This window comes from Pogona vitticeps, chromosome 3 (assembly GCF_051106095.1).
Source record: "Pogona vitticeps strain Pit_001003342236 chromosome 3, PviZW2.1, whole genome shotgun sequence".
Taxonomy (NCBI): Eukaryota; Metazoa; Chordata; class Lepidosauria; order Squamata; family Agamidae; genus Pogona; species Pogona vitticeps.
This window is the reverse complement of record NC_135785.1, coordinates 207,041,015-207,327,202: the sequence shown is the minus strand read 5'-3', so window position 1 is coordinate 207,327,202 and position 286,188 is coordinate 207,041,015. Positions and strand designations below refer to the sequence as shown.

The window sequence follows — 286,188 nt, the reverse complement described above, 5'->3', positions numbered from 1 at the left end:
CCATGGAGTTATTTTAAGTGAGACCGTGGATGTAATTTCATTAGAGAAAAATGCATTGGAACATATATGTGCATCAGCTACTTTCATTGCAACCAAAGTTTCATTCTCACTCAGCCAAGACCTCAAGCTTACCCTGTTTGTGTTGTCATACATGACATTAAAACCATGTTTTCACTCAGCATATCCTATCTCTATGCCAACAGCAGTGGACAGTAAACATCTGCAACTAGGTAACCATCAGTTTGTCTGGCCAGATACTTGGATTTTGATGTTGCTGTTGCTTTTTCTTTCTCTAACGTAGACCAATTAACCATTCTGTGTAATCTAACACATTTCATATCTCATCTCTATGCCAGGTTCTTCTTCCTAATCATTGTGTTTTATAGATCCATTTCTAAGAGGATGAGGATTTATAAAATAGATCTGGATGACTATGGTGAGGATCTGTGCTTTTAAGATCCTGGTAACAGTAGCCAAGGTAACAGATTTGGGTATCAGCCAGGGTATACGGATTCTTCATATTACTGAATTCTTGAAGGTCAATTCTGTGTCTCATTTCTGGTAAGGATGTCACAGTAGCCAGACCTGAATACAAACTCTCTCTTTGGGGGGGGGGCATTAATATACATTTTGTATTATTTTTAATCCTGCTTTTCAGTTCTTTCTCTCATTCTTAATTAATTTAATTTGTTCTTGTCTCAATCCAATGGCTACTCCTTTCCCAAGCAAACCCACAGAATCAATTACTGAATGGCAAATGAATACCTATTCAAATCCCATTGGTTCAGTATGTCTGGTCTAGATGGTACTAGCAACTGGATTTAAGCCTACATTTTTAAACAACTGAATAGTAGAAGTTCTCCAGAGGGCTTATAAAAATAATGCTCATTGAAATAACTGTAGTATAAATAAAACAAACATTGCATGTAGGTTGTGTATAAGAGCAACCATAAAATCTGAAAATCTAAAATGCTTGGGGAGAAAGATAATATCAAAACCAAGTAAGCTTCCTTGGAGAGAGTATTCTATGAACAAAGCATCATAAATGAGCAATACATATGGATGCCTCCATCAAGAGTTTAAGCAGATGAAATATATATATTTCATCTGCTTAAACTCTTGATGGAGGCATCCATAGGTAAAGTCAACTATGTTACCCATTTCCTTCATATTTTGGGAATTTAAAAACCATTATTTCTATTCCAAATTCTCTATTTAATTCACAAGAATAAAAGGTAAATACTAATGTTCCATTAGGAAACAGAATTAAGGCACAAGGCCTCTTAATTACATTTAAAATCATATAAAATGCTGATGGTGTGAATGTTATTTAAGAGACAGTTACTTTAGAAATAAATATATAATTGTGTAATAATAAATGTATATTTAATTTAACCTTTTATAGATCTCTCTTTTTAATTGTTTACTGTATTTTTGTTTCATGCTTATTTAAAGACACCAAGAGTATAAATAAAATTAAGTATATGGTGGCAGCTGAGTACAGTATAAGGAAGGTATGTTGTAGGAAGGAATGATGGAAATATGATTTTCTACTTAAGTTTGATCCACCACAACATGGTGGTAAGGGACATTTTAAAATAAGTCTTTTTTGCACTGCCAAGTTTTTTGTTGGAGATAAACAGATGGAAATCTTCTGCCCTCCCTAGACAGTTAATAGGATCCTCCATCACCTTCAGGCCTCAAGGTGTTATCCTGCACACTGCTGCTGAACTTATCAGTGCTTCATCACACGTAATTGCTTGGGGAAAGAAAGTGGTAGAACAGAGATAGGAAATACCTTTTTTTAGGGAAATGCCCTAAAACTCCCAGAATCCTGTTGCCAGTGTGGCAGTGGTCATATTGGCTGTGTGTAGTAGTTGTAGTTTAAAAATCATAACTTTTCCCATCTCTGTAATGGAGTACATAAAGAGCTACAAATAAGACACAAATCATCTCAGTACCTCAGTATGTTGAGTTTTAATCTAAGGAATTTCCCAGAGGCGTACATTGGGTAAGTGTGGCCACAGTAGAGTCTACAAGGGGAGCTGAAAAAGTGGGGTGAATTGCTCTCCCAATAAGAACATAAGCTGCTCATGTGAAAAAGACAAACTCACAGCAGTCTTGCCTGGTGGAGCCAGGAAAGAACACACTTGCTAGCTGCCATTCCTTAAACTCATTAGCAGCATCAGTAGTAGAGGATTTTGTTTAAGTCCTCAAAAAAAAAGGTGAGTGGGAGTCACAAATAAGGCAATGCCTCCCCATGCTATATTCAGATTGCCACTTTTTCTCTCATCTCTTGTCCTATTCCCAGATGCTACTTGGAACATTTTCTGCTGCTTCTTACACAAAAGCTGCTAAGAGCAGGGTCACATGCTGCATGTATGGTGCCTCATGGAACAGGTCCCTTGTTCCACTTTGCTACAGCTTCTTTGGATGTTACTCTGGGGTGTATACTGTAGTATACAAAAGAAAATGCAATGGGAGTGTGCTACTGTACCCTCTTGAGAACTCGGGCTCCCTAGGGAAAGATTAAGAAAAACAGCAAAATTATCAATGTGGTGTTACTATGGTCCTGAACAGTGCAGAAGTCATATAGCTGTTTTCAAAATTGTTTCTCACAGACACCACTAGGAGGCAGGTAACTGTGCTTCACCATCACTTCCCATTTAGCTAGACTGTGATGCTAATCTATTTTCTAGCACAGGCTGAAACGGGAGACCCACACAAGTCACTATAGAAACAAGTAGATACTTAGGAGATACAGTGTTAAGACTAATACCATATTAAGATTTCCCTGTGGCTATGCATAGTGTTTGACGGAACATAATTATTACTGTTATGCACAATGCAAAACTGGAATAGCTTTTCCATAAGGCATAATGTAATAGTGCCTTTTTATGGCAAATTCTAAATGGAGAACCCTTAACTCATTCTGAATTATACTTTAAAAAAAAAAAAGCTTCAGGCCAAAGTGATGAAGGCAGAGGTTTCTTTTGTTTTCCATCTGAAGATGTGTAACAGGCAGTCCTAACCCAGCATGATTAAGGTATCTCCTGAGACTGACTGTTAGGCAAAATGCAAGATTTTGCAACATATATATTAGTTCATTTGTGGAACTGCTCAGGAGCTTAGGTCTCTGGCTGCGGAACCAAAGGTGGGAGTTTAATTCCCCACTGTGCCTCCTTGACAGGGGCTGGACTTCTTTGAGTGTTCAAACTCTACAGTTCTCAGATTATTATTATGTATTAATTCTCCAGATTTGTTTGAGACATTAACAAGTGTCCTCTCCAGATATGTTCTGAGATATTTATATAAAAGATGATTTGACCTTGGCAGCATGCCAACATTTGTTGTTGCTGGGTATCTGTCAAGGCTGCTGCCTTCCTTCTGGATTTGCTGCTCCTCTTTAGAGCTCTGTTTATTTGTCTTTCCAAGCATATACAACCAAAACAGTATATGAACAAGGGAATAAAGCAACGTATTCTACTTGTCATGGTCTCACCTCTTGAGCAGCAATGCAGACTGGATTGACAAGGCAAGAGAATGGACAATACTGAGTGTAGTAAGGAGCCAGGATGCTCAGGGCACAACCAGCAATGGGTTTTGTACCACCAGTATTTTGCTTCCCCCCCCCCCCGATTCTTGCACACAAATACGTAATACCAGCACCTCCTGGCCAAAATAGAGATAACAAGACAAAGCTTCAATTACCTATTGAGTGTCATCAGCTTTAAGAACACTTTCTTCTTCATTACTGGGAACCTTTAGATTTGGAATTCTTGCACTTGAGTGCAGGTTTTCATCTTGACTTATTTCCTATGATCTGAATAAAACCTTTTCTAGGAATCTTCCATCCAATCTCTCTCTCATCACCATTTTAAATCATAATTTTAAAAATGGGGATGGGGGGTGGAAGCCATTTGGTCCTTGTGCAGAATTGGAAGGGAAAGGTGGCTGATATTTTTATTAGACCATCAGAAAAAAATCACAATTGTAAGCTATCTTTCAACCATGCATAGATCTTTCAATCATGTACAGTGTGCATAGAAGGAAACTGACAGAATATAATAAGGAAGCTGTCAGGGTTGCGACTAACCTTTACCTAGCAAAGATAAGGGCTGCTTGTCAAGCTCACCTCGCTGACCAGAAAAGCGAGGCTTCAAATCAGCAGGAAGAACTTTTCCTGTATAGTTCGCAACCTATCCGGAATTGGTCTAAGTGATGGGCCTCCTTCTAGTATCTCACCCTACCAATTTGCAGCATTTTAAAAATCAAAAGTGGAGACCATCTGCCGGGAGCTTTCTCCTTTTTTGGATACAGTGGATCAAGCAGAGATGTCCAGCGCTCTGCCTTGCCCAGTGAGTCTCGATCTCTTTCAGCCTGTGACGCCAGATATCATGGACAAAGCACTAGATCGCTGTTGGGCCACCACTTCATCCCTTGACCCTTGTCTGACCTGGCTAATCAAAGCAGCCAGGCCTATAACAACTGAATGGGCCACAGCGATAATTAATGGGTCTTTCCTTAAGGGCAGGGTTCCCCCCCCTACCCTCAAGGAGACACTCATTAGGCTTATTAGAAAGAAACCGAATTTGGTGGTGGATGACATTGGCATCTATAAGCCCATCGCCAATGTTTCTTTCATTAGTAAGGTAGTCCAGAGGATGGTGGCCAATCAACAAACGCCCTGGATCCGTTCCAGTCGGGCTTCAGGCCGCGCCATGGTATGGAAACGGCATTGGTTGCCCTGTTAGATGACCTATTGAGGAAGGCCGACAGAGGGAAACCGTCCCTGTTGGTCCTCCTCACTATCTAAGCTGCCTTTGATACCATCGACCATGGTATCCTCCTGAGGAGGTTCTCTGAGCTGGGAATTGGTGGCCTGCCATTTGCCTGGCTCCGATCCTTCTTGGAGGACCGTCCTCAGAGAGTTCAGCTTGGGGAGGGGGACTCGGCCCTGTGGAGCCTCAATTGTGGAGTTCCGCAGGGCTGAACCCTCTTCCCAATGCTGTTTAATATCTATATGAGGCCGCTGGGTGGGGTCATCAGGGGGTGTGGGGCATTGTCGCATCGGTATGCTGATGACACTCAGCTCTACATTTCTTTTTCTCCAACCACAGTGGATGCCGTTCTGTCCCTTCAGCGGTGCTTGGAAACTGTACTGCAATGGATGCAGGAAAATGGGTTGAGGCTGAACCCGGACAAGATGAAGGTCCTAAGGGTGGTTGGCCCCATCATCAGCAGTTTGGGAAACTCCCTCTCTCTCTTTTTGGGGGGGGTGACTCTTACTGTGATGAGTGAGGTTCGCAGCTTGGGGATACATCTCGACCTGGCGCTCACCATGGAAACTCAGGCGGTGGCAGTGGTCTGTTCCACATATTTTGATCTTTGGCAGATTGCCCAGATGCATCCCTATCTTGATGTTGGAGCGCTCACGACTCTGGTCCACGCGCTTGTAATCTCGAGATTAGACCACTGTAATGCGCTCTATGTGGAGCTACCTTTGAGATTGATGTGGAAGCTCCAAATGGTGCAGAATGTGGCAGCCAGTGGAGTGAGGAAACACCAACAAATCATTCCCACTCCGGCCACCTTGCATTGGTTGCCCGTACGCTTCCACATTGATTTCAAATTTTTAATGATTACATACAAAGCCCTAAACGGTTTAGGACCTCGATACTTGGTGGAACGCCTCCTCCCAGCTAGATTTACCCATACCACTCGATCCAGTCAGGAGGGGCGACTGAGGAGCCTAACGCCGAGGGAGGTCCGGAAAGAAAAAACAAGACACCAGGTCTTCTCAGCAGTGGCTCCTTCTCTTTGGAACAAACTCCTCTCCAAGATCCATGCAGCCCCTTCACTGGGCATTTTTAAAAAACAACTTAAGACCTGGTTTTTCAGACAGGCCTTCCCTCCAGGCACTACTTAATTTATTTTTCTTCCCATCTTGAACTATTGTTATCATTGCATATTGCTGTAAAACTGTTATTTTATATATTAACAGTTTTTATCTTGTCTGTTGTGAGCCACCCATGGTAGACAATGTCTAGATGGGCGGCATATAAGTGCAATCAATCAATCAGTCAATCAGTCAATCAATCAATCAATCAATCAATCAAAGAGCTGTGGATGGTGCAGCGGGGGGGGGGAATGAAGTCCCAAACATCATGCCCCAGTTGTGTGTGCCAGACTTCTTGGTTAAAATCAAATTTCAGAATTGAAGCTGACTATCAGAGATTTAGATTTTACCTGTACTGCTATGGATTGGAACATTTCTTACAATGTTGAGTTTAATCGCAAAGCAATCAAATGCAGTGGCAGACTTGAAAGAAAGGTTAGCAAATGAAAAAAAAAACAATTTCTCAGAATAGAATTTGTATTTACTATACATACATATACTGCCCTAGTAGTTCTATACTGAAGGGTAGATGAGCAATTTACTAGTACAATGAATGCTCTCTGCTTGATTTGTCCAATGTGATAAATGCACATAATTTAACTATTATGGGAGACATCAAAGACCATGAAGGTAAAAACACATTAGGTGGTCAAAAAGAAGGATGCATCCATATGTATATGTAAACATACTAGAATTTGCTTTAGAATAATCTTGAAAAATTCTATCAGATACCCACTGTAAAATGTGTCTTGCCCCACCTATTGCAAGCAGCATGCTGAATAGCGTACATTGAAGTGGGTCAATGGAAATTGGTGCACTATCAGCCAAATTAAAATAAAATAATAAATAAATAATAAAATAAATAGTAAATTGTTGCAGATTAAACATTACCCTGCTGGTATGATTGCAAATAATGTCCTGAGTTCGTCTGGGCTTAAGACATGGTCACACTATGAAAATAAAAAATATGGATCAAGATTTCTGAAGTTGGTATAAAGTCATGTGGTTTTGGGGTCAGTGTGTGGATCCTCTTAGGATAGCTTTTAATCTGTTTTTAAACTGTGTTGTATATCTGTCAAGGGGGCTACATGGACTTTTAGAATTGTTGCATTTCAGGCTTTGTCCTGTGCCTGCCTGCCTGCCCTCATGCTGGCTGTCTCTCACAGCCACTCGCTGCTGCTGTAGTGTTATTTTTCATATTTTTTTAAAATATATTTCTTGCAGTCTGGCATAGCACGAGTTCAGTATGACAGATAGAAAAAAATTTCAAACAGATTGAACTGCAAACTTTCCCTGATGCCTGATATATGTGCATGGACACACACTGGGGGGAGGCAGGGGTGTAGAAGGAGCGGGAGCAAGAGGACCAGCAGCTGGAGCTGGCCATAGGGAAGGCACACTAATGAGTGGCAAAGGGAAGCTGACTGGAAAAGCTGACAAGATCGGTAGCTTGTGAAGGTCGGAGCACTTTCCCTCACTCAACTTTTCTATCTCTGCTGGCTTCCTTTTCAGTTTGGACTGCAAGGCTTTCCTGCATCCTAAAACTTGTGATCCTAGCCATCCATAACTTGACAAACCCCATAAACACAATTTATACCAACAATGGTATTTGCAAATGCCAAAACAATTCAAAATAAATCAGGTTCACTAGCAATTTAAAATAAACTACCTTCTCACAGTTTGGTAAAATACCTCACTTTCCAACCCCCAAAAACACCACTTCCAGGGCAAAAAAGTCCGCACTTCCTTGTGCATCATATAGTCAAAATTTTTAACATCAATTTCAAACATGTTAAATCCAATTCAAAAACATATTTTTTTTCTACATGTAATTGAGCCCTTACTTTAGGTTGACCACTGCTCCATTGCCAAAAAGGAGGAAATATCTGGATTAAATTTGCATATGTTCATTTAAATTTCTATATGCAAATATCACAATTAGACATTATTACAATAGAAGTGGAAATACAGTAATGTACACAATATTGCACAGGATTGTAACTAGGTAACCACCTTGGGCCATAGGATTGAGAGACAGTTGGGATATGAACCAATTTAATAAATAAGAATTACAAAATGCCCCACCTACCTGTTCTGAACCAGACTACTGATTAGATAAATTTACCAGTCAAAGTCTGCTGAGGCAAGGAAGCTCACTGAAGGGTAGGGTGACCACTTATATGTCACTAAAAAGGAAGACATACGTCACCAAAAGGGAATTAAGCTCTTTAAATTGAGGACTGTCCCTACTAAAGGGAGACATATGGCCACCCTGGATTCCTTTTAAGTGTACATAAAATTTAGCCATGCTTCCTAGAGAGTAAACCTGGCTGAACTCAGGTTCTGGGGAAGTATACCTGGAGTTGTACCAGTACAGCTGTACTGCAGTGGCTTTAAACTAGGGTGGATACATTGTGGCTCTCTGTATACTGATGCATAAGAGTGTGCTATTCATCTTAATTTAATTTTTTTTTTTCAAAAACAAAGAATTCCCAAGGCAGAATTTGCACTCTACTGGAATAGGGCCTATCTTCCAGGCTTCCTTCAGTCTGCTTCCTACATAAAAAGGAAATTGTCCCAGCGCTTCCCAGGAGGCCGAAGTCTTTGTAGCAGGGATCCATTCAGCTCTATAGAGGCCACCGCCTAAATAAATAAAACTTTAATACTCAGAAAGGTCATTCAGCTGAAAAAGGACCTGAACTTTATAGGACCTTGAGCTCCGACTCAAACATTTAACTAACTGATACTGCATAGCATTACAATTGGAAAAGGACAAGATTGTCATTTTTGCAAAATGCACATAAATACAGATGGTAATGACCTACAGACCATCTTTGTGTTAAATTATGTAGGGCTGTGAATGAAAAGCGTATTTCAAACCAATGAAGGGAAAAATATATTTTACTTTCTGTGTGTACATATCACTAACATGGATCACTGCAGCACCCTGTCATCTTCCCTTGGCTAGTGTCAACATCCAGCAAGACTAGACAATTATTGTCCAAAATTGATGTCTGAAGAGTTCAGTGAAATGTGCTTCCCCAGGAATTGCAGATGGCAATACCTAATATTTGTCCCTTGTTCCTCTTGAGAGTGTAACGCTCTCAAATGCCAATAAGCACTGGTCTCCATGCACAGATGTATGTTGTATTGGAAGCTATGCACTTTTGCGTAACAACAACTAGGTCAATACACACTTAATTGGAAACATGGAATCATGCTGAAAAAAGAAAGAACAAGAACAAGAAAACTGATGCAGGAGGCACTGTTCATTATACACTACACAATAAAGCAGGGATTTTATTTTTCATTGTTATTATTAGCTTATAAATGCACAGCATGCACAGTACGTTTGTAATACTAGTCATAAGCTTATGATAAATCCCGAATCTACCAGTGGAGCTACACTGAAGCAGACTAAATTCAAATTTAAACAATTTTGAACACTCAAATCTGAACAATCTTATAAGGAATCTGTATTTAATAGGACACTGATATACAAGACAGTATGTTTTAAAAAAACTGATACATTTCTTCCACTGATCTCCATACAAGGAAAACATCAAAGAGAGGAGCAGTTCTATAATGGATGGCTCTAGCTTCTAGTCACAGTGAAAGGCTTTAGCCAAGCCTTCTCATTCTAGTGCATTCTGGGCAAGGGGGTGATGCTGAACAGGAGTGATCTGGTGATGTGCTGTTTGCCTATTTTCTCTAGCAAAGAGAAGTCTTTAAAAATGAACAGAGAAGCTAAACCTGTTTTGATAGAACCTATGGGGCTGGTGTAGGTGGCTGTTCACTCAGAAAATTATACATGATCAAATAATTTGGCTTTCTTCTCTGGCATGTTTCACATTCCTTCTCCTCCTTGGCCTAATACACTATCTTTGATGCTGTTTAAATAGTGGGAGAAGAAAAATTACAAAGGCTGTATTTTCATTCACCCTAACACCAGAGCCACTGGACCTTTCCTATTTTACTGTCAAGCGTATATCTGCTATACTTTGAACAGGTGTACATAAACCGGAAGGCAGTGGAAGACAGGAGGGCCTGGCATGCTCTGGTCTATGGGGTCATAAAGAGCTGGACATGACTTAACTAAACAACAACAACATAAACATGTACTAACAAAAACATTTAAAGCTGATTCAAGAAAGAATGTGGCTCCCTGGAGAGAACTGGTAGAAACTTAACAGAATTCAGTGCTCTTCCTTTAACTCTGGATGCAAAACTTAAGACACCACAAACTTAGCTTAGAAACTTATATATGTAACTTAAACAGCTTATCTTCAGCATAACAGCTTACCATAACAGCATAATACGATAACATAACAGCATATCTATATACAGTGGTGCCTCGCTTAACGGGCGCCCTGTTTAATGACGAATCCGCATAGTGATTAAGTTTTTGCGATTGCAAAAGCGATCGCATTGCGATGATTTAGATAGGAAAATATCGCTTTGCAATGATCGGTAAGCTGTAACGCTTACGATTTTCACATAGCGATGTTTTTAGAACAGCCCATGGGCGGTTCCAAAATGGCCACTGGGTAAAAAAAATGGCCACCCGTTGTGTTTTCACGCCGATTCCTCGCTTACCGGGCAGCGAAAATGGTGGCCGTATGGAGGATTTTTGCTTAAAGGTGAGTTTTTTGCCCATAGGAATGCATTAAACAGGTTTACTGCATTCCTATGGGCTTTTTCTTTTCGCATAGCGACGAATCTGCATAGCAACGATTTTTGCTGCACGGATTATCGTCGCTATGTGGGGCACCACTGTACAGTAACTGGTTACTCACAACCCAGTACAGTGGTGCCTCGACTTACAACCATCCCTACTTATGACCATTTCAAGTTACCATGAGCTCCGGTCACAAAATTTTACTTCTACTTGCGACGGAGCTTCCACTTACAAACAGAAAAAGGCAGGGGAAAAAGGCGGGAAATTCGAATATCTAACTGTAGATGGCAACAAGGCTGCTTCTTTGTAGCTCTTTCGCCCCAGCAGTTAGAGAGAGTGTGTCATTGTCAGGGGCTTGGGACTGCCCCCTGCTTCTGAGACCATGTGTGTGTTTGCAGGGAGGCTTCAGCTGCCTTGTAAGGAAAGGTGCTGTTTTCTGCTTTTTAAAAACTGTTCTAGGTGGGGTTTGCATCGTGGTTTTCATCTGGAGGGGTATGTTTCTGTGTTGTTTTGTTTTGGTGGGGTTTTTTTGTTTTTGTTTTTTGTTTTGTTTTTTGTTTGCAGCCCCAGTGCCACAGCTTGCTTTGCTATATTTTTTTAAAAAGCCCGAGCCACAGATCTTGCTTCGCTGTTTATTTTTGGGGTTTTTTAAAGCACCAGCACCTTCCAACCCAGCTTGCTGTATGCTTTTTTTTCCCCAGAAAGGATTAATCTCATTCCAATGCATTTCAATGGGAAATGGTGCTTCGACTTACGATCATTTTGAGTTACGTCCATCTTCTGGAATGGATTATGGTTGTAAGTCGAGGCAGCACTGTACAGTATAACAACCTGACTAGTCCTTTACCAGAGCAGTAAAGTAATGCTCTCATAGAGCTTATACAGAGAAAAAGCCTCTGTAATCAGCAACACCTGCCGGAGGCAACTCAAGCCTCCAACACTGCCTGTTAATCAGAAACAGACGTATGCTAGCTGTTTACATACAGTCTTTTTTACATATTTTAATTACATGAGTACATTTCATATGTTCAAGATTTTAATTTACAATACTATGACCTGCTCCATTAAAAATACCTTGAGGCACTCCTACACCATATAAACTTAGCTTAAAAACAGATCAGGAGCAGAGTAGGCCGGCTGCTCTCCTGTTGAGCTTCTGCCGCCAGAAAGAGCCCTGCCAGCCATCACGACCCTTGCGTTTGCTTCGGCCTGCCTCCCGCCTTCACGGAGTTGGCTACTTGCGCATCGGTGATTTTTGCGCAAGCTGCGCGGTCTTTCCATAATGAATTAATGGCATTCTCCCCTTCAGGGAAACAAAGTAGGCAATTGGCGATCGATTCCCAGCCCCAGCGCCGGTAGGGAAGAGAAGTACCGTTCATCGTTTGTAGGTCGGCGGGGGACGCTAATTTCACGCTCCAGAAAAGGGAAAGAGCCCTTCATGCTCCCTTATGGGGCTGCCTCGGGTTTTTTTTTTGGGGGGGGGGCTGACAGAAGCCTCAGAGGAAGCGTTCGCCGCAACATAAAGGCCCGCGGGGGGGGGGGAGAGCACGGCGGCCCCAACAGGGTCTTTTAGAGAAATCCTAATGCGCAGCCACACCGCCGCCCGTCTGCTTGTTCGCTCCGTGCGTGCTTGGCCTCTGGCTGACAAAGACCTAACGGAAACCTCTGCCCTGAGAGGAAGGGACGCTCCTGTCCCCCCGCATGCGCCCGCCCGCGCCCAAGAGAGGTGCACAAAAGCAATGAAAAGGATTAGCTGCCAGGGAGTTGTCGTTCTTCCCCCCCCCCCTCCTCCTCCTTCCGCAGCCTTTCCAGCTGCGGAGTTTGCCCCCTCCTCTCCCTCCGGCCTTTCTCACTCCAGCTGGAGCGACGCCACCAGCGACTCTTCGCGCCGGGCTTTGAGGGCTGAGGGCTGAGGGGGGGGGGAAGAATAACAAACAGCTGTTGCTGCCGTGAAGATGGCGAGCCGCTGCCGCCTCCTTCTCCTCGGGCTGCTGGTCTTCCTCTTGGGACGCCTTGGCTGTGAGTCGGCGCGGTCGTTTGCCCCCTTTCTTATTATGGGGACGCTGGGGAGGGTCACGGGTCTTTCTGAGGAGGCGTGGGGGGGGTTAGAAAGAAAAAGCGCCTCAGTCCCCTCTCTTCCCTCTCCCTCTCCTTGGCTTTGCTTGGCTCCCTTCCAGGCTGACGGTCAATTCCTCCCTCCCCCCCTTGGGGGCAGGACGGTCGCGGAGCTGGGGACAGAGGGCTTCCTCCGCAGGCTGGCGGCCCGCGGACCCGCACGCTTTGATTCGGTGAGGGGCTGAGAGAGCCGCGGAGGGGCACGCGCTGCGCCCGCCGGGCGGGGCGGGGCGGGGTTGAGGGTGGCGAGGCCTGGGGCTGCGGCTGCTTGGCCGCGTGGGGAAGGGGTGCCCGCGCTTGGGCTGAGGGGCGAGGCGAGGGTCAACGCCGGTCCCTTCCAAAACGTTCACTGGAAACCTGACCTCTTCCATCTCCCCAACCCCACTAAGTTGAGACCAGTGAGGGCCTTTCTAAGTAACCTATGTTAGCGGGCTGGGAGGGTGGACTCCTGGAACTCAGAGCAAGGCATTTTAAAATAAGTTGGCTTCGACTTCAAAGATGGTTAAAAGAAAATTAAAGATATTTACACTGTTTTGCCTACACGGCGCCAGCAAACGTTTGACTTCGCAAGGTTGCGGAACGAAAAGCGGCCTGGGACGTTCGCGATTGTCCGCTGGTTTCCTCGAGTGTCAACATCCCTGCATTTAACGGACTATAATTCTGAGAGCCAAACTGTACATTAGAGACAACCCGTCGTTAAAAGCTGTCAGGAGACGGACGTGGAAGCTATCACGGGTGCCTGAGAAATCAAGAAGACAAATTGGTTTGGTTTTCGGGCATAATCACAAATCAAAAGAAGCTCATTTGCAAATTAGGGGCAGTGAGAAAAGTATCTTCTTTGGCAGTTGCACACAATTAGCACCCGAGGAGTTCCCTATTCTAATAGGCGTTACCTATAATATAGAAGCAAATTTCTGCACTAGCCAATATTGTTATTAGCTCATTAAATGTTACAAAGAAACTAAGCTTTTGTGTTTGCCTTTTGGGGGTAACTTTTTGGTGATCCAATAAAAGTATTGCCTAGCCCAGAAATTTGTTTTGATGAACGGATCCCTTTTTGAAGGAAAAAAAGCATTATTTATTTATTTTGGTATCAACTGTTAGAAAACAAGGATGGCTAGGTTGAAAACAGGACAAGAGTATAATAGTTGCACAGAAGGAAATTCTCTTGAGTTCGTTGCTTCCATGGCAAACTACACCTGCCAAAATTCTCTTTTCTAGAAAAGATGCAGGGACTCCCATACAGAAAACATATATATTTGTAAGACTTCTTAATACGTAAGCTCGCTATTTGGTTTCTTAAATTATTAGCTTTGTTTATATCCTGACTTTGATGAGCATAACTGACTCTTTTCCTCCCTCAGTTTATATGGAGGTAGCTCCCAGTGAGACAGATACCTACGATGGTGTTGTGGATAGAGTGACAAATTGGCTGAATTGAGCTAAACAGGGTTTCTTAAACTGGCTGGATAGTTCAGTGGTTTGGGGTATCTGGCTGTGGAGTGAGCCATTGGAGTTCGATTCTCCACTGTGCCTCCTGTGAGAGGAGCCAGCCTATGTGGCCTTGGGCAAGCTTCATAGTCCACTGAGGCCCCCAGAAGAAGGGAATGATAAATCACTTTTGAGTATTGATTACCTAGAAAACCCTGGAAAAGGGTTGCCATAATAAATCAGAATTTACTTGAGGCATGCAATTATTATTTAATTATGGTTGCTTATGTTTGCTATGAGGTGCGGTATATTGTTTGGTGCGATCCTTACATGTTGTTTCAGGTCAGGAAACAAGACTGTACCTTAGGCAACCCTATTTGGCCCACGTCTCTTAGGGAGAGGGGTTAGCACTGGTAGAAGCATTCCTCAAATATGTCACATGTTTGGAAAGTCCTTGTTAGGATTGCTATAACTTGGTTTTTGATTGGATGGTGCAGATCCATGGGGTCCCCTTTCAGCTGTGCAGTTCTAAGATGACAATGATGGGATAGGATAACCAGCCCAGGGCCAGACACTGAGATTATTTCTGAGTGGGGATTTGAATCTTAATCTCTCCAAACCCAAACTGTATTGACTAATCCTATGATCACTTTCCCAGCAATAGGTCCAGTTGAATATTATGGTACCACTTAGTCCCATGTATAGGACACTCTTTACTTGGAAATAAATCCCTGCATTTAATTAGATCTACTCTCAGATAAATGTGAGACCACAAGTGAGAATTATCACATCCAACTCGCTCTGGAAACATATGGTTTTTCCCATAGCAAGAATGGATTGGCATAATTTTATCTCAGAAAAGTTCATAGCAAGTGAAGCATTTGATAGACATATGCCAGAGAGTTAGGAAGCAAAAAATAAAATAAGACCAGAATTCAGAACAGTTTCTTTGGTGGAAGAGGAATTGCAGATTTAGGAAAAGGCTTAATTGGTGTAAGACAGTGGTTCTTAAACTTTTACCTTCCAAATGTTTTGTGTTCGACTTCCAGAAACCCCAGCCAACATGGTCAGCAGTAAAAGATTCTGAGAGTTCAAGTGTGAAGGTGAAAAGGTTGAATATCACCCTTGATGTGATGTGAGAAACAACCTGGAAAGCAGAATATGTCAGTTGTGTAATTACAAGCAAGCCATCCAGAGAATTATTCTTTGGAGAAATCATATAGGAAACTTAGATTTGGGTGCTAGGGCTTGGGAAAGCTAGATTTATGCAACTTATCACAATGTCTCCAGATGGCTGAATCAATTGAAATAACATTTTCTGAAGCTGTTCCAGTTTTACAGATTATCATGGCTGCCTCTTTGAAAACTGTCCCACTTCTAAATCTTTTTTTTTTTTACCCATCCATTCAAACAGATCCAAGTGCTTGTTTGCTTTTTTCACTTTGAGCTTTTACCTCCTCTCTTTCACTCTTTATTTTTCACGCCCCTGAGTGGATGGTGTACTTCTTCTTTTTTTCTTATGCTGGAGGCAGGAGCAACTGGACTGTGTCTCTCCTAGCAATCTCCTCTGGATTTAAAACTGGTGTTGGCAGACCTCTTCCTCTTTTATCTGTTGTCAGAGGTTCATTAACCCACAGGTCTTCTTTCAAAGCCTGGAAAAGTTACTTTTCGGACTATAATTCCAGGAATCTCCAGCCAGCATGCCTGCTCTTTCACAAATAGAAGAAAACCTTCTCTCTCAAGCTGTCTGGAGTTCACCTCCCAGAAGGGTGAACATGACCAGTGGCAAGGGATTCTAGGTATTGTAGCTAGCTCAGCCGTGGATAAATTACTGAAGAGCAGTGTAACTTAATTCAATGTACAGGCAGAAATCGTCGTGCAGTAACACAAATAGCATACATTTTAGATGTGAATTGTCATACATTAAGAAATCTCTGTAGGCATTATTTCTTGCATGGCATGAGTACTTCCACAGCCCCTGGAGAGTACAAGACTTATAATGTCATCATTACAGTTTAGAATTTCCTGCATAATAGTTTTTTTCCAGTATTCCCAGTTGAATGCCCATGATGGACAATAGCCATATAGCTGCCAAGCAGCATATTTATCATGTAACACATGACAGAAAACAGAGCTGCTGGTCTTGTTAGATTTGGTTTTTGCAACACAATCTAAGATCTTGGAGGTGGCTGTTTCGTTGAAATTCTTTTTGCAGTACCTGCCAGGTTAATACTGTAATTCATTCACCTTCTTATTCCATCTGTTTCCTCAATAGAGATTCAGAATACAGTACCTTGTGTGAGTGGGGTTCCTTTCAAACCCAGTGTCTGAAAGTTAAACAATGTTTCCAACTAAAATGATACAACTTGTAACAGGTTGCTATTTAAATAGGTTTCCTGAGTGACACCATGTTTATGAGGTCTGCTGGTACACAGTGGATTTTATTAGATGACAAGTGCAAATACAGTATACGATATTGTGAAGCTTGGCAATGTCTGAAGGAATATGGCATAAGGAGTTGTCACTAAGATGTAAAGCTATTAGATGGGTCAGTGACCACAAAGATGAGCAGAGGCTTCTAACTTTCCCGCTTATTTCAAACTCTGTTCAGTGTCATCTTTCCCCATTTGCTGCTTCCTCTGAGGACATAATTGTGTACATCTTCCATGGATCAGGTGGATTGTACTTGCCTCTGGGATTCCAGAAAAAGTGTGCCAGGAAAATAAGGAAATTTATCCTTGCTGTGGATTTTGCACGTTCTACCATCAGATCTGCAGTACCCCTGGTCAAATCCACATTGGAAGGCACATACGTATGGCTAGCTGCTAGGAGAATTGTAGCTGCAGCATCCCTGTCTCTGCACCACCTGCTTGGCTCTTGGTTTCCTGCCGCAGGCCAGATGGGAAAACTGGCTTCCACCACCATCTCCTTTGCCTCCTCCTCCTTTTCCTCCTTTTCCTCCTTTTCCTCCTTCTCCTATATTTCAATATATTATGTGCCTGAAACCCTTCCGAATGAAAGCTAGCATGCTGGGGAGATAAATAAGCTAGCACCCTGTTCTGCAACGTCTAGTTTTATGTGTGGAGAGATTTTTGTTTCTTGTTTGTCTGGAAGCTCATTCAGTCACGTGAGTCTTAGCTATCTGAGGTGTTACAACTTTAGTCACACCTAGGCCAGATGTAAAGCAGGGACGAGTGACTGTTGTTCTCCCATGTTGTAGAACATCAACTCTCATAATCTCTCACTTGCTTTTGGCTTGAACTGATTAGAAGTGGAGGCCCAGGGCATCTAAAGGCTGCACTTGCCTACCCTTGATATCAAGTAACTTGTTTATATAACCATATAATTCATACTGAAGAACACACATACTATACAAACAAGGTTAATGTTTTTCAGGAAAACAGTGTAAAATGTTGAAAGGTTAGAGATGGGGGGTATTTGTATACGAATATGAATATCCCCTTGCATCTGGATTTAATAAGGGTCCAGCCCCTGAGGCTGACCGTCCACTCATGCATCCAGCAGAGGTGGCGGCCTTGCTTATCCTTCCAGTCACTTCCGGAGCCCCACTCTCTCCCCACTTGGCTAGGCACTCCAGGCAGGAGGAAGGAGGACGGGTCTCCCTGCACGGCTGCCGAGTGGCCAGCCAAGTGAGAAGAGAGTGGGGCTCCAGGAGTGATTGGAAGGATGAGTGAGGTTGCATGAGTGGATGGTCCAGCCCCTGGGGCTGGACCCTCATTAAGTCCAGCTGCGTGAGGATATTTGTATCTGTATACGAATGCAAATACATCTCTAGTTAATAGCTCTGCTTTCTATTAGGTATATTTAATTTCAGTGGAGATAAGAAGTTAGGAAAATATAAATAAACTAGAATAAAATACCACACCCAAGCAATGTGGTGAGCACAGATAGATTAAGCTGAAATGCACAGCTGTGAAAACAATGTGTGGTAAAATATGTTGGACATCTGATAAGAATGCATACTGGATGTTAACTTATGACAGATGCAGGCTTTTTCCTACTTAATGTCTTAATTATTTCAAATAATTCCATCACTAGTGAAGAGTTTAACATGTTTCTTTTTCATATATTAGAAAATCGCATCTTTTAAGTGCATTTCCTGAGTTTGATCATGCAATATCATTCCACACAGCTCTCATCACAAGCCATTCCTCCAAATGTCTCGTGGTGATATTTGTAGTCTCCCTCCCCATTTACAACCTTTCAGCAACCCTACTAAATATATGATTGTGACTAATAGTGATTCTTTATGACCCCATGGACCAGAGCATGCCATGCCCTCCTATCTTCCACTGCCTCCCACAGTTTGGTCAAATTCATGTTGATAGCTGTCCAACCATCTCATCCTCTGTCATCCCCTTCTCCTCTTGCCTTCACACTTTCCTAACATCAGGGTCTTTTCCAGGGAGTCTTCTCATGAGATGGCCAAAGTATTGGAGCCTCAGCTTCAGCATCTGTCCTTCCAGTGAGCACTCAGGGTTGATTCCCTTCAAAATGGATAGGTTTGTTCTCCTTGCAGTCTCAAGAGTCTTCTCCAGCACCACAATTCAAAAGCATTGATTCTTCAGCGGTCAGCCTTCTTTATGATCCAGCTGTGACTTCCATACATCGCTACTGGAAAAACCGTAGCTTTGACTATGCGGACATTTGTCGGCAATGTGATGTCTCTGCTTTTTAAGATGCTGTCTAGATTTGTCATCACTTTCCTCCCAAAAAGCAGGTGTCTTTTAATTTCGCTGTCACCATCTGGATTGATCATGGACCCCAAGAAAGTAAAATCTGTCACTGCCTCCATATATTCCCCTTCTGTTTGCCAGAAGGTGATGGGACCAGTGGCCATGATCTTAGTTTTTTTGATGTTGAGCTTCAAAACATTTTTGGCGCTCTCCTCTTTCACCCTCATTAAGAGGTTCTTTAATTCCTCCTCACTTTCTGCCATCAGAGTGGTATCATTTGCATATCGGAGGTTGTTGATATTTCTTCAGGTAATCTTAATTCTGGCCTGGGATTCATCCAGTCCTGCCTTTTGCATGATGTATTCTGCATATAAATTACATAAACAGGAAGACAATATACAACCTTGTCATAATCCTTTCCCAATTTTGAACCAATCAGTTGTTCCATATCCAGTTCTAACTGTTACTTCCTGTCCCACGTATAGATTTCTCAGTCCCATTTCTTTAAGGACTTGCCATAGTCTGCTGTGGTCCACACAGTCAAAGGCTTTTGCATAGTCAATGAAGCAGAAGTACATGTTTTTCTGGAACTCTCTGGCTTTCTCCATAATCCAGCGTATGTTAGCAATTTATTCTCTAGTTCCTCTGCCCCTTCGAAATCCAGCTTGTACTTCTGGTAGTTCTCAGTCCACATACTGCTGAAGCCTACCGTGTAGGATTTTGAGCATAATCTTGCTAGCGTGTGAAATGAGTGCATTTGTACGGTAGTTGGACCACTCTATGGCACTGTCCTTCTTTGGGATTGGGATGAAGACAGAACTTTTCCAATCCTCTGGCCACTGCTGAGTTTTCCATAGTTGCTGGCATATTGAGTGTGGCCAATCTAGTATAGTGAATATATATTCAGACTAGGGCTCAGGAAACATGGATTCAAATCACTGCTCATCGATGAAAATTCACTAGATAATGGCAAAGTGGCAATCAAAAACCACTCCTTGAATGTCTTGCATATCGAGAGAATCCTATTATGATCATGATAAATGGAAAGTGGCTGGACAACACAGAACAAGTTCAATGGGCACTTACAGAATGTGTCACATCTTTAAAGTAGGGCAAGGCTAGTAATTCCCAGTGTGATCAGGTGATGAGAGTGTTAAATGCCTTGTCTTGCTCTGGGCAATTCATTAACTCTGGACCTTGGTTTTCCATTTGTGAGGACTACATTTCAAAATGTGGTATACCAAAAAGAGTGCATAAAGGATGAATGCATACTTCTAATGCTTCCTTGGCAGTATTTGGCAGTAGTTACAGTATTGCAACTCTTTTCTGCTTTGTTTAGAATCATGGGGTCTCTGTTAACCAGTGTCCCTGGAAATTACTTAAAGTTTTCCACATGTTTGATTTTGTTGAATAGCAGACATAATTCAATTATTTGCTGCTACTTTCTTAAGTCTAAGTGTCTGCTGATAAAAATGCTTGTTTTGTGTGTGGGGGGGGGGGTCTTTGGTCAGAGTGGAATATCCATGAATGGCTTTTCCACTTTGTTGCCTTTGTAAGGGCTGAAGCAAATGGCTGAATGGTAATGAAGGCTTCCATAGAGATTCACCTTCAGCAGTGTCTCTCCTTTTTGTTCAAAAGAAGTGGAGTGAAAAATAGCAGTTAATCCCACTTAAAAGAGTACTGTTAACCAATGAATTTGATACATAGCAAAACATGGTGCAGTGGGTTTTTTTCTTTGCCTCACTATTGTTTTGCGTAATCTACATCCGCCATGTGTGATTCGCTTTTCATGTTTGTTTGTTTTTAAAGGATTTGAAAGGGCAGTAGACATGCATCAAGGTTTGCCAAAGTTAGTGCATTATAAAATTTGCCAGTCAGTTTATATCTTAATAAACATATGACTTCATGCCTGTATGATAATCATCACTTTATGTAAAATGTCAAGGTTTAATTCCAGTTGCCAAGAACAGTTGGAAACTTCATTGTGCTTTTGAAAGAGAAATCATAACTGCACAATTCAGCATGTGCTTTGGGAGAATAGATATACACTGAACTGTGAATTAGGAAATCCTCAGTTCAGTATCATGTTTTACACTTGCTTTTGCTGTTAACTTGTTAGGTGACATGAACAAACTTCCCTTCGTAACCTCATCTTCTCACAACGCACATCTGCAGCATAGAAAATATCACACCATTGTATGAGACAAGGCTGTATAAAGATTACACCCAAACAATTAATGTGGAATGGTTTGAAACTTGAAGGTCCTATACAGATATGAAGTACAAAAGGTTCATCAAAAGGTGAAATTCTACCAGTGCAAAGATTCTGCTGCTTGCAGAAGCACCATTTTCATGCCTATAGAAAAACCTATGCTTTAATTTTTAGGATAACCAGATCTGTAAACATCCCATTCTCAAATATTTCACAATCAAACCCTGAGGGCTTTGTAATAAACAGATAATGCGCCACTATAGAGTGAGGGAGTAAAAATCCCATATTTTGTAACACTGAACAGCTGCAAGTGGTTGTCACCATCCCTGCTAAGGTTGACACTTTAGCTTTATTTTTATTGAGAGAAAATATAGAATTACACCTTAGACTAGCAATCATTAAAAATAGGGAATTTGCATTTTCAGGATGTATATGTTCACAAACCTTCCTGTAACTTGATTGCTATGGAAATAAACACTGTACAGCTCTTACAATAGTGGCAGGAGTCTATTGTTTATGAGAGGCTAAGTCATTTAAGACATCCCAACCGCCATTTCCCTATTCATTACCAAGGGAACAGGATTGGCAGCAAAATTCTCAAGACTACTTTGAAAACAGAGTGCTGAGATTTTTCCCCCAGTAAGCTTCAGGAAAACAATTCATGCAAATGCATCTTGGGTACAGCACTAAAGCTCTGAAAACTTCTCTTTTTTTCCTTTTCCTTTTCTTTCTTTTCTTTTCTTTTCTTTCTTTGTTTCTTTCTTTTCTTTTTTCTTTTTTCTTTTCTTTTTTCTTTTTTCTTTTTTCTTTTTTTTTTTTTTTTTTTTTTTTTTTTTTTTTTTTTTTTTTTTTGAACTACAGGTCAAACAGTTTCCCAACTAGTATGGTCAATATGCTTGGTGGCAAGGGGTTCTGTCAACTGTAGTCCAAAAAGAACTTTTCCAAGATCTAGTGCTGAATACATTTGAATTTATTTATTAGGGTCGAGTGACCAGCTCATAAAACATATTTATGGCTAAAATATATAGAATGCAATTAAAAATGTGCAACGAGATTGTAAAACATATGTGGCTAAAATATACAAAATACAATTTAAAAAGTGTACTACCAGTTCATAAAATGTATTATGTGGCTATAATATACAAAATACAATTTAAAAAGTGTACAACAGATAATTGTGTACTAGTTGTAAAATATGGGGAGAATCAAATACAGAATTTTTATAGTTATTCTTTACCATTGGATTGTCCGGTGCAAACTGGTTTGGACAGGGTCTTTGGGTTATAGGGAGTCCTTCCTACATATTTGTAAAGATTTGTAAACATTTCCTCCCTTCGGTTGGGACCACAACATTTCTCTATGCTCGACAGTAAACCACCCTCATGCTAAAACCAGTCAACCTGTGAACTCAGGAGACTATAAGGTGCTGAATAGTCTGGTGCTGAATACATGTTGCCCTTATTGTTTATTTTCCATGTAGTATTTTGTGTATATATAATGCACTGAGTCTGGATTTAGGCATGCTCGGCTTGGACTTGGAGAAAACAGACTTGCCTCCTTACCCCGTCGCAGCACTTCTAGGCCCCATAAAATGCTCAGAGACTTCAGGAGCCTTGCTGAGTATGATGAGCTGTGGGAGAGGGAGGGGTCCGAAAAACCTTAAGAATATGGCCAAAGAGCCTGGAAAACCGACAACAACAAGTATCAAAGTAGTAATGCTTAGATAAATAGGTTTTGTTTAAAAAATAATTTATGTATGTTGTTATGCATTAGGTTTTACCTCAGCCAGGTTAGTCACTCTAAACCTGTACTTCAATCAAAGTTAAAAGTTAGCCACGGATCGTTAGGTCCCATGGATAGTGAAACCTTGAACCATTAATATGGACTTTTAAAATCTGTTGGACAAAACTTTTTCTTCAGTTCACACAATAAATGAACCGTTGGACCATTTCCAAGTATGGGCAGGGAGATATTACTGGGTTCCTTACTATGCAAACTTGGAAAATGTCCAACTTTTCAGGCAATAGACCGTTGTGTGAACTGAAGGAAGAAACGATATTCTGTCCTTTGAGTATAAGAAACTTGCTTTTTATGTTGAACACTAAGTATGCTCATTAGAAAGAAACATCTAGTTAAATAAAACTAGAAATAGATTGTGTGTATATAATTTTGGAAAATACGATTGCAGTTGATTCTGCTATTATTTAGTAAGGGAATACTGGGACCTCAGACAAAGCACCCCAGTGTGAAGTGCTTCAGAGCAGAGTTCAAGCTACTCAGCTATACCATCTGACACTCTGTTCTGTTGCCTCTGTTTTCTAATGCCCTGTCCTCTGCCACCCACCAGCAGGCATTCAGTCTCCAGTGGCCAGTGAGCATACTTAGTTCTCACTGAGTTGTTTCTTGTTGGGAGGGATTTCTTTTTCAGCCCCCCAACCCGCATGGTGGTAGAGGTACCTCTGCAGTTCACAGGCCAGAACTAGATGCTACATTAATCCTGCATCTGGGAAGCAGTGTTCTCACCAATTCTGAAATATCTGATTGTAAAAGCACATTAATTTTCCCAGGTATTCATCTTGCATTTCCCCAGCTTTGTTTTAGCCATATGAGCCTGAAATCCCATGTCTCAGTTCCACATCAGAGAGAGAAACAACAGAGTTAGAAAGCATATGTACCTTTATAAGTGCCCACACTATGCATTTATTTTTGTATTTTTAAAAAGAGAAATTCCTCTACTGCTGCTCAGAGGGAATAAAAGCATGTTCTGCAGAGAATGTTGGAAAGTGTGAATAAAAAATCAACTCTACAAGAAGAGTGCTGTCTCAACACAGATCACTTTATTAAAATTAAGATATCTATTTGCAAATAGGGTGCATATGGCAACAGGAGCCTCAGTGTCTCCCATGCCATAAGGCAGTTTAATCATATAAAGTTTAGCATTTTATAGCTTTGATACCAACTTACTGATGCACTTTGGAGTTTTCATTGTTCCAGGAGTATGGTACAACACTGACATTGAAGTTAACGCTTGCCCAGTATCATGCAATGGTTCCTCTATTTCAGTACATTTTTTTATCACATGGTATCTATCCCCAGCTGTTGTCCTTGACCTTTGTAAGGCAGACAGCCCTGAATAAAAGTTGCATGATGTCTCAGGCCTGCATATTATTTCCATCTAATCTTGTTGTTTTCATCCTATATTTTTATTCACAAAAAAAGGACAGGTAAATTTAGATTCCACCAACAACTCCCACCCCATTCTTGGCTAGAGTATAGGGTTTCCATCACAGCAGTAGAGAGGGAAGTTGCTGTAGTTAAATGCTCTAAGAACAGGAAATACAATGTTTACTCAAAATCCCTTTCTATCTTCAGTGTCCTCATTTTGGCTGCATGCTTGTTGGCTGTTAAAGAGAGTGACGGTATTAAGAATAATCATAGTATGCCATCAACTCAATTCTGACTAATGGCATCCTTTTTCAGGATTTTCTAGGTACAGAGTACTCAGAAATGGTTTACCATTCCTTTCTTCTGGGCAACAGTGGGGAATCAAACTCTTAACCTCTGGCTCTGCAGCCAGATACCTAACTCACTGAGCTGTCCAGGTGACTAATTTACAGTAATACTCATATGTAATCTCAATATTTGAATAGCTTGAGTTGGAAATATAAAAGAACCATAATATTTGCAGAAGGATATGAAACTTCAGTCCATTGAGATGAAAAGTTCTTAAGAATTTTAGATAATCTTTCATCTTCTTTTCAAAACTTAGAAGAGTCAGACTTCTCATTTCCAATCTGTGGTACATGTCATCTACCACAGTGGGTAGAGGAGTGAAAGCCCAGAAGAAATGGGTACAGATATTATGTAATCCAATAGTGTATGGAGTTGCAATACCTTTTCAACAGCCTTCCAACAGATAGTAAATTTGAGATATGTCTCTAGATGGTAAAATCTCTTGGATTAAAGGCAGGTATCTGAAATAAATATTTTATTGCATCATGCCTTATGCAGGACTGGACAGACCCTTCCCATAAGGAGCTATTAACCACAATATTTGTTTCACCTTGGCACATTTGGATCAGCCAGAAAGAGCAAGTGCCAAATGGGAGTCCTCACAGTTCCAGATCCTCTGTGTCCTAGGGATGTATAAATTGATGCAAATTTCAATCTCCCAAAGAAGAAGTTTTGATTAATTGCATTTTTAGCAAGCAGAGCATGAAGTACAAAAAAAAAGGCTCCAGTTTAGGGGAAATGTGAAAGAGAACAGCTAAAAATATCTTCTCCTACACAGCCGTTTTGTTCACAAAAATTTACTAGCCCTTTGCATATAAAAATCACTCTACAAGTAACTTAAGTAGAAAAACATTTACCGTTGATGTTCAGTTACAATCAGAAGAGTAAACAGGACAAAAGAGAAAAAAATTGCAGCCTCAGCCATGTGGGAGGCTGAATTTACCATGTTGGCCACAGAGTCAGAAGTCAGGAGCAGAGAGTTTATATGTTTGCTCTGGTCTGTGGTCAAAGACAAGAGAGTGCGTAAACAGTCAGATGGGGGGGTAGGAGCTTGCCTCAAACCTTGGGGGAAAGGACTTTGCTAATTGCTTAGTGGCAGAAAACAGTCACCTTAGTTTGGGGGGGGGACTCCCTCTCACTAAAATCCGGCACCAGGCTGCATGCAAGATTGTTACCTTGCCAACAAAGAGAAAAACGTTACTTTCACAACAACCTGTGAAATAGGATAAACCAAGGTATATTTATTTGTTCAGGCCCTGTTAATAAGCTAATGAGGGATTTCAACCTGGATTTTTCACATTCTGCCCCTGTCCCCATGAGATACCCAATGTGATGTAGTGCACTGGTTCTTAACATTGGGTTACTCAGGAGTTTTGGACTGCAACTCCCAGAATCCTTCACCACCAACTGTGCTGCCTGGGGTTTCTGGGAGTTGTAGTTCAAAAACATCCGAGTAACAAAGGTTAAGAACCACTGATGTAGTGGATAGAGTGATGGATCAAGACTAGAGATGAGGGTGTTTGTATATGAATACCCCCGCACAGCTGAAGTTAACAAGGGCCTCGCCCCTGGGACCAGACTATTCACCCACACGTCCGCAGTCACCGCTGGCCCCACTCTTCCAATCATGCCAGAGCGCCTGGTCAGCTAGCCAATCATCAGCCTTGCAGGTAGACTGATCTTCCTTCTGCCAGGACTGGCTAGCCAACTGGGTGCTCTGAAGCAATTGGAAGGGAGGGGCTGGTAGTGGCAGACTAGGGGGCTGGACTCTCATTAACTCCAGTTGTGTAGTGGTATTTGTATACAAGTATGAATACCCCCATATTTAACCTAGACTCAAGAAGCCTGGGTTCGAATCCTCACTCAGGAATGGAAACTCACTGGGGGTATGAAACTGGTAGAACCAATCCCTAAATATCTCATTTAAAAGCTCTATTAGGATTGTTATAAGTTGGTTCTGACTTAACAGCACATAAGAACAATTCCTGTTCAGATAAAACATGTGCAAATCTTCCTGAGACAAGATACTGTTTGATCTGGAAACTTTCACTGAAAACAAGAGGAATTCCAGCTGTAGTAGCTATTCTCATCTGTTGTGTGATGCTCCCTTTCTTGTTTGTTTGCTTGCTTCATTGTTACAGATGTTAAGGTGTGGCTGAATTGTTTCAAACTGAAGGAAAAAAGTGCTTTGATGCTGTTGCAGAAGTGGATCTTAATAGACAGCGAGCTCTGTCTGTTTTGCCATTAGTACATGGCATACGTGGATGGATGAAATGCCTCTTCACTCAGATAACATAATGTTCATAATTCTGAGCCACAAGTTCTTTCCCCATTGGTTTAACAGACAGAGAAATAATTGTGTTTATGATTATGAGAAATTCAGTAGCAAAGATGCCTGAAACAAAGATGCATAAAAGGGCTGCTGACTTGTCCAATATATAGTTGGGCTACTTAAATTGTCTCAGCTACAAGGGAGACTAAGCAGCTTGACTGATTGCAAGCAAGGTTTTGATACAAATGAACAGGTTACTGTAATGTAATAGATTTTTATTTTCAGATTATAAAGTACATGGAATCACAGTTGAAACAGACAACCAACGTGTGACAGCAAGAGAATTTGAAGGTATGGTATATGTGTGAGTGTTCATATATGCATAATGGTGCAGAGAAGTTAAAAATAACTATTGGACAAAAGTATAATAGGATGTCAAAAGTGAAAGGTATGTGCAGTTTCTGTGCCCCACTGATTTTAATAACAGAAACTTAAGCACATGATTAAACCCACAAAGGCAAAACATTAGCATTTCATTGTACAACTTTGGCTACAGGCAAAACACAACTATATATAGATTAGAGTGGGATGGGCATTGGGGGATAACATTCTTGTTTCTTCCACTTTATCCTTCTTCATCCAGAATTGATCATCTGTTTTTTTCAGTCCCATCCTCAATATGTGCAGCTCTCTCAGTTCTCCTTGTAATTTGTTATCTAGTTACTTTCTAGGATTTTACACTGATTTTTGTTGTTGTTATGTGCGTCAAATTGTCTGTGACTTATGGTGACCCCATGAATGAGAGATCTCCAAAATTTCCTGTCCTCAACAACCCTGCTCAGTTCTTGTAAACTAAAGCCTCTATCTTCCTTGATGGAGTCCATCCATCTTTTCTTTTTTTTTTTGGTCTTCCTTTTTTTCCTGCTGCCTTCCACCTTATCCAGCATTACTGTCTTTTCCAGAGAATCCTACCTTCTCATTATGTGTCCAAAGTAAGAGCTTTTGTCATTTTTACTTCCATAGATATCTCAGGCTTGACTTGTCCGTCTTTCTGGCAGTCCAGGGTATCCAGAAAGCTTTCTCCATGGCAATATTCAAATGAAATGAATTAGTTTTTCTCCTATCAGCCTTCTACACTGTCCATTTTTCATACCTATGCATACATAGTGATTAGGAATACAAGAGTATAGATGACCTTGGTCTTGATCTCCAGTGACACATCCTTACACTTCATGATATTTTCTAATTCCTTCATTGCTACCCTTCTGAGTTTGTCTTCTGATTTCTTGGCTGAATTTTCCATTTGGACTGATGATTAAACCAAGGTATAAAAAGTATTTAACAATTTCTTCATTGTATACATGAATGTGTAATTCTTTAATAGTCATGATTTTTGTAATCTTAAGAAGCAGTCCTGCTTTCGTACTTCATTTCATTGGTTTCATCTGTATATCTTAAATTATTGACGTTTCTTCCACTAATTTTAACGTATTCTTCATCTGAATCTATTCCAGCTTTCTGTATGATGTGTTCTACATTTAGATAGAACAGATAGAGAGATAAAATGCACCCTTTTCTGACACCTTTGCCTATAGGAAACCGTTCTGCCTTTCCATATTCTGTCCTAATGGTAGCTTCTTGTCTAGAATATAGTTTAGGCAATAGGGCAATCAAGTGCTGAGGTACATCCATTTCTTTCAGAAATTTCTTCTGGAATGGATTAATCGTGTTACAATGCATTTCAATGGGAAATGGAAACAACCATTTTGAATTATGTCCATCTTCTGGAACGGATTATGGTCATAAGTCGAGGCACCACTGTACAATGCCCCTTTTGAATTTCTTTCCTCATGAAGATCTGGTAGTAAACATGAGCATAGGGGTGAGATGATGGTTATTATTTATTTTGTGTCCTTGATGGTCATTTTTGTCCATATTAGTATCTGCATGTTTTTTTCTTTTGTTGTTGTTAATGCAATACTGTGAACTCAAGGTTGGTTCTCATTTTACATTTTCTATCCCACTGTGGACATCTTTGTGTAAAATGAGGAGGAAATCTTTCATCCAACAGATGTTTTGGACCTCCAACTCACATAATAGCTTGTTATTGACCATGCTGGTGGAGCTATAGGGAAGTGAAGTTGAAATTGTATGAAGGACCACATATTCCTCATCTGTGGTGCAAATTATTTGTACTACCCATGCTGTCTGAAAGATCCAATCAGCTAAGGCAACTGGAAACAATAATTAAGATGGACTGGACCCATGTATCTTAAAGGAGCACCAACTGAATTCTGACTGCTTGTATGCTTCTGGTATGGTAAGAATCACATGTGTTTAGGATAGCCACTTTCACATCACTAACAAGAGAGATGAATCTCCTTCCCTCAAAAAGGGCAAAAGAGGACAATAATTTGAATAAAATTGCATTTGCTAATGCTGTATAGCAAAACTAGAAATTTTTTAAAAATACAATTTAAACCAAATTACAATGCATTTCACTGTCCAGGTGACCTTTGTGTCTGCCAAGTCTGCAATCCAAGTGCTAAATATAGATGAAAAATTTCAGTGTCTTTGATGTTCATCTTTATAGTTCTTTACCGTCAAACAAGAGGACACCCTGTAAAAGAGGGCTGTCTTCTTGTAGCCCTTAACGTAGAGACCTGTCCTCTGTAAAGAGGACTCAATGTATTTTGTATTCAGATATCTGTATATAAGTAGAACATGTAGAGTGAGAATTGGCCTTCAGAATCATTCTACTGAAATCATCTCTGAAAATGTGTCAGTTGAATTGTGTAATCCAAATCTGTGCCAACAGAGCAGCAGCAATTAGCTGTTGTTGTTTTTCCCTTGCAGGGGCATATTTAAACTGCAGACACAATGCAAAGAAGCAAAGTAATGCAAGAATAGAATGGAAAAAAGTTACAGGTTCTGATGTTTCATTTGTTTACTTTCAAGACTCATTTGTAGGTAAGATGGTTCTGTGTCTCTGCTTATGTGTGTATGTTGTTGATGATCTGTTTCTTCCATGTGGATTGTTTTAAGCTGTTCAGGAACAAAGTGAAAAGACATTGTATGTGTGTTGTAAATGGAATGATACATTTATTGTTACCTCAGTATCCAAACTTTTCCCAGGAGTGCAGCTCACAATATGATAAATTATAATATACTAGGATAGCAATGCCAGGGATAACAATATATCCAAAGATATAACAGCACATTTAGTAATTTAAGAGGGTCTCCTGGACTGAGCCTGCACCTGCTAATGATTCTGCTATTTATATGGTGGTTATAACCACCAAATGGTTATAAGTAATGCCAGGTTTTCATGTTATCTCTTCCATAGAAATGAATGGAGACATGCTTTTCCTTCTTCACTGCTTTTTTTGTCATGGATATTATTGACTGATACTGCCATAGTACCTCCCAATCCTGCCACCTTCTGAAAGCCCAGAATTTCTGCTTTAGTCTTTTATTAAAGTCAACAGATTATCAATTTTGATGTGAAAAGTGTGGTTTTCTGAGCCAGAAACAGTTAATTTTTGGTTGGTGTTGCAATGTATTTTGAAGGAAGAACCTTTGAGGAGCACACCAACACCCCATGGGAGACAGATTTATTAGTAGCACCTTTTAATATGCATAATCTGCCAGAGGGAAATGTAAATGGCAAGTCCTTTTCAGTGTGTATGGTTTTGTCAGGTTAACTCAGCTAATGTCTGAACCTCCTGCCCCACCAGGAGTCCTACAGAATTTCATAGACCGGGGGGGGGGGGGGCGGATTAGAAGTCTGTGCTTATCACAGCTGGCATTTATCTAAGTAAAGAGTTAGTTCCAGAATGAAATTAAACAATCTATGACAATCAAATTAAAATTAATCTGAATATCAAAGTATAAATCTTTCCATTGTTGCATTAATTTTAGGCAACATCAGTTTGTCTAATTCTACAAGCATTATTTATCTACATTGTTTATATGTTCCTTATGTACAAAATACTCCAGTGTTGTAAAATTCAAAAGCCTTACAGTGAGAAAACTGTAGGCAGAAATACTAGAAAAATGCTTCCTTGCGACTTGTAAGAAGATGTAAGTGTTAAAACTTATGTTATAAGTAGAATTTAAGTCATATTTGAATAATAAAATTCAGGCACATAAATAAATAAAATATCAAAAATAATGTTTTAAGTTGCATTCCAAAATGCAAGAGTTTAAAGCTTGTAAAAGCACATTTGAAAATGGAAAGATAGAGAATCCTTCTAAAACTGGTCAGGAAAAGTAGGTCTATCTTTTACAGCAAGTTCAAGGTGTGTGTTTATTTCTGGAGTAGTTCTTTATTATCCTTAAAGGCAAACTTCCTTTTAATAGCATTGTTGTTTCTGCGTTTCTGTATTTCAAAAAGCTGAGAAATTCCTCCAAAAAAGCTCACTGTAAAGATTAAAGTTAATATTAAAGCTATACTTCAAAAAAGAAAGAAAGAAAGAAATCCAGACCACCAATCAACCCCACACTATCTTCCCTCAAAACATGGGAACATTAATGCACTCTTCTTGTACCTTAATTGCAGCCCAGATAAATACAACTCCATTCTTTATTTTTCTAAAGAGAAGCCTATGTTGACCTAGAACTAAGTCCATTAAACGAAACAAGACTTCATGTCTTCAAGTATGGTACAACTGGATTGGAGAAAAAAAGATATGACTGTAGCTAGGTCTGTTCTGCAAATCTGGTGTTTGTAGATGTTGACACTATTGAAACGTGTGACTGTTCAATTCAGCTCTTCCACATCACTAGTAATATACAGTACTTTATAGGAAATGGAGCAATGTAAAAGCAAATTTTTCTCTCTCTCTTTTGGGAATTATAGGATTTGTAATCCAACACATTTAAAGGGCACCAGGTTGGGGAAGACAGCTAGCTGAGTGGGCGGATATTCAAAAGAAAGTATTTTGTCTTTGTTTAATTTTGTGTGATTGGAATAGGAAGGGCGGATCAGTATTATATGCTGTTAAGATGTGCCACTTTTATCTGATTTTATTTATATATTTGGAATCCAAACTAGAATCTATCTCCAAAGAGTTCTTTTTCTAGCAATTTCCCTCTGTGTTTATTTGTTTATCTAACAGGCAATTTCAAAGGTCGAGCAGAAATCCTGCATTCAAGCATCCAGATCCGCAATGTGACAAGAAAGGATTCTGGAAAATATCGTTGTGAAATAAGTGCACCTTCTGAACATGGACAAGAAGCAGGAGAAATTGAAATCTCTCTCATAGTGTTTGGTAGGAGTCTAAACACAATTATTTGAGATTTAAACTGAATTTAATTGAAAAAGATATGTAGTAATAGCAGCTATATATTCTTTTAAAATTAATGTACCTTCTGAACAATATTGTTATAATACTTTATGTAAAAATGTACAAATTATTTGAAATTGCATTTGATTTTATATTACTATGTTTCTGTCTTAAATTGCTTTATACTGTTGATATTTCATTTGTATCTGTGACAGATAAAATTGACACAGAAGACTCTTGTGGGAGTAGCATTTTGTCTCTAGCCAGCAAAGGAGTATAAAAAATCTGCAGTTTCATTGTTTAATGGCATGTAAGAACTAATTTCACTCCCACTGCCCACTTATATTAAAACTTTGGTGGGACTATACCAAGGATGAGTGCACTGTATATACAAAATGTGATACACAGACCATGTGATCCAAGTAACTTTATTGGGGCAGCATGTGAACATATAAGAAGGCTTAGGCATATAGATATCCCCCTTACATAGATGATGCCATTTTCTAGTTCAACCAGCTGCTCCAATTTGTGAAGTACCCATCTCAGCTATGAGTGGGACAGTAGTAGAACTACGATGTAAAGAAAATGAAGGTGTTCCTGCTTCGAAGTACAGATGGTATAGGAATGGCGTTCTTCTACTAGAGAACCCAACATCGTGGATGGCTAAAAAAGACAGAGTTCACTATACTATGAATACCACATCTGGAACTTTGGTAAGTTAACACCTGTTCAATAATAGTTCACATTAGTTCTTTTTTCATCCATAAAAAGACTAAAGTTGTATTTTATCCATCTCTGGGAGAAAATGTTCAAAAACAAAAATTTACTTGCCCATATTTAGTGAATAGATCTGTCATATATTTTGGGCATTTCCACCTTATTAAACAAAGCCTAGTTCTTAGAGTTTATTAGGAATAGTAACATCTTAATTTTGTTCAGACTTTCCTGGCAAAAACGTATTCACCATGTTTCAGATGAGATTTCATGCAGCTCAACCAAACTATATTCTTGAGACACATTCTAAATCACTCACAGTAATAGTAATAAAACTTGCAAGGCAATGCTTTGGAAATGTACTCCTTTTGACTCTGCATTCACAAGCTTTTTAACAGATAGCATGTCTTCTTTTTACTAGCTGTTCAATCCTGTTTCAAAGAATGACACCGGAGAATATTACTGTGAAGCTGACAACAAAATTGGAAAGCCTCAGAAATGTCCTGTGAAGCGAATGCAAGTTGGTAAATGTCAGACACAAATAAGCTTCCAAATGGAAATGTCTGCATTATAAGACAAAGCTGAGAAACAAGAAGGAAAATAAACTGGAATTTTGGAAGATAATCTATTTAGTTCATCTTCCAGAATGTAACTCAGTGATGCAATATTTTAAAAATCAGTGTTCTAAGCAAAAGTTCAGTTCACATTTTGCATCTTCAGAATGACTCACTGGATCTCCACAAATGTTAGTGATGGAACAAGTAATATCTGTAACACTGTTCATATTAAATAAGTTAACTTCTGCTTGGATAAGAGGTCTATCAAGACATCAGCTTTCTCCATTTTAATATGCAGAAACCACATTTCTTTATCCATGTGTGCATCTATGAATCAAGAATGTTCATTCATCTAGAAACATCTAGTATCAGAGTCCACCACACATTCTTGTCTAGAAGTGGGACAGTTATCTTCCGATATCTCTCAAAGAAGTGATAGCTGGGGCCAAATGCTTTTATAAGATAAAGAAGTATACAGTGGAAGTGAATATGTCACTAACTTAGTTCTCTATCAGAACCTCCAATACAAAATTAACAACACTGGTCATTCCCACATAATATTTGATTTGTTTTGAATTTTAGATGACCTTAATGTAAGTGGCATCACTGCTGCTGTGGTCATTGTGGCTTTGATAATAGCTTCCTGTGGTCTTGGGGTATATTATGCACAAAACAAGGGCTACTTTTCAAGTAAGTAAAACTTTATGCTTCCATAATTAGTGTTTCTACATGCCCTGCAGATACTAGCTGTAATATAGAAGTGTCTCCTTTATATTTGTATAATACCTCAAATCTGTTATAGTCCTGCGAAAGTAAATCAGCAGATTTAGCTATTTCAAAAGCTGAATTTCATTTCAAAGTTGAAGTGCCATATTTGTTACAATTTATAAGATGATTTGGTCCAATCCATGGTCAGATGGAGGCTTTGCTCTAGAGTCCTTGTAGAATTTTATCTCCTAGCCTCCTCTGCTGGATCATAATGAAAGTACATATTCCCCAAATAATACTAGGCAATAAGGAATCAGATGTGGCCTGGCTGAATTATTAACTGTAAGGCAGCACCATTATTTTTTGTGGGACCAATGAATAAAGTCTAGATTATTTAGTCCTGTTAAATGTAACTCCTCACAGTCTGTTGACATAATTGTGGTACTTGTTTTATCTAATTAGATATAAACCTTCCTGGAGTCTACTAACCACTTAAGAATTTCTAGAAAGGTTGCTCATTATTCTTAATATTTTATTTGGTTTGGATAAAGATGCTACCTTACTATGGATTTTTCTAATGGACCAAAATTATTTTCCTGTTTTTTCAGTAATATATTTAGCATACAGTACAGAATATGTGCTTTAGCTTGCCAGAGCAAATGCACATGGTATAAATCATTTCAAATTATTCAAAAAAGTATGCTGAGGAAAACTGCATCATCTGCAGGAGGGCTACCCCAAATATATTGTTTCCCAGATTCTTTCCCATTAAAAGGCTTTGATCACTGACCAGTGTCAAACTGATGGAAACCAAAATTTCTTTCCTAGAACCCACTGGTTTTCTTTTCTTTGTTTGTTTGGGGGTTTTTTTTGTTTTTGTTTTTGGGTCCCTGATTGTTAGCAGGGCAGAGTTTAGCACTATGGCAACTTCCTCACTGGAAATTTACAAAGCATTTCTTAAAGTGCAAAAAACAAGCAATTAAGCAAATAGCTCTAAAACAGAAGCTGTAGCACTGAATTGATTTTCCCCTTTGAATATTTTAATATGTTATTTGGAACTAGCAGATCAGAAGTCAATAGAAGTTCATTGTGTGGTGATACATCTGTTCTAACAAACTGAACACCTTGTGGATAGGCAGCATGAAGTTTGGTAACAATGTAATGCATCTTCCCTTCTCCCTTCTCTTTGCAGAAAGAAATTCTTCAGTGTAAGTACTTTTTCTGTTTCCTGCTTCTGTACTGAAAAATTAATTATAGTGTGGCTCCACTCTACTGCTTGAAGAAAATAAGTTTGGGGAAAAAACCCACAACTCCTGCGCAAATGTTTCACCTGTTAGACAATAATTATTGTGGCTTCAGCTGGCAAACTAAGATTGCCAGTTCTCCTAATCTGTTGATAATAAATGTTTAGAAGCACAAAGAGGCTTTGTAGAATTTTACATATTATATTTCTCATTATAAATCTTACTGTAATTCAATTAATGCAGGCTTCTTGATATATTACTGCAGTTATAACTGCACAAAATGAATTTCAACTAATTTTAAGTACCTTATTTAGAAATGTAAGTTGATTAACTTCATTCACACAGGCAACTTCAGTTGTATATATAGTCCAAGTACTGAATCACATCTGTAATGATATTGTTTTACTTCAGAACAAATTTATTTGAAAAGGCAAAGTTATCTACAAATAAAATGTCTGTAGAATTCTTGATGGTTTACCTAGAACTACCCAGGTGTAACAGTATACTTTCAAACGTTTGTTTCACTAGCAGGGAGAAGATGTCTAAGTACAAAACTAAAGCATATGAAAAGGTGAGTATTCCATGTCCGTGTGTAAGTAGTAAGGTCAGTTTTCTTGTTGTTCTTGCTTTAGGAGAAAGTGAAAAACCACAAAACTGCCATGAATATATAAAGAAACATCTGTAAACGCCCACAGCAACTAAGATATGTGTTACATTGCCAACCAAGTCACAAGACATTTCTTACTGGACTAGACTGTTTCAGATCTATAATGAGATGTGGGGGAGGAGATTAATTTTGAAAGCCCCCCTTTGCCAAAAGTTTTCCCTTCCCATAAAACAACGTTCTTGAAATGTCGGGAAGTATTAGACTAGAACCTTTTGCATTTTAAGTTTGGATATAGATAGCTGTATACATGTAGAAAGTTGAATAGTTTCCATGTAAATTTCCAGTTACTAGTGGAAGAATAAATATAAACTGCATCTCATGATTTCTGTTTTATACCAGGTGTTAGTTCCTGCATATGTTACTTTTGTACAATGCAGCAGTTGCTAGATTCCAGCAGCATTACATACATATTTTCATTACTGTACATACTGAACATGAGAGGCAGACGTTTGGAAGAGACATCTTAGTCAAGGACTAATCAGGGACAATTCCATATCCAGTCTTGCCTAGTTTACTTATTAGAAATAGCCCTTTTCACTTATGTCTACTGATTCATACAGACATAGAGACAGGCAAGAGAATGATATGCCATACATGTAGCCACCCTGTTTATATTGGACCTAGAAATCTAATTTTTTTTCACTTCAAAGAATTGTCTTTCACATAAACACAAAGCAAAAGTTCACTGTTTACATAGATTCACCCTAAAGCTTTTTCTACCATCATAGTATCTTTAAGTGCTGTGTTGCAGTTGGTTTGGGGTACATTCCAGTTCACGCTAAGGCTTCTCTTGTTCAAGTGTGATTTTATGAAGCAAGGTGGAATATTTGATATAAATGTGTAAATCAGCTTTGCAACTCCCAAATGAATATAAACTGAGGGCTGGATAGCATTTCAATATGACAGAATCCTTTGCTTGTTGGAAAAAAAGCAATGGTGGATTCAACCACAATACAATGAGCAAGAGTATTCACCACAGAAAGCTCAGTGAATTAATTAATGGTATTGAAGCTGTCCCCAGGTCACCATGAAATAAGTTTAGTTTGCATCAACAGTTACACACCAATGGCCACCACCCTGTTTGGTAGCTCTTGACTGAAATAGGAATGATGTCATCATTAGTGACAGATGCCATGAATTAAAGATTCCCTTTTCGTTTTGAGGTGAGCATGCATTTGGCTCATTGGCTGTGAGTTATGTACACCCAAAATTGTAAAAATGTTGTGCAAAGTTTAATCAGTGGCAATCTGACAATGACATCTTTCCTATTACACAGGCAGAGCTTTGCAACAGGATACTGGCCAATAGCTGTAAGGCTTCTGTAGTTCCTATGCTTACAGGATCAAAAGAAATCTGGGTGCACAGTGCACTGGAGGGTTCTTTCTTTTTTGAAGTGACAGAATGAAAAGATATCTTAATTCAACTGTATGCACCTTTTAAGTACTATGGAGTACTTCATTCTTCATTCATTGTTTCAGTTATTTTACTGACAGTAGAATAATTTTTTATTGAAAACGTCTGGACAATTTTAACTGTTACTCTTTCTGCCTTTTTCATTTTCCCCTTCTCAGGATTTCAAGCATACAAAGTCATTTGTTATTTAAAGGAAATATCTTATTGGAGAGTCACCAAATGACCATTTGATGCCCAGAAAATGATGAAAGAAATGCTTAAACTCTTTTCTGTAAATATGAAGAGTGATGCACACAAAAAGCCAACAGCACTGCAAGGCACTGCTACAAGTTGACATAAAATTGTCAACAACTGTTTCAACATGGCTTGACAATTTCTAATGAAAAGGTGGTAGGAAGAACACACCAATGTACGGTTTGTCTGGTAGTGTAATGTACTCAATGAGAGCACTAAGCAAGGAGAACTGATGAACTAACTGAACTGTTTCCATATTACTGTATTATTACTATTATATTTTATGGGGAAAAGGTTCTGTGGTGCCAACAAAGGTGGAAAATAGGACTGGTTCATCTTTAAAAAAAATTTTTTTAAATGGTTTGGGCACTTTCTAAATTGGGGAAAAAAGAAGAATGGGGGCACAGCCAAGCTTTATTATAACACATTTGGCATGGAAAAAGTAGACGTAGGAAAGGCTTTTTAAAAATCTATTATAACATTAGAACATAAATTAATGGAAATAGCTCTCATGCCCCCATAAAATGAGGTAACCCACTAGCACAGATTGCTTAAATGGAAATGTGGATGACAGGGCTGTCAGTGATTATTAGTATGATAGCATTGAAATCCATTTTAGGGACCACATGCTTCCAGATATCTGTTGCTGAGTAGTAGCAGCAGACTTCCAGTGGGCAACTTTGGAAACAATATTGGATTACAGAGGCCTTTGGGCAGATCCAGGCCTCTGATCACCTGATTTTGTCAGTGTCATGTACTATACTCCCATACTGAGGTTGGGATTTGGCTTTGTTTTAGAGAGAGCTTGTTCTTTTTTCCATTGTCAAGAATAAAATAGGACAAAACTATTACCAATATTGGTGAGGAAAGAGAGGGAACTCCAACCAGCCACCTTCTGTGAATGGCTGAGTTGTGCGCTGTCTGCTGTTAGCGCCGTGTGGGTGGAGGAGCCGTGACGTCTTTACCTGGACATTGCTTTCTGCTTAGCTCATATTTGGCCTAGTGGCTGGCCATTTGTGGAAAGCCTGCTTTTTTGCCTACTGCCAAGAGCACCAGAATCACGGCTGGCAGATTAGGCACAAGAATGAATATCTGAATCATATGTGAATGCCTGACCCTAGCAAGATGTAAACTTTATTTAAACATGTTTGAAAACAAATTTGAAAGGTAGGTTTTTGTTTATAATTACTCTGTGACATTCCAGATTTTCTGTTCACAAGTTGGATCAGAAAATGACTATTTGTTTAAGTGCCTTGAGATTGTCTAATCATTTATCAGTGATCAAATATGCAGGTATATGTTTGCTGAAATGTGATGTGTCTTTACCACTGTTCATTTAAAAAATAAGTCTTGCTCTAAAAACCTTGCATTTTATGGTTGTTGTTGGTTTTGTTTGTTTCACATGCTGCTGAGTGTCTTTAAAATATTTAATAGTGGCTGAAATCCTGTTGCTTAATGTAGTAATTTGCAATCAGATCAGACACTGAATGATTGGAATATATGGAGAAGTTGACTCACTAAATCCCCTTAATGGGCCTACATACAGCTGACTACATTAAGCAAAAGGATTTCAACCACTTTCATCAATTACTTTGTTCTGTGATTGATACAATTGCAATGCTCTGCCATTGGCAGGTTTTTGGCACAATTACACTTTATCCCCACCTTCAGACTGTCACTGTTCAACATCTGGAGGGTTTTGAATTGCCTATTTCATATGTTACAAGGCAATATAGTGTTTTTTCCTAGAGTGATCTTCCTATCCCAATGGGCTGGATAGGGTCTCCCTCTTCCCTTCCCAGAATGATACAGGAAAATGAGACACTAGTCAAACCAACTGAATTTATTAACGTGAAAGGTAATTTGTTGGCAACAACTTGCAACAGTTCAGAATTAACATTTCATTCCTTTGAGTCAACAGTTCCGTCTCTTTTTACAGTCCATTCTTTAGTCTCCATCTCTTCACTGATTCTCCAGTCTTGTATTCCTGGGCTTGTTGGAGTGATTGGTGGCATCTGGCCAGACATGGCTTCCCCACTCAGACCAGTCTGCAGTACTTTCCTCATTTCTCCCCTGACTACCTTGGAAGGAGGAGTCAGGGTACCCATCTCTCAGGTATAGCACCAGGGTCCTTCCTTCAAAGTATCTCCTCAGACTTTGAATTCTCCAACATTGCTCCCACAATGCAAAGATATAGGGCACAGTTTGTGACTCCTCTACCTGCTTCTTCCTTAGGGATTCTAAACTGCACCAGTCCATGGATCCTCTTTGGTCACAAATTTCCATCCCCCAGTTAAGATGGGTCTCTACCTCCCCAGATAGGTATCTTCACCTTGATATTTCATCACATTCTGCCAGATGTCCCTTTCTCCTGCTTTTATATCTTTCTCCCATTGTGATTCCTCCTCTATCTCAGTTAATTTTAAGGGGAGAAAGGACAGTCCACTGACAGGGGTAGTAGCCTCCTCCCCTATACCAGTGGTTCTTAACCTTTGTTACTCGGATGCTTTTGAACTGCAACTCCCAGAAACCCCAGTCAGGACAGCTGGTGGTGAAGGCTTCTGGGAGTTGCAGTCCAAAACTCCTGAGTAACCCAAGGTTAAGAACCAGTGCCCTATACCTAGTAAAAATACGTTCACGTAGACCATAAAGTATTTATTTTTTGCTTTATTTCACTTCAAACCAGCCAAAAGGATTGGCACCAAACAAAGTGCTACTCCATTCACAGATCTGCAACATATTTCCAGGGCACACATATTATTCAGAAATGAGCCTCACTTAGTTCTGTGTGACTTACTCCTAGGCTGAGCTGTAGAGAACTGCACTCCAAAGTAATAAAACTAATAAAATATCTCAGGCTGCTTTCTGGAGATGAATAGCAGCACAGAGAGAGAGTGTGTGTGTAAAACCAAATCTCTACTGCTCAAACCTGCGCAATATAAGGGAGAAGTATACAGTATATATTAAAAAGTTGCCAAGCAACAGATAAGTATATAACAACTAACCATAGGATTTCAATGATTTGTGCAATCACATTTTTAAAAGTGTATCTTATATCTAGTATTTTGATATGTCAAGTTTTCCATTTATAATAAAGTTGTATGAACAGATTCCTGGCTCTGCCTGCATGAAAAAAAATTAAACTACTTATCGAAAATAACCCAAAAACACAAGCAAACGAAACCCAACAAAAGGTGTAGTTTTGCAATTTATTTTATATTTAACAGTTCAATAAGCTTTTTCCATATAGATGCGTATAAGTGATAAAGGGCTAACTGTATTTGTACTCCAGAACTTTTTATTTTACTGTTTATTTAGGTTGCAACCACAGGCCTATTCAACAAAGCCAACCAACACTGTTGCTTGGTGTACACATTATAAATCACTTCTTTTCATCTTCAAATTTGGGTTCTGTACGGGAGGAAAAACTGGGGTCAGTTTATTTGGAGCAAAGTGTTTTCTAAACAGTTTTACAACTTGATTCAACAATACTTTACCAGAATTTAATTCCCATTTAATGGGAGTTATTTCTAGTTGCAACCTTAGCTTTCTACCTCTGAAACTTCTTCCCACAGTTGATAGTAACCTTTTACTTTATTCATTATGGCTTGCTTACTGTATACAATGACATTTAAATTTTTGTAGGTACAGAGCCAGCAAGCACTCATCCTTTTCAGTGCATGCTGCAGATGACTAAACTTCAGTAAATTAGGAATTGTGCAAAAGCAATGCTTGCTGGGCTGCTTCTGATGCAAGTTGCTACCACATCTAAAAATCAGCAAATCATTTTGCTAGGGACATCGACAGAGATTAATGCAGGAATACGTACATGTATATAAAAAGTGTTTTTGCGTGCATGCATGTACACATGTATTATCTACATCAGATTTAACATTGGGTCCTCTTTGTCATGTACATACTCAAAAGTACTACTAATGTACTACAAAATATTTTGGGGTGATATCCTTAATATGCTACAAGGATCCCACTGAAGTGTGTGGGGTGTTAGATTTGATGACACCTAGGAAAATGCCTATAAGCAGTCCATAAACTTCACAACAATCAAATTACCGCATATCAGTTCTACAGAACGAAACTAGTGGTTAACAAATGTCTCAAAGCTCACCTTCAAATTTGAAATCTGGAAATTTGTTCACATCTCCACCACCGTATAACCGTTGAAGCTTAGCAATTTGTTCATTCATATTTTTCTCATATTCAGGGCCAACATCAACAGGGCCACCAGTTTTCCTACAAAGGCAAGAATGTATGTCCTAAATAATACTGTGCCTGGAATGATAAAAGCTTGAGCAACTATTTGTTTGAAGATTATTCCTAAACAGAATAACATAAATTGTTTAGAAACAAACATACAATAAAATCTCACAAAATTTCAGTTTCAACTGATAGTTTTGCATGTGGAAAAGGAGTACAGCTAATGCTAGCAACATGCAACTTCTGTTTCTGCATCCTAGGGATGGGGAGTTCCAGAGTCAAATGGCTAATTCTTTAGTCCCAGGTCTCACTACTGGTTATACCAAATCTCAACATCTGAGAAAGAGGATTTACAGTTTCTAGTATTCTAATTCTGGAGTTGTTTGGAGTTTTTTGAGAAGGCCTGCAAATCATTTTATGACAAACACTCTGTTCCTGGAGAAATGCAGAAAAAAATTACTCCCCCCTTTTGCCCCCAGTTTTCATCTGGGGTGTTTGAGGGAAACAAGAGTCTCAAAACGAATGAGGGGGCACAAGCTACCCATCTGCATCACTTTGTTTATTTTTGTTGTAGAGAGCAATCTGGTTTTACAGTTATATGATTTCATCTACCCCAAGATCTCCCTTCCAAACATGATTTCTCCACTTTCTCTTGGGTTTATGAGCATCTAAAAGATAACACTAAGCATACCAAAGCCTCACAAAGCAAAGTAGTAGACCAGATATTTTCTTTTGGAGAGCAGTCATCTGATGTTACAATAGCTTATAAGAAAAGAAAAAATCTTCAACAATGGAGGCATAAGGGCTGTTTTGCCCAATTGCTTAGGAGTTTTAGTGTGAGAGAAATGAGAAAAAGAATCCTTAACATGTTGAGAAAATTTATACCCCATGCCTGTTCACTGTCTATTGGTAGAAGGCTTGAAAAATATCCTACAACAATTAAATATGGATAACACAATTTGTTTATTTTTAAAATTGCTTTACCTCTTTTTTATGGACTTGATCCACTGCATCCCATAAATAATTTCTGTCATTGACTATTGATATCGTTTTTTGTTTGTTTCACAGTATAATTTCCCAACAGAAAAGTGCAAACAATTTTGGTTGCTGCTGAAGACAGTACAGTATGATACTGCATTTCTTGACTGGATATGCTCATTTAACACCATTATATTCTGTTTTTAACTGAAGGATATTCAAGGCTACTAACAATAGATTATTCAATTCTATATACAGCTACAGTGTAAAGATTTCAGAGGACACAGGCTGGATACAGCCATACTTGGAATAAACCTACTGAATTCAATGAATTTTAGTAAGCGGAAGAATGATTAAATCTGAATTCATTCAAACTATATTAAAACTGTTTTCTAGTTCTGTAAAGTACTTAATAAAATCATAGAAAAGTGAAGTTGGAAGGGGCCTACAAGGCCATCCCCTTGCTCAATGCAGAAATACAATCAAAGCATACCTGCCAGGTGATTATCTACATTTTTCTTGAATGCCTCCAGTGTTGGAGCAGTCACCAACTCCTGAGGTAACTGATTCCACTGTCGTACTGCTCTAACAGGAAGTTTGTCCTGATATTCAACCGAAATCTGGCTTCCTTTAACTTGAGCCCATTGTTGCGCGTCCTGCACTATGGAATGATCAAGAACAGATCTTGCCTCTCCTCTGTATGACAGCCTTTCAAATATTTGAAAAGTGCTATCATAACACCCCTCAGTCTTCTTTTCTAAAGGCTAAACATGCCCAATTCTTTCAGCCTTTCTCATAAGGCTTGGTTTTCCAACCCCCTGATAATCCTTGTCGCCCTCCTCTGAACTTGTTCCAATTTGTTAGTTTGCTTGTTTGTTCAGTCATTTAGTCGTGTCCGACTCTTCGTGACCCCATGGACCAGAGCACGCCAGGCCCTCCTATCTTCCACCACCTCCCGGAGTTGTGTCAAATTCATGTTGGTTGCTTCGATGACACTGTCCAACCATCTCATCCTCGGTCGTCCCCTTCTCCTCTTGCCTTCACACTTTCCCAACATCAAAGTCTTTTCCAAGGAGTCTTCTCTTCTCATGAGATGGCCAAAGTACTGGAGCCTCAGCTTCAGGATCTGTCCTTCCAATGAGCACTCGGGGTTGATTTCCTTTAGAATTGATAGGTTTGTTCTCTTTGCAGTCCAGGGAACTCTCAAGAGTCTCCTCCAGCACCACAATTCAAAGGCATCAATTCTTTGGCGGTCAGCTTTCTTTATGGTCCAGCTCTCACTTCCATACAACACTACAGGAAAAACCATAGCTTTGACTATTCGGACTTTTGTTGGCAAGGTGATGTCTCTGCTTTTTAAGATGCTGTCAAGGTTTGTCATTGCTTTCCTCCCAAGAAGCAGGCGTCTTTTAATTTCGGGGCTGCTGTCTCCATCTGCAGTGATCATGGAGCCCAAGAAAGTAAAATATGTCAGTGCCTCCATATCTTCCCCTTCTATTTCCCAGGAGGTGATGGGACCAGTGGCCATGATCTTAGTTTTTTTGATGTTGAGTTTCAGACCATTTTTTGCACTCTCGTCTTTCACCCTCATTACAAGGTTCTTTAGTTCCTCCTCACTTTCCGCCATCAGAGTGGTATCATCTGCATATCGGAGGTTGTTGATATTTCTTCCTGCAATCTTAATTCCAGCTTGGGATTCCTCCAGTCCAGCCTTCTGCATGATGTATTCTGCATATAAGTTAAATAAGCAGGGTGACAATATACAGCCTTGTCGTACTCCTTTCCCAATTTTGAACCAATCCGTTGTTCCATATCCAGTTCTAACTGTTGCTTCCTGTCCCACATATAGGTTTCTCAGGAGATGGATAAGGTGGTCAGGCATGCCTATTTCTTTTAGGACTTGCCATAGTTTGCTGTGGTCCACACAGTCAAAGGCTTTTGCATAGTCAATGAAGCAGAAGTAGATGTTTTTCTGGAACTCTCTGGCTTTCTCCATAATCCAGCGCATGTTGGCAATTTGGTCTCGAGTTCCTCTGCCCCTTCGGAATCCCGCTTGTACTTCTGTGAGTTCTTGGTCCACATACTGCTGAAGCCTACCTTGTATGATTTTGAGCATAACCTTGCTGGCGTGTGAGATGAGTGCAATTGTCCGGTAGTTGGAGCATGGATTGCTGCCTTGGATTGCTGCCTTCATGGATTGCTGCCTTGTCGTGTCGAGGGGGCCTGAGTAACTCAGAGAAGCTATGGGCTATGCCGTGCAGGGCCACCCAAGACAGACAGGTCATAGTGGAGAGTTCTGACTAAACGCAATCCACCTGGGGTAGGAACCGGCAATTCCACTCCAGTATCTTTGCCAAGAATGCCCCATGATCAGAAACAAAATTTGTTAGTATCCTTCTTGAAGTATCGTGTCCAGAACTGGGCACAATACTCAAAGTGAGGGGTACTAGCACCTTGCGGGATTTATACTTCTATTAATGCAGCCTAAAACAGCATTTGCCTTTTTGTAGCCACATCACACTGTTGGCTCATACTTACCACCATCGCTGCTGTTTTCCAGAGGAAATAGCTTCCCTCCAAGAACTAAGGTGCTAAGATAATCCAAACATATAATGGCTGAAGTCCTGTTGCCTGGTTTTGTAAACTGCTCTAGAATAAGCCACTGAATCAGTGAGAATCTGGTGAGTCAATTCCTAAGCAAGTTCCATTGATTCAAATGGGCCTACTCTAGTTGCAACTTACTAAAGTAAGTTAGTATATTACTAAAATTAACTCATAATTAAATCAGACCCATTTAAATCAATGAAATCTGCATAGCAGTTGTCTCACAAATCCCCACTGATTCAGTGGGTCCATTCTAGTGTAACTAGAATGTAACATTCTGGTGTAACTTTTGCTAAACAAAAGCATTTCTGCCCTTACATTAACTATATTACATTAACCTAACTTTTTCTCCACTGAATTTTAGACTACAGAAACTGCTTAAACCATTAGTTACATGGGTCATATTTGGGCCATGCTTTGAATCCAAAGATTTCTGTAGTTAACACTTTCCATATGACACATAATGTGAAAACTTTCCATTATACAAAAGCAACTGAAATGAAAAAATGCAATTATGTACACAGACATCCCACAGAAGTCTCAATACTATTGGGAACAAAGTACTACTATGGTATTTTGAAGGAGAAACTTAAAAAAGAAAGAAAACAACCATCAACAGGGAACTTGAAGGGCTGATACCTGAATGTTTGACATTCATGACTCTTGTTTACTTACTGGCTCTTTGTGTTATATTCTCTGATCTTGTCCAAGAAGAGTTTCTGCACAGGATCAAGTTCTTTTGCCTTATTAAACACAATGGCAGAAAAGCCAATGTTTCTACGCAGATGAATGGAGATTGTGGAATGGAAAATTGAAGAAAATCTGAAGAGATGCTGGAGAATCATGGTGAATTTGAAGATAGTTTAGCTAGAATGACAAAGTGTGCATTAGTTATATTGCAACTGTGAGGCACGTGCCCTTTTAAGTCTCTAATAATCTGAAACTAGCTGAAAATGGCTAGTTTCAAATTCCATTTTACTGTGAGTTCAGACTAGTCTTTAAAAAACAAGGCTTTCTATGCTGAAACTCCAAAGCCATGGTTATGCAGTTTGCTGTAATCAAACATTCCACAAAGATGTACTGTAATATGTTCTTTCAGGTTTCTTCTATACTGAATTGCATTAGCAATTCCACCAAGCTTCAGTAAAAAGGAAAAGACAGTGCAGTGATTACATCAGTTTTGACAAGAAACCATCTACCTCTTGCTATGCCATTCTAGGCTACCTGAACTGCTTCCATCTCATTTGGTTATTACCACAACTAAAAGAATTAATGAGAGTTTTTTCTCCTCCTCCACAACACTCTTTCTGTGTTCTCTGAGCATGTAAGCTGAGAGAAGGGGAAATGTTGCCTTTTTCCTTGAATTTAAGAAACTCTGGAACTCTTTAGCTGAAGAGCAGGGATTTTTCTTTCAAGATGCTCTTCAAGAATTCTGTCTGGAACCAACATTATTGAGCACCTGCTGAGATCCATGGCCAACCCCATGGCCAACATGCTGCTGCTTCTGCTCCTTGTCCCTTTTCCCCATTCATTTATCCTCTCCAGAGAATGAAGACAGCCACAAGGAACAGAAGTCATGTCCTCTGCTTACAATGTCCTCTCTTTTTTTGGGGGGGGGGGAGTACAAATTAGTCCCAGAAGGCAAGGACAAGTCGATCAAAGGTGGTGACTTGAACAATGAGGACCATCACTCTATTCTCAAGGATACGGACAGGAACAACCTCTCACCCATCTCCTCTCCTCCAAATAACAAAACGTCTTCGTGATCTGCTCCTGCTGAGGAGATTCATCCCCTGCCACCCTGGACCTTTCTGATTATTCCATCAAGCCCTCTACTAACCACGCTACCTCCTTCTCCAATGCTCAACCTGCGGCTGTCGACCACTTGGAGCCGGGGAAGAAAATCCAGGACAGCCTTCCATCCTTCTGAGTTCAGTGAACTGACTCCCCAGCTCTTGGCGGGAGGAGAAGACACGTGTAGCCTGCATAACTAACTTGTAAACTGCCCCCTGAGTACATTACGGGCTAAGGGGCAGTATATAAGCAGCAGATTCGTTGTTTTGCACTAGCAAATGCCCCCTTGACCTGCCACGTCACCCCTCACGTTTACAACGTTTCCCCTCACATTTCGCACAGCAACTCAACTAATTCAAAGGTGGGTCGAGGGAGTGTGTGTGTCAAACGGGGCGGCGGGGTATCCACAGACCGACAACCCGAAGCGAGCGAGCACCGAAGAAAGGTCCCGTTAAAACCCCTCCGTCCCTCGCCGAGGCTCTTCTCCCCTCCTCACGGCCAGGGCCTCCTTCCTCTCCCTTCTCCTCTGCAAAGCCACCGGTCGGTCACCTTGCTCCAGACGAGGAGCCTACAGCAGCCCCGCCTCCCAAGAGCGCAATGCTTTTCGGGAGCTTCGTTTTGAAACCGCTCCCCAACCCCCAATCTGCTGTTTTGTCTAAAGGCAGGCCCCTCTCCGCCGACCGACTCACCGCGCAGAGCCACGGACCGCTTCCCACGGCTCTTTCCTCAAGAGACCACAACAGCTCCCCTGAAGCCTGTAGAAGGGGGAGAACTCGCTCCTGCCACCGGAAACGGTGAGGTTCACTTCCGGTTCCAATGAGGCGGGTAGAAAGAGCGACAAACTTTGAGTTGCACTGAAGCGCGGGGCTCGGGAGGGGGCGGTAGATTCGCAAGGGATGCCGGGAGTTGTAGTTTTTGTCCCTGTGCGGGGGGGATCGTCTGTGCGCTTTTCCCCCGCCAGGGCCCCGCGCGCAGGCCTCGCCGCCCGCCTCGGAGTGCATTGAGGGCTTTTCTTTTCCCCCTCCGTGGAGGGACCTCTCAGGTCTTCGGGGAGTTGGATCTGGCCGCTGAAGTAAAAGAGAAAGCGGCGGGCGCTGCTCCGCTCGCCCGCGGGGGCTGGTTTGTTTCTGTGGCGAGAGTCCGAGACTGAGGCGGCGGCGGCGGCCGGTGAGTCTGGAGGCGCGAGCTCCGGGGCGCGCGGCTGAAAGGGAAACGGGGGGGGGAAGGGAGGGAGAGGGAAGCACCTCGCGCTGTATCCGGGGGGGAGGGGGGTCTCGTGGCCTCCTTGCTTCTTGTGTTTTGTTTCCGTTTCTGCCCCGCGCGGCGCCAGTCTCATTTCCGTTCCGAGTTCAAACAACAAGGAGGCGCCGCTGCGGGCGGGAGGGAAGAAGGCCTGAGCGGAGCGCGGGGCGGCGGCGGCGGGGAAATGAGTCCCTTCGCGCCCGCGCGGGGCCTCCTTGCTGTGGCGGCCTTTCGTCTTCGCTCTCAAATCATGAGGCGGGAAGGAGCCGGTCGCTTGGTCCGCCCTTCGCGCCGCCTGAAGGGAGACCTCTGGAGCCCCAGCAAAAGTCCGGGCAGCGGTGGCAGAAGCTTTCCTCTCCGCCGGCAGCGGGGACTGGCCGGGGCCACATATAAACCTGCCGTGGGAATGTCCGCACTCCCTTCTGGCCCACGATCGCACACCCTTTTTCGGTTCACTCGGGGGTGCTTGTAAGTGTTTGGCAACTTGACAGTTCGGGACGGTTCGTCCCTTTGTCTTAGCTGACCTGTGGGATAATTCGCCATCTGCTGCAGTTGTAGTAGGTCTGTCAAAAAGCAGTAGGGTTGTTTAATTGGGTTGTGTGATCGCAGACGCGTTAATAGATGATCTCCATGTATATGCGAATGTACCTCTTTGTGCAAGATGGGGAAAATTGCAATGTAACAGCCTTAAGATACTGTACAGTGAAAACCACATGAGAAGGTACAGTAGTTGTTCGCTGTTATGTAAACGAAGTACGTGGCCCCTCAACCGTCTGAGATAGAATATGATTCTTGTATCTTCAGATTGAGCAAAATCTAGTTTGTTTTCGTTTATGGTCTAGTAAGATGCTAGAGAAGTGAGGGTACAGAAGTGCTATTTCTAGGCACTTTTTGCTTTATGGGTCTACAAGTGTGAGCATTTGAAAATAAGTTCCTCTTTTCACAGCCAGTCTTCCAAGTAGGTGTGTGGTAAGATTGGGATGTCTTTCCATTTGAAATTGTGAATTCTTAGTTCAACAGCTGTATATTCTCTGAAGTGGAACGTAAAACAGTTGTATATTTTTTTGGCACTACATAATTGCCAAAGAATATTTCTGGGAACAACTAATCATTATTTCCTTTTGCAAGTGCAATAGTTTTGCTCACCCATTGTTTAAAGAACAAGTTGTTTTAATTCTCTGATCCAAAGGTCAGAATATTGTTGCCTCCTTTTTATTAGACAGACTGCCACAGTTGCCTTAAGCCATAATCAGTTTGGTTGGTATGGTGAAGTAACTTCTTAAAATTACTTAATTCTTTACAGTCTTATATCAATCGCTTCTTTACCGAAAGCTTCCCCAGAGCAGATTACGTAGATGAGCAGCTACCCTTAGCCTTGCACTTAAAGAAAACAAAAATGGAAAGGGGACAGAGTTGTGGGGAGAAACGCAGTTAAGGCACCAATCCTCCATGATTCAGCAGGTCCTGAGAATTGTTATCTGCATTTGCTGCTACTACCAGCTGGGCTGGAATTGCTTTTCCATCTCAAGAGAGGGTCTTGTAACCAACTGCCTTATGAGTTTCAGCAATAGGACTGTTCAGTTTTCCAGTGGTGATGATGTCATCAGGGCCTTATCTGCAGTGGCAGAAGTGTCATGAAACGGAGAGATTCTAGCAAGACCCCAGAAAGTGAAGAGCCAGCTCTGTGAGGTAGATAGTAGGCCTCTTGAGCAAATTTCACTTCGGCAAGAGCTAGACCTACAGTAACAAGCCAGAGAAGTTAAGCCTCTAAATTATATCATCTTTATCAAGGCCATGTACCACTCAAGATAGTAAGTTACCATGGGAAAATTGGCCTTGTTATCACAATTCCTGACGACAGCTGGTATTCGTAATGGAACACTTATCTTAAATCAGTGTCCTCCAAAGTTAGGGAGTACAATTACAGACTGCTTCACAAATGGTACGGTACCCTAATACAGTTAAATCAAATCATTCCAGTATTCCTAAATGTTGGAGGGAGTGTGGGGAAACTGGTTCATATTTTCACGTGGTGGTCATGTAGTAAAATATGTATCTTTTGGGAAATGATTTTCAGAGAAACTTGTGGAAAAAAAATCAAAAAATTACTTTGTGTTTGCTGCATACAGCTGATGTAATCACTCATCATCAGTCAGCTAGAATTGCTTCAGTCAAAGGCCTTCTTTAATTTATGATGGTCAATTTGTTGTACTATGTTTGGCAAACCATGCTAATGAGTAAACTAACCATGCAGGTGTGTTACCCTTAGACAAGTGAATCTTAATTCTCATTTTTATAAAATATGTTGCCTACTTAACAGCTGTGTTAACACTAATACTCATATGCAAGCTGCTCCAAACACTTATATAGATGTCTGACAAAATCCGCTAAATTAATAATTGACTAAACTGTTTAGTCCTGTTTTTATTACTTCAACTACTGCCTTGTCCTATGTTGCTGTTCATTTGTTTCTTCACCATAAGTAGTTTTAAAATTTCTGTTGTATTTGTGGAAAGTTTTTTTTTACTAAAATTAATTATAAATATCAGTATCATTTGTTTTATGACTGTATTTGCATGTGAAGCATTACTTTGTTCTATTTTATTTTTCAGGCTACCTGTTGAAATATTTCAGCCATGACTAAAAGAGAAGCAGAAGAGCTAATTGAAATTGAAATTGATGGTACTGAGAAACAAGAGTGCACTGAAGAAAGGTATATAGAAGTTCTGAATAAAGGAAGCAAAAGAGAATATTCTCAACTGAGTTTGTTTTAGCTGGCCTCTAAGAGAATTCCAGGAGTTGGATCTTTGGCTGATAGTCACATAAAAAAAATTAACGTCTGCTAGAAGGCTTCACCTACATACAAATGTAGAATCTGCTTTAAAAACTGTTAAAATGAGCTTTTGATCTATAATAGATACTCTACTTTGTAAATGTTTAATACTAAAATGCTAAAGATAGGCTAATGATAAATGCTAAAATAGTAGCTTTTTGAAAAATACAGTGGAAATTTCCTTTTAATTGTTTTCTTTCAGCATTGTTGAACAAACATACACCACTGCTGAATTTGTGAGTCAGGCTATTGATATCAATGAACCTGTTGGAAATCTGAAAAAACTACTTGAACCAAGACTTCAGTGTTCTTTGGAAGCACATGAAATTTGTCTACAGGATATACAGGTAGAACAAAAGTATTTTAGTTAAAAAAGGTATATTGGGGATAGTTCGTAATGTATAAGATTTATTTTGTCCTCTGCTGGTCTTTTTATTAGCAATTTTAATCTTTATTATTTTAATCACTACTACTTCTATAGAATAGATTCCATAGAGCATTGTTGTGCCTAGCAAAGATGAACAACAGTCAGATGCATTTGATGTAGGTTCATGAACTATATTCTTATCTCAACAGAACTTTCAACCATGTTTTATATTTATTTACAGCATGTATGTAATGTCTTGTTAAATAGCAAGGGTGTTGTCTGTGCATCAGATGTTTTGAATAACTTAGGGCAACTAGAATAAATGTATTCAAAATATACACAATGGTAAGTTGAATTTATGAAAATCATAAGTTCAAGTAAGCAAGTATTGAAACTCTAACAAACAAGCTGGACTACTTCAGGTGGCACATGAAAGAAGAAAGAAAAAATACAAAGATTTGTAGCATGTCTCAGTAAAGTTACTTGGAGAGGGAAGTTGTGTATTTGCTGTAGGAAATATGTCTTAAGGAAGGACTACTTCCTTAAAAAAAGTCACTTCTGTCAAAAGTGCTTTAAAATCCAGATAAAATTTCATGGGAAATAACCAACCTCAAGGAAGTGATTATCAGTCTAATTAATATGTTAAAAGAAAGCAAGAAGGGAAAAAGAGTTAACTAAAATGTATTGATTATATATTGTGCTTTATTACAAAGCTTTTTGAAAGTTCAGAGATACTATGTTGTAAAGATGCTGATTATTTTCCATGCATATCTTAGTACATAGGCTAACAGAGTCTTGGTATCTTAATTTAGAATCTGATACAAGCTTGCCATGTCAAGATGTTTGTATTAATGCCTGTTGGTTTACTTGTTGCTGCATGATACAGGCATATATGTCTACGTCAGTCACAAAAGGTAGCAGAGTAAAAATACTTTGTTAGCCAACATGATTTGCTCATTTGGAGTTTGTTATTGAGATATATTTGTTTCTAAAATTCAGAATCAAAATCTGTTTTGAAAAATGAGAATACTCTTTAATTTTCTAAAAGTTTTGCTAACACTAGTGATTGCTGATAGCTGACTTTTCCGTTTTCCTGAATTGTATTTTACTATCAAGCTGGACCCGGATCGTAGTCTCTTTGATCAAGGTGTCAAAACAGATGGAACAGTGCAACTTAGTGTCCAAGTAATATCAAGGCAAGGTAATGAACTCTTTAAATAAATAGCATTTATTGTAAGTGTGCAAATATTAAAACTACTTGTATTTAAGAATGTCATATGTAGTTTTTGTCATACATGTAATGTAGCTAATTTCTTGTTACAGTGGTGCCTCGCAAGACAATTGCCTCGCGGGGCGAAAAACCCGCAAGACGATTGGTTTTCACGATCCCTATAGTGTTTCGCAAGATGTTTTCTTCTATGACCATGCTTCGCAAGATTTTTGTGGAACAAATTAAAATCGTCTTGCGAGGCACCACTGTATATATTTTCCATTCAGTATATGTAAACATTCAATTTGCAACCAAATAACTGTGGGAGAAGTTAAAGTTACAGTATCATAGATGCAGATTCAAAAGTGCAGGATCCCTCCATGACACATGCACATACACACAGTTTCATTCCTGAGTGTGCATCATATCGCGTTCACACACTCTGAATTATGACTTGCCTGCAACTACTGATGGAGGAGGATGCAAGAGTCTGTGGGGAGGAAAGGGAGAAGCTGAAATCCAGAGACCTGCTCTCCACTCTTCTTGTATGACTTAAGAAATGCAAAGGCAGCTGTAGTTGTCATGGCTTTCTTACTACACCCCCACTGCTTCTCTCTTGCCGCCTCCTCTTCCTTATGGATTCAGCATTAGGACATTTTAAAACAAACATTCTCAGGGAGTTGAGTAGGTTTCAAAGCAGTCTGATGAGTGAGGTGCAGGATGGCTCTTTTTTCTTGCATGCTGAAATTCCTTTTTTATTATAGGAGCTCTGCATTCATTTTCATCTGACTATTCTAGAATTAATTCCTGACTCACTATAAAGTAGACCTGTATCGGAATTAAGTTCGTAAAGTAGAATGGTGTTTAGGCTTCGTCATGGAATTCTTTTTTATACACCAGAGTGTAAAGGAAGAACAATTGTAAATCAGAAATCATCTCCCCTACTGCTCTTGAAGTGGTATAATCCCCAATGAAATATATGGTAGAAGCAAAATACTTGGTTAATTCCTTTGTCCTGTTTGCAGAGGTTGTTGAAGAAAGAATGGACTCCGACTAGTTGAGGCATTTATTAGTTGAAATGTTCCATTCAGTTCGGTAGTAGTAAATCCGACTTGTAACAACGTAGTGACTTAATAATAATTTTTAAAATGAAAATAATTTCTTGCCTGTTCAATACTATAGGATAAATGAGCTCACAGTTGTTGAGTATATGGATTACAAAGTAGCTTAAAACAGCTAAAATAATTTTACAGGTATTTCAAACAGTTGTGTGGGTTCAAAGTGATATTAGTTTAGGAGACATTAAAGAATGTTGAAGAAGACTCTCAAATTAAAGGGTTAGTAGAACACTGCTTAGGAAATACGTTATTATGATTGTATAGGATAATAGAAAGGCAGTGATTTTTCTGAGGTTGCATAATGAAATTTCATTAGAATAGTGTGAAAACAAATACTATTTCTAATCTTTGCCTTCATTATATTGAACTGGGATGGAACAATAGAATAGTTTTTCCCCATTTTCTCTAAATTGCAGCTTTCTGTGCTTGCTCATTCCCTCTCTGTTTGCAGGAATAGAACCAAAATTAAACATCCTTGAAATTGTAAAGCCAGTGGAAACTGTTGAGGTAGTGATTGACCCAGATGCTCACCATACTGAAACTGAGGCTCATCTTGTTGAAGAAGCTCAAGTGATAACACTAGATGGAACCAAACATATAACCACCATATCTGATGAAACATCTGAACAAGTAACTCGATGGGCAGCAGCTTTAGAAGGCTACCGTAAAGAACAAGAACGCTTAGGAATACCTTATGGTGAGAAATAATATATGTTGGGACATGTATATTTCTCTAATCATAGTTTTTTCTCTCTCTTTCCCTCTCTTCCCCCTTTGTTTGTGAAAAACTGTATAGAGACTTTTAGATTTTTGTCATTTACAATTTTATTGCAAAATATTAGCAGACACCTAGTGTGTTCTACTGTAAGGTAAAAACCATTGTAAATATTTGGTTGACTTCATATTGAAGATGGGGTAACAGTCACTTGCAAAGTTTAAACAAATAGAGGTATATTTAGTATACTTCTGTTCTTTTCTAGACCCTGTGCAATGGTCAACTGACCAAGTACTTCACTGGGTAGTATGGGTGATGAAGGAGTTCAGTATGACGGATATAGACCTAAATACTCTTAGCATTCCTGGGAGAGAATTGTGCAGCCTCAGCCAAGAAGACTTCTTCCAAAGGGTCCCTCGGGGAGAAATCCTTTGGAGCCACCTTGAACTTCTTCGAAAATGTATGTGAGTTTGCAATTAATTTTTAATAAGTTTGTAATCAATTTTTAAACTAAAAAGCCTTTATATCATATTAGTCTTAATTATTAAACAATATATTTAGGCAATCAGTATGACCTAAAATTCAACTGATACTTTGCAGTCGTTTGTTGCAAAATTTAATGCCAAGTAATGAGCCCTTTCTATGTGCCCATTTCATGTCTTAAATGAGTTAAAACACTTGCACAGTTAGAATGAAATAATTGTAGAATAATGTGAAAAGAAGGTCCTCGATGAAAGTAGAGTTTGAATTATTCTAAGACTTGTTAACTGGGATGTCAGTGATTTCAACAAGAGAGTTGTCACTTAATTTTTTTAAAAAAAATTAGATAAGAAGAGGATATTGCTGATAATAACCAGACATTTCAAGCATGGGATAAAGAAATGTGTATAAAATGAAAATACGATGAATATTACCAATACAGAAATTGACAAACTCATTGTTCTTTATCTTTATTTCATTTCTGTATGAATACATTTATACTTGCACATGCACAGTGGTACCTCGATTTAAGAACTTAATCCGGATTGAGACTGCGTTCGTAAGTCAAAACGTTCTTAAGTTGAAGCACCATTTCCCATAGGAATGTATTGAAAACTGATCAATGTGTTCCGAGGGAATAAAAAAGGCAAAAAGGCAGGGGACCTCCCTGGTGGTCCCTGCCGCCACGATCGGCGCCTTCGGAGGTCTTCAAGGGCTTTCCCCCCAACATTGGAGGAAGCCCTTTGAGACCTCCGAAGGCAAAAAGGCAGGGGAAAAGGGCTGGAAATTCTAATTTCCCGCCTTTTCCCCCTGCCTTTTTGCTTTTGGAGATCTCTGCTTCCCCCCCCCCCCCGACATTGGAGGAAGCCCTTTGAGACCTCCGAAGGCAAAAAGGCATGGGGAAAGGGTGGGAAATTCGAATTTCCAGCCCTTTCCCCCTGCCTTTTTGCCTTTGGAGGTCTCAGGGCTTCCTTCGATGTCAGGGGGAAAGCCCTTGGAGACCTCAGAAAGTGCCAATCGCTCTGTTCGCAAAAAATTGGCATCGACTTGCGAACAGAGCCTCAACCTATGAAGACAAAAAGGCAGGGGAAAAGGACAGGGAATTTGAATGTCCCACCTTTTTCCCCTGCCCTTTTTCATCTGTAGGTCGAGGCTCCATTTGCAAGTCGATGCCAATTTTTGCGAACAGAGCTGTTCGGAAGTCGAAATGTTCATAGGTAGGGACATTCATAAGTCGAGGTCCCACTGTACTTCTAACCATGATGTTCCTTATAAAATTATCAGTTACCTTTGTTCTTTCTCTTCTGATTCTCTAATAAAATACTACAAAGATTTAGTTATAGAGTTCATTTTGAAAAAAATGTGATTTTTTTTCTTGTAGATGTGCTGGCTAGCCAGGAACACTCTGGAGAAATAGCAACAGTTACTATTGATCAACGTAAGATGTTGTGCCATACATTACTGAATAAGCGTATCTGAAAGTTGTTTTCAGCATGAAGATAAATACAAATCTCAGGCTTGGCTACATTTCTTGAAGCACATGATTTCTGGTGCTTCTAAGGGCATGTTCAGATTTTGGACTTTTGAAACTTGTCAGTTTCACGCCTTATAATTATCCTAGATATTTATTATTATTTATTTTATTTATTTAACTTATATACCACCAACACTATCCAAAGGTCTCTGGGTGGCTTACGACAATTTGATTTTAATAAAAAGATAACAACTATTAAAATACAGTGCTCTAAAAATTGCCATCAGGACCCATAGTTGATATTATTTCAATTAAAAACCTTCTGGAACAGGAAGGTTTTGACCTGGCACCGAAACGTCATCAACTTTGGCACCAGACTAATCTCCATTGGGATGGTGTTCCATAATCTGGGGGCAGCTACTGAAAAGGCCGTTTGTCTACAAGCCATCCCTCGTACCTCCTTGAGGGATGGCTCTTTCAGGAGGGCCCCCTGGCTAGATCTTAATTGCCGGCTAGGTTCATATGGAAGGAGGCGGTCCTTCAGATATCCAGGGCCCAAGCCGTTTAGGACTTTATATGTCGAAACAAGCACTTTGAATTGGGCCCGGGCAACGACAGGTAGCCAAAGTAATTTGAACAGAATCGGCTTGATGTGTTCCCTAGCAGCCCCACCACTCACCAACCATGCAGCTAGATTCTGAATGAGTTGCAGTTGCCGGACCGTCTTCAAAGGCAGCCCCATGTAGAGCACATTGCAGTAATCTATACTGGATGTTACCAGTGCATGCATAATTGTCATGAGACTGCTCGTCCAGGTATGGCCGTAGCTGGTATAATTTCTGCATCTGAAGGAACATTTCATTGCACTTTTAAAATCTTCAGATTGTGAAAGAAGATTTACATAATACACAAAAAAAACTGCAGGTATCCAACTGATTTTTTTATGTTAAGGTTCAGAATGTTGAATAAATTTGCATAATCTCATATAGATACAGAAGACAGTTTATGGACTTGGAGACAGAGATAAATTTCTGTGGAAAAAGCTGAAGTGTGTTTGAATAGTACTACTCAGCTTGTATTAAAACAATTTTGTAGTTTTAAAGTTGCTAAGGTATGTATTCGCGAAGGCTTTCACAGCCGGAATCTAATGGTTGTTGTGGGTTTTTCGGGCTCTTTGGCCGTGTTTTGAAGGTTGTTCTTCCTGACGTTTCGCCAGTCTCTGTGGCCGGCATCTTCAGAGGACTAGAGTGCTGTCCTCTGAAGATGCCGGCCACAGAGACTGGCGAAACGTCAGGAAGAACAACCTTCAGAACACGACCAAAGAGCCCGAAAAACCCACAACAACCATTGCTAAGGTATATTTGAAAGTAATTGAACTATGGCCTACTAAAATCTGGCAAGCAGAAAGACATTGTCCAGGGTGATAAGTGTTTAGCTTCTTTGCCCATAATTTGTATTTTGTAGTTAGATGAATAAATGATGCAAATTGAGCAAATATTTAGCATAATTCCAATAATATGGGATATATTTGGTACATAATACAGAGTTCTGCTTTTCACAGTACTTCCAAGCTTTTGTAGTGAAAATACAAAACTGATACAGAACTTCACTCCTCTGTATCAGAGGAGTGCTGAATGTGAGTTCCGAGCACCCATATTGCTTTTAAAATCTAAAGAGCTCTGCAGAAAGACCTGGTATACCCACAAGTAAATGCTTCTAATGCAGCACACTGACTTAGTCATGATGGATGTAGTGCTCTGACATGCCTATGCCATTACAATGGGGAAGTTCCTCTCTATAGTGTAGATTACACATGCTAAGATTTAAGAAATAGTGCAAATCCACTAGTGTTAATGATTCTTCAGATTTCAAGCAGAATAGTGTTGTCACAAATATCTGATGTGGAATAAATTATGGGAGAGTGTCTTCTATATTACAGTATTGTTGAATGACTGTGGGTTTATGTCACTTGCCTATATTTTTATTGTGTAATATTCTCTTTTCTATAGCTGTTCAAATTATTCCAGCTTCTGTACAGCCTTCTACTCCAACCACTATTAAAGTCATAAACAGTAGCACAAAACCAGCTAAAGTGCAGAGAGCACCAAGGATTTCAGGAGAAGATAGAAGTTCACCTGGTAACAGAACAGGTATTTTTTTAAAAAAAAAGTTTGCAAACATTTGTACACTGAACACTGCAATGTCAAATTGTAAAATTTGTTTTAGGAGATGAAGCAAAAGGCAGGTTTAATTGGATGGTTACAGTATTTGAGAAATGAGGAAGCAGTGTTAAAGTTGCCTATGGGGGAAATGAAATTGTCAGTTACTTGGGGATCATATTGGAGAAGTCTCTAAATGTTTTGGAAAAATGTTTTTTATTTTAATGTAAATGAGATTACATTGCATATTTATAGTTTACTTTAAATGAATATTGTTTATGTATTTTAACATTTCTCACTGCCTCTTCAGGGATGAAATGGAATGTATCAGTATTCTTTTGTTCCAGAAAGTAGAGCTGGTATGCTTTGAGTTTTGATTAGCTTTTCTTCCTCTGCTTTGTCCATTATTTCTTTCGTTCCAATTCTTTTCTGCCAGTTAGTTTTATTTTAATATCTTTTGTTCTTCTGTCAGAACACTGTTCTGTTCTGAAACCTTTAATGACATTTACAAACTTCAACAACACAAGCAAAATATGAAGTAAAATTACAGAAGTTTCACAAATTAGGAGCAAGAAGCAGGGGACAATTTCAGAATTGCAGATAAGAAACCTGCAACGGTAGCGGTCAGCGAATTACATTTATCACTCATGAAAATAAAAACAATTGACTCAGAAGAATTGGAAAAATAAGAGATCCAGGGTTCAAGAAAAAAAAATCGGATGTAAGAATGAGCAGGGCATCATTCATCATTACTTATTGTAATAGTTTAATTGAACTGTTTATACATTTTCCCCTTTTATTTTGTTATTTGCACACTCTAGCTTTCTTGTTAAATAAAATATTGAGTTCATTTGTATTTTCATCATTTCCTTCTCAACAGGAAATAATGGCCAGATCCAGTTATGGCAGTTCTTGCTTGAGCTTCTCACTGATAAAGATGCTCGTGATTGCATTTCATGGGTTGGTGATGAAGGAGAGTTCAAACTAAATCAGCCAGAGCTAGTTGCACAGAAATGGGGACAGCGTAAAAATAAGCCTACTATGAACTATGAAAAACTGAGTCGTGCTTTACGGTAAGTGAAGAACTGAAGAAAACAACAGTTAAGGCATTCGCATCCTGTTGTTGGGTTGAGAAGGCTCCTAGAATAGTTTAAGTGTGATTGATAAAAATAAGAAAGGGATGTGATAGAAAGGGAAGAGGAAAATAGCAAAGTTAGCTCCCATTCTTCCAGTTAAGTAATGACAATCTGGAGTGAAAACAATGCAGAGACAGGAAGCTGATGGGAGCTATTCTTCCAGTAGAGCTGCTGGAATTATCCTGTTTTCCATCTCCCTGTCTTTCAGCCTGATTGAATAGCTGCAGTTTAGCTGGAGGTAGCACCTATGTCATCTGCTTCAGCTGCATTCCAGTAAATGAAGATGGTGGGTAGTGGTAGGGAGAGTTCTGATAGAGCTAGTTTTTCAGTAAAGTTGATGAAAAGGCCTTGTTTCCCGACTCACTCTGTTTTTGACACTACTGCTACTGGATGATAGTAAGAGAACTGCTTATACTGACTCATATTAGTACTCATCCAGGCCAGTGTTCTTCTGTGGCAGTAGCCATTTGCTTACAGAACTTCACAAGAACATTTAAATGGTTTGTCCCAAGCGTGTACCTCAAAGTAGTTTCTTCTCATAAATGTATGCCACTCATGGCTGCTACATTTCTTTAATATCTTCACCTTTCTTGAATAATTGACTGTAATACATGAGTCATTTGATTCTAACAAGGCTCTGCATAAGACAGTACATATTTGTGTATATGCATCTCTTGAAAATTTGTCCATTATTTCTTGTTGTAAACAGGCTGAATCTCATCCTTGTGTTCAGTGCTGTTGAATCCTGCATGACCTATTTACATGTACAAATTGACTCCAAAATTTAAGCCCAGTTTGGGAGGAAAGGTTTGGAAAATCTACCTTGATAACAGCAGTTTTCTCTTGCATGCCTGCAAGTAAAACATATAGCCTCAACAAATGGAAATAAATGTTCAGGGAATCTGTGTTAGATTGTGGCAGCAAAAATGAGTCTTTTTGACATATATGGAGCTAGTCTGGACAGACTACTGCTTTCTTGAAGGAATGAAAAATAAGTTTCATTTGTCTGAAAGATGCAGCTGAAACCCCTTTCCCCCATGACCAGACATTCCCAATTGAAACAAAATCATTACAATAATAGATATTTTAGGAAAAGGAGGTTGGGGTGATATCCAGAAACTTACAGATATTTTGTAATCAGCTGGCACAAAGAGATACTCTGTCAAATATGAATTGTAGATAAAATCTATTGAATAATGTCTCAGTGAATATGAACACCCACACCAAATGACCTAAAACAGTATTGCTTCAGGTTGTTTGTACTGTGTAATATTTCATCTGCCTTTCAGATTTGTCTCCCATTCTGTTATTGATTGGGACTTTGGGAAATTCCAGTATTCCTCATGTACTTCAATGTATGTTGAATCATTCCATAGCAAGGCATTGGCTTGCAGAGGCAGGGATTTGAATAAAGATTGGGTCTCAAATGCAATTAATTGTCTCCACCACTTAGTGTGTTCATAACTTCATATTCTTCTCACTCAGTATTTGTCACGTTCAGTTACTTTTCAAGAACACTTTCTTTTTCAATGAAGGTATTACTATGATGGAGATATGATATGCAAAGTACAAGGCAAGAGGTTTGTCTACAAATTTGTCTGTGACTTGAAGACTCTCATTGGATACAGTGCTGCAGAATTGAACCGGTTGGTCACAGAGTGTGAACAAAAGAAACTGGCAAAGATGCAGCTCCATGGAATTGCACAACCGGTCACAGCAGTTGCATTGGCTACAGCATCTCTACAAACGGAAAAAGATAACTAAGTACCAGGACCGAAAAGCTTGGAAGCATAAGGCCTTTATTGTATACTGAGCAGTTTCTGGTCTTAAAATGGGAACTTCTATTCTTCAGCAGTTCAATATGCATGGTTTTTCTACAGATGACTAAGACTCCCATAAATTTGGATCTTTTTCACTGAAAGATATATATTTTGTGTTTAGAATGTTGAGGGGATTGTACAGATTCTTCTCCAACACGAACACATCTGTTGCAACCAGTCTGGGATTGGTAAGAAAACCCAAAATCAGTTGGTACTCTTTGTGAAGACCAACAGATAATTCCCACCACCACCATTAAAAGAAACTGAAGCATTTACACAATATAAACAGTTAATAATTTGAATTTAGTTCTGAGCACTTCTGTCTTTAAGCTACCAGATGGGATGTAATATATTTCCAGAAACAGAGCAGCTGTTAACCATGCTCATTATTATGTAAGCATGCAGAGTTGTAAAAAACTGAAAAGTACCATGCTTGTAATGTGATCTCTGTTTATTAGCAAAAGAAGTGTAATATAGGCAGAACTGAAGATCATTAACAAAGAAAGAGATCCAAGTTTAAGACCTTCAAGGTCAAAACCCAATTATGAGTATTTTGATACAGTATGTAGATAATATGCATATTTGAGGGGAAATGCTTAATTATCTTGAGAGACATTACTGAGCTTAATGTGTGGCACAAAAAAGAGTTTCCACATTTTTCCTCTTAGGAGATTAAACACTTGAAATTCTGTCTCTCATCCAAAGAATAGGGTTTGCTTTCTTTTATTCTACACTGCAGAGTATATCAGTTGATTCTGTTTGTACTTGCACTGTAGTTGACTTTGAACTGAAGACTTAGGTTAATCACAGAGAGAAGCCCCTTCCTATTCAGAAATGAGATGAACTGCAGCTATACTGATTAGAAATGAAGTCTGACTTCCTTATGTTATATAGATTACCATATTAAATTAAAAATTCAGGGGTTTTTAAGTTACAGTACTTGGTTTCCAAACTGTTATTTTTGGTGCTTTGGAAAGAAAAGGGTGTGTATTCAATCTAAACAAAATGTAGTTCGGTGAGTTAATATTTTTAAGCATTATCCAGATTAAACACAGAGATACTGGTAGTAGTGCATTGCTAGCCCCTGCATATTCTCCATTATAATATTTTTGATACCATATAAAACCTGGAAAGCAGATTCATGGTATACATTTGTCTCCTTCTCTTCATCTGCCGTTTGTGTGATATGTTTTGAAAGCAGGCTTTTTATTGAATCATAATTAAAAGAACAAAGCTATTGCAAGTTGTGGTTTTCACTTAACAGTCTGTAAAAGTGCAGATGTTAAAATGAGCATCTTCATTCTTTATGAGCAAGTCATTCAGAGTTGAGAATCAAGCTTATAGTAATAAGGACTGAACATAAATTTTTGCTTAGCCCTCGGAGCTGCACATAGTAGCTGTATTTACAGTAATAGTACCACTGATTTCCACATCTGGCTATACATGTTATTTTCAGGATCTTCAGAGAAGTCAGAGGAACATACTGTGTCAATGGAAAAGCATTTTAGGCATCAAAAGCGTTAACATTTTGGTGACAATCCTGTAGCCAATTGTCCACTGTCCCAAGTGGGAATTGCCATCTAAGAACAGAGAACTGCAGTTTTGAGTTTTGCTACTGTTCTTCAAACTGATTGAGAATACTTTTTCTGTCCAAAGTCTGAAAAATAATTATGGTGATAGAAACTCCCATTTGAATCATATGTCAAAAATGTGAACTCTTCTGTGCATAGTAGGAACTCTTCATTTAAAGTGAAAGGAGAGTTGACTTTACCTGAAAAGTCAGGCTTCAGGGTATCAGCGATAAAGAAAACAAATAATGTAATTCATCTTACTAGTTCATATTTTTTGCAAGATACGTTTTGAAGTGTACCAGGCATCTAATATTTCCTAGAGTGACCACAAGTTACATACATTAATGCTTTCTTAGATATAATCAGCTATGCACATAATAGAATAAGCCATAATAGGGAACATGGCATATGGCCATTCTTTTATATACATGGGCTTTGTTTTCTGAAATTTAAACTTTCGTTATACTTCCTTCATAAGTTTGCTGCACTTGTAATATTTTACTCATTTATAAAGAAGCAATGTGTTTTTTAAACATTGGATTAGATCCAGACTTAGTCATGCTTTGAGTTGGACCCACTGATATCAATGAAACAAGGTTGCTATGACTAATTTAAAGTTCATTAATTTCAATGGGTTGGCTCTTACCATCACTTAGTCTAGATTAAATATTTGTCAGATTTTTGTGGGGGACAATCTGTGGCTAATTTGAGGTCTTCAGTAAGAGGGTATAGATTATTCTATGTCAAATTCTGTGTGGCCGCTGGAAGAAAAATATAGATGGTATATTCCCAAATTTTTGTAAATGGAAGGGTTTTTTGCATACATTTTTACTCTTTAAGGTCACATACTCTGATAATTATGTATTTCTTTTTGTGTTGAATTTTTTGGTAATTTTACATGAAACAATTATTTTCTATTTTTACTCTTAAAATATTTGTGCATAAAATTGTCAATATAGTAAAGTAAGAAAATAAAATTTTACACAGTAAAGAAGTTTGGACTCCTGTACATTTTGAAAGATAGTGTGTGTAATTTAAATAATTTTTTATGATGATGTTTGCGTGCACATTGAATTTAATAGAAACACAGTTAAGCTTGGAACAGACACATATAAATCAGTAATACACACTATCATGATTAATTTGTTCAGTGGGTTTCGTTAGAGCTACTCTTAAGTATGAGTAATTCCAAATGTAGCCAGTGATGCAAAGTATAACAGAAGGTGGGATTATGTACTTTTAAGCAATATCGTGGGCTGAATTTGCTAATCAGGTTGATAATCAACTGCCAGCATGACACAACCTTACATTCTCCCTCTTGAAGTGTTCCAGGGTGCCTAAAAACTGGCTTTGGAGGGTTTCCTAGCCCTCCAGAGAATGTCACGGAGCTTATTGTCCCTCCAGATTCTGCTGCTGCTCCATTAGCAGAAGCACTCTTGTTGGATTCCTGACCCCTTCCCTTATTCTACCACTTCTACATATTGTGTTGCTTAATTCAGAGAGCATTCCTGACTTCCATCAAAAGCCTGCTAAGGCCTTAATTTTCTCATACCACTGAAATCTGGTGATAAAAATGTGACAATGCCTAGTTAAATCAACGTGAATTTATTTTTTTAATTTTGAATTAAATTATTTTATACCCATTTATTTGAGAAGACTTCACTAGCTGTTCTGTCAGCCTGATCTTTCACTGCTTGCTCACAGCACTTCAAAAACTGATGTTTTGATATTGCTGTAACTGATCATTTTAAGGAAGACCAGTGATCATAGCTGGTACTGAACATACTAAGATTTTTGGTATACTGTTCTTGTTAGCTTCCTATACTAGAACAAGAAAGAACTTCAGAGCAACTTTAAATTTTTCAGAAAATGAAAAGTTAATGTTATGAAGTACAACACTGTCCCCTCACCGAGCAATGCCAGTAACCTACCTGCTCTTTTTTGTCTTTCAGTTTCCAATCCACAATGTTTTTGTAACTTGAGAATTGCCAGCATATAAATAGAAAGCTAATTTCATACTTAAAGACTCTGAATTATGCTCTGATTGCATCATTTTTAGGTCAGCCCCCACTTTTATATACTTCTCAGATGGACAAATCTGTGTTACAAAATACAATTTTCCCTACTTTGCATTATCTTTCTACAAGTATTTCTCTTTGAAAACAACCATTTTCTCTTCCGCATTCAGTTGGAAGCAGTACAAAAAGTATATAATATGCCAAGTTGTATATTAGTCTGTCATTTCAGCAGCAGTAAAATTGACATGGAAGGCTGATGCAAGATCAGGATTCCTTTAGTACACCACTAAAAAAATTAAACAGCTTTTCACTTTAATCTGTCTTCAAAAGAGCTTTTTGTTCAATTTTTTGTGGTCTAATAAAGGTATCCCCACACTTACAGTTGTATTGTGTAAGGTTCACATGGCCTTTTCTATTTTTTTTTCTGAACTATGGCAGGCTGAGAATGTTTTGTTTTTATATTCTAATGTTTTCATAGATAATACTTCCATTTTTAAAAGTCAAGTCAATTACTCACAGAACCTGCAATTTATGAATGTGGTTCTGTATCCTTGCATCTAAACATCTGAAAATGGCTCCGTATTGCTGCACAATATCATGCCCACATTGCTAGCAGGAAAAGGGATGCCAAGCATTGTATAGCAAAAGGCAGCCTAAAGTTAATAACAGCAGTGGTGGTAATCAAGATGGTCTACAGCAGTGGTGGCAAACTGTTTTGGGCTCGCGTGCCCGAAGTGGGGAAAAAACAAACCGGGGCAGTGTGCCGTGACGGAACTGGAAATGGCAGTGGAAGGGGGAATCCCGGGTGCCTCAAGACCCCATTCCGGATCCGCCACCAGCACCAGCTGCTCCTGATCCTGACCCGCCAGCACCAGCTGCTCCTGATCCTGACCTGTCCGGGCACCAGCACCGCGGTTGCAGCCATCTGCTCAGGTTTGGCTACGGGGAGGGGGGAGAGAGGGAGTAGTGATCTAGCCGGCAGAAAGGGTTCCGTGTGCCAGCTGTGGCACGGGTGCCATAGGTTCACCATCACTGGTCTACAGGATGCCCCCTTCTGCTCACTACCATTCACACTTGTTGAAAAACAGCACTGACAATTGTTTTGTGTTTGGGTGAGAAGTGGTGAACTGATGGAAAAAAGAGTCAGCTTCTGGGATTTTTTCTTGCTTGGGGTCACTTGGTGAACCGGAAAATTTTTTTATCATGTCTGGCTCCCAGCCTGTGGGATGCATTCTCTTCAAAGATGCAATAAATTCCCACTTTTACTGATGTTAACAAGGGGATAAATAAATACACCTTTTCAGATTGGCATTTGATGTCTCCCTTGCTGTTGATCTTGTTGATCATAATGATTTTAGTGAATTTAACGCATTTAATTATTTTTATTGTAGGGTTGGTTTTACTATATTTTATGATTTTATAGTTAAATTTCACTTGGGTTTTGCTCTTTTATGAAGACTGAAAGCCACCTTGAGTGCTATTTTCTAGTCGAAAGGAGGGACAGAAATGTAAGCTATAACAATAGGTGCAGGCATGCCCAAGTTGCAAAAACCATTTTTAGCAAATGGTTAAATCTTATAGATTACTCATATCTTTTCCTCAGTGTTATAAATTCCAGCCACATCCAGTTTTAGAAAGCAAAACTGGAAAAGTTGTGAAACATCAAACATTAAGGGAAGGAACTAAAAGAATATTGAAGCAAGAGCAGAATAATTTCCTCCCCATACTCAATTCAACAACTGGAGTCATTCCAAAATCTTTGGTGATTACCGTATTTTTCTCTGTATAAGATGCTCCTATTTATAAAAGCCCCCCTTTTCTAACCCAAAATTAAGAAATTTTCTCTTTCAGCATTGCTGAGACATGGGGCAGACACAAGGGTAAACCTTTCTAGAAATATACAGATGACAACATGTCTGCAAAAATCACTAAGTTTTGAATTTTAGGAATAAAAATAGCAGCTACTGTCAAGGGTTTCAAATGGTTTAACTAAAGATTTTGGAGATACTCCAGCTGCTAAAAATTATTAAGGGAAGTGAATGACGTGATTTTATTTCCATACTCTGACACAAATGCACACTGTTGATTCTGTCATTTTTTGCTGTCAAGATCAGTCCTAACAACATTTAATGAGAAGCCCTAACTTTGTTCCTTTGGAGTAACGATGCTTCGAGATGCACCTTGGGAAGTTATTGAGAGGACAAGAGCAGACAATGATGGGCACCATGACTCTTCCTTCCGCCTCCAACAGCAGCCCAGCACCGCTTTAAAAACACCCTTTCCCAACGTGCTCAGCCCCAGGGATGCTTGGCGAACTCCCTGTCTCCTTCTTCCATTTCAGTGGCAAGAAGCTGGCAGAGATCCATAGAAGGATAGATGAACAGGAGAGGCTTCTGTGTGTGGTGTTTCAATGAATTAGAGGATGGTACCTGACATGCCCAATCCCCAGCCTGAGAGGAAAAAGAGCGAGCAAGCGAACCATCTTGGCCTGGCCATCAGTTACCTTAGAGGAGATGCCAGGGCCATCAGGCCTCTGTTAAGACTTGTAAATGACCAGCAGTGGGAGCAGGACAGGTGGCTCCCCACTATATATGTGCCCCCCATACCCACATGTCTTTGTTTCTTTCCATTTCTTCCTCCCCCCCACCGCCATAACTCCCCTTGATACTGAAGAGTATTTCATTATCTCCCTTCTCCCACCTTTCGCCTAATCGCACAGCCCCCTTCGAGTTGTGATCCCCTGACCCAGTGGCCACCCACCGACCCCTGATTGGAGGCTGCCTGTTTGCAGAGGCAAGGTATGGGCCGTTTTGTTCTCTCCTCAGCTTACTTCCGTGTATAAGACGACCCTCAATTTTTAGTCTAAAGATTGTAGACAAAAGTATTGTCTTATATATGGAAAAATATGGTAATTTAAAATAATTACCAATAGCTGCTTTTTGTTGAAATTCAAGAACCAGTGATTCTGTAAGCATGTCATATCACCTGCAATTTTTAGGACTCAATTTCTAATGGTTCAACTTGCTCCTTTGGTTTGCCCCATGCACTGGCGATGCTAAGAAATAATAAATATTGACAATAAATAAATTGAAGGGCTTATTCTTACAGCACAAGAGCCAGTACTCCATATAGATGCAATTAAAACACAGGTTCCAAAATCACCTGATGGCAATAAAGAATGGTTGTGTAAAGAAGCAAAAGAAATGGGGACAATCATGTTATCTGTGACTTTAGAACTACAAAACTGAAGAAGTTGCTGAAAATGGAGAAGCCAAAATATTAGGGGACTTCTGGATTCTAACTGATAAATATCTGTCTCACAACAAGCTTGATTTAAGTATTGTTGAAAGGAAGCAGGTCTGGATAAGAGATGGGGCAATATCTAGGGATGCTAGCATGAAACAGAAGGATTTTGAAATATTGCCAGATACAAAGACTTGCAGATTGAGACTGAGTTTGGGGAGGCAAATTTTCAGGAGGAGCCCTCATCCACATTGTACCCAGAGACAAAGAGGTAAGGGTAGATCTCATTCAGCTGAGGGCAGGTCTCTTGCCATTACATTTGACTAAGAAAAAACAGTTTTAGAAAATACGTAGCCAAATACTATTATCAAAGGTAGTACATAATTTGAATCCCACAAAAGAAGTTTTTGAAAGTCAGTGTAATAGTTCATGTTTAGTTTATCACAACTAGGAGGAAATTAGCCACATGGCAGACACAATAGGGCTGTGCTCTGTTGTTGTTCTTTATGCACAGTAGTCAGAATTTGCTTTTAATTGCCTTTTGCCATCTTCCCGCTCTCAGCAAAAACAAATGAAACTTTAAAAAGAACTGTACTTGTAAAGGGGAAAAAAAAGTGGTTTTGGTCTCTTTTAACCTGAATATGGCTGTTTGAAGCTAAGTTACAAAAATAGAAACACAGCAGGGGAAAATCTCTTTGTTGGCAATGCTAAATTGTGCCAAGCTTGGCTCTTATACTGCTTGGCTGTTATACTGAGGAGAGACCACCAGAGTGTGCTGACAGGACAGAAATTCTGCCAAAGGAGACAACACAGGTACTCTTAAGGGCCAGAAGTGAAATAGTAAGGGGAGAGGGAAATAAGAGGAGGAAAAGAATTCTCATCCTCATTGGGATGTAGTAACATTGCCTTATGTGCTCCTGAAAGATTTCTAACCATTAGAGATGTGACAGAATCAGGGAAGTTGGAAGCTGCTGGTTTATAATACTCTACAAATACTTCTGAGCTATTAGGAGGTGTAAATTTAGCTGGATTTATAGAGATAAGCTGCAGTTGAAGGCAGCTGGAAAAATAAGTGACACTCTAAGGAAATGTACATAATATTCTTTTCTATGCTATGAAACTAATTTTCCTTATCTGTGAAGCAGTTATAATCTAATTTGTAGCCAAAAACTACGCAACCTATCTGTTGTCCCAATGTGTACATGGGGGTCACAAACAGAAGGCATTTCCTTGCTTTTGCATTTTATAGGTATCTCCTAATTTCTGGCTTGTTGCACAAATATAGTGTGATGTCTACATGCAGACAAGAGGTGTGCCTGTATCATCAGAAAAGCATTTAAAGCACAGGGCATAAAAGGGCCCTGGGACCAGTGAAAAGGCTGAGCAACGGTGCCAAGTGTAGTACTATCTGTTTCAAATACAGTGGTGCCTCGCATAGTAAGGTTAATCCGTTCCGGATTAACCTTCGCTATAGCGAAACATCGCTAAACGGAAATAAAAAAGCCATAGAAACGCATTGAACTTTGTTCAATGCGTTCCTATGGCTTTAAAACTCACCGTTAAGCGATCTTCCTCCATAGCGCCGCCATTTTCGCGCCCTCGGTAAGCGAGGGCAGGGCGCGAAAATGCAGCGCGGACCTTCCGGCGGCCATTTTGGAACTGCCGATCAGCTGTTCTCCCCCACTTCGTTATGCGATATTCGCTAAGCGAATCGCTTAGCAAATATTGCAAAGCAAAAAAATGCCATAGGGGCCATCGCTGAGCAAATGCTCCAACAATGGCCCAGAGCCCCTCGTTAAGCGATTTAATCGCTCAGCGGGGTGCTCGTTAAGTGAGGCACCACTGTATAGGTAAAGAATCTTAGTGAAGAAACTCCCTTAGCATCACCCACTCTGATTTTAAGTGCAAATCATCAACAACAAAACAACAGAGGCTCCAGCTGAAACCAAATACATATAACTTGACAAATGTCACCAGTGAAAAGGAAATTATCTACAGGAATCATTTCTAGGAAATTGAAGTGGGATGAAGAAAAAGAGAGAGAGAGAGAGAGAGAGGGAAAGAGGGCAAGCCTGGAAGCCAAAACCAAGAGAGAAGTAGCATTGAAAACTGAACAGAAAAAGGAGGGAAAACAGAGGTTCTGTTCTATTATGTCTCCCAGGCATATGTGGCGCTGGAAGAGTTTTATTTATTTATTTATTCATTCGATTTATACCCCGCCCCCCTAGACAGCGTCTACTCGGGTGGCTTAACAAAATCATTAAATATTATTAAATAACAATAAAAACAGCACAATCAAAATAAACAACATTCATAATCAAAAAGACATTTGAACATTAATATAGCATGATCAAGATGGGGAATAAAAGAACAGAAAAGATAGAATTCAAGAATTGACATGAGGGAAAGCCTGCCTAAAGAGACAAATTTTTAAATGGCTCTTAAAAACACCCAGTGAGTGAGATATATTTTTTACAACTAATTGCTTATGATTACCCCTGGAGAAGACAATTCCTATATACAGAAAAAAGAATCTCCTATCAATCTCATCAATTATAGAGCGGCAGGAAATCTGGAGAGAGGGATAGTTGATGCAAAGAAAATAATTTAAAGATTAATGGGACATTAACTACTCATTTAAATACATTCAAAATATACTTTAAGAATATTATAATTTGGCGTTATAAATCTTAAGAAAGTTTCTCATAAGTTATTACTAGATAAGTCTGGACTCATGTTTTGACTATTTGAAGTCTTTTGGCATAATGCCCAGAACAGTGACCTTGAGCACTCTACTGTTGTTTAAAACTTGGAAACCTTTTTTCTATTTCTTTTTGATTTCTTCATGCCTGACTGCAACATAGATAAATTAACCCTAAAGTGGAGCATTTTAAACTGTACCTTGGGAATTAATATATTGGGCCAAAGTGAACTTTTTGGAACCACCTCCAGGGACTTGGAATCACAGTTTTGGCCATGCAGAATTGCAGGAACTAGGTCACCAGGATATGGATACAAACACTGAACTGGACTGTGATATTTGGGGCTTTTGAACCTCGGTCCAGGCCTATTTGGCCAAAGTAGATCTTTTGAAACTGCCCCAGGACCTGGAAGTGCTTACGTTTGACTAGCTGGCGTAAACCTGTGGGAATTAGGCCATCAGGCCACGGATACAACCATTGCACTGTACCTTGGCACCTTGGGTGCTTAAATTTTGGTTTAGGCCTATTTAGCCAAAGCGGACTCTTTGAACTGACTCTGGAGACTTGGAATATCTGTTTAGCTGGCATCAATTTGCCAGGGATCCATTAGGACACAGATACAATCATCAAACTGGACTGTGAGTTGGCCTAAGCTCTTGGGCAGCTGGAACAGAATGGCACAACAAGGACAATTTTGGGATGAAACAAAATCTACCCTTTAAACAATACTAGAAATAGTGAGATCCCACTACCAAGAGGCAAAAATATTCAATGAATATCTGAAGAATTATAGTCAACAAGTGACAGGGAATAACGAAGAAGGAAACGAGAGTGTGCCGGATGATCTATGCCAATCAAAAGAGGAGCTGGAGGAAATAAATGGGGAAAACCTAAGAGAAACTGCGTCAATATTGGATCCGAGGAGAGTATTAAGGGAAGTCAAGGGGAGAAAATCAGCAAAGTTAACTAAAAAAAAGCCTGGAAGATCTATTTAAGATAGACCAAGTGCATAAAGATCTAGGGGAGATAAATCAGATGCACAAAATGGTTTCAGAGGGCATGAAAGATGGCAGAATGCTTAGAGAGACAAACACAAAGTGAAAAACGAAAAATAAGAGAGGGAATTACTTAGAAAGATGGAAAATAAGAAGGGGGCCCTTAAGGTTGAAAAACATGTACAGTATATATTTAACTTTGGGAATTATAAAGGGGCATATCCTTTATATTAAAAAGAAGAATTAAATTGAAATAAGGGAACCATAACCAGGGTAAAGATGTAATATGGTGGGTTTTCATTTTAGGTAAATTAAACTAGATATAAAGCCGGGGCATTTATATTTTTATTAAGAATGTTATTAGAAAATCTTGAGAATACTGTATACTATGAAAGTAATATTATGATAGTAGTCATATTATATACTAAAATATGTACATGAATGGTTTGAATGTTTGAAAGATGTCTGGAATTTGGGGGGGGGACATCTGGGAAGACACTGAGATGTAAAAAACAAATAATTGTACGCAAATCATGTAACACGGTGTTTGATAAGCACAAACCAATGTAGATAGAGTGAAAAACTAATAAAATATTTAAAAAAGCACCCAGCGAGGGAGCCAGGCAGATCTTTGATAGAAGGCTGTTCCATAGTCGAGGGGCCACTGCCGAGAAAGCACAGTTTCTTGTTCTTTCTTTCCGGGCCTCTCTCGGCATTAGGCCCCTCAATCGACCCTTCTGGCTATGCCGAGTAATCCCGGTAGATCTGGGTGGGAGAAGGCAATTTGCCAAATACCGAGTCCCAAACCGTTTGGGGCTTTATACGTCATCATTAACACTTTGAAGTCGATGCGGAATCGAATGGGCAGTCAGTGTAGGGCAGGCAGAGTGGGAGAGATATGCTGGTGTTTTCTCACCCCACTCAGAAGTCTGGCCGCCGCGTTCTGCACCATTTGAAGCTTCCACATCAATCTCAAAGGTAGCCCCATGTAGAGTGCATTGCAGTGATCTAATCAAGATTACGAGCATGTGGACAAGAGTAGTGAGGGACCCCCATCAAGGTAGGGTTGCAGCTGGGTGATCCACCATAGATGAAAATAGGCGGAGCAGACCACGGACGCCACCTGGGTTTCCATGGTAAGCGCCAGGTCCAGATGTATCCCCAAGCTGTGGACCTCACTCCATGTGGTGAGAGACACTCCCCCACAAGAGAGGGAGTCTCCCCAAACCGTCAATGGGGGGGCCTCCCACCCTCAAGACCTCTGTCTTGTCTGGGTTCAGCCTCAACCCATTCAGCTGCATCCACTGCAGTACGGTCTCCAGGCAGCGCTGAAGGGAAGGAATGGCATCCACTGAAGTAGGTGAAAAGGAGATGTAAAGCTGGGTGACATCAGCATACTGATGGCACAAAGCCCCACACCCCTGATGACCCCACCCAGTGGCCTCATATAGATATTAAACAGCATTGGGGATAATCGACCCTTGTGGAACCCCACAATTGAGACTCCATGGGGCCGAGACACACTCCCCAAGCTGTACTCTCTCGGGACGGTCCTCCAAGAAGGAACGGAGCCAGGCAAGCACCAGCCACTGATTCCCAGCTCAGAGAGCCTCCCCAGGAGGATACCATGGTCGACAGTATCAAAGGCGGCTGAGATATCGAGGAGGACCAACAAGGACATATTGCCCGTCAGCCTCCCTCAACAAGTCATCCAACAGTGCAACCAGTGCTGTTTCTGTACCGTAGCACAGCTTGAATCCCGACTCAAATGGATCCAGAGCATTAGTTTCATCCAGAAGCGCCTGAAGCTGATCAGCCACCAACCTCTCTACCACTTTGCTAAGGAAGGAAACATTGGCAACAGGCCTATAATTGCTAATTTCGTCCGCTGCCAAATATGGTTTCTTCCTAATGGGCCTAATGAGTGTCTCCTTGAGGGCAAGAGGAACCTTGCCCTCCTGTAGAGACCCATTAATTATCGCTGTGGCTCATTCCGTTGTTATAGGCCTGGCTGCTTTGATTAGCCAGGCCAGGAAAGGGTCAAGGAAGTGGTGGCCCAACATCGATCAAGCGCTTTGTCCACTATATCTGGTGTCACAGGCTGAAAGCACTCGAGTGTCACCAGGCAAGGCGGAGCGCTAGACATCTCAACTCGAGCCACTGTATTTTAAGGAGGGAGATCCCGGCGGATTGCCTCCATTTTTGATATAAAAAAATGCTACAAATTGGTCAGGTGAGATATTAGAGGGAGGCCCATCACTGAGACCAATTCTGGATAGATCGCGAACTATACGGAATAATTCTGCTTGCTGATTGGAAGCTTTGCTTATCCGGTCAGCGAAGTGTGATTGTTTAGCAGCCTTCACCTTAGCCAGGTAATGGTTAGTTGGGATCCTGACAGCTTTCTTATTATAATCCATCGGTTCCTCTCCCCAGAAGGAACAGCCATCTCCTGTTTTGCTTCATTGCTCATAGGTCCCGATTATACCAGGACCCTGGCCGAGCTCTGCGCCTGAGAGAGTGTTTGGGAGCGATCGTGTCTACAGCCCTAGTGGTGGCGGCAAGCCAGCCATCAATCAGAGCTTCGACACAGGCGCCAGACAGGTCAGCTGGAATCCCTCTCATGATATCCTGGAATCTCATTGGATCCAGTAACCTTCGAGGGCGGACCATTGAAATAGGTCCATGCTCCCTGCGGGAAGGGAGTGCCACTGAGAGGTTACATTTTATTAGGTGGTGATCTGACCATGACAAGGGGACTGACACCAGGTCAGTCACCATCAGACCATACTTGCTCTGCTCTGTGGAAAATACCAGGTCAAGCATATGGCCACCCATGTGTGTGGGACCGTTGACATGTTGGGACATGTCCAAGGAAGCCATGTTTTCCAAGAACTCAAGAGCTGGACCGCAAAACTCTACTTCTGCATGGATATTGAAGTCACCCAGAACTAAAAGCCTTGGGGACTCCAACAGTGACGCAGAGACAGTTTTATGGATACTTCGAACTTCTAGAAAGACAAACAAGTGGGTCGAAGATCAAATCAAGCCTGAACTATCTCTGGTGGCAAAAATGTTAAAACTGAGGCTGTCCTACTTTGGACACATCACGAGAAGGCAGGGTTCTCTGGAAAAGACAATAATGCTGGGAAAGGTAGAAAGTGGCAGGAAAAGAGAAAGAACAAATGTGAGAATGACTGACTCCCTAAAGGCTTGAGTTTACAAGAACTGAGCAGGGCAGTTGAGGACAGGGTTTTGGAGATTGTTTGTTCATAGGGTGACCATACGTTGGAAGCAACTTCCCAGCACAGAACAATGAACATCCAAAGTTAATGACTTGCTGTATATGTCAGAAGAGGATCAGCAGGACAATTCCCTCCTACACCCAGAGAGAGAGAGAGAGAGAGAGAGAGAGAGAGAGAGAGAGAGACTGATCCAGCTTCATCCCAGAAAGCACAGCACAGAGATTATCTTAGTGATGGAAATTGTGGGAGACACAGTGCTTTTGGAGTATTAACATGACACTGGATTTGAACATATTCTTGCCTTTGAAGGCTTGGAAATGACTTTCAAGGCAAGTAGGAGAATTCCTTCAGTCACTTGAGAATTGGCTGTAGCTATTCTGGAAGTCTACAGACCAGGTTGAGCAAAACACAGTCCCCAGCTGCCCCCTGCCACCGACACTACTGGACAGCAGCTCTGAGCACTCCTTAGCATTCGCTGAGGGGAGTTACAGTCGAGCAGCCTCTGAAAGAGTGTACTTTGCCACAGGGCCAATTCTTAAAAAGTGTCTGTGTGTGCGCGCGTGAAGAATAAGATAAATGCTTTCTAATTATAGCCAAACAAGAGGGGGGAATGTAGAAGTCTCACTGTGAGACTGAAGAGGGACCATAAAGACATTGTAACAATACAATTTTGCACATATTTGCTTTCACACTATACTGTTTATGCCAATTAGATCACTTGCACACCTCCATATTTAAAATATTAAGTAGTGACAAACAGTAAGGAATTGTGGTCTGGTGAATGAGGAGGCAGAGACAAAGGACCTTCTTGAAAATCCTAGTTATGCCATTTTTGTTTGTGTAAATTCCATAATCCATTTCAGATACACTGAGTGCTTTCCCAAAGCATTTAAAATGAGGTTTCCTAGGTTTCTGATTATATGTCATCATTATCAAATAGCTGGCAACAGACTGGCCAGTGGAATACTACAAGATGGGCCAGTGAGAATAGACTGCCTTGACATAAAATTCGCTGCTCCCAAGCTGCCAAATGCCAATTTGATACATAGACAGACAGACAAGAAAGGTCTCAAATTTGGTGAGGAAAGATATTCTTGAACACTGCTGCCTCAGTGGCGGATGAAAATGAACTGAGGTAAAATGGAGGTAAGATGCATGACATGGCCAGTATAGTGGGCTGAGCTGCCAAAACCCTTGGGACTGGCTCAGAGATTCCAGAATGTTCTCGGCAGGCACAGAAAAACCCATTAATGTGGGTTCACAGTGAACATAACGAAGAACATTCCCCTCCCCCCTTTATGGTAGGACAAATTTTCTGTGGTCTTGAAATATGTCCATTTTGTAAATTAAGCACAACATGGGGGGGGGAGGAAGCCTGACACATCTGTGGTGCTGGAGGCCTATTTCTCTTGGAGCCTTGAGAATCCTCAACAAGATGTTTTCCACCATGAAGAGAGACTTTGGCAGATCTATTTCTCCCACATCCTTAGGAGAAAGGGGGCTCCTGAGTAGCTCTTGAATGAGCAACCCTGCTATTTCCTACTACTGGCAAATTGTCAAACAGGTCCTGGCAAGGGCATGACAGTGAGCAGTTGGATAGTTCATAGGTTGTTAACATTTGGTCCACAGACTTCCAGGAAGGCATGATGTCCTTGCTGGGGGTCTGTGCAGGCCTGAAGGAATGTTATGATCTTTAGCAGGTAAGTAAGAAACAAAGAAAAAAAAAGGAAATGTACAAAATCTTAATATCCCTTACTTGTTCATGTAAAACTTGACTTTTCTAAACTACTGCCTCCCTTAAAAAGAAGTTTAAAAAAGTAGTAGGTAAAACTAACTTTGATATCAAATAAGTACTTGATATTTCTGCACATGGTGAGAATGTGCAAGTGAATGACGTTGAGTGGCTGACAGCACGCAACATTTCTTGCTACTGTGCAGTCAGAAGCTGCAGAGTCAATGTCAATGTGGTATTATTACTATTCTTGTTTTAAATTTCTACCTTCCAATCATTCCAATAAAAATATTATAATAACAGTGTGTGCATTAACAGATTAACTTATTTCTCCCTTCTAAATCTTGAGTTAAGTCTTGGTGGTGGTAACAAAAGATATTTAAAGGGGGCCTGTAGTAAAGAAAAGGTTAAGAACTGCTGGGATATATAACTGCTTTTTCCAGCTTCAGCAAGGCAGCAATGTTGAATAGGTGCTGTTAGAAGACCCCCCTCAAGTGAAACATCCCCCCCTTTCTCAGGAGGCCCTGAGAATTCATTCTGAAACAATGTGTGTAACTGGTTAAAGCAGACAACTCAAGAATAGCTGTTACAGAATCACACTACTACAACGGAACTCCTCCAGGAATGTATTTATTTACATTAAAACACTATTATACAAACTCAAAAAAGAGACATTTTTGAGAGAAGGCATGCCCAAGCAAACACCCCTCTTACCCACTGCCATGTTGTTCCACTATATTCAAAATGGGAATTCTATGATCCAGGTCTACTTGAAGGGGGAAAAAAATCTACCCAACCCCAAGTATGAACAAACGATGGTAACTGTTAAAGCCCCTCCCAATATTTTTTTATTCATCCAAATAAAACTCTTGTCCAATGGTTTTATTTGTAATTTATTTATGTAACACAGTGTAGAAAGCTATCAATTCATATAAGCAATGATTCTGTACAATCATCCTGCAGAAACGTTTGTAGGATCCCCATCAATTTTTTTTTTCAACCAGCAGGCACTTTCCCTACCCCCGCCCCTATAAAAGTGCTCACAATTAACAGGGATTTTTTTAATTTAAAGATGAAAAGATACATGGAAAAAAGTTTACCCCCTTAATGCCTAAAGTGTGCACATAAAACAGGCACAAAGAAACAAATGTGTATTCCCATGATTTCTACTTCACTAGTACAGCAGAAGCAACAATCTGTACAATAAAATGCAACTGCAGAAGAAAATAATCTTAACTCGTCTGGAATACCTTTCTTTAAAAAAAAGGGAGGAGGGAAAAAATTATAATCGACTTTTAAATGCATAGTGATCAGAAGAAGAAAACCCAGCAAAGAGAAGCAGCTCAATCCCACATACACAGAAAGCATCCCAATCAATTCTGAAAGCATATTTCAATTATGACTGTTTTTGTTTCTCCATCACAAATCACAAGAATAATATACAACTGCCTAAAGGAGCTATATGATAAATAATTGGGAAAGAATCTATTCATGCACTAGTTCGGTACAGCTAAACTTTACAGTACACAAAAAACATTCATTAATAATGTAGTTTAAAGACTGAAATGTAAAGAGAGAGAGAGAGAGAAAGAGAGAGAGAGAATACATTACTGATTTTATAATTCAAGTTCAGGCATCTACTTGTGTTACAGCACAGCTGTCAAAAGGCGATAATGAGTAAATAATAAAACAAAGTGTTTGTTTTCTTGCTTGTTTCCACATTATTCTCTTAACACCGATGGGCAGTGAAGCAATCATTTTGCTGTCCAATTCATGAGGCTGCTGTGGTGTTCTAGTTCTGCATCTGTTCAAAGAACTTGTAGGTGGGATTTTCATAACCATTTTGTTGCATCTTTGAAAGGTGGCGTTCCTCAGGCGTCACTGCAGCATCCACCTAAGGCAGGCAGAAGGAAGAGCACAGTCAGGTTTTGGCATGGACAGCTCAAAATGGGTGCATTCAAAGTGTTTGCCCCACCCCTAAAGTGGAGCCAGATTGAATTTAAAATGGGTGGGCCACATGCAGCCTGTGGGGTGACCATTTTTAATGGATCCCCAAGCATGCTGGGTTCTTCGACAACCACTGAAAAATGTAAAAAAAAAACATTTTTTAGAAGATTACACCCTCTGGGGGGCATGTCTGAAAATTTTGTTATTGTTTGAGGGGTCCCCATAGCTCTGTTTTTTTTTTTAAAAGACATATTTTGGCCACTGTTTTTTAAAAGACATATTTTTGACCCAAGTAATTTCTCAAAGTTAAACCCAAAACCCAACACTTTGTTAAGTCTGAGATGAGTCCAAGGAACATCACAACTTCTTTCCACAGCAATCTAAGACTACAAGGCATGCTAGTATAAAGATGTGTTCAGCTCCCGCTTCAACCAATCCTCAGATACAATAATATTAATCTTAGAATTGCAAAGTTGGAAGGGACCCTATGGATCATCAAGTCTAGCCCCTGTTTAGGAGGCACAGTGGAGAAATGAACTCTCAGCTTCTGGCTGTGCAGTCAGAGACCTAAACCACCAAGCTATCCAGTAGTTCTTCTGTTTTGCACAATGAAAGAATCTATAAAGCTCTGCACATTTGGTCCAGATGACTCACATTCCGTTTTTGAGTCATTCAGTACAGGCGGTGTTTAAATCTACAAGTTAATATAGCCTAAACTGTTCCTTTATAAACATTCCTTAACTTTGATGCCTACAAAAACCTTAGCATCCTGCTCATCTGAGTTTTCCATTACCTTAGTGATGCTTAATAGCAACTGTCCTGGATACACAAACAAAGCAGATAAGTGAACTAGGACAATACATGTAAGGGGAACTGCCCCAAACAACTACTGCCCTAGTTACAGTCCAAAACCTAAATCCAATTCCTCCCTGGAAGACCTGGCAGCCTTTGTCCTCTTTTTGTGCTACTCAGATTAGCAACTGTTTTTATGATCTAGAATGGAATGTAGATTGTGCACAATACAGTTTCTACTTACAGCTAGGTCCAGAAATAATTGGACACTGACACAATTGTCATAATTCTGGCTCTGTATGCCACCACAGTGGGTTTGAAATGAAACAACCAAGATACAATTGAAGTGCAGACTTTCATCTTTAATTCAAGTGGATGAACAAAATGATCACATGAAATGTTTAGGAATTGCAACCATTTTAATATGCAGTCCCCTTACTTCAGGGGCTCAAATGCAATTTAACTAATTAACACAATCATGAATAAAATGTTCATTTTTAATACTTTGTCGAGAACCCTTTCCAGGCAATGACTGATTGAAGTCTGGAATGTATGGACATCACCAAACACTGGGTTTCCTCCTTTGTGATGCTTTGCCAGGCCGTTACTACAGCTGTGTTCAGTTGTTTTTTGTTTGTGGGTCTTTGTGCCTTATGTTTTGTCTTCAGCAAGCAAAATGCGTGCTTGATCGGGCTGAGATCAGGTGATTGTCTTGGCCACTGCAGAATATTCCATTTCTTTGCCTTAAAAAACTCTTGGGTCATTTCTGCAGTATGTTTTGGGTCACTGTCCACCTGTAAAGTGAAGCACCATCCAATCAACTCCTCTGAATTTGGCTGAATCTGAGCAGACAATGTATCTCTATACACTTCAGAATTCATCCAGCTGCTTCTGTCTTCTGTCACATCATCAGTAAACAATAGTGACGCAGTGCAAATGGAGGCCATGCCTGCCCATTCCACTGCCTCCTTCGTGTTTTACAGAGGATATGTTATGCTTCAGGTCACGAGTCGTTCCAAGGCTTCTCCATACTTTTTTCTCTCCATCATTCTGGTACAGGTTGATCTTAGTTTCATCTGTCCAAAGAATGCTGTTCTGGAACTGGGTTGGCTTTTAAAGATTGTTGTTGTTTAGTCGTTTAGTCGTTTCTGACTCTTCATGACCCCATGTCTTCGTGACCCCATGGACCAGAGCATGCCAGGCCCCCCTGTCTTCCACTGCCTCCCAGAGTTGGGTCAAATTCATGTTGGTAGCTTCAATGACACTCTCCAACTATCTCATCCTCTGTCGTTCCCTTCTCCTCTTGCCTTCACACTTTCCCAACATCAGGGTCTTTTCCAGGGAGTCTTCTCTTCTCATGAGATGGCCAAAGTATTGGAGCCTCAGCTTCAGGATCTGTCCTTCCAGTGAGCACTCAGGACTGATTTCCATTAGAATGGATAGGTTTGTTCTCCTTGCAGTCCAGGGGACTCTCAAGAGCCTCCTCCAGCACCACAATTCAAAAGCAACAATTCTTCGGTGGTCAGCTTTCTTTATGGTCCAGCTCTCACTTCCATACATCACTACAGGAAAAACCATAGCTTTTTCCCCATTTAATATTTTATTTTTAAACTACTAGGAACAGGGTAGGGAATACAAAAGGTAAGGGGAAGTGGAAGGGGTGGGAAAAGGGTTTTAAGGTTAGGAGAGCACAAAATATACAATCATCCATGTAAGCACACAGCCTCCTAAGAGATTTCTGTGGCCGGAACAGAGAGGTTCCAGGAGAGAAGCATACCCTTTAATTAGCTGAGATGAGTCCTGTTCCCAGCCAGGCCGTCCCACCTGCTCCTTTTCCCAAGTCTGTTCCAATTAGCAATTTACTGAGAGAAAACCAAAGATAAAAATCGTGAGCTTTGGAGTCTGCCAAGACAAACAAAACTCAGGCAATTAATGGACTCAGTAGCTTAATTGTGGCCCAGGATTATGCAGGTTAGCTGCTCAACAGACCAAACATAAGTTTTTAAGAATTATTGTTTTAATAGAAAAATAAAGAATTTAGAGATATTCAGTTTGTTGCAAAGCATAGCATCTAAGTATATTTCCATAAATCAAATCAGTTAGAACTACAGCAAATTCCAGCTATAAAAATAAAATAATAAAACTCTAAAAATAGCTTGACAGGTAGGCAAGGCTTAGTCCCCCTTCTCTATATCCTTGCAATGAACTATATCCTAGCAAAATACAGTGGTGCCCCACATAGCGACAATAATCCGTTCCGAAAAAATCATCGCTGTACGGAATCGTCGCTATGCGGGGCAAAAAAAACCCATAGGAACGCATTAAAACACGTTTAATGCATTCCTATGGGGAAAAAACTCAACTTTAAACGAAAATCCTCCATCTGGCCGCCATTTTTGGTGCCTCTAAAGCGAGGCAACACAGCAGGCGGCCATTTTGGAACCGCCGATCAGCTGTTTGGCTCTCTCTCTCTCTCTCTCCACCCCTTGCAGGTCCAGCCTGGGCAGGGAGACTGAGGCCAGGGTCTCCCTGCTCAGGCTGGGAGGCCATTTCCATCTTTCCAATGCATATGGTGTTTATAAATAATACTTTTTAGTTTCTACTATTTTATCAACAAACCAAACCCATCATCATGCACCTCCCCTGAGTATGTCCTCCCCTCATTAACCAGATATTATAATATATAGCTCAACTTTTAGCCCAACAATTTGAATTACAACCGTGACAGTATTATCAGAGTCCACACAGTCCAGCCAAGAAAAAGTCCAGACTAAACAGTGGACACAGAAAGTCAGTCTCTCCAACAGATATCATTTCAATTAGTCAAAACTCCAGTCCTGGTTTTCCCAGCTCCTCAGTCTATTCGTTTACATTCATCTTGCTGATGATTCACTTTCCGTTTTCTTGCTTCCAAAAGTTTATTCCTCCTTCTAAGACCCAGCAAAATTGTGTTATCAAAGTCCCATTGGTCAAACTCCAGTCCTGGTTTCCCCAGCTCTTCAATCTAGCCGATTATGTCATCACAGTGATGGTTCGCAGTCTGTTTTCTTACTTCCAAAAGCTTATTCTTCCTTCTCCGAAAGCAAGATTTTATTATTAGAGTCCCACACAGTCTAGGGGAAAAATCCACACTAAACAGCATTCACAAAATTTCAGTCCCTTAACACCTGTCCAGTAGTATTTTCTCTGGGATTTTTTTTCCAGAAACACAATTTTTTTCCGTCTCACTGTCTCTCTGTTTGACCTTGAGCCAGCCTGCTGTTTAAGAGTTTTTTTAGCTTTGAAGAAGCAGGTTGGCAAGCACGACTCACCACTCCTTCTTTTCCTCAGGTATTTTCACTCTAGTTTCTTTTTCATCTTAATGAGGTTATTCATAAATCAAAGGCTTACTTTGTTATTGTATATTTTCAGCCATATTTTTGTTCTCCTCTCCCCGGGGAATGGAGGTGGAGTTACTCACAGCTATTCTGCCAAAAAATGGCTCCCGTCTCCAATCTGTGCTCAGGTGAATTTTCAGAGGGAAGAAAAATCAGGTTGCTGCCCAATCCTCTTCCTTCTGGGGCTCACCAACTGCTTCAGAGAGACCTCTCGTGGTCTCCCCTTTGATCCCCCCATTTTTAGAGGGACCCCAGACTGGGCGGTTCCAACTTTCCCCGGGAGCTGTTTCTGGCAGCTGCCCGCTTCACTGTGACAAAGCTCCGCCAGGAAAAATCATAGCTTTGACTATGCGGACCTTTGTCGGCAAGGTGATGTCTCTGCTTTTTAAGATGCTGTCGAGGTTTGTCATCGCTTTTCTCCCAAGAAGCATGTGTCTTTTAATGCTGTCACCATCTGCAGTGATCATGGAGCCCAAGGAAGTAAAATCTGTCACTGCCTCCATATCTTCCCTTTCTATTTGCCAGGAGTTGATGGGACCAATGGCCATGGTCTTAGTTTTTTTTATGCTGAGATTCAGACCGTTTTTTGCACTCTCCTCTTTCACTCTCATTATGAGGTTCTTTAATTCCTCCTCACTTTCTGCCATCAGAGTGGTATCATCGGCATATCGGAGGTTGTTGATATTTCTTCCAGCAATCTTAATTCCGGCTTGGGATTCCTCCAATCTTGCCTTTCACATGATGTGTTCTGCATATAGGTTAAATAAGCCGGGGGACAATATAAAGCCTTGTAGTACTCCTTTCCCAATTTTGAACCAATCAGTTGTTCCATATCCAATTCTAACTGTTGCTTCCTGTCCCACGTATAGGTTTCTCCGGAGACTGATAAGGTGGTCAGGCACTCCCATTTCTTTAAGGACTTGCCACAGTTTGCTGTGGTCCACACAGTCAAATGCTTTTGCATAGTCAATGAAACAGAAGTAGATATTTTTCTGGAACTCTCTGGCTTTCTCCCTAATCCAGTGCATGTTAGCAATTTGATCTCTATTTCCTCTGCCCCTTCGAAATCCAGCTTGTAGTTCTGGGAGTTCTCGGTCCACATACTGTTGAAGCCTACCTTGTACGATTTTGAGCATGACCTTGCTAGTGTGTGAAATGAGTGCAATTGTATGGTAGTTGGAGCATTCTTTGGCACTGCCTTTCTTTGGGACTGGGATGTAGACTGATCTTTTCCAATCCTCTGGCCACTGCTGAGTTTTCCAAACTTGCTGGCATATTGAATGTAGCACCTTAACAGCATCATCCTAAAGATATTTTTGGAAAAGTCTAATCTGGCCTTTCTATTCTTGAGGTTTATGAATGGTTTGCATCTTGTGGTGAACCCTCTATATTTGCTTTCGTGAAGTCTTCTCTTTATGGTATATTTGATAATGATGTGTCTACCTTTCGAAGAGCGTTCTTCACTTGGCTGGGTGTTGTGAAGAGTTTTTTCTTTACCATGGAAAGGATCTTACATTGATCCACCACTGTTGTCTTCCATGGACGACCAGGCGTTTTATTGTTGCAGAGCTCACCATCATGTTTTCTTTTTCTCTCCCTCTCCTCCCCCCAAATGTGTTAAACTGTTGATATGGCCACTCCTAATGTTCCTGCTATCTCTCTTATCAATCTATTTTATTTTATTTTCCTTTTTGCAGCCTAAGGATGGCCTGTTTCAATTTTATTGAGAGCTCCTCTGAAGGCATGTCGTAGGTTCATAGCAACAGCTTGTGGATGTAAATGCGGCTGTGACACCTGAAATCAACTCAACCTTTTATCTGCTCATCTGATGATGAAATAACGAAGGAACAGCCCACACATGTCCATGAAAGATGAGTCAATTGTCCAATTACTTTTGTTCCTTTGAAAAAGAGGGGGCTAAACAGATGGAATTCTTAAACTATTCCTACAATCTGGATGTGAATATCCTCAAATTAAAGCTGAGAGACTGCATTTTTAAGCCCATATTCATTATTTAACTGTAACTTGAATTTATTTTGGTAAACAGACAAAAATAACAAAACTTTTGTCAGTGTCCCATTATTTATGGACCTACCCTGTTTCCCTGAAAATAAGACATAACCTGAAAATAAGCCCTAGTAGGACTTTCCACGATGCTCGTAATATAAGCCCACCCTAAAAATAAGCCTCTTGTTAAGTGACATCCTGCCCTCCACCATTGTGCAACAACCAAAAGATGACATGACTGTGTTTGAATAAATGTAGATTGCTGTACATGAAAAAAAAATCCCCTGAAAATAATGTGGTTTTTTGGAGCAAAAATTAATATAAGACCCTATTTTATTTTCGGGAAAACAGGGTAACTGTATATTTATAATCTGAATTCAGTCTTACAATGCAATCTCCAATTTCTGTCACAAAAAAGTAGTATAGTTAAAGAAAATCCAGATGTTGTCTGAAGACTGGACAGGCTCTTTACTTCATTTATTAAATTATCTTGTGCTAAACAAAGGGCAGAGTGTACTTGGATTATTTAGTTTCTATCTCAATTCATGGAACTGCAATTCACCTGTAACTTTCACTCACCTCCACTACACCATGATGGATAGATGTATACTGTTTTTTCTTTAGCATTACCAAAGTAATGACAATCACTGTTGCAATGACAACACCTCCCACCATTAATCCAATAATGGCACCTTTGTTTGAACCTACATCTTCAGCAAAGAATACCTAAAAAAAGAGATAACCAATTATTTACAGAATTAAGAGATGGTACTTTTCCCCCCAACACATTTTGCAATCTTCCAAATTAATAACGTTCCACTCAACTATCCAATGATATCTACCAAGTGATCAGGCTCACACAAAATAACTCAATTCTGTCTCTATATATGCGGCCAACTCAGAATTATGTATGCATGAGAACTAGTTGTTTATGATTCCTTCTCTTCAGGATCTGATCTAGAACACCCTTCCCGTTTTTGTTGCCAATCCTACCAGGCTTGCTGTATCTCCTAAATCACATGCTGTCCACGGTTAAAGGGTCCCTTAATCCTCTAGAATAAGATTATGGGTAGACACAAGGTCCTACAAAGATGGGCTCTTTGTTTCAATCGTGGAAGGGCTTAGGGTTCAGCTAATAACTGGAAATATTCAAAAGGGAGAAAGCTGTGAAAGCGTATTTTTAACAGATTCACTTTTTCCCTTAGCTATTTCAGATCAGAGCATACTGTTTTTTATAATATATAGGTAGATTTAATGACACAAGCATTGGATTTTTTCTTTAAGCTAATATATACAGTAGTACCTGAGGTTTAGGCAAAAAAGTATGAAGGCGAAAGCTCTTGAATTTCATTAAAATTTACTTTTAAACTAATATAACCTAATTTATGGTGATGATTTACTACATTTATTTTACATAAAGAACTCAAAGGTAACATTCTTTCCCATTTTCATTCTCAAAAAACTCTGAGGTTAGATTAGTAGATAGTGACTGGTCCAATTCAGTTCACTAAACTTTATTGCAATAAAGAGTTTGAGTTTACACAACTGACATACTGTTGTTTACACTGATAGTGGCATACTGTATATCCCTTTTGCAACACATCAGTTCCTGCCAGTATAAAAATATAAATACAGTATTTCCCAGCAGAAAAATAACATGACATTTCAAACCAGATCAAGTTACTTGATATGATAGATTAGGTAACAAAAGATAAAGAGAAATAATGTGGTTCTGATCTTTAGAATAAATTGGAATGTAGAATAAGGAAATGCTCCAGAGGTTTGACAATGCATGCACGCATGCACGCACGCACACACACTCACACACAAATGCCTCTTAAGCAGGCAAAAAAGCCCTACAGTGGTGCCTCGCTAGACGATGATAATCCGTACCACTGAAATTGCTGTTTAGCGAAACCATCATCTAGTGAAAAGCATTTCCCCATTGGAATGCATTGAAACCTCTTTAATGTGTTCCAATAGGGAAGAATCGTCGTTGTCTAGGGAAGATCGGCCATAGGAAAGCCGCTTTGTGAACCGCCGATCAGCTGTTTAAATTGCTGTCTTGCGAAGCTTAGGTCCTGAAAACACCTGTTTGTGAGTGCGGAGGGAGCTGTCAAAATCGTCTAGCGAAAATCAGTTTGCGAAGCAAGGACCAAACACTGTCCAGCGAAATTCCCCCATAGGAATCACTGTTTTGCGAATCGCTATAGCGATCACAAAAAGCCAATGTCTAGCAAAAAAACAGTCATACGGGTAACTGTCTAGTGAGGCACCATGTATTTATCTTTCCCTTTGGTTTCACAAAGCCAAGGCTTTTAAGAAACCACTCTGCTCTTTATTCTCCTCTACTGTGCATTTCTTGCCTTCTTCTTTCTTTTCTATTTTTTGCTAACTGGACAATGGTTGGGTTGCACTGACTACCCCTTCAAGGCTATACTTTTCCTCTTCAAGGCAAAAAAACGACATCCTTTTGGGGTCAACCTAGATCCAAGTGCATCCGGTCTTCCTCTTGCAGGCCTGTCCCACTTATATATAATGAAAGCTGGTGGGAGGGACAGCATCAACTTAAACTGCAATGGAGTACTCTGACGAGGTTTGCTAAATTATCCTGTGCTTATAGCTACCCTTCCCCACCTCATGCTATTACTTGTAAAGAATGAATGCTGACCTGCAACCTCTTAGCACAGAAAGATCCAGTACATTGAAAGTACATGTAAAGTATTTTTAAATGGTAAAAATATAAGGGAGGCCCGGAATGAAAAAACAAGAAACCAGGCTTTCTCGGCGGTGGCTCCTCGCCTCTGGAACAACCTACCTCCAGAGATTTGTGCGGCCCCTTTGCTGGGTATCTTTAAAAAATCAACTAAAAACGTGGATGTTTCAGCAGGCCTTCCCTCCAGTTAACTCCTAATGTTTTCCTTCCCTCTTTTTTCCTACTGCTTGTTTTCCATCTTGTTGAATTTGTTCTTTGTTCATTACATAATAATTTTATATCTATCTGTGTATTTTATGTGTATTTTATTTATGTTGTAAGCCACCTAGAGTGGTCATAACTGACCAGATAGGCGGGATATAAATAAAATAAAATAAATAAATAAGATGATCACGATTCTGAGAATAAAGATTTTCATAGTCACAGAAATGTAAAAGCAAAATCCCCAAAATCCAGGTAACATTTTCATGAACAAATTTAGGAGACCAGATTTACATAATTACTAAGAATACAGCAATATCAAGCATAAGAAAGTAGGCCATGCTCACCAGTTTCTGATGATGTACTTCATATCCTGAATCGTGTCTATACTCTGCATCCATCTTTAATTCTGCAGTCTCTTCTGTCTTAACATTGGTTAATCCTGAGCCTGTATTATACAAAATCAACCAAATAATAAGTAGAAACATTTAAATGTTCCTAGGAATACCCTCCATCATAGCTGCCAAGAGTAACTGACAGTAAGAGTCACGAATGACAAAATGCATGGTGAGACAATGAAAGAGAATGTGTCAAAACATAAGGAAACAAAACTAGAGTGGGGGGAAAACAGGCAATGTGTTCTACTGCTATGAGATATGCAGTCCATTCTTAGCACTGGTTCAGGGGGTGGGGAGATATATATAGACTATTTATAAAACTAAACTAGTATTGTGACAGTTTCCAAGGGTGGTTCACAAAAAGGAGAAGCAGTGTAAACTTGCCAAGAGCAATATTTTTGCAAGCCATTTGGTGGTTTTTCCATTTACACAGCTCAGAACATTCCCAATCCTGTTCTTGATAAAAGGCTCCTGTTCTTGGTTTCCTCCATGGCATTATGAGAGACACTGACCCAGCTCTCAAGTGTTGGGCTACCCAACTTTGTCAAGGGAATTTACACAATGGAAACTTTTGCAGTTCCAGCACATCACTTGAAATGGCATAAGAAGGTGGAGATCCTATATTCACTTACTTGAGAGTAAGCTCCACTTAATTCAAGGGTATTTTAGCTCTGGGCACACTTGTGCATACGACTGCCTCGGAGTTTGGATCATCCCTATCTTATTGCTCTGCCTTAGATATGGTGATCCTGATTCAATAAAATATGGTATATAAAGAAGGAAACAAGTGTTGTGCTATGCGCACAGAAACCCAGTTTCAGGTTTTGTATCATGACTATCTTAAACAACAATGTCTTTTGACATCTGAGATGGAAATCCATCTTTACTCTTGGACTCCAAGAAATCATTTCAGAATTTACAATATATTTCAGAAATGCAAATGTCTTCACTGTCCTTTAAAGTAATCATGATGCAAACCTTGAGACCTGTGTGCAAGAGGAAAAGGAGAGATGCCGGCATGACCTTTGTTCCTGGTATAATAAAGTCTTTGTTTCTGAAGCTGGATCATTCTGTTTGAACACTCATGCCTAAATAAAACACAATAGAGAGGCTCCGCTACAGGCAAGCACCTGTGTCCTGTTGCTGCACACTAGTTTTCTTTGAAGTCATCCAATTTTCCGCCAATATGTGGCTTTATCATATTACCTACAGAAGAAGAGATTGTGCCAATACAATACAGTAATTTTGTGGAACAGGCTCTAAATATGTACTTAATGGATACTGAATTTTTTCTCACATACAAAAATATATAAAAGCAATCTCATGTGTTAGTCAAACTTTGTGTATAGATAGCAAAGGGCATATTGTGTTTCACTTCCTTTTTAACAAAGTCCTAATGTTTCACTTTTCTAAATACATATCAGAAAAGCAACCATAAGTGGCTATATTCTGCAATACAACTGCCTTTGTATTTCCATTCTGAATATTGTCAAATTAATTTGTTTAACATCATATGTTATTAATATTATATCTGGGAGCAGAGGCAGCCTGTGGCTAGAGTGGGGCCAAGGATCTTTCCCTTTCATAGCCATGGCCCACCCTTATCTGGCAGTTTGCTCCCATTCTCTGGGAATCCAACTTTTTGTGACTTGAGGTTTAAACATTTGCATCATTATAGATGTTAATTCCCAAGTTATGTAGCTAATAATACAAATTAATTTCAATGAAAAATAATCAAATTGGAGCATCAGGAATATTTTATTTACTAGTGCTGTTAAGCTGAAACTGAGTTACAGCAACCCTCATAGAGCTTTCAAAGCGAGATAGTTAAGGAGTGGTTTTACCAGTTCCACACCTCCAGTGAGTTTCCAAGGCTGAGAAGGGATTCAAACCCTGGTCTCCAGAGTCCTAGTCTATCACTCTATCCAGTACACCAAACGGGATACTTATATTTATTTATTTAGTCCCATTTGTAGGCCATCTTTCTTCCAATAAGGGGATTCGAGGTGGCTCACAATGTTAAAACAAGTAAAATAAAAAAATACAACAAATTACGCATTAAAAACAATTAAGCTATAATAATAATAATTAAAAACATTTGAAACTTTAAAGCCAAATAAATAATTAAGAAATTTGCTATTCTATTTAGAGGAAGTATATTGGATTAGAGGAAACTGCCTTATGTATTTATGTATGTTTCTCAATATTTCAAGTATGTAACAGCAGTGGGAAATATATGCACCTCCAGACATTGTTTGGCTGGAGCTCACATCAACCCTCCTCAGCACAGCCAGTAATGAACTGTTATGGAGTTGCAGTCCAGCAATATCTCGAGTGTTACACATTTTAAGTTCCTGCTGTATGCATAAGCATATGGCATTGAGAGTTACAGTTTCTGAAGAAGCCTGTAACCATTTATCACTTCTGAAACAGCAAACAGAATTTCTACAGGCTAAAGGACCAAACAAAATTTGAAGCTAATAATTCCAGAGCAACTTACAAGGTTTCTGACACTGCAAAAGAGGAGAGTTGGGGTCTCTCACTCAGATGCAGTCCCTCATGTCTCTTTTCATAAAAACATTGGCACCAAAGGGACCATGAGCGCATGTCATGAAAAGCCATTTATTTCACCTGATACTATTGTTTCATGCTGTTTTACATAAAATATTGTGGAGGCACCTATGAAATGGTAGCTTAACATCCAGCTACTAGTACAACATATTGGGAAGTATGGAGTCTTGCCAATCTCCACAAGAAAGTTTGGGCAGAAGCCCAAGGAGAAAAACAACAGCAGCCAAGCTTTCTTTTTTTCGATATGTCTTTAGTACAAACTGCTGAACATATATCACACAATTCTTCATGGGAGCCATATTTGTCCTAATAATTTGTTTCAAACCTTGAAAACAAGATAAATTTGCAAAACATCACACTTCCGGTTTTATTCCAATCCAAGCGACTCTTCTGTCAAATCAAGGATTTATTTTATTAAATTATTTTACTCTTTACCATGTTTAGCATCACTGAGCTCAGGTGCAGAATATGATTATTAGAACAGATGGATGAGACTGTCATTTTTAGACATTAAATTTGAGCGATCTAGAACACTACTAGAGTGCACCATGCTTCTACATGACATGTTACAGTGTAACCACAAGAACAAACTAGACATGAATTGTGTGAATGCCACTGCACTCTCTCCTTTCTTTCTGGGGAAGAGGGTTATGTAAAGAGCACCTATGGCGAAGCCTGAGCAACATCTGGATTATTGTGGGTGGGTAAATTTTCTCTCTACTATTGTTCCCAACACAGAGCATGAAAGTATTTACATTTCAAGGTAAGTTTCCATTTACCCCAATGGAAGCTTCCTCAATTTGCTGACAGATTAGTCATTATTTTTGTTTTGATCTTTAGAATATAATATAATTATAATCAGGGTAGACTGCCACCATTGGCACTACAACAAGCAACCAGAAATAAACTTAAGAATATTTATTTCAAAATTTGAACGTGAAATTTGGATGAAAAAGGCTTGGCTAGCTGAACGTGCCTATGATTTGCAGACTTGGAGTTGTATTTTGAAGGCAATATGATGTCAGTGGAGAAATGAATTTAATAGTTAGCTTTGGAAGTGTAACTGACTGTATAACATCCTTATGCCTGCTTTGTAACTTTGCAGCAGCTTTCTGGAGAACTACTAAACTTCCATATGTTTGTGCATATGAACTTAATATGGTCTTAGAGTACAAAAAATAATAATATACAACTTATGTAAGACTTTCAGAAGATAAATTCAGTATCAAAGCAGCCCTTGCAAGTCAAAGCATTTCACTCTATCAATATTTAGTATGAAATTTCAATGTATAGATCATAAAAGCACTGCAATGTCCCCCTTTACCTGTTTTTGGGAAAAAGAGGAAGCAAGGTCTTTTGAATGAGAGTTGATTTGAAAATGTTTGAAGGATGGTGCAGGGACAGCTGATGTCATCTCAAAAGATGTGCCATCAATTGGTTACATTTGAAATGCGAAATAATCATTCACTGGCTTTCCCACCCCCATGTATATATAGAGTAATCAGTTAACAAAAAACCAGAACATTCTTTGATTTATGGGTCTCTATTAAGAAAAGGCTAAGAAATGCCACCTTCGTTCTTGACAATTATGCTTTTAAGGCTAAGCAGGACTCAGGGCTCTGTGGAAAAAAAAACCTGATATGCCACGTAGCATGCAATATGTGAAGTCAGTTGTTGACCTGAGAAGACCAAAATTACTTGCCTCCTAATGATGCTATTAAAAGTGATGATATTTAATGAAGCACTCTGCTGGCATAGTTTGTGGTAAGCTGCAAACCAGAGGTATAATATGTCACTGGATAAGTCATGTAAGGAAACAGAACGAGGCTAATCCTAGGAGAGGCCCTATTTTGAGCCTAGTGTTGTACATTAATTCACTATTGCTCTGGAAGTTCAATAAAACAACATGTCACATTTCTGTTGCTCATGGTTGTTAACAATATACGAAAACAATTAAGACATATATTGTTGGACTTGCTACTTAATGTGTCTCACAAGTGAATAAACTGTTCAAATTTCTATTACAGTACTTACAAAACTCTTTGGTAGCCTTCACTGGATAGGAACACTACAGATTTCAGCTTATTCTATCAAGTCATATACTGTTTCTATCCACAGGTCTGTGTAAATGTAATCAAAGCACTTTAAACTTCCATTATATTTGTCTGAAACATTTTGATAGATAGCCATTATTATTCTTCAGACTGAACACGAGACTTATATCAAAGACTAAAGGCATTCTTAGGAAAATACTTTGGAAGCCCTATAAATTAAACCTTTGAATTCCTTTCTAAAGCTCACACAGCTGCTGAACTTAGCATTTTTAGTTTCCAAACCAAAATATGTATGCTTCATCCACAAAAATGCATCACATACATACTTTGAATGCCCGCAGCTCCTGCCTAATGCTAAAGTTATGAGAAAAAAGGTACACTAAAGGAGAAAAAGAACAAATCATCCAACAATCCTACGTGTATGAATGTGTGTTATATTTCATCAAGTTGTGTCTGACTTATGACAACCCTAATAGGGTTTTAAAGTATGCGAGATATTTAAAGAGGAGTTTTATGGTGAGTTTCCATCACTAAGTGGTGATCTGAACCCAGGTCAGAATCCTACTCCAACACTCTTATCCTCAATGGCTCTACACTTTTAAGCTCTATGTATTTATGGTAGACATAATTAGTTCATGTGTCAGGTTGAAGAGTTTCAGGACTGTTCAAAGACTAGTGGGTAGTTACTGTTTAAATCATCACTCCAAGAAAACACAAAAGCTCAGCAGAGGAACATTATAAAGGAAAGGCAATTCATTCAGCGCAAGCCAAAGATGTGCATGCATAGCAAATATAGATTAGGTAAAAGCCATGCAAATCATATACCTGGTCGTGTGGTGAGTCCTCTGTCGGCAGCTGGCCGGGCATCAACTGGCTCAACTGGGCACGTGCAGCCAAAGAAACAAACCAAAAGGAAAGAAAAAAAGAGCAAATCAAAGAAATAAACAAAAGCTTCAAAAATAAGTTGCCTATGATTTTGCTTGGGACGGAGCAGGAAAGATATATGCCATAAACAAAGTTACAAAAGCAACAGCTTGGTAAAAAACTTGCTTTAAGTTAATCCTGGAAATGAAACAAAAGGAAAGGGGCCAATTCCAACGAACTGTACATATGCATCAAACCATTTTTGGTTATTGGCAAATTTACACACTGACTGTCATAAACTAAGTGCCAAAAGTTCCCCACCTAAATAGACAGCAAGGCCCGCTTCAGTTCTAAAGAGAAAAGGAGGGGGCAGGACAAGGACAGTTACTCACCTGTAATTGTAGTTCTTCGAGTGGACCTCTGCGATTCACACCCTGGATAATCCGCACCTGCGCAGAGCCTTGTTGGAAGATTCTAGAGCTGCTGCAGTAGCAAAACAAACAAACAAACAAACAAAAACCACATTAGTGTAGACCCCTCCCCCTCTGTATATGTACCTTGGCATGAAGACTCTCCCTTCAGTTAGGTCAACCGCCACATAGAACAGCTGCATGGCGTGACAGAGGGGAGGTTGGGTTGGGTTGTGTGAATCACAGAGGTCCACTCGAAGAACTACAATTACAGTTGAGTAACTTGTTCTTCTTTATGGCCTCTGTGAATCACACCCTAGGTGACTAACAAGCTGTCTTACCTAGAGGAAGGTGTCACACCAAGGTAGAGTATAGCACAACACATCCAAAGGCTGCATCAGATTTTTGCTGAAAATCCAATCTGTAGTGCTTGATGAATGTGGATGGCTGTGACCACGTGGCAGAGGCGCAGACACCTGGAAGGGGAACGCCACGAAGAAACACTGATGATGTTGTCACTGCCCTAGCAGAATGAGGGCAAATAACTTGTGGACCTGGAAGTCGAACAAGCTGGTATGCCAGGTGGATGGTGAAAGCAACCCATTTAGAAAATCTCTGTGAGGTCACTTGAAGACCCTTAGTAGGGTTTGGTAGCTGACGATGAGTCGAGCTGAACGTCAGAAGGGTTGCATACGGGCTAAATAAAATGCTAGAGCTCTTCTGACATCTAATGTAGGATTCTTTCTTGAAAAATAGATGGAGATGGGAAAAAGGATGGGAGAACCAATGGTTGGGACAGATGGAACTGGGAAAACACCTTGGGGAGAAAGGAAATATTTACAAATAACTTAACCTTCAAAGTAGGGTGTCTGAAGAACTGGGCTGCTGAAGAAGTTGGTGGCTGATAAGAAACAACTGCAGCAAGATAAGACTCTTAAGGAGGAAAGAGAGGCCCTTGGTTTTAAGGTGAAGCAAAAAGGATGGTGGTGAGGGAGGGATTGACAGAAGGTAGATCAGAGGCTTGAGTGAAGAACTAGAATTTCCTCCATTTGTAGAGATAAACTCTCCTTGTTGAGGGTTTCTTAGCCTGATGGAACACATTCATCAGGGAGGCAGAATCCTCCATGCTGCCAGATGCAGAGCAGGCAGGTCTGGGTAGAGAATTTGAGTTTTGTTTTGTGTGAGCAGGTGAGGCAGGCGGGCAGGTGATAGATGTCGTATGACAGGAAGTGGAAAACCGGGAACCCAGGTTGTTGTGACCATCATAGAGCTATCAGGATAGCATTGGGTCTCTCCTTGTGGAGGAGCAGTAATGGTGGGAACAGGTAAGTAAGGGTCCTGGGCCAACGGCCTATGAATGTGTAATCGCGGGAGTGTTTGCCAACTCCTGCGCGGGAGCAGTAACGTTTGCACTTCTGATCTGGCCGGGAAGCAAAGAGGTCAATGGTGGGTGTGCCCCAGCGTGCGCAAAGAACGAGAAAGACAGATTGGTACAGTACCCATTTGTGAGCTTGGGATTCCATGAGACTGAGAACATCTGCCAGATTGTTGTCTTGGCCAGCTACCATATGTGTATTGCTGTAAGGCAGATATGATGTGGCAGACACCATTCCCATAAGTCGACTACAAGGTACAGGAGGCTTGGAGAGTGGGTGCCACCTTGCTTGAGAATATAATACATTGCGGTAGTGTTGTCAGTGGTGAATTGCACCATTTTGCCAGCAAGACAGTCTCTGAACGCCTTGCAAAACTTTATCACTGCTAACTCCAGCTCACTGATACAGAGCAGTCTCTATCTGACCATTGGGCATGAATCTTTAGGGATTTGCAGAGAGCACTCCAGCCAGTGAGGCTGGCATTGTTAGTGAGTCGTATTTGAGGACATGGTTTTTGGAAGGATCATCCCATTGTAAGGTTTTGGATAGAATGCTACCAAGAAAGTTGGGTGGCGGGTTCCGGGGTGACCCATAGGAAGGTACGAGGATGGTCCATTAGCAGGTCGAAGAGGGCAAGGAACCATGCCTGGAGTCACCTCATTTTGAGGCGTATGTGTTGTACTACAGATGTCATGGATGCCATAGCGCCTAGGACATGTTGAACTGTTAATGTGGGTACAAGCGCATGAGGGATGAAGGAGTGAAGCAAGGATTTCAGGTTGTGTTGCTTGTCCGTTGGAAGGAATGCTTGGGTATGAGTAGAGTCTATGATTGCCCCTATGTACTGAACAATACAGGAGAAGGGACAGTGTAAACTGGATGTCTTGTTGTGCTTTGTGATGGGAATGAGCTACAAGGAGCCAGTCGTTGATGTACAGAAAAATGTACAGAAAAATGCGGATTCTATGAAGTCTGAGGTAGGCTGCTACAGGGGCCATGCGTTTGATAAACACTTTGGGAGCTGTTGCCAGTCCAAATGGAAGCCTTTTGAATTGACAGGCCTGGGTTCCAAGTTGGAATTAAAGGTAAGGCCTGTGAGAGTGCTGGATGGATACATGGAAATAAATCTGTGGCTGCGAACCAGTCCTTTTTCCGGAGCAGGGGGAGGATGGAGGAGTATTGATTGGGTTTTAAGGTGCTGCCTGGTAGGCAGTATGTAGCTCTTGATGGTCATGATGGTGAGATTGTTTCAACACTGAGGGCTGCCCTGAAGGAGGCTTCTGATATGGCACTGCCGCCAAACCGGAGCAAACAGTTGATAATGCTTGGCAGGCTTTCCAGTTGAGCACTGATCAGGGCAAACCGCTACCCGATGACACTGCTGAGCGTGAGTTGTCACCATACGCGAAGGCAGGTTGCCAGTTTCTCATAGTTGGTGCTATAGATGACACATTGGAGGCCAAGGTGGTAGGCCTGTTGAGACCGAGTAGGGCACGACATCAAGTTGCATTTCTGCTCCTTGTATATCAGGCGAAGCAACCAAGGAAGGCTCGCTGGGACTAGCAAGGGAGGATGTGAGCTGGTCCACCCGCTCTTCCAATTCTGGTGATATATATGGTTGATGGGATGGGAGCCCTTCTTGATCTGAGGGTGAGCCCATGCAAATTAAATCCCTGGACTCCGGGAGCTGCGGAGAAGTGATCTGAGGGCATTTCGCCTTTGAAGATTTGGATTTTTTTGGTGGCGAGGGTTCCGGAGATGTCGATGGACAGTTTTCTTTTTGTGGTTGTTTTCTATGTCGAAGACTTTGACATCCAAAGTTTGGTTTTCAGCCCTTTTGCAGTTTTGAACGATGTCAAGGGGGCACTGGAGTGCGATGGCATGGCTGAAGGCTGCTGTTTTGCCGTCCATGGCCTTAGCTTGTAAGGTGGATTTACAAGCAGGCTGAGCCATAGATTTTGTGGGCTGAAGGGATTGTTCCCAAAGCTGAAGCTTAAGTCTTGAGAGGCAACTGCTGAGAACTCCTCGCTTAAAGTTCTTACAGTGAGGGCACGAGGAAGTTTGGTGGGCCTCACCGAGACAAAAAAGACATTTAGAGTAGCCGTCTGAATGTGGGATCTTATTCTCGCAGACCACGCAATGCTTAAACTGGCCCAAGGTGGCCAAGAGATATAGAAAAGGAATAAAACAAAGGAGATGGGTTGGGGGGAGGGAGAAGCTTCAAGGAATAAAAAGTAAGCACTCTTTCGCTTTAGAAAGAAAAACTCACAGAAGCAACAATACGAGGCTCTCAATGTGGCGGTTGAAAGAAAACTGAAGGGAGAGTCTTGGCACCAAGGTACATATACAGAAGGGGAGGGGTCTACACTATTTTTTTTTTTTTTGCTACCACAGAAGCTCTAGAATCTTCTGATGAGGCTCTGTGCAGGTGTGGATTACCCAGGGTGTGATTCACAAAGGCCACAAAGAAGAACCTTGCCTTTGCTTAAATCTGACAGCATAAAGATCACACACAGATGCTGCTTCTCACATGAGTAATGTAATTTACCCTGATTTCACTTGGCCTTTAGCTATGAGCAATGTTTCAAACACCATCAGATAACGTTCTTATGGCAATTATGCAGCAGTCTGGCTTGTCTCAAAACAAGTGAGGGAAAATCAGGGGAATATTATCTTTGAGTAACAGCATTTTCTCTCTATAAAAAGAAAGGCACAAATATTTTCCAGGGTGCCTTCTAAGTTGTATAAGTGCTTAGGTTCTCTCTACCAATTTCCATTTAGGAGTAGCCCTGTCATCTGTTGCTTGATTCATCTACTTATACTACACGAAGATATGTGCTTTCTTCGTTAGCACCTATTTCCTTCTTATGGCCTTCATTGGGGCTTCCAAGTCATGTTCTGTGAGACAGTAAGGAGAGAAGTACTTCCTAGGCAGCAGCTCTATTACACCCACCCCATGTCCAAGGAGCATGCCTGTATTTCAACTTTGATCAACCTGGTGGCCTCCATGTCTTTTGAACTACAATGGGCGTCAGCCTTAACCAGAAGTCATGTTGTCTGATACTGATGGGAGCTTTAGTCCCAGACGTACTACGTGGGGGAAATCTGCTTTAAACTTCTGTTTTTGACGCAATCCATGTGTCGGAGAAGATCCTGGTCAAAGCACACTAGAGACCATTATTATCATTACTGAACTGATTATGTGCTGCTTTTTTCCCTTAATGTGATGTCATATTGGGTGTGCTAACATTCCACTGGGCATTGTAAATCCAGAATCATGCCTTCAGACTAGGACTCCAACAATTTAATATTGTATTGCTCTTTAGTCCAGGTCACCTGTATACAGTATTTAAAGCACATTGCAGGTTTACTCGTCCTTACCACCACTTCATATAATTGCATTTTTGTTTCCTTTAAAAATGAGGAGGCAGAAGACATTTGGGCAATTCCATGTAATTGTGGCCTGAGAAGCTTAATCTCCACTAAATCATTAACAAGTTGTTTAGGTCAGACCCCATACAACTTGCTACCCATCAAGCTGAAAGCAGCCAGTTATCCAGGAGCCACCAGGGGCTCAATGATGCCTTGCTTTACTGCCTGGAAATTAAAAAAAAAATTATTCAGCTTGGTAGCTGAATGGGTACATGAATGCAGTGGTGCAAAATGTAATTCCTCTCTTCCCCATAAAAAGCTCTGATAATAAAAGAAGAAACTCGGGACAACAGCCAGAGCAGAAGAAGCCAACAACATTTCTTTAATAAGATGCCTTTTGTTGCTGTTGCTTAGAAGTCTCCAAAGGTGGAACATAAAACTGCAATGGATGACAATTTAAAATGCAATGGGGATGAAAGGTGACTGTACTGCTCAACATTACAAAAATTCTACCCACCTATCTTTTCCCCACAATCATATCCTAAAAAGCTAATTTTGATTATTTATTGGCCTGGGTGCACAGCCAAGAGTATGCTCTGGAAATGTGGGAACTTTAGAATTGTTGCAGTACTATACTGTTTCAGGGTATCAACACTTGCATGCCATTGTGTTTAAAGGAAGAGCACACTCTATGAAGTAGAGAACATATATGTATGCAGCATAGATTTTTTTTCACATTTGGCGCTATACAAAAGTATTCGAAAGAATGGCAACAGAATGTCAGAAGTGACCGTCATGCATACCGAAGTATCTCCTGATTTTTTTTCATCCAACTGACAGCATGTGAACCAGTGTTTTATCCTTGTGGCAGCACACTACCTAATTGGCTAGCCTACTGTGTAGTCATTCAGTCCACACAGAACAACTCACAGCTGCTCAGTCTGAAATATACTACCCAAAATGGTTTCGGAATCCAGGCATAATCAACCAACTCACTCAGGTGTCAGATATGCACAAGGAACATTAAGCTTTTACTGGCAGAATGCACTGAGGGCCATTTCACACTCTGCACTAAGTTAAAGTTATGATTTCTGGGAACATACAGCCAGTGAGCTGCAGCCAGTCAGCTGTTATTTCTTTTTTCTTTTTTAATGATGAGTATAATATACGATATCCTTGTTTTGAAAACACATGTCTGACAACATTCAGACATCATCATTATTATTACTACAGTGGTGCCTCACATAGCGATCGCTCCATTGAGCGTCGAAATCGCTTAGCGACGGAGTTTTTGCGATCGCAAAAGCGATCGCTTTGCGATGGTCCCTATGGGGTTTTTTCGCTTTGCGATGATCGCGGGGAAGCGATCATGGCAAAGCGACCCTTTTTTAACAGCTGATCGGCGGTTTCAAAATGGCTGTCGGGAAAACAAAATGGCCGCCCGCTGTTTTTCCTCGTTTAAGAGGCAGCAAAAATGGCGGCACTATGGAGGATTTTTGCTTTAAGGTGAGGTTTTAAGCCCATAGGAACGCATTAATCGCGTTTTAATGCGTTTCTATGGGCTTTTAAATTCTGCTTAGCGATGAAATCGCTTAGCAACATTTTTCCGGAATGGATTAACGTCGCTAAACGAGGCACCACTGTACTGAAGAGTTGCTCACAGCATCTTAGGAATATACAAGCCAGGCTTGATCAAACCAAATGTCAAGTGACTAGCACATTCCTAAGGAAAGTTCATGAGACAGGACATGAGGCCAGCTGTGGCTCCTCTGCTCTGGAAACAGGCATGGAGAAATACACTGCCTCTGATAATGAAGACAATAAACAGCCATAATGACCAGTAGCCACTCATAGTTATCTGTACATGTGAATCTAACAAATAATAATATTTTCTTGTACATTTAAAATATTTTCATTCTGACTTTCTCCCCAAAAGCATCCAAGGCAGCTTTTGTGATGCTTATTTATGATGTTTACTTACTTAGAAACTAAAGCATACCTGTGAACTTCACAAAGCAGATATAAAGGTTTTCTCCCAAACATGAAATAGTAATAGTCAAGATCCTACTGGTGTTAAGTGAAACAGCATAAGTAACAACCATTAACTGCTGCTAATTAATGAGATGCCAATTAATGAGTTGGTTACATGCTTATATCACCAAACTAGGAATGCAACTAGCACTTTGTTAAGCAGCAGTAATGTACCTAATTTGAACTGCATGTATAATTCGCCAGTGGATTTCTGGCTAATGTCAGAATTTGGCAACAGCCAATCTACTTCAAAGATGTCTGAAGATAAAGCACAAAACCTATTGATTCATTCAGCATTATTGTCAAGATTCTTTAAAAAGAACAGTATTTTCCTGCTTGATGGGAAGCAGACGAAAATGAATTGAACTCTCAAGTATCTAGCCTGCCTGAAAATCTACAGCACTGGCTGTAAGATCTCTTAAACCAAACTTTTTATGATTTCTAACTTCAGCACAATTCACAGTAAAATGAATGGGAACTGGGCATCACACAGCCAAACTGTTGTGCTACCTCTTTCGGTGAAGGAGAAATGTTTCCCATCACCCACTATGTTGTCTCCAACTGTGTCCTTCCCCTAATGGAAAACATTTGTGAATTTTTCCAATCCTATTTTCCCCCCAAAATTTCCTGTGCCTTTTCTATCTACAGAAGACTAGAAAATTATATGGAAGAAGGTGTCTGATAGCAGGAGGTCTTCTAGAAGAAAGGGGAAATGTGTAAACATCATTTCTCTTCCTTCCTGCTCACAGAAGATTCATCTGATTCAAAAAGCCTTCTGCTTATGGAGGGACACAGCTGGAGACAGCAAAGCAAATTTGTTAGTTGCAATCATATACTGTGTATTTATTTGCAGTGTTGTAGCTGTCTCTATATACATACTTCTATTCTTCCTCTTGCACCGTATAATTTCTAAGAAGTACCCAACTTTCATAATTAATGGGCCTACTTTATAATACATAAAGAAATACGCTGGCTTTTAAATGTTTGATATATAGCATATATAAGCTTTTAGAGTAGCACAGTAAGATGGCGGTGAACCTTTTATATCATCATTGATGCTAAACAATTTGCATTTTTTGCTACCAACAACCTGAATAAAAACAGAATTCCTGATATGTGTGTTTTTGGGAATAACAATATATATATACAGTATTTTAAAAAATCATCATTATTCTTGTCAACATTTACAACATTTATCTTTCATAAGTTATCTCCCTGATCAACTCAGGATTTGACTCTAGAATAGAGATGGGCACGTACCTCTGTTTGGAGGTTCATGCCAGTTTGTTGGTGCGGCACCTCTGGTTACCTCCCCTGACCCCAAGCCAGCTCCACCACTCACCAGCCCACACATGGTGCTCTTTCCCTCCTCTTTGTGCAATCGACCAGTCGTAGCAGGAGTGGGTGCTTCGCTCCTCCTTTTCCTCTTGCAGCTACCCACTCAGATCAGGAGGCAGAGCAGGGATTCCTGCAGCCCTGCCTTTGAGGTTTATGCCCATCTCTACTCTAGAGAACTCCCTTTGATGTGACTAAAACAATAAATCTTTAGTTTTCTTCAGTTTCCAATAAATTTATCTAGAATTGAACAAACTCTTTCTTCACAATAAAATGACTACTTTACAGAAGTTCATCACATTTATCACTAAATGAAGGGAACAGCACAATTCTCTCCTTAAGTATTGATTCTAAGAGACAAGGAATCTCCATAATCAAAGAAGTTTAACTCCAGCAATTCTGAAATGAGCCAACTGATCATGTCCCAGTTGGATCGCTCCCATTCCACTTAATTTCACTTCCACATATTTTATACAGTAGCAATAAAGTAGCAATTTAAAGTATCCTCCTTTTAATTGAGCATTTATTATTTCAAGTTGTGCCCAATTCTGACAAGTTCATCATATTAATTTTTCAGTCAGGTCAGACTTCTCTCTTACATTTTGTCTGCTTCTCTGATCAAGGCAGTACACATAGTTCAATTCTGAGACTTGCTATGCATCTCAATATTTTTATTCTACCCCAGTCTAATGGAAGGTAAACTATTCTAGCAGACCTTTCACCACTCAGAAAGAACATTTTCTTCCTTGTGTCACAGAGGTCAAGCCTTGCTCACAATGAATCCAGCTACATTCAGCCATCATTTCCATTTCAGAAATTCTTCAGTCATTTTACATTACCTTCATTTTCAGTATTTGCTGGAACTGAATCAACTGCAAAGGGATGCCAAGGCTGAAGATTATCTAGGCTGAAGTCCCCATCAACAGGAAGGAGTTCAACGGTTGTTTTAGTCTCTGTCAATGAAGGCATGAGGGCATCGTTTCCATAGCTGATCCTTGGCTCACTAATCATATTTGCCAAGACATCATCAGAGTAGTTTTGCTCTTTCTGGAGCAGTTCATCTGGTGAAAAGGAAATTCAGCTAAGGATACATTTGAAGCTACTACAACAATTGCTTGGTAATGCAAGCTACATGGAAATGACTGCAACAGAGAGGACACAAAATTTGTTCAAAATTAATTTCACAGAACAAAAAAGTTAGGTCTGCTATGGTAGCTATTATGGAAAAAAGAATATAAAAATTAGAAACAATGTTAACAAATGCAAACATGTCCTTGACAATTCACATCCGATGGGAAGGTGCGCTCCCCATAACGTTCAAATTCTTTATCGTTAATCCATTTGTTTTGGTTTAGATGTATCTTACATTAAATTCATAAATCAAGACTATATAAATGACAAATCCACTCTACACTTTCTACACAGTACTACCTTCCTCATTTCTGCTGCCAATCCATAAGGCAACCAGTGTAACTGCAGGGCTAACATCTGTCAGTGAATGAGTATCAGTCTACTGTGTAGTTTAACAGTCACAAGGATAATCTGCCTTGAACTCCAGCATAGGTTCCTTCAATGTCCTGTGATTTTTCACCACCAGCACTGACAATGGGTAAATACTTCCTCTTGGGCATCTTTGCATTATTCAGCTTTGCTATTGCAAGAAATGCATGGAAGAACCCACTTTCTCATCACCATCCAATAAACTCAAGGCCTGCCAGCACAGCAGCCATGTATTTACTTAGTGTGAACATCAACACTTTCCTAAATTGGGATCAATGCTGCAGTATGTGCCTATCTAGCTACCCAAGATATCTCTGCGACACTTCATTAAATAGGTAGCAAAGCAGTGAAAGGAAACAGAGATACCAAAGTACAATTTCCCTGACAAAAAAATCTGAATTAATTATGCTAATCAAAGTGGTGAGATGGGCATGAATCTAGGTTCCGAGGTTCATGATGGTTTGTACGCACAGCACCACAGATGCTTCATGTTCCCTTCCCCCACCTCTTTGGCTGGGTTCTTCCATTCACCAGCCAGCACGCGCTCCTCTCCTCCTCCTCCTCTTCAGCTGTTCAGCTTGTTCCTGGTCGAAGCACAGCCTTCCCTGCCCTTTTGGCTGATTGCCCAAGAGGCAGGACAGACAAGCCCATGCTCTTGCCAGGGACTGGCTGAACAGCTGAAGAGGAGGAGGAGGAGAGGAGCGCGTGCTGGCTGGTGCTGCTAAGCGGGGCATTGGCCAGGGAGGCAGGGGAAGGGAAGAAGGCTTGCAGCCGTCTCTAGTGATAAGGGTAATATGAGCATTAAGTGCAAATGACTAAAATGAGATCAAAGGATCAGATTATAGTTAAACTTCAAACTAATAGATTGTCATGGTATAACTATATCCAGTTAGATAGCTGGACAAATGAATGGCTGAAAATTAATGGCACATGTAGAGAATGCTATATTTATGAACAATTTCTATCATCACATGAAGATATGCAGAAAGATGCTTTGATGGAGTAGTAAGTAGAACATATAACCTAATTTTGGAACAAGAGGGAAAAGAGACAGAAATAGGAGGTTTGAAATCAATTTGGGAAAATGATTTAAAGAAAAAAATTAAAATAGAGGATTGGATAAAAATTTGGAGGATGAGAGTTTTAAGGTTAATGTCAATAAGAATAAAGGGGAAAAAATTAAAATCAGTTTAAGGTGGTATATGACTCCAGTGAAATTGAATAGAATAAATACAGATTATTCTAAAGCTTGTTGGAAATGTGATGAAGAAATTGTGGTGGGAGTGTAAATTGATTCAGAAACTGATTTTTAAGGAAATATGTAATATATTTGGAAATGATACTGAATTCAACTCTAAAATTGCTTTGTTGCCAATTTTTGATATGATAGAACTTTATTATTGTTCAAAGGAATTGATTTCCAATTTTATAACAAGTGCTAGAATATTAATAGCTAGATTTTGGAAAGACAAAAATGTCATTAAATTAGAAGACTGGTATAATGAAGTATGGGACACTGCATTAAATGATAAATTAATTAATGAACTTAAGATGAAAAGAGGGGAAATAAGTTCAAATATTTTTATGCTATTTGGGGTAGATCTGTTGAATTTGTATTAGTGAAAAGAAAGGGGAAAGCCTCTAAACAACAATCAATACAATTTTGGAAAGAAAGATCGCATTAAAAGTATTGCTCTAAGGGGTCCTGTGGGTATGGGGTGCATGGTAGTTTAGATTGCGTAGCAAGTATTTTTCACTTTTGTATTTGTTTTTGTTCTGAAAATAAAAAATAAATTAACAAAAAGTGCAAATGAGTTGAACAATTCTGTAATTCATTTCTTGCTACTGTTTCAGATGCACATGCTTATTATGCTTCAAAATAAGCTTTTAAATGTGTGTGTGTTGTGCCATTAAGTGGGAACCAACTTATACTGACCCTAATTGGGTTTTCAAAGGAAGTGAGATATTTAAAGAGTGGTTTTACTACAGTAGTTCCCTAGTCAGTTTCCACGGCTGAGCAGGAATTCAAATCCTGTTCTTCAAAGTCCTAGTCTGTCACTATATCCATTACACTGCACTGGGTATTCTTTAAACATATTATTTTTCTGTCCATAGGAAGATAAAGCTTAAAGCACTAAGAATTTTACATTCTTTGGGGAAAAATATACCAAATGCTGTTCCAAAAAAACACCAAAAGCCACTGTAATTTAGGATAGCATAAGCCACCTTTCTAAGGGACGTGGTGGTGCTGCGGGCTAAACTGCAGAAGCCTGTGCTGCAGGGTCAGAAGACCAGCAGTCGTAAGATCGAATCCATGCGACGGAGTGAGCTCCCGTCGCTTGTCCCAGCTCCCGCCAACCTAGCGGTTCGAAAGCATGCAAATGCAAGTAGATAAATAGGGACCACCTCGGTGGGAAGGTAACAGCATTCCGTGTGTAAGTCGGACTGGCCATGTGACCACGGAAGATTGTCTTCGGACAAAACACTGGCTCTATGGCTTGGAAACGAGGACGAGCACCGCTCCCTAGAGTCGAACACGACTAGACAAAAATTGTCAAGGGGAACCTTTACCTTTGCCACCTTTCCACATGGATTCTGCAGGCAATCTTTTCTGTATTGTTAAATGAAACATGATGCTTTACTATTCCCTTACCTCCCACAGCTTTTTGCAACATTTTAAGTAAAAAAAACTTACATTCTAGCCACATTTGCCACCAACTTCTTTAACATCAAGAAAGCAAGCAGGCTTTTCAATTCATCGCTCCCTGCCTTTCTACATTTGAATATTTTGCAAAACCCTCCAGTAACTTACCAACTTCATCCTGAATCTCTTCAGCAACTGCTGGAACATTGTAAAGGAGGGAAAGAGACTGGTTCATGCGTTCATACGTCACACGTAGGTGTGTCATAACCTAAAGATATTAAAACAACAGCAGCAATGACAAGCTGGTTTGCAGTGTAATCTTCAGTGTGTCAAAGAAAATCAAAGTTACACAGATCTCTCTACTGCAACTCCCAATATATTTTGCAGAAAAAGACAACTCACAGCACCATCAACAACCTTATTGATTTTATGGCTAAGAATCCATTAATATGTCAGTAGGTAATTCATTACTGTCATCTAAGTCTTGAAGGGGTAAGGCTTTCTGGCTGATGTCTTCAACAGTATGCTTATTAACTGCTGCTACTGTTGTCAACGAGGATTAACTCACATTAGACCTGCTCATGAAGACTATTATCAGCATGGTGGCACAAAGTAAGGCACAAACAGCAATTTCTAGTCCACATTCAGTAGTAAGAGCCATTTTATATGGACTGGACAAGTAGCCAGCTAAATTTAAGCCAAGGAGGAAAATATTTTTGAACGTTTAATCAAGGCATCCCCCCCTTTTTTTCCTATATTTATTCAAACAAAAACAATTACAACAACAAAAATACAAAAATACAAAAAAATATTGCTGTTTGAGACTACGTTCTATCGTACACCCCAAACTGACAGTTGGGTGCACATTAACAATTTTTATTGCAAATTTCCTTTCCAAAATTGTATGGATTGTTGTTTAGAGCAGTGGTTCTTAACCTTTGTTACTTGGATGCTTTTGAACTGCAACTCTCAGAAACCCCAGTCAGGACAGCTAGTGGTGAAGGCTTCTGGGAGTTGCAGTCCAAAACTCCTGAGTAACCCAAGGTTAAGAACCAGTGGTTTAGAGGCTTTCTCATTTCCTTTCGCTAATACAAATTCAACAAATCTACCCCAAATAGCATAAAAATATTAGAACTTATTTCCCCTCTTTTCATCTTGAGTTCTGTAGTCAATTTATCATTTAATGCGATGTCCCATACTTCACTATACCAATCTTCTAATTTAATATCATTTTAGTCTTTCCAAAACCTAGCTATTAATATTCTAGCACTTGTCATAAAATTGTTGATCAATTCTTTCAAATAATAATCCAAATCTGCATTGTCAAAAATTGACAATAAAACAATTTTAGCATTAAATATATCACGTTTCCTTAAAAATTAGTTTCCAAAATTTCTTAACATTTTTGCAATCCCACCGCATATGATAATACGTACCAATTTCCTTATCACATTTTCAACAAGCTTTAGGGTATGCTGAATTTATTATATTCAATTTTACAGGAGTCAAATACCATCTTAAACAAATTAAAAAAAATTCCTTTATTCTTATCGACATTAATCTTAAAACTCTCATCCTCCTCATTTTTATCCAGTCCTCTGTTTTAATTTCTGTCTTTAAATCATTTTCCCAAATTAATTTCAAACCTTTTGTTCCCCATTCTTTTTCATCTTGTTCCAAAAATTCTTCTATCTCTTTCTAAAAAAATCTGTTTTCTAAATTTTTCAGGTCTTCTTAATTTGTTTTCACATTTCTCTCCTTAATTTTTTTTTAATTTACAGGATTCCCTTATTGTTATTCCTCTTGAAGCTGCTTTCATTGTGTCCCACAATGGGCCTATTTTAGCACCTCCTGTTTCATTTATTGTCCATAATTCTAACCATTCCTTCTTTATATTTTCTATTATCTCTGGGTGCTGTAAAATATTATTATCCATTCTCCACCTTTTAGAATATTTATAATCTTTTTAAATTTCAAACTCTATGAACATCAATGCATGATCTGTTATTTTAATAGAATTAATTTCTGCATTAATTATCTTAGAAATTAGATCTTCAGATCTAAATATATGGTCTATTCTAGAATAAGTGTTATGTACCACTGAAAAATAGGTATATCTTTTTTCGTCACCTTTCAATTCTCTCCAAATATCTCTCGGTTATTTTTTTAATCTTTTTGCTTAATATTGTATTTCTTTGATAAATATCATTCCAACCATAATATGTTTTATCTTTTATCTTATTCATAACCATATTAAAATCTCCTGCCATAATAACATAACCTTTCTTTACCTTTCCCAATTCTTTAAAAACCATATCATAAAATTCTCCGTTTATTATTAAGTGTATAGACATTAACCAAAGTGTATTCTTCCAACCACATTTTACCTTGTATTATTATATATCTACCATTACAATCTTTTGTTACCTTTTCCACTTTGAATTCACAATTTCTAAAAATTATAATTGCCACACCTCTAGATTTGGAAGTTCCAATTTTTTTTCATAAATGTCTATATTCATCTTTAATTCATTAACTCCATTTTCTGATTGACGTGTCTCTTGCAGAAAGACAATATCCAACCTATTTTTCTTCAAATATGCTTCTATTCTTCTTCTTTTCACTGTTGATCCTAGGCCTTTCATGTTCATAATTCCAAGTCTTATTCTTTTACCCATGTATATTCAAAATTTCTTCCATTTGGTCCCGTGTGTAACCTTCCCTCCCACCAAACTACCGAAAATAAACTAAAACATAAAAAAGACATAATAAAACCCAATAATTTGCCATTACCAATCTCGTGAACATATAATTTTACATCCTCTCCACCATGATCCCACGCCATAACCACTGGCGTGAGCAAAAGGTGTGTGTGTGGGGGGAGATGGCATCACCGCCCAGCGGAACTGCAACCAGAGCTTCACCTCCAATCTTTTTATTTAAGTTTTGCATTTCTAAGTAATAATAAAATAAAATAACAACCTCCTTCTCCACCCCACTTTCCCCTTAATTATAAATCACTGTTAAAAAAAGAAATTAAAAAATTCAGTTTTTAATCATGTTAATAATTTTAATTTTGTTACTGCTTTTACTATCTAAAATTTAGTATATTAAATATAATTTAATATGATTATATAAATTTGATTTGTATAGAGACAGAAAAGAAAAGTGAAGAATAAGAATAAATAGTCAATATAGATGATTAAGGAAAAGAAGGGGATAAGAAATATTATGTATGTAAGAAAAAATTTTTAATAAGGGGGAGAAAGATAAATCCATCTTCTTCTAGACATCAGGTTGTTTCTGGTTCAGCCTTCTATTTCTTTACTTGTAGTTGGGGTTAACTCCTGATTCCCTTCTGCCCAAATTTTCCAGGCTTTCAGAAGTTGTATACCTTCCTCACAGGAGTAAAATTTAAACAGAATCTTGTCTTTCCAAATTTAAAAAAAAAAAAAAAAAAAAAAAAAAAAAAAAAAGATAACCCCATTGATATCTAAAGTTATTTTCCTTCAGAACTGCTGAAGAAGAAGGCTTCATAGATCTTCTCCATTTCACTGATTCGTTACATAAATCCTGGAAAATCTGTATCTTATTGTCCCGATAGACGAGCTGGTTTTGTTTATGTTTAATTACTCTCATGAGTTGTTCTTTCTTTGTGTAATTCAAAAACTTCACCACCACTGGTCTTGTTTTAAGGCTTTTTGGGTTACCCATAAAATATACTCTTTCTATGTCTGTTTCAAGCAGATGTTGCGTGCCCATTATGGAATTAACCCAAGCTATAACCTCTTTTTAATCTTGTCTGTGTTGCAATTGGAAATTCATTATTTTGATGTTAGACCTTCTAAGATTATCCTCCATGTAAATCAGCTTTTTATTGGTGTCACTGATTTGTTCATCCAAGGAAGATATTTTTTGTTCATCTGATTATACTGGATCTTCAAGGTCACTAATTTTGCTTTTACCGTCTTTGAGCTCCTGTGAAACGCCTGAAATTTGATCCTGAAGTTTGTTAATACTTATTTCAATGGACTTTGCTTGCCTCTCTGTTTTGTCAAAGCCTTCAGCCATGCTAACAGAGATGTCTCTTACGAGCCTCGTAAGCAACTCCATTGCTGTTTGTTTATCTTCTTTATCTTCTTCATTTGGCACCCTTGTTAATCTATCCAGACTGCAGTCTGAAGGGGCTTTCGCAGAGTTATCTCTTCTCCTTGACATAGAGAGGTCTGATTAAGAATAATTATTGTTGTTACAGGCTTTTCATTAGGAGCCGGACAGTTAAAAAAATCCAGAGGCTTAGCAAGCGAAAAGTGAAGGTAATTTCCAATTTAAAAAAACACAGTCCGTAGAGAGTTTAATTAACTCTAGACATTCCTTATCTTTCCCTTCAAGGTTTTATACAAAAAGAACCAGTTATCTAGAAGAATAAATCCATTTTAAAAGCTTTTTACCGTCCGGATGGTACGGAGAATCAGCTCCTAGCTGGTCATTCCCCCGAGCGGAAGTGACGTTAATCAAGGCATGAAGCCCAGACAAATAAGTGTTACAAAACAACCCTGCCATGAGCGTGTAAACTGAAAGTGACAAGAGGTATCAAACTCCTAGTAGGTATCACTGTAGTGTAATCTATATGGAGGGCTGCCTAACAATCATTTATTACAAGAATAGTGAAGATCTTTTTCATTTTTTAAAAAATAGAGTTGCACATTAGTCAGCAGCTGTAAAAATATTACATTCCCACAATGTTAATCCAGGAACCAATTTATTTGATGGACAACTTACCTGAGATCTGATCTGAGCAGCTTTCTTGGGATCCACCATACGGACATGTTCAAAGTGCTTCAGTGTATGTTGCCTGTCCTTTTGTTCAGCACGGACATACTTCTTTAGCATGTTAAAGACTTGTCGAGGCTGTGAAGACAAAAAACGCCCATATATATCATTCACAGTGAAAGCAATCAGGCTACTTGCATTTCTGCTAGAAAGAATATGTGGCCCTTTGAAGTGCAGATATAAGCAAAACTCTTCAAATACTCCACATCTGCTAAACTACAGTGACATATTCGAAAGGGGTTCAGGCTACAAGAAGACAATAAAATGTGGCTGTTACAACAAAACAAAACAGTTCAGAATGCTTGAAATTTTTGTGAGTTCATCATGACACAGCATTTAACCACAGGGGTTAATCCGACAGTTATGAAATGCACTTACAACACTGTTGCACAATGTTATGGATATATGCAGCTGCCTATAGTAAACACTTTCTTCCTTCAGGAAGGTCCTTAAGCAGTAAAACCATTTGGAGGCTATTTTCCATTTTGATACATAACATCCAAATGTTACCAGTATTCAAAGAGAAGCTGTTTCAATACTATTTCCCAATAAATGACATTGTTTGCTGCTACTTAGCTTTTAAAAACATAGTAACAACTGATACATAGAAATATAAATAATCCTCAAAAATGACACAAAAAGAAGCATTCAGTTATCCAGTATCGACATTTCAGACAGAAAAGGCTATTCCCACCCTTACTCAACATTTCAGTTGTCTTTACATTACGAATGGATATTTGAATATGGCATCTATTATAGTAATAGAAATATAGTAAGACCCTCGTATTCACAGAGGATCGCTTCCAAGTCCCCCTGCAGATACTGAAAACCACAGCGAGCAGCAAACACATAGCAAATGCTGTAGGGACCCCCAACCCCCATATTCCTGCACAGCAACAACTATTTTATTATTGCATGTGCATAACATACATACATACATGCATGCATGCATGCATGCATACATACATACATCATCATCATCATCATCATCATCATCATCATCATCATCATCATCATCATCATTATTATTATTATTATTATTATTATTATTATTATTATTATTATTATTATTATTATTATTATTATTATTATTATTATTATTATTATTATTATTATTATTATTATTATTAAAGTTACCCGGCACACTCAATTAAAATTATAAAAACATTGACTGGTATTATATAACAGATGCAAGTTTTAACCAAAAACCTAGGTATCTGTTAAATATTGGCGCAGTATGTACGCTGTTCCTAATATTGCTGGGTTTTTTTTGTTTTTTTTTTTGTAGCTCAGATGGTGTCATTTCTGAGATCTGCAACTGCTTCTTCTTCAGAAAGCACCTCCCACCCTCTTAAAGCTCAGCTGCTCCAGCAAACCTCACTGCCACTGCTGGCTTAGCTATGCAGGCAGATCTTTCCAAATGGAGGCGGTGGCAGCAACCCTGCCTTCCCCCCCCCCCCGAGCCCAGAGAATGAAGAGGAAAAACTGACTGTTTTGCACGTGCCCGTGTGCTCCCATTCAAAATCTGTGGGGAGCAGGGCGCAGCTGTTCCGGATCAGATGGGGGGAGGTGGAAGATGGATTGAGAGGGATTTATTTTACTGGGGAGCAGACAATGGACACGATAGGAGTTGGTTGGGTCCTTCTCTTTCTCCTCCTCCCAGCTTACATTGGAGCTCCATGCCTCCTCTGCTTGAGAAGTGCAGACTCTGCCCTGCACCTGCCACCACTGGTGCCACTCCTTTTGACCCATTCTCTCTGGTTCAGGGCCATTTTGGCTTGTTGGCAGAAGGTGGGATTGGAGCGCCCACACCTTACCTTGCCTCATCTCGGCCAGCCGACGGCCTGACCCAGCACAGGAGAGCCTGAGTGAGGGGGAAGGCACATCCCCCGCTGGGCTTAGCAGAACGTTCTTCCTCTTACTTGGTCCAGGCATTTTGAAAACCTGGCCTGGATCTAAGGAATGGATCTGTAGTACCATAAGAGTTGACTGGTCATTTTCAATTAAGTGAAATCTTAGGTATTGATCCAGTGAACGGAGGTCCTACTATATCGATGTTGAAAGTAATTTTATTGACATGAGCATGGTTTTGAAATGCTATACTGAGAGCAGTTTCCTGGATATAAATTTTTCAAATGAGAGAAATTCTAAAACAAGCATTGTAGGAAAGAAACAAATGTAAAAGGGTTGTATGATTGAAAACATGATTCCTTTATCTGAAATGAATGAAAAGATCCAAGAAACACATGTTACACCAAACCTAAATTAAACACATGGAGTTAGAGAAGAGGATAATTGAGTGTGAAGGCCTTCTAGGATCGTTTTTACTAAAGATAACTACTAAAGACTTTTAAAAAAGTAACACACTATGACCTGAACCCAACTATCTAATATATTACTTAGAATATGATGAAGGCAAGATATTAGGATTATTCTTTGAACAAGATAACTAAACGCTAGAGATTCTAATCATGGCTCATTTTCCAATCCCATTTTTGCATAAACTGTCAGAATGATATCATAATTGAAACATAATGGATTAATACTGCCTTAACATTTATATCTTAAGACAAACTGTAATCTATGCAATCAACTCTGATAGCCTGTTTCAAAACTGAAATTGTCTAAATTTAATCTTCTCAATGCCATCATGACAACCAAACAATTTCTAAACCTATGTGACCAATGAAGAAGGACCACTACCTTTCCAATTGGAAAGTCCTATAAGAAAAAAAATGAAGCAGTGTCTGGTAAACTCTACTACAAGATAGGCAGCTTCTCCACCAACGCCCATTGAAAGACAATGGAACAGTATGGACGGGCTACAAGGTTGGGTACTTTCAGTGGATCCAGGCCATTTATTAAAGTATACTCCCTTATTGGAAGAAATGTGGCATCTACTACTACTACTACTACTACTACTACTACTACTACTACTACTACTATTAAGAAGAAGAAGAAGAAGCAGCAGCAGCAGCTAATACTGAATCATCTGCATAGCAGATGTAAATAATAACCTCTTCAGTGGCAGTTGAAATCAACAAGTACTCATCTGAAGATGTTCCTGGAGTTCAAACTAAAAAAGCAGTGTCAAGAGCATATATTTTTCTAAATACTGAAGGTTAGAGGACATATTTCTATGTCCTCTAATCTTCAACATTCTGCAGCTTTTCGTTGCCAGTGCACACTGTCAACTGTCTTACTATCTCTTCATAGTCTTGCCATGCTAGTGGATTTTGTCAATGCCCTAGCAGGAACACAAAACCAACAGCAATCCCATACAATATAATTAAAGGAGCGGTACAAAATATGACATGTTTTCCAATGATTTAAAAACCTCATAGAAGGTTCATAGAGAGGAATAATCTCATTTATCTACGGTTCCATCCTAAACCAGTTTACTCATGTAAGTCTCAGTAAGTTCAGTGAGAGGTTGCACACAGATTCACTCACTAACTTTCATAGAATAATGAGACAGGTCTATGCTCAGATCAGTCTTAGGTCTGCTTACCTTGGGTGGCTTAGCCTGCAAAGCTGTGATGTAATTTTCCAGTGCAATACGGCGACGATCATTGAGCATAGCTTCCACTCTTGCCATATGAGTTTCCACTAGCTGTTGTCTCTCATTTGCAGCTTCTTGTTCTAATGATTCCACCTTTTCTTGGAAATGCTGTGTAAAAGAGACACAGATATCACAGATATTTTACACAGCAACAGAGAATTACATAGCAGATACCGTGGAAATGAATAGAAAGCATTGATTTACATGGGATGTTCTGACAGCATTTTCTGTAATTTTATCATAAACTGTCAGTTCTTCCCATATGCCTTTTAAAAATCATGGCAGTAAGTAATATCCCTATTGACTGTTGAGAAATTATCTGTCAATCAAGCAATGTGATCTAATAATGGGGATTATACAGGTTACCCTCAGATCCTTGCCAGTACAAAAACTATGTCAATATATATAACTGAGAAAGGAAAGCCTCTTGGCAGAGCATAAGAAAAAAATTCATAAAGATGAGTATCTTTCCTTTTCTCTAAAATAATTTAAAGTCTGAAGTGACATTTAAAACTGAACAAAGCAAAGCAATAGAGAGTTGCAATAAAAAAGAGAATTTATCAGATGCTATTGGTCTGTACTCAACAGCACCTTATGGTTAAAACTCAAGGCCTGAATTCAATTGTTAGTCCCAAATAAAATTAATGGAATCAGTGGAATTTACACTGCTGTTAACTCACTATTCAGTAATTAGATCCACTCTAGTTTGTACAGTTAGATTTGGGTAGCACAGTATGCCTATGGGTGAATGAATACCTCTTCACAAAGATATTTCATATGTTACCTAGCGGGCAAAATGTGGTCATATTAGGAAGAAGCCCATCTCCTCCACCGAGCAAAAAACCCAAAACAGAAATAAACAAAGAAAAACATGTAAACCATGGCAGTCTTATCAGTGATGGAAAGGACTTCCTTCCCTTTGAGGAGAAGGAACAACATGAGTGGGCCCTCCTGCACAGAGGACCTACTCATGTTATTCCTCTCCAGCAAACTGAACAGGGGGCCAACTGAAAGCTCTGGCTCATGCACTGGTAGAGTTATAAAGAAAAGCTGGCTCCTTACTTCCCTACCTCATAAAGACTAACAGCAGTTCTAGTAGCTGATGAGCAAATTTAAGTCCATTTTACACATACAGGGTTGATATGATATTTTGTTTATGTAATGTTCCCCAGCTCAGAGAAAACAAAAAACCACTATACATTTGCAAACCTGGAGATAGAGAGCATTCTTTGTTTTTACCTGTATGACAGCCTTTTTATCAGCTTTTGGCAAATTCTTTGCTTGGTGTTCTGCTTCTTCCCATTCCCTCATGACCTACCCAGATGTAAGCAAAATATCAGATTTTTAAATTTTTATTATGTTTACATACTTCATAAGGTTGTTTGAGATGTCTGCTTGGTTTAAAAGACAATAATTAGTTGATGAATCTAACATAAATGGGAAGGACAGTTATTTAGATTTTAACTTCAATAACTATCAGACGTGCTTCCTGCATTTTTATGTTTGACTAATGATTGAAGTGCAATTCAGCAGTAAAGTCCTGCTGAATTCAATATACACTGATGATAATTGTATATTTATCTGCAGGTTCAGACTCCCCCCCCACTCCTCCCCCCTTTTCTTTTGGAAAAACACAAACAAACTGATGTCTTCAGTTCTCTTCAACAAGATCAACTGTAGAGTTTGCATCAATACTATAGTTTCTACCCAATACTATAGTTTCTACAGAGCACAGTACAGGCAAATGTTTTGCACCTTTTATTATTTTAACCAGATGTATGGTTCTTATTAAAAAGAGAGGTACAATGTTACAACCCCTACCTCATTTAGCTTCTCACCAGACATGGGGACAATTTTTTTAAAAAAATCACAATATTCACAAAACATTGCTGATTTGTTACATATTTGTCCCTTCATATTTGTGAATCCCAAAGACCATGACAAATACGAAGGGACAAATATTTGTCCATTTTTATTCGTCCCCCATACAAAGCCTATGGCTTTCCCACTCTGCCTATGGGCTCCTTTGATCAGCTGATTGGCAGGCCCACAGTCAGCTAGCTAGACCCACCCCACTTACCTCCACAGCCTGTCCCCCTTCACCTCCCTGCCTTAGCCACTGCTGCCATCTGCTGCTGCCTGGTGCCGCTGCCATCCATTGTCACTCACTGCCACCGATGTCCATCACTTCCTGTTGCTGTGGCCTCTTCAGCCATGGAACACTTTGTAAGGGACACTGGCTGCTCTTTGCAAAGTTGGCAGCTGCAGCTTCTCTTAGGATAGGGAAGCTGCAGCCGCCATGTTTGAAAAGTGGAGCCCTGATTCCCTTAGCCTACCTTAAGGGAATTCGGGTTGCCCTTTGCAAAAATGGCGGGTGTGGCTTCTCTTAGGCAGGGAAGCTGCAGCCACCATCTTTGCAAAGGCTAGGCCAGACTCCCTTAAGGCAGGCTATAGCAGTGGAGACCATTGTGGTGAACAGCAGTGGATGGTGGTTGTGGAGGCCGCCGTGGCCCAGGTTGCCGTGGATGGCGGCACTGGCACAGACTGCAGGCCCAGATAATGACAAGGTTGGGAGGTGACAGGAGTAGTGGGAAGGAGGCAGACTGTGGGGGTGGGGTGGGGTCAACCCAACACACTGATTCATGGTTCATGAGGAGGAAATTCATGGTTCATCAACTCTGATGGACCACGAACCAGAATGAACCACCATGTTGGTGGTTCGTCCCCATCTCTACTTCCCACCACTCCTCATGCTCAGAGTTTGCTGGGACAAAGTGATTGCCCAAAGGCAAAGAAGTGAACCAAATTAAAACTTAAAACAACCACTTAAAAACAATTCCTAACTTATTGTTCTGTCTCCCATAGAACACTGGGAATTGAATATTTCCAATATGTTAAATATGAAAATAATTCAGATGTTACTTGGGAAGTTCTACAATTAAGTGGTAGAAACTCAATTTCCGTTCAAGATATCAGTCAGTCAGAATACTTTTTCCACTCAGCACCCTCCATATGGTTTAGATCACTCCTCACATTATCCTTGATCATGGGCCATGCTATTTAAAGTTATAGTACAAAAGTCTAGAGGACCACAGATGAGGGAAGAGCTGAATTTACCTCCCTGCAACCTTCCAAATTTTGACAAAGCGTCCTAAAAGCTCCAATTTGCCCCTTGTAGAGCAGAAAATGGGAGAAGATAATTTACATTGTAAAATGTGTTAAAAATTAAGGAACAAGTTGCATGGGATGTGCTAAGCCCAGAAATGTGTAATGAGTACTAGAACTAAGATCAGAAATCTTTTCACAGAGAAATCTACTGCTTTTACCAATCTCCTCCCTGCTTCCCTTCTGGTCTGCCAAGCTACCTAGATTAGGCTGAAAAAGCTTTCTAGTGTTCCTATTATCAGAGAAGAAGGAGTCAGTAATCATAGCTCATCAGCTGCAAATTACCCAGTGACATAGCAGGAGATTCTGACATAAAGTGTATCAATGACTCCCACGGACCCATCCATATTGCAGAGGAAAACACAGAAAATATGCATGTCTTCATCCAGTTCACTCACAGATTAGAAGGTCACGGAACAACCTCCTTGATTCAAACAATCTATCTCACTCTGGCAGGGTGGATTTATTTGATTTAAATCATGATTTAAATTTAAAATTGCTTTTTAATTTTTTTTACAATTTAAAGCAATCAACAGGTTGTCCTGCAGATATTGTTGGGCTCCCACCAGCCCAAACAACAGTAAATGAAGATGGGAATAAGAGAAGATTAACATCTCAAGGTCCACAGGTCCCTCACCCCAGTTTAAATTCTATCATTCCTCAGTACCCACCTTGATTACCCTTCCAGCAGTTTTACTTTACAACCGTAGTTCTAGTGTTCTGAGTACCATTTCCCAACTTGTTTGTCTTTTTGACCAACATGCAAATTTAAAATCACAAGCACTTAGCTAAAAACCCACAACAGAAACTCACTGCCAAGATGATACGGCTATATTTCCATATACTTCTAACATTTCTCCAAACCTTTCAGACTGAGACAGGTAGGACTGTATAAATGATATCTCAGATGGCTCTTTAGACAAGATGTAAATATGAAAGCCAAAAGTTCAGTTATGGTATAGGGATAATAACTTGCTGAACTTGACCAGCATGATTATCTTTAAAATAAGGCATTGCCCATGCTGTTATTTTAGAAGCCTATGTTTTGTCCTTTGTAAAAATAAAAATTAAAAAAAATCCATACCCATCAGTGAATAATCTCTCTCTCTCTCTCTTTCTCTCTCTCTCTCTCATTTATGCTTCAGTCTGGAAAGTCACAGTCTCAGAAAAATTATGGGCACTTATAAAAGAGCATTTACAGAGTAAAAAAAGACCTACCAAGAAATAAACTAACAAATAAATTAATTAATAAACAAACAAACAAATAAATATGAAAACTGTATTCTTCGAAGGAGAAATGCATGGGAACCATGAAGTTGTCTCATACACACTTATAAAGCTTTTCTCCTTCAATGAAAACACAAAGCTATCACAACCATATAGATTTATGGTACTTCAAAGGCTTAGTTCTTTCATTCTGGCAAAATTACAATTTCTAGGCTAAGATTTTTAAAACCTAGGCATCTCAAAGTCAAGCACTCCTCAAAATTCAGGACACATTGCATAAATTGCGCCCCCCTGGAGTGGACAGCACTGCAAAAGGATTGGGGGGGAGGGAGGAAAAACAAAATGTGTCATCCATTATTGAGACAAATTTTAATCACACTAATCTCATTTATACTTCACAGGCAGATAATTTTATCCTGTGTGATAAGTGAGTTGTAGAATTATTCAGATTTTACTACAGATAATTTCTTTGTAGAGAGAAAGCCGGATAGAAAATGTTAACACTGTGACAATTCTTACAGTATTGTTTCTATAAACAACCAAACAGAGAAATGCCTTACAAACTCTTATGCAGAACACCATAAAATTATGTCAGTGTTGTGAAAGTTAGCAGAGAAGCTGGCCACATATCAAATCCAAGACTGTGTTACACGTTCAGAAATTACTTTCTAAATAACCTAAAGTCTTCATATTCAGGATAACATAAAGCATGAAAGTGGCAGGCAACATACTAAACCACTGAGTACTGAATGCCTAATTTCACACAGATAAACCAGCACATTCAACAGGGAAGAACTTATGGGCCCGTCATTTTGAGAGATGACTTGGCATTCTCCATGTTGTATTTGTTGTTATGTGCCATCAAGTCAGAATTTACTTATAGCAACCCTTTCAATGTCACTGAAATACTTAAGGAGTGGTTTTACCAATTCCATACCCTCAATGAGTTTCCATGCCTAAGCGGAAATTTGAACCCAGGCCTCTTAAGTCTCAGTCCATCATTCTATCCACTTCACCACACTGGGTATCTCTGTGGTATATAACCTTGTCCAAAAGAATTACTGATTATATATGCTTGTTGCTATGTCATTAAAAAAGATACAATGTTTCCCACCAACAATACCTGCAGGTCACTTTAAAATAGGTGGGAGATACATGGATGTATGGATGCTGTTGGAATGTCAAGTCCCTAATCCCTTAGCACCAGCTAAGGCAGGTGGGAACCACTGTTCAACAACATTTGAAAGGGCACATGGTTCCTACCTCTGTTTTATGAATATGTCTCCAAGCATGTCATTTCCTCTTCTCTCCTCCGCATGGTCACAAGAGCAGAAGATGTTTTCCTTTTTAACTAACAGTGGTAATATACGGCCTCAAAATCCAAACACACTCTAGTGAAAGAAGACAGTGAGGGCTAAACAAGCCAGTTTTAAACAGTGGTTTCTGATCCTGGCTTGTTCCTCTAAACCAGTGGTTCTTAACCTTTGTTACTCAGATGTTTTTGAACTGCAACTCCCAGAAACCCCAGTCAGCATAGCTGGTGGTGAAGGCTTCTGGGAGTTGCAGTCCAAAACTCTTGAGTAACCCAAGGTTAAGAACCAGTGCTCTAAACTAAAGAGAAAAAAGTGCCTAATTAGTTATTTTTGGATCTGTTGACTAGGACAGATGGGAGTTGCACAGGTAATTAAAAAAAAAAAACATCAATAAGGCCACAGATTTCCGTGCTTCAAAGAAGTAACAGTACTTCTTAGATCAGGCAAAATGACAAAAAAACCTCTTATCTCCTCCTCCCAACTATAAGAAAAACGAGAAGTAAACAACCTCAAATCTCACACACACCTTGTTCCTATGGCACTAAATTACACTATAGTGTTATGTGTGAACACAATTATTGTCACCGGGGGTGGGGGTGAGAAAGAACTCTGTTGTTTAAATTAAGTAAGCTGGGGAATTCTTTTATTTTTTTGAAACCTGGAGGATGGAGAGAAAGTATAAAGTGCAAATTCAAATATCACTTTATAAGGTCAGCTCACCTGGGACATCCTCTCACGGTGCTTGGCTTCAAGCCTCTCTTTGGCTTTTTGGAAATGGGAATGCTCATTTTCATCACCAGGGGTCTCCAAGTACTTGTCAACAGCATCAGGAGTGCTGGCTGCTGTGGTGGGAACTAGCAATGGGGATTTATGAAAGAAAAACAGAGGCAAAGGTTTACTTAAAGATGAAACACAAAACCATATGTATGATTCCAATATCGTCTGTCTATTAAAAGCAACTGCCCACTAGAATAGCATACATACATATAAAAAGAGAGTCTGAGGAAGAAAAGACTCTTCCCTGTTTTTCAGAGAAGTCAGAAACAGGAAAATATTTTGCCCATGTAGCAGATTATGAAGACATGCAAAGACTGAAGTTATTCCAGTCTACCAAAACTACCGGTATAGACATGAAAATAGGCAAGGTTTTTAAAAACCACATGCTTTACTCTGAAAACAGGTCTGTGCACAACACATTCAGGTATTTTAAAAGCCATCTCCAAAGGCAAATTTATCTCCTCAGCAGGGCTACCCACAGTCTTGCGGAACCACATTATGATCCTTCTTTCTGTAGCTTTTTCTTATACACAGAAGTCCTGTTTTTGGCATTATAAATGCCAGGGCGATGAACATGCTTTGAGGGGAGTACCTAGCCCTGCCCCTCTGTGTTATAGTAGACTTTAAAACGTAACCAGGACACACTTGTATGGGGCCATCACCCAAGCTGAATCTCTCTCTCTCTCTCTCTCTCTCTCTCTCTCTCTCTCTCACACACACACACACACACACACTCTCTCACACACACACACACACACCATTTTGGGGGGACATGTATGCAAAACATCTTTTATTTTGAGTAGACCATTTGAACATAGCTTCAGATTCATTTTAGACTGCTTTTTTATAAAGAAAACAGTATGCTCCAATAACAAATGCCGAAGATACACACTTCCCTGTTTGTTTTCTAAAACACTGTACAAATGTATCAAACATACAGCATTTGAGAGTTCAGCCCTAAACATCTATCAGCACAGCAGCTCTTTCCTGCCACAACCATGGTATTGCCACAAAATCTAGAGTTGAGAATCAGATGTTGTATCCTGCATCTCTTTAAGAAAAGGATACGGAGTTTACTCTAAGACAAGCACGTAGTCTCATTTCAGAGTCTCCATTAGGGAACAGCACCTGTCCTAATTCAACTGACAGAATCACACAAACAAAAACCCGTAGCTCTGTCTAACAACACTGTATGCCTATATGTCACAATGAAAATGCTTCAAATGATCTGTGACACATCCAGTTTAAGACATGTACTGTTCATTTCTCAACAAGGCAACATAAGCTATGTTTTCTGAAGGTTTTATAAGGCCATTTTCTAAGAGGTTCTTAACTCAGGGGGTGACAGCTCCCTTTCTCTTCCTCAAGGAAACCTTTTCTCTCTCTTTTTTCTTTATTCTTTTTGGCAATGATCCTATACCGGGTTATTCTACCTATTCTGTATGAAGTAATAAATATAAGCCCTCACCATTATTAATCCCCTTTTCTCAATATATAGTAGGAGAGTACTAAAGTTTTCAATGGCAACTAGTTGGAGGAGAATCAAGGGCACCCAATGGTTAGTCCATGTGAAATCTATACAGTAGTTCATTACGCAGTCTTTGCCTTTCTATGTCCATCACGTTTTCTGGCTCATAAACTCATATTCTTGCCCCCCACAAAACCCAATGGGTATTCCATAGCTGAATCTAATGACAATGTGTGCAGTGAGTTAAGCTGTAGAGAGGACTAGATAGAGACACCTAAGTCACAAAACATTGCTGTACAGGCAGTAGAAGTAAAGACAGATATACTGTAGTTTGATATTTCACTGCAAGACAATTGTTGTTCATTTCCATCAACAAAGCATATTTGGCGTTAAGAGAAAAATGCAACCTTTATAAGGAGTAAATATGATCCAAAGATGTGATGTGACAGAAGCAGACCTGCTTGTTGAACCTCCAGCCTCCTCTTCTAAAAAAGGAGACAACAAGATTTTCGCACTCATAGCTTTGGTCTGTCTATGCATCCCCACTCTAGCTGACTTCACTTCTGATATGAGAGATTGGTTCAGGAAAAACTTGCTTAGAGTGAGGAGGCTATGAGAAAGTTTCATATTTGCTCATAAAGGTAAAGGTAAAAAGGTAAAGGTTCCCCTTGACAATTTTTGTCCAGTTGTGTTCGACTCTAGGGGGCGCTGCTCATCCCCGTTTCCAAGCCATAGAGCCAGCGTTTGTCCGAAGACAATCTTCCGTGGTCACGTGGCCAGTGCGACTTAGACACGGAACGCTGTTACCTTCCCACCAAGGTGGTCCCTATTTATCTACTTGCATTTGCATGCTTTCGAACTGCTAGGTTGGTGGGAGCTGGGACAAGCAACGGGCGCTCACTCCGTCGCGTGGATTCGATCTTACAACTGCTGGTCTTCTGACCCTGCAGCACAGGCTTCTGCGGTTTAGCCCGCAGCGCCACCACGTCCCTTTAAAGGTATGTGGTCTCAAAATCAGTTATCTAATCTTCATAGGTAATTGGGTGATAACAAATTAGCAATGTGTCATCGAAGAGATTCCAACTACCATAATGGCAATTCTTTTCAGATTTTCTAGGTGAAGAGCACTCAGAAGTCATTTACCATTCCCTTCTTCCAGGGTACCTTGGGACTGTGCAGCTTGTCCAAGGCCACACAGGCTGATTCTCCTTCCTAGGAGGCATTGTGGGCATAGATCTGTTATCACATTCTGTTTTTGATCTCAGTTAAATAAGCATTTGCTTTCAACAGCTTTACTCATGGCTATTTTAGTGCTCTAGAGCTAAATTAAAATGGAAGGAGAAGGGCCAGCAAGTAGAGGCAGCAACTGGTGTGAAATTACCTGTAATGGGCTCTGCTCTGACAGAAATTCAATAGGTCTCAGACTGTCACATGTACTACAATGGCATAATTTAATGTTACATGAAATGACTTCAGCTCATGCAGCAGAAACCTCCTTCTCCTCCTCTTCTGTCCCAAGATCTTCCTGTCTTCAAAAATCTGCTCCAGATAACCCTCTAGCCTAACCCCAAGCAGCTTTTGAGAGCATATGGGCTGCCTGTTGTTGTTGTTGTTGTTGTTGTTGTGGGAACCATCCCTTCCTGGCTTTGCTAGCAGCATTTGCCTTTGAACCTTAAGAGCTAGTACTCAGCAGCTTTTCTCCCTCCTACCTTAAAAAATGAAAAGGAAAAGAAAGGAAGGGGAAAAACAAAAGCAGGTGTTGAAGTAACCTAAGGCAACTCATTAATCAAATTGACTTAAGGGACTGGTCAATGTCTTTATGAAAGACATCATGTAGGAGGGTTTGCATCACTACAAATGCACAAAGCAATTTCTTTTAGTTTTGTATTCACAAAGACCTGAAGCAATTAACAGTAATATTCTACTTTAGTCCCCAGACATCTCACTGAGACTGAAATAATAGACTCGAATCAATACTTGATGTCAGCCATCAGGTATATGCTACACACCTCCCTCTTCTGTTTCAACAACTAACCAGCACTTTGAGCAAACATGTTCAAGATTCAGAATGAAGAAAGCTGGACTCTTCAAGTAGAAGACATGTTGTGCCTGCTGACAGTGAACTGCACTATAAATTTTGACAAAACCCAACCAACTGAACAAAAAGTAGTAAAAAAACAAGAATCTCCAGAGTATCTATTAAGACAATACAACTGTTTACATTTACATCCACAGAATTCGATTATACCACCTCAAGATGTAAAGGGACCTCAGTGTTTTTATTTTTAGTAGACCCCATGCTCTACTGAATTCGTAAATATTAAGTATAGAGCCCTTGTAGTGGATTGTATACTGTACCTGTCATCCATGGGCCAAATCAGCAAAGCAGAGAGAGGCTCCTCACACATTGTTTAATCACCAGATTATATTAACTACAATCTTCACTGGCAGAGGCACTACTACACAGATGAAATCACTGTTCTTCAAGGCATATACATTTACATCCCACTGTGGCCCCTGCAACCCACTCCCAGAGTAGGAGTTACAGGGACAGCCTCTACAGCCATGAGCTCCATGAAGTCTGTTTAAAGTGGATTTTATTAATGTAAGAGGATAGGGTACAAAGACAGGTTGAAAGCTGATGCAGCCCATTCCAGCAGCCCACAAGAAGGCCAAGTTGGCTCCACTAGGTCCATGGCCAGTTCAGTCTTTGCCCGCGCCTGCATTCCATATGCTGGGAAAGAACTGTATGCAGTCCGTGGCTGGGGTCTAGTTCTCAACACTGACCCCAGCTAGCTAACTCTCTTCAGGGAGAGATTGTATTGGTGGGTACTTTTTTGCTGCTACTGCAAGTGCTCCTTTTGGTGTTTCCTCCTCCAGCACATTTCTTGGGTTGGTTGGGCCTGGCTACCCAGCCAGTCTCCAGGGCGTTGGTGATGGTGGCAGACTGAAGATTGGTGTGCCTCCCATACATCCTTACCTTTTAGTAACTTCAGCCTATCCTTGCCTCAGTCCAGGGATTTTCCATAGTCAGCATATAATCTTCTCCCAGGGTGGGAAATATAGGGTTCAGCTATGCCACTGCCTCCCCCACTTCTCTGCCTCCAACTTTGCTGAGGGTGACAATCCTCCCCTCTTTCTCCTCCTCTTCCTTTAAACCAGGTTCCTACCAACTGGATCTGTCCTTTGCTCCCTCGCCCAGGTGTGGTGGCTGTGCTTCAGGCTCTTTCCTTCGCCTGGATCTCCATCTCCCTCTCTGTGGGAGAGCATCTCCCTTGCATCCTCACTGACATCCAGCCACTGTGGTCTGCAAGAGCAGATGGCCTGCTAAAGACAACTGGAGTGCCCCCCCTTACACTCAACCTAACAGCTACCGGTGTATGGATAGGACCTTCCTGAATGTCCTGGAATATGTCCTGGATATTAGTTATCCAGAGTCCCCTGACTTTTCAATCATCAGTGAAAATCTGCATTAGTATACAATTACATGTAAGTTAACATTATGCGAACGGTTGCACCCCAGTGAAAACTCTTCAGGCAGAAGGGGCCGTCAAGAGATGAATTTGTCAACCACAGTGATTCATAGTGAGATAAAAGGTAAAATGAAAAAAAAGAATCTCTTCCCTGCATTGCACCACTGAGAACTGAGGCTAGATGAGCAAAATCCTGCTCACATAATTCTGATCTTCAGCATTCTGTGCTACAGAGCATAGCTGAGTGGCTGAAGGGTAGAAGTGGAGGAAGCAACAGGTATCATGGAGCACTGCAGTCTCACACAGCTGTATCACCCCAGTTGTAACTCTACTCTCCTGTGATTCCTCATGCTCTGCTGACTCCTATAACAAGACTGACTGCTTTAACATTTCAGATTTCTTTCTAAATATTACCTTGGCATTTTACTTAACTTACATGCTAGCACTGAGCACTGAAGTGTTAAATAAGAACTAATTTGGGATATGTGCTAAGGATAAGATATAGGAGATCCAACATAGACTCATCACCTTTTATGTGAAATAGATTGCACATTTTTAAGTATAATGCAAAAAAAAGTCTTCAAATATTCTGCAAATATATTTGGGTTTACTCTCTAATTCAGGACTGGTCCACAAAACTATGGCCAACTGCAATCAGCAATATTTTTCTTTTGTTCTTTCCTTGAGTGACAGTTTTTTTAAAAAATAAATATTACTCTCTTTTTTGGTATTGCAGTGCTCTATGGTGCAGAATGATATTCTGGCACCCTTCTGCACTACAGAGCTGCTGTTGCTAGATTTCTGTAGCATTACTTGTGGGGGGGGGGCTGGTGTGGCCCCTGGAGGATTGCAGGGGAGGACAATGTGTTCTTCCAAGCCACAAAATCGTTCATCCCTGCCCTGGTTATAAGAAAGCATATTATATTCCACGTATTAATTGCATCCTCACTATCACATTTCCAGAATCCTAGGTATTTCATATATAAAAGTTAAACTGAAAAGCTGAATTACATTTAACACTGAGTTTCTTGCCTATCTGCTTCAAACTAAGTAAATTTCTACTGAAATCTCTGATCAGTCTGAATATCAGACTTACTCTTTTAATATTAACATGCTCATTTTAAGGCCATGAAACAGTATTTGAAAGCAAGTATATCTGGCATCACCCAACACTCAAAGTACCCGACCAGCTTTAAACGCCTACGTGTTGTCACCAATACTGAGGGATCGATAAAACTCATACATTAAGTGCAGTTCCAAACAGACATAGATTTGAAATATTATAGCATAAGGATTTATGTGTACAACCTACAGTTCTGCCACTGCTGTCTAAGTTGGCACTACTCCACTGCAGAAGTGCACAGCCTAGACTTAAAAGGCTGCAGGATGACAACTGACCTTCAAGATTCAAAGAAAGATAATTTATCCACAGTGATACGGTATTTTAACTATTAGAGCTAAATTGTCTACTTTAATCAGATAAATGATACTAAGGTGCTTTATGATCACAACTATCAAAGCAAATGCCACCAAATATAGTTATCATAATTTTTTTAACAATTTTCTATCTCTTTCTTAGAGACTAGTGTGTGTGTGTGTGTGTGTGTGTGTGTGTGTGTGTGTGTATTTTTTTTAAAACCCAAGCTCTTTAATTTGAAGCTAGACTTTCAAAATGCAAGCTACTATCCATTAGGTTGGAGTCCTCTGAAAAAGCATGTGCATCATCTAAAACTGTTGTGGCCTTTCACTGTTTATGCTGCAGTCTCATAAAATAAAATGTATTTATAGGTTTCTCTTGGCCTCTTCAGCCCCTTCAAACGAAAGAGCAGTAAATGTTACCTCTTCAGACTACTTCTCAGAATATACCAGTCAGCACAGCTCTAATACAAAACAGTATGTTTCCCAATCTCTGAAAAGCAGTATCACACTACTGCTGGTGGCAATTACTGTTTAAAACATGGCCTTCAACCGTTTTTTAAAGAATATTAAAATTGATCAACTCCAAATAAGACAGGAGGCCATGGTAGTCCACAATCAGCAGGAAAACCCACAACAACCATCAGATCCCGGCCGTGAAAGCCTTCTAGAATACATTAAAACAATTAATGTTAGCCATTTTTAAGGTATGGCTAATCTATGCAACTCACTAAAAGGACTAAAGCTTGGCAAAATCCCAAAAGCAGTGTTTCTTTTTACTGGCAGCTTGAGGGAAACATCCAATGTCTACTGATAAGGAACATTTCCTTTTAAATCATTTCTTGATTTCTACGGAAACAGATGCTGCCAATACAGAGCTGGGTGTGGGGAGAGGAAACTGAAGTGTAAAATCTACAGGCACCAGGAACCTATTCTTAATTGTGGATTTTGCAGAGACCCCTTTTCAGGGACTTGGTATGCCATATGTGAATTCCCAACAGATGTGCCTATTCCTCATTCCTCTCAATAACATACAAGACTTATGACATACTAGTCACTCATGGTGACTTGTAGTTCTTATGGTGTCTTCTTCAGACATTTCGTCTCACATGCTCTTTCCTTTGCCCTTCATCAGGGCTGTGAGGAGATTAAAAAGTTTCTCTTCCATTTTCAGGTGACTGCAGGTTACTATATCATCAGATCCATAAACTGTGGCTGATGTTAGCTATGATTCCTTTAAAAACAAACCACCTTTGGAGCCCATGCCTTGAAATAAGCTTGTTTTCAGCAAACTATTGTTAAGATTAACCACAGATAGCCAAATTCAGATAACACCTGAAGTTGTAGTAAACATCCAAAGTCTCGATGATGTCAATCTGTGGCTTGCTGTGGCTGATTCCCTTCTCACCTTTGTTTCAAACTCTGCTTTTTAATAAGTGGTTTCCCAAGTTACCTTCAGTCAAGCAATAAGTTTCTCTAGTCATTTTATTTGTGATCTAGTTGCCTCAGGCAAGAGTAAGCAACACTTTTGTTTATAATTGTAATTCTAGAGTAACTTCATGCTCAACTTTAGAAATTCAAAATAACAAAAACCTAGCAGTCTTAGACCAAACTCAAAGAACAGAGAGACCTTAATCTGACTTGCCTTGCTTATTTGAGGGAGAAACAACAACTAAAACAGCAACTGTAGCACAAAGCATTGTAGAAACAAAGGGCTATATCCAAATTAGTCAAATGTAGAATAGTTCACATTGAGTGAGAATGTTTTTATCACATCTAAATTAAGACCCACTAACTACAATGGCTTGATCCTAGATAAGGTTATTAATGCTGTATTTAATTCAATAAAAATGTATGGAGTGGAATGCAACACACTTTAGAACAAAGAAGCTAAGGGGGCTTCAGATATATTTTTTCAAATAGCAGACAGCTAGACCACTTGGGAAACTAAGACATGTTTCAAAATTGTTAACAAACACTGGAATCAGGTTTTGTTTTGTTTTCCCCCAAAATATGCAAAGGACACGGACAAGTCTCATGTGTGAGTCTTAAGTACTCACTGGAACTCAGCCATCATCTATAAGGTAGCCTGATACCTTTAATAAACCACAAATCAACAACACAAAAAAGCAAGAGTATATTATTCCTGAAAGTAATAATATTTGAAGAGTGCATTGTAGGCACTTGTGTAAACAGTGATTAATTCTGCTGTGTTTTGATATATGTAAAATAAAAGTCAGCCTGTGGTACATATTTTTTAAATAATCCCACTTCCTCCTTTCCCAGTTTGTATACTATGGGAGTTTATTTGAATAGTATCTGGATTCTCTTCCATTTCATGCCCAATTGACTGTATTTCTGAAAATGATGTGAGAAATACCAAGGCCTATAGTGCTGAATGCAGGGGACTGGCAGGATCACATGGGAAGAGGTAGTCCTTCAAGTGTAATTTTCCTGAAATATCTTCACGATATATAATATAATGTACTCTTGATTAAAGTTTAATACCTCAGCTGGCTATAGCTGGAACACTTTATACTTAAGACTTGGGGAACTTGCCAAGCTTCTCAGTCAGATTTTATAAGCCTAAAGCTATTGGATCCCTCTGTTCCTTTCATTCTCTGCTGTTGAAATTCTTCTATATTCTTTCCCATAGCTTGATAAGACTCCCTGACTCCATGATCTAGCACCAAGTGCTGCTTCTCATATATGCACACTCAGGGAAATGCGCCCTTTAATAGCTGAGGGTCAAAACAGAGAGGGGAGGAGCACAAAGCACTCAGCCTATTTGTAAGCAAGGGCAAGAACAGAGAGAAGGTGAGGGTGAATTACCTCAGCAAGGAGCTATCAGAAGCACATTCTGTTCATCCATTTAAAAATTCATAACTCACACTGTTTGCAGTGTTTACCCTCAAGGGTCAGCCTAGTCACAAATGGCACTTCAGCCAACCAGACAAACAGAATCAATCCAATTCAACCAACTAGGGAAAAAAAAGGTTGAAAATCCATACTCTCCTGAAAAGCAGATTAATCAGGGAAGCCGATTCACTCTGCTGTTGAGGGAGGGACCCCCCCCAAAAAAATACAAAGAGAAAGAGAAAAAGGAAAAGGAGATCCAGAACGAAAAAATTAAAAGGATGTGCTTTGTGGTAACAATGAAACAACTGAAGCCTGCATCATCAAACAGCAAGAAATTAAGAAGGGAGCTTATTCTGTCCTTGTGCAACGCTGTCAATTTAGTTTGAAACACAACTGGCAACTATTATTTCTTACAGTTACACCACCTACAAAGCACTGATGAGCCCATATTCTCCTCTTCCTCCTAATTCCCCAAGTGACTGTGGTGAGGCAAAGGAGAGAACAGGACTTTTCTTTCATAACATGAAGGAAGGTAGGTCTTCCGCTATATTCTGATTCCCCACCTGTGAGACCACAGATGCACTATGTTAGCTACCTAGGTGCACGAACTAACAAAGTGACTGTAGATCATTTCCTTCAACAAGAGTAAGCTGGTCTCAGTGGAAGACATACTGCAGTTCTAAACATGTGTATCCAGAAATATATATCCCTGAATGTAATAAGTCTCCCTAGTGAGACTTATAGATTGACACTGCAGATTAAGTGCACACTATAAAACCATCACAAATTACCCAACTGTGGATCTTACTTATCTTCACCTCTGACTTCAATACAGTAATCAGTTGGGTGGTTCATACAAGTATTTTCAGCACCTGATGACTGCAACATCTAGTGACAACTTGCATGCAGAAAAAAGGCACCAAAGTAGAATTTCCATATTGTATGAAATGTTATTCAAAGAAACTTATTCACACATTGGCCAAATTCATGGATAACCATAATATATTGCACTGAAAATGAGCTTTGGGCCCATGTGTCTCCCACTCTCCTCCTCTGCTCTAGTGTGGCCAGAAGGAATTCAGAAGTTTTCACTTTCTAATGATAATTACCATCACCAAACTATGGTTTGTCTTTAACAAGCTAATTTTGAATAATGGGTTATGCAACTGGATTGTCTCAAACAAACTATAGATAAGATTATTGTTTTATTATTTATTTATTTGTTGTGTTTCTATTCCACTTTTCTTCCTACAAACCTAAGGTTGTATGCTTTTATTTTCTGTACTTTTATTTTCCGAATAACCCTTTGAAGGCCAGACTGAGAGACAGAACTGAGTAGTAGTGTATAAACTCTTCCCAGCCCCACTCCAACATTTTAAACACAAAGACATCTCTATCTCATTACAGCTGAAGTTATTAACCAGCTGGATGGCAGAGGGAGCACAGTTAATAAGAACTGTCAATAAAACCTGTGCCTCATACCTGTGCTGAAGGAGAACGGAGGTGCGAACCACGGACACACAAAATGTACTAAGAGCACTCTTGTTATAATCCACAATTTATAATGACATCTGATCACATTCTTGAAGCTCCTAGCCAGTAAATGTACAACAATGGTATACATGCCTGTGTCAACCAAACTCTTCTTCCACATATACTTTTGAGGGAAAACAATTGTTTCTGTTAGATCCCTTCCTCCCTTGATTCCTCCATCCATCCATCCATCCATCCATTTGAGCTGCTGAATAGCTGTCATTTAGGTTTCTGGCTGTGGACCCAGAAATTGGGAGTTCAGTTCCCAAATGCATCTCCTTGATGGGCTGGACTCAATGACCCACAGGTCCCTTCCAGCTGTGCAGTCTGAAGATTATTGGTACGTACGTACGTACGTACGTACGTACGTACGTACGTATGTGTGTGTGTGTGTGTGTATGTGCATCTATCTATCTATCTATCTATCTATCTATCTATCTATCTATCTATCTATCTATCTATCTATCTATCTATCTATCTATCTATCTATCTATCTATCTATCTATCTATCTATCTATCTATCTACCTACCTACCTATCTACCTACCTACCTACCTACCTACCTACCTACCTACCTACCTACCTACCTACCTACCTACCTACCTACCTACCAGTTGTTCTGGGTTTTTCGGGCTCTTTCTATCTGTCTGTCTGTCTGTCTTTTCATGCATGCCTATTGGGTTAATCAAAAGACAGAAAAAAAAATCTAAGGCAACGTCTTAGATTACTTCTATAGTAACTCCAATAATAGATACTCTAGGACTAAGTGCCTTGGCTCCCAATTTCCATTACCTTGTTGCAAGACAATTTGTGTCTGGAACATAGAGGAAAGAAGTCACCAATTGTCATGCTTGAATAGAAAGAATAAGAGAGACAGAGATGCGTACTAATGGCCGAACACACTCTACAAGATGTTTGCAATTAGAGAAACTGACAGAGATATGGTTAGTGGTAATACAGACCCATTCTCAGGGAGGTTAAAAAAAACAATCCACTACAGAACAGCAGAGGCAGAGTGGCATGAGAGAGCAGAGAGAAAGAGAGACTGCCACAGGCTGGAAAGGTCCACTTACTGACGCTGCCACAGACTGCCATGCAGTACTCCTCAGTGTCAAAGTTGTTTCGGTTTCCACCACATCCGCCGTAAAAGAATGGTGCACATTTTCGTTCAGTCACATCAAAGTACCAGCGGGAGATCATTGCTCGGCAAGGACCAGTCTCAGCTTGTTCAGAGCACACCTCTAATTATAGGAGATGTGGAGGAACTGTGTTTAGCGTGAAAGTGGAATTGTCGCCTCTATTGTACACGCTTCAATTTGTATTTGAAAGATACAGTCCTAGGACACACTTAGAGTCACTCTAAAGAGTGGTTTATTTAGGATGTCTCCATAAACTGGCTGTTACTTCAAAAGTGCTTCAGGAGTCTCACTTTTGAAACCAGTTTTAAAATGCCTTAAGTCCAACAGGCAAGAACCCAAACTGAAAACAATTGTCTTATCTGGAAATGATTGTGCATCAATACATCATCTCAATGAATAAAAATTTAAAATAGCATGAAAGCTGTTTTTGACACTGCCAAAATCAAGGAAGCAGCAGCAACAGTAACAATTCTTCTTAATACAAAACTTGGTGCAGGACCAAATGTGTCCTTAAAACCTGGTTTTCATGTTCTGTGTATGAGAGATAACCATATGCTGACAGAATATGTCTTTGAACAGCTGATAGTGTTTACGTAGGACAGATACCTCTGAATCCAAGACCTCTCAGATAAAAAAATCAATATGCTTGGATCAGAAATCAGCTGCACAGAAGTGTACATAACTGTAGCCCTTTACCAATAATGTTCCAAACAGGAAAAAAATAATATATGTGCACATTTCCTGTCTAAAGCAGCATAATACTAAATGACATTGCTTCATTACCTCCTTACCTGACATCAGTTTATTTAGATTTATGTTACACCGCTCCTTTTAAGTCGATTTGTCACCACTGTTGTGCTTGATATATGCAAGTGTTACAAGCTGAAACACATCCTCCTCACCCTATCACTACACGTTTCTAGGGAATAACCAAAACCATCTAAACGTTCTTGAACTAAAACTTCCAGAAGCCTTCACCACTAGCTGTGCTGGCCAGGATTTCTGGGAGTGGTAGTCCAAGAACATCTGGGGAACCGAGCTTGGGAAGCACTGATTTAAATTTATATTTGTGTGCAATGAACACAGAATTCTCATGTTGTTGTTGTTTAGTCGTTAAGTCATGTCCGACTCTTCGTGACCCCATGGACCAGACCACGGCAGGCCCTCTTGTCTTCCACTGCCTCCCGGAGTTGGGTCAAATTCGTATTGGTAGCTTCGGTGACACTGTCCATCCATCTCATCCTCTGTTGTCCCCTTCTCCACTTGCCTTCACACTTTCCCAACATCAGGGTCTTTTCCAGGGAGTCTTCTCTTCTCATGAGATGGCCAAAGTATTGGAGCCTCAACATCTGTACTTCCAGTGAGCAGAATTCTCATACCTGGCTTCAAATGTGGTATCCTTTTAATGTATTTCATGGCCGAACTGTAAACTGCCCAGAGTGGCCCTGGCAGCCAGTCAAACAAACAAACAAATAAAATGTTGACATAAAGTGCTGGGGTAGGAGCCTATTAAGGTGTCAGTACAGTAGACCACAACATGAGTGGTTTGAGAGTATTTTTGCTCATACAAAGAGATGTCCAGTATTTTTTTCAAGCAAAAGTGGTGCTACTACAGCAATGTCCCCACTTGCATAAAAGCACACTCGGGAACCTGATATTACTATGGCACTATTTCTTTTCACCAGCACTCCATAGGGCCATGGTCTCTATGTTTCACTAACTACTGTTCTGTTACAAGTTTGAAAAAGTTACTTTTTAAAAAAACTACAAGTTCCGGAATCCTCCATCCAGCATAGTCCATGCTTGGACCAAGTATTGGGTGCCCCACCCATTTTCGAGTTTTGTTTTTGTATGATATGCATGGAAGAATCAGATGATCTTCTCTGTTGCAAGTAAGGCATTTGCATTTGCAATATTTAGTTTTAACAATTTGTTAAATATTTAAAGGAGGATGTTCAAATAAATGGAGGCACCACTAAACGCTAGCACAGAATACAAGAAAAGGCAAGCAGAACTTTGTGAAGTCTCCTGTCTTTGTTGAATGGTTACTAACAGGGTTGCCAAGTGTTTACAAGACTGCTGTAAATACCGATAGCTTCCTTTAATAAAGTACAGTGGTGCCTCGCATAACGTTTTTAATTGGTTCAAAAAAAAAAACACCTTATGCGAAAAAAACTTTATGCGAAACACCATTTCCCATAGAGATGCATTGGAAACCGGTTAATCCGTTCCAATAGGCACGGATTGCCGTCCTTAAGCGAAAAAACCCATAGGAAACATCGTTAAACGATACAATGTATCCTCCATTGGAATGTATTGTAGCTGACTCAATAGGTTTCAATGGCTTTGCGAAGTCAATTTTTGCAAAATTAAGTGTGTCATAAAAGGGTCAAAATGGTTTTAAATGCTTGGATTAGCTTCTGCACCCTCTAAAACAGATGCAAAAGTTAATTTGGCTTTGATCTGACTTTTCGTTAATTAATGGTGAATTTTTTTCCCCCAACTTTTGACAGCTGTCAAAATCTGACAGCTCCATTATTTCCTATGGGGGAAGAAAAAATTCACAAAAAATTAATGAAGACTCAGCAACTGTTCTAAATTCTTGGGTTCGTTAGAGGACCCCCTAAGTTGTGTGCAAACCTGATTTGGCTTTGATCTGAACTTTCGTTAATTTTTTGTAAATTGTTTTCTCCCCCATAGGAAAGCATGGAGCTGTCAGATTTTGACAGGTCCATTGGTTCCTATGGGCCAAAAAACAAAAATTCACAAAAAATTAACGAAACGTCAGATCAAAGCCAAATCAGGTTTGCACATGACTTAAGGGGTCCTCTAACGAATCCAAGCATTTAGAACCGTTTTGGACCCTTCTAAGACACTTTTTAAATTGAAAACAAAAAAAACGTTAAGCGAAGCAGGGGACCTAAAACAAAAAACGTTAAGCGAAGCATGGTCCCAAAAACGCTATGCGAAAATCACCCATAGGGAAAAACGTTATACGAAGCACAATCTGCCTCTGAAAAAATAAACGTTAAGCGAAAAAAACGTTAAACGAAGCAAACGTTAAGCGAGGCACCACTGTACCTGACTGTTCTGTCTTCAAGCTGTTCTCTCATTAAAGTTTAAAAGTCTATTTGCTAGTTCTTATTAAAAGTAATTGGAAAATGAAGTTTCTTGGCAACAACAGGGAGGAAAAGGAAAAAAGAAAATTCAGCAAATGGATGTAAAGGAAGGAATTCTTCAGATTCTTGGCACTTCCCCTAGACCAGTGGCTCCCAACCTTGGGTCCAAAGATGTTCCTGGACTAAAGCTCTCAGAAGCCTTAATCAGTAGCTGTGCTGGCCAGGATTTCTGGGAGTTGTAGTCCAAGAACATCTGGGGACTCAAGGTTGGGAGCCACTGCTCTAGACATTCTAAAATGATACTCATTCCAGGTATCACATTCCATTTCATACTGAGATAACATGAAAGGTAATGAAGTACAGTAACAGTCAACATTGCATATTTTTTTTGGTAAAGACAGTACAGTGAGGATGCATCCATTGTTTCCAAAGATATGCTTCTGCTTTTCTACAGTCTTCCTACAACTTCTTGTCATTTCCTATTCCCTGAAAAGGCCACCATGCAGGTGACAACAGTTGTAGGACCCTATGACAGACAAAATATTAGCAGCTTAAACTAAGGTGCTATGTTTTTGTTACATGCCATCAAGTCACTTTCGCTTCTGATAAGGTACTATATATTCCAAACCAAAGAACCTGGGAGAACGAAATTCTAGTTAAATTACAGACCCCACAGGAAACATATGGCTTGGAAAACGTTGTTACAGCAACAGAGACCTGGGTTCCCTGGTGCTACTGAAAACATACAAAAGCATTAGATGTGCTTGTCACAACAGAAAATTGCCAGGATGTAAGCATGTATCAGTCTAAAAGGAAACCCCACAAACCTATTCTTTCCTCCTCCTTCTCTATCCTTGTTTTCCAGAAGTGGATTAGTTGTTTAAAATACACCTTTCACAAAGTAAATCTTGCCAATGGGCAAGAAATAACAGGCTTTCACCTGTCATTCTCTAGGTAGGATTGAAACTGTTATGTTCCTAGAGAATACAAGAATATTTATGTGGCTTTCTAGCAAGAACATTTTTGGCTTCTACTGATTAAATATAAATGGGGAGCTGAAATTACAGTAGATAAAAAATATACTCTGTGTAACCTTTCACTGCCTACTCTTCAGCTGAGCAGCAGGGGTTATGTAATGTCTGCTCGGGCCTTGCACTCTCCATAAAATCAGATTTTCAAGCTGAGTCGGAAGGTATACACCAAAGAGATCAAGTCCATCAACTACTGTGAATTTTGACTTGGGAACAATGGCTCCATTCCTTTTGGCTATCCATTCAGGTCAGCTGAGGAAGCCTTTTGGGATGCATTTGTTGGGGAAGCAGGGGGAAAAAAAACACCGTTGTGGCAAACAGTCCATGCAGGCATGGAACCCATTCATATGAATACATGGGCGATCACTTGAAGTCCTAGTTACAGGTGAGTAAACTGTCCTTCCTTGTAGTTCCATGTTTCTCACAAATGGGTTCTGCACCTGCATGGAGTCCATTCTGGAAACCTCCAGAGCTTTACCTCAAGCTCTGTCTTACCACACAAGTTTATTTGGACTTGCTTGATTTTCTAGCCTAGTTATAGTTCTTGTCATTTCCGGCAGGTCTTTGAGATGAGCCCTGCTGAAGCTTTTGCTGTATTTGATGTGAAACACTGGAATAGAGATCTAGTTAACCATCAAAATACAGAAATCCACAGACTATTCCATTAGCCACTGTGTTTTTTAAATGCACAGGGACATAAATAATAAGAAAATCTGTTTCAACTGTGGTCATCTTTTTCTTGTTTTGCCTTTTTCTATGAAAAGTACAAAAAGGTGTACTAGGACAGCAGTTATGAGCTTGACCTTGTGTGACTATCAAGAAGAGAAGGAAGGAAATTCAAACAGTATCTGTAAATCAATTGCCCTTACTGATCTCTGTAATTGGCCTGGTGCAGCTGTTATGCTGTTCAGCTCAAAAACACATTTAAGAGATCGTGAACGAGTTGCCATCGTTCATGCTCCTCTCTCTCCCCCCAATAAAATGTTATTCCTTTTCTTCCACTGCTAGAACAAACTATGACTTATCAATTTTTTCTATAACACTATTTATTTATTTATTTATTTATTTATTTATTTATTTATTTATTTATTTATTTATTTATTTATTTATTTATTTATTTATTTATTAACTTTATATCCCGCCTATTTAGACCATGTCTACTCTGAGCGGCTTACCATAGGAATATCACAGAACAATTAAAAACAACAATTTAAATCAGTAATATTAATATCATTCAAGATGGAAAAAATATAGACGAAAATTAAAATAGAAAAGTAAAGTTCAAGTATTGACAGGAGAGAAGGCCACTAACCTCAGTTGCTGCCAAAATGAACAAGGATTTGAATCTTGCCTGAAAACATTGCACAGTTGACAACTGAATGGCTGGCTGAATTATGTGCCAAAGGCAACTAACAATGCACAAGATAATGTGTACAGAACTGTCCAACTTAACATAATGAAGCAACTATCAAAACTACTAATGAATACAGTGGGGTCTTGACTTGAGAACTTAATCCGTATTGGAAGGCGGTTCTCAAGTCAAAAAGTCTGTAAGTCAAGTCTCCATTGACCTACAGTACATTGAAAACCGATTAATCCCGTAACGGGCCGTTTTTGTTCCATTTTGGTTTTTTTCTGGTCTGTAAGTCAAATCTCAGTCTGCAAGTCAAACCTAAATTTTGCGGCCAGAGAAGTCTGTAACTCAAAAAGTCTGTAAGTCAAGCCGTCTGTAAGTCAAGGGTCCACTGTACTATGGTTGGTATAGATGAAATTGTAAAACATGATTAAAGGCAATAAGGACAGGAGGGATGGCAACTGGAGCAGATATCTACTTCAAGAGACTGGCAACATTATGTCTGTGCTACATTTCTCAAATTTTCTAGGTTCTTTATCACTGTTGCCATAAAAAGTATTTTTCTCGTGTGACTGTTTTTAAAATACCTGGCTAGTGTTAAGTTTATATTTGTACCTTATACTTCCTTCTAGCTCATGAAAAATGAGAATATATATGTAATTCACTGCTGAAGGAAAAACTTACCTATTAAACCCGGAGTCTATTTTTGTTAAACTTACTCAGTCTTAATTTAAACTGATGATCTGGCAAGCACCACTCCATACCTTACTAAATTGTTTATTATACACTTGCTACTCTTTTAAAGTAAAGGTTCACAGTTATATTGAATCATAATTTATGCACACAGAAATGAGACTCTTCTGTAATTTGGACTGTCTGTAACCAGGAGTCGGAGATGGCATACACAAGAAAGAAAACATAGCATTTGTAAATCATGCTGAAAAATGGTAAGTGTGGCAATAAAATATTTTGCTGTTTGGAACATTTTTAATAGTAAAGGGCAAATGCACACTATGAAGATCATTCCTTGTACCTTACACACTATAAATAACATCTTACCTCGAACAACCTCTTCTACAGACTCTGTAGTAGTGGTGGTGGTTGTAGCGATACTGGTTGTTCTTTCAGTGGCTTCCTGAAACTGATCTTCTGTTTCTTCTTCAGCCTCATCACCATCTTCGTCATCGTCATCAGCATTTTCATCATCCACATCTGCAATGTCCTCTTCTTCTGTTAGCTGCTCTTCTGCTACCTTGTCATAACTGTAAGCAGAAACAAGACTTGGTTAACCCACTCTCAGTACAATCGTTAAGCTATTAACAGATTTTTTTTTACAGATGTCAACAAGGAAAACATGCTGCTGAAAGGGTACAAGGGAAACAGACTTCGCATGATGGAAGTGGACATAACTGTGAATAATACAGTATGTTTGTAGAGTTGAGAAGAGTTATTTTTCTAAACTACAAGTCACACAACACACCTCACCATACTGAGAACTAAAGCCCCAAAGTACAGTCTTCCTCATCTCCTGGTGTTCATCTCTATGATTTCTGTTGAAGAGTTGGGAAATATTTTGCACAATTTCACAATCAGTTGTGTTACATACAGCACTGATGTTACCTGTCTGTCATGGGTTTGGAGGGAAAGTTCCATCCTATGGGGAGTGGAAGGCGGGACATCAGGAGGAGGGGCTGTACTGTATAAATATGTGATGCCTGTGTGGTGAGAGAGGAGTGGATGCTGAGAGACACTGGGATGTGACGAAGCAGCAGCTGGGAAGAAGAAGCTGTTGTGGGAGTCTGTGTGTCAGACAGGGTACTACTGTGTGTCAGAGTACCAACCTGATAGGTTCAGGTGTCTGTTGGTTAGCCAGAACTGATAGGTTCAGGGTCTGTGCTTCAAGTTAAGGGTTCTGGGTGAACCAAACTGTGTGTATGTCTGAGTAAGAATAAGCCACGTTACTTTATCCTATTCACCTGATTGTTTATTTTTCCCTGTGTGTATTTAAAATAAACCTTATCCTTTTATTGTTTAAAAATCCATCCCTGGTCTGTGTGACTTCTTACAGGGAATGGTTGGTGGCAGCTTAGTGTAACTGTGTGACATATCCCAGTAGGTCTGGGTTTGTCACATTGATTGGTGTCCAGCGTGTGGGATACGACTGGTCCAGTTGTCCAGCGGTCCAGCAAAGCCTTGGCAAGTGTGCCCAGAGCAAGGGGGGTCTAGTCAGGGACAGTCTGAGGCGCGTAGGTAATCTTCTAGGTGTACCTCACGGGGAGGTGCGCTAGTAGAAGAACGTGCCAACTGGGGAGACTTAGATTAAGGTGCTCTGAGGCAGCCTAGTTTTGGCGGGAAAAAGCTGAGGCAAAACTGCGTAGTAACAGCGAGCTAGCTTGCCAGCTGAGAGGCCCAGCAGAGGGGGGTAGGCTCTGACTCGATACTGTTACAAGTTTAGTGCTGAAGAACAGCAGCAGTCTCTAGGGAGAGCTGGTTCTGAGGGAAGAAGGAAAAAAGTGGTCGTTTTATTTTGAGGCTTGACTTTTAAAGCAGCCTGTTCTGAGGGGGGATTATGCCCTTGACTCGAAGCCAGATGGCCGAAATGAGTGAAGTGAAAGACCCCCAGATTGACCAAGGTTCTGAGGATGAATTTGGCTCAGTGCAGGGTGACAGCACAGGAGAGCAGAACCCAGAACTCAGAAAAATGCTCCTAGCCCAACAGCATGAACTGAGGGTGAGGGAAATGGAGGAAAGGGAAAGAGAGAAACAGCGGCAATTTGAATTGGCATTGGAGAGAGAGAAAATGGCGTTTGAATTAAGAAAACTGGAACTGATGAACCAGAACAATAATAACAATAGGGATTCTGAGGGAGGCCAATTGTCTAAGGCTGACCTGAAGAAATTCCCTGTGTACCACAAGGGAGATTGTCCTGAGGTGTTCTTTTCCTTAGTGGAAAGAGCGTTTGTGGACTTCTCAGTGAGGGAAACTGAGAAGATGACCATCATGCGATCTTTAATCAGTGGTAGCTTGGCTGAGGTTTATGCCGAGATGCCTGAGGAACTGATGAAAGATTTTGCAGAGTTTAAAAAACTGGTGTTTGCCAGACATGGGATAAATGCGGAGCAGCTGAGACAAAGATTCAGGTCCCTCACAAAAAAACCAGAGCAAACTTTTACCCAAGTGGGGGCCCAATTGGTGAGGCTGCTTGAGAAATGGCTATCTCAGGAGGGGACAGAGACCTATGAGCAGCTTAAAGACTTGATAGCACTGGAACAGTTCTATTCAGTCCTGCATGGGGAATTGAAATTCCAGGTGAGGGAAAGGAAACCGAAATCTGTGGCAGCAGCCGCAGAGATCGCAGATTTTATTTCCCAAATAAGAAAGCCCTTGGGTGAGGGGAAATCTGTAGGTAAACCCAAAGAAACCTACAGCAAGTACTCTCAGGGACCAGGGAAAAGCCAGCAAGGGGGAGGGGCCCATGGTGAAGGGAAGCCCTCAGACATGAAACAAAGACCTCAGATTTTGGAGGGAAAACCAAAACAAGATGAGAGAGAATCAAAATACACCAGAAAATGTTATTTCTGTCAGGGAAAGGGTCATCTAATCTCAGAGTGTCAGAAATTAAAGCAGCTAAAAGGAATGGTGCCTCAGGAGTCTAGTGGAACCAAGCCAAAAGCTGTGTTCTGTGTCCAGAAAGAGCAAGGCTCAGTGTCACTGAGGGAGCCTGTTGCCATGGCTACTCAGTCTGGAACAGCTACCTCTGCTGATCAGGCTGAGGAAAATGGTCCTCTTGTGGAGGTAAAGCGCTGCTTGCTGATAAAAACAGATTCTCAGTTGTTTGAGACAGCAGGGGTGGACGTAGGAATACTTGACCGTCAGTATAGGGGGCTGCGGGACACTTGTTCCCAGGTAACCCTGTGCCATCCAGATATCATCCCTAGGGAGTTTATAATCCCAAATGAGAGCATGAAGGTGGCAGGGATTGAGGGGCAGGTAATCTCTCTGCCAGTAGCAGAGGTACCTGTCAACTTTCAAGGCTGGAGGGGAGATTGGCGGCTAGCGATTTCATCGACTCTGCCAGCAGCCGTGCTCGTGGGAAATGACCTGGCTGAACATGTGAAACGGGTGCTAGTGATTACACGCTCACAAGCCACCACAGGGACAGTTCAGGAGGGTAATGATGAGCCAGAGACGGAAGCAGAGGGGAGTTCAGAAGCTGTGGTGGAAACCTTAACCACAGACAGCAGATTTGGACAGGAACAAAAGGCAGACGCCACTCTCCAAAAGTGTTTTGAACAGGTGACTGACGCCCAGCTAACACCTGAAACCCCAGTGAGATTTCTGGAGAAAAAGGGGATTTTATATAGAGAAACCCTGAGGAATATCTCAAAAGGGGGAGATGGGATCAGAAATCAGCTGGTGGTACCTGAAAAGTATCGCCCCATGATCTTACAAAGGGGTCACTCTGACATGTCTGCTGCACACTTAGGGGTGAAAGGGCCCCTTGATTTGATCAAGCAAAATTGGGAGCAGATCACCCAGGATGACCCACAAGACGTTGTGACTTACATAGACACCTTGATGAATGACCTAAGGAGAAATCTAGAGCTGGCAGCAGAAAACCTGCAAGCTCAGAAGGTCAGACAGAAAACATGGTATGACCACAAAGCTAGAGAGAGGCACTTTGACCCAGGGGAGGAAGTGCTTTGGCTTAGGCCCTGCAGAGAGAATAAACTGCAGCTCAAATGGGCAGGACCATATAGGGTCATTTCCAAGATGTCAGACCTGAACTACCTAATAGAGCAGGAGGAGAACCAAGCAAGGAGGGTGGTTCATGTGAATGCCCTAAAACCCTACTACAGAGGGGAACAGAGGGTTTTATTCGCGATAAAAGCAGCTGAGAGTGAGGAAGCTGAATTACCCTTCTGGGAGGGTAGAGGGGAAGTAAAATACAACCCAGAGGAGGTAAAGATCAGTCCTGCACTCACCCAAGACCAGCAGCAAGAACTAAAAATGCTGCTCAGTAAATATCAACAGGTGTTTTCCAACAAGCCGGGGATAGTGAAGGGAGTGATGCATCGGATCCACACAGGGGATGCACCCCCGCAGGCAGTATCCCCATACCGAGTAACGGGACCCTATAGGGACAAGGTGCGGAAGGAGCTGGACGAGATGCTTAGGGAGAACATAATCGTCCCCTCTTCTAGTCCTTGGTCCTCTCCGATAGTCCTTGTGGACAAGCCTGATGGGAGCATTAGGTTTTGTGTTGATTACAGGAAATTAAACCGTGTAACCACTCCTGATGCCTACCCAATGCCCAGGCTAGACAACCTGATTGAAACCATAGGGGGTTGTCGGTTCATCTCATCATTGGACCTGGTAAAGGGATATTGGCAATTAAGAATTGATCCCAGGGATCAAGAAAAGACTGCCTTTTGCAGCCCTTTTGGTCTCTATGAGTTTCGAGTCCTGAGCTTTGGTCTCAGAAATGCACCAGCCACATTCCAAAGGCTGATGGACCAGACCTTGGCAGGGCTCAGTGACTTTACAGTGGCCTACATTGACGACATAGGGATCTTCAGTAATACCTGGGAAGATCACCTGATACACCTGGAGTTAGTGCTGCAGAGGTTAAGTGCAGCAGGGCTAACAGTAAAGGCCAGCAAGTGTCAGCTGGGTAGCCCGGAAATAAAATACTTGGGTCACATGGTAGGGGGAGGAGTGATAAAACCCCTGGAGGCCAAAATAGAAGCAGTTCGTGATTGGCCTAGACCCAACACCAAGAAAAAAGTCAAATCATTTCTTGGGTTGGTGGGCTACTACAGAAAGTTCATCCCGAGGTTTAGCGAGATTGCGGCTCCGCTGACCGATCTGACGAGGAAGACGGCTGATGACCGCATCCCGTGGACCAGCGACTGTGAGGCGGCGTTCCAGAGGTTGAAGGAGGCGTTAATCAACTATCCTGTCCTGCGTGCTCCAGACTTCGACCGGGAGTTCATCATCTACACCGATGCGTCTAACAGCGGGGTAGGAGCAGTTCTGTGCCAGGAAGATGAGAATGGTGACCAGCATCCAGTGTCCTACCTGAGTAGGAAACTTCAAAAAGGTGAGAGACATTTGGCAACCGTGGAGAAGGAGTGTTTGGCCATAGTCTACGCGATCCAGAAGGCCAAGCCTTACATCTGGGGAAGACATTTTATTCTGTGTACTGACCATTCACCATTGCAATGGTTAAAGACAATGAAAACCCACAATAGCAAACTTATGAGGTGGGCTTTAAACCTACAGGACTATGACTTTGAAGTGAAGGTGGTCAGAGGGTCAGTGAACTGTGTTGCTGACGCCTTATCAAGAAGACCTGAAGATTGAAGACGGCGAAAGAACATGGACTATGTGTATATAATGAGAACAAAAAGTTAAAATGTACCTGGTTTTGAATTTGGTTTGTATGAATAAAGGTAAATTGATGTAATGTATATGGTAAATGTTTAAAATGCCTATTTGCTATGGTTTAACTTAGAGTGTAAGGATAAGTAAGTATTATATGGTATGTATAACTGGTTTTGTGTATTTTAATCCAGGTTGTTTTTTTGGTGAAAAGCACCTTAGCTTTCCCCCTACAAAACAACTTATAAAGAGGGGAGGTGTTACATACAGCACTGATGTTACCTGTCTGTCATGGGTTTGGAGGGAAAGTTCCATCCTATGGGGAGTGGAAGGCGGGACATCAGGAGGAGGGGCTGTACTGTATAAATATGTGATGCCTGTGTGGTGAGAGAGGAGTGGATGCTGAGAGACACTGGGATGTGACGAAGCAGCAGCTGGGAAGAAGAAGCTGTTGTGGGAGTCTGTGTGTCAGACAGGGTACTACTGTGTGTCAGAGTACCAACCTGATAGGTTCAGGTGTCTGTTGGTTAGCCAGAACTGATAGGTTCAGGGTCTGTGCTTCAAGTTAAGGGTTCTGGGTGAACCAAACTGTGTGTATGTCTGAGTAAGAATAAGCCACGTTACTTTATCCTATTCACCTGATTGTTTATTTTTCCCTGTGTGTATTTAAAATAAACCTTATCCTTTTATTGTTTAAAAATCCATCCCTGGTCTGTGTGACTTCTTACAGGGAATGGTTGGTGGCAGCTTAGTGTAACTGTGTGACATATCCCAGTAGGTCTGGGTTTGTCACAAGTTGTACAAACAAACTTCCAATGCAGACTGCTTGGATGTAACTCCTTGTGAACACGTGTAACTTTATGCTAAACTAGGTGCAAAAATCATTTCAGCCACAGTAAAATCTAAACAACATTGTATAAGTACAACATTGTCTTTAAAGAATATATGCAATGGTGCAGGTGGCCAGACAGAAAGTCCTAAAAGGAGATGATGCATTAACAGTTACTTGAAGATTTAAATCCCATTGAGTTTAGGACACAACTCTTTAGGATTATTTAGAACAAGCTCAATTGGTAAGGAACTTCTCAGTGGCTGCTTCCACGGTTTGGAATGCACTGCCTCAAGAAGCTAGATTGGCTCCCTTCCCTCTTGTCCTGCCATCAAAGATCCTTCTTTTCGGACAGGCAGACAGAGAAGTGCCTAGGAAATGCTCTATTTTTGAACATAGATACAGTATTTCAAAATTATTTTTAATATTGACCAATGTTTGTGTCTTAATATATAGTTTTATAATCTTATTATTGTATTCGCAAAGGCTTTCATGGCCAGGATCTAATGGTTGTTGTAGGTTTTTCGGGCTCTTTGGCCGTGTTCTGAAGGTTGTTCTTCCTGACATTTCGCCAGTCTCTGTGGCCGGCATCTTCAGAGGACAGTACTCCAAGTATCCCCCATCTTGTAACTGCGTACAAGTGGTGCCTTGCTAGACAGTTACCCCACATGACAGTTTTCTAGCTAGACATTGACTTTGCGATCGCTATAGCGATTCACAAAACAGTGATTCCTATGGGGGAATTTCGCTGGACAATGTTTGGTCCCTGCTCCGCAAACCAATTTTCGCTAGACAACGATTTGGAGAGCTCCCTCCGCGCTCGCAAAATGGGTTTTTTTGGGACCTAAGCTTCGCAGGACGGCTATTTAAACAGCTGATCAGCGATTCGCAAAGCGGCTTTCCTATGGCCAATCTTCGCTAGACAATGACGATTCTTCCCCATTGGAACGCATTAAACAGGTTTCAATGCATTCCAATAGGGAAATGCTTTTCGCTAGACAATGATTTCGCTAAACAGCGATTTCAATGGAAGGGATTATTATCGTCTAGCGAGGCACCACTGTATTTGGTGTAGAACTTTGTACTTATTCCTGTTAAATTTCATTCTGTTTTCAGTCCAGTGCTGAGATCTTTTTGAATTTTTTTTGTCTTCCAGAGTATCTAGCTATTCTACCCAATTTTGTGTCGATCACAAATTTGATTTGTTGTAGGTCACCAGATCATAACATTTAATCACTTCCCAATGCAGGTGGCAATAGCCTCTCTTATCTCCTAAATCTTGCTTAGAGGTAGCTTTGAAATTCTTGGAAAGCAAGATGAAGTGATGGTTTGAGAACAAGATAGAAAGTGAGGCGTGAAAGCTACATTGTGCCAGCTTGGGCTTTCCCCCAGTGTGCATGACCCCATTTCCCACAATTGGGTTGCAAAATGTCAATAACTGATTAGAGTTGTAAAAATAAAGGCTTACTCAGCAGGTTGTATAACATTGTGAGGGGCAATACACAGCTCTCCAGATAATGTTGGCTTGCACTATTCATTGTTTTTGCTGACTAGGACTGTGGGGAGTTGAACTGCAGCAACATTTGGAACGCTGGGCATGGCCAATCCCCTATATTCCTTTCCTTTCTATATCTCAGAAAGAAATTCTGGACAATTTACCATTTGGGCAGGACTGAACCCAGATCTTGCAGAATTAAGTGCAGCAGTTAAGAAAGCATTGTTCTAGGTCAGACATGAATATGTTTGTATAGTAGAGCCATGCGAGTACCCAGCACAGTTTCACTAATCTGGAGGCAGGTTTAATTATCAGAGGTGAAAAAGTTATGTGTGAGTTCAAAGTCACAGAGGTTATTGATTTTGTGGGCTTCTTGTTTTGGTGTTTATGATAACCTGTAGTCCATCTCTGTGTGAGATGTTAAGTGTAGAGTGCCTCTACATCCATTGTGGCTAGGATGGTGTTGTCAGGAAGGCTGTGTGTGAAATGAAGTTTTTTTTAGGAAGTCCATGGTATATTTTACATAGCTAGGTGCATTGGTAGAGTCCTAAGTATCCAGATACCCCAACAATGATGGTGCTGATGCTTGATACAATAGCTCTACTGGCGCTTCCTGGTTGTATATTTTTGGTAGTAGGTAGAAGGTGGCTAGCTGTGGTGTGTTAAATGAGGATTTGTTCAGGTACGTTTCCAGAAGGTTTTCATAAGGTTTTGTAATTCTTTTTGATAGTTGGTGGTCAGATCTGTGGTTAGGAACTGGTAAAATTTTGTGTTGGACAACTTGATTTGACCATGACAACCACAGTGTCGCCTTTATCTGCCTCTTTGTTGACTATATTAGGATTGTTTCTGAGGCTGTGCATAGTGAGGTAGCATGTTAAATCATGTTGATGATCTCAGCCCGAGTGTGGTGATGAATGCACTCAATGTAAAAGTCCAGTTCTAACACAAGACAGAATCTCAAAACACATTTCAGCTTTTTAAAAGATCTAGAATCAAGTTAGCCATACTACATTTTCAGAAAACATCCAGGAAGAACAGCAGAGTGATCTGGATGGCACTTTCTCCTACAAATGACTATGCTACAGTGCTCAGCTGGAGGAGAGTAAAACATGCCAAAAGAATAAGTTTCCAGGAAGAGTGGACACTGCTTCTCCATTCACACACTGCTCCTTTACCTCAGAACATTGTTTCAGTTAATATTACCTCCATACAGTCTTTCAGCACCAGATACTTGAATCCCCTTCCACCCCCACCCCCAATCCTTTCTAAAGCCAGCGCTCTAGGAAACAAAGGAAAATGGATCACACACACCCCATACAGAAGACGAAACAGTTTTGTTGCTGTAGGTCAGACCCCAGCTGGAAACAAGATGACCAGCACTGCATCACTACACCTTTTCTCTTTCACTACGAATCTCCGGCAGTTTTTGTTTACACATGGACTGATTGCTGTGCACTTGGCAATTATACAGCATAACACCAATTAACTATTTTCATATATATTTCTGGGAAAGACCCTGCATCTGACATTGTAACACTGCAATAACCTGGTAATCTACAATAAAGTTTATTACTAAATTATGATATACCATGCCAACAAACAAAGCTGCATTTTTTTGGTTTCCCTCATATTGACTTGGAAGCAAGCAACAGTAACCACGTATAATTCATTTTGTGCTCTATGAAATTACCAGTATAGGTGTATAAATGGATTAGGCCAGATTCTCAATCACAGCCTGGCATGTCTCATAATCTAATTAAGTTATCAGAATGTCAACCCCTCTACTGAAAATGGTATGGAAATGAAGGAAAGAAGAAATGGCTCATTCACTAGCTAGCTTGCACCATAATGAGCAACCCCTCCAGTGCTTAAAATTTCTTGCATCAGGAACACCTCTGAACAGCACTAGCACTTCTTCCTCCCCTCCATTTTCTCCAAACCAGAATTAAAGGTAAAGATTTGGGAAATGGAAATGATGTTTAGTCCGCAACTTCCTAAGGCTGAACACAGGCTTGCAATTGCTCTTCTCTTTCTGTTTCCTAACCAGAGAGCACGTACATGTGTACAGGAGACAGACCATAAGCAAAAGCAGATGGTCAACCCACTGGATTTCCATTCCAACTAATTCTTCTCCTAAAGAAAATAAGACAGAAAGAGAAAAATGGAAGTATGGTCAGCTGCATTTGCCTAGCTAAGCAAAACACCATGAAGCTGGGGAACTTTAGGTTCTGTCATTTTGCTCACACAGCTAAGCAGAGAAGACAGAAAGAAAATAGTATGTGTTTCTAAGTTGGTTAGAGGGACCACAGGCCATCCCTGCTATTTTCATTTAAATCACATATTAGCATTACATGTTTAAATACAATCTCTCTTCTCCTCCCCCCCACCCCTCAACATGGCTGCAAGGAAGAGATGAGAAACTTCTATTCTCAACTTTGAACTAACTGCAATTTCTAACTCTGTGAATCAGAATAAACCAGGACAACCATCAACCATCTTGGCATCTTGAAATAAACCACAGTTTGTCTCAGCTCGAATGAAGTAACAAGCTAGTTACAACTGGAAATGGAGTCTTCTTGTGTCTTTCCCTGTAGCAAAAACAAAGAAAGGCAGCATGACCCCAGGGCTCATCCGTGCAGAGGTAAAGTGTGGTTTTAAGCCAGTGATGCCATTCTTTGCTTATTTCATTCTTGTTGATGAAAAATGGAAAAAAAAATCAGAGATTTTCTGTTTGCTGGGTAAGATGAAAATTCATTTTTTGCACTTCAGCAATTTTGGTGACAAATTGGCAGAAATGCTTCTTTATGCAAAAAAGATGTTTGTGGTTTTTTTTTTTTGCTCAACATCTTATTGACATTTATGCATGGGCCAGATAAATTGTAAATGCTCTCCCAGCTAAGTGACTAAGTAGGAGTTGAACAGGTCTATTGTTTGACTGAGTGCACAGCCCTTGTCCTGGCACCTTCTCGGTTAGCTATGACAACTTCTGTGATTCTTCTTGTGCATGAATAAAATATCTAATAGGATTTTTGACCCTTGCATTTTACCCAGAAGAACTTGTATATTTTTGTGTGAAAAACACAAGTCATTTTAATACATTTTTGGAAGAAAATACAGGTCTCTTGCACAAAAGAACACAGACCCTCTCCCCAAATCTTTGACTAATAATGGCAGCAAAAATGGACAGTGGCTGACCTCTTTTTTCACCAAGGCATCTCAATGTGTCAAGTTAACCTGGTTTCCAATCTGCAAGTATTCATATTCAATGCACTGTATTCTCGAAGGCTTTCACAGCTGAGATCCGATGGTTGTTGTGAGTTTTTTGGGCTGTTTGGCCATGTTCTTAAGGTTTTTGTTCCTTAAGGGTTTTGTTCCTCTGAGCACAGACAGAGTTCTGACTCCTGTCCTCTGAAAATGCTGGCCACAGAGACTGGCAAAATGTTAGGAACAAAAAACTTAAGACCACTGCCAAATAGACCGGAAAACCCACAACTATTCAATGCATCCTTAGTTTAGGTGTTACCCTTGAACATGGATATCTAGCCCCAATGCATTAAGTATCATTTTCTTCATGCATTCACCATTTCTCCCCAGATGTTATGAGAACTATAACTTCTTCATTCTTTTGACACTTCCAGGAAAGTCTCCCAGGTTTCACTATTTCAGGGTGAGACACATTTTCTTATTAGGCTATGACTTATAAGTTGACTTATAAGTCGAGTGGTGCCTCGACTTACAACCGCCCTGACATATGACCGTTTTGAGTTGCAACCAGTTCCAGCTGCAAAATTTTGCTTTGACTTGCGGCCAGAGCTTCGAGTTACAAACAAAAGACGCAGGGAAAAAAGGCGGGGAATTCAAATTAGAGTACTAACTGTTGGTTGGCGAAGAGCTTCTTTGTAGCTCTTTCGCCCCAATGGTTAGAGAGTGTGCGTGGGAGCAAAGTTCAGACTGCCTAGTGCTGCTCCTGAGTAAATATATTTACTTTGTTTTGCAGGCTGGGTTTGGGGAGGGGGTTATGTTTTTGTACTGTGATGTTTTTTGGTGTTGCTTTTTCCAGCCCCATTGTGTTCTGATGCGGCTTGCTGTTTTTTTTTTAATGCTGGAATGGTTTAATTGCGTTCCAATGCATTCCTATGGGAAATGGTGCTTCGACTTATGACCATTTCAAGTTACGCCCATCTTCTGGAACACATTATGGTCGTAAGTCGAGGCACCACTGTATTTGAAAAGTTTAACCACTAGTTCAGAGACAACTTTCTCTATCATGAAAAGCCAACTCTGTCATCTTACTCTGTACATACTGATACCCATTTACATTTTAGTCTATGATCTCAACACATACTAATCTCTTCAATGCTCAGTTTGGACCTTGACGTACTTCACTGTACTGGATGGGCTACTGAATGTTCTGTACCGACACCCCGCAAAAGAATGAAAAATACTACACAGACACTATTACATACATTCTTTATCACTGATATCTACTGTTATAATAAACAGAATAAAGTACAGTGGTGCCCCGTATAGCTAGGTTAATCCGTTCCAGATTAACCTTCGCTATGCGAAAACATCGCTGTACGGGGCAGGAAAAGCCTATTGGAACGCATTAAACTTAGTTTAATGTGTTCCAATAGGCGCCCAAACTTACCCCTCCAGTGATGTTTTCGCGGTCCGGTGGCCATTTTGGAGCCGCCGATCAGCTGATCGGCGGCTCCAAAATGGCCGCCGGATGACCCGAAATGGCCCCCGTCAGTGTTTTCGCGCCCTCCCCTTGCTTACCGAGGGCCATTTCGGGTCATCCATTAAAATGGCCGCCGGATGCCCCAATCGTCGCAAAGCGAGTGCGGTGATTGGGGCAGCTCCGTATAGCGATCCCCAAAAAGGGATCGCTATACGGATTCTTCGTTGTACGGTGCGCTCGTTAAGCGAGGCACCACTGTATTTTTGTTTCAGATATCATAGTGAAGCTTCAAAATATTTTAGCTTTATTAACATTCAACTCTTCCCTAGAAAAAGATGTATGAAATACTTACTTTCTAATCCAGGGCAGTTAAAGGCCACCTCATAAATTGCATGTGGGCCCTAGCATCCTTCAAAAGTCCCCTTGCGCCCTTTAGAGCATGTAAGAGGCAATTTTGCCATGTTCTTCCCCAACACCTGTCCCATAACTTTTATAATTTTAAAGTAAAAGGTTTGACCACTAGAATATGGAAGTGGGCTGTTTCAGTTAAAAGGAAAATATACGGGCCTGGAGTGTAGGTGCAACTCCTCGGACAGCCATGGGTGGATGTCTGCAGCCATCAGACATTCTGAGGATCACACCTACTTTGAATCATTCTACCCTACTCCTTAAAACTAGATTTTTGTACTATTTTAAAGCCAAAATATTATAGTGATATCCACAGTTAGACTGTTTGATTTAGGATATTTTCTTAAGCCCCCCCAAAAAGAAATATAATTTAGTCTCAGAGAACCAAATGCACTGCAACTGCAAGAGATCTATTTTGATTTTTCATTGCATCTCCTTGCTAGTTAAGCTTTGTTTCATACAAGATACCAACACTGGTTCGAATCTCTTCATGACAATCAGATTATGAACTTCTTATAAATATTCCAAGAAAGAATCTTTGTTAACATCCTTAACTAAAAAAAGAAAAACCACACAGTATCCAGTTCAACCCATGAGATATGGAAAAGGTGTCTCTTTTAGAACATACAGTAAGTAATAAACAGGACTTTCTCTACAATTCCCATTGGTTTTTACTTCCAAGTACGCCTACTCTTGAATGCATTACCTGTATCTCTCACAGTACTGACAAGTGTTTAGACAGAGATGCTGAGAATCCTCTAGCTAAGATTCATAGTACCCTTTTACTTTTCACCCAAAGCCCTAATAAACTATTAGATGATGGAAGAAGCTGCAGTCTTACCTGCCATCTGCATAGTCTGCATCTGCGCCACCCCACCAAACATCAGAGTCATCTTCTTCTGCCTCAGCAGAGTCAACAATATCACTCTCATCAGCGACTGGACAGCAAACGAATTCCACACCACGGAACTTGTCAATTCCACAAGGTAAAAGCATACCATAGTCATGTAGATTCATACTCTTTTCACTACAGGACTGAGAGGAAGAGAGAGGGAGAGAGGAAGAAAGTATTAATAAATATCCTGCTTAGCAGGATAAGCTACAAATTAAACCCCAGAGCAGCCACACAGAGGCCTTGGACATATTTTATGCATTGTGCTGATATGGAAAGCTCTCTAAACATAAACTTATTCTGGCTAATAGACTTAAAAATATTATGAGTGGGCTTAGAAATAAAATAAACAATGACTCGATGGGACTTTGTAACTCCTGCTGCCAGAATAGGTACACAACAGATGCGGAGAGACCTAGCAGGAAACATAATTGACTCCGACTCCTCCTTGTTCACCTCTCTCCACTTGGGTGACAAAAACAACAAAAAGAAAAGGAAGTGTGTGTCTTTGTGTGCACACATTTACACACATTTTCCCAGGATGGTACAGTTAGACAATATATAATTTTCAGAACTCAGTGCCCAAAGGTCTTAAAATCGCACCAATCTTGGAGAGGGAGAATTAAAAAAAACAACAACGGGGATTTTCATGACAGACACATTAGCAGCCACAGTTAAACTTTGTAATGGTGCCCTAAAATTCTTTTTTTACATGGGTGAAAAATTGTGCTCTTTTTGTTAGCACAAAAAATGCAATGGGGAACAGGCAAGATAAGGAAGTTGCAAAGAGCACAGCAACAGATTTATTTCTTTATTTTTGATGCAACACACTATTAGTTGGAATTATCCTATCCAAATATTCATATTATTAGTTCAGTAATATTAACAACAATCTCAGAACTGCAGAGCTGGAAGGGACTGTATTGATCATTGAGTCCAGCCCCTGTCAAGGAGGCACAGTGGGGAATCAAACTCTCAACCTCTGGTTCCGCAGCCAGAGACCTAAACCACTGAGCTATTCAGCAGTTCTTAGGTTTTCAGCCATTACAGAATCTTTGAGCAAAGATTTGGTAAGCTTCATGGCTTAAACAGAAATGTGCATGTATATATGTGTGTGTTTTACATGAATGGGCAATAGTATACACCCACACATGCACAATGTATGTAAATGATAGGAGGAAGCTCCAGAAGAAAAGCATTCAACGTCAACTAGAGAAGAAAGAAAATATTTTGCATTTTCATTTTCTAAGCTGCAGATGGAACTCTACTGATATAATCTTGCACTATAACTCAAGAGCACTTGGAAGACAGCTTGACAGAACACTCTCTAAGATATACAAATATGCCTTTAGGTGTTCATTGAAAAAGAAAATGTACCTTCGTGAAAGGAATTAAAAACAGGAAGAATGGTCTAGACATTGTAAAACCATTCTTTACGTGATTTTTCTTTGCAGCATTACTCACTGAAGGCATTGGACAAGTATCTTCCATTTACAATTCTATGCATGTCTACTCATACGCAGGTTCCTTTGTGATCTGTGGTGTTTACCCTCAGCTAAATGTTCAAGTGATTGCAGCCTACTCCCTTCTTATTTTACCAAATGGAAATGAGCACAAAATACCAGAGACAAGAATAACATGCAGCCATGAGGGTTCCTTCTATCGAAATTCGTAATGTAAGCTCAATAGTGTTGTATAGCTGTTGCTGCGACAAGAGAATATCCAACCTTTATAGCACCTTGTGAATGGCCACTTATGCTAGTCTACAGACTACCTTCTCTCTTGCTGAAATGGTATGAACAGCAGTAAGTCTGCCAAAAATTTTTTGAAGCAAGTCACTCAGAGAATATTATAAAGCAAGATACCTTAACTCCTTCCCACTACATTCATAATGAGAAGAGTATCTAGGGTAAGTGTTGCTACAGTTCAGCCCTTAAAGAACTCTCATAAACCTCTGTATCTGTTCTCATTTTCCTACCTCACAAGTCTACCTGTCCAGCTGAATTAATATATTTGAGAAAATCCACTTTGAAGTCTTTGATAACTGTTATGTTCCACAGGTAGATTGTATTATTCCTTTTTATGTCCACTTTGGTACTATTCACTGTTTCTTGATGAGTGTTATGGAGACTATAGCAAGACAACAGTGAGATGATACAGGGATTTTGATTAATCCAGATGGCATCGTTGGAATGATGTTGCAATGTTAATCAAGGGATGCAACTGGCATTTTGAATTGGGCTTTGATTTGTTTCAAGCTGGGTGCCCCTCTGTCAGCTCTCTCATGAGTCTTCTACTTATTGCTTCATTCATACTGTCATCCTTCTCAAGGATAGGATATAGAACATTGTTATGATTTAGTGCAATACTTCTAATGTACCTTTACCAATATTAGAAGTTACAACTCAGGTAGGTCCAGAGAATCAGTTAGGATTTGTTAAATCAAAACCTATCGTGTTCACCGAAAATAAGACAGGGTCTTATATTAATTTTTGCTCCAAAAAATGCATTCAGGCTTATTTCAGGGGACATTTTATTTTTTTTCATGTACAACAATCTACATTTATTCAAACATAGTCATGTCATCTTCTTCGGGTGGCTGCACAATGGTGGACGATGGGGTTTCACTTAACTGGGGCTTATTTTTGGGGTAAGGCTTATATTACGAGCATCCTGAAAAATCGTACTAGGGCTTATTTCCAGGTTAGGTCTTATTTTTGGGAAAACAGGGTATATAAATTCTACTGATGCAATGGATATATTCTTGTTGCAAGTTCCTATAGAATTTCAGCTTATAATTCTGGCTTTTGCCTTTTTTCCCCCCTTGGCAAATACACTAACCTGGTAGCTAAGACTCAAGCATGTTTATCTAAGATCTTCTTGGTATTTAGCAAGGCAGGTAGGATTTCACATGGAATATAGGGGAAAGGCTTCGATTCCAAGTCTCTGTTCTTATAACTCCTTCCATGACAACTGATGTGTTGTCTTCTTACAATTTATTTTTTAAATCATCCTGTTGAAAATTGTACCAGGGAGATGAGTAATAAACTTTATTCATTATTCTTGTTATTATTCCTGTTATTTAATCAATTAAGCATCTAAACAAAACCACATACTTGAAAAGAGAGTGAAATGCCACATATGTCACTGCAGACACAGCAAGTTTAAATGTCACACAACGCTCATAAATTGCGCATGGCTAGAATTCCAACACGGAATAAAGCCTACACAAAACAGCTATAAACGTAGCCATACAGTTCCTATTTCTTCACTGAAATCACACTTCATTTATTATTTAATAACAATGCTAGTTGTGCCATTTGAAACGTGCACCAGCTAACAATATACTGATATAACGTACCTCTTTAGCAACCGTGTGCCAATGCAGGTGAGTTTCACATATATCCATCCTTTCCTGGTGAAGAAACTTGCATTTATCTGGCACCAGAAGAGCATCACTCACAAATTCTCCAACTGAAAGACAAATAATGCAACACCTTAGTTTTCTTACAATCTGGAATTCACGTTTGTCAAAGTTAACACCTTATAAGCAAATATTCTACAAGCTTGTTATCAGGAAGCAAAGGTTTTCTTTGAAGCAAATCAAACCATAATTAACAGTTTAAGTTTAAGAAAATGTTACTGAATGAATTGTAACTTCAAATATATACTAGGGCTATATAAAACTCTATGACCTAAAAAAAATCCAAGAGAATCAGGAATGTAAAGGCAAATTAACTCTCCTCCTTCTGCTGTGTTGTCAAGCATATCTGTAAACCTATTTTAATAGTTCAAAGAACAAAAATAATTTTATGCAATAAAAGGTGGTTTGGAGAGGTATTAACCCTCTCTGTCATGCTTGTGTGGAGCAATCACAGCAGAATGTACTATCTGAATTGATTTCAAATCTCATATTTGTATCAGAGTATTACAGTAAAAAAACAGACTCTCTGGGAAGTTTACAAATTAATTATGCAGGCTGTACCTTCTTCCTGCCTCCACAAGCAGGGTAATCAATTTACTGACTTTGGAAGGACTGAAGGATGAGTGAACCTTGAGCCGGCTACCTGGGATTGAACACTGGGTTCTGAACAGAGTTTTGGCTGCAGTACAGCAGTTTAACCACTGTGCCATGAAGTTCCAATATTAGTTGACTAGAACTATCCCTTTTACCACATACTAGCAGCTAAAAATAACCTGGATAAAACAGACATGATGAGCAATCTCATACTGATAAATTAGAATTGGGCTTGCCCATTTGCCATAGTCCTGAGCAGCCAATTACAAGTGTCTGTTAGTATTACTCTCGGATCCAAAGCCCTGGTTCCATGAAACAAGTACTCCCAATCATGGAACAACGGATTTGCTCATGAAAAGGGGTCCTTCCATAAATAAAAATTTCCTCTCATCTGCAAAAACAAACACTGAGATGTAAGAAGCAGACCCAACAGGAGTCTCAATACCATCATCAGTATGCTTCTGGGTGAACCACCTATTGTCTACTGTGCAACACAGCCTGTTCTTCACAAAGGCAGAAATTCCCAGGTTTGCATTGCAATGAAATGTAAATGACTAGAAGAGATCCATACAATGAATGATAACAACGCAATAATGCATTGTAACATCACTTGGGAATAAATGTTTGCCTTCCTTCTGGTTCTAGAGATTATTCACTGATAAGCTGTATGATTTATTATCAAACAGCTGTTGACATTCTCTGGCAGATCTGGCACTCCCAATCCATCTTAATTACAAAAGTGATGAATAGTGGAGAAACAATTATGGGGGCGGGAAAGGAGTATCTGTGTGGGTGTATGAAGCCAAGCAGAAGAAAATGAGAAATGTAATTCATACTTTCTAAATCTGTTCACACAACAGTTGTTCAGATTATGAAGCCCAACAGCACTAAACAGTTTTTTTTTTCATATGCTCTCCCCGCCCCCCCCCCATAGTTTAGGAGTACACCAATCAGACTGTCAGCAACTCTCACTTTTCCTCCAATGACTTAGAGGAGAGATCTGAAGTTTCTGAACCTGGTCAAACTGTGGTTAGTCTTAACTATGATGACTCTTAACTACAGTGTATCTGCAATAAACAAGATCAACCAGAATAATTTTGAATTGCTGTTTATGAAATTGATTACTTTTAATGTTAAACATTACTGTACATTACAGTTAAACATTGTTTAGTGCTGAGTAGAGATGGGGAGATTTGTACACGAATACGAATATCCTGGTCCCAACTGGCCCTAATGAGGGTCCGGCCTCGGGACTGGACCATCCACTCATGTGTCCTGTTGTGGCAATGGTCCTGCTCTTCCTGCTAGTGACGCCTGGAGTTCCACTGCCTTCCTGCTCAGCTGGCCACTCAGCAACTGTGCGGGGAGACTTGTCTCCTGCCCCCTGCCTGGAGTGGCCAGCTGAGTAGAAAGCCAGAAGAGCCCATCTCTGGCGTTGTGACATAACACTAAACTGTGGATAACTGAAAACAGAAGTGAAAGCTTTCATTGTCTCCTCCCAAAACTACAGTGGTGCCTCGCATTACGATAGCTTCGTTTAACGATGAAATCGCATTACAATGAACTTTTTGCAATTGCATTTGCGATTGCAAAACGATGTTTCCTATGGGGGAATTCCGCTTTGCGATGATCGATTCCCTGCTTCGGGAACCGATTCTTCACAAAACGATGATTTTCTAACAGCTGATTGACGGTTTCAAAATGGTAAATAAAATGGCTCCCCGCTGTGTTTAGGGACGGATTCCTTGCAAGACAGGCAGTGAAAATGGCTGCCCTATGGAGGATCTTCGCTGGACGGTGAGTTTTAAGCCCATTGGAACGCATTAAACAGGTTTTAATGCATTTCTATGAGCTTTTTAATTTCGCTTTATGATGTTTTCATTCTACAGTGATTCCGCTGGAACAAATTAACATCGTAAAGCGAGGCACCACTGTATGCCTAAACGAGATGAAGTGAAGTACATAAACCTAAGGGGTTCTTCATGTCATACTGAAAAAATTTGTTTGCCATATGAAACAAGTCATTTATGCCAAATATTGATATGATCAAGTCATGTGTTGCTAGAAATAGGTACCTCTTATCTTGCCAGATCTTTGTTAAAAAAGGAAGAAGCTTTGGTTCAGGAAAGCTAGTAGTCTACTGTAACAAGAGTAGACTATGTCTAGATGGGCGGCATATAAATGCAATAAATAAATGCAATAAATAAATAAATAAATACATAAACAAACAAACAAACAAACAAGTAATGAAAACCAATCACAAGGTATAGTTGAACAGTAAGGTTTGCTAAAGTACGAAAGTGAAGTGTATGTGTGATATGTTAAGAAAACGATGAACAAGAGGGTGAAACCAAGTAATACCAGAAAGGACTAAGGTCCCAGAATATTTATCCCACTACAACCTCCGATATGTAGAATGAGCAGTCTTGTGTAAATTGGCTGATACAAATTCATTCCACACATAACTGTGCACAACACTGAAAAAAACAGAAGACTATTTTCTGCTACCAAATAAGTTGAGACCATCTTGGGCAAGTAAGATAGTGGTTAGGCAACAGAAAACACAAGTCATGGGCCAGGGTGTGGACTTGCCTCCCTCTATCACTATCTCCACACAAGAATTGGAGATTGTTCATGACTTTGTGTACCTTTCTCTCCCTAGATGTCGAGTTGGATAAACGCATTGGCAAAGGAGCTACCATGTTCTCTAGACTCCCAAAGAGAGTATGGCTTAATAAGAAGCTGACGGCATACACCAAGATCCAGGTCTATAGAGCCTGTATCCTGAGCACACTCCTGTACTGCAGTGAGTCCTGGATCCTTTCTGCACGGCAGGCGAGGAAGCTGAACACATTCCATATGCGTTGTCTCCAACACATTTTTGGTATCACCTGGCAGGACAAAGTTCCAAACAGAGTAGTCCTAGAATGAGCTGGAACTTTTAGCATGTATACATTGCTGAAACAGCGACGTCTATGTTGGCTTGGGCATGTTGTGAGAAGCGCTGATGGTCGGATTCCAAAAGATCTCCTGTATGGAGAATTAGTGCAGGGAAATCGCCCCAGAGGGAGACCACAGCTGCGATACAAGGATATCTGCAAGTGGAAACTGAAGGCCTTAGGAATGAGCTTCAACAGATGGGAAACCTTGATGTCTGAGCATTCAGCCTGGAGGCAGGCGGTGTATCACGGCCTCTCCCACTTTAAAGAGACCCTTGTCCAGCAAAGAGGCAGTCCCGAAACCAGCAAAATCAGGGAGCTGGACAGGGGACTGATCGTATTTGTCTTCAGTGTGGAAGGGATTGTCACTCTCAAATTGGTCTTCTCAGCCACACTACATGCTGTTCCAAGTCCTCCATACAGAGCACGTTACTATAGTCTCTTGAGACTGAAGGATGCCTACTAAGGCAACATGAGATAGACAGAGCAGGACCTCAACGAATCCTTATTTTATGCACCCCCCCCACCTTTTAAGGAAATTTCACCCTTCTGATCTTTAATTCCATGCACATTCTAATTTACAGTGGTGCCTCGCTTAACGAGTGCACCGTTTAACGAAAAATCTGTATAGCGATCCCTTTTTGGGGATCGCTATACGGATCAGCCCCAATCGCCGCACTCGCTTTGCGATGTTTTCGCGTCCGGCGGCCATTTTGGAGCCGCTGATCGGCGGCTCCAAAATGGCCGCGGATAGCCCGAAATGCCCCCCCCGCAGCGTTTTCGCGACCTCCGTAAGCAAGGGGAGGGCGCGAAAATGCTGATAGGGGCCATTTCGGGTCATCCGGCGGCCATTTTGGAGCCGCCGATCAGCGGCTCCAAAATGGCCGCCGGACGCGAAAACATCGCTGGAGGGGTAAGTTTGCACACTTATTGGAACGCATTAAACTAAGTTTAATGCGTTCCAATAGGTTTTCCTTACCCGCACAGCGATGTTTTCGTATAGCGAAGGTTAATCCGGAACGGATTAACCTCGCTATACGGGGCACCACTGTACTTATTTTTCCTTTTCACTAACTACCAACCTGTGCATTAGGATCATTCACACTCTGCCTAACTAAGTTTTCCTTGGCTTGAGCTACCTAGTTTTCACTATGTATAAATTTTTATTCATTCATTCATTTATTTGATTTTTCTGTGTACTATGTACTAGGATATCAGAGACAGTGCTTTGGGATCAGGAAGCCATGGTCAGCTTTCCGTCCCCAACCGTGTTGGTGAGACACTATTTATTTATGTATTCATTTCATGTCTAAGCCATGCTTCTCCTAGGGTTGTTGCTGTTGCATGCAGCAAAGTAGAAACTTACTTACAAGCTTTTCAAGAAACCCTTAACAAGCTTTTCAAGGTTAGTGAGCCATTTAAGGAGGGGCTTTACCAGTTCCACTCCCCCAGAAAGTTTCCATGGCTAAGTGGGGATTCCAGAGTCTTAGTCCATCATGCTATGCACTAGACCACACTGGGAACCCAGCGATGGGACCCATAACACTATTAGAACTGAACAAGGACTAGCAAACCTTTATTTCAAAGGATAAATGTGGACAGAGGCATGCACTGAGTTGTTTTTTGGAAGGTCCTTAGAGAAAATATTAGTGACCTGAAATGGAATGTGGCAAACCAGCTGTCAGTACTTTGTTAGAATCCAAATAAACCACTCGATTTGTTTTAATGAAGAATCTGCCAGCACTTCCTTTGGAGGTAACAAAACATGGGGGGGGGATATTACAAATAACTGAATCAATCACACAGCAATTTAAAAGAGAAACAATCAAATTCTATGCGTTTGTATACTCCCAGTGTCTCACCAATGTTAAAATTAATTTTAATTCCTTCTATTCATAAAATGGAATTGTTTCAAGTACCTATTTTCTGGTCTGAGGTTTTTCTTTCTTTCTTCTAACCCAGAAACAATAAAACTGTAGATAGGGAAGAGAAAATCTGCAAATGATGCACTTTTCTGCCTGCAGCAAATATACCTATTATTTCTTTTCTGACAGGTTAATATTCAGTCTCCATCCTTCATGCATATATCGAATGCATTTGTTTAGACACAAAACTTCATTTTATTACCTTTGCAGATGCCTGCTGAAAATAGTATATCATTTTCCTCTTGCTCATACAAAATTTGAATAAATTCCTTTTCCCAGTCTTCTACTCCTTAAGTGCTGTCACCTGAAGCACTTGCATTTATATGGGCTAAAGTGCTTGCAACACCCAATTAATGACCTCAAAAGACAGGCATGTTACCACTTGCAGTCTGATAGTATAAACTCTGTGTGGGTCAACATAAGCTTTTACTTTCTGAAGAAGCGTTCATAGCTGGTTATTATATCAAAGGTTATGGGCACTTCATTCCTTAAAGAGTACAAGCAGGCCTGTATCCTGTTAGATTTTCAGCACCTGGGACAGAAATTGTGGAAGCAGACACAGCTATCTTGCAAGGTACTGTTAGCATGCTGTTCATATAACTGGCACCTCAATAAATAGCCAAGATATGTCTGCAGATTCTGTTTTCTGTGTGCTGAAAATCCAACAGGATACTGATTCCCAGCTCTTACCATACCAATAGGGTGGCACTCTGATGTACTTCACAGGCAGAAACTTGCTATAGAATGCTTATAACATTTGAAGCAGGAGCAACATTTCTGGAATTAAACATTTCTGGCTTCTATCCAAAACCCCACATTATCCTGTGTAATCCCTTTCATCATCAAAAAGTCTTGGAAGCTGTAGGACAGGAGATGGAAGTCTTTAATTACTGAAAATTGCTGCCACTGGTAAAGTCATGCCAACAATGGAAACTTTCAGTAATTAAAGTCTCCCTCCTTACATCTTGCCCCTCCCACAGCTTTCCCAATGATGAAAGAATTTACACAGGAGCTTTGGGAGTACTAGAAGAAGACAAATTAGAAATGTTTAATTAAAAACAAATCACAATCTCTGCTAATTTCAACAGCCTTATGTCACATAATATTGGTGTGATGACAAAGTAACAAGGAGAAGAGCCAAGCACAACAGTTTAAATTTATTGGAGGAAATGCAGGACATGAATGTAATTTAAAAATTTAATAAACAAATAATCTAGATCAGGGGTGTCCAACCTTTCACCTTCCCTGGGCCACATTAGAAGATGAAAATCTGGTTTGGGCCACACATAAATTTGGTTTGGGTCGCATGGGGGGGCAGCCCTAGCTGTCCTCCGCAGCCCCGCTCCAAGCGTGCTTGCCGGCAGCTGCGATCTCAGACAGCAGAGGCTGCCAGCTTCGACTCCGGTGGCTTTATGGGGCTGGGAGGGGGTCCACCTATTGATGGGGATGGCACAATGCAGTCACGCAGCCCCCCTGTCCCCTCCCTTCCCACTCCTTCCTTCCTTCCCTCGCTCCCCCCCCCCATTGTGACATGCCCCAGCCGCATTCCGGCCGCAAGCACCTGCAGTATAACTTGAAACTTTGGAATTTCTTTAAAAATAAAAAATTGTACTGGGCCGCATTATGAGCCAACCTGGGCCGCATGCGGCCCTCGGGCCGTAGGTTGGACAAGCCTGATCTAGATGCACATTGTTGCTGTTTAGTTGTTAAGTCATGTCCGACTCTTTGTGACCCCAAGGACCAGAGCATTGCAGGCCCTCCTGTCTTCCACTGCCTCCTGGAGTTGTGTCAAATTCATGTTGGTAGCTTTGATGACACTGTCCACCCAATGCACATACATGCATGTATATCTATGAATTCTCCTCTTCTCAGGGCTTTTACATTCTCTGAAACCCTTGTTTTATTTTTAGTTACATTTTGTTACTGTGTGTATATATATATACACACAGAGAGAGAGGGAGGGAGAGGGAGTCTGGTGTGTATTGTGACTTTTCAGATTTCAGCATTTTCACTTACAATTTCAGCACATGGGACTTTACAACTGAACAACAGTGGACAGTAGCTGAACACTGCCAATTGCTAGAACAGGGCAAGCATAGAGCTAAAGAGGAAAAGTAGTTCAGTGTTACATCATTCACTATGCAACTCTCGGTAGGGATGTGCACAGTGAAGGGTTTTGTTTGTTTTCTTTTGTGGGATACATTTCCCATTTTCATTTGTTTCATGCACTAATCATTTTGAGTCATTTCAGCCCCCCACAACTCAATTTTTTTCTGGTGCTAAAGTCCTAAAAGAATCCTGGAAAACAACTACTCCAAAAACAGTGAAAAAGTAGGGCAAAAGCATCAAATCAATCTACTCCAAAATCACACAACAGGATATGAGGGGAAAAAAAACCTTCACTGGAGATATGCAGGCACAACAAATTTATATTGTCTTTTTCATTATCATCAGGCAAAAGATAAGAAGAAATTATTCTAACACAGGCATACAATCATGAACTCTACATCTTGCCACATCTAACCCCCAGAGAAGCAAACGAAACAATTCCCCAAACATCGATCAAAACATACACAGAATAAATATAATAAACAGTAAATTAACCAAATAAAGTTTTAAAAATCAATCAAACAGGGAAAGGAAGGCATCCCCCTCCTCATACAGACATGGGGGAGGGGAGAAAACGGTGTCCTCTCCCAAAAGCCAAAAAATAAAAATAAAAACCAAGCAAGTAAATAAAGGTAAAAACCCTCCCAAAACAACTTCTCTCCCAACTGCTAGTCAATATCTTTCTTCTCTTCTCTTCCCTGAACTGACTCATTTTTGGAAGGTCCTTAGCAGGCAGACAGCAAAAAATAATCCCCAAAGAAATGGGATTCCACCTCCACAGTAATCAAGGAGGGGGAATGGAAAGGATCCAGTGGCAAGAATTTATCCAAAATTCCCCTTCCAATGTTCTGACCAGCTGTTAACAGCAGGCCTTCTGGCACTATTTGACAGAAAATTAACCAGGCCATTTTACATACACCGGGTGAAAGAAAGGACAAACAAATATTGGAGAATGAAAGAGACATTTAAATGGTTCTTCCATTTGTTACAAAAGTCCCATCTCTAACTCCCAATAAATCCAATTGATTTCATCACAGAAAATGAAGGGGTGAAAATGAGCCCTGACAACTATTGAACTACAAAACTTAAATATTCTGGTGTGGAACCCAAGGCTCAGGTCAGGAAGCTATGATAGGAGTGCCATCTCTCCCTAGAACATCTAAGGAGACACAGACGCCTCCACCCCCTATTCCTCCTAGGTTGGTGCATCGAGGAATTGATACCCAGGATGTAACTCAGCGCATGAAGGGGTTAACGGTGGCCACCCAGACTTATCCTGAAATGGCAGGAAAAGAGGAGATTGGGCGGTCTGTGGTGGAGGCAGGGATGGGCGATATAAAGGTGAATCGGAACGACATTCCGGGTGGCTGGGAAATGATTTGGTTGCAGGACCCGTGGAGTGGACTATGGGAGCAAGTCCAGGTTCCTAAGCAAGAGGAGAGCCGAAGACGAAAAAGGACTACCCCAACGCCCGTCATACTGGGTTGAGTCCGAAACCCGAGAGTGGCTACGCAAGCTGAGGGAAGAGAAAGAGGCGGCTGAGCGGGAAAGAGAAGCCAAAAGAGCATGGCATCTGGAGGAGTTGAAGAGACTGGTTTGCTACCTGGACCTTGGTGGGCCAACCCAGGAGAGGGATCGCCGCTTTGGGGTTGGTCGGGGAATGAAGAAACCACCCCATTACTAATACCAGATGTGGGAGAAGATATGCCCCCAGAACCTGAGAGGGTTTTGGCAGGTCCCTGGGAGCACAAATCTACAAACCCGTTTGAAATGGACATGTGGTTGCCCCTGTCTGAGCCGTTGCTCTCATAGGAGAAGTTTGTTCCAGGTTTACATAATGTTTCAATCCAGTTACCTGAGTTAATAAATGAAGACAACACTTTTGATTTTAAAACGTCTCCTGCTTTATTTGGGGAAAGGGAGGCCCCGCAAACTGAACCATCACATCTGCACCTACTGTGTGCAAACCATCAGTTCTACCTTGAAGATACAGTCTCTCCCCAAAGTGAATTTGCTTACATATATACTTTGTTCAAATCAAAAAGAACCTGCACTGAAAAACTTGAACACTTCCTTCAATCCTATACTAACAAATGACTGAGAATATTTTTTTCAAAGTTTTCGTCAAAAAGTGTAGGGAGGCATTCCGGATAGGCCCCTGGCAGAACATTTCATAATGTTAAGATAGAACAAACAGTAAAAGCACACATTTATTCGGCTCTCTTGTTCATTTGAAGAAGGTATAGATTACCATTGGCAGACCAGTGTACACAACTGAAAAGGCAAGCAGGCAGTGAAACAGAAAATGATTTCCCCTCTATGGGCACATTTTACTTTCAGGATGTGTCACTGGCATGTCTCCATCTGGAAACGTGCGGCAAAAGGTTTATCCAGCCATATCTGGTGTAGTATTCTGAGGTGGGGCAACATGACAGTTGGTTCCTGTGCCCCCCAGTTCACTCACCCTTGGTGGAGAGAGAAAGGAATGCTGTAAATAAAGGGGCTTCCACTGGCATGCTCAGCTGATGATTGTCTTAAGAGAATGAATGTCTCCAGCAGTCCAGGAAGCATGGATTCTCGTAGCAGGTCAAGTTTCCTGACCCAATGAAATGCACCAAACACAGTGACAAAACAATTCTAATGGAAATACAGAATCGTGCATATCAAATCTGCTTTGAATAAGGGTCTAGCATAGTGTCACCAAGAAAAACAATCCCAGAAATAGGCATCTATACGCTGAATGTTTGCAACATGTAGGAATACTCCCAAGTTCCTTCTGCCTGTTTATTAAGAAATGCCAATACAATTACTGTAAATGTTCATGTTTTAGTAACAGAGTAAAATGGAGGGGAGGGGGACAATTTTAGCACATCTTATCTTTTTGTATTTGCAACAGATAATGTGTTAGAAGTCAGTGAGCTACAAAATGAGTATCTATGTTTCTGCTGACCTCTATGTTTCTGCTGACCTTTGTCTTAAAGACAGTGCTAATTCTTCAGTGTCAGACATTAAAATTAAGTTATCTTTAAATATAAGTCCACACTGCTGTGAACTATTTAAAATATTAAAAGATGATGCTCTTAAGGTGCTACACTCAATATGCCAGGAAGCTTGGAAAAATCAGCAGTGGCCAGAGGATTGGAAAAGATCAGTCTACATCCCAATCCCAAAGAAGGGCAGTGTTAAGAATGCTCCAATTACCGTACAATTGCACTCATTTCACACACTAGCAAGGTTATGCTCAAAATCCTCCAAGGCAGGCTTCTGCAATATGTGGACTGAGAACTCCCAGAAGTACAAGTGTCACATACAGCACTGATGGTACCTGTCTGTCATGGGTTTGGAGGGAAAGTTCCATCCTATGGGGAGTGGAAGGCGGGACATCAGGGGGGAGGAGCTGTACTGTATATATATCTGGAGCTGATGTGGAGAAGTTAGGAGAAGGAGTTGGAGTCTGTGTGTCAGACTGGGTACAACTGTGTGTCAGTTAGTACCTACCTGATAGGTTCAGGTTTCTATGTGGGTAGCCAGAACTGATAGGTTCAGGGTCTGTGCTTTACTTTAAAGTGTTCTGTGTGAACCAAACTGTTGTATGTATGATTGAGACTAAGCCACGTTACAGTATCTTATTTACCTGATCTTTTTATTTACCCTGTTTGTTGTTTAAATAAACCTTGTTCTTTTGTTTGTTAAAAATCCATTCCTGGTCTGTGTGACTCCTTATAGGGAATGGTTGGTGGCAGCATATTTAAAGTGTGGCATACTCCAGTAGGTCTGGGGTTGTCACATTGATTGGTGTCCAGCGTGTGGGATACGACTGGTCCAGTTGTCCAGTGGTCCAGCAAAGCCTTGGCAAGTGTGCCCAGAGCAAGGGGGGTCTAGTCAGGGAAAATCTGAGAGCGTGTAGGTAATCTTCTAGGCTTACCTCACGGGGAGGTACGCTAGTGGAAGAACGTGCCAACTCAGATTGGGGACTAGATTAGGGAGCTCTGAGGCAACCCGTTTTGGCGGGAAAGAGCTGAGGCAAAGCTGAGTGAAGTAACAGTGATCTAGCCTGTCTGCTGAGAGGCCTAGCAGAGGGGGTGAATTCTGCCTGGCAACAGTTGCAAGTTGGTGCTGAAGGAACAGCAGCAATCTATAGAAGGCTTTTTCTGAGGCAAAAGGAAAAAAGTCGTCGCTTTATTTTGAGGCTTGACTTTTGAAGACAGCCTGTTCTGGGGGGGATTATGCCCTTGACTCGAAGCCAAATGGCAGAAATGGGTGAAGTGAGAGAACCACAGGTAGACCAAGGTTCTGAGGAGGAATTTGGCTCAGTGCAGGATGAGAGCACGGGAGAACAGAACCCAGAACTCAGAAAAATGCTCCTAGCCCAACAGCATGAACTGAGGGTGAGGGAAATGGAGGAAAGATTAGAGAGAGAAAGAATGCAGGAAAGGGAGAGGCAAAGACAATTTGAATTGGAGAGAGAGAAAATGGCGTTTGAGCTGAAGAAGCTGGAGATAATGAGTAGAAATAGTAATAACAATAATAATGAGGGGAACCCAGGGAATGGGGAAGGCAACCTGTCTAAAACTGACCTGAAGAAATTCCCTGTGTACCACAAGGGAGATTGCCCTGAGGTGTTCTTTTCCCTCGTGGAAAGAGCGTTTGTGGACTTCTCAGTAAGGGAAACTGAGAAGATGACCATTATGCGATCTTTAATCAGTGGCAGCCTGGCAGAAGTCTATGCAGAGATGCCAGTGGAACTACTGAAAGACTTCGCTGAGTTTAAAAAACTGGTGTTTGCCAGACATGGGATAAATGCGGAACAGCTGAGGCAAAGATTCAGGTCACTCACAAAAAAACCAGAGCAGACTTTTACCCAAGTGGGGGCCCAACTGGTGAGGTTGCTAGAGAAATGGCTGTCTCAGGAGGGGACAGAGACCTTCCAGCAGCTCAAAGACCTGATAGCGCTGGAACAATTTTATTCAGTCCTGTATGGGGAACTAAAGTTCCATGTGAGGGAAAGGAAACCTAAATCTGTGGCAGAAGCGGCAGAGATCGCAGATTTTATTTCCCAAATAAGAAAGCCCTTAGGTGCTGAGGGGAAATCGATAGGTAAACCCAAAGAAACCTACAGCAAGTACTCTCAGGGACCAGGGAAAAACCAGCAAGGGGGAGGGGCCCATGTTCAAGGGAAGCCCTCAGACATGAAACCACCAAGACCTCAGATTTTGGAGGGAAAACCAAAACCAGATGAGAAAGACTCCAAGTACAGCAGAAAATGTTATTTCTGTCAAGGAAAGGGCCATCTAATCTCAGAGTGTGAGAAATTAAAGCAGCTAAAGGGAAATTTGCCTCATGATTTGAGTGGAACCAAGCCAAAAGCTGTGTTCTGTGTCCAGACAGAGCAAAGCTCCTTGCCACTGAGGGAGCCTGTTGCCATGGCTACTCAATCTGGAACAGTTACATCTGCTGATCAGGCTGGGGAAAATGGTCCTCTTGTGGAGGTCAAGCGCTGCTTACTAGTGAGAACAGATTCGCAATTGTTTGAGACCGCAGGGGTGGACGTAGGAATACTTGACCATCAGTATAGGGGGCTAAGGGATACTTGTTCCCAGGTGACCCTGTGCCATCCAGACATTATTCCTAGGGAGTATATAATCCCAAATGAGAGCCTAAAGGTGGCAGGGATTGAGGGGCAGGTGATCTCATTGCCAGTAGCTGAGGTACCTGTGAGCTTTCAAGGCTGGAGGGGAGTTTGGCGGCTAGCGATTTCATCGACTCTGCCAGCAGCCGTGCTCGTGGGAAATGACCTGGCTGAACGTGTGAAACGGGTGCTAGTGATTACACGCTCACAAGCCACCACGGGGACAGTTCAGGGGGGTACTGAAGGGCCCGAGGCGGAAGCAGATGAGGGTAGTTCCGAAGCTGTGGTAGAAACCTTAACCACAGACAGCAAATTTGGCCAAGAGCAAAAGGCAGACGCCACTCTCCAAAAGTGTTTTGAACAGGTGACAGACACCCAGCTAACACCTGAAACCACAGCGAGATTTCGTGAGAAAAAGGGAATTTTATATAGAGAGACCCTGATGAATATCTCAAAAGGGGGAGATGGGATCAGAAGTCAGCTAGTGGTACCTGAAAAGTATTGCCCCATGATCTTACAAAGGGGGCACTCTGACATGTTTGCTGCGCACTTAGGGGTGAACAAAACACAGCAGAGAATCACACAAAATTTTTACTGGCCTGAAATAGGGAAGCAGATCAAGGAGTTCTGTAAACAATGTGATGTGTGTCAGAGGCAGGGAAATAACCGTGACAGGACCAAAGCAAAGTTGTGCCCTTTGCCTGTGACTGACACCCCGTTCAAATGTATAGGAGTGGATATTGTGGGACCTTTGCCCAAGGCCACAAAGAGGGGGAACCGGTTCATTCTCACCATTGTGGACCATGCCACGAGGTACCCTGAAGCCATTCCCTTGACTAACATTGAAACTAACACAGTGGCAGATGCCTTGGTGGGGTATATGTCCAGGATGGGATTTGCCTCAGAAATAATCACAGATTTGGGCACATCGTTTACATCAAAGCTCATGAAACGGTTATTGCAAATCTGTGGAATTAAACACAAGGAAACCACTGCCTATCACCCCGAAAGTAATGGGTTAACGGAGAAGTTCAACGGGACTCTGATGCGCATGATTAGGGCTTACTTGGCAGAGAATCCAAACAATTGGGACCAGAAGCTGCAATCCCTTTTGTTTGCTTATCGATCAGTGCCACAAGCCAGTACCGGGTTCAGTCCGTTTGAACTTTTGTTTGGGAGAAGGGTGAAAGGTCCACTTGATTTAATCAAACAAAATTGGGAGCAGATCACCCAGGATGACCCACAAGGCGTTGTGACATATATAGACTCTTTAATGAATGACCTAAAGAGAAACCTAGAGCTAGCAGCAGAAAACCTGCAAGCTCAGAAGGTCAGACAGAAAACCTGGTATGACCAGAAAGCCAGGCAGTGGCACTTTAACCCAGGGGAGGAAGTGCTTTGGCTTAGGCCCTGCAAAGAGAACAAACTGCAGCTCAAATGGGCAGGACCATACAGGGTCATTTCCAAGATGTCGGATCTGAACTACCTTATAGAGCAGGAGGAACACCAAGCATGAAGGGTGGTACATGTGAATGCCCTGAAACCCTACTACAGAGGGGAACAGAGGGTTTTATTTGCAATAAAAGCAGCTGAGAGTGAGGAAGCTGAATTACCCTTCTGGGAGGGTAGAGGGGAAGTAAAATACAAGCCAGATGAGGTAAAGATCAGTCCTGCACTCACCCAAGACCAGCAGCAAGAACTAAAAGTGCTGCTCACCAAATATCAAAAGGTGTTTTCAAATAAGCCGGGGATAGTGAAGGGAGTGATGCATCGGATCCACACAGGGGATGCACCCCCGCAAGCAGTATCCCCATACCGAGTAACGGGACCCTATAGGGACAAGGTGCGGAAGGAGCTGGACGAGATGCTTAGGGAGAACATAATCGTCCCCTCTTCTAGTCCTTGGTCCTCTCCGATAGTCCTGGTGGACAAGCCTGATGGGAGCATTAGGTTTTGTGTAGATTACCGGAAATTAAACCGCGTAACCACTCCTGATGCCTACCCAATGCCCAGGCTAGACAACCTGATTGAAACCATAGGGGGTTGTCGGTTCATTTCATCGTTGGATCTAGTAAAGGGATACTGGCAATTAAGGATTGATCCCAGGGATCAAGAAAAGACCGCATTTTGCAGCCCTTTCGGTCTCTATGAGTTTAGAGTCCTGAGTTTTGGTCTCAGAAATGCACCAGCCACATTCCAAAGGCTGATGGACCAGACCTTAGCAGGGCTCAGTGACTTTACTGTGGCCTACATTGACGATATAGGGATCGTCAGCAATACCTGGGAAGATCACCTGAAACACCTGGAAATAGTGCTGCAGAGGTTAAGTGCAGCAGGGCTAATGGTAAAGGCAAGCAAGTGTCAGCTGGGTAGCCCAGAAATAAAATACCTGGGTCACATAGTAGGGGGAGGAATGATCAAACCCCTAGAGGCCAAGATAGAAGCCTTTCGTGATTGGCCCAGGCCCAACACCAAGAAAAAAGTCAAATCATTTCTTGGGTTGGTGGGCTACTACAGAAAGTTCATCCCGAGGTTTAGCGAGATGGCGACTCCGCTGACCGATCTGACGCGGAAGAAGACTGATGACCGCATCCCGTGGACCAGCGACTGTGAGGAGGCGTTCCGGAGGTTGAAGGAGGCGCTCGTCCATTATCCAGTGCTGCGTGCTCCCGACTTCGACCGGGAGTTCATCATCTACACCGATGCGTCTAACAGCGGGGTAGGAGCAGTTCTTTGCCAGGAGGATGAAAATGGTGACCAGCATCCAGTGTCCTACCTGAGTAGGAAACTCCAGAAAGGTGAGAGACATTTGGCAACCGTGGAAAAGGAGTGCCTGGCCATAGTATATGCGATTCAGAAGGCCAAACCTTACATCTGGGGAAGACATTTTGTTCTGTGCACTGACCACTCACCACTGCAATGGTTAAAGACAATGAAAACCCATAATAGTAAACTTATGAGGTGGGCTTTAAACCTGCAAGATTATGACTTTGAAGTGAAGGTGGTCAGAGGGTCAATGAACTGTGTTGCTGACGCCTTGTCAAGAAGACCCGAAGAGTGAAGACGGCGAAGAAACATGGACTATGTATATTTTGGTGACCAAAAGTTAAATGTACCTGTTTTTTTTTTTGAACAGGCTTGGTTTGTATTAATAAAGGTAACTTAATGTATTGTAAATATGAATGTTAAAATGCATAAGTGATATGTTTAACCTAGAGTGTAAGTATGGGATTGTGTATGATAATGTATAACTGTTTATATGTTTTGATCCTGGTTGTTTTTTTTGGAGAAAAGCACTTTAGCTTTTCCCCTGCAAAACAACTTATAAAGAGGGGAGGTGTCACATACAGCACTGATGGTACCTGTCTGTCATGGGTTTGGAGGGAAAGTTCCATCCTATGGGGAGTGGAAGGCGGGACATCAGGGGGGAGGAGCTGTACTGTATATATATCTGGAGCTGATGTGGAGAAGTTAGGAGAAGGAGTTGGAGTCTGTGTGTCAGACTGGGTACAACTGTGTGTCAGTTAGTACCTACCTGATAGGTTCAGGTTTCTATGTGGGTAGCCAGAACTGATAGGTTCAGGGTCTGTGCTTTACTTTAAAGTGTTCTGTGTGAACCAAACTGTTGTATGTATGATTGAGACTAAGCCACGTTACAGTATCTTATTTACCTGATCTTTTTATTTACCCTGTTTGTTGTTTAAATAAACCTTGTTCTTTTGTTTGTTAAAAATCCATTCCTGGTCTGTGTGACTCCTTATAGGGAATGGTTGGTGGCAGCATATTTAAAGTGTGGCATACTCCAGTAGGTCTGGGGTTGTCACAACAAGCTACATTCCGAAGGGGAAGACGAACTAGAGACCAAATTGCTAACATGCGCTGGATTATGGAGAAAGCCAGAGAGTTCCAGAAAAACATCTACTTCTGCTTCATTGACTATGCAAAAGCCTTTGTGTCGAACACAACAAACTATGGCAATTTCTTAAAAAAATGGGAGTGCCTTATTTATCTCCTGAGAAATCGATATGTGGGACAGGAAGTAAAAGTTAGAACTGGATATGGAAAAACTGATTGGTTCAAAATTGGGAAAGGAGTACGACAAGGCTGTATATTGTCTCCCTGCTTATTTCTTATATGCGGAATGTATCATGCAAAAGGCTGGACTGGATGAATCCCAAACTGGAATTAAGACTGCCGGAAGAAATATCAATACTCTCAGATATGAAGATGATACCACTCTGATGGCAGAAAGTGAGGAGGAATTAAAGAACCTCTTAATGAGGGTGAAAAAGGAGAGCGCAAAGAAAATGGTCTGAAGCTCAGCATCTGAAAAACTAAGATCATGGCCACTGGTCCCATCACCTCCTGGCAAACAGAAGGGGAAGATATGGAAGCAGTGACAGATTTTACTTTCTTGGGCTCCGTGGTCACTGCAGATAATGACAGCAGCCATGAAATTAAAAGACACCTGCTTCTTGGGAGGAAAGCGGTGACAAACCTTGAGAGAAGATTCCCTGAAAAAGACCCTGATGTTGGGAAAGTGTGAAGGCAAGAGGAGAAGGGGACGACAGAGGACGAGACGATTGGACAGTGTCATCGAAGAGACCAACATGAATTTGATCCAACTCCGGGAGGCAGTCGAAGACAGGAGGGCCTGGCGTGCTCTGGTCCATGGGGCCAGAAAGAGTCGGACATGACTTAATGACTAAACAACAACGAAGAAGGTGATATAATCAGTATCATGATTCAGTGTCCTCTAAATATAGGACCTATTTCCTATTGCAGTTAGAAGGTGTAAAAAAGATGCCTGAAGGTTCTAACTTCCTTAATTCTGTTTGCTGCAGAAAGCACTTCCAAAACGATTGTTTTACAGAATTTTTGGCAAAAAGAAAGGTCTTATAAGAGCAAGCCTGAAACTAAGCATCTCACTTCTGCTTGATGAGAGCCTTCATCTCACTACATATCCAGTCCATGTTACTAATCACACACACTTAGCAACAGAAGTATCTGTAGCACTTAGCAGCTGCTGCAGAAGTGAACACTATACTCAAAATTCCCAAGGGCAGGGCAGTCGGAAACTGCATTCCTGCTGAGCCTAAGAAACATCCTCAGCTTAAGAAGGAAGATCAAGAGGGCACTAGTAACAAATACCTATTCTATTCATACTTACAATTCTTTGAAACGCTTGGCAGTTCCTTCACCCAGCTGCTGGGTGCTCCATACCTCCACATTCTTATAAACTGTATTTATTTTTGCATTCAGAACATTCCTCTGTGCTTCACAAGAAATTTTATACACATCAGATTGTTATTAAACTTTCCAGAACAAAATGTCTACATAGAATTCAGGCTCCACGAAGGATTGAAGAATTAATCTCTGCCATTTTCAATAATAGCCACATTTTTAACCATAAATTTGTTCTGGCCCATTTCTGTAACAGTTTGCTTTTTTAAAAAAAGTCCTCATTACTAAGCAAACTAGCATGCACTCTGTAAATATAAAAATGTACACATATAAATGATTAATTTTTCCCACCAACATACATATTTTCTGTAAGCCCTTCCCCATAAAAAGCCCTTCCCCTGTATTACTAGCACTTGGGGTTAGGTGATCCTGATTACAGAGATGGGAAAAATTAAAAAAAGTTATTCATTTTGATTCATTATTCATCAAGGTTAATGGATCAACAAATACGAATATCAGAATATTCTTTGACTAATTGATGGATCAATCTGTCTGCACTTTAAATGGCTATAACACTGGCCCCCGACAACCTAGAGGCACCACATTTGCAGGGAAACTTCCTCAGATGCTTTTTTACAACTCTTGAAAGTTTGGTGAACATTGGATCATGGACCCCTGAGTTATATAGTCACGAAGAGGACCCCCCAGGAAAGCTGCCCCCAGGTACTTAGAGATTCCAGAATCACAACGGAGCTTCCTATGTCTTTCCCCAACACACCTGCCAATTTTGGTGAAGATTGGATAGTGGAACTCTGAGTTATTCACCCACAAATTGGGTCCCTCCAGGAGTTTACCACACGGCACAGAAACCCATTGCATTGAGGGAGTTATATTTGGCCCCAGCAGAATGAGAGGTCCCATTGGCAGAGGCATGCATGAAGCGTTCAGTTTGTCTTCAGCTCAGCACAACATTACATTTGCCAGTGAAGTAGAGTTTGCCCTCAGGAGGACTGGAGGCAAGGAGGTATTTGGCAGCACAGCAGGCTTTTTGGCTCCATCAGGCACTGAGGAAGTTGGCAGCAGGAAAACAGGCTCTTTTGGCCCTATCGGGCACTGAGGGAAAAGGCAGCAGGAAAGGAGACTTTTTTGGCTACATTGGGCACTGAGGTAGTTGGCAGCAGCAAAGTGGTGTGTTGCCCCATTGGGCACTGAGGTAGTTGGCAGCAGCAAAGTACTGTGTCGTGCCCCATCAGGCACGGAGATAGCTGGCAGCTGGAAAGCAGGCTTTTGATCCCCATCGGGGCACCGAGGCAAAAGGAAGCAGAGCAAACTCTGGCTTTCTTCAGCAACATCAAATTTGCCTGCAAAGCAATGGTTTTTGGCCCTAGGAGGTAACTGAGGTTGCAACTTCCAACAACACCAGGAGCACCATCAGGTGAACAGGGTCGGTGCTAACAGCAGTTAATCCGTGGGGCCGCCGGAAACAGATCAGCTCTGCAATCTGAAGCCGTGTGATGGGGTGACGCCTGGACAGGCTTTGGGTGAGGCAGAGCCTGGCCTAGGAGACTCACCTGTCCACCAATGACTAACTAGACTTGCTGACAACCTTCAAAGAAACAAAGATGCTCGTTTAGAACTAGAAAGATGGGGACTGCAACTTGGCTGCTGAGACTGCCCAGATATGATAAAGACAGCCCCTTGGAGGTTGGGGGGGGCTAGACAGGCCGGACCTCTTGGCACAGGATGAAAAACCAGACAAGCTCTGCACTCTGAAGCTGGGTGTTGGGGCGACACCTGGACAGGCTTTGGATGGGACACAGCAGGCAGGCCTTTTGGAATGTAGCCCAAGTGGAAGGAGCTGCAGGATTCCTATGGGGGATTTTCACTTAACGATGATGAGGTCCTTGCTTTGCGAACCGTTTGTTCGCAAAACTATTTTTCCGGCTTCGCAAAATGGCTGCCCTGTGTTTTCCGGACCCATCCTTCGCAGGGCAGCCATTTTAACAGCTGATCAGCGCTTGTAAAATGGCTTCTCCTATGGGCAATCTTTGCTGGACGACAAGGTAATTTCCCCATTGGGACGCATTAAATGGGTTTCAATGCATTCCAATGGGGAATTGTTTTTTGCTGGACGATGTTTTCACTAACAGCGACTTCAGGGGAACGGATTATCGTTGTGGTGCAGGGCACCACTGTATATGAATATTAACGGATCGATGAATAAAACCGAGGAAATATTCATCCAGCCATATTCGCCTAGATTTATATTTTTATGAATATGGATTGACGAATATTTGATGAATCGGCTATATTTGTTGAAAAAACCAATTCATTTTTATATTCATCCCCATCTCTAATCCCAGTAATCTGGCAGCAATTTTGCTGACTAAGGTTCCCCAATCCTGAGGCTCTCAAAGGCTTCTCCAGGGCACAAGGGAGCTTCGGAACAGAATTTAGACTGTTATTTATTAGCAGTCTTCAGTAACATTCAGTATTACCAGTTCTCAACAATGTAGCTTCAGGATATAGTGGCCCTGCAGCTCCAGAGCCCTCTGTACAAGAGGGACTATCTAAATATTTTTTTCCATTTGGCTCCAGGGGTGACTCTTGTTTATTCTGCAAGGCATGAGGCCCAGACAGCAGAGTCTACATGTTATAAAAAAACAGCAAATTGTTAGTTATTCAATATGCTACTGCTTCATTTTTTCACTGCCAGGGATGGTGACAGATGTTCGTGATTTTTTCTGTATCACGTGCCAAATTAATTTGCCTAACTTTGGGTATTCACGCTGCTTGATATGGGTAGCAGGCATTATTTGTTGCCCATCTGCAGGCAGAGCATCTTGGACTAGAGCTGCTAACTAGTGGATATTGGGATTAACTCATTTCTTTTTAAAAAATGATACTTACAATTCTAAAATATACCCTTCTAAGACCATTACATGTGGGAGAATGAAGGGGGGGAAGCATTGCAGCATCCTTGACCTTCAAATTTCAATATTTTCTTTCCTTGTATGTTTATACAACTACCAAGTGCTATAACCTTCCCTGGGGAGCAGTTCTGAGCAAAGTGTTCATATCAGTTGAAAGCTGGCAGGTGCCATCATTGTGCAGCTCCCTGAAAATCAACGCAGTGCAGCTGAATTCCAAAATGTGTCATTTCATATAATATAGCTCAACATAAAACTGCTTCACTCATCTGCGATGTAAAAAAATGAGACAAAGATAAATCATTTCAGAACTTTTTCCACCTTTAATGAGACCTATGAACTGTACAACTCGGTTGAACAACAAACTGAAATCTTTTAGGTGGAGGGAAGTAAACATAGAAAACTGAAATAATATGGTTGTATCTGTGTGCACACCCTTAAACTAATACTTTGTCAAAACACCTTTTGATTTTATTACAGCACTCAGCCTTTTTGAGTATGAGTCTATCAGTATGGCGCATCTTGACTTCGCAATATTTGTGCACTCTTTTTGCAAAAATACTCCAAATCTGTCAGATTGCAAGAGCATCTCCTGTGCACAGCCTTCTTCAGATCACCCCACAGATATTCAATCAGATTCAGGTCTGGGCTCTGGTTGGGCCATTCCAAAACAATCTTCTTCTGGTGACGCCATTCCTTTGTTGATTTGGATGTATGCTTTGGGTCATTGTCATGCTGAAAGATGAAGTTCCTCCTCATGTTCAGCTTTCTAGCAGAAGCCTGAAGTTTTGTGCCAATACTGACTGGTATTTGAATTGTTCATAATTCCCTCTACCTTGACTAAGGTCCCTGTCCCAGCTGAAGAAAAACAGCCCCAAAGCATGATGCTGCCACCACCATGCTTCACTGTGGGTATGGTGTTCTTTTGGTAATGTTCAGTGTTCTTTTTGCGCCAAACCTATCTGTTGGAATTCGGGGTGAAAAGTTCATCCTTGATTTCATCAGACTATAACACTTTTTCCCACATGTTTTTGGGAGACTTCAGATGTGTTTTTGCAAAATTTAGCCGGGCTTGGATGTTTTTCTTCATAAGAGAAGGCTTCCAACTTGCCACTCTACCCCATAGCCCAGACATATGAAGAATACGGGAGATTGTTTTCACATGTACCATACAGCCAGTACTTGCCAGATATTCCTGCAGCTCCTTTAATGTTGCTGTAGGCCTCTTGGCAGCTTCCCTGATGAATTTTCTTCTAGTCTTTTCATCAATTTTGCGGGAACGTCCAGTTCTTGGTAATGTCACTGTTGTGCCAACATTTTCTCCACTTGATGATGACTGTCTTCACTGTGTTCCATGGCATATCTAATGGCTTAGAAATTCTTTTGTACCCTTCTCCTGACTGATATCTTTTAACAATGAGATCCCTCTGATGCTTTGGAAGTTCTCTGCAGACCATGGCTTCTGCTGTAGGATGTGACTAAGAAAATGTCAGGAAAGACCTACTAGCACAGCTGGTCTTTATTTGGGATTCCTCAGAGGCACTTTAAAGGACGCCAGGGGTGTACTGACTCCTACTTAACATGAGTTTGAATGTGATTGTTTACTGCTGAACACAGTTACATCCCCAGTTATAAGAGGGTGTGCACACAGATACAACCATACTGTTTCAGTTTTTTATTTTTACTTCCCTCCACCTAAAATATTTCAGTTTGTTGCTCAACCGAGTTGTACAGATAGGTATCATTAAAGGTGGAAAACGGTCTGAAATGATTTATCTTTGTCTCATTTTTTTTACATCACAGACACCTGACATTTTAACAGGGGTGTGTAAACTTTTTATATCCACTATATATCTTAGATGTGATCCTGTACAACAATTAGGTATAGTTACAGCTTAATTTTTTTCGAAACATTAACAAAGCATACAAAACGTTTTAAAAGTGAAAATGGTCATGGTTCAGAAGAAATGTGATAAATCAGTGACCAAATCAGTTAAGCTGGAGGTTCAGTTTATGTACAACTTTATGTACAACTTTCATTTCTAACTTATGAGAACCAGATGAATGAACTTCCTTCAAAAGGTCCTATTATGAAGAGTCCTGCTCAGATACTGCAAACTCAAGGCCTTGGCTTCTTTACTAGGTTAAACCATCTCCATGTTCGGTCTTCCTCATTTCTTAGTATCTTCACCTTCACTGAGCATTGTTATCTTTTTCAATTATTCTTTCTTCTCAGGATATGTTCAAAGAAAGATAGCCTCAGTTTAATCAGAGTTGAGTTTGCACTTATGTTTCTTTTAATTTTAAAATGAGCTCTGATTTGGACTGGAGAATTAATTCTCAACTATATTCCTCACTAGCATTGTGATCCTGATTAAAATCACATACACCCCCCTGCTATTTCATTGGGTACATACATTGGTACTGCTGCCAATAACAGCTTTTCTATTTCATATAAATCACTGGGATATAATTCTCATATAACAGAAAAGATTCTGCCCTACCATTGTTTCCTGCTCCTACTTTTAATAAATATGCAGCTGCAAACCATGCAGCTAACTTGACCAATGGTATTAACTGGATTTATATAATTAACCTCTACTGTAAAGTGTCTATGGGGGACCTAATAAATAGCAAATTCTAAGTTTGGGGAAGATCAGAAAATACGTCACTGGTTATTTAAAACAATGGGGGAATTGTTCTGTGGGCCATATGTTCCCTCTTCAAGCCCTCCAATACTCTCCATCTCCAAAAGCCTCACCCCAATTCAGTCCCCCAAACCATGTTGCTTCATGCTCTTGGTATGTCCATTGCTGTGGCAAGCCAAGCCTATACTCAAACTTACAAGCTGTGCTGTTGAGTAAACAGAGCCATAATGCATTCCTTATTTAAAAGGAAAACAGGGCTTTGTGAGGCTTGTCTCTCTCAATCACACAGCTAAGTGGAGATGGAACCATTTAAAAGAGCTGGATAAGCTAAACCCACAATGGCATTAAAATTCTGAGACACAATTAGTTAATCTTGTCTCATCGATCAGGCAGTAGACAGGAAATCCAGTGTCTGGATTTATGGCTCCTCAGAGCATGGAAAGCTCATTTGTAAAGAAAGAAGCTATTCCTGCTAAGCAGAAAAGGTGACAATGGGATTAAGAAGCAATGTAGAGATAGATGTAAGTGGCTACTGATAACCATAAGCCACAGAGAACACCCTCAGCTCGAATACAGTACCCTACATTTAAACTGGAGATATATATATACTTTTCAATTTTTTATGCCTGGGATAATAAAATTCGTGCTATGTTTAGCTTTTTAAACTACATATAGGAAATAAGGGGCATACCTGAACATAGCTTCTCTGCAATCAATGGGATTTTTACAGGTATATTTTTCAAACTACTTCCTCAAACCTACTAAACGTCTTGTATATTTGACATTATATCTCATTGTCATTAAATAAACAAAGCCCTTTTAAAATTCTAATATGTACATTTAAAATTCTAATAGGCTATTTAAAAACCAAGAGTTAACAGGAACTGCAACAGGAGATGCAAGAACTACCTAAACCTATAGCACTCTTGTTGGACTATAACCTCCATCATCCCCAGTTCCTGGCCACAGTGGCTGAGACTGATGAGAGCTAGAGTTCACCTGGATGTGTTCCCTCATGCTAGCAAAATATTGTTTTAGTGTTAACAGTGTTGCCAAATATAGATAAAACACAAATATAAAACACATATATGTATGAAACAGACCATAACCATTAAACAAAACAAAATAAATTATTTATTTTGTGCTACTATGGACATTTATTCTTCCTTTTCCACTGCTAAGCATCTTCTAAGGAAAGATGCAACATTTTGTACAAATATTAAGACAGTTTACTGCAGAATTCTTTCTTTTTAACTTGGAAGTTTGGGGCACAATGACAGAGATAAGAAGACTATTGAATCCTTGAACACTTTTAATCATGAACATTTCCAACACAGCACTGGAAGTCCATAGTGTAAACTGAGCACTATGCATAACCTCCTCTCCCTTGTTAGGGCAGCTTCACTGACTTATCTCTACTCATCTATTTCCATTCACAACTCAATATGCCCCTTATTTCCTATAAAAGCACCATTTAACCCAGGGCCCACATTATGTGGAAGACTACAGTCCGACTGAGTTGCTAATAAAGCAGTTCCATTTCATTACTTCTAAAGGGAGGGCTGGAAGCCGTTCCCCCTTTCTGGTTTTATTTGTCTGCTACTATGCATGGAGGGCAATGAGTGTGAAGAGGGGAGCCTCTGTGTGAATGGAAAGCCTGGAAATTCCAAATCCAAGCTTTTGCAGAGACTTGTTGCTCTCCAAGTGCTAGAGAGCAACAGCACTGGAAATGGATGGGGCAAACATCTTCTTTAACAGTAAGAGCACGGGGCTTCTCTCCCTGTTACAAACTTGCCTCTGATTTAAGAAATTCCTGGGAGGTCCTTCTCTTGATTGCAACTGCCTCCAGAGGCACACTTGTGGAGATGCAACTTGTGGAGATGCTTGCTCTTGGCCAGTTCCCACTCTGCTGTCCATGTGACAGCAAACAGCCTTTTTCCAGGCATTCTTTGACATGTAAACTGGATTATGGATATTATTTGAATGTCCCTGCTATCAGCCACCCTGAATGCCACTTTTTTGCACAAAGGTGGAATGCAAAACAAATTAAACAATACATTGTTTTATGGCTGTGTATAGCTTGATGAGACAAAAGTGTTCTACAACTATGTATGATTGGCACACAGGTGAGACTATCCTGGGAGATCATCACCGGTTTCCCTTCTGCCCTCAATTAATCAGCTCAGTTATATGATTTGCTCCCACCCAAATGTTAGTTGAACGGCATTTCTCAATAGGAAAGAACACCCTTCTTAGGTGCCAATAGATACCTGCAGGCAAGGGACAAAGCATGCATTTCTAAACATACTATTACTAGAAGACCTATAACACACCAGATACTCACAATTTCACAAATTATGAGCTTCTCGAAAATAGAAGGTCAAGAGAAGTACTGTAGGAGGAAACTGATGGCCAGTCCATCAGAGGAAAAGATGGCAGAAAGAGGGCATCTATTGAAGGACCAGATCCAGAGAAGGAGAGGAACACTCATGGATTATAGGAATTAGGCCAGCAGAATCATTCAGGTGGAATGAAAACCTCAAAATACAGTGGTGCCTCACTTAATGAGGATAATCTGTTCCAGCGAAATCGCTATAGAACAAAATCCTCGTTAAGCGAAATAAAACAACCCATTGAAACGGACTGAAAACCCTTCAATGTGTTCCAATGGGCTGAAAACCCACCGTCCAGCGAAGATCCTCCATAGGGGCGGTCATTTTCGCTGCCTGTAAAGCAAGGAATCCATCCTAGAAAACAGCGGGGGGCCCTTTTGTACACCCGGTGGCCATTTTGAAACCCGACGATCAGCTGTTTTTAGATCATCGTAATACGAAAATCGGTTCCCGAACCAGGGAACCGATCGTCGGGAAGCGAAAAAAGCCCATTTAAAACATTGCTCTGCGACTGCAAAAAACTAATCGTCAAGCAATTTCCTCAAGCGAGGCAATCGTTAAGTAAGGCACCACTGTACCTGCATGGAATGTCAATGAAATAATACCATGCCCAGGAACTATAAGGTAGTTATCACTTTTTAAAGAACCACCTGAACAAGATTTTACTAATATTTGAAATGCATCAACTATGATGGCAGTACAACTGTTACTGTTCTGATGGCATATTGTAAACTTGATGATGACTTCTTTTTAATTTTTTTAACAGAAGGCTGGGATAGAAACTTTGTACATAAGTAACAAACACAATACTATTTGGATTTGTATTAAATTATGTTCCACACTTTGTCAATGAAAAATTCTGAAACCTGAGCCTTGAAAGGTGAGTTGAATGGAGTAACCTTTATCAGAGCATCCAGTACAGAAATAGTTCTGCCTCTGAATCAAATGAAAGATGCATTCATCATATAAAAGTAATTGACATTATACAAAACAAGCAATTTTGACAACATTGTCTCTTGTATAAAAGTGTAAGGGAAGAGAAAGAAATAAAATTACATATTTCAAGCAACCCTAAGTTATTAATTGCAAAGCAATGGGGGAAAAAGATACCATGGTTACCTATTTTGTCACTGAAAATTTACAGTTTCACTAATACAATGAATAGATGTCTACATTTAGAGACAGATCAGAAGAAGATTTATGGTACAACTCTGTCCATGTCTTCTCACTAGAAATACCTAGTAAACTTCATAGCACTTACTCCAATAAGTACACAGCCATTTACCTGTGTCTTACTCTTATTGAAGCCTATGGAATTTACTACTGCATAAATACACGTAGGACTGCAGTTGGGTTATTAGAAATAATAAACAAACCATCCTGGTGTAGCAGAAAATCTTTAATAGACAAAATCATTCTCCAATTGAAGAACAATTACCTAATTTTCACATTTGTTACCAAGGTGAAAATCTCAATTGATGCTGGTATCCTGGATTGCACTGAGCACAAGAGAAGTTGCACTACTCTTGCAAAACCGCCTGTCCACAAAGCCCTCCTGAACTGAATACCATTCTTGTACTAACTCTGAAAATGCAGTCAGTCATGTAAAAGGTATTGGGATAATTAAGGAAAACAGTTCATAAAAGTCAATGACTTCACAATAAATTTGATAATCTGATTGAACCTTCAACTATTTTAGATTTACATTTCAGATCTAAAACAATGGACAGCTGGGTACTACCCTTAATTAATATAAATCAGGATCTCTTATTGCCTCTCTGAGAAATTTACATAATCACAGAATTAGTGTAAGGGTTTCACAGAGCACAGGTTTTGATTGAGTATTATTTAAATTATTCTACTTTGCATGCTTTAGTCACATTAGCTCACAGCAAGTCCTGTAATCTAATAAACTCAATCAATACTGCTGGAGCATTTGCTGCACTCGACCTGCCTGTCACACAGGATAAGCCACTACACAAGAAAGAAGCTAAAGAACCAGTTGGGTGTTGAAGGGGTTTGCTACAGCAAATTCCAGAGGGGCAATTCTAAAGGCCAGCACAAAAATGGATCATGAATATACTCTTAGCATAAGAGTTGTCATATTTCTGCCAGTCAAAAGAATAATTCTTAGCCCCATGGGAAGACTAGCACCTAACTGGATAAACTTGCTGCACTGAACTCAAGTTACACTTGAGAAAAAAAAAGTTTTAAAATATATATTTCTTAAAAAGTAATGAATAAACATGGCTACTTATTTATTTTTGCTAAGCAAAAATCAAATAAACAATTCCATAAATAAATAATCAAAAATAAGTATAAGATTCATTTTCCTTGATGAAGGGATAGTACAATGATCACTTCACTATTCCATATGGCTATTACAATCACAGCATGAAAGTAGTACCTATAAAAGAGAAATATGGTGTACACAATGAATGCACCTGACTTTTTAAACCAGGCATGGAAGCATTCAGTGGAAATGATCAACTTCTTTTAAAAAATTCCTCGCTTCTGCATGTGCACTTCAATCAGGAATTCAGGGTCTTGCTTTATGAGCAAGCAGGCTAGTGATAGGCACAGTCCTGCCTTGAGTCAGCATGCAATCCCCTCTTTTTCTGGCAAGAAATTAAAAAAGTAAAATGCAACTACTGGAAGCTTTGAGAAACGGTGGTTTATTTTTTAATAGGTCACAGGATCCACCTGCATCCCCAAATAGACTTAGAGAGAACACACCAAGGTCCTCCACAGAACACAATCAAATGCTGGTAATTAAAGAAAGCACTGGAACAAGAAAACCTGTAACACTGGAAGAGAAGATCAGCATTTACTTTTCTTTCTTTAGCCAAGAGATCACAGGTGATTGATACAACTGGGAACTGATGAGCAAACCAAGGCAATAAATGAAGGATCACTGAGGAACTGCCTGGTATTTTTTCTTTATTATCACTGATTCTCTGAAGAAGGTGAACATAATTAAAAAGTCCACAGTGGGGACACCTGAGTATCTTCTCATCCACTATAGCTACCTATTAAACAACGGAACCCTCTAGGTACGAATTTGCATCCACCACCAGATCCCAGGTTCCATTTTCTCTAAACTGAAACACAAAACAAAGCAAGAGCTGAACTAACAGCGACAAGAGATTTCTGTCAACTGTTGGTCTTGCTCATAACTGCACTGCATTTAAAATGGCATATTTTATTTAACAACAACTTGTGCAGTAGATCAGACTATCCACACATTGGGCCCTGTAGTACAGGAAGAATTAGAAACGGAGTTTCCTACCTCCATCCCTGGGGAGCAGTGACATCATCCGCTGTATCACAGCTATGAAGATACCCATTGGAATAAAATATAGAGAAGTATGCAGTCCCTATACAATGCTAATGTTAGGGAGAAATGTTTATGTGCTCCTTTTGCTTTATTTATTTAGACCTATTTTTAAACAAAATATTTAAAAACACAATGATTGTTTTATAACCCTATCTACCCCTCCCCAATCCCAAACACACTTGCTTTGGAACAAATCCAAATATAATCAGTAAGGTTTACTCTCAAGCATACTGTTCTATGATCAAAGTGTTAATTTAACATCACACCTGCTGCACGAAACATTTGCAAAGTCAGAATTGCAGACCTCCAATTAATAGAAACAACTGGGATTGTTCCGCAGCCTCATTAATAAAATGTACAGTGTAATGCTACAATCTTGGATCTTAGGCTTATTAGCATGTGAGAACTAATCTGGAAAAGTTATTTATTAAATTACAACTGAGACGACACCACCACCCCCCGCCAACACGTATTCAGCAACCGTATTGGTTGGAGAATTATTGGAGCTGTAGTTCAAAGACATAATTTTCCCAAACTCCATGAAAGCAGAGAGAGAGAGAGCCATGCCAGGAAAAACTGGAGTAGAAAATGTTTGAGGTCCAAACTGGCAAGAGGGTACAAGCTGAGCTCATTCTTGCTTGCTACATTAGACCATTATGCTATAACAGGGTGCCCAGCAGATTACATTGAGGTCAGTCACAGCTCTGTAACTGAACTGTTGTTCTGTGTGAGAGCTGCATGCTGCTCAATGAATACTATTTCACAGTACAAGCACAATGAATCAATATGAGGACAAGAGCACTGCTACAGCTGAAGGAGCCAGAGAGGTAGACTCCATTGACTCAAGTTGGCCAAACTACTTAGCTTCTCTGTGTTTGCTAGTTCTGAACAGGAAACCAAGCACACGTACATCGGATACACACACATCCTGAGAAAGCTTTCCCAATTATCTTCACAGACCTCCTAAGGCTTGGGAAAATCACCAAGGACCTCAGATTAACTAAGTATACATTCTGATGTTTCTTACTGTACTTGGGGCAAAGCAAAAACCAAAACAATTATGGGGACGAAAGAGGCATTTTCAGACAACTTCCTTTGATACATTATAACGCTGCTGCTCCTCAGTTGTTCTACAGAATTCTAAAATGCATGATCTCCAACGGTTCCAGGTTTTCAAACCACTCAAACTACTATACTGACCTGCTAGCAAAATAAAACCTTTTTTACCACTTCAGAGTTCCATACCTATGGCTTCTATGGATGGAGTGTTTAAACTGAGTGCTGTGCATCTCTACATTAACTAGTGTCAATACTATAAATACTATATACATTCCTTGCCATACAAATCTGCTACAGAAGAACATATTAAGTCTTGATCTTATGCCTCTAGTTACTACCAACACATACCAACAAGATGATACCCTTTTCCTTATATGTCATAATTAAAACTGGGGAAAGTCACCTTATGCTGTTGGACAAAAACAAGTACCTTCAATTTAAAAATGATTAAGTGGAAGATGGTGGTGGGAGGAGCAACCGCATGCAATGAAGATCACATAGTCACAGCATATCTGACTATACTTACCTAAGCATCTATATGGAACTACAATGTGAGGGTGACTCTTGCATTGCTTCCATCCCCGCTTGCACCAGTTCTGAATTGTTACAGGTTGATTGGCTTCAACGACATTGGTAATTTGCAGTTCAGGGTAAATCTATTGTTTAGAATAGAAAGAATATAGTAAGAGATATAAAGATACACCAAATGAAAACGTATCAACAATTAAGCTTAGCAATTATAAAGCTTATAAGCCAATGTCTCTCTGGAGTTTGGATAGCAGGACCTCATCCTTAAGCACTCGAAAGCCACTCTAGCAGTTCCCAAGGGAAAGCATTAAAAATGATCAACCATTGACCACACTTCCTTCTAAATGTAATTTCTCATGTCCAGCAGCTGCATCAACAATAGATTTTTCTGCTTGCAGCAACAGGTGCCTCTTGTTCCCCCCCCCCACCTGCATCAACATCAACTATTTCCCCTCTCTTTTATGATCAGATTTTTTTTTTCAATTTGTTAAATCCCTTGTCATAAAGATACATAAAAAATATTAGCAGTAAAGCTATGCTTTCCCTCTCATCTTCTTCTTTCTCATGTTTATTTTAACACGCATCCATCAGGGTGTTTTTAAAAAGTGCACAGAGTGCAGTGTATTGTGCTTTCTTGCTGCAAGGCATTAAGGGTGAGCAGCAGGCTTAAGGCTGTGGTTAGGATTTACTGTACATTTATTGGCATGAATCCAGCTGACAGTCTAGCTAGAGCAGACATTTTTAATGGAGTGCTAAATGGTGAGATAAGATTTATGTAAATCTCATTGATTCAATGGGTATTCCCCAACGAGGATGACAAGCTGGATCCAGGTCCATGTTTTTCTTGAGAACTGCAATGTCTCCCACCAAAAAGGCCAACCTGCAGACAACAAGAGCTGTATGTCACTTCTGTTTCTCAGCTTCAGGGTTGTCACAAGGGCACTGAACTTTTTTTCCTTTGGCCCCAATACTTTTGTGAGAATCCAATAGTTTTATCGGAAACACTTTCATCTGTCAAATAAACCTGTGCACGTCCGAGGGCTGTAACTCTGTGACATTGTTTACAGCCCTTCAGCATAGAATGCCAGCACTGTAAATGTAGTTCTGTGTGGATTCTGAAAACAGAACACAATTCCTGAGAAATGGAACACCTCATTGTCCTGCATGAGGGCTAACACATGCCAAAACAAGTTTTAGAGAGGAATGGAGAATTCCTGTGGGAATGGAGTTGCATACACAATAAAAGCCAAACAGGAACCAATTTTACTCTGTCGCCCTCCATACCCACGTTACTGCAGCATGGGTGGAGTCCACAGATTTATGGACATGACAAACAGGGTTTGTAAAACTGAACAGGGGTGAATTATTCAGGCCTCTGGAGTCTGCACTTTCTACTTTGTAATCTTCCAGTTGCAATTCAAGTGGCTGGTATTCTCTGTGATATCCTAAATTACTTGAACTCCTCCCAATGGAAACTGCACCTTCTATATATATTTAATTTCTAAAAAAGAGAGAGATTCCTAATTTAAAGCACAATGTATGTTCTATTGTAATTTCTAGTCATTTTTTCAGTTTCCAAACACAGAAATAAGATAAAGATATTCAGGCACTTTGACTGCCAGAGCTTCAGGAGAGGGAGGAGGCTTGAATATCTTGTAAATAAAATGGTGTATGAGATTAAATAGCACAGTGAGACAAGATTATATAAAAAGTTATCTTCTTCTATATCTATCTACCCAAACTTTAGGATCTCTTCCAGAAGCCCTGTTTCAATCTTGCCTCTTGAATGAAATGAAACAACTTACAGGGACAATTTTCTTTTCTTTAATGGTACCCCAGTTAGAAGTCAGTCTTCCCATGTAGTTAATCTTGTGCCTGTGCTTGATTTTGAGGTGCTGTGTATACTGTTGTACGTTGATATTATATCTGTACTTGATTTTTAAAAAAATTACTGCAAACTACCCGGAGGACTCTAGGTCTTTATAGGGACTAATATCATGCTCAATATTTACACACGTAGGGAAATCCACATGTATCTGGCACCTGATCAGATCAGCATAGCAATCTCTACAGTTAGCACATAAATACTGAACAGGATACTGCCCATTATGGGTTGCCATTACTAGTGCTAGTAATGAGGAGAGCTGTAAGTCTGTGACATTGTCATTCAAATGAATGAACAAGGTAGAGCTTCAGTAACTTAGCACAGTGATAGGCCTCCTGCAGCAGTTTTAAGGTATGCTGAAAATCTGGTTTAGATTATTTACTCAAGATCAGTCAACCAGTAGGAGGAGGACAATCTTATGCCCCTGGTTTTAAATATCTTTTGCAAAATTTAAAACATGTTTTCTCTAAAAGATGCAACATATTGAAAACAGCATGCAGGAGACAAAGAAGTGCTTGCAAGATTACCCATCTGAAAATCTATAAACTGTTCACGCACTGCTTCTAGCATTCATTATTTATACAAGCATGAATCAGAAACCCGCATGAAGCAATACTGCTGAAACTCAGCAGGTTTTAATTCTATCATGAAAAGGTTTCACATAGAGCACATGTTTCACAATGTCTTAAACCTAGATCACTGCACCTGCTATGTAGCAGAATATTCTCTATCACATGGAACCACAAAGCAGACAGTTGACTTATTGTAAGATAATGTTACAGACATAATGATTAAAACATTTCCCTTTGTTTAAGGGAGCAGTTTTTGGTACAGGACATACCCCTGAGTTCAACCTGTGCTCAAATTACCTTGGTTATATTGTCACCAAGGTGAAACACAGTTAAAGAGGGGTAGGCAGGGAAGAGTTATGTACATGAGTCAAGGCATCTAGATGGCCCTGCAAATATGAACAAATAAATACTGAGATACAAACAAATACTGACAACTTAAGTAACATAAATAAAAACCAATAAAATAAGAACTGAAACCAGCTAACTAGATGACAATATCCGGTATAATAAGAGACCGGAACTGCTGGAAGTCATCCATAGTCAATGTCTCCTACACAATATATTATTTTTCTTTTCTGACAAGCTGAGTTCACTACACTAAGTCCCCAACGGGTCTTATTTGAATCTTTTGTTATACCTACAGCATTGTTCTTTGCATAGCATGTTAACCCTGTAAATTTTAATGGGTTCAACATGTGTTTTGTACCACCTTCTGTTCTTATAATGTGATCACCAAAATCACTTTTAAAAAGTCAATGTTTTGAATTTCTGGACGGTTATCTGGCATATGACAAGATCATGTTGTTCTGCTGTATCTGGAGTAAAGACGTAAGTATTCGTATATGAATATCCCCCCACAGGTGGAAATAACGCGGGTCTGGCCCCACAGGGCCAAACTGTGCACTCACCATTTCAACACTGACGCTAACTCGGCGGAGCCTTCCTATCATGCCATTGTCTACAATGGATTAGCTACTATGCGACCTGGTAATAGGAAGGCTCCGCCAAGCTCGTGTCAGCGGCGAAATGGTGAGTGGACAGCCCAGCCCCATGGGGCCGGACCTCATTATTTCCACCCGTGGGGGGATATTCGTATACGAATACCCCCATCTCTAATCTGGAGATATAGTCACCTTCCAGTCACCCTATTCCTGCCCGTGAACAACATACTGTATTTTCCTGATTTCCTATCCAAGGTTTTCACCTGCATGATGAATTTCAAATTGCAGGCATTTAACATCTGCTACCTAACAATTAACTCCTCATCTAAGTTTTAATGGTTGTACAGCTGTGCCTTTTATAACACCACTTACTGGGATTGCAGAAAGAAACAGACATTCCAGGAAGCAAGAAGAGTTAATGCAGTAAGAAAAAATGGGGAACAGCACCACCCTGAAGCAATCACCAGACAAGACATTTTTCATCGCAGTTGGGCTGCAACATGCAAGCTATACCATACAGATGATCCCAGTTTCTAAGGACACCTGCCTACACTTGTTATTTGACTACAGCCAAGGAGATGGTCTTTATCAGACTTTGGAAAAGTTAGTTTGTTGGACTGCAACTCCAAGAAAAAATACCATATATGTCCTTTATTAATGATTTGCTGTTTTAAAGTCACTTCTACTGATATTTTGCAGTTACATTCAACAAGCAGCAGTTGAGTAGTAAATTACTATTGTGAGATTAAAGGGCACTTAAAAGCAAGCGGCAAAAGAACACCCGGAAACTTGCATTCTTCTAGACTTTAGATAATCTTCTCTGTGATTACAGCAGTCCCAGTTTCAAATATTCCTTCTATAGCCACAAACTAACTTCTCTTATCCCTCCATATCTCCCTTCTTATTTTTTTGAGTCCTTGCCAATGAAATCTCAGATATCAAAGGTCAGGATATGAAAGAACAAACACCATTTGTCAATGCCTCATGATTTTTATAGAGGTGACTCGTTATTCTTATAAATCTGCAGTTAGGATTACCAGGAGGTTCTAGTGAGGTTCTAATAACTTAAAACCTTGTCCATGGATATGCTAGCAGTAGCCGAACATGCCCGAAAACAAGCTGGACATGAAATTCTATTTCAAAATACTGACGTACTGGACAACACCAGCAATCATTATGTTAGGCTGCACAGGGAAGCCATTGAAATCCATAAACATCAACAAAACTTCAACAAAAAGGAAGAAGGCCTAAAACTAAACAATACTCAATAATACAGCCTGCAAAAGGTCAACGAACTCTACCCAGCCACAAGGACCAGGGATCATTGCACAAAAAAGACCAGCTAATGACACCCATCTATCACAGTAACAGATAATCTCTCTCCCCCTTATCACAACAAAAAACAGGCTGAGCACCTGATCTCCTAAAAGGACAAGAGGGGTTCCCACAGCTCTAAATACTCAACTATCCAACGAACAGCAACAGAGCATGGACAGAGTTCCTACTCCAGTCTTCTGAAGATGCCGGCCACAGAGACTGGCAAACAAGAAGAATAACACACGGCCAAAGAGCCCAAAAAACCCACAGCAACTATTGATGTGCTAGCTGTTGGACTCTGTAGTCCAAAAGTACAGGTTTTTCAAGAAAGCAAGACATGGTGCTAGCTAGAAATGGCTATCCCTTCCCCAAATATTTCCCTGTTTTGCTCACTGAGGGAGTCTAATCCACACAAGCTAGAGCAGCCTCCAGTTACCTGCCATCAAGCGACAGGCCTCCAGCCTCCTGTCTGCAGCCATCACCTGCCCCTGCTCCTTACCTTTCAGCCCCACTATCTTCACCTCCTCATTCTTCACCTATGTTCCCTTGCATCTCTTCCCCAGTCTGCCCTCCTTATCTTTGCCTCTTTTCTCCAGTGTCTTCCTCTCAAATGTCTATTCTTCTCAACTCCTTATTAGAACTTTTCTATGCCTTCTTCCAGGCTCCCACCCTCCAGCTAGCTGCAGCAGCAACATTACCGAATTGCTGGGCGATTGACTTATTTTTTGCTTTTCTCTTTTCCTAGCCAACATATTTTTTTAAACAGCATCACTTCCTTTTATGCCCGCTTCAATCAAAGAACTCAGCAATTACTTTATGTATCATTCCACACATTGCTAAATGGAGGGGGGAGGGATCCTGATCTTGTTTCAGCACTGAAATGCCTCTAGATACAATTTTTACCAAATCCAAAAGCAGAACTAGCCTACTTTGAACAAATGTTGCATAATGACAAGAGAAAGCACAGCATATAAAGAACCCTTCTGTTCTATTTTATTTCAATGACTAGATTCCTAATTTCTTTCGACATGACACAGAAATAAGGCTTTGTGCAAGTCTAGCAAAGAAAAACAGTTTTTAATTTCCCAGTGAAAGGTCCCTCCAGATGATGTTTTTACAGTACAACCACCCTGTCTCCTTCATGGAATTTTACCAGTGGGAGTAGGAGAAAGATGGCATTGACTCCCAGCTGCTACACTCCCACATTTTCTGTTGCATCTTCTATTTTTTCCTTACTAAAAAAAATCAGTTGAGCAAAAGAGAAAGTCAGAATAGTGGCACCAGCATCTTTTGATTGATACACCAGAAACTGTGTGTATGAAAGTTCTGAATGAAATGCAAGTATTGGAAATCCAATTTCCTATGTCAACTGAAGTAATGCATGATTAGAGCATTATCAACAGAGTCTGAAATGAAATAACATTCAAGTCCATTTAGGGTAAACTGACTGGATACTCAATGAGTTGGAGCACTTGGCTGCGACTGGGACTTCCCAGAACACAGAGGGACTGATAAACCACTTCTGAGTTCTTTAGACTTGGAAAAGCCTGGAAAGCACATCATCATTACTATCTGGAGTTATACTTAAACCAGAGCCATTTCTTCACCGATGACCAGGAGGTGCCATCAAGACTCATGTGCACAAGTCAAGAGATCTTGGCAGAACTTTAAGAAATCTGAAAGCAGCACTGCAAAGTTTCAAACCAAATCAAAACAGCAAGGATGTTTTGCGAAGTCCAAATCCATACTATAAAATAAATGTGCCATGACTTTTGTAGTCTGCACAGAACAGTGGTGCCTCGCTCAACGACTGCCCTGCATTACGACAAAATCGCTGTACAACTATCTTTTTGCGACCGCAATTGCGATCACAAAACGATGGTCTAAATAGGTTTTTTTTCCTTTGCGATGATTGGTTCCCTGCTTCGGGAACCGATTCTTCACAAAACGATGTTTTTTAACAGCTGATCAGCAGTTTTGAAATGGCCGGCGGGTGCTTAAAATGGCTCCCCACTGTGTTTAGGCACGGATTCCTCGCTATACAAGTGAAAATGGCTGCTGTATGGAGGATCTTCGCTGGACGGTGAGTTTTTACTCCATTGGAATGCATTGAACGGGTTTCAATATGTTTCAATGGGGGTTTTAATTTCGTTTTATGATGTTTTCGCTTAACGGCGATTTTCCTGGAATGGATTATCATCGTTAAGCGAGGCACCACTGTACAGTGGACCCTCGATTTACAGATGGCTCCACTTAGAGACTTTTCGAGTTACAGACTTCTTGCCGCAAAATTTAGGATTGACTTGCAGCCGGAGAATTGACCTACAGACCGGAAAAAACCCCAAAATGGAACAAAAACAGCTGGTTACAGATTAATCGGTTTTCAATGCATTGTAGGTCAATGGAGCCTCGACCTACAGCCACCGTTCCAATATGGATTAATTCCGTAAGTCGAGGGTCCACTGTAATATTCTTTAATGATCCAAGAGTGCAATCCTTAGCAATAAGCAAAGCTTGGAAACTGTAGTTTTCTGGAGTATAACATGAGAATCTCATAGGGTGATTCTCAAGAGTTTCCATTTAAAAAAAAAGTAATGTTTCCAAACTCTGCTAGTGAATAAGCCTTACTAAACACACAGGACTTAATTAATTCTGTCTTAAGATGCTTCCCCTAAGATTCAGTGTACAGTACAGTGGGGTCTCTACTTAAGAACGTCCCTACTTAAGAACAATCCAACTTAAGAACAGCTCCATTTGCTAAATTTTGCTTCTACTTGAGAACAGAAATCCAAGATAAGAACAGGAAAAAAAAAAACCTTTCCTGCTCTTTTTTTAACCTTAGGTCATCTTAGGTTAAAAAAAAAAACTCCCCCTAGTGGTAGAGTACGTATTAACCAGCTTTGCATTAGTTCCTATGGGAACTAATGCTTCAATGTACGAACGCACCTCTACATAACAAAAAAACAGCCAGAACGGATTAATTGGTTTTCATTCCATTCCTATGGGAAATTTTGCTTCAACTTAAGAACGTTTCAACTTAAGAACACCATTTCAAAACGGATTAAGTTCTTAAGTAGAGGTTCCACTGTAGTTTCTATGGACGGAAAAGAGCAGATACGGATTAAATGGTTTTCAATGCATTCCTATGGGAAATGCAGATTCAACATAAGAGCTTTTCAACTTGAGAACCACCTTCAAATATGGATTAAGTTCTTAAGTAGAGACCCCACTGTAATTCTTTTCTTTTTCCTTTCAGTTGCTGATCACAGCCATGGACTACACAAAGTACTGTGGAACAGACCAAAATTACTGTGATTTGAATTAGACGAATAGGGGCTCTCAGAATAATGCTGTAAATGGGCTGTCCTTCTCCCAAGAACTTGACAAACCTGTTCCCCCAACCATCTACTACTGTGGGTTCTCAGCACCATTACAACAGACACTGCTGCTATACAGCATTTCACTCCATACAGATTTGACTGGAACAATAGTGTTGTTTACCAGCTAAGGAACCTGTGAGTTCAGGCAGACTGCAACATAAACCTAAGAAAAGTTGCATTTTACAAGAAAGAGCATCAAATTTATCTTCATAAATTCCATATGAATATCTGCAGAGTCTTCCACCATTACATTTTAAAATAGGCAAACTACATGGCCTTAAAATCATCATCCCTTTATTTTACCCTTCACCCATGTACTTGTTTTTTGTCAGATCTTGCCTGGCAAACAGATTTGAGATCCTGAAAGCTTGCGTATCTTTTTGAAATTATTTGTCTCTTCTAACAGAGGTATTAATGCAGTATGGACAAAGCACTATCAAAAGAGTCCTAATTTTAAGCCTCAGAGATGTGGACTCATAATCTGAAACAAACCTCAGTTTGGGAGGCATTAAAAGCCAGGTTCATTTTTCACAGTTGTGTAATGTAGGGTTTGTATAGCAATTGTTACATACAGCACTGATGTTACCTGTCTGTCATGGGTTTGGAGGGAAAGTTCCATCCTATGGGGAGTGGAAGGCGGGACATCAGGAGGAGGGGCTGTACTGTATAAATATGTGATGCCTGTGTGGTGAGATAAGAGACACTGAGAGACACTGAGAGACACTGGGTTGTGACGAAGCAGCAGCTGGGAAGAAGAAGCTGTTGTGGGAGTCTGTGTGTCAGACAGGGTACTACTGTGTGTCAGAGTACCAACCTGATAGGTTCAGGTGTCTGTTGGTTAGCCAGAACTGATAGGTTCAGGGTCTGTGCTTCAAGTTAAGGGTTCTGGGTGAACCAAACTGTATGCTTGTATGAGTGAGAATAAGCCACGTTACTTTATCCTATTCATCTGATTGTTTTATTTTCCTGTGTGTGTATTTAAATAAACCTTATTCTTTTTATTGTTTAAAAATCCATCCCTGGTCTGTGTGACTTTTTATAGGGAATGGTTGGTGGCAGCTTAGTGTAACTGTGTGACATATCCCAGTAGGTCTGGGTTTGTCACATTGATTGGTGTCCAGCGTGTGGGATACGACTGGTCCAGTTGTCCAGCGGTCCAGCAAAGCCTTGGCAAGTGTGCCCAGAGCAAGGGGGGTCTAGTCAGGGACAGTCTGAGGCGCGTAGGTAATCTTCTAGGTGTACCTCACGGGGAGGTGCGCTAGTAGAAGAACGTGCCAACTGGGGAGACTTAGATTAGGGTGCTCTGAGGTAGCCTAGTTTTGGCGGGAAAAAGCTGAGGCAAAACTGCGTAGTAACAGTGATCTAGCTTGCCAGCTGAGAGGCCCAGCAGAGGGGGGTAGGCTCTGACTCGATACTGTTGCAAGTTTAGTGCTGAGGAACAGCAGCAATCTCTATAGGAAAGCTGGTTCTGAGGCAAGAAGGAAAAAAGTGGTCGTTTTATTTTGAGGCTTGACTTTTAAAGCAGCCTGTTCTGAGGGGGGATTATGCCCTTGACTCGAAGCCAGATGGCCGAAATGAGTGAAGTGAAAGACCCCCAGATTGACCAAGGTTCTGAGGATGAATTTGGCTCAGTGCAAGGTGACAGCACGGGAGAGCAGAACCCAGAACTTAGAAAAATACTCATAGCCCAACAGCATGAACTGAGGATGAGGCAATTTGAAGTGGAGGAAAGGGAAAGGGAAAGGCAGAGGCAATTTGAATTAGAGAGAATGGAGAGGGAAGAAAGAATGGAGAGAGAGAAAATTGCTCTGGAGAAAGAAAGGATGGCGTATGAGTTAAGAAAATTGGAAATGATGAACCAGAACAATAATAACAATAGGGATTCTGAGGGAGGCCAACTGTCTAAAGCTGACCTGAAGAAATTCCCTGTGTACCACAAGGGAGATTGTCCTGAGGTGTTCTTTTCCTTAGTGGAAAGAGCGTTTGTGGACTTCTCAGTGAGGGAAACTGAGAAGATGACCATCATGCGGTCTTTAATCAGTGGTAGCCTGGCTGAGGTTTATGCCGAGATGCCTGAGGAACTGATGAAAGATTTTGCAGAGTTTAAAAAACTGGTGTTTGCCAGACATGGGATAAATGCAGAGCAGCTGAGACAAAGATTCAGGTCCCTCACCAAGAAGCCAGAACAGACTTTTACCCAAGTGGGGGCCCAATTGGTGAGGCTGCTTGAGAAATGGCTATCGCAGGAGGGGATAGAGACCTATGAGCAGCTGAAAGACTTGATAGCGCTGGAACAGTTCTATTCAGTCCTGCATGGGGAATTGAAATTCCAGGTGAGGGAAAGGAAACCGAAATCTGTGGCAGCAGCCGCAGAGATCGCAGATTTTATTTCCCAAATAAGAAAGCCCTTGGGTGAGGGGAAATCTGTAGGTAAACCCAAAGAAACCTACAGCAAGTACTCTCAGGGACCAGGGAAAAGCCAGCAAGGGGGAGGGGCCCATGGTGAAGGGAAGCCCTCAGACATGAAACAAAGACCTCAGATTTTGGAGGGAAAACCAAAACAAGATGAGAGAGAATCAAAATACACCAGAAAATGTTATTTCTGTCAGGGAAAGGGTCATCTAATCTCAGAGTGTGAGAAATTGAAGCAGCTAAAAGGAATGGTGCCTCAGGAGTCTAGTGGAACCAAGCCAAAAGCTGTGTTCTGTGTCCAGAAAGAGCAAGGCTCAGTCTCACTGAGGGAGCCTGTTGCCATGGCTACTCAGTCTGGAACAGCTACCTCTGCTGATCAGGCTGAGGAAAATGGTCCTCTTGTGGAGGTAAAGCGCTGCTTGCTGGTGAAAACAGATTCTCAGTTGTTTGAGACAGCCGGGGTGGACGTAGGAATACTTGACCGTCAGTATAGGGGGCTGCGGGACACTTGTTCCCAGGTAACCCTGTGCCATCCAGATATTATTCCTAGGGAGTTTATAATCCCAAATGAGAGCATGAAGGTGGCAGGGATTGAGGGGCAGGTAATCTCTCTGCCAGTAGCAGAGGTACCTGTCAACTTTCAAGGCTGGAGGGGAGTTTGGAGGCTAGCGATTTCATCGACTCTGCCAGCAGCCGTGCTCGTGGGAAATGACCTGGCTGAACATGTGAAACGGGTGCTAGTGATTACACGCTCACAAGCCACCACAGGGACAGTTCAGGGGGGTAATGATGAGCCAGAGACGGAAGCAGAGGGGAGTTCAGAAGCTGTGGTGGAAACCTTAACCACAGACAGCAGATTTGGACAGGAGCAAAAGGCAGACGCCACTCTCCAAAGGTGTTTTGAACAGGTGACTGACGCCCAGCTAACACCTGAAACCCCAGTGAGATTTCTGGAGAAAAAGGGGATTTTATATAGAGAAACCCTGAGGAATATCTCAAAAGGGGGAGATGGGATCAGAAGTCAGCTGGTGGTACCTGAAAAGTATCGCCCCATGATCTTACAAAGGGGTCACTCTGACATGTTTGCTGCGCACTTAGGAGTGAACAAAACACAGCAGAGAATCACACAGAATTTCTACTGGCCTGACATAGGGAAGCAGATCAGGGAGTTCTGTAAACAATGTGATGTGTGTCAAAGGCAGGGGAATAACCGCGACAGGACCAAAGCAAAGTTGTGCCCTTTGCCTGTGATTGACACTCCGTTCAAATGCATAGGGGTGGATATTGTGGGACCTTTGCCCAAGGCCACAAAGAGGGGGAACAGGTTCATTCTAACAATTGTGGACCATGCCACAAGGTATCCTGAAGCCATACCCTTGACTAACATTGAAACTAACACAGTGGCCGATGCTTTGGTAGGGTATATGTCCAGGATGGGATTTGCCTCAGAGATAATCACAGATTTGGGCGCATCGTTCACATCAAAGCTCATGAAACGCTTATGGCAAATCTGTGGAATTAAGCACAAGGAAACCACTGCCTATCATCCTGAAAGTAATGGGTTAACTGAGAAGTTCAATGGGACTCTAATGCGCATGATTAGGGCTTACTTGGCAGAGAATCCAAACAATTGGGACCAGAAGCTGCAATCCCTTTTGTTTGCTTATCGATCAGTGCCACAAGCCAGCACCGGGTTCAGTCCATTTGAACTTTTATTTGGGAGAAGGGTGAAAGGGCCCCTTGATTTGATCAAACAAAATTGGGAGCAGATCACCCAGGATGACCCACAAGACGTTGTGACATACATAGACACCTTGATGAATGACCTAAAGAGAAATCTAGAGCTGGCAGCAGAAAACCTGCAAGCTCAGAAGGTCAGACAGAAAACATGGTATGACCACAAAGCTAGAGAGAGGCACTTTGACCCAGGGGAGGAAGTGCTTTGGCTTAGGCCCTGCAGAGAGAATAAACTGCAGCTCAAATGGGCAGGACCATATAGGGTCATTTCCAAGATATCAGACCTGAACTACCTTATAGAGCAGGAGGAGAACCAAGCAAGGAGGGTGGTTCATGTGAATGCCCTAAAACCCTACTACAGAGGGGAACAGAGGGTTTTATTCGCGATAAAAGCAGCTGAGAGTGAGGAAGCTGAATTACCCTTCTGGGAGGGTAGAGGGGAAGTAAAATACAACCCAGAGGAGGTAAAGATCAGTCCTGCACTCACCCAAGACCAGCGGCAAGAACTAAAAATGCTGCTTAGTAAATATCAACAGGTGTTTTCCAACAAGCCGGGGATAGTGAAGGGAGTGTTGCATCGGATCCACACAGGGGATGCACCCCCGCAGGCAGTATCCCCATACCGAGTAACGGGACCCTATAGGGACAAGGTGCGGAAGGAGCTGGACGAGATGCTTAGGGAGAACATAATCGTCCCCTCTTCTAGTCCTTGGTCCTCTCCGATAGTCCTTGTGGACAAGCCTGATGGGAGCATTAGGTTTTGTGTTGATTACAGGAAATTAAACCGTGTAACCACTCCTGATGCCTACCCAATGCCCAGGCTAGACAACCTGATTGAAACCATAGGGGGTTGTCGGTTCATCTCATCATTGGACCTGGTAAAGGGATATTGGCAATTAAGAATTGATCCCAGGGATCAAGAAAAGACTGCCTTTTGCAGCCCTTTTGGTCTCTATGAGTTTCGAGTCCTGAGCTTTGGTCTCAGAAATGCACCAGCCACATTCCAAAGGCTGATGGACCAGACCTTGGCAGGGCTCAGTGACTTTACAGTGGCCTACATTGACGACATAGGGATCTTCAGTAATACCTGGGAAGATCACCTGATACACCTGGAGTTAGTGCTGCAGAGGTTAAGTGCAGCAGGGCTAACAGTAAAGGCCAGCAAGTGTCAGCTGGGTAGCCCAGAAATAAAATACTTGGGTCACATGGTAGGGGGAGGAGTGATAAAACCCCTGGAGGCCAAAATAGAAGCTGTTCGTGATTGGCCTAGACCCAACACCAAGAAAAAAGTCAAATCATTTCTTGGGTTGGTGGGCTACTACAGAAAGTTCATCCCGAGGTTTAGCGAGATTGCGGCTCCGCTGACCGATCTGACGAGGAAGACGGCTGATGACCGCATCCCGTGGACCAGCGACTGTGAGGAGGCGTTCCAGAGGTTGAAGGAGGCGTTAATCAACTATCCAGTCCTGCGTGCTCCAGACTTCGACCGGGAGTTCATCATCTACACCGATGCGTCTAACAGCGGGGTAGGAGCAGTTCTGTGCCAGGAGGATGAGAATGGTGACCAGCATCCAGTGTCCTACCTGAGTAGGAAACTTCAAAAAGGTGAGAGACATTTGGCAACCGTGGAGAAGGAGTGTTTGGCCATAGTCTACGCGATCCAGAAGGCCAAGCCTTACATCTGGGGAAGACATTTTGTTCTGTGCACTGACCATTCACCATTGCAATGGTTAAAGACAATGAAAACCCACAATAGCAAACTTATGAGGTGGGCTTTAAACCTACAGGACTATGACTTTGAAGTGAAGGTGGTCAGAGGGTCAGTGAACTGTGTTGCTGACGCCTTATCAAGAAGACCTGAAGAATGAAGACGGCGAAAGAAACATGGACTATGTGTATATATGCTGACAAAAAGTAAATGTACCTGGTTTTGAATTTGGTTTGTATGAATAAAGGTAAATGGATGTAATGTATATGGTAAATGTTTAAATGCCTATTTGCTATGGTTTAACTTAGAATGTAGGTATAAGTAAGTATTATATGGTATGTATAAATGTTGTTGTGTGTTTTATACAGGTTGTTTTTTGGTGAAAAGCACCTTAGCTTTCCCCCTACAAAACAACTTTTAAAGAGGGGAGGTGTTACATACAGCACTGATGTTACCTGTCTGTCATGGGTTTGGAGGGAAAGTTCCATCCTATGGGGAGTGGAAGGCGGGACATCAGGAGGAGGGGCTGTACTGTATAAATATGTGATGCCTGTGTGGTGAGATAAGAGACACTGAGAGACACTGAGAGACACTGGGTTGTGACGAAGCAGCAGCTGGGAAGAAGAAGCTGTTGTGGGAGTCTGTGTGTCAGACAGGGTACTACTGTGTGTCAGAGTACCAACCTGATAGGTTCAGGTGTCTGTTGGTTAGCCAGAACTGATAGGTTCAGGGTCTGTGCTTCAAGTTAAGGGTTCTGGGTGAACCAAACTGTATGCTTGTATGAGTGAGAATAAGCCACGTTACTTTATCCTATTCATCTGATTGTTTTATTTTCCTGTGTGTGTATTTAAATAAACCTTATTCTTTTTATTGTTTAAAAATCCATCCCTGGTCTGTGTGACTTTTTATAGGGAATGGTTGGTGGCAGCTTAGTGTAACTGTGTGACATATCCCAGTAGGTCTGGGTTTGTCACAGCAATGATTTGTGTGTATACAGCAAATAGGAATGGCAACTCATTGCAAAATAAATGTGAAAAGATTGGCAGAGTGGGTGGATTTGCATGTGCAATTAAAAAATAATAAAAGGGGTAGAAAGGGCTAAGAATAGTGTAGTGTGGGATAACAGAGAGCAGAAGTTAATTAGTGGGGGGAAAGAGAAAAAAGGAATATGTCGGATAGTAAGGAGTTTTGTGTTTATGGGGAATGGAAAGAGATGAGAGTATTGTATGTAAAAATACTGTTGTGTAAAGAAGGTCAGTACTGTGACAATGTTATTTACTAATGCAATTAAATACACACAAAAACACACAAACAAGAAGCGTGCGCACGTGCACACACACACACACACACACTGTACTGCTGAAGCTAAATACCAAATATGACTGTCCAGAGTGCTGAAAAGACCCCCAGTATTTCTTTCAAAAAGAAAAGGTGCTAGTAACTAAAAAGTAAGGGGGCAAGAATAATTACAAACACACACTTGGATTTATGTTGGGAAAGACTAATGGTGCAACTTGACAGTCTTATTGGATCAGGCTAAGCAGGGTTGTTTTGAGGTGCAGCAGAAGCCTGTGCTGCAGGGTCAGAAGATCAGCAGTCGTAAGATCGAATCCATGCGACGGAGTGAGCTCCTGTCAGTTTGTCCCAGCTCCTCGCCAACCTAGCAGTTCGAAGCATGTAAATGCGACTAGATAAATAGGTACCATCTTGGTGGGAAGCTAAAACGGCATTCCCTAGTCACGCTGGCCACGTGACAATGGAAACTGTCTTCGGACAAGTGCTGGCTCTACGGCTTGAAAAACGGGATGAGCACCACCCCCTAGAGTCGGACACGACTGGACTAAAAATGTCAAGGGGAACCTTTACTTTTACCTTATGCAATTTGTGGTGACCCTTGTATGCATATAGAAGGATCAGATGGTTTCAGGACAGGAAACCACACAACACCTAAAAGCAACCATATACAGTGGGGGCTCGACTTACGAACTTAATCCATATTGGAAGGCAGTTCTCAGGTCGAAAAGTTCTTAAGTCGAATCTGCATTTCCCATAGGAATGCATTGAAAACCATTTAATTCGTATCTGCTCTTTTCGTCCATAGAAACTAATGGGAAGCTGCTATTCCGCCTTCTGCCACTAGAGGGGGATATTTTTTCATATTTTCCTTTTAACCTAAGATGACTTAGCTTTTAAAAAAAGGAAAAAAAGAGTTCATAACTCGAATCTAAGTTCGTAAGTCGAGTCCATATATTCCTATGAGAGCAGTTTGTAAGTCGAAACGTTCGTATGTCGAGCCGTTCGTAAGTCAAGACCCAACTGTAGAGCCCCCTGTATTCTCTCCTGTCTCCCCCTCCATGGAGAATAGGGGAAAGCTGCATTAAAAAAAATATTATAAGCTGGGGCTTGCCGATGATTTGGCCTGCCACCAAGTGACATAACACTGATCATAAGGCAAGGGGGAATAAAGACATCCCTCTGCATCCTGGCAGGGATACGGGAAAGTTAACTGGTATGCCAATGAATCAGTTTGCCAGCAACTGCCACAAAGTGATACACTGTTAGGCTTTTAACAACCCTTGAACAACAAGAAAAAGAGATCCCTCCTCCCCACTGTCTTCTAACTTCCCCAAAATGGAAAACTGGAATTTTTTTCACTTTACTTTTTTAGTTTATATATAATTAACATGGCGGGGGTCCACTTTGGTCTAATACCAGTGATCACACATGCTGGAACTGAACCTCTATGGAGTGATCTTACCCATACTAGAAAACCACAGTAGCCCTTGTTGCGGACCCAAAAAAGTGCAGGTAGGCACATATAAAAGTTTGTGATTATCAGAATGTCATGTGGTTGCTACAACATAAGAGCGAACCAGCTCATTCTGAAAATGGTCCAAATGGCAGAACAAAGTGTTGTCTGATCACACCCTGAATTAAGAACACAGTACTTTGTGGGGGGGGGGATTATACTACAAAATACTTTGCCTTAAGCATGAATTTTGCCCTTTTGTCCTAATATAGCATCACACCGAACAAAACCAGTTTAAATTTTATTTTAAAACTATACTTTTGCCCTGTCAAGAACCAAAAGTGAAATTTCAATACTGTTCCCCCCTTTTTAGTTTCAAAGCTCAAGACAGCCATAAAGAGAAATACATAGGAAACCTGTTTCTGCATTTCAAAATTGTTTTCTTAATACAAGTCCAACATGTAATCTGAAAACCAGGCTTGTTTTTATTCTGCAGCAAAACAGAGAGGGCAAAAATACTTTAAAAGGAAATGAGAGTAGCAAGCAAAGCAATTTTCAACTTGGCCAGTTCCTTTTTCATACATCATCTTGGAATCACTTCTATGAAGTTTTTAAATCTTTATTGATACAGACATTTCCTAACTTTTAAGACTGCTATAGACACTTGAGATCATGTCAACTTCCTCTAGGCCTTAAATGAAACAGAATCTTCCTTTCAACTCATCTCTCCTGTCCATCCTAAACACAGCTGTTAAAACTCATCAGCCTTCTCTATTCAAATATCCCAGCCCGCAGTGAGCAAACTGCGTTCTTTTGCTTCTAGCCCCATGAGCAATTTTTGCTTTAAATTCCTCCTAATATGCCTCCATATGCCTCATCAAATATACCGACCTTAGTAAAATGCTTACCAGAATGAACATTTCCTTCCTTTTGTGTCTTACTCATCCCACAATGTAAGCAGAAATTTATTACAAACATATCATGGATGTTTTCCTCCTCTTCCATTTGCTGTTGCATAATATCCACTAACCAAGACCGACACACACTAAACCATAGTTTAGTTTTATGCACACAGTCCTTGGTTCACTTCCTTTGCCTTCAACCTTATCTTTCAATGTGTAAATTGTATTGTGCTTACTTCCACTTTTAAATAAGGACAGGTTGCTTATCTCTACCAATGGATATCTAAGTGATCCCCTATGCCTTCACACATATAGGTTGTAATGTACCTCTGCAGTGCCTCATTTGAGAATATTCTAAGCTGAATGTTTTGCCAGAAGCACTCCTGACACTATGTGGACCTAGGTAGTGAGGAGCTAACTTCCTCAAAACTAGCACACAGTTTGATGCAGAAATTAAAAAGCTAAGCAGGACAGGTTGTGTGAATGCACAGATGACCACACAAAGAACCACATTTATAGATAAGAAAACTGTCCTTCTTTATTGTAATCACTATTCATCACACATATGGTTGAACAAAAGCATATGTGCCAGAAGAAGGCAGGTGACCTACTGCATAAAGCATCCCTAGGAATGTAGAGCTCTGAGGACTGCTCTTCTAGAGGAGGCATCAACTTGTGCTCTAATGTCAAGGTGATAATGTTTGACAAGGGTTGCTAGCTGCATTCAGTCATGGTTTTAACATATGTCTTGAAATGACCTACTCTGAAAGAGGGCTGCTAATGTCAATGCCGCTTGCACAGAATGGAGGATTAACCATGGCAAGGGTCCAATCCACCCAGACAAGCACTGTGATGAAACACTTTTCTATGTCCCCAGTGAGCAATAAAGGACTACAATGGGTTCCTGAAAAAGAAACTGATTGGGAGCTCTAAAATGCTAGAGATTTCTAGTGACCACAAAGTTTCTTCCAGAGGTGAAAAAGGGTTCTTGTGAAAGGAGGGCATCAATACAGTGTGCAGAAAGCTTGCTCGTTCCTCTTTCTGCTGTTACAGCTACAAAAAAGGCACGTTCCATGTAACTAGAAATAAAAGCCATGGGTTTGAAGGTTGTTGAAGACTACCAATTCAGAACCACAGAGAAACTCCAGAGAAACTCCAGAGCTGCAGGTTAACAAGGGGGTAGTATAGAGGGTATGTAATCCCTTGGGGAAGGTTTTGACATTAGGATGGCAAACTATTGAGGTTCTATCACATAAGGTCACGGTAGGCTATGACAAAAGCCAAGTAAATTTTAACGGAAGAAGTTGATAGGCCCACTGATTTATGAGGAGGAAAGTTGAAGACTAGTGGTATCAGGGCCAAACATAGATCTGAGCCCAGCTGAATGGAGAAATCTCTAAAATATTTAGATTTTAGGCCAAGAATTTCTGACAGAACTTCTCTGCTGTTCTGTCTTAGAGAAAAGATACACTCTACCATGATGTCAAAGATGAAGCAAGTCTAGATGAAGAACCTTCCTGTGGTTGAGAGACAGGGATCAGAGTATTTTGTAAATTACTAATACTGTCCCTATCCTAGTCACAGGACGTGGGAAAACAATGGTCAGCAAGGCCACCAAGATGTAATCAGTACATAGCTGGCCCTGTTCAAACGGGTCTTTGTGACTACTCTGGCTAGGAGAACTAGCAGTAGAAAAGCAGGTCCAAGATGACTTCCAGCAAACCATGGGCTGGGTGCGCCATTCCTTTTTAGCATAACAAACAAAAGTAATGCTATCTGAGAGCATTTGTTTTTTTCATGTCTTGGATAACTGGCACAAAAGCTCAAAGAGCTCCTAAATGGCTAGCAGCTCTCTTCAGAAGACCAGTGCACCTAAATCTCTTAGGGTTGCAGTGAGCTGCTGTTTCAAGAAAAACAGCATTTGTTGTTACTGGGATCATATGCCATGGTGGGAGAAATTATTTTTACAAACTTTGTAGGCACCTGGAATATGTTAACCCTAGAAATAAAATTTCAGAGTTCATTCGATATATGGCATCAGAAGTGAATACGGTGAGAAGGAAGCATCCCACTGCCAAATGATTACTGAGATTTGCTAGATCTTTCTTTAAAGAGGGAACAATCACTTCATAATTCTATTCAACAGCTGTTCCAACTTTCACCACTTTATATAATGACCTACTTTATGTCAAAGTTCTCCTCCGGGCCGTGTGTGAGCTGTCACAAATGAACAGGCCTGGGAACTCTTTTTTTAAAAAAATAATCTAATTAATTTATGCACTCCTGGTTTTACTACAGAACCCGCCAAAGGCAATTTACTAATCTAAGAAGTTGGATTCAGTTTAAAGCATATCCAAGGCAACAGAAAACAGCTGTGATTTCTCCCTTTCTGCGAAACCTATTTTATGGTCTTAACATTAAAAAAAAAAAATCAAAAGTAGAAGATGTAGTCATGTACTAAACTCCAAAATAGTGATTCAAATAATTCAACCTGCATCAACAGATTCAAAGTTGCAGTTATATTTGGCATTCATTTTACTACACTGCAAGTGTATCATCTTAGGCGGATAGCCCAGCTGCGGCCCTATCTCGATGTGGGGGCCCTCACCACCTTAGTACATGCGCTCGTAATCTCAAGATTAGACCACTGCAACGCACTCTACGTGGGGCTGCCTTTGAGACTGCTGCGGAAATTACAGGTGGTGCAGAATGCTGCGGCCAGACTCCTTAGTGGAGTGAAAAAACACCAACATATCTCACCCACTCTGGCCGCACCGCATTGGCTGCCCATCTGATTCCGCATCGACTTCAAAGTGTTGATGCTTACGTATAAAGTCCTAAACGGCTTAGGGCCTCAATACTTGGTGGAACGCCTACTTCCACCAAGTTCTACCCATGTCATGAGCGCGAGTCAGGAGGTGAGGCTGAGGAGCCTAACGCCGAGGGAGGCCCGGAAAGAAAAGACAAGAAATCGGGCCTTCTCGGTGGTGGCTCCTCGCCTCTGGAATAACCTTCCCCCTGACATTCGCGTGGCTCCCTCGCTGGGTATTTTCAAAAATCAATTGAAAACACTGATGTTTCGGCAGGCCTTCCCCTCATAAATAAATAAAATACATACATACATTCAAAATTTGCTCTTGCCTGAAGAGAAAATCAGTGCTAATTATTCTCCCTGCTTCTAACCTCACAATCCCTGTGAGGTAAGACCAGACTAAGAAATACTGACTGGCTTCCAAAACTCTAACTTTTCACTTTGCTAGTTTCTCATACTTCTAGGTCAGGCCTAAGCTTTGTCCATCTTATCCTAAGCTTCACACTTTTCTTCTGCTGTTCCCAGTCAGCATTCTGAGTGGCAAAGTTCCCATTCCTTGCCTGTAAGGCAGAGCATTTGGCTCTTGACTTTTTCTAAACATGCTCTCTCTGGTTCCTCCCAGTATCAGCAGCTGACTAACCAGACTACATCCACCTATGCTCTCAATCTAGATTGCTTTCCTAATGCTTGTCATCCAAATTGAATCTTTTGCCAACTTAGACACAGACACAGACACACACATGCAAAAGACTACGGCTTTCCAATGGACTTTCACCAACCTCTATCCAAATCCACTCCCAGCTGTGTTGAGAAACATATTTTGGTTCCCTCATATTCATGTATCCACCACTGAGCTGGCACCAAATATATATGACTCTTTCTGCCATGATTAGGAGACTGTGCAAGAAGCAGAAGCTTGAGAAGTTGTAGGATTGCTGGCAGTGAATTTCAGGTATTAAATTTTCCCCACTAGTGTTTCACAGCTCCTAAAGGGTCTCCCAGGAGAAAGGAGATCCCTAGGGACCCCAGAAAGCTGTGGTGTCAAGTCAGAGATTCTGACACCTGAACCTAAGAGCCCGACAAGATTTTTTGGTCTCTAGGGAAAAATCAGAAGCCTAAATACCATCCTAGATGGTATTTATGCCCAAAAAAGATTAATTCCAGAATGAAACCAAACAATTGTTTCCAATCATATCAAAATTCAGCTGAGAGTCAAGGTATTTCTTTTTTCACTATTGCAATAATGACAGGCAACATCAGCTTTTCTATTTCTACAAGCTTTATTTATCTACGCTGGTTCTATGTTCCGTAAACTCTACAATACTTCAAAGTTGTGAAATACTTAAGTCTTACAGCTATGAAACAAACTGTAGGAAGAAATGCTTAAAAAGATACAAAAACTAAACCTAAGTTGTGGGCAAATTTTTAAGTCAGAGTTTAGTCCAAAATACAAAAGCAAAAGTACAATAAAAAGAGAAAAAATAATGTTTTGGTTTCTAAAAATGCAGGTGCTTATAGCCTAAATAAGGCACACTGAAGCAGCAATAAATACTTCTCCAAAATACTTGATTTAAAAGTAAAAAAGCATTCAAACTTTCTCTCTCTCTCTCTCTCTCACACACACACACAGAGAGAGAGAGAGAGAGAGAGAGAGAAAGAGAGAGAGAGAGAGAGAAACTGCTCACCCGGTTAAGCACATTTCAATCTATGGAGGAAAATTCATGTTGAATGTGGGTGTGTATGGCGTAATGTGACGTTTCCTTGCTAAGATGACCTGAATTCTCTCTGTGTGAAGGACAGGACACTAGTGAGCCGTCTTCAACAAAGAATGCACAGGATGAAGCGTGTGGATGTGCAGAGGGCGTGCTAATAGAAACAGAAGAGGAAGAAGTGAAGGAAAAGAAAGTGGTAGAAATGTGCCTGGCAGAGGACAAGGAGGAGGACCGGAGGAGCACCAAGGGGAGGAGCAAGATCTGATAGTGTGGGAGGAGGTTATAAAAGAGTAGGGTGACACACGGGAATTTAGAGTGGAAACAGTCATGACAGAGAAAAGCACCAAAGATAGTGTGGTACAAACAGAAGGAACGATGAGACACATGACAAGGTCTGTGACTTATTGAAGGATTTCCCCAACCTTAAGACAGGAGGAGGATTGCTCCAAGATCCAAGCTTACCTAGAAGCAAAGGAAAGGGGATAAGACCACTAGAATGGATGGTGGTGGTTTACCTTAGTAACCAAGGTGGGGGGAGGAAAGTGATCCGTCCCAGTCCCTCTTACAACAATCCACCACTCAAAGGGGACTGGGACTGCTGTGGGTCGGTATCTGCAGAGTGATAACCGATTGCGAGCGCTTTGGTCCAGCCCCAATGTAAAGAGTGACATATTTATGCCAGGAGCTAAGATCTTAAGTTACAAGACAATTTCAGAATTGAGCTGTTTAATTCGGTTAATACAGAAGTTGATGTTAATAAAGTTGAGCCAGATGGACTTTCAAAATCATCTGTCTCTTATTCCTGCCAAAATGAGGGAACCTTTATCAATTTTTGAAGAACCTGATCACACTATATTTATAATTCTTTGAGATGTTCACACCTCCTCCCCAATTTGTAAACAATCTCTTTTCCAGGGGCCTGAAGATCTAGTAAAACTTTTCAATAGGAATCACAATTGTTCCTTCACATGTTGCAACTCCAAAGGCTTGTAAACGTAAAATCTTGGCAAGCTGCCACTATGACAATAATGTCATTGTTCTGCCAAAACTGTAGTAAAGCTTGGAGAAATAAGGCTCTGCATCATCAAGTATTTGATCCATCAGAGGCCTAAAACACCAGAATACTATAGATCCAAGGTACTGGAACTAGAAAGAGAAGATAAAAATCCTCATTTCTCTGTAGCAGTTGCTAAATTTGTTGCAGCTATTCCGTCCTACAAGATAACTGAACTGCCTTATGCTATTTAAAGATTTTGTTTTATGTTGCTCACAAATTTTTAATGAGCTTCTAAGGGAGTAAAGGAAAGGGGAAAAAAAGGACTACAATGAGTACAAGCTATAAGATCTGAAAACTCTACCTTCTTGTTCACAAATTGTAACATAAACATTTAATCTGTGAAAAGGTTATGGCAGGATGACCTTGCTTGGCTGAAGAGCTTGCTATAGTTGTCTTGAAACAACTATTGTAAACTATTGTTCAAGCTCATTTTTTAAAACACTTCCATATTCAAGGCTCCTTTTTCGACACCCCCTTAATTATTTTAACACTCTATGCACACAAAATTTCAAAGCTTGACAATATATGGAGAGTCTCCACATAACCCAAAACCTTGATTTTCACACCAACAGGTGAAACAAGCATGTTCCCTTCCTTGAATGTTTACTCATGCTAATTACTGTTCTTAACTAATTGAGAACCCCTGAAAACAACTTTCAACAGCATTTCAATTTATGCAAGGTATTGTCATTTTTTAAAGGACTACTGCCCCTCTCGCTGCCTAGCAAATATTTTATTAATATTAGCAGTGGCCAATCATGTCACGGAAAGGAGATTAGGTTGTTAATAATAGGTTTTGGGAAATAATAATCTGTCTGTAGTTAAATTACTTTATGCTGTTTCCTGCTAAATGGAATTTGAAATTTGTTGCTGCTTCAGTCTAATCTACAGTATTATCCTATGAATGCAACAGAACTAAGAAGTAACAGGATATAACACTCTCTCTTCTCTTCAAGAATATAAGTGTGGCTGCCATGTTAAGCAAAGGGGGATACCGATTAGGAGCAGAAGCAGGTTGTCCTGAGGTTACTATTGCTGATTACCTATTTGCTCCTTCTGATTGGATCATTTAGTCTCCCAACTTCCTAGGCTTTGAAACAGCCTGTTTTCAATGCAAATACCTATCAGCTCTCATATTTTCTCAAGCTGCTATCAATTACATTCACAACAACAGGGTTGGAAATATGCAATGTGCAGCCTAAATTGAATATCAATACCGTCATTATTTTAGGGGCTATTCGGATACACACAGTCCTCCAAATTCCCTAAGCCCTGCAATTCAGGATTTATCCGCCTTTGTGCAATATTATTTCACAGACACCTCATCTTAAAAGCATAAACAGTTTCACCCCATTTTACAGGCAAGGCAAACACATGAATAAAGCACAAATTCACATACATTTACTTGCTGTGTAAGAGAGAGAGAGAGTTCTAAAGCTTTCTCTCTGGACAGCAGTCATCTGCATGGCATCTTTTTTTTTCCTTATAGGAAGAAATGATCACAACACTATCACATATTTGGCTGCTGCAACTAAAATGCCTACCACTTGCTCCTGCTGAAATCAACTTGTAGCTGAATTCAGGAGATGTGTATTTTCCTGCTTATACCATTTCAGCAAATTATAGCTCTTACTGCGCACGAAGCCGCAAAATTGAGAAGGCCAAGAGGAAGCTTGTGAGCAAGGTTAACTGGTTCCTTCCAATAGTGGCCACTACATATGTCTCTGCACCGGTTAAGAGTGCTCTGCATTTTCTTTTCCATTTGGGCACTTCATCAGCTAAATATACCATTATTGCTATGAACTGCAATATTAACCTCTGTATGGTTCAAAAGCTCATAGGTTGTGCAACCCTTTCCCCACAGGTACTGAGCACATATGCATGTTATAAGCCATGGTGGCCTGGGGCAAAAGGAAGCTAGTTGTGTGTTGCAGGAATGGTAAAGGTTAAAACAGCAATAACTAGAACAACCTAATTGTCCATATTTAAAATGTTACAAACTACACAAGCCATTTTGTCTCCTTGACTGCAAAGCCAGTTAAATCTACAGTATTTCTTGTTCCAGTGCTATGGCCAATAAATCACCATCCTAGATTTTGGGGAGATAAATACGCAGACCTTAAGCCATTTTTTCTTGGCCCATTCTCCAAGGCAAATATCTTGCAGAAAATCAGCACTATTTTTGCACAGGAGAAAGTAGCAAGCAGGTTCTCAATGCTCAGTGTTCTATTTTGACATGAGGACTCTCCTATTTTCATTTCTCAGCAAGAAGAGATTAAAGAGCGGCACTCCTTCAGAAAAGCTATGTCATCCCTTAGCTCCAACAAACCTCATAAACCTCAGGCAGAATTCAATGGTCACAAACTAAAGGAATTATCACAAAATGGAAGGGAACAAACAAGCCAATCAAGGAAAAGTAAAGATTATACACAATTCTACTTCATAGCTAAAAGAATATCTACGTCGTAGGCAGAATAAATAATGAATTTTTAACTAAAACTTACTTGTTGGCAATACTGTAAAATGCCTTCTTTTGTCCCAATGCAGCTCTTGGTTCCAGAAGGATCAGATTCCCATTTCCCGTTCTGAACATTCATATGCATATTCAGCTTGCCACAAAACATGGCCACTTGGGGTTCTGCCAAGAGGCCCGCATTTCCATCAGTAGGCACCTAGGAGAAGAAACAAGAGATTATTAACTTGTTATTGCAGGTGCAATCTAAAACAAAAGCAAACATGACAGGAAGCATTATACCAGATTTGAATAACAAAACAGATGATCACTTCCCTCATTAAGGCTTGCAAAGCAAAAGGAGATTTCAGAATAGGTACTAATCTCTGGCTAAGTCTGCTGCTGACAAGTCTTTGCCACTTCAAATAACAGAGGGAGCAAATGATAGCCTACTCATGCATATGTAGTCACTAAGATAGTAAACAAGGTGAGAGCTCTACTCTAAGGCTATTTGGGAAAAGAACAGAACAATTAGCTTTATAGTTGTCCTGCAGCCCCCACTATTTCCCACTGATGAAAGGGATTACAGTACTCAGGAGCCTTGGTGGGGCAGGGATGGGAAGCAATGTTTACTTTCCTAATTAACAGCCCCAGCTGATGACACCATCAGCATCTCACCACAGAACTTGCACAAACAGGATTTCAGCTACTGTCTTTATTTACTATATTTAGTTACTTATTTTATATTCCACTTTTCGCCCACGAAAGGGACCCAAGGCAGTTTATGAGGCATTTAAAAAAAAAACCAAATAGCACAGTTATTTTTGAAGCAAAGTTACCCTCTACAGAGCAGCAGAATAAATTAATTTTAGCAGAAGGAAGCTTGTAATTCACCAAACTAGCATCCACTGAAAAGACTCCTCCTCCTTCCTTGCTCTTTCATTATACGGTATACTTAAGCTGTGGGAAAGCACTCTACCACTGAAGTGCTGAGTTAAAGAAGGAAAGGGGGACATAAGCAAGTAACGTCTGAATAAGGCACATAAGAGAATACCTGAAAAATGTCTTATTCTAATTATTAGCTCTTGCAATAGTTCTTGCTTCCAGTGTGAAAATAAGAAAATGGGGCTTCTCCCCAACTGTGCATTCCACAATTTGCACAAAATATAACTGCATTTTTGTTCTGGGTTTTTTTTTCTTTGTGAAACAAATCACTCACTCAAAGCCAGTTGAGTCCTGCCTAAAAACAATGCTTTTTCTTTTTAAAAGTCAATCCAACAAAGTAGCCGCTATCTTGGTTCTAAGCAATTACAAATTCAAGCAGAAACCCTTTTACAGACCTCATATTTCAGATCTGCCATATGAGGGGAACCATTCTTCCATTATGGAAGCTAATATTTTAAGACCCTTCATGAAACCAAAGTGATGCTAAGGTATGCATAAATTTATTTTGCAAAAATATCTTGGATGCCAAGGAGTTAAGCAGCTTTACAATAATTCTTGCTCATCACAAGGTTTAGCTTTCAAATTTCTGCAGACTTTCAGTGTATGAACGCATCTGAACATTTCCGAAACTGTAGTAAAATACATATTTTACTGGTCTCATGTGTTTTACTTCAAGTACATCACGCTCCAAGACAGAGGATGTACTTTAAATGCAGAAAGTCTCCAGTTCAACTCCCAGTATTTCCAATTAAGAATTTCTGGCACTAGGAGAAGGTTCTTCCTGACATCTTGGGAATCCCACTGTCAGTGAAGGGTGAAAATCCATGTAATGTGCTAGATGTAAGGATGTACAGAGCCCAAGACAGCTCCTTACAAATTACACAACAGATGCTGATTATTAAAGCCTCCTAGCACTCCTCCTCCCTCTTCAGAAGTCAGGAACCAAAAGGTTTCAGAGTACATGCAACACCAAGGGAATAAATTTGTGATGAAAATATATGCACGAGAACACACAGTTCTAACTTTTCCACAATATGTATACGTCTTTAACACACACTTCAGTGGGTCAGATTTGCCTAAGACCTGATGGTGCAAGTTACTCTGCCAATATTTCCATACATAGATGCATTGTGATAAATCCATCTCAAAAACTCCATATGCTTCTAATTCTATTTTATTTCAGTATCTGGATGATTGGTGCATACCTCATTCATCCAGCTTTTAAAAATGAAAGCCATATTTTAAAAAAATCAAAAATGCTGTGTGCTCTCAGGGCCAGAAACTGTCCTCAAGAGAACTGCCATCTGACTCATAGGCATTTTTTAGCTTAACATTAATCTTCTTTAAAAATAAAATTAATCTCATGATAGTCAGTGTACAATAATAAAAGTATGTAACAGGAGACACTCATCTGCTTGAAATGTCAATATCAGCAGATATATAAAACCAGAATGATTCTGTCTACACAGAGCGTCTGCCACAAATACAATGCAAACATATGTCAGTGTGTCTAAGAGAAAGTTTCTGGGAAAAACAAAATATGTGTTTTTTCAATTGGAAATTTGCTACACTATTTCTACACAGTTTTCATGCATGTCGTGACATCAGCTTCACGAGAATCACAAGCAAAGAAAAAAATTGCATCCTGAACTTAAAAACTTATTATTCTAAGAGTAGATTTATCTTTTCAAACTGATAATATGCTGATTTTTTTCAGAGAAGGAGTTTGTGGCATACTGCATGTAACCATTTCTCTCTCTCTCTGAAGAGAATAGGTGGCATTCCACCTGGCAGTTTGAACACAGCATGGTTAGGGATTAAAAACTCTCTCAATGCCCAGGTTGTAGTAGCCCCTCTACTGTGAGAGGGAAGGTCAGCCATCCATGAGGAGCCTCCCCTCAAAAGAACCATGCATAACTGGAGTCAGGTAGATTCCCCAGCATGTGAAGGCATCAGCATGTTTCATTTTGTTGTACTGTATCATGCTACACCTTTGACAGCCACAGATACTATAGATCTCCTAAGTACCAGAGGCTTTCTGGCTTCACCAGAACTCAAAGAACATGAGTTCACTGTTCACATTAGTAAAAGCAGAACAGACAACAAAGTACTTCTTTGGAGGACTTTCAGATATTAGTAGATTGGAAGTGAAGAATCTTGTAAAGCAACTTCAATGCAGAAGATCAAAAAAGACTATACTGTACACCCTCAAAAAAAAAAAAAGACAATACGTCAATTAATATTGAACAGGCTAGGCCAGCTGCCAGTGTGGCTGGAATCAGAACTACTTAAGCAGACAGCCGGAAGTTTCACATTGCTGCAGTAACACTATCTCCCTTACAGGGCCAACTTCTTCTAACCTCACTCAACGTCCAGGATCCATCAAGTGAAAACTACCCTGTTGTGAGAGAGATGATTGAGTAGCTCCATTTTGTACTGTATCAATTGAAGCTTCTTATAGAGGTCAGTAATTAATGGCTCAGCGATATATTATGGGTTTTGGTCTATCAGAATGCAAAGGGTAGGTTGGTTACCTTGTTTCCCTGAAAATAAAATAGGGTCTTATATGAATTTTTGCTCCAAAAAACACATTAGGGCTTATTTTCAGGGGATTTTTTTTCATGTACAACAATCTACATTTAATCAAATACAGTTATGTCCTCTTCTGGTTGCTGCACAATGGTGGAGGGCAGGGTTTCACTTAACTATGGCTTATTTCTGGTTAGGTCTTATTTTCGGGAAAACAGGGTAGCTTTATTGCCCTTAAAATTGTTTCACTACTGTTTTGTTCCACTGTGCTTTGCCCTGAGAATTCTAGATAAAAGTCAGGACAGAAGTATATTAAATTAGGCAAGCAACTGTGTTGGAAAACTCATTTCAATAGTAACAAGAATACGGCCATTGCTAGTATCCATGTGAGCATGCTCTCTACCACTATGAGGGTCAAACAAAATGGGGGAAGCAAAATTAAGTACATGTGCAGTTTCATGAAACCTTTTCCCACTCCAAACTATTCGGGGACCACTTCTAGTTAAGACTTATTGGATTTCGCTTATAATGCCGTGACTACAGTATTTCTAAGCTTGTATACTCTCCACCTGTAAAGCCCTTACTTCTAAGTTGTATATTTACATTCAGATCCATGTTCGTCTACAATTATTTCTTAAAACAAGAGAAGATTTGGTCTTTGTATCACCTTAAAGCCTATTTCTAATTTTAAGACCATGTGTTTTCACAGAGGAGGGACAGGAATATTTCAGGCTTTCAGATCTGATTTTTAAGGGAGCCCTGAAACACACCAACCAGAGCTTCAGGTAAAGAATGACACTGATGAATTGTGGTCCCAGGAAATTGTTCTGAGCACCAGAAATGAATGGATCTTGCAGCCACTACACATAGAAATTGAAACTTCATTATCTGCAGTTCTCTTCATTTCATCAGTACAATTTTCACCAGAATGCATTTATTTGTTGTTTTGTTGGTGCTATTGTTAAACACTTAAAAGACTGAAAGGCTCGCCAACTTATTTATGTGTAGATGAATGGACAGATGAATGGACAGATATGGTAGTGTGGGCGGCATATAAGTTAAATAAATAAATAAATAAATAAATAAATAAATAAATAAATAAATAAATAAATATAGTAATTTTAATTATTGCCAGCTAATAAAAGGAGACAAGCATGACAAAACTGAGGTTGTCCTATTTTGGGCATATGAAAAAAGCTAGGAAAAACAATGTTCATATGTATTACCAGAACAGGCCACTCGATGGTGCCAGAGACTGTGCTGTGAATATCTGTTAGTGAAATATGCATAGCAGGGACCCTGGTGCCCTCTAGTGGCCATATCTGGTAATTCATATGAAAACAATGTTTTTTCTATTTTTTTCCTTCTACTATGGCATCTATACCTATATCTGTATCCATATCTATATCTACCTAGTGTTCACCATTATCCAGTTTTCAGTATCCATGAGGGGGCTTGGGGCCAATTCCCAGTGGATATGGGGTCCCAATGTGCTCAAAAGAAATTGACTATGCCTTTTTTCTGGGGACACCAAGGCTACATAGTCTGTCTATTTCCCTGACAGACACAATGGGAAACCTTTGTCTCCACAGCCAGGTATCTAACTCACTAAGCTACCCAGCCAGCTGTCTGTCACAAAGGAATCCCCTAAAACCATCTTCAGAAACCCAAATGGAGCAACCATAACACCATACCTTCCAAACCCAATTAAGCAATATGTCTCAGAAGGAATATCAAAGTTGCTGGCATTAAAAGCCGAAAGACACAGAGAACCAACAGATTCATCCAATGCCTAATGAAGACAAGGATTTTGGGCTAAGGAAGGGTTTAACACACTGAAATGTACAATAAATGTAACCAGTTCAGCAGCTTCAAATATACGCTGTCACAAGAAACCTATCAGCAGTCTCCACAGAGCTGAGATGCCGCCTGCTACGCAAATATCAGAAACACAAAAATGTGAAGAGGTACCTACACTATGAATTCAGCACAGAAATATCACACATGAGCTGTTGATGGCACTAACAAATTAGTCCCCCCAATCTCTGAACTATAAAGTACTGTAATGGACTACAACTTGCTCATCTCAACACACACTGGCTGAGGATGATTACAACTGTAGTCCAACATATATGCTTGACCTGGATTTTATCAAAAAATACTTTTCCAATCTCTGGCATTCATGCATTTAGGATGAATGCAAGAGCTACTGAATTATGGAAGCAGGTTAATAAATACTGTATTTCTTTAACAGCCATTAACACTGAATGATAAATAGATCGTACAGGCTCTGTGAGGAACAGAGCTTCAGGCTGCAAGATTTCTATGGTAAGAAGAAACTACTGATCCCATTACAAAAAAAGGACATCAGCCAGAGAAAGGCAAAAAATGAAGGAGCCAAAAAGATGGAGTGATGGAGGGAAGAATTACCACCAACAGAAGACAAAGACCATGAAAAGCAAGTTCCTTGGAGGCAGTGCAAACAACAAAGCATGTTGTAGAAGAGGGACTTCCACAAGTGCCACACCGGACTGATATAATATGGTTCAGCTTCCTAAGAACAATGAACAACAAAGGGTTGAGCAATGAACAATGAACTCTACCCAAAGAAAGGCAGAAGGACACCAGGGTGGAACAACTTGTTTGGAAGATTCTTTTACAAAGGCGCGGGTGATGTTGGCATGAAAGAGCAGTATAAAAGATCATACGCCGGAATCCATCAAAGCTAATAATGGATATATTGTCTTCAATATAATGTAGGTAACACTGAATAAGAATGTGCAGTTTTATGCCCTAACTAAATTAAAATAGAAATGTCACAGTGACATCTGCTACCAACAGCTGTAAATACAGGAAATTCATTAGCTGGCTGTCCAATACACTGGAGCCACATAAGAAAAGATTTGAACTATGAGAAGTTATATACATCTATATTAATCATGATTATGATCAAAACCTTTCTGTGCAATTTAAAGTGTCCCTTAATTGCATCCACATCTCCATATGACAAGAAACATTAAGCTGTCTTCAACAAATAACTAATGTGGAATACTAAATATGCTAAAGGCTTAATTAGCAAATGTCTGTCAGCTCCCATGCTATGAATGAGTCTCAGTATACTCATGAGTTGTTTTAATAATTCAATTAACCAGGAGGGAAAAAAACGAAATATAATATTGCTGTGATTATGAAGAGTGACTACTTGGTGGCCAAGTCAATATTTAAAAATTTAGCAACTGCATTACTCAGAAATATGTCTCATCATATCCATCATGGCTTATTGTCAGGAAAGCATGAAAGGAACTATAACATGATGATGCAAACCTATGTATGTCTATTACTCAGAAAAAAGCACCATTACTTCCCAAGTACACAAGACTTCATTCTAAATTATCCAAACACCACTTTTTAATATCTCTATATTAATTAGAAAACAAATTTAAAATATATATAGCAGGAGATAAAGCTCTCAAACCAATGTTGCTCCTGTCCTTAAGCTACAGAGCTGACTGTCCCAAAAAAATAAGCTCCATAAATCAGACATGAAAGGTAAGACTGACAACTAGTTGCTATGCTACTGGCACTTCCAACTCAACCTGTGTTATGGTGGTTGGGCCACCATATGGAACTCAGCTTTATTGTCCTTTTATTTCCAGGCATCTACAGAAGGATGGAAATGGTGGCATCCTCCGCAGGTGCTATGCAGAAAGCCCATAAAAGCAACTGTTAAGTACAAGTCAACTTGTTTAAGAGTCTCTGGTCTAAATTTGAGTCAGGCAACCAGATAAGTGAAGAAGACATTCTATAATCCAGTAAACTTCAGTGTACAACAATGGTTCCCAACCGTGGGTCCTCAGATGTTCTTGGACTAAAGAAGCCTTCACCACTAACTGTGCTGGCCCAGATTTCTGAGAGTCATAGTCTACAAACATCTAGGAACCCAAGGTTGGGAACCGCTGGTGTTCAAGATTACAAAGACAAGGGTAAAATGGAAGAAAGCTTGAGAATGGGAATTTGAATTGGTCAGAAATGACAACTCTTTATTGTTTATTATTAATTAATTTTATATTTATATTCTGCTTTACCTCCAATAAGCACAAGGTAGCACCCATGCATCTCCTTCCCCTCCCACCTTTATCCTCACTCCAATGCTGCAAAATAGGTCAGACTAAGAAAGTGATAAGCTCAGGGTCAGTGAGTTTCATATAAATTAAGCATATTGCAAGGCTGAGAATAAAGTGTTTTATTGTTGTCTGAATGTATATCATAGGCATCCTTCAGTCTCGAGAGACTATGGTAGCGTGCTCTGTATGGAGGACTTGGAACAGCGTCTAGTGTTTTGACACTGTACGCGAAGCTGGAGTGTCCTCTCCAGAGCACAAAGCCTGGGTAAAATAATATGGAGGATAGGTGGTTACCCAACCAGCAAATCCCCCCTCTCCACATCGCTGAAATAGTCCAATGGAAAGGCAAGAGCCAATACAACTGGTTTCAGCAACGTCGCAGGAGTTGACAGAATGACACGAACTGTCTCTGGGACTCTGGCTCCGGCTTTTGCCTTGAGGTTAACTCCTGTAGCCTTTTCCGTCAGTGGTTTATAGCCACAAGGCAGTGGAGGTTTGAAACCAGAGTCTTTCTTATCTTAGATGGGCTGCCTTCCAGGGCTGAACGAGTCCCACCTACCAGGCCTGTTCCCTCATAGAATGGAGGATGATGGCGTCGCCTCTGTGGGGGTTTGAAATCAGAGTTTTCCTTCTCTTAGATGGGCTGCCTTCCGGGGCTGACGAGTCCCACCTACCCGGCCTGTTCCCTCATGGCATGGAGGACGATGGCGGCACCTCTGTGGGGGTTTGAAATCAGAGTTTTCCTTCTCTTAGATGGGCTGCCTTTGGGGGGTGACAAGTCCCACCTTATATATTGCCCATATAAACATTTACATACAGAAAAACAAATCAAACACTAAATGGGACAAAAAAATTCAAAAAATCAATTTGCACAGGTAAAGAAAAACATACAGTGAACAAGAACTTCATAAACATTAGTCCAGAATATAAAAATTAGAAAGCTAAAATTCCTAGTCTGCTCAATTTCTGTGTATCACAGGCTGATTCAGGCTGACTAGCGTTTTTAAAGAGTAAATTAGTTGCATTTTATTCAATTAAATTCATGCCTCTTTTGTCTTCAAATTCTAACTCCAAGGAATCACTTAACATGTTTTAGTCCCAGATTTGCTCAGCCAGGGGTTAATCAGATGCAGAAGGCAGCCCTGTAAGTGGTGAAAAGATTAATTGGAGGTGTTCAGTCTGTTTGCTTCCTCTCTAGACCAATTACTACGTAAACAGCAAATATATAGCAATAGGTGGTTTTCTAGATATAGAGTAAGCACACAGTCAATTGACTCATATGATTCCAGATGGTGAATAACAGCAGCTTTGGTGGGGGTTTTTTTTGTCTGTGTGTGTGTGGTTTTTTGTTTGTTTGTTTGTTTTTGTACGCAGTGCTTTATAACATGGATCAGCAACTGTAGCCCTTCAGGTATTCTCCTACCACAATTTCCATAACCTCCCACTATTAGCTGTGCTGCTTTTGACTGATGGGAGCTGTAGGCTAAAAATACCTGTGAGACTAGAATTGCTCACATCTCTTCTAAGGGATGGAGCTATCAGTTGCTACTGGCCATAATAGTTCTCTCCTGCCTCCTTTACCAGAGGATGCCTCTGGATACCAGTTACAGAGCTATCCCGGTGGGGGGGGGGGGGTACTGCTGTTGCCCATGTCCTGCTTACGCACTTTCTATGGACAACAGGCTGGGCACTGGGGATAGAATGCTTGATTAAATAGACCTGATAGTCTGATCTGGAAAGACTCTTATGAAGAACTGTGTTCCTTTCCAGGCACTCAGTAACCTTGTACAGCAGACTGCTGTTTTGCTGGTGGAAAAATGAAGGTGACAAGCCATCGCTTTCCCAAGATCACCAAGAAAATCCAAAATTACGTGGCTAAAAAAAATCTTGTAAATAAAATAAATAAATAAACAAACCCACTTACTCAGAAAAATCAGGAAAATTGCAAGTTTTTTCAATTGCTGTTAGCGGCCCAAAGTAATGCCTAGATGAGCAGGACAGAAATGTAACCAAAAAAAAAAAAAAAAAAAAAAAAACCTTCCATTTCTTCATTATCTCAGTGGACTCACATTATCTCCTCTCCTTTTCTACAGTTCATCCGTCATGTACCAGTTCCTTAGACAGAGGATACCTTAGCATACAGATCCAGGGAGACAGAAGCCACACTTTGTAAGCTAACACCACAAACAAAGCTCAGCAGCCATGATAAGATCCCTAGACTGTGGAAACTGATCATGGCAGAGACCTTGAAGTATTTAGTTCATAGATGACTAAATAACAATTTCCTGACCTCCTGTCATATTTACAGTATTAGCTTAACTAAACTCCTAAGGGTTGAAGACAAAAGTAGATCAATACTTTCTTCTATTCATCAGATAGTCATGACGAGGCTTTCCTGGAAAGGAACTTGATGAAGTCTAAGTGCAGCACAGAATTAACTGTCAAGCACACTCTCACTTTTGAATGACACTTGCTTAGACCTTATGTGTTAACCAGAACATCTGAACAAATCCCTATGAATTTGGAAAACAGGTTAATAAAACATTAGAAACATCTATGCTGTAACCAGAGAGCCCCTGAGAACTGTCGGGCTAGGGCAGAGGACACTTTGGTTCAAATTCTCATACAGCCAAGGAAACTCCCTGGGGACAGGCGTGGTAGTAAACCATTTCTTGAATATTCTCACATATCTTGAAAATCTTATTTGGGTGGACATAAGTCAGAAGTAATGACAGCACGTAACAAAAAGAAATATTCTAACCTCTAAACTCTGATAAAGTGAAAAAGCAGACACTTGACTTGCTGCAAACAAAATCTCTAATAAAATCCGTGTTCAGTTATATCTGTAGGCACAACACAAACATATTTATAGCTAAGCTAAAGGTTTCAGCAGAACTGTGTCAGTACTCAAGAAGGATGAGGAACACAAGCTAAATATCTGATCAGACAATCTCTTGCTTGCTTTTTGCTACTACCACTCCTGGTGACAATCGTGCTTCTCCCTGATAGGCACCATGCCCTGCTTCTTTTGAACCTCCAAGACAGCAGAGTGAAGGTTATAAAGATTGTCCTCATTCTGATTTGGCTTCATGACAATGTCAGAGGCCCAATGACTTAATAATTCCTTAAATTATATTGGCACCAGCTGTCGCACTTACCAACATTCTACCTAGAATTTAAACTGCACAAAACTTCCATTTAAGGGGGAAGAAGAATATACTATGGCAGTTCAGTTCCTATTCCTTAGGTATAATTAAGGGGTTATTGAAAGAAAGAAAGAAAGAAAGAAAGAAAGAAAGAAAGAAAGAAAGAAAGAAAGAAAGAAAGAAAGCTGCCACATCAATTACCATTTTAACTACAATTTAATTACCATTTTGACTACATTAATTTGAAATAGGTCCTACTGACTGCAATGCACATAGTTCAGATCGGAATACAAATGAATTCTGCCACCATGATGCCAAATGGCAATTGTTTCAAAACATTCATGCCCATTAACAAACAGTTCCAAAACATACAAAACTCTTTTCATCTGATGTACAGCTAAACGATTTCATTTCCACTGAAGCAAAAGGTGAAAAGCCCACAGGATGTCTGCATGACAGTACATCAGAAAATTACGAAGTTGGTATATTTTTAAATGACTGCTAATGGTTTGTAGAACAAAAATTCAGAAATAAATTAGAACACCACCAACAAAGAAAACAAGACTTCAAAGAAAGGCAGAACAGAGGTGCTCGGGAAAGCCATTCTTCTAATCTTTACTGTGTAAAAGCGGTTGGCCTCGTTAATAGAAACTTTATTTCCTGCTAAGAATTATTTTCTTCATCAAAAATACTTCTACCAGGCCATACTTGTAGAGATCAGCAATTCCTAAATATCTGAACACTAGAAGTACATGTACAATATATTGGACACATATTGTTTATATACATAATCAAAAATCTGATTTTTTAAAAAAATTAAACCATGATTCAAATTAGCTTTATTTAAATCACATCCACCCTAAATTTGGGTTCTCCCTTGTCATCTTCCTCCATTTTGTATACATCCCACCAGATCCCCCTGGGCATATTTCTCCAGGTTCCCTCCTTTTCTCCCTACCAACAGCACCAGTTCCTCAATCACCTTGTCTCCCTTCCACTGACCCCCACATCCTCTTTATACCTCCAACCTCCCAATCTACCTTTTTCCTCCCCCTCCTCTGTGCTTTCCAAGTCAACCATGCTAACTCATGATTCTTCCACTGAAATAAAAAAAAGAGTCATGTGATCATTGCACAATACAAATTCAGGAGTAGGCGGTAACTTTATAGACCATTTTAAAAAAATCATACAATCTGGTAGCTTTTGTGGATCAGGGCCCATTTCATCAGGCTTGCATCTATGTCATTAGTGCAAAAACTGAATTAATTTGTGAAAGAATCCTTTTTCTCCTTGTCTTTGTGAGCATATGGGTTTTGTAGTACTTGTTTCCTAGGATTTGCAGGTGTTCATCAGACCTGGAGGACTGTTCCTGTGAAGATGAGCCAAGGCCTGTTTCTCAGGACTGATAATCAAAACATTCCTTACTAATGGCATACAAGAGTACAAGCCTGGGATGAGAGAAGGAACTGTGGAAAGTTACAAGATGGGCGTGGAGTTGTGGACAAAGTTGCTGATTGGATACCATCATGGGACAGAAACTTTGATTTAAGTTATGGACGAAAGGGGGGTTAAGCAAGTCGTTGTTGTGTAAGCATAAGTTGGAGAAGGAAAAGATAGAGGACAAGTTTACAGACTTCAATGATGAATCAGAGACTTAGCTATGGTAAGTTAGAATAGTCAGCAATTAAGTAATAAAAGAGTCAGCTAGTAAGTATTTTATTGTTTTAAGGGAAAGGCTTGCAGAAGCTTACTTAATGCCTAGATGCCAGTCGGGTTTCAGGCCGCGCCATGGTACAGAAACGGCATCGGTCACCCTGTATGATGACCTGCTCAGGGAGGCTGACAGGGGTAAAACATCTCTGTTGGTCCTCCTTGACATCTTGGCGACCTTCGATACTGTCGACCACGGTATCCTCCTGAGGAGGCTCTCTGAGTTGGGAATTGGTGGCCACGTGTTCGCGTGGCTCTGATCCTTCCTCGGGGACCGTCGTCAGAGAGTACAGCTTGGGGAGAGGATATCGGCCCCGTGGACCCTCAATTGTGGGGTCCTGCAGGGTTCGAACATCTCCCCAATGCTATCTAATATCTACATGAGGCTGCTGGGTGGGGTCATCAGGGGGTGTGGGGAGTCATGCCATCAGTACGCTAATGACACTCAGCTCTACATCTCCTTTTCTCCAACTGCAGTGGGTGCCTTTCTGTCCCTTCAGCACTGCTTGAAGTCTGTGCTGCAATGGATGCAGGAAAATGGGCTGAGGCTGAACCCGGACAAGACAGAGGTGGCCCCACCGTCAGCGGTCTGGGAAACTCTCTCTCATTTGGGGGAGTGACTCTTACCACAAAGAGTGAGGTTCACAGCTTGGGGATCCATCTGGACCCAGTGCTCACCATGGAAACTCAGGTGGCGTTGGTGGTCCGTACTGTCTTTTTTCATCTTTGGTGGATAGCCCAGTTGCGTCCCTATCTTGATGTTGGGGCGCTCACCACCTTGGTACATGCGCTTGTAATCATGATCTCAGACCACTGTAATGCACTCTATGTGGGGCTACCTTTAAGGTTGATGCGCAAACTCCATGTGCTGCAGAACGCGGCGGCCAGACTCCTTAGTGGAGTGAGGAAATATCAGCATCTCTCTCCCACTCTGGCCGCTTTGCATTGGCTGCCTATTCGGTTCCACATTGGGCCTCGATACTTGGCGGAACGCCTACTCCCACCAAAATCTACCCATATCACCCAATCGAGTCAGGAGGTGAGGCTGAGGAGCCTGACGCCAAGGGAGGCCCGGAAGGAAAAAACAAGAAACTGGGCCTTCTCGCCTCTGGAATAACCTTCCTCCAGAGATTTGGGCATCTTTAGAAACCAACTGAAAACTTGGATGTTTATGCAGGCTTTCCTTCCAGCTAATGCTTGATTTTTTTTTCTTATTTCTTTTTTTTTTCTTTTTTCCCATCTTGAATAACTTGTCTATTGATGTTTAAAATTTTTGTTATATTTTATATGTGGTTATATATGTTGGTAGCTGCCTAGAGTGGTCTTTTAACTAGATAGGTAGGGTATAAATAAATAAATAAATAAATAAATAAATAAATAAATAAATAAATAAATAAATAAATAAATAAATAAATAAATAAATAAATAAATAAATGCTTTGCATTTACTAAGTACAATTGTAACTTTTATATTTTCTCTGTTTTGCTACTTTTACTGTTTTTAAATAAAGATTCTATATTTTACCCCATTGTGATTCTTGGGGACAAGGGTGAGAGTGCCGAAACAAAGTGCCTTGGCCACGGGGGCATCATTTGATATTTTTTGTTATTTGGTGTTCTATCTGGTAAGGCTGGTGTGCAAGGACCAAAGTATACAGCTAAGAGTTTTAAGCTCAAGTAAGTGAGTAATTGGAAATCTAGGGTGAGAAGCAGCCAAACCCACCCTCATAGATCTCACCCAGTCTAGGCTGCATAGGTGGTGGATGTTGGGAACGACAGCTTGGCTTATTCCCCTAGTGCAGGGGTCTCAAACATGTGGCCCCCCCAGATGATAGTTTGTGGCCCTCGCCTTGCCTGCCCCCCCAAAGCGCCCACACATCCTCTGCTGTCAAGAGTAAAAAAAAAAGCCTTGCCTCGCTCGCCGGCTCTCTCCCAAGACAGCACCTCGTGCACCCTCCATCCAGAACTGCAGCCTGCCAGCCAGCCCACCTGTCTGTCAGCTAAGGAAACTCCTGGGCGGCTTCCTCGGGCTCTTGCTCCGCTTGGCGGAAAACCTGATGCGGCCCAGCCTCACCCAGACTCTGCCTCTAGCGGCCCCCAGGTTAATTGAGTTTAAAACCCCTGCCCTAGTAGAATGCCTGCTCTAAGGAGACGCGTTCCTGACAGTTTTCGCTGTCAAGATGGCAACAAAATATCCTCCCCACTGCAGGACATGGAGAATAATTTTGCACAGGTAAGACAGATTTATTCTTTTATCTCCACCTCATGCATAATTCCAAAAAGTCATACTGTATCCTCACAGCGTAGCTGCTTCTACTCTTTAAATTAAATCCCTCAAATATAGCCTGAAGAAAAGCAGCACATAAACCGTGGGAAAGTGAAAAAGATATCCTTCTAGAATTGAAATTGTTATCTTTAAGAACGGAAAAACACCTGGGGAATACGGGACCTGTAGATAAAGTCTTCAAGTTACATTCCTTCTAGACTCCCACTCTACCTGATACAGACTAATCTGAATGAACAATAAAGGAAGTCTGCCTTTTTATACTATAGTAGTATAATGGAGCAAGATAGGAAAGATTAAATTACAAGTTGTCTGTCTCCCTTTGCAAAAAAATTACAGAGATGGTCTTCTGCCAGGAGTCAGAGAAATGTTCCAAGAACAAAAGAAAAGCTTAAGAAGAAGGCTTTAGGAGAATGAATTTGTGAAAAGGAACATAAATAATCTGTAAGCAATTGCAAAGCAACAGTTTAATGTAATTTTATTATAGAATATAGATATATTTATTATAGAATATATCTTCTCCACTGGAGATGCGATGAAAAGAAATATGTTTCTTCTGTGCCACACGGAGGAGGTTAGATACATTTTCTTTTTAGGAAAATGCTGGAAAATGCAGCAATCAAAATGAACCATTCTTAGAAATCACTGATTTCAGCAGAAATCTTAAGACCTGCTGGTTTAACTCTTGGAACATAAAAGGAGTTTAACTTGAACTGACTTTGTCTAGTTTTCCAGTTTAACTTGAACTGACTTTGTCTACTCCCAATAACTAGGATGGTCTTCTCTCATATGGTTCTGCCCATGTTAGGTCATCTTCAAAGGTGTCTTCCTCTGTTCTTACCTTCCTTACCTTATGTAAGGTTATAATCCTACACCACTTATTAGGGAATAAGCAACATTCAGGTTAGGGTAATCAATGGCTATGAGTCAAGATCGCTATGTATCTCATCCATTATGAAAGGCAACATACAATATGGCAGGTGCCACGGCACTTATGCCCTGCAGCTCATTTACTGCAGGCAACTGGGTAATGACTGCATGCAAGGAATGCTGGACTTAATAGGTATTTGGTAAAATCTAGGGCACTGTTTATGTTCTTTTAAGGAGCCAATCATAATTGCAAATGAGTAGAAAACTGGAGAAAGGAGCTTTACTGTAGTGAAGCTCCATCTGTGAAATATTTTATCCAGGAGACCAAATGTACGAGAAGTGGGCAGAAATCTTTTAAATGATTCCTATCTTCTAGCTCTTCTTAATGAATCACTGTAAGTCACCATAAAAGTTATGAAAGCCAAAGGGTACAGTTTCAAATACAGTGGTGCCTTGACTTACGAACACCTTGATCTATGAACACTTTGAATTACGAACAGCTCCATTCACAAAATTTTGCTTTGACATGCGAACAGAACTTTGACTTACTAATAGGCAGGGGAAAAAAGGCAGGGAAAAAGGGTGGGAAATTCAAATAGCTAACTGTAGGTGGCGATGAGGCTGCTTCTTTGTAGCTCTTTTGCCCTGGCAGTTAGAGAGTGTGCAATCTGAAAAGGCTGCCTGCTAAGGTAAGGTGCTGCTTTATACTTTTAAAAAACTGTTCTGGGTATTTTTGCAGCATGATTTTTGGCTGGGTGGTTATGTTTCTGTGCTGTGATGGATCTTGGGAGGCTGTTTCTTTTTTGGTTCCCCCCCATTTCCGATGGGGGAGGGTTGGTTCTCTTTTAGAGTGTTTTTTCCCATTTCTGATGGGTCTTGGGAAATTTGTTTGTTTGTTTTGTTCCCCCCTCATTTCCAATAGGTCTTGGAGGGTTTGGTTGCTTTTTGGGCTCCCCCCCCATTTTCTATGTGTCTTGCATGCGTTTTGTTTTGTTCTCTTTGCATTTCTGATCTGCTCCGTTTGTTTTTGCAATGGTTCCTGCATGCTTCCCTTGCAAATCAGAAAAGTTTTTGCAAGGGTTTGTGCTGGCTTGGTTTAAAATGTGTTGGTTTAGCATGTGTTTTAGACTCCGAACTCTCTCCCTCCCCCATTGTCTTCTCTCTCTCTGTCTCCCTCCTTTCCTGCCCTTTTTTTAACAAGTCATCTTAGGTTTAAAAAAATTCTCCCCCTAGTGGTAGAGGACATATTAACCAGTTTTGCATTATTTCCTAATGGAACGAATGTCTTGACTTACAAACCGTGCCTTGACATAAGAACAAAAAACAGCCAGAATGAATTATTTGGGTTTCAGTGCATTCCTATGGGAAATGCTGCTTCGACGTATGAACATTTTGACTTATGAACATTATTCCATTACGGATTAAGTTCGTAAATCAAGGCACCACTGTATTTTAATTTTTAAAAAACCAAAATAAATGAAATGGCTTCACAGCTCTTTTTTCCTGTAGGGTGGTAAGCTCTCCCATAGTGCAGAGGACAACCCTTCCCTTTGAAGGACTAACCAGTCCATACCCACTTTGAAAAGTAAAGAAATGTACACAGGAGGACCAGGGCCAGACTTATGAACCATTCATATCTACCCAGCAGCCTAAGCAGGCACAGAGGTCACCTAATCATAGCATCCTCCACTGGAGGAAGATGCACTATATGCATTGTATTTCCATATATTCAATTCTTCATAACAACCTCTGGTTTATTAATGTGGTATATTGTGCTTTGTATCCACAATTCAAAACACCATGAAATGGCCCGATATTGCTGCACAATTTAATGCCCACTCATTACAATTCATTACAATTACAATTCTTGGGTAGGTGGGGCTTGTTAGCCTTGGAAAGCAGCCCATCTAGGACGGTGGTGGTGAAACTTTTTGGGCTTACAAACTGGGGGGGGGGAGACAGCGGAACCGGAAGTGGCAGCGGAAGGGAGAATCCTGGCACGGAGGTGCCTCGAGACCCCACTCTGGATCTGCTGCCAGTACCAGCTGCTCCAGATCCACCTGCTGAAGCACCAGCACCACGGCTATAGCTGCCTCCTCAGGTTTGGCTGTCTGGAGGTGTAGCGATCCAACGACTTATGGCTTGCATGCCAGCAGAAAGGGCTCCGCATGCCAGCTGTGGCACACGTGCATAGGTTCGCCATCGCTGATCTAGGAGAAGGAAAATTCTGATTTCAAACCTCCACTGCCTTGTGGCTATATCCACTGATGGAAAAGGCTTCAGAGTTAAACTCGAAACAAAATCCAGAGCCGGAGTCCCAGAGGCAGTTCGTGACTGTGTACAGTCATGCTCTGGCAACTCCTGCAACATTGCTGGAACCAGTTGTATTGGCTCTTGCCTTTATATTGGACTATTTCAGTGATGTGGAGAGGGGGAATTTTCTGCTTGGGTAACAGTCTATCCTCCATATTATTTTACCCAGGCTTCATGCTCTGGAGAGAACATTCCAGCTTCGCATACAGCGTTAAAACAACACGGGAAGTAGTAGTTACCGGTTATAAGTCTTTGCTTGATTGGCGGAGCACATGACGCCAGGGGCTACTTCTGATGGTGGGAGAGGTCATCACACCTTACTAGATAGCTACTGCCCACCTTAAGCTGAGCAGCCCCCAGCCAGTAAGGTGCTACCTCACCACAGTCTGTTAACCTCGCGGGGTGTGTGGGCTTTATGTGTGAAAGCTGACAAACAGATGGATAACCCTGCACCATGCAACAATCATAAGAAAACTTCTGCCCTAAAGTTGGGCACCTGGAACGTTCGGACAATGACCTCTGGCTTTTCAGATGACCTGCAGGAAATAGACGACGTGCGCAAGACAGCTGTCATCGACTTCGAACTGAGTAGACTGCAGATGGACATTGCTGCCCTGCAAGAGGCGAGATTGCCAGACTCGAGATCTGTCAAAGAAAAGCATTTCTCATTCTTCTGGCAGGGAAAAACATTGAATGAGACCAGGGAATATGGTGTTGGCTCTGTGGTTAGACATACTCTGCTGAGATCCATTGTTCCACCTACTGTGGGGAGTGAAAGAATCCTGTCTCTGCAGGTCCACTCATCAGCAGGCCTGGTCACCCTTATTAGTAAAACTGTCATCTACAGCAGAATTCAAAGACAAATTCTATGACAATCTGGCAGCTACTATCAAAAAAATCCCGGAGAGAGAGCTGCTGTTCATTCTCGGAGACTTTAACACTAAAGTTGTGTCTGATCACAATTCCTGGCCCACTTGTCTAGGCTGTTTTGGCACTGGGAAGATGAACGAAAATGGCCAACGCTTGCTGAATTTTTGCTGTTATTATGGTCTTTGTGTCAGCAACATGTTCTTTAATACGAAGCTTCGACACAGAGTCTCTTGGAGACATCCAAGATTGAAGAACTGGCAATTCACAAGAAGGGAAAATTCCAGAAGCTGACTCCTGTTTTCATCAGTTAACCACTTTTTACCCAAACACAAAGAAATAGACAGGGCTGTTTTTTAAACAATATGAATGGTACTAAATACAAGAGAGTATCCTGCAGACCAGGGGTTTCCCCAAAATACGGTGCATGGGCCACATCCGGCCCTACCTGCCTTTTTATCCCACCCAGACATAGGAAGGGGAGGGAAGGGGGACCCAAGCGATCCACCACCCCTGCTGTCTTTGCAAGACACTGGGAGTGGGGGGGGGTCGCTTGGGTCTCCCTTCTCTCCTCTTCTTGTGCCCGAGAGGGGATAGGAAGAGAAGACTAATCTACAGTAAGTGTTCTCCCACCCCGTGGGGGATCACTTGGGTCTCCCTTCCCTCCTTTGACCCTCGAAAGTGTGTAAAATATATGATGTGGCCCTTGTACTGCAAGGTTTGGAGACCCCTGCTGTAGACCATCTTGACAGCTGCCACATTGTTGTCAACATTCAAACTTCCCTTTGTTAGGTAAATATTGGTATCCTTTTCCCTCCTGGCAATGCAAGAAAAACATAGTGCAGCAATAATGGGCCATTTCTTGGCATTCTGAATCGTGGATACAGGAGCACAATATTCCATATTCATAAACCTGAGGTTCTTTGAAGAATCTAATTATCCAGCTTTTTAAAACTGAAGTTTAAGTATATATACACTACACAAAAACTCCAAAAGAAACTTTGCTTGTGTAGAATTACCTACTACTAGAGGATCCAAGGAGATGAACACACGGTCTGTACTATGGTTGTTGGAAGAGGACAGAAGCAAGAAAAGCAGTGGTGTGGCTGTAGTGTCTCTGTGTCAAAATATTTGGAAGGGCTCTTTCGGACTTAATTAAATGGTGAAGTACAGGTAAGAATGCAACACATACAATGAAGCTGTCACCATGTTAGTCTGTGCAACCATTTCAACAAGGAACACAAAACAAAGCACAGCTAAAGGTGCCACATCTTTTTTCTTTTGTTTTGTTTTGTCTTTCTTCTTCACATACAATGGAAAAATATATACACACTTTCACCCCTCAGATAAACTAACGTTGCCATACCCACTCTGCAGAATGTAGACTAGAAAGTTCTGTTCCAGTTTTCATACCCTTTCCTTGGGGTAGACAATATGAGGAAGAAAAGCTATATTGGACCAAAATTTCTACAAACACATTGTGTACATGTTTTTTTAAAATACTGTATGTCCCCTTGACTTTTGAAGGGAAAAAAGGGAGAGCTCGAAGATCAGTACTGTACTGGAAACCAAGATCCAAATCATTCATAATATATGTAAGAAAGACAGTGAAAAAAGAAAAGACAAAAATCAACTCATTTGAAATGTGGTATCAGAGGAGAACCTTAAAGATACCGCAGACAGAAAAGTGGGTGCTCAATCAAATCAAGCCTGGACTCTCACTAAAGCAAAAATAAGTAAACTGAGGTTAGTCTACCATGCATATAATGAGAAAACAGAACTGAATGAAAAAAGACAATACTGCTGGGAAAAATGGCAGGGGGGCAGTAGGAGGACAGGAAGATCTAACATGAGACCGATTGTATTAGTAAAGAAAGCCACAGCTGTTAGTTTGCAAGACCTGAGCAGACAATGCGAGGAAGAAGGGGAAATAGGAAGAGTGAGCAATCTAACACGAAATACTGTTGGTTTGCAAGATCTGAGCAGTGCTGTTAGTCATGTGACATTTTGGAGGTCATTAACTCATATAGTCAACACGCATCAGCAGTTACTTGATGGCACATAACATCTTTGGAGTTTTTTTCGCTTAATTACCAAACAATTCTATAATGACAAGGCGAGTGGAATGGTTGAGATTATGACAAGATACAGGCACCAAAGCCATGTTAACACTGAGTAAAATCATCCCCAGCCACAAAGCAAAGAACAGTAGTTTCACAACTTACATGAGCGTATACTTGCTCTCTATCCTTTTTTAAAATCTCTTTTTCAATATTTTTGCAACCAGACACAGAACACCTTCACATACCAGTGTGGCCAGGAAGGAGTTAAAAAATCAACTGGTGAATTGCAAGTAAAAATGTATATAAACCCCACAGCAGTTTGATGATTCCTGCTGTCCCCCTCCACTTTCTTACAAAGAAAGTGGAGGGGGAAAGCACTCTCCTCGCAAGAAAGTGGAGGGGGAAAGCAGGAATCAAAGCGCTTTGATCCCTGCCTTTCCCCTCCACCTTCTTGTGAAGAAAGAAATGTTGGGTTAGAAAGATGGGGGAGGGGCATCTTATAAACAGAAGAAATACGGTACCTAGCAAGACAATTCCATTGGTCATGTTGGCTATGGGATTCTGCAAATTGTAGTACAAAAAATAACTAATCGAACCTTCAGTAATATCCTACAGTTAATTATTACACAGAAGCCTGGATAATTACTGACTGTTATAAGTACAGTACCTTGATCATAGAAACAGTATCTAGGGCTACTGGACATTAAAAGATGGTTCTGGACTCAGTGCAGCACTTCTCAAGAAGATTTCTGTTCTTTACCAACTGACATCTAATCTAGACCTATTCTTGATATTGTAATTTTGACATTTTAGTCAGTCGTGTTCAACTCTAGGGGGCGGTGCTCATCCCCATTTCCAAGTCGTAGAACCAGTGTTTGTCCAAAGATAGTTTCCCTTGTCACGTGGCCAGCACGGCTATACACGGAACGCTGTTTACCTTCCCACCGAGGTGGTACCTATTTATTTACTCGCATTTACATGCTTTCGAACTGCTAGGTTGGCGAGGAGCTGGGACAAAGAGACGGGAGCTCCTTCGCCTGGATTCGATCTTAGAACTGCTGGTCTTCTGACCCTGCAGCACACAAAGGCTTCTGCAGTTTAGCCCGCAGCGCCACCATGTCCCACCATCGTAATTTTAGCCTCTAATTTAATATATATCTCAACAATTTTATTCATTTTACACTACAGCTGAAATTCAGCTGCTTAGCATAGTAAGCTGTAAGTAGAGCAGGCCCATTCAAATCAATGGAACTTACATGAGTTGACTCACCAAATCCACTCTGGTTCAATGATGCAACTAGTCTAGTTGCAATTTACCACTATCAGACATTGCTTCATATGTCCCATTTTATACGTTCAGAATGAGTTTTCATTGGAAAAGAAAATATTGGTAGCTGAAGGTGGCATCGGCGATGTTGAGCCAGCCAAGCAGGAGCAGCTCCTGGCAACTCTTGAAGTAAGAGGGTACAGCAGCTCAGTTCGAAGATGAACGAGTGGGTGTGGAAGCCCCACAATGGGCCCTTCCTGGACCGTTCTACAGATACCCACACAGCCTGAACACCTCATATGCTGCTCCCAGAGTTTGAGGAGCACTGCTGCTATCCTCTTTCTCACAGCAGCTGGCTGTTGGCATTGCCTCGGGGGGGGGGGGGAGAAAGGATACACAGTAGAGATGAACAATAACCTGTTCTTGACAAGTACATGCTTGCAGAAAGCAGTGAAGTATATACCCAAGCTCATTTGTGTAACAACATTCAGCTGTCATATTCTGACAGCAACAAGATGGCTGCAGAAAGCGACGGAAACTTTCTCAGCAACAGAAGAGGAGCCACCATATCCTCCGGCTGAGAAAGGTTCTGACACTACACTAAGCAACAGGATTTCAGCCAACAGTTTCCATCTTTTAAAATATTAGAAAGGAACATTTAAAACCAAAACAGAAATTTTCAGAGAAATTTTATGTTTTCATTACTTTTTATTTTAAAGAATGTATTTAAAATATACAGGATTACTCTCCGTACAGAAGTAAGCTTTCTTATATTGCAGTTGCCAGTATGCATTCCAAGGAGAAAAATAATGATCTCTTTATAAAGAACCATGATGTTTATATTCCAGTCCTCCATTATATTTTTAAAGCCAAAATGGCACAAACAGGATGTCCAGCACTTTCAGCACCAATAATTGATGGAAGGATAAATGGACAGATAGCTAAGTTTTCAAAGGTGAAGCCATGTTAGTCTATGCAAGCATATCCAGCCATAAATAAAAATTAAAAAGTTAAAAAATGTTGCAGCATCTTATATTTCAATGTGAGCTTTTGTGAATATATTACTTTTCAGACAACTTGTTTAAAGAATTAGATGTATCCATGAAAGTTCACACTGAAATAAATTTGTCTTTAAGGTGCCACAACATTTGTATTGTTTATTTTTATTTTTCTCTGAATATATTTAATATTGATGTAAGCTGCCTCTTTATAGTCATTGTTCTTAGCTTTAAATATTGTCTTTTAATTAGATAAACCACTGTTGTATATTCATTGTTTTCAGCTTTAAATTTTGCCTTTCAAGGATGTAAGCTGCCTTGGGTCCTTTTCGAGGAGAAAGGAAAGGTAAAATATTTTAAATAAATAAATAATTTTCTTTCAGAAACACTGTGCCAAGTCCCTTATTCCTATAGCATTGAGAGGCACCCCCAATCTTCAGGTCGCTAAGCTTTTCAGAACTAAAAAATTCTAATCAGCTGAACTTTCCCAGCTTGGACATCCTCACAGCACGCAGAGATCATCCTACACAATTATCTACATTGCAGTGAGGAGTAAGTCCCACAGAATTAATGGCTCCCTCTGAATTAGGCAGGTACAGGATGGCAGCCATAAGGAGAAAAAGGCTTTGCCTTATGAAACTGCTATCAGCAACAGAGTATTATTCCAATTATATTCTGGCAAAAAAGACAGGCAGAAAGGATGCACAGCAGAGATTAACAATGACCTGTTCTTGATGAGTACATACATGCTTGCGGAAAGCTGTGCAATATACAGTATACCAGAGCTCATTTGTGTGAAAACATTCAGCTGTCGTATTCTGACAGTAACATTATAAATAGAAAGTGATCTCTCCTATTCCCCATGATACCACCTTTTTCTCTCTCTTTTCTTATGAAGACCTGATGAGAAGCAGTCATATTGTGAAATGGGTCACGAGTTCCATCATTACTGTAGAAGGAAACGTCTAGTCCGTTTTGGCTCCAACAGTTCAAGTTTCATTACACAGAATTCCACAGAAACCCTAATGACACCGCACAGCAATGTAGCAAGCTTTGGTAAGACACTCTAATGATGAGCTGGTGCATAAACCAGAACAGATATTTCCCATCATTTTTTTCTGCAGATTTCAGACTTTCTTTTTTGCAGTTACATTGAAGTACAGTTGAAGTTTCCACCTCTATAACAAACAGACTGCACAGTACAATTGTCTTTAATTGACAATAGCTTCTCATGACGTGCTGATTGCAAAACAGTTAAATCCACTGAAATCAACGGGATTGAAATTTGGTGTGATGAACAATTTTCATTTATTTTTACAAGCACTGTATGACAGTCAGTGCAGTGGACAGAATGTTTGACAAGGACTCTGGAGGCCCATGTTGAACTATGGAAACTAACTGGGGATGAGGGTGGCACTGGTAGATCCATCCCATAAATATATCACATACCTTAGAAACCCTGCTGCGTTGCCCTAAATCAGAATAGACTTGACAGCACATAACGCATATTCCAGTAAGACTAACCCTGGATTCAGCTGTCGCTAGAAATCTGTCACATGTGAAGGAATTCTCCAGCAAGAAGGAATCCTGAAGTTCTCAGGCATGTCAAAGATCACCAGATTCGTGAACATTGCAACAAACATTCAGACTGTGGGCATCTTACATTCAGAAGTGTTCAAAAATTAATAGGACCGGAATCATTTGCAGGAAGTGTAACATAGCCAACATGAACTGTGAAAAGTTCATTCCATGAACTCCTGGCATCTCTGCTTGGTAAATAGCTGGGTATGACTTCTCCCTTTCCAGACTATACATCTAAGTACAACAAGTAGGTATTAAGCCCCACTGCATATAAAAACATGTACAAGATTGTTCCAACAACTGACAAAATAGTAGCTGCTCAAGTAGAAAGAACATTCCAGATTAGTCCCCAAATAATGGTCTTAAGTCTTATTTACTCTCAAGTCTTTGCAACTGAAATTAACAGTAAGGACATTTTGTTGGAGTGCAAAACCCATCGTCTCTCACCATTGGCTATACTGAACAGCGTTGACAGGAGCTGCGGACCAACAACCAAAGGACAGCTAGCCATATATGCTGGTACCCAGTTTAAAGTTTACACAGGACTAGGTAAGATCACAACTGCACTGTATTACTTATTTTAAAAAAAATCAAAACAAAGTTCATCATGGTTTTAGACATAATCTTGATTGCTGAAACGTGCACTGGACAATTACTCATCAATCCCAACTTAATACATCAGTTCTTCTTGGTCAAAAAGAAGTTTGTTAAAACAGCCCAGTCCAATGTACTCTAACACCGGAATGTCATTTACAATCATCGCACTGAAAGTTTAAGCAAAAACAAGTTGATACAATATTCCCCACTAGCCCTTCCATAGAGTAAGTTTACAATAATCATAATCATTATGAAAGCACAAATTCTTCACACTGATGCGAAGAAAGGTTAGAAAGGCAGGGGAAAAAAAAGAATACTACAGCTGGTGAACCTTCATTTCACACCTGATTAAGGTTTCTGTTACAAAATGAAAAAAATTTCTTTTAAAAAACCCAAAATCACATGGGTAATTATGGTCCATCGGACATTTTGGGACTGTTCTTTCCAATTCCCCACCACTGGCCTATTATGACTAGGAAAGCAAAGAACATCTGCAGAGCCACTATTCTGGCCTTTACAGCAGAGGTCCTCCAACCCCTGGTCCGCAGCCCGGTGCTGGTCCATGGCCTGAGCCGGACTGGGCTGTGGAGACAAACCTGCCCACTCCACCCATAGCCCCTTTGTGCCTGCGCAAGTCCTCCCCACCCCTTCACATACGCACACAAGTGTCTGCATGAGTACCCTTTCGTTCCTTCGCACATGCGCATGAGCACGTGTGACTGCACTCAAGTGCACACACTCCTTCGTGCATGCGCATGAGCGCGGGGGGGTGCCCCGCCTTCCCTAACCGGTCCGTGGGATTAAAAAGGTTGGGGACTACTGCTTTACAGTATTTCTCTTTTAACAACATGCATGCTGCCTTACAATCTTTAGATTTAGCTACTCTAGAAAAAGTATCCTTTTTTGGATTCTCATCCTTTAATCCTTTACAGGGGCTAGACTCGATGATCCATAAGGTCCTTTCCAACTTTGTAGTTCTATGATGAACTGCCAAGAGGTTTCCCTCCTTCAGGCTTGAAAACTTAAAAAAAAAAAAAACCTTATCGCCTGATTTTTCTCCCTTCTTTCACCCGTTCAATTTAAACCATTTAGACAATAAAATACATTATTAGTAGCATGATCTTACACATATCTATTCTAGTAAGTTTCAATAAATTCAATTTAACTTTAGTTGCCATAGGTCTGTCTTCTGGAATCCTGCATTTTAGTTTGATAAAGGATGTGAAATTTCTGGTCTGATACAGAGGAATGCATCAGAGTTCTCTGACAGTGAATTCTAAGTTCCTCATGGTATGATGAATCCCACAATTCATTATAATGGAGCCAAGACAACTGAAAGTGGTATAAAACTGTTTTAACTGTGTAGTGTAGATGCACTCTAAGGATACCTCCAGGTAAAGCTTGTATTATTCCATACCTGTCACCCTCAAGTTTCCTAATCACTTTTAATAATTAAAAAAAATATGACATACATAATAATCAGGCAGGAAACAATCAGAAGTTTACCTAGGCTAGGCTTCTGATTATTTGTTTCCTTCTTTCCACTTATTTTTGAAAGTACACATTAGTTGTCTTGTCCTAGGATCAGAACATTTGCTTTTATATGGAATTGGAAAAGAAAAGACAGTTGCTTATGGAATAGGAATGCCAAAGTGCTGTGGCTATAAAAATGTTCTATGTTCAAAGCAGTATTTGTATGTCCAAGATCAAGTATGCTCTTTTCAAACACCAAAAACCATGAAATATAATGCGGAATTAAATGAAAAGAAAATTAGGTCATTTAAAAATGTTTAATTGTGGGATATTTCAGATGCGAATTCTGATTCTCCAAAACGCAAGAAATTTCAGTTTCTCCTGAACAGAATCTATGTACTAATTTAAGCAGATTATGCAATTTCTTGATCCCACTTTTGTCAAAAAACAGCATGAAAATTCCTGCCCCCCCATGGCAGCAAGTAAGCAACATGAAACTACTGGAAGTGCCTCAGCCCGTCATTAATATTTTTAACAGCAGGGCAAGGAGACCTGTTCTAAAAAATAATAACAGCTTTGCCCACACCCTCACAACAGATCAGGGTACATGGATGTGTGAACCATTTTATTCCAGCAATTCAGTTCTAATGATTAAGGGGGGGAAAGGCTGAAGTGAAACAAAATACTGTTTAAAACAATACACTTATTGGCCCCAAAAGGGAATAAGACACCCTTAGAGACTTTCTATTTTACTATTCTCAATGACAATCTCAAGAGACTCCAAAAACAGTAAAAAGCAATACTGTCTACATTTCAGTTCCTTAGTCAATAATATCTGAGAGATGGTTAGGGATGTTGGGAGTTACAGTCAAGAACCTAGCATGTCCAAATGCTGAAAGAAAATACTGTATGCAGAAAACAGTTTTGACTTACAGAACATGAAAATAACAACTAATAAATTCTTCCACTGACAGTGTGTGAATTGAGGTCATCAACTCTGCTATACGTTTAATCAGGGAATATACTATTCTTAGGCTGGAAACATAAAATATGCATTATGAAAGAATGCTTCACTTTAAAAAATCCTTGTTGATAAAATCCAGTATAAGCATGCTGAATGTGGGAAGAGGGGAAAAAAACTTTATGAAATCTGCCAGCCATTTCAAGTTTTCAATTTATCATAAACAAAAATCATCAACAAAACTCCAGAGAGCAGCTGCTAAACCTACTGGTATCACATAAGCATCAAAATATTTGGAACAGGCTACAGGATGTGCCTGTTAGGCGATAACACGATCTAACATTTGATCTGGATGTATCCATGCCAAGTTCATCAAGGTCTGCACATTTCTCAGCATGGAATGTTAACACAGTAGTCACAGAAAAATACTAGACAGAGCAATACGACAATCATCACTGAGCAGGGAAATTGAACTCCCAACCAGATATCTAAACCACTGAGCTATCCAGCAATGGAACCATTCTGCACAGATGTTATTTTGATAGAGTCTCATATATATTAAAATACTGTGCATTATGCTACATTCTCTAGACTCTAGACTCACAAAGAGAGTACAGCTTAATAAGAAGCTGACGGCATATACTGTACCAAGATCCAGGTCTATAGAGCCTGTGTCCTGACTACACTCCTGTACTACAGTGAGTCCTGGACCCTTTGTGCACGGCAGGAGAGGAACCTGAACACATTCCATATATGTTGTCTCCAATGCATTTTTGGTATCACCTGGCAGGGCAAACTTCCAAATAGAGTAGTCCGAGAATGAGCTGGAATTTTTAGCATGTATACATTACTGAAACAGCGACGTCTACATTGGCTTGGGCATGTCATGAGAATGGCTGACGGTCGGATTCAAAACGATCTCCTGTATGGAGAATTAGTGCAGGGAAAGTGCCCCAGAGGGAGACCACAGCTTGCGATACCAGGATATCTGCAAGCGGGATCTGAAGGCCTTAGGAATGAACTCAACAGATGGGAAACCCTAACATCTGAGCGTTCAGCCTGGAGGCAAGCGATGCCTCTCCCAATTTGAAAAGGCAGTTGTTCAGAAGGCCGAGGCAAAGAGGCAGTCACGAAAGCAGCAAAATCAGGGAGCTGGACAGAGGACAGATTGTATTTTTCTTCAGTGTGGAAGGGATTGACACTCGTATTGGCTTTCCCAGCCACACAAGACGCTGTTCCAAGACCGTATTCAGAGCACGTTACCATAGTCTCTTGAGACTGAAGGATGCCTACACTATGCTACATTGATGAGCTTGATGAATATTCACGATTAAACAATTGTGGAAAATCACCACTTATAGAGGGTCAAGCTGGATAAAAAAAGTAATTCAAAGATATGCAGTTGGTGATGAAGACTGGAAAACTTCCCATTGCTATATCAGACTGAAGAAAATGCTCAGATTCCTATATTTCATCACAATTTAATAAATCAATACATATTAATAAAACCAGGAAATTCTGAAGTTGCAGTTTTATTTTCAGATGACCACACTTGATCTCCTCAAATAACACGCCTTAAAAAAAAAAACCAGGGTTCATGACTATAAGGAGAAGTTCCAAACACAGTGGAATCTCTCCTCTTCAGACATATGGAGAGTGGTAACAATGGCGCAGGACTCCAATTCCCCTGGCTCGCGTGCCCAAATAAATTCTTTTCTCAATTCATAAACAGGGCTCTAGCCATCCACACAATTGGCAATTACGGGGCAATTACTCTTTCTCCCACTGTTGCTGAAGTATAACTCTTAACATCTCTTACTACTGATTAAATCCAATGAGAGTTATAGCCTAGCTACATAGGGGTGTCCACAAGCTTAATAATGATTAGCAAAAAGAGACCCACTTCAAATTGCATTTTATGAAACTATCATGTTTTCTGTTAACATTAATATTTTTAACATTCTGTGGACATTTCCAATCTCCTCCATCAAGTCCATGGCTCTCTACAGTTCTTTCACGTGATTAAATAAGGGACAAATGAGGAATCCCAGCATTTCTCACCCTTGCTGACTGGGAATAATGAGAGGTGCAATCCATCATTTTACTCATTCTTGCATTGAACTGTCATCTACCTATTGTTCTTAATTACTGCATTTGTGTTTGTACAATACAGCCGGATATGCCCATAGTTTAGATGTAACACTGAACTTTAGCATTATCTCCCAAGCAGGCCAGTTTGTCTTCACTACAGGAATGCTTTTAAAGGATTAAAAATAAACCCACAAAAGATAATTAATTTGGTTTACACAGACAATTTCCATTTCCAGTCTATCCACTCATCTGTACATTCCACTTCTGATCTCTTATGCATAGATCTTACATTTGGATAAAAATGAGACTCCTAGATGAGGCTGCACTCCCTTGGAAGAAGTCTGAAGGAGTTCATTGCTCCCACTTTATCATTTGGGGCACAACTAGGTTCAGTAGCATGGAATGCCTCTAGCCAGCTTCAGCTTCAACAATTACTCCATCACTTGGACTGGTTGCCTTTACCCATAACCTTCTATTTCATATCAGCCATCCTAATTTCCCTACTGGGCATTACTGCAACACATTGTACACGGGAGTATCTTTGGAGATGGATCAGACGGCAGAATAGAGGACCAGAGCCGACTGATAGTTTCAACGGTATCTTCTCAGTGCTGGATCAACAGCACTGGTTACCAGTCAGTTCTTGGGCCCTGTTCAAAATGTTGATGCTAGCCATAAAAGCTCACAACAGCAAAAGTATACCTGACAGAGCACCTGTTCCCAAACATTTCTGTCAGATTACTAACACAATCTGCCATCTTCTCTGGGTACCACTACCCACAGTGGTGAAATGGGTGCCCACCAGAGAAAGAGTCTTTTTAGTACCCCCTGATCTCATCTGTGGAATGCCTTCCTAAAAGAGATCCACTTGGTATCCTCCTTAATAAAATGTAGGAGCCAAGCTTTCGGCGGGCATACAATCTCTTATTTTTATTTCCATCTTTGATTTTACCATTTAAGTTTTACTGCTTGCCCTGAACATTACAATTAGCTTCACGTTTTGACTATGATTTTGGCTGACTTGTTTTTAGTCTAACATTTATGATCTTGCTGTCTATTTTTGTTTTTTATCTTTGTAAACCTGCCCAAGGGTATTGCCAGTTTAAGGATGTAGAAAAGCTTAAAAATAAATCAATAGGTACCCTCTGTTGTACACATAAGATGCTTACATATTTAGATCACATTTCACATTAATGTTCATGTGAAATGTTACCAAGCCAATCAATGTGAATACTAAATGAAAGCATGCTGTCTTTGATCAGCTCTCTCAAGACAAATGGACAGTGAATATTGCTGCTGAAGCAGAATCACTGTCCCAAGTTTTTGTCTACTAGAACATACTATTTAAATCTGAAAAGGAGAATGGTCTCTATCCATGGGGGTTCTGCACAAAATGAAAAACTCTGGGGGGGGGGGAATCAGATTCCTGACTGCATGCAGATATTCCCTGGGTAGACTGCTCTCTTATTTAGTTTCTGCTCTCTAGACATAAGACTTAGAAATCAAAGGATGATGTTAGCCTGTTCTCCCTGCTCACAAGTTTGGATACATCCTTTTATTGACTGCCTGAATGTGGTTTATGAGCTGGATTCAGATTGGAAAAGATATGAGTGGTATTTAGTTCACATTTTATAAACTGTCCTATTGTCAGCCATCACTTTTAATTTCAAAGCATTTATTGCAAAGCAAAATAATGCAGACCTGGAATTTGTTTTATACAGAAATAACAAAATCTAGCTCCAATTGCCTTCTCGGTTATCTGATTATGAAAATTAAATGGTGTGCAAAGTGTAGTCCATCAGATGTGGCTGTACTACATCTCCCAACATTCCTCACCATGAGCTTGTGAGAACTGCGATCCAGCACCCTTGGTGGGCCATACTTTGCTTATCACAACATAAAAACATGAAGAAATGTCCTCAACCATGAACACAGCAGAGCTTAGGAAAAAGAAATACTTTTTGGATTAGAGCTCCAAGAATCCCTCTGGCTTCCAGGCCAGTAGATTCTGGGAGTTGTATCTAAGGTTGTGATATACAGTATTCACAGAACAAGACCAAAAGGTGTGCCAATAAAACTGTAATATAATGTTGTCCTTACATTTATATCACACTGCACTCATACGCATACTGTAGATGTCAGAATATATCTTCATTTAACTATTTATATTGCTATTACTGTTAGTTGTAACTATCACATTCACACACATAAAAGGCATAAACTATATAGTTTTAAAAGGATTTTCTTAAATTTAACAGTCTGTTAAGTCATGTAAAACTCTAAATGATTTATACAAAGGAACTAATGAAGGACAAACATGATGTGAAAGATAAAGCTCAATCTAGATAACAGTAGGAGAGGAGGAACAGAAGCAGTTACCTTAACACAAACGACTACGGACACAACAACTTAGAGTTGTTACTGAAATACTCTTTCTTCTTCCCTTTGCAACGTGGGGGGGGGAGCAGGCCCCTCCAAAACCAATAAATGTTACAATTTGTGAAGGCAAAAGAAAATTTGTCAGAGGTGTTGCATATGGATAGATTTTACATACATATGTGTCTCTGTGGGTGAAATAGGTAACTTTTATCCATAGGTAACTTTTATCCATCAGTCTCTCCCTCAAAGGGAACAGGAAGTTGGGAGACAAGAAAAAAAAAGAAAAGATGGACTCCAAGCAAGAATGGAGTACATACTAGATAAAAGCAACACCTTAAAGTCACATTTAGATGTGTTGGGTTCAGGCAATGAGCAGGCTGATGGGCTTTGTGATGATCACCAGATAATAGGTTAGCAAAGAGTCTCTTAGCAATAGATTAAGGAAGTCAGCCATACAGATGGATATCTGCCAGCAAGCTGCCCTATTGATTTTGATGAGATCCTAGTTCAATTTAGTCTGGATCCAACAAACAACACATAGACCAACTAAGCTTTCTCTTTACTGCACATCCAGTGATCAAGAACAGATCAAGAGCTGGAGGCTATATATTACTTATTTCCGTTTAAAGAAGCAGAGCACATCCTATAAACATAATTAGCATTAACATACAAATTGTATTTTTCTACCTCCTCAAGACAATGCTGTCTAATTATTGCTCTGTGCCAACAAAAAAACCTTTTTTTTTCTGAAGGATGAATCCAGTCAAGAACGGTTATGAAATTTAGGAAAGCAACAATTGCATGTCTAAGGAATACAGTTTAATTCTGACACCAGGATTATTATTATTTTTTAGTTCAAAGCTGGAGGAGGATAAGGAGGAGAGCAGAGAAACACAGCCTTTGCCTAGTCTACACGTGACCTCCAACAGTTAGGATGTGTGTGTGTTTAGTCGTTTAGTCGTGTCCGACTCTTCGTGACCCCATGGACCAGAGCACGCCAGGCCCTCCTGTCTTCTACTGCCTCCCGGAGTTGTGTCAGGTTCATGTTGGTTGCTTCACAGACACTGTCCAGCCATCTCATCCTCGGTCGTCCCCTTCTCCTCTTGCCATCACACTTTCCCAACATCAGGGTCTTTTCCAGGGAGTCTTTTCTTCTCATTAGATGGCCAAAGTACTGGAGCCTCAGCTTCAGGATCTGTCCTTCCAGTGAGCACTCAGGGTTGATTTCCTTTAGAACTGATAGGTTTGTTCTCCTTGCAGTCCAGGGGATTCTCAAGAGCCTCCTCCAGCACCACAATTCAAAGGCATCAATTCTTCGGCGGTCTGCTTTCTTTATGGTCCAGCTCTCACTTCCATACATCACGACAGGAAAAACCATAGCTTTGACTATTCGGACTTTTGTTGGCAAGGTGATGTCTCTGCTTTTCAAGATGCTGTCCAGATTTGTCATCGCTTTCCTCCCAAGAAGAAGGCGCCTTTTAATTTCAGGGCTGCTGTCTCCATCTGCAGTGATCATGGAGCCCAGGAAGATAAAATTTGACACTGCCTCCATATCTTCCCCTTCTATTTCCCAGGAGGTGATGGGACCAGTGGCCATGATCTTAGTTTTTTTGATGTTGAGTTTCAGACCGTTTTTTGCACTCTCCTCTTTCACTCTCATTACAAGGTTCTTTAATTCCTCCTCACTTTCTGCCATCAGAGTGGTATCATCTGCATATCGGAGGTTGTTGATATTTCTTCCGGCAATCTTAATTCCGGCTTGGGTTTCTTCCAGTCCAGCCTTCCGCATGATGTATTCTGCATATAAGTTAAATAAGCTGGGGGACAATATACAGCCTTGCCGTACTCCTTTCCCAATTTTGAACCACTCAGTTGTTCCATGACCAGTTCTAACTGTTGCTTCCTGTCCCACATATAGGTTTCTCAGGAGACAGATAAAGTGGTCAGGCACTCCCATTTCTTTAAGAACTTGCCATAGTTTGCTGTGGTCCACACAGTCAAAGGCTTTCGCATAGTCAATAAAGCAGAAGTAGATATTTTTCTGGAACTCTCTGGCTTTCTCCATAATCCAGCGCAAGTTAGCAATTTGGTCTCGAGTTCCTCTGCCTCTTCGGAATCCAGCTTGTACTTCTGGGAGTTCTCGGTCCACATACTGCTGAAGCCTACCTTGGAGGATTTTGAGCATAACCTTGCTAGCGTGCGAAATGAGTGCAATTGTACGGTAGTTGGAGCATTCTTTGGCACTGCCTTTCTTTGGGATTGGGATGTAGACTGATCTTTTCCAATCCTCTGGCCACTGTTGAGTTTTCCAAACTTGCTGGCATATTGAATGTAGCACCTTAACAGCATCATCTTTCAAGATTTTAAATAGTTCAACTGGAATGCCATCACCTCCACTGGCCTTGTTGTTAGCCAGGCTTTCTAAGGCCCACTTGACTTCGCTCTCCAGGATGTCTGGCTCAAGGTCAGCAACTACATTGTCTGGGTTGTCCGGGATATCCACATCTTTCTGATATAATTCCTCTGTGTATTCTTGCCACCTCTTCTTGACGTCTTCTGCTTCTGTTAGGTCCCTCCCATTTTTGTCTTTTATCATGTTCATCTTTGCGCAAAATGTTCCTCTAATATGTCCAATTTTCCTGAACAGATCTCTGGTCTTTCCTTTTCTGTTATCTTCCTCTATTTCTTTGCATTGTTCATTTAAGAAGGCCCTCTTGTCTCTCCTTGCTATTCTTTGGAAGTCTGCATTCAAGTTTCTGTAACTTTCCCTATCTCCCTTGCATTTTGCTTCCCTTCTCCTCTCTGCTATTTCTAAGGCCTCGTTGGACAGCCACTTTGCTTTCTTGCATTTCCTTTTCTTTGGGATGGTTTTCGTTGCTGCCTCCTGGACAATGTTACGAGCCTCTATCCAAAGTTCTTCAGGCACTCTGTCCACCAAATCTAGTTCCTTAAATCTGTTCTTTACTTCCACTATGTATTCATAAGGGATTTGGTTTAGATTATACCTGAGTGGCCCAGTGGTTTTTCCTAATCTCTTCAGTCTAAGCTTGAATTTTGCTATGAGAAGCTGATGATCAGAACTGCAGTCAGCTCCAGGTCTTGTTTTTGCTGACTGTATAGAGCTTCTCCATCTTTGGCTGCAGAGAATATAATCAATCTGATTTCGATATTGCCCATCTGGTGATTTCCATGTATAGAGTCGCCTCTTGTGTTGTTGGAAAAGAGTGTTTGTGATGACCAGCTTATTCTCTTGACAAAACTCTATTAGCCTTTGTCCTGCTTCGTTCTGAACTCCAAGGCCAAACTTCCCTGTTGTTCCTTTTATCTCTTGGCTCCCTACTTTAGCATTCCAGTCCCCTAGAATGAGAAGAACATCTTTCTTTGGTGTCAGTTCTAGAAGGTGTTGTAAATCTTCATAGAATTGTTCAATTTCAGTCTCCTCAGCAATGCTGGTTGGTGCATAAACTTGGATTATTGTGATGTTGAATGGTCTGCCTTGGATTCGTATTGACATCATTCTATCATTTTTGAGATTGTATCCCATTACAGCTTTTCCCACTCTTTTGTTGACTATGAGGGCTACTCCATCAGTTAGGATGAGCAGGTGCAAAAACCGCAGGCGACATGCCTCCAAGCTGCAGCTTTCAACCTTGAGGCATCAATAGCTAACTGAAGGAAGCTGTATAAACTGGCCGTATGGTTGTGTTACAAATTTGCTTCAACTTGTAACATCCATGTTATTTCCAGCTAAGGACCTTTTATCAAGAAAAAGTTTTCCAGATGACACCCAATGATCTGGTTTAGAGTTCCGCACACATGGGTGAAGATGATTTTCTTTTTGTAGCTATTCATCTAATATGTTTGCTTGTTCACCTAAAAGGGAAGAAGAAGACAAACTTGCTCATACCCAGCTGATTTAATTCCAACTACTCTGGAATTTTCCTCCTTCCAACAGACAGGAAACACTGGCAAAAGCGTGCAATGCATTGTAACAATGAAGGATCAGTGGCTGCATTATACTGTAGTCATATTTGTAAAAGGAAGGGTTTTTAAAATGACCATAGTGCCAAGAGAACTATCAATAAAACACAGCAACAGCAGCTTTTCTTGACTGCCCAAGGTTAATGGGCAGGAACCAGGATTCCAGGATGTCAAACCACTTGTAAAGGCAACTCAAAATAAGTTACAGAATAAAAGGAGAAAGATCCGTCAATAGCCATTTCTTATCCTCTTATCAAAACCTGCTTTGTTCTAGCCTACTAAAAAGCATTTTTGTTCTCCTCCTTCCTTCTTAAAGTTCAGCAGCTCCATTCACAAATGTTAAATGAGAAATGTTCCTAATACCAAATACTGTAATGTCATGCAATAAGAAGCCTGGAACTTGAAGCATCTGGAAATGCTCCCTGACAAGACACTTAGCACTACTCAAGAGCATAATGAATATCCAATACTCCACTGTAAACAGGGAAAGAAAGATCAGAGTCCAACTGGTAAGTCTGCCATGTATTTCTTGGACCATGCTGAGTTTCTGCTTTACTGTACATCTCTCCTATAAGGGATATATATGCAGACACCCTCACTGGCACATTGCCACAGGAAACAACCTCCCATCTTGCCAAGAGAGGAGGAAGTTGTGCTTCACAAGAACCACGAGCCCAAGTGGTCAGCCATGAATGGCTGCCCAATGTTGCTGGGTGGCAACTCCTATTAGTCACAGCCAACACACCCAATGGTAAAAGGTCAAAAGGGATCATGGCAGATCTTTGGGAGATCATGTATTTCCAGTTCCCATCTTTCCCATCTCAGTTGTGGTCAAGCCAAATAACAGAGAAGCAAGAACTAGAGCACTGGCAAAACAACAACAACAACAATAAATTCATTTTTGTTATAGGGTAATTTGTATCCAGTGTGTTCACCACCAGACACAGCTGGTGGATTTCAAAACATTTACTCTGAGTTTGCATACTCTCTCTAGCTCTCTATTGGCAATGGTGCTTTGAAAGACATTGGCTGCAGAAATTAGGTCACATTAGCAGAGGAGCTCACAGCCAACCCAACACCAACATACCAAACATCTCTTTCAAGTGTTAGCTTGAAACTTCCAAAGTGGCCACCACATAGCACTTTATTCTAAGCCTATGCAGAGTGTTGTTTTAGAGTGTGGAAAAAAACCTTCTCCACATGAGTCAGTTACAGTAGCAGCCTCTCATCTTTAATTCCTTCCAGCTATCATGCCTTGCTGGGTAAACACAGGCCGGCTATAAAGCTAGGGAAAATACAAGTAGGGAGAGAGCTGACAGAAGGACTCTGAGGATTCTGGGAGTTGGCAGCCCAAAAAACAACATCTGGATAAGGTATCAGATGTTGTGGAGTTCTGTGTTTGTCTTTAATTATTGTTTGGTGTAGGGATGTGGTGTAGTGTTAGAGATGAGACTTTCAGAATTCCAGGAATTCCGCTCTCATAATTGAGCCAGAAACCCTTCAATATGTCTGTGAAATTCCCACAGACCACAAGGCAATAGAACAGCCTTCCCTACCTCCATGCCACTTCTTCTTCCAATTATAAAAAAAAGTGTCTCCCTGCACTGTGGGAGTTCCAAGGATTTGTAGTTTGCAAAGTAATATGAGATGGTGAGTTCTGACATACATTGGTCTATGCAGGCAACCTTCATTGGAAGTCACCATTTCATGTACTCCTTTGCTACTCCCACAGTGCGGCAACCATTTTAGTTATCTTTCCGGCTATGTTTTTCTTTTAAAAGCTTCAATATACCCACCTTTTGGAATAAAAGAAAAGAAACTTGCTTCATCACCAATGATTGTCCTTCAGATAGCCAACGTTCGTTATAATGTAGACTCTAAATTTTCTTTTCTGAAGGCTAAACATATTCCATTTTCTTAATCATTCCTCATAAAGATCAGATTAAGAGCAGAATATACTTCTCTGTTACAATGGAAGGGGCAGGACCTGAATGTCAAATGGAGCAGAATGATCCTCTTTCTTTTTTAGGTATGTCAGGATGCGCTTAGCCTGATCAGTTTTGATAAAAATAAGTAGGGTAGGAGGAATTAAAGAGTAAAGTATGGGCTATAGCAAATGCAGGCTTTTTATGCCAGCAGCTTAAAACTTAATAATTTATATTATTCTTGTCCGGAAACAGTCACAGTAGGCCTCCTCAGCTAATGCAACCACTTTAGGATAATGTTCTATCCCTTTGATTCACATAACCTTCTCTTTGCATCCTGAATTAAACTCCTTTTCGATTAAATCTGATTCAATGTCATTTCAGCCAGTGATTTACTGAGGAATTCAAAGAAAGGTATATATACCTGCCACTCCATGCTTCTCTTCTTGTGTCTGTGTAAGCAAACCAAGAATTTGACTATCAAAGTCATTGAGAAGAGGTATTTAATTAGAGACAGAATTATCTTCCTGCAACAGGAGGCAAGCACCTCACACACAGAAATAATAGATTAAACAGAAGGTGACACAACTTTAGAATCTGCTGACATTTTACCATCGGGACACTTTAGATGGAAATGTTATCGCAGATGAGTACTTATCAGCTGGACACAGTACTTTTCTAAGGGTAACTCTGGCATGTAATGTGACGAGATAATTTAGCGACTACAGAGTAAATATGGTTAGATACGGGGAGCTGGAAGGGAAATCAGACAAAAAAAACTGTTTCTATGCTGCACATTCCTAACTCCCATTCTGCTAGGTGACATTTCCTTCCTGCCCCTTTAATTTCCCCTATTAATCTCATAGCCAGTTATTTTATTTTTATTTTTATTTTTTTTGCATGGTTCACAATGGGTATCACGATTTGTGTTAGTCTCAGTTTGGCTAGTCTCCTCATGAGAAGAGGAGACTCCCTGGAAAAGACCCTGATGTTGGGAAAGTGTGAAGGCAAGAGGAGAAGGGGATGACAGAGGAGGAGATGGATGGACTGTCATCAAAGCTATCAACATGAATTTGACCAAACTCCAGGAAGCAGTGGAAGACAGGAGGGCCTGGTGTGCTCTGGTCCATGGGGTCACAAAGAGTCTGTCACGACTTAACGACTAAACAACAACAACAGTTGTCCATCTGTAAAATGGTTAACGGAAAAATAAAACATCTCAAGAGCGCAGGTAGCCTGTTGAAATAGGAAACTGAACCAAACTCACATAGATCAAGCATTGGCTTTATTTTACTTTATTTATTGAATTTTATTTATTGCATTTATATGCCACCTTTCTCCCAAAAGTGGAACTCAAGAAGGCTTACAAATCATGAAAAGATCAAGAATTAAAAACAACATTAAAAAATTATTAAACAACCATTAAAATCATCATATAAAAGATAATAAAAATACAAAAACCTTTAAAACACATTAAAATGATTTATTAGCAAAGAATGAAGCCGTGTTAAAATCACATATTAAACATCCAAAGCCTGTTAGAATAAATATGTTTTCATTGTTGCTGGATAGAGGAGAGCTCGCCACACTAGCTTCACAGGGGAGGGCATTTCATAACGGGGGGGGGGACTGAGAATTGCACTCTCAAGTCCCTGAAACACACCTGAAAAAGTGAGGTGACAGAATTAAAAGAAAGGTCTCTTCAGTCAACCTTAAGACCTGAGGAGGGTTATATGGCTTTGCTCCTATTTGACTAATAGCAAACAGCTTCATCAGTCACCAGCAACCTTGACTATCGAAGAAGAGATACTGAACAAACCGCAACTCTGCTGCAAGCAAAGTAAGACAGGTACACTCCTGTGCATTACTGTTATAAAACCAGGTAACAGCGGAGATCTGATTTGGAATGACAATTAAAAAAACAGCGAGAAAACCAAATTAGGGGTTCCTTGATCGTGGTTAACTTGTAGAAATATAAGATTAAATCAAGCCTGAACTTGACTTATGACTAAAGTGAGATTTTTGCACTAACAAAAAGAACTGTTATTTTGCTGCTTTTTGGTAACAACTTACATATCTGGAATCTGGACAAGCCAAAGACGATTAACCGTAGGAATTTACAGAAGTGTTGCTCAGAAAGAAAGAGAAAGAGAAAGAGAAAGAAAGAAAGAAAGAAAGAAAGAAAGAAAGAAAGAAAGAAAGAAAGAAAGAAAGAAAGAAAGAAAGAAAGAAAGAAAGAAAGAAAGAAAGAAAGAAAGAAAGAAAGAAAAACTTCCCTTTTACTTTAATATGTTGATATTTCTTCTGCAAGCCTCTCAAAAATCTTCCACTTTTCCCATTGATGTGGTTCAAACAAATCTAATTTTTTTCCCCTAAGAATGCCAGCAGGTATAAACTCAGAGTTAAAATGACTGGAAGCTTTAGTTTAGAGTTCCAAATTAAAATACCCACTCCCTTAATTTACTCTGTCCAACACTATATTTATATATTCTTCTAAAGCTACATTGGCACATCCTGAACTAAAATATAAATATAGCTCTGGACAGAATCCACGCAAGCTGTTCCTCAGAGCATATTTATAGTTAAAGTCATTGCAGCAAGGCTCAGAACATAAGGAATTAAATACAGAAACAAGCTAACTCTTAGGAGTCCATGATGGTTATAACTGAGCCAGTTGCAGTTCATTTTGCCTAACCTAACTGTAGAAACCAGAGCCTGATAAAGTTGTTGTTCTTAAGCACAACTCCTTGAATGGTCCTGCCGACTGGGGGATTCTGGGAATCACAATCCACAAATAATTTTTTCCAAGCTCTGATAATATTGGATCAGGTTAAAAGAAGCATCTACAGTGGCACTGCTATTAGATTATTTGTTTGTTTGTTTGTTTATTTGTTTATTTATTTATTTATTTAACTTATATGCCGCCCACTCTGGACAGCTTACAACAAGGTCTCTGGATGGCTTACAACAATGTAACTATCATGGTAACCAATTCCTTTTGGGAGACTTGGAACTAAACTGTAACTGACTGTTTTTTCCAAAAGGAATTTTCCAGATTCTGAGCAGAGGTGTTCTTCCTAAAGCTTTCCTACACCTTTAGATGCTGTCATCTCTGCATAACTGAGTTTTTGAAATATAATTTAGATGTACAAATAAACGCAAGGAAGTAAATAAGATCAAAGATCACTTGCTTGGGTTTAGAGAGAGGAGCAGAAATATTATTTAGAGACCAAAAGAAATGATTGCATAAAATCGTAATTAATGTTTCACTTTGCTCTTCTAGAAAAGAGGGAAGGTGAGAGACCAGCTACTTCGAAAAGGACAAAAGAGAGGAATTCTCAATACGATACTGACAGTCCGTACAGAGGGACTGGAGATGAGTGGAAGGGTTCATTCATTAGACTACAATTTAGAAACAAGTGTGTGTGTGGGGGGGAGAAGATGAATACAGTGGTGCCCTCGTGGCACAAAAAACTCACCAGATGAATGGGTCTGGCTAGGTTTTTTGTGCCTCACAAGACAATCGTTCCTATGACCCTACTTCGCAAGACGAAGCCCCGAGAGCCTTCTGAAAGCTCTATGAACATGGATATAGCCCTCATCCTGATAGCCACTGTTAAGACGTAGCCCACATCATTCTTTCTAATCCTCTTCTAATATTATCTAAGGCTCAGCCTATCCAGGCACTACAATACCTTGGTAAAACAGGTGGTAGAGTGGACTTCAATCTGCAGACAGGGGTCCATCTTTAACACTCACAGAAAAACTGCCTCCAAGTGATTAACACAGGTGCAATGGTTACTGCCCAGCCCACTCTCTCCTATTCTGGTTTTTATATTTATGGATAGGTTCCTATTTTGTTGCTGGTATCTGTCATACAGGAAACAATTTTAAAAGCATACATGCAATTGCAGCATGAACCACAGTAGTTTATTCCCTTCTACCACCGCAGAAGCTGGTCACCCCCTCTTGCTCCTAAACCAGTGGTCAATGCTATGTAGAATGAGACTGAAATAGATTGGAAGAGAGAAACCAACCAACAAATGAAGTCTGAATATTGTTCAATATTGTTCAATGTTTACCTGCATCACACCAAAGCAATTATGAAATCTCACAAACTCAGCTACATCCATTTTCTGCAAGTGAATTAATACACTGATCACAACACTGTATGTGAGAACTAGTATGGTATGGTGGAGTGAGAGTTGGACTCGCATTCAGGAGAAGTGGATTCAATTCCCTGCTCAGTCAAAGCGGTAACGGTAAGCCACAATGGTAAGCCACTTTTTGAACATATCATGTGTCTCAAAAATGCTAACAGGGCTGCCATAAGCCTGAAGCAAACTGATGGCACATAACAACATGTTGTAAGCAGCTCCATAGCTCAGACCAGACAAATAGATGTCTCTAATGTTCAACATTGGCAAGCTATTTTAGTGTTGCCAAAAACAGGGAATCAAATTTGCTGTTTCAATACTGTTTCCCATCATTCAAAATACCATATTTGGGCAAGCAGACTGGCACAGGCTGGTGCTATTTATCCCATGGCCTGCGATAATGAGCATGAGACTGTCTTAAGAGGTAAGGTACTGCTTTGGTCCAGAACATTTTCCATAATTCATACTTAAAGTTACAGCATTTGATAGCAAAGCAAAACATGCTGCTGATATACCGCCCCATGGGGCCTCAAGCATTCTCTGAGTGGTTTACAAGTTAATTATGCAGGCTACACATTGGCCCCCCCCAGCAAGCTGGGTACTCATTTTACCGACCTCAGAAGGATAGAAGGCTGAGTCAACCTTGAGCCGGCTACCTGGGATTGAACCCCAGGTCGTGAGCACAGTTTTGGCTGCAGTACAGCAGTTTAGCCACTGCGCCATGAGGCTCTTAGAATAGAAAGGACTCCAGCAAAAATATTCTGCTACTCCCAACAGAACCTTACAGTCTTGCTGGAGACTGCTACAGCATTGGTCTCACATCACATGTTCCTAATAATAATGTTCCTAATAATAATCATGTGCTGTCAAGTCAATTCTGAGTTATAGCAATCCTTTACAGGTTTTTCCAGACAGAAAATACTCAGAGGTGGTTTACTATTCCCTTCTTCTGGAGGTGTCACGGCTTCGTGCAGCTTGCCCAAGGCCAGGGTGTATTAAAATCGATGATTTAAAAAAATTGGATTTTTAAAATTTAAATAAGATTTTTTTATTTAAATCAGGGGTTTTATTTTAATCAAATTTATTTAAATCAAATGCTTTTGGAGGAAAAATCTATCTAAAGATTGTTTTCTATTTAAGATACATTATAGTTCCAAGCTTATCCAGTATGAAATAGAGCTTAGTTATGTAGCATGAGGCTATATACAGTAGTCAGGCAATGCTTACATTTTTGGTAAACTAATTCAATTAATCCGAGTTTTCCAAGCTGAGATAACATGCACTTTTTCGCAATAAAAATGGTATAAAATAAACAAAGTTTAGGAAAAGATCTTTCCACTGTTGTTCTGCAAACCTATGTAAAGCAAAGCGTGCTGCTTTATGTACAAACAATGAACACATTACATTAAATGCTAGGTTTGACGTTTGTTCAGAGTGAAATACTGTACATCTGTACCAGGCTCCAAATATGAGGAGGGAGGGGCAAACAGTGAAAATGAAAGTGAAACCTTTGGAGCAGGTTACAAACTTGAGGTCTTTGTGCACATAGCTTGAAGTTTTTTTATATACCGTGTTTCTCCGATAATAAGACACTGTCTTATTATCTTTTGTGGGAAAGAAAAGGGCAGAGGGCTTATTTTCGGGGGAGGGCTTATTTTAATGATGACCCGTCATTAAAATAAGCCCTCCCCCAAAAATGCGATCTGAAGAGAAACCAGAGCATTTTTCCCGGAAAGCTGGCGACAGCCGCACCAGCAGCGGCGGCGTTGGCGGCGGCGGCGGCTACTTGGGCTCGGCCAGGGAGGAGACGGAGGCTGGGGAAAGGCAGCGGCTGAGAAGAACTGGGCTTCTCCTTCCTGCTTTCCTGCTTGGCTTCTCTCGCTTTCTGGCTCTCTGCGAAGCCCTCACCGCTGGGGAAGCGAAACGAGGAGGAAGGGGAGCCAAAAAGGCGGGCTTTGCTGGGAAGGGGGAAAACACAGCGAGCGAGCGTGCCTGCTCGGCTTGCAGGCGATGCTCCTCGCTTTGCTGCCTTGGTCGCCTCCTCCCCTCCGCCTTGAAGCTTTTGTTCTCCTCCTCTCTGGTCCGGGGGCAGGAGCGCCCGCGCGGCGCCCGCGGGGCTCGTGCCACTCTCTCCCTCGCGCGCCGGGCAGGGGAGTTCCAGGCGGAGGAGGAGCTCGCGCGGCTGTTGGCTCCCGGGATCCCGTTCGGCGCGCCCTGAGACGAAAGCACTGCCATGAAGGGCGAAGCTCTGCTTTCTCCCTACTGCATTCTGCTCTGCTGAAGGGATGTTTTTTCGCGCCCCCGGTAAGCTTACCCAGGGCGCGAGTAGGGTAATAGGGCTTATTTTCGGGGGAGGGCTTACTTTAGAGGAATCCTACAAATTAAGCGGAGGGCTTACTTTCGGGATAGGTCTTATTATCGGAGAAACACGGTATTTTTAAAGATACTTTGTTTAACCACTTCAGTTAATAAACACAGATGTTTCAGCAAACACAAGAATATGTAAGCTACATAGTGTTATTATTTCAGTTAAGTAAAACAATTTAAGTAGTTCCCCAAATATGTGATTAACTTATTAAACTAAAACCAGTTCTGATATAATTGCTTTACTAATCTGACAGGTTATTACGAGTAGACATTGTCTAGAGGGGCAGGGTAAAAAAAAATAAAAAAAAATAAAATAAATAAAAATGAAATCTTCTTTGGGTTGCAAATATTAAGGATTATAACTACCAGCAAGAATGAGTCTTTACATTTAAAAAAATCATGAATGAATCTTACTGATCAGTAATTTAAATCATGTTTTAAATTGTGATTTAAATCAACTTGATTTAAATAAAATACACCCTTCCCAAGACTACACGGGCTGACTCTACTTGCAGGAGGCACAGTAGGGAATCAAACTCCCAACCTCTGGCTCCACATCCAGATTCCTAAACCACTGAGATATCTAGCCAGCTTGCTAACTTCATACATGTAAATTTAATGCTTCCCTCAGGATAGCTTATATTTCTCTACAGATAAGTAGCTACACTGATTTTATTAGCACAAGCAGCCAATTCACATAGAGAAGATTCTCAATTAAGCCATGAAATCCTGATAAATTCAACAAGTGGAATCAGAATACAGGCACCTGGATTCTGCCAGAGCAGCTTGAAGGCTGCAATGTATGACTGCATAAAGTCCATGAATGTTCATTTAACTATGCAGCAATAACTGTGCAAGAAGTATATAAATGTTATAAGGAAGACAATCACGTACACAGTTCCCCCAAGTTCATCAGGAATCATGCCAGTTAGTGAAACTGTACACTGTGCAATGTACAAGATGTTTCTCTAGAAACAGATGATATGCAAATAAATTCTACTCAAGGAAAGCAAGTTTTCAGCAACAAGGAAATTAAGTCAGAAGACACTGAATGAAGCAATTGTGTACACATCTGTTATCGATATTAGATCCAACCTTCCTGAGAGTTGTGCTATATTATGTCTCTGTGAATTCTTCAAGTCTAGTCTCTCTCTGTTTGGGCCATTTCCACCTGGTTTGGCTGGTGGGAAAAGCTGGCTAGATAGCTCAATGGTTTAGGGGTCCGGCTGCAGAGCCAGTGGTTGGGAATTCTACTCCCCACTGTGCCCCCTGCAAAAAGAGCCAGTTTGAGTGCGCTTGGGCAAGCTGCACGGTGCCAAGGCACCCCCAGAAGAAGGGAATGGTAAACCACTTCTGAGTGCTCTCCATCTGGAAAACTCTGAAAAGGGTCATCATAAGTCAGAATTGACTTGACGGCACATCAGCAGCAGCAATATTATTATTATTATTGGCTGCTGGGGTCCCTGTCTTGATTCCAGCTACAAGAACAACAATGGCTGATCACTTAACAAAACCAAATTTCTTCCCTGCCTTTTCAGGATGGGTGTAGTCTTTGGGATGTGGTGGCGCTGCAAGTTCAACTGCAAAGCCTTTGGGCTGCAAGGTCATAAGATCAGTAGTTCGAATCCACGTGGTGGAGTGAGCTCCCATCACTTGTCCCAGCTCCTGCCAACCTAGCAGTTTGAAAGCATATAAAAATGCGAGTAGATAAATAGGTCCCACCACGGTGGGAAGGTAACGGCGTCCCATGTCTAGTCGCACTGGCCACGTGACCACGGAAGATTGTCTTCGGACAAAATGCTGGCTCTACGGCTTGGAAATGGGCACGGGCACCACCCCCTTGAGTCGGACACAACTGGACTAAATGTCAAGGGGAACCTTTACCTTTTAGTCTTTGGTGCCTTAGAGCAGTGGTTTCAAACCTTGGGTGATTCAGGTGTCCTTGGACTGCTACTCCCAGAAGCCTTCATCACTAGTTATGCTGACTGGAGTTTCTGGGAGTTGCAGTCCAAAAACTCATGGGTTACCCATGTTTAGGAACCACTGCATTAGAGGAATTAAAAGCAATGCAACAAAACTATGAACTATCATAAAAAGTAGACCAGTAATACATAATGTTGTATTTATACTACTGATTAGGTTGCAACTGTCTGCCTGAACAGGATAGTATTTGCCAAATACTTAACATATGGGTTAAGGAATTCCACAGTTTTTGTGTGGTCACTAGGAAGGCATCCTGATGTAGGGAGAGACATTGAGAATCAATGCTGTATTTTTGTTTGCAGGCTTTTCTACACACCCCAATTGAGATAGCTCAAGTCTAAGAAATTAAACTATATCTTTCTGTTTCAACAGCTTACATACTTCCTTTACAACTTCCTTTGTAAACAATGGACATGGAATCATTTCAACGTTCAATAGAAATCATAAATCTTTAGTTATGGCTATAATTAAAATCTTCTCTACTTCATAATTTTGTTTCATAGAGTGAGCACGTTCATCAAGAGGTTCACAAAGACAATTTAATTATGTTCAATTGCATTAACACTGAAATCTGGCAATTTGCAGCAACAGACACTGGGGTGTAGTGTGGGAAACAGAGAATCAATTGAACATGATGACACATGAAAGTAGAAAAGGGATTTGTTTGGTACCAATAATAACAGACATTATTTTTTCAATGCATTACCAGTTTAAATCCAAAGAATCTTATGTTTCTCAGAATGATGGAAATACCTAACCAAATTACACCACTACTGTAGGATAGTTTTGTGTTTTACTCAAAATAACAGTTGGAGCTATAAAAGACTATGTTGCCATGTTTGTATACCCTCCCAACAAGTTTGCTCATTTCCAGATGATAGGCTATTCCAGACAACCAGGCTTTGCAAAAGCCAAATAACATTCTTCTTTTAACTTCTTGCTTGCTTATCTTTCCAAATTGACACTCAACATTCTGGGAGTCTTGGTGAGCATGCTCAGTCCTCTTTTTAGGGGTGGGGGTGAGGTCCACTCCAATAGACTTACTTTATTCCACTTCTGCCAACCTCTAATTTTCCCAAACATGCTGCCATCTCACCTATTACTGTATTTCTTAATGGTACCACTTTGGCTTTATTTTTGTTTGCATGGATCAGCTTTCTCAATACACCACTCTCCAGTTCTGTTGGCCTCAGGGTACATTTGACTTAAATTTTTAAAATCTGATTTTTTTTTAATGATAAAAAATATTTTAATTTAAATTGTTATTTAAATCATGATTTAAATTTATTTGATTTTAAAATAGCATTGATTCTTATTCGTCCTGGTTGCCTACAAACCCCATTAGCCCTAAGCACCATGGTCAATACTATAGCACATGAAAGCACTATTAGAGAGAAAGATGTTTTCTTGTATTAATGGTGATCTCCGTGTCTTTATTTATCAATCTTTTTCAGGATTTACAACAAATCTGGGACATGAATATTTTATAGCGGGGAGAGATTTTTCACAGCACATGTAGCATAAGAGGCATGTTTTAAAACTGCCACTCATTGGAGGTGCGGAAGTCTTGGACGACAAGCTATTGAAAAGGTTAGCTCCTCTTTGAGATTATGACTTGCAGCAGATACGCACAGCAGGCTAGCAATAAGTTTTTGTCATGGGCTTGTAAATTTTCTGGGGTTCTCTGAAACAATAATATATAAAAATAATATGTCCAAAGAGGGACTTCACCCAATTAATGGAAAGTTGGCCACAGGTTTAGCAGCACTGCTAATGACTACATCAAAATTCCATGTTCAGAGGAAGAATGCTACCACAGTGCTTCTCAGTCTTTGGTCATCCACTCAATCCCAAATTTCATTTCCCAGAATACCATATGCCCTAGCCTATAAAAGCTAGGGCATATGGTAACTGTGATTTGGAGGTCCAAAGTTTGAGAACCACAGTGCTAGTGAATGGCAATGGCTGGAAGAGGACGGAAAAGTAAGGCTTTTGACTGCACTATTGCTATCCAAATGTCTGCAGAATGGTCACTGAGGAAAACAAAATGCTGGACTAGTTGATCCTTGGGTCTGATTCAGTTAAACTGATGTTCAAGGCTAGCCATTCTCCAACATTATAGGACTGTAACGTCTATCAGCACAAGCTAACATGGACTGTGGTCAAAAATTGTGACAGCTGTAGCCTAAAACCTCTAGAAGGCCAGAGGAAGCCTGTTCCAAATCCAAACAGCCACAAAGGAAATTATATAAACCACTCTGAGGAAGATAATTTTAAGGGATGAAGCAAAAGAGCTCTCCTGGCACTTGAGATAAACAGTTATCTTTACACAATTCTACTATGATGCATAATCTAAATCCCTGTCCTGGAAGCATTTCTAAAAAATGAGCATCTGTATGGCATATAATTTCAGAGCTCAGTGAATCTCTGTATGACAACAGCTGGTGTGGTGTTAGGGCTTTAAATGTGATCTCTGAGCCAGGAAGTCTAGTTTGAACCACATATTCACCTATGGTAGTGGTCCCAAGGCAAGGGGCAGTGACTATTCCTTGAACCCCAGTTCAATCCCCACCTGAAATATAGGGCTAACAATACAGATCTATTTTATATGGCAATTGTAAAGAGTATGGTATTAGGTACTAAAATGCTTTATAAAAGTAGCAAGTGTTGCCAATTCAAATTATTTGGGGCTACTTCAAGTAAAATGCAGATTCACCACTTTCTGGAGCCAAGGTGTGCAATTTATAACCCTCCAGACAGTGTTGAACCACAACTCCCATCAGCCCTAGGCAGCATACCCAATGATGATGGATTCTGAGATCTGCAGTTCAACAACATCTACACTTCAGCCAGTCCTGTGTAAGTGATTAATTTGAATTTCTGCAGACTTCCTCTCCCTCATTCCATCTCAAGATATTATGGAGACAACAAATACTCAATATAAAGTCTGGCTTATTCTTCCTCTTCTTAACTACTTTTCAACACATTTTTGTGACATCATGCCCACTGAAGAAATCTTAAAAGCTTTCATATATTTGTGTGCACTTTTTCTTGGGTGAATAAAGACTTTTTGTTTGTTTTTCCTGAAGGGCAACACAGTACATTTCCATCTAAAGTACCGATACATAGTATTTAACTGAATTTGGAGTTCATGAACCACCGTAATTTTATGACAGTGGGTTTATTGGTTTTGGGACTGGTGAAACCCACATTCTAATCTTGTCTCAGCTGTAAAACTTGCAGGGTCACCTTGAGCCAACCACTATCTTTCAGCCTAATAAAATCAAGGCAAGACATGAGATCACTCTCAGTGCAGACTTGCAGGGCAGGTTTAGACAAATCACTTTCAGTGACTGCTAAAGTTGTCATGTTGGTGGATTCCACCAGAACTGGAAAAGACAGGCAAATTATTCTGTCTCATAGTTTCAGAAGACGCTGGAAGGCATCTCTGCTTTAAAGGTGACACACAGGGTTTATAACTCCAGTGCTTTTAAAAAACACACCTAAAAAGAACATTATGGGGCTTTGCCTAGCTGTTCTTTCGCAGATTTTGCTTTGTTTAGATTTTTCCACCCACACCTTAGTAGTTAGACATTGAACCACCCCATCCTACACACAGTGGCAAAGGCAAACTAATTTCCCTCCCTTGGATTTACTCAAAAGCAAATGTGCATACTGCACAATGGTAACACAGATTTCGCCTGCAATCCTCTATCCTTTCAGGAAACAAGGCCCAATGAATTCAAGGGACTAACTTCTGAGTAGATAAGTACTAAAGCCAGTGATGGTGAGGCAACCAGCCTGAAAGCAAGGCTTGCAAAAAAAAAAAAAAAAAAAAAAAAGACTGCGAGCGACTGCCTATTTCTCCTCCCTCTCTCCAAAAGAGCAACAGGGTCTGTCCAGAATCTATACAGACGGAAGCCAATTCAACCCTCCTTTGTAGACCCCCCCCCAAAAAAAACACACACACATCCAATTCAGGCATTAATGAGGGCAAAATAAAACTCCAAGCCTTTCATACAGTGCCCCTCCAAGGAGGTGTGGCAGACTCTGACACACCCCTGGTCCCTTCACCCTGGCTTTTCACAAAAACGGAGGAGACACTTTGGCAAGGGGCCAGATTCACAGATCTCCACCAATGCCTCGACGAAGGAACCCATCCTTCCCGAAGTCGACGGAGGAAGAGAAGGGCAGCAGACACCAGAGCAAAAGGCCGCTGGAAACGGCAGGGGGAAGGAAAGGCGGGTTTCGCCGCGGAGCCCCCCCCCCTCCGCGCACCAGCCTCCTCTTCCTCTCCCTGGTGTCCAGGCGGGCATGGGTTGCACCAGCGGCCCTCGTTGCCTGATGGGGGAGCTGGCATGAATGGAGAGGCAGAACTGTGAAAACACCTAGCGGCTGGGAGGGTTTTTTCTCCCCCTCCCCGGGCTGCAGCTTTCATTACAGCGTCTCCTTGCTGCACTGCAGAGGCGCCATCTTCTCGCACTTAAATCTTAGCTCCAGTCCCGTTTGCTTTCATCTGCTCCCTAAAAAAACACCTCGACACCTGAGACGATTTCCTTCCCCCCCTCTTTCGTCCCCCCCCGGAAAACAAGCCGGAAAGGGGGAGATTTCCTCCAGCACGACGCCTGAAAGGAAGGGGAGCCGAGCCGCTCCTCCACCGGCTCTGCCCGCCACACCAAGCTCTTTTGTATCCCCGCTCTCCCTCCTCTCTCCCCTCCCTCGAGCCCCACACAAACAAAGTGTGGGAGCCGCTCCAGGATAAACACAACTGCGCCTTCCCAGACACTCGCAACTGGGGATGGGCGAAACGACTGGAGGGGAGCCCTTTCCTTTCTCCGACAGCGTGAAGCAAAAAGCTCCGAAAGCAGGCGGAGGTGCGGGGGGAGGAGGGCTTGCCGTGACTTTCCTACCAAGAAAGCCAAAGGGGCCCCCCATTCTGTGGGAGGGGGCGGCTGATCTCCTGCAGGAGCCGCAATGCACTGAGGTGCAATCTTTTAAGTTGCCAGAAGCACCTGATCCAAGAACTTGCTCCCCCACCCCCTCACACACAGGCACACACACACACACAGCCTCTCTCTCTCCACCCAACCCCGCCGCCTCGGCTCATGGCTGGCTGGGTTGATGGATGATCCCCCGGCGAGGACACCTCGTTTGTATTCCGCACCGGAGTGCGAAGGAACAAGGTAAAGCAATTGACCAGAGAGAGACCAGGAGGAGGCAGAGGAAGCCCGGGGTGGGAGGGGGGAGAGAGGAAGGCAAGAACCACCTTGGCGGCAGAATCATCCTCCAGGCACCAAATGCTATCCCACCCACCCCCACCTGCTTTTACGCCCATGGAGAGGGGATCCTTCCCATCCCTCGACCTCCCTTCTCGGGCTGTCACCTCCGGATCGCAACCACACCAGACCCAGACAGCAGAAGGGGTCAAAGGCAACAAAAGCGGCCACGGCAGCCAGAGGGAGTGGGGGGGGGAAGAGCCTCCTCCCCCGACGCCCCCTCCCCGCCAAACCAAGACACCGAACCAGACCGATCGCCACCTCGGGGGCCCCCCGTAAGGAGGGCAGGCGGGATGGGCGAGGAGGGGGGCGGGCAAGGAAGATCAAGGCGGCATCGCCTTCCCTTCCCCCATGGCCCATCTTTCCCCCCCAGCAACCCCCCCCCAAAGCCTTCCTCCAAGCAACGGAGAAGAAAAGTATCTCCTTCCTCGAAAGACAGGAGGAGGTGGCTCGCCCCATCCCGGCCACGGAGGTGCAGGATCAGGGCTTCCCAAAGGAAATCCCGGTGGCGAGCGAGAGGCACTTTCGGGACCCCGCTCGTCCCAGCCCGCCCCGATCCATTGTTCCAGAAGGCGAGCTTTCCTTCCAGAGGCGGATGGAGGAAGGAAGGAAGGAAGGAAGGAAGGAAGGAAGGAAGGAAGGAAGGAAGGAAGGAAGGAAGGAAGGAAGGAAGGGGGCCGGTGGGGCGGGGTGGGGTGGGGTGGCACCGGGGGGGCCGGCGGAGCCAGGCCGCTTCTCCTCGCTCTCCTTTCCGCTGCGGATGGGCGAGCCCGAAGCACCCGGGAAGCTCCCTCTTGCCGACAAAGCCCTTTCTTGCAAAGCGGGGGGGGGGGCGGCGGCGAAGGCACGCGAGGAAGCCCTTTCGCCCGCTCGCTCGCTCGCTCGCTTACCTCCAACGCGCCGGCCGTCCAAAAAGAGGCCACGAGCAACCAGAAGGCTAAATGCATGGCGCGGTCGCGAGCGGGCTCCCGCGGAGGGGGGGGTAGAGAAGACTCTGCCGGGCGGCTTGGCGTTCCCGCCTCTGCGCTGTGGCTGCTCCTGCCGGGGAATGAAACGGAGCGGCGGCGGCAGCCGAGCTCCGGGGAGGAGAAGGCGAGTCAGCTGATATCCCAGCCCACCCAAAGCAACCGCGCCGGCGATGGCAACGGCGACGGCCGGCCGCCGCTCCGCAGAGAGAGACCCCTAGCGGAAGCCCTGCGCCACTGCAGCCTCCCCTCCTCCCACTTGGCGGGGAGTAAGGCGCAAGAAACAAAACAAAAGCAAAAGAAGATGAAAAAGAAGGAGACAAAAACGTCGAGGCACCTTAAAGACTAACTGGTCTGTTCTATGGTGAGATGTCGTGCCTCAAGCCTATTTTCTCAGGCAGAAGAGTGAGGCTACACGGCAGTCGGGGAGATGATGGTCTCCCTCCCTGGCTGCCAGCGCACGCACCAGGCGCCTGCATGAGGCACGCCAAATCAAGGGGAGGGAAGGGAAGGAGGCGGAGAAGCCGAGGAGTCCCGGTAAGCGCAGCGGCCACGGATCGGGCCCTTCGGCCCTCGCCTGCGTTTTAGGGGGAGGCGGAGACGGCCTATTTTTAGACAGCGCGCCGCCCTCCTACCTGGCGGATCCCTCCTGCTGCCTTTGTTTCGGGAGACGATTGGTCACATCTTTTGGGATGGGAAAAGTCATAAAAACAAAATTTGAAAGGAAAGGATGATCTTTTTGATAGGGTAGGTTGGGGGAAAAAATAGGACAAAATCCTAGCGTCCTCTGTAGCCCGTAGAGAGGCTCCCAGTTACCACGACAATGTGATGTGCCCAAACCATTGGTTTGGTTTCCTGACCAGTTTAAACCGTATTGTCCATTTGTTTCTGCACAAATAGGCTCCGTTGTTACCCTGAAGGCCTTAAACAGGGCCAAAACAAACCTTTGAGGTTCTCCCAAAGCCTCCACATTCCTCATGCACAAAGAACTGACCCACTTTTGAAGATACCCCTTTCTTTTGATTTACTTGGAGGCATGGCTTGAACTAGGATTCCCGAAATGCAAATACAATGTAGAAAACAGTAAAGAGTTCAAACCATGTGGATTCGGTTCTCGGATTTTTTTTACTGTTTTGTTTTGTCAGGTGACAAAATATCCGTATTGATTTTGCTTCATTCCTGATTGGAGTTGTGGAGTTTGTACCATTTGTTGTTATTTTGCAATATTGTTTAATATCACAAGATTTATATCCTGCATTATAGCAGTTAGGTTGGAGTATCTCTGGAACCAGCAGTTAAGTGTTTGATTCCCATCTATGCCTCCTGGGAGAAGAGCCAGCTTGGGTAGACTTTACCTTATCAAGAAGGTAATGGTAAACTACTTCTGAGTGATTTATATGTAGAAAAACCTGGAAATGATCATCACAAGTCAAAAACCAACTTTATGGCACATCGTTGTCGCCATCATTCATCCAGTCAGCTCAAGGTAGTGTACAGAACACTATCCTCATAGTAGCCCCTAAAAATAGGTCAGGCTGATACACAATGATTGACCAAAGATCATCCAATGAGTTTCAACCAAGAACAACAGCCTGAATCTTCCAAGTCTCAATCCAGTACTTTTAATCGTTACATCATGTGGACTCTCAATATCACAACTTTCTAACCATGCAGGTGTATTGCATGTTCTGATTTGGATCTTATAAAGGTCCTTAGTGCTGTAGATGTGATTTGCTTCACAGCTATACTCATCTTGAATAAAAGTAGGAAATAAGCCAAGTATTATTTCACATCTCTTTCATGGATTGCTGCCTTGTCGTGGCAAAGGGGCTTGAGTAATTCGTATAATCCATCTCTGAAGGTAACAGGCTAACTGAAGGAGCACAGAGGAGAGTGACACACAAAAACACATTGCTCTGTTGTGTGCAGCTCCTCTCTGTTGCTTCTTGTTCTGCCATCAGAACAGTTGGTCCCTTAGGGAAAATGGAGTACCTCCCTACTTCTGGCTCAGGCCACGTGCAATTAGTCCACTCCTGCCTGCCTGCCTGCTGAACATAACAAGCGTTACTGTTTAAAACAATAGGTCACCACAATATCAACAGCAACACAGAACTGCACTGACCATATCTATGCATAAATTCAAGGTGACATCACCTCCCTTCCCTACTTTTGATGCTTGGTCCACAATTTCTTGGTTGCCCAAGCAAATTTTGCTACTTGATATTTGCATACCTACCCACAAGCAGCGTGCAAAGTTGAGCCAAGGGAGGTCTGTCACATAAGAATGCCAGCAAGAAGTTGGCTTCTGGGGTGCTCATATAAAGGGCAACTCAATAAATAATGGAAAGCACCTTCGACCTCTTCTGATCCACAGATACAGAGTCTTTGAGGAAATGGGACATCATCATATCTCGCCTCCAAAATGGCTAATGGCATACACTGAAAACGCAAAGCTATGAATGCTTTTCTTAAAGGGGCTAAGGTTAAATAAACAAAATAATTCTCCAAACCAAATGATGTTTTGGACAGAGGGAACCAACAAGAATAGGACATTTGTGAGATGGTACACAAATCCAGCCACTTAGAGTGATGACTGATTTTTTATTTTTTTTAACCAGATGCTTGTCTCTCAGAGGCAAAAGTGCAAAGCGTGCTGTTTATATACCACCTCAGTCCTTCAAGCACTCTCTGGGCAGTTTACAAGTTAATTATGCAGGCTACACATTCCTCCCCCCCCCCCAAGCGAGCTGGGTACTCATTTTACTGACCTCAGAAGGATAGAAGGCTGAGTCACCCTTGAGCCGGCTAGCTGGGATTGAACCCCAGTTCGTGAGCACAGTTTTAGCTGCAGTACAGCAGTTTAACCACTGCGCCACAAGGCGCAGTGAGCAAGAAGTCTGTGTCAATCCCATAGCTCTGTAAAATGGGTCTGAGTTTACTCAGGACTTTCAAGAAGGACTACGGAGTTGTTCTTTGTAGCACTTCTTCAGGAGGTGAGAATTGCTCATGCAAGCCAATGTCAACCAATTCAGCTACCATACTGAACAGAGAGTATCCATCACCCAGATATTTTGGGGAGGATGGAGTAAACCTGGGTACTCAACAGCCATCCTGATCCAACACTGGTGTAGAAAACACCAACAGAATAGCCAGTGCCAGAATGAGAGGGACAAGACCAGGCTCAGGGGAATCAAGGACCTCCAGGGTGTGGCCTCTCACCTACCTGCCCTCATAGGCATATCAGCCATCACTCCTAGACACAGAGTACCAAGGCTGGCTAAGGACTGACAAGCGGCCAGCTTCCTTGGTGACAAGAATTAGGGTTATTGAGGACCACATGGGCCTCCTAGTGAGGGGAACCTAGAGGCTAGACCAATGGACTTAACTAGGTCAGAGGTATGTTACTGAAGTATTGAATGCTATCCCTCTCACATTTACAATAAACTTCCATGTTTGAACTTTCTTGTTTGGAATTCAAGGAGGAAGGACATCCTGCCAACAAGGCCAGGGTTGGTGGGGTTCACAGTGTACTTCTCTCTCATACTTAGTGTGGTGTGGTGAATAGAGTCACCAAGAACTCAGGAGGCCTGGGTCCAAATCCCCACTCTGCCATGGAGGTTTACTGGGATGTGTGTAACTGGTAAAACCACTCCTTAAATACAGTATCTCACTTATCTTGAAAACCATATTAGGGTCAATATGTATAAGTTGGCTCTAACTTGAGAGAACCTAACAACAAATCTAACATCTGGTACCAGCTCATGCCTTCCTTAAACAGCATTGTGAGGAAGGCAATGAGTAAATATTTCAGTTACCTTTTTCAATGTGTCTCTTTGAAAACTTGATATTTTTAACCCTACAAATGCCAAAGAATATGGTGCAATCTGGGCTGTCCCTACTCACACTAGAATCTGCTCACATTGTTTTGGGGTGCATCCCAATCAATCTATATGCTCCAATTTTGGCACATAATATGACATCCTGCACCAATGCACAGTTCTAACATGAGTTACCCTAGTTGTTATATTCATCAGGCATATTTGATACAGCATATTGTAAGGTATTTCTTTTTGTGAAATTACTTTGAGTACAGTGAGGTTTCGATTTCTTCTGCAGCCCCACCAAACAGTGGTTTTGCTTTCTTGTTTGAGTTTTGGATATATATATTTTGGCATTTCTGGCATCTGTAATTTTTAGGCCATTTTTAGCAATACTTTCAGAGCAGCTTAGAATAAAACCTGAATGTAAAACACAGCAATTGGACTTTCCGCTCTCATGAAGGGACATTCTCGCTCTGTCCTTTCCCCTTTAGCCCCTCACAAGTACATTTGTTGGGCTGGGGTCCCCAAGCCCTATGGGGAAGATGTTGACTACATATGGGAACCTAGTAGTAGGAAGGGGCATCACTTACTCCCCACTACAATCATATGAGCAACTATGCCAAGAAAATAACTTAATTTGTACCAGTCTTCATTGCCTGGAATGCAAAATCAAATTAAAATGGCTTGCCAGCACTTTGGCTTTCTTGCCCACAGAAATAAGACGTACATACAGAATATCCCAGCCCTGAAGCCTGAACCCATTAATGTTTACTTGGAAATAATCACTTTGAATTCACTGGGGCTTATATACAAAGAGGTGTGCACCAACTGCAGCCTCTGAGATGCTTTTGTCAGCAGTAGCAAATACATCCTTCAGTTCTAATCTATAAAATTCATAATAATGAAGAAACCTGCAAAAGAGAGGATTTCATCATTTAGCTTGCTGTAGGTCACAGTAACTGCAGTGTAGATTATTTCTGCACTAGATAAGGGCCCCTTTTGAACTGAAACTCTAAGTTGTAACCACCGAATTTTCCAGCCAGTATGGTTTAGTCTTGGAATTATGGTCCAGAAATGGAACTGAGCCAACCTCTGAATTTGATTGTGAAGTATCTTTTTACAGAGTTATGATTGTGCATATTAATCACTGATCATTATGTAATAACGTTAATTGTACTCATATTTTAATATGCCCACTGAAAGAGGAAAAATGTGCTCCTAGTTGCAGAAGACGTTTGAGCACAACAGGAGAGAAATTTTCAAGTGCCTGAAAAAAGACAGATGGGTACAGTTAAAATGCTGCCTAGGCCAAGTTGCTACTGGCAAAAACAATGAGTGTGAGGAGGTTTTTGATTCATACAGCAACACTGTTCCCAAGAAATGCCTGCCAGGCAGGATAGGAACTCTCCAAACTTCATTGTGCTACTGGAGCATAACGCTCTACTAAAAAAAATATTAAAAAAGGAGGGGTGACCTGAGTCAGCATAATGATACTCTTACACCAATAGAACTTCAGCAGCCCACAGGAAAGAATTAGATGGAGTTGAGGTAATCACCTTCTGTATTATGTTGCGAGTTCACCTACACAATTAGGATTATGGCAGAGGAGAAATATAAATTAACAAGAACTATTGGGCAGCTTGTGGACAGAGGGGCTGCCTCACCCCACAGTTTCAGGAGGCACCCTCCAAGTCTGTTACAAGTCATCTGTGGCAGCAGTCCTGTGCTGCTTTGAGTACTTAGCTCCATCCTTAGCAATAAGATAGCGCTATGCTAGTATGGTAAAAGCATCCAATTGGAGTCAACAGAGCATTGCATCTAAATGCTCATACATAGAATTTGTTGCATTCTTCTGAACTATAGCATACAATTCTGAGTCTCACACCCAAGTACAAACCCCAGAATTCTGCCATGACCTTGATTGTTTGATTGATTGATTGATTGATTGATTGATTGATACCACCCATTTGGCCAAGGCCACTCTGGGCGGTTTACAACATATATATATATATATATATATATATATATATATATATATATATATATATATATATATATATATATATATATATATATATATATATATATATATATATATATATATATATATATATGCAATATATATATATATATATATGCAATGTATCAAGTACAATTTAACACAATAAAGAATAGAATTAATAAAATACAAATAGGCAGTAACTCAAACCATAAAAATACATCAAAATAAAACATTAAAAACATTCAGAACATTTAAGATGGCAGACTTGATCAGATAGGTTAATTAGACTCAGCTGAGTTAGCAGGTATGATGTTTTTGAATGCCTGCCTGAATATCCAGGTTTTTAACGATTTTTTAAATGTCGCCAGTGAAGGAGCCAAATGAATTGCGGGGAGAGTCCATTACACAGCCGAGGAGCAAGGGCTGAGCAGGCCCAGTTTCTTGTCTTCTCCTTCCAGGCCTCTCTTGGGGTTAGCATTCCCAGCCAGCCTGCTTAGGATGTTGTTGTAAGACAGGCAGATCTTGTTGGAAGTAGGTGTTCCGTTAAAGCAGTGTCAGACTTCTATAACAGTAAAGTAGATGCTTTCACAAGGATTTCTGTAAGGAGTTGGAGGCAAAAGCCTCTACAATGCCAGAGCAATTTTGAGGGGGGCTGTTTTTTCTCACCTCCAGTGTCAATCTCAATCTCTCTAGACTGAGAGCAAAGACCAAATTCCAGATGAAATGCATGTGGGACTTCCTCTTTGCCAATGATGCAGCTGTTGTCGCCCGTTCTGCTGAAGACCAACAACAACTTATGAATTGTTTTAGTAAGGCCTGCCAAGATTCTGGATTTACAGTCAGCCTGAAGAAAACACAAGTCATGGGTCAGGCCATGGACTCACCTCTCTCTATTACCATCTCTACACAAGAATTGGAAGTTGTTCATGATTTTGTGTATCTTGACTCAACGATCTCTGACACTCTCTCTATATATGTCGTGTTGAATAAACACATTGGCAAAGCAGCTACCATGTTCTCTAGACTCACAAAGGCAGTATGGCTTAATAAGAAGATAACGGCATATAAAAAGATCAAGGTTTATAGAGCCTGTGTCCTGAGTACACTCCCGTACTGCAGTGAGTGCTGGACCCTTTGTGCACGGCAGGAGAGGAAGCTGAACACGTTCCATATGTGTTATCTCCGATGCATTTTTAGTATCACCTGGCAGGACAAAGTTCCAAATAGAGGCGTCCTAGAACAACCTGGAATTTTTAGCATGTATACATTACTGAAACAGCAACATCTATGTTGGCTTGGTTATGTCATGAAAATGGCTGATGGTCAGATTCCAAAAGATCTCCTGTGTGGAGAATTAGTGCAGGGAAATCGCCCCAGATGGAGACCACAGCTGCGATACAAGGATATCTGCAAGTGGGATCTGAAGGCCTTAGGAATGGACCTCAACAGATGGGAAATGGTGACATCTGAGTTTTCAGCCTGGAGACAGGCGGTGCAGCATGGCCTCTCAAAATTTGAAGAGACACTTGTCCAGCAGGCTGAGGCAAAGAGGCAGTCCCAAAACCGGCCAAATCAGGGAGCTGGATGGGGGACAGATTGTATTTGTCTTCAGTGTGGAAGGGATTGTCACTCTTGAATTGGCCTTCTCAGCCACACTAGACGCTGTTCCAAGACTTCTATTCAGAACATGTTACTATAGTCTCTCGAGACTGAAGGATGCCTACAGGAAGTGCAGTGAAAAAACAGTTGCAGAAATGAGTTTGGTGGAGGTTGAGACAGGTATTCGGGAACCTTAGGATCCACCAGTCTTTATTTAGCCCACTGCTTTTCCGCTGCAACTTCTCCCACCACTTCACTAGCCGCTATCAGCTGAGTGGAATCTTGGCAGTGGCCAAGGTGAGGGAAGTGCTCAGAGCCATCAAGGTGTGCATACAACCCTTGGATTGCGGGCTGTGCATGACTATTCTCCTTTCTCCATGCAGGACACCTAGCTGCAGAGAAAGGTAGATGGTCTTCCTGGCTGCCTGTTTCTGCTTGGTTAAGTAAAAGTGAAATCATGGTCTCATTTAATCGTTACCATCTGTAATCTGTGCTCAATGGATGACTTTTCGGGGGGTGTGTGTGGATGTGGTAAGCAACATTCTGATTGGTAGCTGCAGGGAGATGCTGTGAGAGCATCTGTTAGTACTGCTGCCTTTCATTTCTGGAGCTATTGTGCTGTTTGTTTGGTTTTTTTCCTGCTACAGTTCAATGGCAAAGTCAGGACTATTTGATACTGTCCTGGTTCTCTGGAACTGGAAGTGGATTCACTCAGAATCCCAGGACAGCAGGATTGCCTATCATTTTTTTAAAAATGTGGGTGGTGGGGGAGAAGAAAAAAGTGTGTACATTTCTTAACAGTAATAAAGAAATTAATATTCAGCATTATTTTTATTGTTCCTCTTGGTTTTGTTTAAAACAAGAATCACATATAATAACTTGTGTTTTTGTAGCTATAGGATTAAGTACTTTTTAAATGGTACAGTTATGCTAAGCAGGAAAGCAATGCATTTCATCCTTGTCGTCCTAATACTGGTGATTAGTATTTTTGTTCAAGGAGCACAATTCACAAAATGCAGCTTAGATCCCAAGGGCGAGAAGACTAGATGAAGTGGCACTATTAAGTGTTTAACAGAGACAGACATGTTAATCTGTACAAAGAAAAGGACAGAAATGCATAGAACTCTGGCTCGGATTGTAACCTAAGACTGCTGAGATTTTGCAGAAAGTTTATGAACTGGATGAAAACCAATGATATCTTCTCTTGGAAAAAGGAGATGCATGTTTAATGCAATAAGGGGATGAGTTTCCTTTTCCAGCATTCCCAATGCCATCCAGATCTGTTCCTGAACTGGTTGGAGAGGTCATAAGAATCAACAGCTCATGGTTCAAGCTGGGGGGGGGGACACCCATGACCACCATTTTTGGCTTTAGTACCCCTTTACTCAGTCCATTAGCCTCCAGGGGTAAGGGTAATAGAGAAGGTAACAAGGAAGGACAAGGTTGCAGTACTTCATATGGCCAGAAGTCTAAGCATAGAATGTTGGCCAAGCTGTTACTAGCAGTTTTGACACCTGGGACAAGCAGCACACAATGTGTCCCAAACTAACTTTATAATTCATGATATGAAAATTATACCAGTATTCCATCACCTCTCCTCCTCCACAGGAGATCAGCAGCACTGTCAGTGCTACAAAAACAAGACACACAAATTTCCCGAACCATCCCAATTTTAAAAAGTCAGTTCTTTTAGCCAGTGTTGTGTTAAAGCATATGATGACTCCATGCTGAAAAACAGGCCTGAATCTTAGTGCCGGTGTATACTCCCATAAGGTTATGCCAAAAATATAGAAAATAAAATAATGGCACACAGAATGGAAATGTTCAATATACATTCCAATTCCCAAGAAGTGAGTGCAGTAACTATAGGACTATTGCATTAATCTCTCATGCAAGCAAAGTTATGCTCAAGGTATTGCAACAAAGACTTTTACCCTATATGGAGTGAAAAATGCTTGATGTTGAGACTTATAGGAAGAGGCACTAGAGATCATATTGCAAATATATGTGCCTAGTGGAGTACACTAAAGAATTTCAGAAGAAGAATCTGTGCTTCATAGACTACAGCAAAGCCTTTAACTGCAAGGATCAGGAAGAGCTATGGACTTTTCAGAAAGAAATGGGTGTGCCTCAACACTTGATTATCCTGATATTTAACCTGTATTGTGAACAATAAGCTAATATTAGAACAGAATAAGGAGAAACGCAATGGCTTCCCATAGACAAAGAAATAATTTAATAATTCATTGTATTTCTTTATCTGTTCAACCTGTATGCGTAAGATATATGGAAAACTATATTAGGTTCAGATGAAGGGGCCAAATGTAAATTACCGGAAGATATATCAATAGTTTAGGATTTGTGGATTACATAAATACGCAATGATTGGAAATTACTCCTGCAAAGATAGATGAAGAACGTACAAAAGGAGGACTGCAGTTGAACATTAAGGAGACAAAAATCATTGCTACAGAAGAACCATGTAATTGTAATGTTGACTATGAAGAAAATGAAATACTGTAGTTAAAGATTTTATATATCTGGTCATCAAACCAAATGGAGATGGCAGCCAAGAAATCAGAAGAAGACTGAGATTTGGGAGGACAGCTATGGAAGAACTAGAGAAAATCAAGTGTAAGGATGTAGCACTGGAGTCCAAGGTCAAGCTAATCAACACTGCTGTATTTCTAATTGCTATATATGATTGTAAAAGCTGGGCAGTGAAGAAAGATCAATTAATTGTAAATGTGGTGTTCAGATACCCTTGGCCAACAGAAAGGCAAACAAGTGGGTTCTGGATGAAATCAAGCCTGAACTCTCTCTAGAGACAGAACCGGGACCGTCACACTCAGGCACATCATAAGAAGACAAGACTCACTGGAAAAGACAATAAAGCTAGAAAAAGTTGAAGGTAGCAGGCCTCCCGGAAAAAGAACTATGAGATGGATTGACTCTGTAAAGGAAGCAACACACTTGAGTTTGTGACAGCTGAGCAGGGATGTTAAAGACAGGATATTTTGGAGGGCACATATTCATGGAGTCTTGGCAGCAACTTGCCATTTCTTACTGGGGTGCTGGTTATTAGGTCATTACTAGGAGTACACTTATCCTAATTTAGGATTTTCAGCAGTAGGAAGTTCTGGCCATAAAGGCTAAAAGTATATCCTCATTAATTTGTTATACTAGTTTGATACTAGAGATGGCATGAACCTCCAGTCAGTTCGGTGGATGGCCAACCGAGTGTTCTTCAGCCTGCCCTCTCCAGCTGGCTCCCACTCAGAGGCAGCACCTAGAGGAGGCAGGGCAGGGAAGCTGGGATGCACCTTCTGAATGGGCACCTACCAGAGTGGTGGGGCCCCTCACTGCAGAACACCTGATCATCCATCAGCACAAACTGGTATTCTTGAACCTTTAAGACTAATGGATTTGTTTCAACATGAGTGTTTCAACACTACACTACACTTGTATGCATGGGCATCTACCCAGTTTCCCCAAAAATAAAACAGGGCCTTATATTAATTTTTGCTCCAAAAACTCATTAGATCTTATTTTCAGGGGATGTCTTATTTTTTTTCATGTACAACAATCTACATTTATTCAAATACAGTCCAGTCATCTTCTTCTGGTTGCTGCACAATGGTGGAGGGCGGGGTTTCATTTCACTGGGGCTTACTTTTGGGGTAGGGCTTATATTACGAGCATTCTGAAAAATCATACTAGGGCTTATTTTCAGGTTAGGCCTTATTTTCAGTCAAACAGGGTACATGTGTCTGAAGACGTATCGGAAGACTGCAGTATATAAAAGCTCACAGTGAAATAAATGTATTAATAATGCCACAGTATTTGCATTTGTTCCTTTTTCTTTTTAGTTGCTGATGAACAGAGGGGGATATCCTGGGTCATCTGGCCTACTACACCATCAGACAAAGGCATCTGTGTCATGTGATTATGCAAAGCCATCATTCCATCAACAATGGAAAGGAACTCTAGGTATAAGGCTATAGCTTGGCATATATATTTATTTATTTATTTTATTTATTTATTTAATTTATATGCCGCCCACACTACCTAAAGGTCTCTGGGCGGCTTACAGCATTTAAAATACAATAAAGATATGTACAATTAAAATACAATTAATATATATATAAAATTGCCATCAGACCCACAGTTAATATTATTTCAGTTAAAAGCCTTCTGGAACAGGAAGGTTTTGACCTGGCGCCGAAATGTCATCAGTGTCGGCGCCAGACGAATCTCAGTCGGGAGGGCATTCCATAGTCTGGGGGCAGCTGCCGAGAAGGCCCTTTGTCTACAATATGTATATATAGTTGCAATTCTAACTACTGTATTGTACAAAATTTCCCCGCCTAATGCATTCCAGATGTGTTGGCCATTTTGGCTGGGTACTGCAGATGCTGTAGCCCGATGCCTCTAACGGGCACTAATACAGGTAAGGGTGATATGAAACACCAGTCTTGCTATTCGTATATTGCGTCTAGTGGGTTGAGAGGGAGAGGTGTTCCTGTAGTCACCTTGCTGAGCTTTGAAACAGGGCATCTTTGTTCATTGCTGAGTCTGCCAGGCATCGTAACTATACTGAGTTTCAGGGCACAATAAGCTTGTGTGCAATTACAAAAATGCATTGTCTAGTATGCTCTGAGCCTGATCATGTTCTTCTGCGCCAGTTAATTCCAGCAAGAATGACAAGAGAAATCACTAACAGCAGGAAAAATGCACACTCAAAATCCAATTAGCATCTTTCCATGGTCAAGGAGCCTTCTTCCCTTACAAGAGGCCCCTCCCTGCTAATCTATGCTTCTCAGATGCTAAATTCCTCTAGATGGCAAAGGGAAAACTGTAATTGTAAAGCTGATGCCTGTGTTCAGAGCCAGAGGAATCAATCTACTTAATTAACTGCTGATTCAAGTCCAAGATTAAGTTTTGATATTAATGTCTTGTTTGTCTAACTACCTGCCAAGAAAACTGGCAAAAAACTAGGAAGCAGAGCTTGGAAATGTTACTCTTTTGGACCGCATGATGGCTTTGGAGTCTGTGAGCTGTAATCCAAAAGGGTAACTTTCCCAAGTTCTATTAAGAACAGAAGCATTCATTTGCTGGATCAGACTATCAGAAATAATTTGATGTTCTTTGTTGTATTACCTGCCAAGGGAAACAATGTATTTAGATACCGTGTTTGTTAATCTTTTGATAAGCCTATTGTCCATGAAATCTGGACAATCCTTTTTAAAACAGAACTAAGGTAGCACTTACTAGCACATCTTGTGATGATGAATTCTATGAATCATTTAAATATGGATTGATAGATTGGTTACATTTTTGTCTAGCTTGTACCTAATGAACTCAAGCAACTGTCCATGATTCTCTTCCCTACATTGCCCTTACAGCAGTCATTTAAGGTAGAACAGGTTGAAAGACACTATGATGGGCTCAATGTCATGCAGTGAATTTCATAACATGGGGGAGGGGGATTGGATTTTGGATCTCTCATGTCTCAAATCAGCAATATAGCTACTCTGCCATGCTACCTGTCTAAATATGCATTGATTAAAGAACTATTTTCTTTTGTTTGTTCTGAAATTACTGTTAGTCATGTCCACTGACTAACTTGAGGTCTATATATAATCTAAAGATGAAGAAAATACATTCCTCGTTTCACTCTCACTATTCTTTTAATTATGTCAAAAACTTCAGTTATCTCCCGTTTTAGTAATCTAAAGTCTAAATGTTGTCTGTTTTAGTCCTTATACTGTAAGCTTCCCAGGTGGTTTATTTCATTTCTCTCCCTTCCTCTCCTGCCCTCTGCCAGTCTCCAAATGTGCTGAATTTATTTATTAAGCACTGATTTGATTTCTCCTTCTCTAGAAAAAAAAATTATTTACATTTAAGGGATGTGTATTTACATATTGTACTGTTCTCCAATATGTAGGGATTTTATGCATTCCAGCTCTGCTCTTAAGAGACTAGGTACTAGTACTGTACATAAGTTTTCTCAGCCACGGCTTCCTTATTGAATGATGAGTCACCTTAAAACAATTGCTGTGTTGCAAAAGCCATAGCAATTTAAAAGAGACAGTCACAGAACCATGCTATGTGTTCACCTTGCACCAATTTCAGCCTTTTACAAGAGCTCAGTTAGTTCGGGTCCAGTTCACATTTTGCATTGTGGGAGGCTGTCACAGCCTTGGGAGCATGTATGTGTCTCGTTTTCTAAACTTTAGAAGGTGAAATGCAAGCAGTTCTACAGCCGGTGAGAATTTCCCCATGGAACAGCTATGGGACAGCTTCTCAACTTGCAAAGCAGAACTCAGTTTCACAGAACAGCTTCCCAGGCTTTAAGTATCCTTGTGTTTCATATCACTGATCAGAAGGATTGGGGATAATAGAACATGTCTCTTTTAAAGCTAGACTAAATAGCTGCATTCTGTCCTGGAGCCAGAGGATTGTCCCTCCCCCCCCCCCCCCCGTTCCAGTTTACATTGTCATGTGAATGTTCTGACAATTATTCAGGCATTCAGAGTTCAGTTCATTTGAATGCATGAAGAACAGGATAGTGCTTGCCCTTTCCTCCATTGTTGTCAATCTCTGCATGTTGGGACAGTTTGAAGAGGAAGTCTTATTGCGTGTGGTGTGCAGATTATCTTCGTGTTACCTCGGGGCCCTGATTTTGTTCCCATGGTTCTTAACTGCATTAAGAGTGTCCCTGTATAGCAATCTGTCTGCTCTTCAGACTGTCATTCTTGATAGGTGAAGAATGACAACAGAAGGAGGAGCAGTTTGCCCCCCTGATTAACTCTTTTCTGAATACTTGAATGGAGCTTTAAGGCTGTGGCTTTTGCTACCCACGGGGTTATATAAGTATGTAGGACATAGTGATTAACCTCTTTTACTACCTTTACTACTCTAATCACATTGCATATTAAATAAAAGAAGCAGTGTTCTGTCTAGGTTCTTGCAGTTCTGTTCTTCTCAATGATTTACTGCCACTAACAGTGGGATTTTACAAGGTGTCTTGGAGATGAATAGGGCTGAAGGAATAAAGCAGTGTGATCTGATAAGCTTCTCTTAAAAGGAAATACAAAGCTATAAAAAGAAAACTGAAGGATGACTGGTTTGCCTGTTAGGATATATACTATACAGATCTTGGATCTTTTAGAGATACAGGATCTTTCTGTACTTTAACTAATCTGCTTTGTTCTGCTTCTGATGACTCTCGAGGGCAGTATGGAAGGAGCCAAACACAGTTTCTGTGTCCCTTTCAGGGAGGTGCTCACAGATACCTTTAGATGTGTTTTACCAGACTTGATATATGTGAAGTCGAGTTACACATGGTGACTGTACTTCCTTCCAAAAACAAAGCAGAAGGAATCAGTATAAGAGTCTAAGGAACAGTTTCTCTAATGGTGGAAATTGTAGAATGCACAGAGTCATTTTTTCCTCCTTAGTACAGTTAAAATAATAAACAGTGTATGGCCATACTCTTATCCACATAAACCTCTTTCACATTTAGCAATAGGCTTCATATACATGTAATGACATTTCTCCCACACACCACCATCGTTCCTGTCTCCACATGTTTGCTTTTCCCTCTCTTTGTCATTTACCCATTAAGTCTTTTGTGTTTCAAGCTTCTTGGGAACAGAGACATTTCCATGATGTGTAGGCCAGTAGTTCTCAGTTGTTCCCTGGGTGGGATGACTCATCCCTTACCAACCCTACTTGCCACCACCTGCCCTACTTGGCACTTATCATTCATATTTTGTTGTACTAGTATGCCCAGAATCATGTAATAGATAAAGTGAGGGACTAGGATTTAGGAGGCATAGCTTCAAATCCCACAGCCTTTGGAACTCACTTGGGACTCTCTCTCTCTCTCTCTCTCTCTCTCTCTCTCTCTCTCTCTCTCTCTCTCTCTCTCTCTCTCTCTCTCTCTCTCTCTCTGTGTGTGTGTGTGTGTTTGTGTGTGTGTGAATCTGTTCCTTAAACATATCAGAGTGTGACTAGACTAGGAAAAATGTGGGAAGTGCTATGTGTTTCAGATGGGCTGATTCACATGTTTTTTCTATTGATCAAATGATGCAAAGGAAAATGCAAATCAGTCTGGAGGTCCTCCTTCCATATTTTCCCCCTCTGCCACAGGGGCTTCTCCTTTTTGTAACAAAGGGTCAATTCATATAGGTTAGATGTGTGATCTCTTGAATCAGTGCAGAAAGACTTTGTCTAGAGGGGCAAATCTAAATAAAGTAAATTAAAAAAAGTAAAGAAAGGCTGCTACGCGAGCACCCAGTCAGCAAAACTTTCCCTCTTTTTTTCTTTTTCTTTTTGACATAACAGTTAAAGGTAAAACAAGTCTTTCAAAAGCCTTGGCAATACTTTCCTTTAAAAAAAAAGATTATAACTAGCTTGCAATGCTGGGAATACGGTGGTGCCTCGCTTAACGGGTGCCCCGTTTAGCGAAGAATCCACATAGCGATGAAGATTTTTCCATCGCTTTTTGCATCGTATTGCGATTTTTCCTATAGGGAAAAATCGCATTACGATGATGGCTCTCCCCCCCATCATCGCAAATGCTCCGTTTTTGCAGAGCTTGCGATGGGGGGGGGAATCCCTCATCCCAGAAAAGAACTGGAGCCCTCTTCCCGGCTCCAGCCCCTCCCCCTCCCCGCCTTACAGCTGACGGGCGGGAAGCTGCGGCTGCTCTTAGAAGCTTGCCTAGCAGCTAAATAGGCAGTGTAAAAGCACTGCCGAAACCTCTGAAAGCGGGGCTTTGCCGGGGTGGGGGTGGGTGGGGGTAGGTGGGTGTCAGGGACAGGCCCCCCCACCCCCCCCCACCCCCGCACCCCCCCTCGCGCCACCCCCCATGGCAAAGCACCGCTTTCAGAGGTGCATTTTTACTGCTTAAATAGCCCCAGGGGGCTTCCGAAAGCGGCGTGAGGGGGCGGGGGGGCGGGGTGGTGGTGGGCCTGTCCCTGCCACCCACCCACCCTGGCAAAGCCCCACTTTCGGAAGCCCCCTGGGGCTATTTAAGCAGTAAAAATGCACCTCTGAAAGCGGTGCTTTGCCATGGGGGTGGCGTGAGGGGGGGGTTGCGGGGGGGTGGCGGGGGGTGGGGGGGCCTGTCCCTGACACCCACCCACCCCCACCCACCCCCACCCCGGCAAAGCCCCGCTTTCAGAGGTTTCGGCAGTGCTTTTACACTGCCTATTTAGCTGCTAGGCAAGCTTCTAAGAGCAGCCGCAGCTTCCCGCCTGTCAGCTGTAAGGCGGGGAGGGGGAGGGGCTGGAGCCGGGAAGAGGGCTCCAGTTCTTTTCTGGAGGGATTCCTCCCTTACACAGGCAGCGAAAATGGCCACCCCTATGGAGGATCCTTGCTGAACAGTAAGTTTTTGCCCAATAAGAACGCATTAAACAGGGTTTAATGCATTCTTATGGGCTTTTTTGTTCCCTACAGCGATGTTTCCGGATAGCGATGTTAATCCTGGAACGGATTAACGTCGCTATACGGGGCACCACTGTACTCTTTTTAAAAACTAGTTTGGTGTCAGTGCTGATATGCTAGAGCACCTAAACACACCCACACCCATACAAACTAATCTGAGGAAATTATAGAATAAAAGCTTTTTTATATCTTGTTAAGGCAGTTTGTTTGAACCATAACTCCTACAGGTGATTCGTTTGAACTGCAAACAAGGTGTTAACAAGACTTTTCTCCTGGCTTTTCATGTGGCCACTTAAACGGAATGGTCTTAAATTCCCTGGTGCACCTTCACAGTGAGTGAATGCAAATGAATTCACATTTCTGTCACTGTATAATCACACTCTAGTCAGTTTTGACTTGATGGTGCATATAGGACAAAATACACTAGTGATCTTGGACAGTCAGTGTTTCTCTTAATCCATGGTTCCCCCTCCCCACCAGGTTACCTCTGCAATTTACAAAAAAAAAATGGCATAACAGCCCCAACAGAGGAGAACAAATGCACACCCTACCCTTTGCTGGCAAAAAAGTTCTGAAAACCTTCAATTTCTCCAAACACAGGATGCGCCCACAACACAGACCACAGTTGCTCCTCTCAAAGTCAACTTTGGAACTGCATGTGGAAAAGTGAACCCAGGCTGCATTGGGGAGGCTTTTTAAACCTCCCAGCACAATGCACAATGCATCCTGGGTATTAACTGTTGAGATTTAAACCAAAACAAAAAACTCCAAAAACATTTGACTTGCAAAGCACGGCCATAGGAACATTCGTCTTGCGAGTCATCAACCTCATTGCCAAAACCATTCATCTTGCGAGTTTTTCATCTACAAGTCACCACTGTGCAAGACACATTTGAGGGGGGAAATGGCACATTTGAGGGGGAAAGTGATAAATATTATTTCTGTGCCACTACACATACTTGGATCTTAGCTAGAGGGCCAAGAAGTGAATTTGTAGATCCTGTTAATTAATAGTTTGCTTGTTTTTCTTGTTTATGCTTGTGTGTGTGTGTGTCTGCGTGCGCGCGCCAATAAAGGCTTTGACTGACTGACTGAGTATATGTCATTATTGAAAAGAAGTGGGCTTTTATATTGTGTGAGATTCAGTTCCTGTTATGGGTAGAAGATATAACGACTTGTGAACTACTAGCCTATGTAACTCTGTAAAGTGCACAATGAATTGTCATGATCATGATAATCAACAAGAATAATATGCCATAATATGCCTTGTTGCAGACGAATACTAGCAAGGATTCCGTAAGCTACATATGTTGATGGTTTCCTGGTCTGCAAAACCTAAGACTCAGTTCACAAATTGGTCAAGTCTTCAAGCCCAATGAAACACCATTCTTACACAACCTAATTTAAAAATGGTCCAATCCTATACACTTCTTCAGCAAAGCAACAGTTTGTAGGATTGAGTACCATGTCTCACCGCTGGCGTTAGCTGTGGCTTTAGCTGTGGCTCAGGAATCTCAGATTATTCAACTATATAGTCAGTGCAGTTATTTGTCTTATCACTTGCCATTTTGTAGCAGGAGAGTCATATGCACAACTTAAGCAGAGTGGACAGTTATATATTGGCAGAAAAGAGGAGACATCTGCATAAAAAAGTTGTATATGCCAATCGATGTGTATAGTTGTAAATTTATAAATGTGAAATGTGAAGTTACTTCTTGGACAATTTTGAAGTGTTACAGCCAGCATGGCCAGTGAATTTCTAGGAGATATAGTCCAAAAAAGTAATGTTTACCATTTCCAACAATTGCTATAATTAAGTAGAAATCCCATATCAGACAATCTTTATGTTTGCTCCTGAAGTGGTACACAGATGTTAACTGTTGAAGGACAACATCTGTACATTTACCACTGTGGCCAGATCTGCTTTTTTCCAGAAAGAGCCAGAGACTTGAAAAGCTATTTTCTTTGGCTACAACTTCCAGGAATTGGCTTCGAGATTCTCAGTGTTCTAGTCTGAAAAAATAATTTTTCTACAGTCTGGAAAGGAGCATAACTGGTGCATCATCTGAAACCAGCAAAGGCATTCTTGCCCATAGCAGACACCTGAGCTTCCAGAGGAAGTGTCTGATCAAGGAGTACTTCACATTGATCAAGGCATACTTCACATTGCAATATTTTGTTGAGCCCAACAAATTCACATCCAGTTCATTTAGAAATAAGCATCTCTCTCTCTCTGTGTGTGTATATATATAAGAAAGAGAATGAAAGCATG

At 40.8% G+C, this 286,188-nt stretch overlaps 4 protein-coding genes and 1 pseudogene across 17 annotated transcripts; 2 read left to right on the top strand and 3 right to left on the bottom strand.

Annotated features, from left to right (window-relative positions):
* The first annotated feature begins 12,234 nt into the window (after window positions 1-12,234).
* JAM2 (junctional adhesion molecule 2) lies at window positions 12,235-40,752 on the top strand. 2 transcript variants are annotated; one of them, XM_020789621.3, is made up of 10 exons: window positions 12,235-12,596; window positions 27,103-27,168; window positions 29,674-29,787; window positions 31,938-32,090; window positions 32,613-32,818; window positions 33,241-33,343; window positions 33,959-34,066; window positions 35,277-35,292; window positions 35,860-35,899; window positions 37,567-40,752. In XM_020789621.3, exons 1-10 carry the CDS (start codon window positions 12,533-12,535, stop codon window positions 37,597-37,599), a joined length of 903 nt encoding a protein of 300 aa, XP_020645280.2. In that variant the 5' UTR covers window positions 12,235-12,532; the 3' UTR covers window positions 37,600-40,752. The 2 variants fall into 2 exon arrangements, with proteins under 2 accessions (XP_020645280.2, XP_020645279.2); XM_020789620.3 differs by having other exon boundaries at window positions 35,857-35,899.
* On the bottom strand, window positions 15,594-17,086 carry LOC140705369 (CCR4-NOT transcription complex subunit 6 pseudogene; annotated as a pseudogene). The gene has a single exon (XR_013542886.1). The product of XR_013542886.1 is annotated as a CCR4-NOT transcription complex subunit 6 pseudogene (transcript).
* An 85-nt stretch (window positions 40,753-40,837) lies between the features above and the next one.
* On the bottom strand, window positions 40,838-48,225 carry ATP5PF (ATP synthase peripheral stalk subunit F6). Of its 2 annotated transcripts, none has more exons than XM_020789622.3 (4): window positions 47,923-48,225; window positions 46,115-46,306; window positions 41,769-41,893; window positions 40,838-41,053 (listed from the first exon to the last, which is right to left on the bottom strand). In XM_020789622.3, exons 2-4 carry the CDS (start codon window positions 46,282-46,284, stop codon window positions 41,025-41,027), a joined length of 324 nt encoding a protein of 107 aa, XP_020645281.2. In that variant the 5' UTR covers window positions 46,285-46,306; window positions 47,923-48,225; the 3' UTR covers window positions 40,838-41,024. The 2 variants fall into 2 exon arrangements, with proteins under 2 accessions (XP_020645281.2, XP_020645282.2); XM_020789623.3 differs by having other exon boundaries at window positions 47,585-47,989.
* Window positions 48,226-48,260: 35 nt separating this feature from the next.
* Window positions 48,261-64,352, top strand: GABPA (GA binding protein transcription factor subunit alpha). 5 transcript variants are annotated; one of them, XM_020789613.3, is made up of 10 exons: window positions 48,261-48,400; window positions 51,088-51,188; window positions 51,511-51,655; window positions 52,792-52,876; window positions 54,455-54,700; window positions 54,984-55,178; window positions 56,580-56,636; window positions 58,682-58,822; window positions 59,712-59,904; window positions 61,503-64,352. In XM_020789613.3, the coding sequence occupies exons 2-10, from the start codon at window positions 51,112-51,114 to the stop codon at window positions 61,729-61,731; spliced, it is 1,368 nt and encodes a 455-aa protein (XP_020645272.1). In that variant the 5' UTR covers window positions 48,261-48,400; window positions 51,088-51,111; the 3' UTR covers window positions 61,732-64,352. The 5 variants fall into 5 exon arrangements, with proteins under 5 accessions (XP_020645272.1, XP_020645273.1, XP_020645274.1 ...); XM_020789614.3 differs by lacking the exon at window positions 48,261-48,400 and adding an exon at window positions 48,805-48,943; XM_020789615.3 differs by lacking the exon at window positions 48,261-48,400 and adding an exon at window positions 48,863-49,196.
* Window positions 64,353-77,907: 13,555 nt separating this feature from the next.
* Window positions 77,908-267,540, bottom strand: APP (amyloid beta precursor protein). 7 transcript variants are annotated; one of them, XM_078388947.1, is made up of 17 exons: window positions 267,376-267,540; window positions 214,240-214,407; window positions 188,550-188,679; window positions 157,214-157,326; window positions 153,802-153,995; window positions 140,216-140,418; window positions 133,587-133,754; window positions 121,709-121,842; window positions 116,523-116,597; window positions 115,233-115,391; window positions 111,671-111,799; window positions 107,057-107,156; window positions 103,584-103,805; window positions 94,182-94,235; window positions 88,681-88,781; window positions 85,996-86,142; window positions 77,908-79,187 (listed from the first exon to the last, which is right to left on the bottom strand). In XM_078388947.1, exons 2-17 carry the CDS (start codon window positions 214,357-214,359, stop codon window positions 79,086-79,088), a joined length of 2,151 nt encoding a protein of 716 aa, XP_078245073.1. In that variant the 5' UTR covers window positions 214,360-214,407; window positions 267,376-267,540; the 3' UTR covers window positions 77,908-79,085. The 7 variants fall into 7 exon arrangements, with proteins under 7 accessions (XP_078245073.1, XP_072850157.2, XP_078245074.1 ...); XM_072994056.2 differs by lacking the exon at window positions 267,376-267,540 and adding an exon at window positions 266,964-267,139; XM_078388948.1 differs by lacking the exon at window positions 133,587-133,754.
* Between the last annotated feature and the right edge of the window lie 18,648 nt (window positions 267,541-286,188).

Coding starts and splice junctions, on each gene's coding strand:
- GABPA (XM_020789613.3), top strand. CDS start 51,112: ATGACTAAAAGAGAAGCAGAAGAGCTAATTGAAATTGAAATTGATGGT. Junction 52,877..54,454: donor CCAAGTAATATCAAGGCAAG/GTAATGAACTCT, acceptor CTCTGTTTGCAG/GAATAGAACCAAAATTAAAC. Junction 56,637..58,681: donor AACAGTTACTATTGATCAAC/GTAAGATGTTGT, acceptor TCTTTTCTATAG/CTGTTCAAATTATTCCAGCT.
- ATP5PF (XM_020789622.3), bottom strand. CDS start 46,284: ATGATTCTCCAGCATCTCTTCAGATTTTCTTCAATTTTCCATTCCACA. Junction 41,894..46,114: donor GAATATAACACAAAGAGCCA/GTAAGTAAACAA, acceptor TTGCCTTTGTAG/GAAAACTGGTGGCCCTGTTG. Junction 41,054..41,768: donor TCCAGATTTCAAATTTGAAG/GTGAGCTTTGAG, acceptor CCTCCCGTACAG/AACCCAAATTTGAAGATGAA.
- APP (XM_072994056.2), bottom strand. CDS start 267,020: ATGCATTTAGCCTTCTGGTTGCTCGTGGCCTCTTTTTGGACGGCCGGC. Junction 214,408..266,963: donor GGACGGCCGGCGCGTTGGAG/GTAAGCGAGCGA, acceptor TTCTTCTCCTAG/GTGCCTACTGATGGAAATGC. Junction 140,419..153,801: donor GCAGACTATGCAGATGGCAG/GTAAGACTGCAG, acceptor TTCTGCTTACAG/TTATGACAAGGTAGCAGAAG.
- JAM2 (XM_020789620.3), top strand. CDS start 12,533: ATGGCGAGCCGCTGCCGCCTCCTTCTCCTCGGGCTGCTGGTCTTCCTC. Junction 29,788..31,937: donor CTTTCAAGACTCATTTGTAG/GTAAGATGGTTC, acceptor TTTATCTAACAG/GCAATTTCAAAGGTCGAGCA. Junction 35,900..37,566: donor AAACTAAAGCATATGAAAAG/GTGAGTATTCCA, acceptor TCCCCTTCTCAG/GATTTCAAGCATACAAAGTC.